A 222,984-nucleotide genomic window follows, 5' to 3' on the forward strand; every position below is an offset into this window, starting at 1 on the left:
GGCGTCGCAACTTTTACCATTGTGTCCAGTATTTTTGGACAAGCCATCTGGCAACCCTACCCACCAATGCTAAAAATGTAAAATCTCCATTCTAAGTCTAGCTAGGAGGGCTCGCTCTCCCCCCGCCGCGGCGCCCGGCACCCCGGCTCCGCTCACTCTCCCCCGCCCGGAAGTGGAACCCTGGCTCCGCTCGCTCTCCGCCCGCCCGGCACCCCCGGTTCGCGTCACAACCGCTCGCAGCCTCGCAGTGCAGAACTTCCGGTGCCTGCTGCTGCTAGTGAGCGCGTGGGAGGGCTGGGAGCGACAGTCTGCATAGGTTAGAAGTATATACCAGTGACTTTCTTTATTGTGATATTTCTTCAGATAAAAAAGGTGGTAAAGGTTGAGTTTTTTCACAGTACTGCAGTTATAGCAAAGTGATGTTTCTCTTGTGAGGTATTGTAAAAGTTATATAAAAGATTATTTTATGAATAACACTGTAACAGTAAGATGTCAGAATAAATTGTAAACTAGATATTCAGGGGATATTAACTATTCGTTAACAAATCATTAATTTACATTGTTATCCATGTGAGTGATTGTGTAGGCAGGGCCCCGTGCACTGCTTTGCCCGGGGGCCCCTAATGTTGTTAAGATGGCCCTGCAAGCACCTGTCTATGTGACTGGCAACTAGCAACTTTATACTAGGAGCCTGTACAAGGATTTCACCCCTTAACTCCCTATGGGAGCCAGGAACCCACTAAAATAACTTAGCATACCCCCCAAGGATGCTACATACATAACAGGGTAACATATGTCAGATCCAATGTACCTCTGCAGTCCGGAAAAACAGCAGTCTTTTGGGCTGCACGCTGCCCTCCTTTTAAATTTTACTAGCCAGCTGGGCTCATTAATCCTCCTGCTTCCTTCAGGCAGGAATTAACGCCTTGCTGGCCGACACCAAAAAGTCCTAGATGTTGGCTTGCCCCTGTTACAGTCCCATTATGGTCAAGATGGTGGTATTTACCAGAATGCTTAAGGGAATTCATTTCTCTGTACAATTCCCCAATCCTGCTGCTTTGTCCTTAACAACAGCAAAATCCCATGTTTGTTGCCACAAAAGTGTTGGTTATTGTGGGGAGAGTGTGCTCGGTCAAAAAGTAGGCAGTGGTAACACAACACTTTATTCTGCTGCAGCAACATGCAGAACACCAACTTGATACAAACTGCAACCCCTGGGTAAGCAATAAGCACACTCTCTCCCCCTGACTGTGCCTTACCTTGAACCCAAATATTAACATGTACCTGGCACCTGAGAGATAGAGGGAGTGATGCCAAAACAACACAACTCACTGACTTGCCTGACAAACACAAACCCTCTAGAGAAATTGAGAGAAGTGTTCTCAAAGTCAAGTGAAAAGTCATAGATAATGTGCGAGTGAGCAAGATACCTCAGTAATGAGGGTGGTTTAATTCAATTTAAAGCATACATCACCTAAATAAATTCTGCTCTAACTATAAATAAAAGCTTGCCGACCAGAGACTTCTGCTGATGTCACCAGGATTGGAGGTTTAGTGAAGGAGCTCTGGGGACTATCATGTATAACTAATATAACTCAGGCAGTATAACCCCGCCCACTACCCCTAAAAGAAGACACTCTGTCGGCAGGATTACCCAGGGATGTCGGTCTGATATAAAAAACCATCTGCGAAGGAGGTGTCGCGGTTCTTTGGCGAGAGCCAACCGGATCCGGCTTCAGACAATGGCGGCCCTCCAAGACACACTATGCCACGTGTCTTCCCCGATTGGGACCTAGAGGGAGAAACAGGCCAAGAAGTCACAAGAGATTATCTCAAAGGACTTTTCAAGAACATGCAGAGTTGGTTTCAAACGGATCTTAAAAACGCGGTCAAAGACTTTAAAATGGAGATTGCTGCCCTGAATACAAGGACAGCTGAGCTGGAAAGTAAAATGGAGGAAACCATCCAGCTACAGACAAAAGCTGACGACGAACTGTTGAGATTATTAGAGGAGATCATATTGCTAAAGGAGAACCAGGAAGATCAAGAGAATAGAGAGAGGAGACAGTATCTCCGGATTCGGAACATTCCGGAATCCATCAAAGCGAATGATTTCCATGATCAAATGTTATGTAGTTTTTTTCTCAACAGTAGAACTAAACATTTGGGCACACTGTCCCTATAAGGCAACACAAAATATAGCAGCAAAATAACATCTATTCCACATTGGGAGAACTTACAATCCAAGCCCTATCTATCAGGCTGGCTGGCTATCTCCAGTTCCCAACCTTTTAACATAAATTACAACAGTCAGGAAAAAATATTAAAGTCTTACTGTCCTTTAGAAAGAGGTTTGGTTATCCATCTGCATAGCAGCTTGTCTAGGATACTGTAGCTCTGTAGTATGAGACAGCCACTTGCTTACAAGCAATGGCTTCCTTATATCTCATCATGCTGGTTGTCAGGTGTGTCTGCTTCCTTCCTGATTGCCCAGCTATTCTTACCAGGTTAACCTTTTGAGCGCTGGATGAAGGACTCGGATATATGTTTCCCAGGCATAACTATCAGTACCTGACTTCACCCTGTCACACTGAGTATCATTCTTTTTATTGCTGGACTTTCATATTGTACTAGAGGCTTATGTCTATGCGTTTGAATAAATATATGGTCTGATGACCGCAGTTCAATGCTAAATCCTCTATAAGTACACTCAAAGGACTATTATTGTCAAGGGTTGCAAAAGGGTTTTTCCTATTGTATACCACATTGCATCATAGAAAGGATTCTGGATTCTATTCATAAAAGTGGTTTCTTTCTTTATAGTGAATCCCATATTTTTTCGAGCCCCAGTTCTCCCTATCCTAGGGAACCCTATTGCTCACGACAAATGTATAAGGCCCTTACTGCAAGTAGAGAAGAACTGAAACAGGCCCAGATTGAGGATGCCGAGAGGGCTCTAAAATGGACCAAGCAGGTCTATTATGATAAAAGCAACAAAGCGGACAAAATATTAGCAAGCAAGCTTAGAGGGATAAAGGCGAAAACACAAATTACGACGATCAAACTCAAAAATGGAAACACAACGCACAATGAACAAAAAATTGCGGAAGAATTTATGAACTCCTATAGAAAATTATATAATTTAGATTCGGAAGGAAATTGGTCACGTAAATCAAACTCAAATCTAATTTCTAGTTATCTTAAAACATGTAACCTACCTAAATTAAAGAGAGAAGAAATTGATAGTCTTAACAGCAAAAATACACAAATTGAGTTGAGTAACGCAATTAGAGCTTTAAAACCAGACAAATCACCTGGCCCCGGTGGCTTGTCAAACCTATATTACATCAAATGCTTTGAGAAAAGGCAAAAAAAAAAACATATTTTGAAATAAGAGAAAATATAAGTCTATTTTAACATACTTGACACATATTACCTCTATAGCTTATTGAACCAATGACAAGAACAGGTCTCATGTTTTATTGTAACCAAATGAATTGTACAAGATTGCATGTCTTCTCCATTGTCCCGTGTTGTGACTATGTTTCTGCTATGCAAACAATGATAATAACAATAGTACATGGCATACAGTACTTATTTGTAAAGCTCATGCAAGATTGGGAAAGTGGAATGTTTTCTCTGTTTCTCCACTAGAGAATGCACTTCACCAGAATAAAGCACATACTAGGAAAAGTTCTATAGCATTATACTAATACAGTGTCTATATGGAGGAACTCCGGGGTGATACAGAAATCTTTTTATTTACTAATTGATATTTAGTTCAAAGTTCTAGTAGATGTATTGTTTTGGAGAAAAGAAGATTTGATTAAGGATGTAATACGTTCACTAGACCATTAGATGGTACGAAAGTAATTGACCTCATTTGAATCATCCCCTCCCTGAACTGCTTTATTTTCTAAATCTGGTATGCTCAAGAAATGTATGTTGGGGTTTAGTGTGATGTTATCTTAAATTGTTTGCCAGTTGTCCGTTTGTAATTCAATTAGGCAGGTATATTGGGGGAGTCCTGTGATTGTTTAGGAGTATATGATTGTCACTCGTATGGGGGAAGCACAGGAAGGGGCAAGCACATTTAAAGTGGGCACATTTGAAAGGGCACATTTATAAGGGAGGATACGAGTTGTACATGAGTTTAGTAGAAGATTGGAAGAGGGTTGATCTGTGTATTCCTGATTCAACAATTTGCTATCAACTATGCAACTATACTGGCAGTCTTGCAACCTTGCATTTCAACACTTTCAATTCTACTAAAGTACAGTACATAACATTGTCTTTTTTTAAAATTTGCTTTTCTGATAATAAACCTGCTACTTACCTTTATTCTCTTCTTTACTGCGGCCTTGTGCGAATGTTACTCTCTCTTTTCACTACAAACTTCTCCCTCCTGGCCCACATCAAATGTAATCATACAGCCTAGACCAGGGGTGCACAAACTTTGTTTGCTGCCCTCCCCCCCCCCCCGTATCTGCTCTCCTCCTTGGTGCACCCCCGCTCCTTACCTCGCGCGATGTCAAATGATGCCGCGGGGTCGTGTCGTAAGGAATCAGGGAACACAGCCCCTGCAAAGTGTTCCCTCCTTACCTCCTGCTGCACAGCATTCCGCTGCAAGCGGTCAGAGAGCGCGTCCCTCACGGTGCGCTTCCTACTTGCCTCCTGCTGTACAGTCTCCAGCGCACCTTACCTAGCGCGCGTGCCCATGGAGGGCTTTCAAGGTTCCCACGGAGCTTGGCTCCGCCCCTCCGTTTGCGACGCACGGCCGCCCCACATGGCGCTCCCCAGCTGCGCGGCAACACTAATATCTTCCTCACCTGTCTCCTGCTTCTCAAAGCCTATCCCTACCTCCGCAGAGGCTGCTCTTTCGCTCCACCCCCTTCTCTCATTGGACTCCTGTTACTATATATGCTCAGCTCTGTCACTTCCTCTTTGGCTGAGCATAGTTATTGGTAGCCTTGTATTCCCACGTCTTTGTCTCTGGCTTCGTACGACCACTCTCCTGCCTCCAGTCCTGACCTAGCCTAAGTACTCCAACGATCCGATACTCTCCTATCCTGAGCCTGGCTACGTACCCCGACGATCCGCTACTCTCCAATCCTGAACTTGGGTATGCACCCCGAAGATCCGCAACTCTCCTCTCCTGATTTGGCAAGTACACTCACTACTCTTACATCTCCAATCCTGACCTGGCTTGTATGACCAATCTACATCCTAGGTGCGCCCGCGTGGCTACGGGTTGGCGTTAAACAATCCCTACCTCAGCACCGCGGTCGCGATTCGTTTGTGGTGAGCTACGCGTTACACTTACATGATGTTTTGGAATAGTGGCTATGTAGCACTTCGACCCTTAAATTCTTCACTATCTTCCAGATGATTGTTGGCCTATGTTGTAAAACCTGCCTGAGATCTTGATCGTCTAGGACCGAGGTGGGCCACCCTGTCGCCAATCGCCACAAAAGGTGAATTCGTCATGAAAGTGTGGCGAATGAGTTTGCCAGGTCCCACAGTAAAATAAACATTTTCCTGATGGCGTGTGCTGGTTTCCACTTTCTGAATGAGTCATTGACGCAACACAGCCATCCAATACTCCCCTCTGCCTTCAGTTGGAGTCTAGACCCGTCCTTGAACTGTTATTTTTTTATAGGAGCTAAAATTTGTAGTGACGCAAGTAAACGAAAAGCATGGTGTGGCGATTTTCACTTCTCATTCGCCACACCTGTGGCTACCTTGAAAAATAGGTTGCTGACCTCTTGTGTAGGAGGATGTGCCAGTGTTTTTTTTTATGTCACTCCATTGATGATTGTAATCGGATGCTTTTCTTCCATGTGATCACTTTTTTTAATCTTTCAGAAGATCTTCCCTTGGGGTGAGCAAAGCTTTACTGTATGCTTTTTTTTTTTTAATGTTTGAATTTTGCCCCCTTCCCAGGAATCTCTTTCTCATCTCAGCTGCTTGTACAGTACTTTGAAGTCATTCAAAAGATGGGAAGGGATCAATCTGGGTAAAGACACATGGCTAGTCAGATTGGATATTGAGTCTTTATATACCAACATAGACCATACTGTAGACATCCAGGCTATTAAACATTTTTTAGTGAACAGGAAGCTTAGATCATGGACAGCATAACAAATTCACCTGTTCTCTTCTACAATGTGTTGTGACTCACAACTATTTTTTTTAACGCATGCAACACAATTGTACAAACAGCTTTAGTGAGTCTTTGTATTGAATATAGAAAACTTGCTTTTTGTAAAAAGAGAAAAAAAGGAAAAGTACACTAGAACAAAGTCTCTATGTGCAGGTGTGACTAGGAAACGCCATTACACTTCCAAGATAACAGACAATAAAGGAAAAAAGTCCACAGCACTGGTATCCCAATTGAAAATTAAAGACTTACATTTATTCCATAATGTGTTCAGCAAGAATGGCAACAGAAAAAATAAGCAACGTTTCAAGTCACAATGACCCTTTCTCTAGCTTCATTGAAGCTTGAGAAGCAGTGGGCTCCTACAAATGTCGTTCATGTAGGGCATGCACATACATGCTCCCCAGCAACAGTTTAAAAAAATGGGACAATTCACAGTCCCACAACATGAAACACTTTATTAATTGCAAGACATGCGGGGTCATATATTTGGCAACATGTAGGTGTGGCTTAAAATATGTGGGCAAAACAAAAATACACATGAGACGCCAGGTGTTAGAGCACATAGGATCAATACAGAAGATAGACACACAAATTTCACAACATATACGCGAACAACATGGCGGTAACGCTGAATGTCTCAGTTTCCAGGGCATAAACAATGTTGCACCTAGTGTGAGAAAAGGTGACTGGGATAAAGTCCTTCTAAAAAGAGAAGCCAGGTGAATATACAGTACAATCACCATAACCTAACTCCCAATGGCCTAAACGAAGGTTTTGTGTATACTTCATTTATTGAATAGTGTACCTCGTTTCTGCCATCATCTGACATACATCTTGAGTATCACGATGTAAAATCAAAATAAATAAAACACCGTTAAATTAAAATTAACTATACTTCACTTCTTGAAGGAAAGTTTCATGACTCATACCCTGATGGTACATTTTCTCTGTTAACCCCTTGGTTCATTTGAGTATACCCCACAACAGTTCTATCTATAAGTATAGACTCTGAGACTATATATACATATAGTTAAATACAGTAGTAGCAAGAGTGTAATGTAATGCTTAGTGGGATATATATATATATATATATAGTGCAGAATAAATGAGTTCTTCAGTATTAGGTGATACCTTTTTTATTGGACTAACAATTCATGTCATAGGACAAGCGATAACTCTCAAAAGCTTGTCCTATGACATAAATTGTTAGTCCAATAAAAAAGGTATCACCTAATACGGAAGAACTCATTTATTCTGCACTATCGCAACTGGACTAACATGGCTATTTTCTGCTATATTTTCTTCTCTACATTATCCATTGCGGCAAGTGTGGAGCCGCAGACCTAATTGGCTGCATTCAAGCAAGAATAGATTGTAAGGTATAACACCTCCTGTTTGACTGATTGGCAAGGGGTAGTTAATATTTTTACTACTACAACCCCACTAAGTGTTTGGAATTTGCGCTGATTGTATTCTGTTTTCTATATATATATATATATATATATATATATATATATATATATATATATATATATATATATATCTCAACTGTAAATATTACTGTATATTCATTTGCATGTCTTAGACAGGTCTGCAACCCTGTCTTTCCCCATAATGGGGAAAGACAGGGTTGCAGACCTGTCTAAGACATGCAAATGAATATACAGTAATATTTACTGTTGCTATATGCTTTACTGTAGAGGGTTTTTGTCACTTTTTTTACCCACCATAACCTTAATAATTGTGATATATATATTATATATATATTATATATATTGCCCAGCACACAGCATTTCCACTGCAGCAAGGGATTCTGGGAAATGACATGCAAATGAGCACACAGTGCCACCTTTTGTCTCAAGCTCGTATTACACAAGCAAATCCTCAAGCCAATGCATACTGTTTTAAACACAGTTTTTAGACAGAAGTGTCAAAAGGTTACTGAAAGCAAGTGATGAAAGAGTGTGTATGTGTATCAGTGTGAATAAAAATGAATGGAGAGCCCACAGTATATACAGTGCTTTACAAAAGGTGTGTGTGGCGTGGGAGTGGATATAAATGGTGTGGGTGGGTGTGGAAATGTGAGAGTTAGTGGCACAACTAAAAGTGTGTGTGGATACTATGTGGTCCCTATTGGTGTATAGGGATGGAAAAACAAGGAGTATAAGTATGTGTGAGAGACAGCTGTGTGTGCATACATATTGCACAGTATGTACAGACATGGCCTATAGCGCTCATGGGAAGAGAGTTATATAGTGATACCATCATTGTCCCAGTATAGGCTGCAGTGTTGCAACTAGTGTGCTTTACAGCCTAAAGGGATTAATCTCCCCTAGAGAAGCTAGTGTCAGCTGCATCTAATCAGGTTGGACTCCTGACAGGCGTTTTAAAAGTTAGGAAGTGGCCTGCGCACTGAGACTGCTTTTCCCTAGAGAAGGGAGAGAGAGGTCTCTCCAGCTAGGAAGAGGCTGGCACAATCCCCTAGGCTCACTGGACGGTGGTCGTGGAGCCTGCTGGGACTGCCTGGGTTGTTATCTCAGAAGGAAGGAAAGACGTGAGACTGCGCTGAAGCAGGGATGTCCTGTCCAGGATATTGGAACTACAGAGGGATTCTCTGAATTCTCACAGTGTCCAGATGGAATTACCTGCAGCCCCAACAGAAACAGATAAGAGATAAACATTATACTGCTGTACTTAGAGACTGTGTATATCGCTTATATATACAATAGTAAATGTTTTGGGGTGGTAACCAGCTTTGCTGGCCACCCATTTAGAAAGGGCTAGAGCTGTTTTTTAGTCAGTGTCCTATAAAGGACTACTAGACACTGCCACTAGGCCGTATGACGATGAGGATGATGATGATGAGGATGATGGGGCCCTGCGAAAAGGACAGTCTCCCTTTTCAGCAGAAGTTGCAGAAAAATGATACCCCGTGTGGCCAGGAAGGTGTGGGACAGAAAAGACCAGAGATGAGCTACAGCCCAAAGCACCTGGCACAATCGTCACGGGAATCCCGACTATCCTTGGGATGATAGAGGTATGAAGAGCACTCAATGCCAGGTAGAATATCCAATAACACCAAAACCACAATCCAAGGAGAATAATGTAATTCAAGATTAATAAAACTATTGGTAATATAACCAGCAATTAAATACCCTTCCTACCTGTGTCCCGTTCGCGCCCAAAAAATAAGCGCAATGACGTCATGACGCCCACGCGTGCGCAATAGGTGCAAGCGCGAGCAGCCAGGACGCCAAACGCAACCAATGGGCGGAAGTGGAAGCAAGAAGGGAAATGAATCTGCTCTTTTGATATTCACAGCAGCCCTCTGGGCTGATAGCGTGGTCATACTAGGACCCAGGGAGAGCCAATAGCAGGCTACCCCTAAGTCCAGACACGCATTGTATCCTGTATTTATAGCTACTATACGGTACTGGTAACCATTGGGGAACAATCCCCTAGTGGGATGTGTATGTCAATATTGGGGCAGTGTTTGGACACAGTAGCCTTCTGTGCCAGCAACGTGGCCATACTAGGACCTAGGGTGAGCCGATAGCAGGCTACCCCTAAGTCCAGCCACGCTAACATTCTGATTACTATTTACTGAGCTGTATACTATTGGGACCACCACCCATAGTGGAGTGTACATGTTACTATCGTGGCAAAGCACCACTTAGCTGGATATATATATATATATATATATATATATATATATATATATATATATATATATATATATATATATATATATATATATATATACACACACACACTGGTAACATGTTCACAATGGGACATAGAGCAAGCTGAGACTAAGCTTGCTCCGAGTCCAGACACGGAATATATTCAGTACATACATCTTATATCTTGGTATACATATCCACGTCTTCAGGCAGCAATGGAATTACCCGTTCCTACTATGTGGAGCTTGATTCTAGTCCACAGTACAACAGTACAACAGTACAACAGTACAACAGCTCAGGGAGACACCTCAGAGCCTGTCGCGCAGAGTGCAATTAGCGTCATGAGTCTAGCAACATGACCAGTATTAGACCTGGAGTCAGCCGCTGTTAGACTCTCCCAGAATCTAGATACGCAAATTTCTACTGACCTCACTTATGGACATACTGCACTCATAGCGGCACTCGACTGCTGAGTCTGAATTGGGTTCAGTTTCCACCCTCTTTTCCCCTTCCTCTGTTGTAGGTTACACTATTACACTCATTACCTACGCTGGGGACAGCACACACATGTTATGGCATCTTAGTATTTGCACGATTGCTGTTGTGTGTGTGGTTCATTTACTCATGCTTACAATATTGTCTGATAGTTTCCCTTTCTTTCAATTCGCTTAGCTTTAATATAGCATTTATTAGGTTTATGATTTTAACACAATTCATTTTAGCTTTGAATACTTATTCCCCAATAAAGATTTATGTTTTAATGTTATAATCATATCATTTGCTCTCATATACATTTAATTTGAGGTCCTTTAGCCCCCATGTATATTATATGTTCTCCACTCTAGCCTCGAGTGCTCTCACTACATAGGGGATTCTTTCTCTCTGTGTGTTCTCTTCAATTTTTGCCCCTGATCGTAGCACCGTGTTCATAGCTGTAGCGAGGGTTCTTCCCTGTCCTTCCTTTCCCCCCCTCCTGCTCCCCCCCTTTCCTAGCTTCTTCCCGAGTATTTACATTTTGTGTAGTGCACAAGGTTTTTCTGTCACCATGAGTGTCACACATTCCCAGTTAGCTCAAATTCCTGCACCCATCACATCGTGAATATATATTTATGCCAAAATGAGTGCTACTGAGCATGGCAAATGTATACAACAAAAGACAGGGGTGCCCAATACTACATCAAATTGACAAAACAGCTAACTGGGAATGTGTGTGTGCGTTAATCAATTTCTGACTGGTAACAGTTAAATGGAGGTAGGTGACACCTCCCCCCAGAGCTCACCCCTCCCCACCTTTTTAACTGGGAGTGTAAGGATCCGTGCTGCGGGTATCCCCGCTCGCTTCTCCTCCTTACCTTTTCTCCCTGCTGCTCGGGCTCCCCGGCGGCGTGCCTCAGTCCTCGCGGTCTCTCCCACGGCTGCTCCCGCACTTCCGGGGTGCGCGCGGACCCAGGCTTCTATTTACCGGCGCTGTGTGCCTGACCCCGCCTCCTTAGGTGTAGCGCGCGCATCACACTCTTCCCTGCCCCTGCTCCACCAGGACACGGCTTACGGACCCCTACTACGCTGCTCTCTCCACTCCACGACCCAGGCTTACGGACACTCTACCACGCTGCCCTCTCTACACCTAGACCATTGGCTTACGGGCTTTACCATTCAACACCGGAGTTGGCAAGTACTGAACTTTGTCTATTTTTGTTATCAGGACCAGCTACGCTACTACCACACTCCGGCCGTGCCCCTGTTTGCTGTTAGGTGTGTGGTATTACTCCTTTCCACCTCAGTCCCGGGGTCTCGTCTGGCTTGTCGGCAGGCCGAGCGTTACATTATGCAGAGCCCATCAGACCCAGACCCCCCTGAGGTGGAAGATACCCTAACTACCATCTCCAAACACTTTACCTTCTTGGACAACCAGGTCACCGCTCTTAATCAACAGATGGCTACCTTATCCGTTCAGATTCCCAAGGTTAATGTCTCCAGTTCCGTTATCTCTCCCACTGTTTCCTGTGAAGGAACAGGGTCTTCGGGGTTGCGTATCCCTATGCCCAGTAAATACGCGGGAGACCCGCTTGCATGGCGTGGGTTTCTAAACCAGTGCGAGATCCAATTCGAACTGTCACCTTCTCGCTTCCCCACGGATCGTACCAAGGTAGCTTATGTTTATTCCCTTCTCACCGGGGACGCCCTGGCCTGGGCTTCACCAATCTGGGAGCTAAAACCTGAACTCACTTATAGCTACCCTAACTTTAAGAGGGAATTTCGTTTAGACTTTGATACCCCTGGACATGGTGATATGGCTGCTTCCTCCTTGTTCCACATTTCGCAGGGTCGGAGATCGGTGGCACATTACGCTCTGGCGTTCCGGACTATCGCGGCTGAGACTGGAACGATGGGGCACTTTCCGCGGCTTTCTGGTAGGGACTTTCGGAATCCTTAAAGGACGAGCTGGCGGCTCGTGAAAGGTCATCCTCATTGGATGCCTTAATCGCTTTGTGCATCAGGGTGGATCAACGACTTCTGGAGAGGCGGGCTGAACATCAACGTCCTCGTACTTCTGTTTCTATGACTTCTACTTCCAGGTCTCCTGCTCTTGTTCTACCAGCATTGGATGCCCCGGGACCCATGCAACAGGGCAGTCTTCAACTTTCTTCTATGGAGCAACTACGTCGGAGGACCGAGGGGCTGTGCTTCTATTGTGGATCTCCTGGGCACATCCTGCCACGTTGTCCCTTGAGGCCGGGAAAACGCCAACACCCAGTGAGGTATGAGGGGATCTCACTGGGTACCATCTCTTCTTTCCCCTCTCCCGCACAGGGTCTTCCCAAGTGCATCTTACTGCCTGTCCTCCTTAAGTATGCCAGCGTTCAAATCCCCGCTCTGGCCTTCCTCGATTCTGGATCCGGAGGGAATTTCATGAATCATGCTTTTGCTACCCAGTACAACATTCCTCTCCGGGAGAAGGCCTTTCCGGTCGGGTTGGAGGCTATCGATGGTCGACCCCTGCAGCCAGCTTTTATTTCCTTGGAGACACTTCCCATTGAACTTTCTATGAATGATGGACATTTGGAACTAATTTCTTTTGATGTCATCCATTCCCTTTTGGTCCAAATCATCCTGGGCTTACCATGGCTACAACTTCACAATTCCATCATCGATTGGACTGCCGAGTTCCCCTTTCAATTGAGATCGCCCCATGTGGAACTGCCTCCTTCGTCCGCTGCGGTATTGGCCGTCTTGGAAACCGTTCCCCCGCAAGACACCACCCTACCGGATGTCTATTCGGAGTTCCTGGATGTCTTCAGTAAGACCAAATCCGAGGAGCTTCCCCCTCATCGCCCTTTCAACTGCCCGATTGACTTAATTCCGGGTGTTCTTTTTCCCAAAGCCAGGTCGTATCCATTGTCCTTGCCTGAGACGGATGCCATGTCCGAGTATATCACAGAAAATCTTCAAAATGGCTTTATCCAGAAATCCACTTCCCCCGCCGGAGCAGGATTCTTTTTTGTAAAAAAAAAAAAAGATGGGACACTTCGCCCGTGCATTGATTTCCGTCAAGAATCGCTACCCTTTGCCTCTTATCCCGGAGCTCTTCGACAGGTTGCAAGGCGTGACGATTTTCCCTAAACTTGATCTACGGGGGACATATAACCTGATTTGCATCCGCAGAGGCGACGAGTGGAAAACCGCGTTCAACACGTGCAGCGGTCACTATGAGTACCTGGTGATGCCATTTGGGTTGTGCAATGCCCCTGCAGTCTTCCAAAGACTTTATGAATGAGGTTTTTCGTGATCTATTAAATTCTTTTGTGATTATCTACTTGGATGATATCCTCATCTTTTCCAAAACCTTCGAGGAACACATTCACCTTACCAAAAAAGGGGCCGATCTCTCCTCTGGGCCATTGGAGGCCAGCCGTGCCTTTTGAGTCTCTTAAAAGAGCCTATGTCTCTGCCCCCATTCTGCAACATCCCGTCCCCAACCTCCCCTTTACCTTGGAAGTTGACGCCTCCAACGTGGGAGCCGCTGTAGTCCTCTCTCAAAGGATCACCCCCAAAGATAAACTACACCCCTGTGGCTTTTTTTCTAAAAAAAAAATTTCTGCAGAAAGAAATTATGTCGTGGGGAATAGGGAGTTGTTAGCCATCAAGATGGCATTACAAGAATGGAGACATCTTCTGGAAGGAACCAAGGAACCCATTCTGATCCTGACGGACCACAAAAATCTTTCTTACATTGAAGGTGCTCGTCGTCTTGGGCCCCGTCAAGCTCGTTGGGCGTTGTTCTTTTCAAGGTTTAACTTCATCATCTCTTATATTCCTGGGACAAAGAATATCAAAGCGGATGCATTGTCCTGTCAGTTTATCACTGAGGAGAAGCCTCAGGAAGTCCTGGAGAGTATTTTGTCCCCCCAATTGTTTATCTCTGCCGCCTCCTTTGACATTCTGGATAAGATCCTGGAATCTCAAACACAGGTCCCCGAAGGGCTAGAAGTCCCCGATGGTCGTCTTTACGCAGCCCCACGTTTTAATCTCAAAATTCTTGAATGGGGTCACTCCTCCAGATCTGCCGGCCATCCCGGGTTTAAGAAGACTACTGATCTGATTCGGCGAACTTTCTGGTGGCCCAAGATGATAAAGGACATTAGAGCTTTCACCTCCTCTTGCCCAGTCTGCGCACAAAATAAATCGGTCCGTCAAAAGCCTTCTGGTCGTCTACAACCCTTCCCGGTCCCGGACCGCCCTTGGAGTCACATTGCCATGGACTTCATTGTGGATCTTCCCCCTACTAATGGTATGACTACTATTCTAGTAATTGTCAACAGATTCTCCAAGCAAGCTCATTTTGTTCCCCTCAAGGGTTATTCTGGAAGCCAGAGGGTCACGTGTAGGATGACTTAGCTCAGATAGTGTCAACTCGGCCCTCTTTTCCAAGCACGACAAGGTCTGTTTCTTTTCTTACTTTATTTTGGAGAAAGCAGGGAAAAACAGTCTCTTGTGTAGAGGTGTAGGTCTAAATATCTCTGTGTGTGCTTAGTAGTAAAGGGAGGTGAAAAGATAATCTTGCAGCACCATTACAGGGGTTTCAGCAAGGTACTCACTCGTCCAGTGGTGTGGTGGAAAGGAAATGGCAATTATGCTGGGTAGTAAGATAGTCTGGGGACAGACCATCTGTGGGCAGAGCAGAGGGGGAGAAAGCAGACTAGCCCATTTGATAGAAAGGCTGGGGCTGCTATGGCAACTCACAGGAGTGTCTGGGGGAGCTACAACATGTAGCAATAATGTTGCATCTCTAATACAGCAAGCTGCTGGGAGAGGGGAAATGGCACTGTATTTATCACAAAAGCACTGTGTTTGTGTGCAGAACAAAGAAAGGGGGGGGGGTGAAACAGAAGTGCAGACAGGGGTATTCCTGTTCCATGACAACGGTCTACCCAATTCTAGTACTTTGGCTGATATTTTTCTAAAATACATTTTTCGTATTCATGGCGTTACGTGGTCCATTGTCTCGGATCGTGGTACTCAATTTGTTTCAAAGTTCTGGCTTGCATTTCCCCAGAGGTTGGGCATTACCCTTCTTTTTTCCTCAGGCTATCACCCCCTAAACGAATGGGCAGACTGAACGCATGAACCAGTCCCTTGAACAGTATTTGCGTTGTTTTTCTTACGATTCTCAAGATAATTGGGGAGAGTTACTTCCTTGGGCAGAATTTGCGATTAACTCTCTCAAGAATGAGTCCACTCAAGAATCTCCGTTTTTTGTAAACTATGGATTTCATCCCACTTGCCTTCCCATGCATTCTTCCAGGTCCGGAGTTCCTGCAGCAGATGATAGGGTATCCACCTTACAGGGGTCATGGAGGAGGATTCAAACAGCTTTACAGGAGTCCGTGCTAAGACAGAAGAGGAGGGCCATAAGTTCGTACCTGGAGAGAAGGTCTGGCTTTCTTCTAAAAATATCAAACTGAGGGCTCCAACCCCTAAACTACCGCCTCGCTCTATGAAAATTTCACCCGTCTTTCATGTTTCACTCTTGAAACCGTTCATCCAAGGCACATGATTTGCTCATTCTTCACTTCGGCCTCCTCCCCCCATTGTACCAGGACAACAGGAGTTTGAAATCCAGTCCATCATTGACTCTCGCATCTCCAGGGGCAAACTCAAATTTTTGGTCCACTGGAAGGGATACGGACCTCAGGATCGTTCTTGGGTCTCGCATGCGGATCTGCATGCCCCGTCTCTACTCAAATGATTCCACCAAAGATTTCCCCTCAGACCTTCGATGGTTCGTCCGGAGTCCGACCCTCGAGGGGGGGGGGGGTACCCCCGCTTCCAGTGCCTCCTTACCTTTTCTCCCTGCTGCTTGGGCTCCCCGGCGGCGTGCCTCAGTCCTCGCGGTCTCTCCCACGGCTGCTCCCGCACTTCCGGGCCATGCGCGTCACCCTTACGGGCGCGTGGACCCAGGCTTCCATTTACCGGCGCCCATGCGCCTTACCCCACCTCTTCAGGTGCAGCGCGCGCATCACACTCTTCCCTGCCCCTGCACCCCCAGGTCCGTCCCCCAGGCCCTTCTCTCCTATCAGGATCTCCCCCGGTCCGCTCCTCCGCTCCTCCCCTTCCTCTGATAGGTCCCAGTCCACTATTTAGTCTCCCCTCACCATTACCTTCTTGCTCTGCATAGCTTCTGTACCTTGGTGCTGTCTGCTTGTGCCTGGCTAGCTTGTCTTTCAGTTCCGTTTCTGTCCCTGGATATTCTGCTGACCTCTCTGGAATTTGACCCTTGGCTTTGGACTTCGACCACGCTGCTCTCTGGTACCCCTTGGACTTGGCTTTGGACTCTCTACCTTGCTGACCTCTATATCCTTTGGACACGGCTTACGGACCCCTACTACGCTGCTCTCTCCACTCCACGACCCAGGCTTACAGACACTCTACCACGCTGCCCTCTCTACACCTAGACCATTGGCTTACGAGCTTTACCATTCAACACCGGAGTTGGCAAATACTGAACTTTGTCTATTTTTGTTATCAGGAGCAGCTACGCTACTACCACACTCCGGCCGTGCCCTCGTTTGCTGTTAGGTGTGTAGTATTACTCCTTTCCACCTCAGTCCCGGGGTCTCGTCTGGCTTGTGGGCAGGCCGAGCATTACAGGGAGGTTCTGGCATCTTGCTTAATGGACAAGACTCATTGCAGATGCTTCCCCTCATACAGAGGTAAAAGGAAGGGTTCACACAGTTTTAGTGTTAGGACCTGCATTATTGGTTACACCTTGACGTTTTGGTATGCAGGCTTACGACGCTTTGGCCAAAGGGTTTAACTAAATAACCAAGTAATTACTATTATTATTGAAGTATTTAAACTTTATACTTATTACCATATATGTTTTGTCAATTTGATGTAGCATTGGGCACCCCTGTCTTCTGTGTATAGGTAGCAATAAAGCATTGAATAGCAGAGAAAAAAAAGGGGAGGAGAGTGTGAGTGAGTGTGTGTATTTGTAAAAATTGGCTTTATTCATTCAACTAAACAGGAAAGTGTATGTGGCATTACTTGATCACAGGTGAGGCTCTGCGTAATGAGGCAGTGGGTGCAAGTAGCAAAGCTACTCAAGTAATTATTGGATGTATTGGCTTTGAGCCTTTATTTAGATTAAGCTTTTGGGTATTGCGTGTATAGAAAAACTCAGTAACTTTATACACTGCAGTTTGTTTGTTTGTTAAATGGGAGAGGATACATGTATTCAATCTAACTAGCATCATAACAATAAGCCTCATGTAACCTTGGTTTGCTGAATCTCTGGTTTAAGCTGGGATAAACTTACAATTTCTCATAGTTCTGGATCATATTTATAAAAATATCCATATCATTGTGGGTTTTTTTTATGTAGAACATTTTGCCAGCCTATTGTTATTTTTTTCCTGGAAGTGAAAATATTTATGGGTGGAGTAACTTGGCACTTGTTCTTACAGATAAACATCAATAGCATCAATATACACCAGATTGCAATTATCATATTATATATAATTGCATATATAATCGCATCAATATACACCAGATTGCAATTATCATATTATATATAATTGCATATATAATTACATCAATATACACCAGATTGCTATCAATTCTTTTATGACAAATATTGTATATTATATAACATACTCACACACACATATATAAAAACGAAACGCGTAGAGTGTGAGTCTTGCCTGACACTCTCAGCAGCAGCAAGACGCGTTATTCAGCCACAAGTCGGCAACCGGATGTGACGTCAAACCCGGACGTGGCGTATCGGGACCCAGGAAGACGCCGGTGCAGCTGGATATGATCGGGAGCAGGCAAGGAGCGGCAGAGAGGACATGCCTGGAAAGACACAGGGGAGCCCAGGAGACTGGTTGAGACCGCTGGGGATCGAGCACCAGTACAGACGGCACACAAGGGGGCGGTGGCGCTGAGACTATCATGACGCTGAGCTTTCTGTACACTGATTGTGTCATATGCTTTTAAATTTTGCACACATTGTAAGTGCATTTCTTACATTTTTTTATACATACAGTGAATATTTTATATGTGAGCTGCACAATGGTCCCTGTTCTTTTTTTTTTTTTCTTTTTTTCTGAGGTACTAACTTTGTGATATTACAGAAAGATAGCCACGTTTGTGATATGCACTAATTTACCAACTACTATTGTAAGTGTGCAGAACATAAGAGCCAAGATTTACATCAAGTCACTGAATTGAAAACACCTGCACTTAGTTGTGTTTTTCGTTTTTTATGCATTTGTTCCTATGCTCCCCCTACAACTTGTACCCAAATTTCTACTCATACTATTACGCTCCTTAGCAGGTGATATTGAACCTAACCCAGGTCCTCCCATTTCAGCTCTGTCCCATACCCCTGAGAATTCCACCTTTAAGTTCCAAAAAGGGCTATCGGTCGCCCATATAAATATCTGGAGCCTGCTGCCCAAACTGGACGAACTAAGGGCATGGTGCCTTATGCATATACCCAAAGCCATCGTTCTTACAGAAACATGGCTAACCCCTAAAACCCCCAATGCAAATATTGCCATTCAGGGATACTCCATTTCTAGGAGAGATAGGTCAAAGAGAGGAGGAGGGGTGTTATTTTATATTGCAAACACCTTACAATTTACACTGTTAAATTGCCCCCCCCAAGCCCACCGTCTTTTGAAATTCTAGTTGGCAAAATCTGCCTCCCCTTTTCAAAGCCCATCTTGCTTGCTGGCATCTACCGCCCCCCTAAAGCCCCTCTACAATCCCTGACTGATATCACCCAGTTTATTGGCTCCATTTCCTCTCTGAATGAGAAGAGTGAGCTGCTAGTTCTTGGGGATTTTAACTTCAATTGGCTTGACCCTAAAAACCACAAAATCCAGACACAAATCAAATCGCTTAACCTATCGCAACTAATTTCCCAACCCACATGGACAAACCTGAAATCGCACAACCATTCCTTGCTAGACTGGTTACTCTCCTCAAACCCCAGCAGAATCCAATCCTCTGGCATCCTTCTTGATATTTTCAGTGACCATGCAATAGTGTACTGTGTAAGGAAACCGCCCCAATCAAGCCCTAAAGTTCTCTCACTAGAACATTTAGAAACTTTAACCCACAACAGTTTCTGGATGACCTTACCAACTGCCCATGGCACAGAATCAATTTAATTCCCGACCCTGATTCTATGCTCGACTATTTCCAATCCGAGTTGTTAAAACTCTGCGATACCCATGCTCCACTACGCAAAATAAGGGTATGGAGGGCCCACCTTCCATGGGTTACAACTGACCTTATAGCACTCTACCAGTTCAGGTATACCTTGTGGAAAAGCTACAAAGTAATTGAAACTACCAAGGATCTCAATCACTACAGATGCCTGCGGAACATGTGCACAAGGCAAACAAGGCATGCAAAAGCACAATATTACTCTGACAACCTCCACCAGAATACATCAAACCCAGCTAACTTCTGGAAGGTTATCAACAATATATTCCAGCCTTCTAACCATCAACAACCAAGTAATATCACTAAGGGGGATATTACTCTGAGAAACCCCACTGACATTGCAAATGCATTCAATGATTACTTTGCGGGGTGTGCCACTAACTTATTAGCGAAACGCAGCCCAAACCACAAACCTGAATCTCATCCTAGGAGTACCCACATAGCCCCACCCCCTCCCAACACTGCCCACAATGTTCAATTTGGCCCAGTATCCGAAGAGGAGATTACACAAGCACTCCTTAAATTAAAACTAAGCAGCCAATGTGGACCTGACTTACTACAATCTAGGTTCCTACGACTTGGTGCCCCAGCCATTGCCAAACCAATTGCTTCCATAGTCAGCTCTATCCTGTCTGCAGGCCATATCCCTAGACCTGGAAAACTGCCAGAGTTGTCCCAATCTTCAAAAGTGGGGACAAAAACACTGTCTCAAACTACAGGCCAATCTCACTTCTCCCAATTCTATCCAAAGTCACGGAAAAATGTGTCCACTCCCAATTAAGCAATTACTATACCAAGACAAATTTCCCTAGCCAATTCCAATCTGGCTTTCGCCCCAAACACTCCACCGTAACTACCCTGCTAAAAGTTTGCAATGAAATCCAGTGTGGAATGGAACGGGGACAACTCACTGCTGCAGTATTCCTAGATTTTACAAAGGCTTTTGATACTGTTGATCATGCTATCCTGCTTAACAAACTCCAGAGCTGTGGAATAGGGAAGCATGCTTTAAACTGGTTTCAGTCCTACCTATCAGGTAGATCCCAACATGTGTCCATCTCAGGCTCTAATTCTAACTCCCTTGATATCACCTGTGGTGTCCCGCAAGGCACTGTTCTGGGGCCCCTACTCTTCTCAGTGTTCATCAATGATCTTCCCATAGCTTGTCAGGAAGCCTCAATACACATGTATGCAGATGACACAATCCTATATGCACACAGCCATAGCCTCTCTGACCTTCAACACATACTTCAGTCTGACTTTTTCAGACTCGAAAACTGGATTTCCCAAAACAAACTGTTTTTGAACACTGACAAGACTGTAACAATGCTATTTGGGACCAAGACTACATTTTTAAAGCTTCCAGCGACTGAGCTCCAGATTAGAACCAACGCTAACACCACCCTAACCCCTGTCACTAGTTTTAAATACCTGGGCATATGGTTTGACTCCCACTTAACATTCGGGATGCACATTGATACCCTGACAACCAAGACCTATGCCAAACTAGGGGTACTTTACAGGAACAAATCCTCCCTAAGTCTCCGGTCAGAAAGCGTATCGCACAGCAGATGCTAATGCCAATTATTGACTATGGTGACATAGTATATGGCTCAGCACCTCAAACCCACCTTAGCAAACTTGACACCCTCTACAATTCAATTTGTCGTTTTGTTCTCCAATGCAACTATAACACACATCACTGCGAAATGCTCCAAGAACTAGATTAGTCATCACTCGAGTCTAGGCGCAAAGTTCACCTTTCCTGTCTTGCCTTCAAATTCTTTATGGGCAAGCTACCCAGCTACCTGAACAAGCTCCTCACCCCTACCACATGCAGCACCTATCATCTGAGATCAGACTCCAAAAGACTGTTCATGGTCCAAAGGCTCAACAAAGTATCCGGCCGCTCCTCCTTCTCTTACCGTGCACCCCAAAACTGGAACAACCTACCAGAGACTCTCACATCCACCACCAGTTTAAGTTCTTTCAAATCTAAGGCTGTCACACATTTTTATCTGGTCTGTAACTGTTTCATACGCCTATAATATATATTATCTTTAACTGTGCATGCAATGTCTTGTATATAAAGTATACCCTGTTCATTTATGTAACAGTACTTGTAACCATGTATTATTTGTCTTAACTCTGTGCCCAGGACATACTTGAAAACGAGAGGTAACTCTCAATGTATTACTTCCTGGTAAAATATTTTATAAATAAATAAAATAAGTATAGCAGAAAAACATTCTGTGAACCATTCTTCTGTGAACCATTGAGTTCACCTTGGCCATATCTCAGGACCTTATCTGAATGGGCACTGTCCCTCACTAGAACATAACAAGCAGGGACTGGTCCTTCCTATATACTCAGGAACATACTTTTTAACTATCTAGCTAGGTATCCCCTGGGCTACTAATCCTCTGCCTAACTAGTCCTTCTACCAGCACAAGCAGTGTTAGGGTTAAATCTGCCCATACTTGCTGCATTAAACAACTCCCTTGAGTGACGGGGGGGGGGGGGCTAAGGCCTGGGTACTGCCCTATCAGGGGCTCAGACCTAGGACCCTCCCCTGGATACTAAAAGGGATGCAGCCTATATTCTAGTGTGCTTGGTGCAGAGTTGGAACTGTGGAGCCAGGGCTCTGGTTCACCTTCCTTCCCCTCCCTCAGGGGAGTGAGATCAGCTACCCCATACTCCATCAGGGGCTATGGGAGTCAGGGATAGACCTCTGGGGCCTCAAGCCCTGGGGTTTGAGTCTAGGGACAAAGAGAGCAGCAAGCTGCAAGGTGATCTTCTGCTGGGTTATGTAGGGTCCAGTGGAAGTGAGTCTCTCTTGCTGAGAGAGTATGCTGTGATGTGTTGCTGTATACTACTGTGAAGAAATAAACACCAAGTTGCTGTGTTAACTCCTGTCTGAGGCTGCAATTTCTTCAGGGAGGGAGTGAATGTTTTTCACAGGGGACTGCACCTATTCCTATAGGCCCTGTGGGAATGGAGGCTCTGTACCAGTAAGAAAGAACCACCCAGCGCTGAAAGCCTGTCCTGTCTATCCCCAAACAACACCGGCAGATGCTCAGGGCCTTCCTGTGAGCCATACTGGTAGCACCATCACCAGGTAATCACAGTGATTCTCCCTTAGGGTGGGGGTACATCGGTTACAACTTTATACACTGAGGCTCCTCCCCTCTCGCCCCTTCAGGAACCTCATCTCTAGAACCTTGTCCTTCCTATATACGGTACATCTCCTGTCTCATACCTGTCTCCAGGCAACACTGGGCGGGGCTTAGTAGCGTCTGATTCACCCCAACCCCATGTAATAGGAAAAGGCATTACTCTATGTGGGTCTGCACCAGTAACCTCTTAAGGCCACGGTAATCCCATATGGCGGTTACAATGTTAAAGTGGATAAGAAGCAAAAAGTAACACACAATGCGTGCTGATTTGTACGTTATTTTTTTTCGGAATCCGTGGCTGAAGTGCAAGCACTGTATACTGTAGAAGTATGGGGTAGAAGGGAAGGAAGGAGCACTCCTGCTAAAAAAAACTGTATGCTGCCATGGATGCTAGCAGGACCTGGAACGTTTCCGGGTTATATACTAAAGGAGGAACAAATGCAGCACTCTCACAGTCTTCATGAATAGAAACATTTAATCAAATTTCTGCGTATGGGGTAAAGCAGGTTTAAGGGTCTTGCCTGAGACATGTAAATGTGTTCATAAGTGTTCTTTATGACTGCTGAATGATAAAATTGCCCGCCACACCAAGGTAACCTCAGATTAGGCAAGTTGTAACTTGTACCTTAATTTTTTTTCCATGCCCTCTCAGCTGGATTACTCATGCTTCTCTGTTTAGTTTTCATGAAGCAAGACTCTCTGACTAGTTAGGTTCTAGTGCATTTGGATGTGCTTTGATCTTGTGCTACCCGACAATGAATTACAGCTGTGCCCCGTTTCTATCTCCTGCTGGAGAGATCTCCTGGGCGTAGATGTAGCTCTAAAAAAAAAGATCATGCCCACTGTGGAGATTTAATTCGTTCTGCTCCAGCAATTAACCCCCGGTGGTTAAGATCCTAAATGTGGATAAAGTAATGTGTGTTCACACTTTCTCTGGGTGATATAGAATATCATGATATAGGTGAACTTTCATATCCTAGGTATTCTCCTAGTTTAGGGTGACGCTATTTTTAGCATCACTCATTTGACTCCACTATTTTGGTATCTGGCACGGTCCTATGTTATATATTAGTTTTGATCTTTTTGTGCACTACCTTATTTTAATTAAACATCATTATTAAAGAATATTTTTAAATTCATCACATTACATATTATAGGTTATTGAGTGCTAACTAGCTGAGTTCTTTCTCTTTGGCGTTTATGATTAGTACAATTCTCAGCACAGCACAGCACCATTATCTTCATATCTATTACCCATATGGCATTCAGCTGAGCAGAGGTTTCCATCTCTCCCTCCCCCCCATCTCCACCAGGTATATCAAGAATATCTGCATTAATATTATTCCTCTGTGTCTGTAGCAGGGCCAGATACTACTGTGTCATTCTGCATCCATCATACCATTTAGCACCATAGGGGAGCTGGGTCAGTGACCAACCTAAACTTTACCCATCCCAAATACTAGCAAAATGTCTCAATTGCCCACTTAATGGACAGACACTCCTTTTCTATGGTGGCATACCTGGTTTCTCTGGGGAAAAGCTTTCTGCTTATAAACAGGGGTAGGATGCTTTTATCCATAAAAATCCTGTGGTAGTATTGCTTCCAGGCCCACCTCAGTGGCATCTGTATAGAAGATAAAGTGCACAACCTAGTTGGCAACAATAATGACCAACAAGACCTAGAAATGATTTCACTTGTGTTTTTGCTTTGGTGATCACACTGTTACGAAAAGTATCTACCTCGGTAGCTGACGAGTGAACTTGACCATTTCCTAGCACATAACCCCAGTACTTTGTTTCAGTTTTTTATTGGCTGTAAGACCAGCCTACCTTCAAGAGTTCAGTACAGCTTTGAAACTCCTTAGATGACATCTCCAAATCTGAGCATGAATGACATTGTCACCCAATAGGCAGCAGTAAAGTTTTGATGAGGCCTCAAAACCTTGTTCAATGACCTCTGGAATTAGGTTGGAGCACAGTGAAGGCTAAAAGGCGTAGTTTTGAATTTGTGTAGATGGAAAGGGGCACTGTGGCAGGACGGCCTGTAGCCGAGGTCAGGGAACAGTCCACACGTATAGTTTCAGGATAATGAAAATGTTCAGTGGCTTTATTTCTCCACAGCATAACATAACATGTGGGTACACTGTCCCTTTAAACAAAAACAAATCCTGCTCCACATTGGGAGAACTGACTAACACTCCAGGCCTATCTAGCAGGCTGGCTGGCTAAACCATTACCAAACCGTAAGTGTATATTAAGCAGTCAGGAAAAACAAATGAACAATTCTTACTTTGGTTGAAGTAGTTAGTTTGGTGATTCCGTCTGGCTAGCAGCTCACATAGCAGCGTGCTCTGGTCTAAGGCAGCCAGCTACTGCCAGTAACAAGATTATTTTCTACCTTGCTGGTTATCAGGTGTCAGCTTGATTACCTAGCTTCCTCCTGAGTTAACCTTCTGAGTGCTGGATGAAGCACTCAGACATATATTTCCCAGGCATAACTGATAGGGGTTGACTTCACCCTGTCACAGGCACCAAAGGCAGTTTGGGCTGTTTGGGCTTCCAGAGGGTTTTGCCAGTGCCCTTTTATCAAGTCCATGATTAATATAACCCGAACAGAACCTAATTGGTCTTGAAGTTCATCAATCCTGGGCATAGGGCACTCATAACATTTCGACAATGCATTATTTTTTCTAAAATCTATGCAGAAGCCGTCGAAACTATGAGGCTTGGGTACCAAAACTGTCTGCTTCTTCAGTTACCCACAATCAAAGCATTTCCTCTGTTTCCTGATAGATGGAACCACTTTTCCTTTCTGGACATTGATAAGGTCTGTATTGTATTTTCACTTCGGGATCTGTACTAATGGGGTATTTGATTAGGTCTGTTTTACCTCGAAGCTCAAAAAACACGTAATTAAAGTTAAGGATGACTTGTAATAACTTACTGTAGTTCCCTGTTCACTAGTCTATTTATTTCCCCATGTAAATTGTATTAAATTTGGCTTTGGTGCTAGATGTAAGTTTGCAGCTCTCTGGGAAATAAATAGACTTTTTGGAGTCTTCCATGGTTTTTACTATTGAACGTGGTATATTTGTTTACCACTAGAGATGGGTGAATTTGAATCCACAGCGGATCGGCCGGTTCCTTTTGGTCTGCGGATTTCAGCAGATCAATCTCAAAAAGGGCGATTCACGTTTTGCAGATTGTTTTTTTTATGATTAATAATACACGCCGCAGATACCATAAATTTGGTGAGGTACTAAATCTGCATGATGAAGGAGAGGGAGGAGTCAGAAATGTCACCTTGGCTCTTAGCTTAGAGTCTTGGGAGGAAAGTGGGGTCTTTTATTGCAAATGAGAAATCAGGTACAGATGTGTTAGAATTAGAGAAAATAAGTTGTGTTTTTAAAAGGTTAACTTTGAGATCGTGATGGCAAATCCATGGGTAGATAGCAGAAAGACAGTTAGTGACATGAGTCTGGAGAAAAGGAGAGATGTTAGGAGAGGAGAGATAGATTTGGGTATCATTAACATAGAGGTCGTAATGTGTTAAATCTCTCTTTTACATCATCTTTTTCATAATTACGCCAGCATAACATACCTCAGAAATTCTGGTTCATCACATAAAAAGAAAACGTTTATTTTGAAGATAATTACTTACATAAAAATAGTACAAAATAGCAGTTGACGTTCCAAAATAATGATGGATTCTTAAAAATGGTTGCACAGCTTTCTTTCCGTTTCTGAGTGGATCTTAATGTCATTATAAAACTTCTGTTTCCTCCATCTTGGTTGTAACTCGACTCTTTCTCTCTTCATGGTGAAATCCTACAGTATGTCCTCACATCATGGTGGTATCAAGATTTGCTGCTCCTTCCTCCCGCCTCTCAGCCTACAGTGCTGCATATGTATCCAGATAATATTCCTTTAATCGGCTCTCTTAATATATATTTCTATTGCAAATAAGGTCTTGCAGCTTCAAACTGATATAATCTCATAAGAAACAGCACACGTATTCTATACATAGGATACCAAATACAGTATGGACTGGAAGATTCTCAGAGTTTTTGCCATAGTCTGTACTCTCAGCTAAAGTCACAGTTGTCAATAATCACTCAGTGTAAAACCTAAACACGGTTTCTGCCTATTCTGATCTTTTTGGACAGCCGCACCGTCAATATGAGTCTCCAATATAATGTAACATTTTAACATACAATCAGATTTTTTTTATATATGTAATGGATTTTCTGGCCTTGCCTGACCCACCCAATCTCACATTGGCCCCTGTGGTCTAACCAGTCCCCATTACATGGTCGTGTCTGGTGGTGCACCTGTTGGCAAAAGAACTCCTGAGTCTCCCGCATGATGGTGTATGGGGATTGTCAACCCAGACAGGCAGCTGAGGTAGTGTGCATGAGTCCTACCTACATACAGTGCAGCGCCTCCACCTCATTAGGATCTCTGCGTCCGCAAGGAGATGGTTCTGATGAGGAACTCCTTCTTGGTGGTGCCTTCCGCTGGAGACTAACTTCACACTCACACAGTGGGGTTGTCTTTGAACAGGGCATCTTTATTGCTTGGTGGTATGGGCAAGCTGCCCCTCACAGCTAGCAGCTCAGCCGCTCATCTCTCTGCTGCACTCCATCTGGAAGGTTCCTCCTTCTCCTAATGGAGTTGCTTTCCACCTCTCCCCTCAGGGAGATTCACCAGCTTGTCTCTCCTGAGCTGCCCAGACTCATAGCTATTGCATCAGCCTCTGCAACACTGTTGCAGACCTCCACATGACTCTCCTGAATAGTCAAAACACCAACTGACAGAACTGCTAACTTTAGGCAGTGCTGTGTCTTATATCACCTCCAGGAAAACAGACACCCTCTGTGTCACTAACCGTGGACACACAGCATGTTATCACTTCCTTTGGGACATATGACACCTCACCAGGGTTTGAGGGCAAACCTCCATGATTGTTACTTGCAACCCTGCATACTTACCAGGATTACTGCCAGCATGAAAGAGATATGTACACCAATTTTACACATGGCTACATTCTCCCCCTGGTGGAACCCAACGACCCGGCTGGGATCTAAATTTGCGGAACCTTCCTTCAGGTAGTACTGCAAAACACAACAATACATTATTACAGTACATATCTTCATCATAACATAATAACAGCTACATCCTAACTTAGATGTGTAACAACCAGGATTACTCCCTGCTGGAGTATCCATTACTGGTACTACCATACCCTCTTAAGGTGGCCTGCGCACAGCATGGTCCACTGGGTTTAGAGCAGCAATGCTATAACACTCTGGGTGACATACTGGACACCCACACTCAGCCCATAACTCTGGCCTGGATGCTAGTGGACTCAGAGGATCATGCCCATACACTTCCTTAAGGCATCTCCTGGAGATGTAAGCTATCCTTTCTGCTGTCTCAGTATACCAATTTTCCCCCGCTTGCCGGCGCGAAAGGAGGTCACGTGAGCGGTTCACCCAATGAGGGCGAACCAGCTCCGTGACGTCACTGGCCCGCCTCCGGCCAGTGACGCACCCGCCCCCAGCCCGCCCCCTGACGGCCCGCTGACGGCGTGTGCAGTAAGCAACCGCAAGGCCAGGGAAAGCACCCGCTTTCCCTGAGCCTCAGCGCGCCTCAGCGAGCAAGCAGGGAGCATGGACTCAGCCTTAGGCAGGTCTGCAACCCTGCCTTTCACCATTATCACCCAGCACACAGCACTTCCACTGCAGCAAGGGATTCTGAGGAATGACATGCAAATGAGCACACAGTGCCACTTTTTGCTTCAAAAACCATTTTTAACATGGTTCCCTGTGTGCTCATTTGCATGTCATTCCCCAGAATCCCTTGCTGCAGTGGAAGTGCTGTGTGCTGGGTGATAATGGTGAAAGGCGGGGTTGCAGACCTGCCTAAGACATGCAGATGAGCATACAGTTGTGTGTATATATATATATATATATATATATATAATCAAAAAATAAATAGATGATACCGTTCTGTGGCTAACGAAATGCTTTTATTTGTGCGAGCTTTCGAGATACACTGATCTCTTCTTCCGGCGGTGTTACAATGAATCACGGTACTGATACCTCTGATTATTGAAGCTCGGCTAACACGGTACTGATACCTCTACATATATATATATATATATATATATATATATATATATATATATATATATATACACAGACAATTATACTGTATACTTATGACATTCTGCCTTTGATAACAGATTCATTTATTACTTACAATATAATTATTGTTAAATTGTATTTCTTACATAATGGAAACTGACTGACCACATACATTTTCCAAAGGAAGAGGTGTAATTGAAAGCAGCCGTTCAAGCAATATCAAGCAAAAAAGTGTGTTTTTATTTTAATAAATCAGTTCAGTATTATGAGAAAATACTTGTAGAATTTAAAAATTGAAAAAATGAATGTTTTAAAGACATTTTTAATGTTTCTACTGTAGGAAGCATTTCCAAAGTGACAGCCCCTTCCCCTTCTGATAGGCTCTGGCTCTTGAGCCTCTCCCTCTCTCTAGCAGTGAACCAATTGTATCTAGTAACTGGCCAGCCACATAATATTCTAAGAACTACATTGCCCAAAATTAAGTAGCCCCGAGCAAGCGATCGATTAAAGGAGAACAGATCGATCTGCAGCTTAGCTAATCACTTGTCAGTGTGTAGATAGTATTCACGCACATATTGAATAGGGAAAAAAATGTTTTTGAAAAACGGCAGCTTGAATTGCAGCTTGTAGATGGGAAAAGGTCCTAGAATAAAACTCAGGCCATACCATCAGAGTGAGCTTAGGAAGGGGGTCTGCCAGCAAAAATAACACTGAGGGAGCGGTCAGAAAGGTAAGAGGCAGACTGCAGTTTATCACGGGGGGCGTTAGAGCAGAGAAAGTCCAGCATGCATTTATAAGCAATTCATCAAGAAGTTTGGATGCAAAAGGTATGTAGCCATGTATAAAAATGGTGTACAGTTCTCTCTCATGCTGGCGGTAAGACCTGGTAAGTATGCAGGATTGCCAGCATCAATCATAGAGGTTTGCCCTCACACCCTGTGAGGTGTCATATGTACACAAGGGGAGTGGTAACATGCTCTGTATCCACTATTAGTGACATCAGAGGTGTGGCTGTTTTCTGAGTCTATATAAGACACAGCACTGTCTAAAGTAAGAGTTGTTGAATCCAGGAGTTCAAGTTCAAAAGCTGGTTAATCAGTGGTTCTACAGAATGCAAGGTTAAAGGAGTGTTAAAGGAGCAGTTAAGCTGTCAGATTCACTGATAGCATACCCTACACTGTGTTCAGGGATCTGACACAGGGGGTGATCTCCCTTAAAGGGAGAGGTGATCCCTCTCTTATGAGGCAGAGGGAACTTCTGAGAGGGAGGCAGCAAATGGAGATGAGCGGCTAGGACGACCGCTGTGAGGGGCAGTCTGCGTGATGATGTCAATAAAGATGCCCAGTTTCACCAAACCCTTGCTGTGTATGTGTGGAGTCATTACACAGAAGGAGGCACCACAGAGGAGGTCCTTGTCAGATACATCCCCCTGCGGCCGCAGAGATCCTGATGAGGTGGAGGCGCTGCATCAGATGTGAGTAGGACTCAAACCACACTACCTCAGATGCCTGTCATGCTGATATCCCCATACCAACCCAGCGGGAGACTCAGGAGTCCTGTAAGCCAGCAGGTGCACCACACGCTATATATACATGTAATGGGGCTAGTAGACCACAGGGGCCAATGTGAGATTGGGTGGGCTAGGAAAGACCGTTACAGGTAAAAGGAAGATAGGACGGTACATAGAAGGGTAGTCAGAATCGAGAGGTTTCTTCAGAATGGGTGGGACAGAAGTATGCTTAATGGCAATGAGCCTGTGCTAATAGAGAGTTTAAAGAAACGAGTTAGTGTGAGAATATTTACGGTAGAGAGTGAGCAGAGAATATTTTCTTGCATATTGATGCTTCACCCACCAGCGAGCTTGCCGGGAGAATACCTGTAGAGTTTGTTCCATGGTGACCTGTTCCACAATGTCATGCTTGGTATTTTCACCTGGTCTCAGCTAGATATGGGCAAATTATTTGCCAACATTCAAATTCACTGCAACATGATGTTTATTCACAAGTGTGCATATTCGGGATTAATAATAATTAAAAAAAAACTTGATTCGCCTAACAAAAACAACATTTAAAAAATGTATGCAATTTCGCCTGTGGCCACTATTTGCACAGACCCTGAAATATGGATTTTGTAGGAGAGAGAAACAGAGAGACAGAGTCATTTGCATATCCTATCAGCATATGTCCCAGGTATCTTCGGTGTCCCCAGTGTCTTTATGTGTTACCTCAAGGTGTGTTTGAGGGGTTATATACAGTATAGCACTTGGGACTCTAGTGAAATAGGACTAGGTCACATTTCTTCGCTGAACATCTTGACCAGGACCATTGGCAGCAGGTCTCTGTTGTCAAACCCAGGCGATTGAGTATGATAACATTTTGTAGTCAAGTGCCTCACCCTCATTGCACAATACACAGCTTGGCCTTCAACAATCAGTAACAGAACCAGGATGGCCCTATTTTCACAAGCTATTTCTGCTGCTTCTCATTATAGAAAAGCCTATAGGTCATCTGCTGAGGGCATCTTTACCAGCAAATTAGCAAGAGTTTTAGTCTCCTGTGGAATGATCTGGGCAATGGTCCTCAGCAGATATTGCTGAAATCGTTGCGGCTATTGTAACTGCTGTAGGTGCTGGTGCAGCAACTCTGCTTGTTGTTGCTGATGTTGAAACTCATGTTGTTGCTATTACAAGAATATCTATCTGCTGTTCTTGATACTGTTGCTGCTGGTGTTGTTGCAGGGCTACTAGCTACTTTAGGATGGACCAGATTGCCTATCGTCCTTCAGAATGCACCTCTCTATCCCACTTTAAACACCAAGAGATAATCAAAGACTGGACACCAGGATTGAATCCAATCAAAAGAGCTTTACTGCAGCATAACAGGAAAAACAAAAAGGACATATATTATAGAGATATCATTATTATTAAGTTGTTTCTGGCCACCTAAGATAATTTATCCGGGTGTTAGCATCATAGTCTTTTACTGCTAGTCACAGGACTCGGAGTGGTGTTATAGTACCCAAGTCCATAGGATGTGAGCATGATAGCATACAAACAGCATGTGCAACACAACATGTGCAGCCACATGCTTCTCCTGGAGTCTGCTTAAATTCTCTCTGTGTGATTGTGCCACGATCAGGATTATAGGAATATAGGGTTAGCAGCTTAGTTAGTTCACTTGATTAATTAAGTGTAGTGGCTTGTGGGTAAATATAGATGATTGACACAACTTTAATTTTTTTCCCCGCCTAATCCTAATGAATTGCAACTTCTCCACACAGCCTCCTGTAATGCATATATACTGTAAGAGGCTTATGGAACACACTGATGAAAAATGGAACACAGAGGATAAAGGACTATTACAACTCCTCCGCTAGTTTTGGCGTTCAACCGAATCTAAAAGCCAAAGGACGCCAAAACTTGAGGTGGAGTATTGGTCTATCCCTCCCCTTTCACTAACCAATGACTGTGATAGAGGGTGCATCGCCAGTGACATCACTGAGGCATCTGCACGGAACGAGTACTGTCCGGTCAACGTGGAGAGAGAGAGACGGACAAGGCAAACCTGTGGGCACCACACTTCCCCCACAAAGTGTGAAAGCTGTTTTCATTCCGACACATTGTGCGTTCAATACCACTCGTTCCATACCAAATACCCATTTGTTTTATTTTTAAATTGTGTTACGATATGGGCATTTTTTTCACTTTCTTTTATATTTCTATATTTATGATGTATACAGCAAGAATTTACCCAAAAGGCACAGCATATAAAGAAAGTGCTTTCCCTGTCATGATGAAGATCCTAAGTATTAGCCTACAACAGATACCGGTAATACAAATTTAACTTTTTATTTAATTTTTTTTTTTTTAACCAAAGGGGAAATGCAATGTGGATATGGTACGGTATGATTATGATATTGTATTATTGTTGTTTTGCTGTTATGTCTGCTACTTGTGTATGAAGGCCATATGCCTTTTTTTCATTGCTGCACCCATTCATTTAGGTCTATTTATCACAGTAAAAAAGTGGGACAATTCTGAGACAAAAATATACATCAAAAGAAACAAATCCAATTGTTTTCTGTAGTATTTTCTTTATGATTAATTTAATATCGTTTCCTACCCCAGAATTGAACAACCTTTGCCTTAAAGCACAGACCGCATTACCTTTATTTATAATATATACTTGTTCTACTAATAAACTGTGTAGTAACTGTGCATGTTCATAACCTCTTACTTGCTGATTATTTATTGAGGAACTGAAATACCAGGTATAAAAGACAGATGTTACTTTTATGTGATCAGTAACTGCATCGGTTAATTATTACAGGGCCGGCCCTGCCTTTTGGCGGTGCTCTAGGTGGCACGCCGACAACGGAGCCTTCCTCCTGCAGTGTCATGACATCACAGCATAACGATGGCATGTTGCCGTGACAATGCAACGCTGTAGAAGGAAGGCCGCTCCGCATAAGCGAAATGCGGAAGCTGTTTCCAAGCCAAAGCGAAAGCCAAAGGAGAATAAAGAAAACGTTCCGAGGATTCCAAAGGCAAAGAACCCTGGTCCTTATTATGTGAAGAAGAAAAGGGCCAAAATCAACTTCACAAAACCTGTTTGGACTGGCTCCATACATGTAAGTGCCCCCGATGCTCATCCGGAAACCCCCAGCTCACCTGCTCCAGCACCCATCAATGCCGATGCTCGTCCGGAAACCCCCAGCTTACATGCTCCAGCACCCATCAACACCGATGCTCATCCGGAAATGCCCAGTACAGTATTCATTATCCATTAACTATAGTGTAACAATCAGTTACATGGACAATTGGTGTACATTTTGCCAATTGACATATATAGCAGATGAAGCATTTGGTATAAATTATATATTATATCTTGAGGACTGTTAAGTAAATACCGAGAATAAAATATAGAAAGAGTGGAGTAAAAGGAAGGAATATATTGTGGTGAGTTAGACCAGTAGCAGCAGTTATTAGAGTCGGAGGCACCTGTGCTGATAACACAGCTAGCAAAAAAAAGAGCCCTGTGTTACAGTTTGTGGGGAGTGAGGACCCGTGGGAGACACTTTCAGTTAATTGGTAAGTATTCTATCTCTGATCCGCGGACCTCAGATGCAGACTCTTTACACTTTCCTCCTTAGGCTATGGCCCCAGTGTTAGCTGCTGCGAGAGCTACGTCGTGAACAATATATGCCCCCCTATGGGTCCAGGCCCAGTAGCTGCCTGAATGTGCATGGAGATTGCGATGCGCGACAATATTTTTCTCTTTTCTAGTTGCGATGGAGTGTGCTGGCCATGTTATGAACCAGCCTTGTGACATCATGCCCCCCCCCCCAATCAGGATCTCCTGCAGCTCAACCACAGACCGCATATCGTGGCTTTAACACGTGCACGCGCCACCAGGCGTGCATACAGCAGCTGACTCTGGGCCCAAGCTACACTGTTACCGCTACCTCACGGCTGCTCATGACGTGGGACATCACACACCACTTAGCGACCCAACGTACGTGTTGCTGATGCACTCCGCTTCTTCAGGGATTTAAACTAATCCAATTAAAGCTGCAGTTCAGTCAATATCTTGCATGTGTTTTTTTTTAATAAATCAGTTCTATAGTAAGAAAAAATACTTTTAGCATTTTCTGTTTTTAAAAAAACAACGTTGAAAGACCAATTTTCTTGTATTCTATTTTAACAGCCATTTGCTAAGGCACTGCCCCTTCATGTCCTGTCACAAGCCTTGGCACACCCCTTTGTCAGCCCTGCCCTCCCTCTAGCACATGTCAGTGCAGAAGTGCTCATGAATATTCATGAGCTTCCACTGACTGACAGAAGCAAATAAAAACATATGCCAGCTCTAATTATGTCACCAAATTTCGCCTATCAATACATGGAGAACGAATTGACTGGCAGCTATACAGTTCTTTAGGTAATTAGAGATTGCACACATGAAACTATTGAAGTAAAATAATTAATAAAAAAAAAAAAGACAACTGCAGCTTTAAATATTAATTTCAATATATATTCATACTCACATTTGGAGTTCACTAAATAGAGGATCATCTCTTTCTGTGTGGTCGCCCCAGTTTATTCTTTTGTTGTAACCTATTTGTTACGTCTAGTCCAGGGGTGCGTAAAGTGGAGGGCGCAAGATAATTTTTTGGGGGGGGCGCGGACTTCACCTACCTTTCCTTGGCGTCATGGTGTCATATGACCATGTGACCCCGCACGTCATTTGACGCTGGATATTGGGTAAGGGGGAGGCGTGAGCATAGGGGCTGGCAGGCAGGGGCGGCACAGCACAGAAAGTTTGCGTGCCCCTGGTCTAATCAATTGGTTAAGTATTTTACGGCTATTCGTTCAATTAGGTCCAATGTGGGGCTGCACCTTTGAACATAAAGAAAGGTCACATTTACAATATGTTTGTTTACTTTGTATATAACAAACTACGGTTGGCCCCCATTCAATAAAAAAAAAAAAAATCTCTAATGTGGGAGAAAAGTTTTCTCCAGCAAAGGGAACTGGCTTCACAGAGCTTGTGTTTGCACAAATACTGTATACTGAATAGCAGGTTCACTGTAAACTCCCAATACACAGAAATGTATAAACGGAACAGGGCTGAAAATTAGCAGCTTTCATCTTTTTGGTGGGATCCTAACAAATGTGGCAAATGGGCAACATTAAACAAGGTTAGTTTTTGTGAACCACACAATGACGAGGTTTGTTTGTCAGGAGTTTTCTGTGCTATATGTTTTACATTCTGAAAATATTTGTCAGATACATTTGGTGCAGAAATTCCCATTTATATTTATTCCCGACAAAAGTGAGATCGATGTCTTATGACAAGATTGCACTGCATTAATTATTGTAAATGTAAGCAATATCGTTCTCAGTAGCATAATTTTTTGGCTTATCTCTTTGGGCTGTCGCTTTGACTAGACCCTTCGTCTTCTTACCAACCAAAGCACTTGATCAGTCATGAAATACACAGCAACTACTTTGCAGCCCAACACACACTTAGGCACTGGTGTGCCGATATTGTTCTTTAATATCTTAACATGTCAACTTTAACAACTGCTTTGAATAAGACAGGGAACCACAACTAAATAATTTTCAGCTAGGTGTTTAGGCAAAAATTAGCACCTTGACATTTTTTTGGTCAAAGTTCTAGTAGCTGCATTGGACCTGGAGTAGTGTGCAGAGTTTTTAGAAAACAAGAACTCCTACTACTGTATGTGAAATTGTGTACAGAGCACTGTATGAATATGAGAAACATATGAATAAATAGATGTCGTTTGTGACAGGTTGCAGGCCCATTGAACACCGTTTGGCATTTAAATTTTTTTTTTTTTTTAAACAGATATCCCGGATTCCTGAATTGAAAGGCCTTAGGGCTAAATGGAGTTACTCTATTCATCTCAAGAACAGGACAGGGTCCTGTGTTAGGACAGGGGACAAATGAAGCAGATACAGTACTTCTGCAATAATTACATAAAAATTGTCACAATTAAAAAAAAAATATATATAGATAATTCATATCACAAAACATTTTAGTTCAATTACATTTGAAGTGTCACTTTTTCTTAATTTTTAGAAGGCCGATATAAACAAGGTGGCAAAGATTCTTGGATCACTTTACAAAACTTTTATATTGAAAAAAAAAAATGAATCAGTGGTGCCCCACCCCAAGCACATACAATTACACATGAATCGCTCAGGCTTACAAATATTCAGCTTTAAAGTTGCCGTCTTGAAGAAAATGTTGCTAAATGTGTCTAGTAATAATCAGGAAGCAAGCCGGTTAAAAACAGTCATTAATTTTAACTCTTAGAAAGGAACAACCCCAACTGGGGAGAAAACAAACCAAAAAAAAAAACAGTACAGTAATTGGCTTCTTTTATAAAAAAGAAGAAAACATCAACAAAACAAAAATCACCCTTTAAGTAGGATACTTCAAAGGTTGTGATACTTTTTAATAGACCAACATAAATTAATAAATTAAATAATTATTTCATGTAATAATTAAAAATCACACAGTCATCATGTACATAAGCTTTCAAGTCTGCAGATGTCGCTTCATCAGGTGGGACCGCTAGACTGGAGTCTGAAAGACCAGAGAGCCCACCTTATCCAGAGCTTCTTGACGAGTCTCTTTGAAGTAGTGTCCAGCAGTGTCACAAAATGGACAAGGCTTAGCCGATATTCGGTTTCCGCTAATTTTTTCAGAAAAAAAACAGAACTAAAAAAAAAACGGAGCGAAAGAGTAAATAAGCCAGACACTTTCTTGTATAGCATGGTGAAGAGGGGGGGAAGCATGCAGTGGGAATGGCCCCTTTAAGGGCCTCTTTGCAGTGCTAAGCAACACGTTGATGCAGCATGTGGCAGAAAATGTATGTTTTACCCAATTTGGCAGCTCAGAGAATACAGCACTCCTAATAGGCACTGATCTTTGAGAGAAAAAATCCCTACAATTAGGGGGTGGGGAGGGGGAGCATCCATACTTCCGAATGGGAACAAGAAAACAGCAGCATTAATTCACCAGTACCGTGTCTGTGGCACCAAAGGTTAGCTACATATGTAAGGATTACTTTTGCTATTACAGCAGGGCTCTTCTACTAGTTCTCCAAATGTGTCAAATCAGAAAACATTTCAGTAAAAGGTCCCCAACCGTATTGCAATGTAATTTTAGATGCATTTAAAGACATAAAAAATATATTTCAACATACAGCAAATGACCATCACTGATGAGCACATCCACATGTCTCAGACAGGTCTGCAACCCTGCCTTTCCCTGTCATTTCTTGGTGCTTTTACTGCAGCCAAGGATTCTGGGAAATGACATGCAAATTATCACAGTGTCACCTTTTGTTTCAAATCCCTTTGAACAGAAACCCCTATCCGCATTTATAACATGATTGTATGGGTTTACATTAGCTAAACTTATAAGCGAGTTTGAAAAACTGTATTAGTATGAAATTAGCAAGAGCACAATCCAAGAGCCACATCCAGGCCACATTTGGCCCACATGCCACCAGCTGAATATCCCTGTATTACAGGTTTGATTTGCATTGGAAGCCAATACCAGTTACAAGCAGTTGTGTAAACATCAATACATATAGTATAGAAAGAGGAATTGAAACTGCTGAATTATGTAGGAAGCTCTTACTGTTACACGATTGGGAAAGAGTAGACATCACTGATGTACAGTATTAACCTACTCCAGAGGGAAGGCCCCCGGGCTCTGTATTAATGACATTATTTCCAATAGTGCAGTTATAGGATTCTAACTCTTCTTGATCTGCACCAAGGCTTCTTCAAGAGCAAAATCCATTTCTCTATTGCAAATATTTGGTATCAGCCTACAGCCAAAAACGAGTAACCCAGACTTTATTTGGTTAGGGTGTACTGTATATGGGTTGAAAGCATGTTCTGGAAGAATCTGCAACACTGTATAATGATAACAAAAGGTGCTTCCTTGATGAAGCGGATCAATAAGAGTATTCAAACTTGTACAGAGTAGCTAACATTTCTTTTCATGACGGAATGCTAATGGATGACGAAACTGCTACAGTATTTTACATGTGTTTTGATACAAACAGTTTAAGTATGCTTTCCTTAAATTCAAACACTGTAAAGCCTTCTCATATCAAGTCTTACAATATTTTTTTTAAATAATGTGTTTTTTTTTAATGCATCCACAGATTACACAATTATTTAGCAAAATTAAACATTCAACTGTGATACTTCCTGAAATCCCCAACGCAAAACACATACCAAAGTCTGATGTCCTACAGTAGCTATTTTAAAGCGCTATACATGTACACCTTGTTTTAGCCATATCTCAATATTCATTTTTAAATAACGAATGTAAAACCTGAATTAAGCTGTATTACCGTCACTTAAGAGTAGGGGTGCGCATACTGGGGGGCGTGGTGGTTTGAGAGGCTCCACGCTCTTCCCCAAGGCATTTAAATTAAATGCCGGGAAATCGTGTAAGGCCTCTGCAACTTCCCGTACCTTCCCGTACCTTCCCGCAACGCAGCGTCATATGACACAGCAGGGTCATGTGACGGCACGTTGCCATTGCAATGAGACGTCACGTGGCGCTAAAGACAAGGTAAGGAGGGGTGGTGCGAGCAGGGGAAGAGAGCAGGCAGGGGGAAAGTTTACACACCCCTGACAGAGCAACTATGCATATAAATATATAATATACTGATCACAGTTTGCAAACTTTGCATGAAATTATTTAGGGTCTGCTCAGAGAGTAAAATCTTTCAAAACAAAAAGGAAAAGAAAGCTGCCTTTTATTTATTTACATCAAGATCATTTAAATGTGAAAGGTATCAGAATACACATCTTACATACATAGAAAAAATAAAGTGTGCTATGTTTCATATGAAGCTGCAGTAAGTGACCTTTCGAAATGCCATAAATAATTTCCCTCCAGACACAGAATCTGTGTAAGATGAATCCTTTCTGTACATTTCCTTGGAAATCTCTGTTCAAAGGTGGATTTTCCTTTGATTAACTATTTTTTAACATGTAACGTTCAGGAACTTATCTGGACATAATAACTGCAAAGTAATACACCTCTCCAATGAGGGTCAGTAAATGGAAAAAGATGAGAAAGAATCTATCTGGTTCAAGTTTTATTATTATCTATAAAGCATTTCATTATCAGCAAATAAAATAACCCATTTTCTGAGTTGTCCTTTAATCCTTCATAGCTCCCAGTTTGTTCGGTTTTCCCTCAAAAAACACCACCAAGGCATGGTGCTTAAATGTTGTCATCATCTAGCATTTTGTTCACACCTTCACAGAGTCTATGCAGATGGTGTTTGTAAAGTCCAAATGGGTTATACAGAGCAGCCAAAAACTCACAATTTGAAAAGTGGTCAAACACGTTATCAACACGTCCATGAGATTTGGCTGTGAGATGACGCTGGATGACCTCATGAAGCAGCTCGCGGCACTCGTTCAACAATCTGGAGAGCACATTCCGGTCGAAGGTATACTCCACCTGATGAAAGCTGACGACAGTCATGGCCAGCTGATGTACCTTTCGCTTGAATTTTTCCATCATTGCAATCTCATCTTGGTTAAACTGGTTGTTTCTGTAGAGAACCGCCAGCTTTATGACTATTTTGATGAGGTTCTTGATTACTTTCTCCGAATCCTTCTTGCTCTGCGTGTATTCCTTAGTTACTTGATAGAGCTCATCTAACACTTCACCACTTGTGTCATCAATCAAGGAGGTGGCGATATATTTAGAAGAAGCCATTTTGCCAAGAATCTTCTTTTGGGCCTGTACGGCCAGGTTTTTGGAGTTGAAGACATCTGTCGCCACTGAAAGAAAACAAAAATACAGCTAATAAATACAGAGTATAGAAAGAAAAGTAGGATTCAGATTTCTTTTTAATGGGTTCTTAGGTCTTAGAACATAGACAAGCTCAAAATGGTACATATGTGGCTGCAACTAGGGGTAATGATGCCAAGAGAAAAAAAAAAGGAGTAACAAAAGCCAGAGTCACTCCTAAGAGGGAGAGTAGGCCGAGGTAAATAGTCCCCGATTACATGCACTCGCTAGTCTATTTGTGTAACTGCTGCTGTGGGCCAAGGAGATGTTGATTAGCTGTAAAAGGATCTTGTCAAGTGACAATGGGTAAATAGTAGTCCCAAACTGATGATGAATAAACTGCCAGTGAGGTTATATATGGGCTAAAACGACTTTAATAGGGTTGTATGGACGAATATAGATCAAATAAAAAGGGACACAACATATAGAGATCTTAGTGCCCGTCAGGTCGGGCTGTACAGGTGTGAGTGCTATGTATGTAATTGTGCTAATGTCTCTATGCCAGAAGCTACAGGAGAGTCTGGCAGATTTCATGCACGTTAGCAAGGTACTAATAAGCTAGCGCCTTTGTGACGTGCAGCAATTGAATGAGGCTCTCACTGTATACACCTTCATTTATGTTTAAAATGTCAGTAGGAACACCACAATGTAGAAATACACCATCAGAACGGTAGCAGGATAGGCAGCAGTACAAGAAAACGAGTCGAGATCAGTCCGAAGACCGATGGCGAGTACCACTGCCTGCCAATGCCTCAGTAGCTGCTAGTAATACAGAAAGCAGAATCGCTAATGAGTAGCAGGTAGGGCAAGACTGCTCTAGAGCAGTGGTGAGAACGATTAGTATTTCATGTTCCGATTTCACCTGCCACTTTAAATGCAACTACGAGTGGCTATTGCAATGGGTCATTCAGTTTACTTGCTGCCAATTGGCTGACGGGTGCCTGTAGGTGCCGAGAGCTATCCTTTTTCTTAAGGATTAAGGCTACGCTTACAGTGCCGGTGCCGGCGATGTCAGGCTATGGTTGCTGGAAAAATCAAATTAAGATGACTTCCAGCGATCGCGACCAAGCCGTTGCTCTGTCACATTGCGCTTACTAGAAGCTCACGCGGCGGCATTGCATTTGTTTTGACGCGACGCCGCGTCGCTGTCGCCAGCACTATAAGCGCAGCCTTACAACGATCAGACAGGAGGGAAAGTGAGGTATACCCTAATATTACCATACTATTTGCTGCAGCACTGAGATCGTAAGCACCGAAAGAGGGGTCTCACAACCGTAGCTGCACTCGGTGCGAGATATCCCAGCAATTGGCCGTGTTTGTTTGTGTCCCTGTTAGGACCGGTGCAATCTGAACATTAAATACCAATCAGTCTCACCAAATATGGCTACTACCGCTTTTGAGATATATAGATATACAGTGTTCGACAATTATATACATTTACTCGCCCGGGGCGGGTGGATTTAACCCCCGGGCGAGTAAATATTGGCCCAAGCAGCACACATGTGTTTTTCAAATATCCCGCGCTCGCGCTGCTTCTTTTCCCGCGCTCGCGCTGCTGCTTTTCCCGCGCTCGCGCTGCTGCTTTTCCCGCGCTCGCGCTGGAGAAAAAAAAAAAAAAAGCCGGAGGCGGGTTCATGTTGTTGGGGGAGATTACCCCGCCTCCGGGTCTCTGAGCAGTGGCCTCCCTCCTCAGCGCTTCCACTCCTCCCCCTTCCGGCAGCCAGCCCTTCCACGCCTATCTGCCTCAGGCCCCTGCAGGGCCATCTGTCGCCCCCCCCTCCCTCCCATCGGGCCATCCCCCCCCCCCCTCCCACCCATCGGGCCATCCTCCCCTCCCCCTCCCACCCATCGGGCCATCCTCCCCCCCTCCCATCGGGCCATCCGTCCCCCCCTCCCATCGGGCCATCCGCCCCCCCCCATCCCATCGGGCCATCCGCCCCCCCTCCCATCGGGCCATCTGCCCCCCCCTCCCATCGGGCCATCCGCACCCCCCTCCCATCAGGCCATCCGCCCCCCCTCCCATCGGGCCATCCGCCCCCCCCCTCCCATCGGGCCATCCGCACCCCACTCAGCCTCCCCTCGTATCGGGCCATTCGCCCCCCCCCCTTTCATCGGGCAATCCATCAGCCCTGCTCTTCTCCTGCTCTGATGGCCAGCTCAGATGTTAGCAGGGGAAATCCCCTAACCGGAGCTACTCCCTGCTCTAAACAGGGGAAATCCCCTAACCGGAGCTACTCCCTGCTCTAAGCAGGGGAAATCCCTCACCCGGTGCTGCCCCCGCTGCCATGTGCGACCCCTCCTGCCGTGTGGGGGGCCCACTGCCGTGCAGGTGAGTGTTTGTGTGTGTAAGTGTGTGTGAGTGACAGACTGTGTGTGTGTGTGTGTGTGTGTTTGTCTGTCTGAGTGAGAGTGAGTGTCTGTGTGTCTGTGAGTGTGTCACCCTCTCTCTCTCTCTCCCTGTGTCACCCTCTCCCTGTGTCACACTCCCTCTCCCTGTGTCACCCTCTCCCTGTGTCACCCTCTCCCTCTCCTTGTGTCACCCTCTCCCTGTGTCACCCTCTCCCTGTGTCACCCTCTCCCTGTGTCACCCTCTCCCTGTGTCACCCTCCCTCTCCCTGTGTCACCCACCCTCCCCCTGTGTCACCCACCCTCTCCCTGTGTCACCCTCCCTCTCCCTGTGTCACCCTCCCTCTCCCTGTGTCACCCTCCCTCTCCCTGTGTCACCCTCCCTCTCCCTGTGTCACCCTCCCTCTCCCTGTGTCACTCACCCTCTCCCTGTGTCACCCTCTCCCTGTGTCACCCTCTCCCTGTGTCACCCTCTCCCTGTGTCACCCTCTCCCTGTGTCACCCTCCCTCTCCCTGTGTCACCCTCCCTGTGTCACCCTCCCTCTCCCTGTGTCACCCTCTCCCTGTGTCACCCTCTCCCTCTCCTTGTGTCACCCTCTCCCTCTCCTTGTGTCACCCTCTCCCTCTCCGTGTCACCCTCTCCGTGTCACCCTCTCCCTGTGTCACCCTCTCCCTGTGTTACCCTCTCCCTGTGTCACCCTGTCCCTGTCACCCTCCCTCTCTGTGTCACCCTCTCCCTGTGTGACCCACCCTCTCCGTCTCCCTGTGTCGCCCTCTCCCTCTCTCTGTCACCCTCTCCCTCTCTCTGTCACCCTCTCCCTCTCTCTGTCTCCCTCTCCCTCTCTCTGTCTCCCTCTCCCTCTCTCTGTCTCTCTCCCTCTCTCTGTCTCTCTCCCTCTCTCTGTCTCCCTCTCCCTCGCTCTGTCTCCCTCTCCCTCTCTGTCTCCCTCTCCCTCTCTCTGTCTCCCTCTCTCTCCTCTGTCTCCCTCTCCCTGTCTCCCTCTCTGTCGCACTCTCTTCTTCGCTCTCTCTGTCGCACTCTCTCTTTGTCTCTCATTCTCTCAGTGTGTGTCTCTCATTCTCTCTTTCTCTCTCTTTCTCTGTGTGTCTCTCTTTCTCTGTGTGTGTGGGTGTGCCGCTCTGTGTGTGTGTGTGTGTCTGTCTGTCTGTCTCTCTCTGTGAAGCGCTGACGTCCAGACACTGGTTAAGGACTTCAGGAAACTAGTCATTCACATCTGGCTTTTATTTCTAGATCCGACATACAGTACACACACACACGTCTAATTGTAGTATAATGTAATACAATAAATACATTTATGTCAAAAATGAATGTTGTTCTGACTAGGAATTTATTAAATGTATTTTATTTATATATTTTATTTTAAAGCGGGGTTGGGGGCGGGACTAGGGGCGGAGTTGGGGGCGGGACTAGGGGTGGAGTTGGGGGTGGGACTAGGTGGCGAGTAGATTTTTTGGTTGGGCGAGTAGATTTTTGGGTGATTTGTCGAACACTGTAGATATAGATATATATATATAGATATATCTATATATACATTTATATATATATTAACAACTTTACAAACTATGAAGTTGGATTTAAAATAAATTAATAACATCTAACTTAACATAGGCAGCCGCACACCGCTTCTATAGAGAGGATATCGAAATTTGGTTACAATTGAGAAGTTTGAAACTGCAGATCAACATTTTTTGTGCATCAGAGAACATAGATACACATTAGCTGAACAACTATTCTGTAAAAAAAAAAAAAAGAACAAATGTGTGCTTAACAAGTTATTTGCATAAAATGATTTACCTAAATTTAGCTACATTTACCCAATTTGTTGATCTCTACGGTTTATGTGAAGATGCAACTACACTATAAAGATGCACTTAGCCATGTACATGTAGTCCTCGTTATCTGATGTTTCACTGTACAATGGATGGCATATCCAACGTTTAGAAAGCCTCCCTAAGGGCCGTTTTTCTACACCGGAATGCGTTATCCAACGCTCGCCGCCACTGATTAACATTGGACTCACTTTACAACGGTTTCACTATCCAACGCTACTTCCAGAACGGATTCTGTTGAATAACCGAGGACCGCCTGTACAACCAAATTAAACTACAGTAGACTTCGAAAGATACCTTTTTAAAAAGTATTATTTAAATTACTTTTAAAACCACGAAACACATTACCACCATCATTGGTTCAGTTTGGTCCTATGTGAAACTTCACCTTCAGTCATTTCATAATGACAGCTCGAACAACTGATCCTGTGCTACACCTTGACAGTGTAATCATCAATCTCCACTTTTCAAAGAAATGCACGATTGATGTAGCTCTGAATGGGTTTGGAGATCAAAGTTATGAAGTGGAGTGAAGTTGGCAGCATGTTTTAGTATAGCAATACATCATGGAAGGCACAATACAAATCACTTATCAGGTAACCCGTTAAGAGATCAAACGTGAATGGATGGAAAGGATTTGGCAGAAATCATACATTAGTCTGGTCCAAGTTGAACTTTATACCTACACATTCCAATAACATCACAATACTGTACAGATGCCATTTTCTCCCTATCGTGCCAAAGAGAAAAAGGTCATATAGGTAACACCCAGATGAGGGTTGCTCTTGAAATTCTCACTGTCATAGTTAGACATCCCACCCACAAAGTTAACAATTCAAGAAAAAATATATCAAATAGCAATGATGCAAATTGCTTTTACACAAATCTACCAAACGGCACTTTTGCAGTTTCACTTCTTTGCATGGACGAATTACAGGAAATTGCATTCCTGACTAAGCTTTTTACCAGCCGCAGTGCACTGATCCTGTCAGCTGACAAGAAGAATGAGGAAAGAAACATTTCTTGACAAACTGTAGTGAGAATGAGAAACTGGTACAATGCAGGTCCAAATTTCCACTTGACCATTTTTCCACAGTAGATCTGGCACGGTATATTCATACCAGTAGGTCACCAGTTCAGCAGCAGGTCTGACATACTGTACAGTACAGTGCCCAGAGTGTGTAGATTGTGAAGCTGCAGGCCACAGCAGAAACTACCTTCATATTCCCCCTTTTTCACGCTGCTGATCACATACTTTACTGGTGAAATAATCCACTAGTTCTATTTTTGTTTCTGTTTAGAAACACTGGTGTAAAAGACGTTTCGAATAGGCGCGTATTGTGATATTTTTTGTAAATTAAATCTACTTTTAAATGCACACCTAATTGCTGCAAGTTTGCAAAGGCTAGCCAAGGACTTGCTTTTTCATGTATAAGGCTTTAAAAACTATCATAAAATGCATTCTGATTTTTAATTTTTTTTTAGCTTTCTGCATTAAATTACTGCGGTCATCAACATAGCTCACAAAAATGGACAGCAATTGAATGCATTATCCACATCTTCAATACATAATCCAAATGCTATTACAGCCATAAAACAGAGAGGGGAAAACCACATCACACAACAGAAAGGCACGGTCTGGATCACACATCCAGGATTCGGCTTCAAATCATACAGTATAAAAACTAACCAATAAACAACACAACCCCTTTCATCCATTTGCTTTAGAGACTTGCAAAACTTACAAGATTGTATGTTATTTTAAACAATGCTTGAAATAGTTTTGGCTGTAAACATAAGGCACTTTAAGGTAAAGAGAAATACAATAATTTCACAAAACTAGATTGTCACGGGAGACCAGGATTATCACACCAGGGATCGATTCGCCAGACACGACAAGAGAGTTATTAAAATGAATTTATTGGAAAAAAGGTATCTACAACGGTCAGTACCTAAAACTTACACCTGGGGTAACTGGGAACCACCCTATAGACCGAGGTGCGGGGACCCCCGTGAGGAAGTTTTCCCCATTCTGCTCCCATGCAGTGTGTAGCAAGCACTGCTTCAAAAACCCCAACAGACTGACACTCCGGTGCTTAGGACTCTCAGACCTGTTACTGGCTCTGTCCGGAACCACCTGGAACCAACTCTGACTGGAATTCCCCTTATAACTCTTAACTGGAATAGAACCAACAGGGCCTCCCTCCTCACCTTTATACCTCATGCCACAACATGGAAACATTAATGGAGGGATAAGGACAGGTGCCTTCAATATGACCCAGGCCCTGATTGGTGGGTTTATAACAGGCAACATTAAAAAAAAAAGAAACATGAAAACAGTAACATGGAAATGTCACATGAAACTTGCAACGTTTCTCTTGAACACAGAGTTAACCCCTGGTCCCTGAAACACTGGAACCAGGCTGCATAATACATAGATATACAGTAGGGCCCCACTCATAAGGCGGGTTCCGTTCCATGGCGCCACCGCAAAGCACTGAAAAGCGGAACCGGCGATTTTCGTCGTGTCCTATCCTTCTGCGCATGCGCAGACTTGCAGTCCCCCGTTCTGCGCATGCGCAAACTCGGTTGCTCCCCCTTCTGCGCAGAATGATGTGCATACATGGCGGCTCCCTTCTCTGTGTCGCCATATCGCTGAGAAGCGGGGCTCTACTGTATATATAATATAAGACAAATTTTTTAATGACAGGTAGGGGTAATGGCGGGCTTGACCTTTATTAAAAGCAGTCACATCTACCCCTACCATCACATAGATAACATAAGGGTATACAGTTAAAACAAACAAAATAACGTGTGTAGCTCGTTTCAATGGCCCAGTTATGGAATAGTTGAGGTTGAAAAAAAGACATACAGTATGTCCATCAGTTAGTTGTTCAAGTATCACAAAGATTTATCTAACCTCTTGATTTGTCAAGTTTCCAATGGAATAAAATGTATTTATATACAATTTGAACACACAATTTAATGGCGATTGAAATATAATTCCAGAAATGTTGGGTAAGATGGAGAGGAGTAATATGGCACTGACAATATCCTAAAAATAAAGCTGCCTACACAATCTACAGTAAGTCAGTGGAGACCAAACTTTTGCTTCTGCGTCCCCCTGTCTTGTCTGCACCGGTGCTAAACGCCCCCCCCCCCCCCCCCAGAGCTGTGTCAAATGTCGTTGCGGCATCATTTAACGTGTGTGACGTCACATGACCCTGCAGCGTCATTTGACGCCAACGTTGCCATGGCGACGCGTGACACAGTCTGAATCACGGTAAGTTGAGAGTTGCTGAGGTCTCACGCATTCCCCCGGCATTTAATTCAAATGCCTTGGAGAAGAGCGTGGGGCCTCGGCAACCGCTGTGCCCCCCCCCCCAGAAAAATCTCCCGCCCACCAGTTTGTGCACCCCTGATCTAAGTGACACTGATGCTCTATCAGAAATCTGGGGAAAAGCTAGAGTAACAATGCTCATAAAAGACTGTTTCGGTCAATAAAATATATTTTCCTCGAAACGCAGTTAAAGATTAGTCACAGAGTAATAAAACTGCTCTTGTGATGGTTTACTGAACAGATCAATTATAAAGCATCAGTCTTAATAAACCAAACAAACGAGTTCATAGTCTTGTCTGAAAACAGATCCTCAAATTCTACAGAATAAGTATTAAAAAAGATTAATGGGTCTAAGTCAATGGTGAGGCACAGTGTCTGGTTCTGTTGAAATGAGGCCTTCAACTTGCACAAGCCCTGCAACCCTATTCATACGTGAGACCCATGTAAGATAAGGGGCTTATAAAATGAAACCAAAGCACTAACAGCATGTTGGCTCTAGCAGAAACATACAAATAGAATATGCACAATGAATCCGATATTTCATTGCAATCTTCTGCTGCATGCAGTATAATCATAAAAAATACTCTTTTTGCAGGGACACCTAAAAATGGTCATAGTAATTCATATCTAATTAAGCAAAGGAAACGATTACATTGTTGCATTTGCTTAATTGAACTACTAAAAGTTAAAGTGTATATAAATTGTATGGCCAATTTCCCTTTTAGATTGTAAACTCTACAGGGCAATAATGCATGCACAATTCTATACACAGTACAGTGCTGGGTACACAGTCAGCCCTATACAAAAGGAAACATTTATGTTATTACTCTACAATATGTGGGACAATACCTTTAAAGAGCTCTTGACAAAACTACAGAAGCAGAGTGTGCAACGAGAATCCATAACAATATATAGATCTAGATTTATGCCTTGGAGAAGGTTTTTGGAATACTCCGCACAAATGTAATGTGCACACTTACGTCACAATTATAATAAAGGATAAAACTCTCACTGTTTTAAGATACAAAACACTAGTTGGGCTATGTTTACAGAACTGTGATGGCAGTTAGTATGAAAGGTAATCTTTCTGACCGTGTGTCTTCTTATAACAAGCAGTGTGTGTTTTTGGTGGCAATTATATAAATTAACTTCCAATTATCAGCAATAACCTCTGACATGCTCAGCTTTCTTTACAGGGCATACCATATCACATCCCAAATGATTTCCAGCCTAGAAAAAAACGTTCATGGTCGCGATAATAAATGAAAAGTGCACAGCCAGGAATAGTCATTCCAGGGATTTCTGTGTTCATCCGTGCTAAAGGTGTTAAAAAAAAAAAAAACTACAATATTTCCTTACAATAATAAATGCTCCAACACACTAAAATGTATAGGCTATATATCTTTTACAAAGCGATAAATATAATTAAATGCAATAAAAAAACATTTTTTTAAGTGTTCTTTTGGGTCATAGACAGGTAATCTTTTCCATATGTCCAAAAAATGCATCACTGACAATATGATTAAAAGATATCCCCGCCATTGAATGCAAGACTGTGTGAGATAGTTAAGAATTCGGTTACACTAGCAAGCAACTCATTTGCAGCCATTTGTTATCTGCAGCTGTTACCAGGCTGTTTCAATCTTCCATGTGTCAAAATCCGGATCACATACACACGTCTGCTATAAGTCCCATGATTGCCATTGAAATTGGAAACAAAGGCGTGCTTCTTACACACATTTCATACCTCGAAACAAGTACATGCATGTTAAGCCTCACTTCTGTATACGGAATCTGGAATCTAGAAGTCATTGTTTGAATGCCAGGGCTATTCTAGTCAACTGCAAAGTTAAAAACCAAGGATGCTATACAGCAAGTCCCCTTTGGCTTTTGTGCAAGTTTCATTCCATTATGCTTGGGATCTGGAGCTAGGAAGTAGTGAAACCTGTAATTCTGAAAGATGAAAGGCATCCAATAATCCATATTGAAAAAAAACTGCCCCTCAAGTACAACTCCATATTTGCATGTAAATAAACATGCTAAAAATACATCAAATAAGAAAGCATATCCTAAAGCTTTCATTTTTCTTTACGGAGACAGTTATTGTTCTTTTAATCAAGGACAATTTTATGTTGATTTGCAACGCAATTATAACCGATATCTATAAATTAAAATCCTCTACTATACTCTTTGCCAGCTACTTGCAAAGACCATGGTGAATCCCATCTTTTTTCACTGTGAATTATTTTTTTGTATTGAGTTTTCAGGAGGGAGGGGGCACAATAAGCAAAAAAGGGTTATGGGTTAAACGTAACATGGAGAAATAATTGGGATGCCACTTAGATAGTATACAGTAAGATACGGTTTGCCCAGTACAGGGATATTATGCAAATTGTTTAATGCGTAGAGGTCCTATCTGATCCTTTACTACACCAGGTTTTGGTCCATTGGTTTGATTTATATAGTACGGCTTTCTGCTGAACACATAACCATGTACTTCAATGAACCAATAAATAATCTTTTTGGGTATTGACCCCGGTTTATAGAGTTAGTAGATTTGTATTGTGAGTGAAGGAGGTTTCCGCTGAGAACCATAGACCTCTGGAATTTATTCATATTATCATTGCGGAATGCAGTCATCTTTTCAAATAGAATCTTTTTTTAACAAGAACAGAGCAGCAGTTACTGCTTAAAAATGTGCAATTATTAAAATGCTATTAGCACCTGCCTGACTGTAATAAAGAAAGGAGACGTGACAATTTGCTCATATACTGATATACAGCACATGCAGACGTTTTCCCCACTAGCAAGGATATGTTGTTGCAAAAAAGGATTACTGATGGAGACTTGCCCTTTGTGCTCCCTTTGTTCTCTTTAATAGTGCAGCGATAATGTGCCATAGGCAGTTTACTAGAAGCAGGTCTGTCACTAGCATGCTTGTGGAAAAAAAACAAAAAGAATCTTCCCTAAACACAACTGTCTACCATCTGCCTTAAACAGGCCACAACAGATTATAGCAAGACTTGTTGGATACCTTTGGTCATAGGACCAGTGCTTTCTAACACCATCAGCATGAGACAAGTGACCTTCATTCATCACTCAAAGCAGAACTGAGCTTCCTTGGTATTTATCAAAGGGATATATATCGGATTAGATTTCTGGAATGCAAAGCTTGATCCATGAGTACATATGGAGTGTCTGTTTCTCATGAGACTTACATTTATTTCTCTGTGCATGCTGCACCTTTGGGAGTCAACCTTTCTTTAACTCCAGATTGATAAAAAATAAAATATATTTAATTCGGAGCAGAGGATATATGGGGGTTGCCCAGACTGGACAAGTCAATATAGCGATTATTATATTGTATGTCGTATTTCATAACCCCTTCAGCTTACTTCGCCCCAAAGGCAGATGTCTGAAAGGGTTCCCAAGAGCTGCTCCTCTCTGCACAGAACCAGCGTGCCAAGGGTTAGCGATTGCTTACTGCTATGTGTTTCCCCAGCACATTAACTTTTAACCTCGTCCGTAACTATTACATAGCAATCATGTGTAGCCCCGGTCCCCTTGGGCTCCCAGAGACCCCCCTTCTTGCCTTAAGTGCGGTCGCGGGTACCGCTGGAGTCAGCGACGGACCCGCCGGGTGTCCGCAAAGATGGGGGCCAGAGCAGAGAGTGCTCCGATGCTCTGGAGGCTCTGCGGCGCATCCGGATAGCGGGGGCTGCCATTTTAAGTTGCGCATGCATGCGCAGAAGTCAGGCAGCCAAGTAAGGGCTTTGCGCATGAATGCCAGAGAGAGCGGCGGCCATTACAGGTTTACACAGGCGCAGATAGCGCACGCGGCCCTAATGTTAAAGAGGTCCTGAGAAGACTACAATTCCCAGCAGCCTCTGGGGGCTGCACTTTCACCCAGATCACATGCTGCATTCATGAATCAATAATCTTCTCAAGATCTACCCAGAGGACTATTTCCAGAAGTCCACATCAGCACGGCTCCCCTTCGAAGACAAGTGAATGTTCATTTGTGAAAAGGCGTTCAGAGCCTCAAAAGGAACCTCACAGAAGCCCCTGTCTTGGCTTGCGCCAATCCCGAGCATTCTACATGTGGATGCAAGCTTCAACGGGCTGGGAGCAGTGTTGCACCAAAAATATCCTACTGGTCTTTACCCCGTAGCTTATGTGAGCCGTAGCTTGACCCCCAGCAAGCAAAATTACACCGACCACAAGCTTGAATTCCTCACTCTCAAGTGGGCAATTGTTGACAACCTCCACGACTACTTGTATGGAGTTGCCTTCGAAGTACGCATGGACAACAACCCGTTGACGTACATCTTGACGTCCGCCAAACTGGATGCCACGGGCCACCAGTGACTGGCGGCCCTCTCGAACTATCAGTTCACCCTCACGTATATACCGGGGCCCTGTACATCGGAGCAGATGCTCTGTCCAGAAGACCGGGACAGAGTACAACACCAGACAACGGTATCTGGGAAGAAATCCCTGTACTAGGGATATGGGCCATGTGCTCGACTGCCGCCATAGTGGAGGACAAAGTGGGGTTCTCAGAGGTAATGGTTGCTGACTCACTGGGATGCCAATCCCAGGCCCTCCCTGCCATCTATTGCCACCCAGATGGCATGAATATCACCACAGACAAAATCATCGCCTAGAAAGAACTGGCACTGTACCAAATACGGGATCATGTGGCTGGAGCTATCTGCCAGGCCATTCAGCAAGACAAGCCCACATTGTTGAAACATGCTCCCACCGACATGGTCGCTGTAATAATGCGAGAATGGGACAAGTTTGAGATCGGAAAGGGTCTACTCTATCGGGTGGTTTCATAGAAGGCAGCAGGTTCTACCCAGGAACCTCCAGCATATGGTCCTACGATCACTACACGATGACCATGGGCATCTGGGAGTGGACAAGACCTTCGGCCTAATCCGAGACCAGTTCTTTTGGCCTAGAATGAGAGAGTCGGTACCGATGCTCACGGTGCATACAACGGAAGACCCTGCATACCGAGCAGCTCCAATGGCTCATCTGAAGAGCTCCCCTGGACTTCGTATGTATGGCTTTCCTATGTATTGAACCAGATTCAAGGGGCATCGGAAATGTACCAGTGATCACGGATCACTACCCTCGCTATGCCTAAGCTTTCTCCACCAAAGACCAGAAGGCCATCACGGTGGCTAAGATCTTATGGGAACGGTACTTTGTGCACTACAGGCTACCAAATCGTCTACACTCAGAACAAGGGCGAGACTTTGAAAGTAAGTTCATCCGGGAGTTGCTAATGCTATTAAATATCGACAAGTCCCGAACGACTCCTTACCATCCGGAGGGAGGATCAACTGGACTCTCCTCGATATGCTTGGCACTCTAAAGCGCTCTCAGAAGAATGAGTGGAGCAAACACGTGGAGTCATTAGTGCATGCCTATAATTGCACCCGACACAAATCTACAGGATTCACTCCCTACATCCTAATGTTCGGGCGAGAAGCCCGGCTGCCTGTGGATATACGTCTGAGGGTATCTACAGACGTGGTACCCAACAGTACGCACTTCAAATACGTACAACCGCTCCAAGAAAGCCTGCAATGAGCCTACCAACTAATGGAGAAAGCATCAGCTCATCTGAATGCCTGTAACAAATGGCACTATGACCACAAGGTCCACCATTGGGAAATTCATCTTGGGGGCGCCGTTCTCATCCACAATCTAGGGATCCCTGGTAAACACAAGCTGGCCGACCGCTGGCGCGACGGAGTATTTGAAGTGGAATTTCAGATGCTGGGCCTCCCTGTCTACCGCATACGTGATAGGGATGACAAGGTAACGGTCTGGCACCGCAACCACCTCCTGCCTATCCCGCAAGTGGGGGATAACGACCCCAAAATAGACACTGTACCATTGGCTGGTGAGCGAGAGGGATCTGAAGAAAACTCAGAATCCATGATGGAAACTAACAAGGATCCTATGGAAGGATTCTCTTCTAGAAATCAAGGGGCACCTTCCGAAGGAGTAATAGGTTCAGGCCACAGGCACCTGTATCAATGGCTCCAATGAGCCCTCCTCTGGACCCCAGGAGTCCAAGTTTTATACCAGCCAGAGACATTTCAGAGACTGTTGTACCTTCTATGAGAGCCCGAGCCTCAAACTTATGACTACTACTCCCCAGAGGGAGTTGCTGAAGAGCTTCGCAGAAGCCAATGAGTAAGGCACCCTCCCAGTGGGGTAGCCTTTGATTCGTTATGGGCACCCCACTACGAATCTCAGCAGTGGTCTCGGAGCAAAATACGGTCTGTGATTGTTATGTTCACTGAATTATATAATCTGGTTTAAATTTATTTGCCATGTTAAGTTGTACGTGTACCACTGCATTTTTATTATATAACTTATGTTTATAGTTATGTTGTTCCCAAGCGGGGACGTTGGTTCTTTCACCAGGGGGAGAATGTGGCCTGGTTCCCCCTGGGTCTTCCTTGGCTCCCTGTACCTTAGATGTGGATTCTGGGGCAAGGGCCAGTGGCGTGCGGGGGAGGATGTAGGAGCGCTGCGGGAGTTGGAGGGGCCACCGGGTCGCCAGAGGTCCGCAGTGGTTCCCTTCGCAGGGCTTCGCCATCTTAATCAGCCGAGCTTGCGCAGTGGAAACTCACGCATGCCCAGAGTGCCCCGGTAGTGGCGGCCATTTCAGGAGTAGGGGTGCATACGCAATGCAAGCGCAATAGCAGCGGCCATTACTGCTTAGCTCCACAGGGGGACTACATGCCCCAGAAGCCACTGGGGCTGCAGATCACATGTTGGCCAACAGCCAATAGGGCTGCCAGAATCCCCTGCAGCAGAAGAGATGCATTTGGCGCGCTCTGCACACCACATCAGTCGGAAGGGTATTGGTGACAGAGAAGGTAGGCCCTGAGACCCAAACAGATTGTGGCTGCTTCAGGGACAGGCCCCTTTAGATAGGGACACTGCCCCAATTAGAGCCTATAGTGTCAGGGACTCTCTTCACGGTGGGACTCTCCAACCGGAGTCCACCCGACAGAGGCGGATGCCATAGTTGACGGAGTGGGACCACACGGGACCTTTCATCAGCTGGTGGTACCGGGCGCCGGAGCACCCGGCCAGTAAAGCGCACCACAAGCAGTCATCCTAGACACATTGGAATTGGAGAGGGGGATAATTATTTTTTTTTTTTTTAAGTGCCATGTGGACCGCTTCTTTAACTAGACCTCCAGTTCTACCTTATTATTGATATGTAAACCACTGCTACACTGCCTCACAATATTTTTTTCTTTTTGCCAAACAAAAGTATCTGTTAAATTAGTTCGATTTGAAAGTTACAAGTTTCAGTTTCTTTTTTTTTTAAGTCAATTCTTCCAGCTCCTACATTTAACATCCAGAGATCTCTGAAATGTGCTGGTCTGCATTGCAGTTCAGGCTCTTTGACCCAGAGTTACAGAAATAGCAAACACATAGTTCTAAAGGTGTAGTTGAGATATTTTATGTATATTCACACTTAAGTGTTGCAGTTGATGTGTCGGCTAGTGACTGTTCTCATAATTTACCATGTTGGAAAAATATTTTGATAATGTTCAAATGTATGTGTTCATCATACCTATTTAAAGGAAGAATCTGTCATGGTAAACTTTCTAAAAATACTAGAGGATACTACACATAAGCCATACATTTATGATGGAATGACATTTTATGGTCATGTCCAAGAATGGGTGCAGTGTGTGTGTATGTATATTTAAAAATATGTACAGTATATTCATTTAAAAAAATCTGAAACATGACACGAAACAAGAAATGAAATATGGGTCAAGATAGGGTGCATACTATCCAAAAAGTAAAAAAAAAAAAGCAAAACAGGACAGGTACTGAGATTTATTAGTGCAATGTTTCGGTTACTACTGGACCTTGAGAAAGCTTCCAGCAGGGATCGAAACATTGAGCTAATAAATCTCACTATTTTTTAACATAGGAGTGCCTGTCCTGTTTTGATATACAGTTGTGTGAAAAAGACAGTACACCCTCTTTGAATTCTATGGTTTTACATATCAGGACATAATAACAATATTCGGTTCCTTAGCAGGTCTTAAAATTAGGTAAATACAACCTCAGATGAACAACAACACATGACATATAACACTGTGTCATGATTTATTTAACAAAAAAAATGGAGAAGCCATGTCTGAAAAACTAAGTACACCCTTACTGCTTCCATAGGAATTAAGATGCTAAGTAGCAGACAGGTGCTGCTAATCAAATACCCTTGATTAATTGATCAACAGCAAGTGTGACCACCTCTATAAAAGCCAAAGTTTTAGTAGTTTGCTGGTCTGGAGCATTCAGGAATGTGTTAACATAATGCCAAGGAGGAAAGACATCAGCAATGATCTTAGAGAAGCAATTGTTTCTGCCCATCAATCTGGGAAGGGTTATAAGGCCATTTCCAAACAATTTAAAGTCCATCATTCTACAGTGAGAAAGATTATTCAAAAGTGGAAAACATTCAAGACAGTTGCCAATCTTCCCCGGAGTGGACGTCCCAGCAAATTCACCCCAAGGTCAGACCGTGCAATGCTCAGAGAAATTGAAAAAAAAAACCCAAGAGTTACATCTCAGACTCTACAGGCCTCAGTTAGCATGTTAAATGTTAACGTTCATGACAGTATAATTAGAAAAAGACTGAACAAGTATGGTTTGTTTGGAAGGGTTGCCAGGAGAAAGCCTCTTCTCTCTAAAAAGAAAATGGCAGCACAGCTTAGGTTTGCAAAGTTGCATCTGAACAAACCACAAGACTTCTGGAACAATGTCCTTTGGACAGGCAAGACCAAAGTGGAGATGTTTGGCCATAATGCACAGCACCATGTTTGGCGAAAACCAAACACAACATAGCAGCACAAACACCTCATACAAACTTTCAAGCACGGTGGTGGAGGGGTGATGATTCTGGCTTGTTTTGCAGCAACAGGACCTGAGAACCTTGGAGTCATTGAGTCGACCATGAACTCCTCTGTCTACCAAAGTATTCTAGAGTCAAATGTGAGGCCATCTGCCCAACAGCTAAAGCTTGACCAAAATTGGGTCATTCAACAGGACAATGATCCCAAGCACACCAGCAATTCTACAACAGAATGGCTGAAAAAGAAAAGAATCAAGGTGTTGCAATGGCCCAGTCAAAGTCCAGACCTCAACCCGATTGAAATGCTGTGGCAGGACCTTAAGAGTGCTGTGATTAAACAAGTGCCCACAAACCACAATGAACTGAAGCAACGTTGTAAAGAAGAGTGGGACAAAATTCCTCAACAACGATGTGAGAGACTGATAAAGTCATACAGAAAACGATTACTTCAAGTTATTGCTGCTAAAGGTGGTTCTACTAGCTATTGAATCATAAGGTGTACTTCGTTTTTCACACATGGCTTCTCCATTTTGGCTTTATTTTTGTTTAATAAATCATAACAGTGTAATATGTCATGTGTTGTTGTTCATCTGAGGTTGTATTTACCTAATTTTTAGACCTGCTAAGGAACAGATGATTGTTATTATGTCCTGATATGTAAAACCATACAATTCAAAGTGGGTGTACTTTCTTTTTCACACCACCGTATATGCCTACCCAGCCAAGAAATATTTCAAGGCAAGTGTAAACCAACCGCACACTGATGATACCCATCAAGGTTGAAACATGTCTGTGAGTGGTTTGTACTTGCTTTGCTAGTCCCATGCTGTGCTTAAAAGCTGTGTGAATGGCGATGCATCATCTTAAATGGGCTCCATGTGAATGGATATTCCAGGCAAAAGGTGACACATTGTGTGCTCATTTGCGTGTCATTTCCCAGAATCCCTTGCTGCAGTGGGAGCACTGTATGCTTGGTGATAATGGTTGAAACGCAGGGTTGCAGACCTGTCTAAGACATGTGAATGTGCTCACAAGTGATATTCTTTATTGGCTATATATATATTTTGTTTTGTTTTAATATATACAGCCTTTGATTACCTTTATAGAAAACGAATTACCACAAACAGGAAAGTGTTGCTAAGATGTTTCACTGCTGGGGACATGCGCTAAAACCAGCTATAGAAATCAAAAGATTCTCAGTATATTAAAACTCATTACAAATGGCATTAAGAGTGGAATTTTAAAACAGAAAATGTAGAAAGCATGATCTAATACTACAGAGCTGATTTTTTTTATAAACACAAGTACTGATATTGTATGGATTGCTCCTTTAATAGGAAGCTTGCAGCAGCTTTTATTCAGATCAAGAGAGACACTGATAGGGATGCCAACAGAATTCAGATTTTCCAAACAAGTTGATGCAGTCAGATTATTTCTCCATTCCCTGGCTCATTAGTTGTGAAGCTACTTTAAATGATGTGGTTATTTAGAATAGCTAAGCGATACGTGGCACAGTTTCAATTCCTCCTAAATCCAGTCACTCAAATACAACCATCACATTCACAATGTGTCACTTCCTTTTGCCAATATGCCATCTGCCCAAACATATATACGGTATGTAGCACTCCTCATTAATAAAAAAAACATGAAACCTCTTACTTCCACGTGTCAGCATTTTCACAAGCGATAACAACATTTTTGCGGCATTACAGATCGTTAGTTTATCAAGGCACAGGAATACCCCAAGAATAACACAATGGGGTCACTCTTAGTTCTCAGTAGAAGGTGAAAAAAAGAATCCGGTGCTAGAACAGGTAGAGAGATGAAAATACATATAAAGAAAGTTGTAGCACTCAAGAAGAAAGCAAACGGTTATTAACCAAAAATTAACCTTTCAATCAACCCTTCGTCTGGTACAAGAAAGCATTAGAATACTATTACCAAATACAGATCCAATTACATGTTGGGTAGGTATTAATTTGGGGCAGAAAAACAAATGAATAAAGTTTTGATGCAGAATACAAAAGCTATGTACCATAGGCAAGATTGATACTATGAAACTAGGAATGTTCCACTTTCAGCCCTCACAATTTAATTCAACTTCGATACCGCTGATGATTTCAAAGAAAATTAGTGGGGATGACAAATTGGAGAGAGGGCTAGGAAAAAAACATAGGAAGAGAGGGGACAAGGATTATGGAAGCAAGATTTACTTTATATTGCCGTTTACGTGCCATTTCACTACTTAGGCTGAGTCCATAGAGACTGCAGCCGTGCGGAGGCGCACGGAGGCTGAGGGAAAGCGGGTGCTTTCCCTGGCCTTAGTGTGCGTGCCATCCGGGGCGTGTCTGGGGGCGGGCCAGTGATGTCATGGAGCTGGTTCGCCCTCATTGGGCGAACCGCTCATGTGACCGGCCCTCCGCTCCCCTCAGCGCCAAAACTTAAATTGAGCTGTCGCCTCCGCACACCTGCGGAAGCGCCTCCTAAAGCCGCCCTCATTTAGTGTGCCGGGGTAAGTCCGCTGCCTCAGTGGCTAAGCGCTGACCATGCCCGCGGCCTTAGAAGTGTGACAGCCTGACTTTAAACTTCTATTGTGTAATCACAAAGCAACTTGTTACATTTATTTTGACAATAACAGAAAATAAAAATCACTTTTTTTCATTGGAATAGAGACATTTGCAGATGGTGTCTTTATCTGTCGCTGTATGGTAAGAAAACAATGCACAAAGCATGTGATGCTAAAAGTAGATCTTCTAAAAGAAATTAGCATAAGGACTCCACAACATGAGTCTACAGGACCTGAATTTCTAGTTTTATATTACTCTTTTGTCAAAGTGACATAGAATTCCCAGAGACTTGCCCCAATGGAGAAGGGTAATGAAATGCACAAGACCGGACATACCGGTTTTAGATATCTAATGGCAATCTGAAATTTCTGTAACCTCTTAACTACAGTACATTTCACCTACTGTATATAATAAAGAGCAGTGCTGCTCAGCACATACAGGCCCCTATTCAATATTCACTCTTCTCCAGCACTCTGAACACAACCTCACCGCATATTGAGTCCTAGCTGCTGAAAAACTGAAACCATGATTGTATCCCAATATATACCAAAAGGCCCAACTCTGTGAATTAGACTGGCAAATCCAATACGTGCTGCTTGCATTAGGTGCTAGTTTGGATTGAAACTAAAATGCTGCAGTCAGTGCCATCATTTAAAGCAAAATTCAATGGCAGCCGTGATTGAGAATCCGCCTAATTATTATTTCTAAGCCTTTGTATCTCATCACAAAATGTATATTGGCAAAAATGAAAAAATAAAAGTTTGTGCTCACTTGTATATATTTAAACCGTGGTAAACTACTAAGTACTGTATTCTGAAGTACAAAAAAAACATATGGGCTTGATAATGGTGCCAACACTTTGGATTAGGTTTAAACTCTAAGCTACTGTAGGTGACCTGTAACTGGCAGGTTTTGGAGGTTACTACTACTGTAGGACTTCTAGAAGTTGGAGACTGCATGAAAAACTCAGCTGAGAGCAGGCTGGACACTAAGGCCTCGTCGCCATTGATTGTGACCGCGTGCGCCATGCCGTGCGCGACGCGAACAAGAGACGGCCCTCTATGGGGCTGGCCACAGTCCGTTCATGCTCAAAGCGTGATGGCACGACCACACTTTCAAAAGACAAGAAATGTGTCATTTGGCGCGGCGGCCGAGTGATGGCCACGTCACGACGGCAGTTTAGCCAATGAGGGCAAACCAGCCGCATGACGTAATGGCCGCGCCCCCACCACTCCCCCCCCGTCGCGAGCAATCTGAAGTCCACTGATCGCTGCAAAAACGGGTGCACGCGCCGCCAGTGGTTCCAAGGCGTGCGCGTACTGACTGGGGCTGTAGCCTTAGGGTGGTCTTGTAGCACCAGCATATTGGCATATAGTTAATGGAGTTTTCCGTCATTTTGTAAATACAATGAATGTTTGATTTCAATTTAATATTGTTGTCGGAGTCTCAGGTAAAATAGGAATCAATTTTTGCAAGGTCACATGTACACATAGGATTTTAATTAGGTGTTATTTCCCCCCTTCAGAGCCAGTGTTACTAGGAAACGTCTCAAAGCCTACTTATATCAGTTTCTAGAACAAAAAAATACTGCATATTTAAAACAAAAATCACTAAAAACTTGTGTAACAAGTTTGCCAGTTTTTTATTGACCAGGACATCAATAAAAGTAAACAATGACCGTGTTTCCAAATACTGCAACATAACTGGATTGCCAAAGTAAAGACATTAAACGAGCGACAACAAACTCGTAAAACACCAGTTCCAAAAATGCCATGAGCAATCAACAGGTACCTATTGGCCTGTTGCCGGCATTAGGTGTGTTGGGTGTGCTGTGCACTAGGGATGGTGAGCACCTGACACTTTAGGTATCAGATGCTTCCGGTGTACGATGCAAGGAGTGTTCAGGCGATGGCATGTGGGCAGCATTACTGTAATGCTGGGTTGGAATGTGAGTGTTGCCATAGGAATGTGCTCTGTCAAAACATTCACAACGGGAAAGTCTTCCAGTGCTATTCAGACCTGTGCCTAATACTCTACCAATTATTTCATTTGCAAGCAACTCCACCATTGATACAGACAGAGAGCCAGTGTGTCCTTGGACAAACTGTGCACGTGTCCTCTTAATGATCCAATCATTTTGTCATGCTTTTTAATTTCAAGTCGTAACCCAAATAATCCGTTATGGCAACGACTAAAATGAACTACTTCAGTTTAGGTGAAAGTTGCAGGTAACGGGATAACATCACTTATCAATTAGAATACATTACTTAATAGCACTACGGCAAGACAATATTCTAGAAACACAGGGGAAACTGTTATTAGCCATTTTATGCAAAATCAACCATATTTTTTTGTTTGAAGGGGTGTTATTAAAAAAATTACATTTTCTATTTACTTTAACTTTAGCGTCACAAATGTATTTTGTATACAAAAAATAAAAAGTTACTCGGCAGAACACACAGAAATAACAGAAATGACAGAAATTCTGGTAAATAACTGTGCTTTCGGCGGTTTAGAGCTCCCAGCTATCCACACGTACCACATTACAAGAAGTAAAGGAAACCTTTTTACTCTGGCAGAGCACAAACAGTCCTCTACCCTCCTTGTGGGGGTATTCTTGTGAATATGAAGTAGAAACATTAAGGGGAGAAAAGGGAAGTCACACAAGCTGCAGCAACAGCCAGTCCCAAAATAGTGATTTTCATTTCTTCACTTCCTCTTTCACAAGAAGCAATCTAAATGTTGGAGCGTATTCTTTATGGCTGCATAACACTTAATCCTCTGTGTGCATCAACGTTTCAAATATGCAGCATTTCATTTTCTAACATGTGGCATGCTAGCCTGACTTAAATTACCACAACACATGGAAATAGTGTGCGTCAATACTCGAGTTGTTACACTTTCAGGAAATAGAAAGAACTGTCTATAGATGAATCTGCCAGTTTCTTATTTTTTTTTTTTTCTTCCTTAAACATAAATGGCTTCACAGTAAAAGAGGAGCACAATCTGACTTCATTTTCTATCTTGAGCTCCAAAAGAAAAGCCACAGAATGCCTCTAATCTGAAGACAGTTAAAACAAATGTAAGTGAAAGTCTTAAAAAAAAAAAAAACCAGAAGCAAAAAACAAAACAAAAAACATACCGTCTTTTGATTCATCTGCTTCTGAGCTCATGGTGTCAGTGTAGCTCACTGGAGACTAGCTTACAGCTGACGTGCACTCTGAGAAGCAACAGCAAGTTAACTTCTCTACCAAAGGGGGAAAAAAGTCAGGATGAGAAAGGGGGAAAGTTCTGAGAGTTTAGCCAATCAGGCCACAGCATTGTGGAATGAAGCCCATCCCCTTTTGAGCCACTGTCTGGAAGGAAACAGCACCTTCACAGACGAGCATTTATTCAGCAGTGCTGCAGTACAATGCACACATTCGGTTTTCCTAGGATTTCCAGATTTTTTGTTGCTGTTGAAGGGTGGAGTTGTGCTTGTTGTGGCATGACTGAATTACAGGAAGGAGTCCCAGTGAGCAACGCTGCATGTCCGACATTTCTTTAAAGTGATTGTTATAGCTCTAGTCGGTGCCCCTGGGCTAACAACTCCAGCTGCCAGCACTCATCTTAGTACAGTATTGCTAAATTATAGGAACCACGAGAGTCGGAGGTGTGTCAAAAGAATCAGGGTTGGGTCTAGGAAAACTGGACATGAAGCAGCAAATGCTAAAAGTTACAAATATTGTTGTGATACAATACATCTCTAAATGTATGCGCTGTAGCACACGTAGAGCTGGTTGTTATCAACTTTGAACAGTATACCTGAATATAAAGATAATCTCTGCACCAATATTCCTATCATGTGATAGGGTTAGGTGTCCAGTATTGAACCGGACTATCCTGTATTTGTACACACTGTCCAGTAAAAAAAATTAGAGGAAATACTTGACATGTATGTATCTGGTATTACCTCCCTGGAAATAGTGACCTGGCCAGCTTGGGGGCCGCAGGATATCTGCAAATAATAATTTAAATGCAAAAAATAAAAAAAAATTTTAATTTACGAGTATGTTTAGCTCATGGTATCAATCATACACCAAAACTACTCAAGATTGCATCCTTCTGAAGTGATACAATTTCAGGGCATAGCTTTATCTCTCTTACCATATCTGGTGAAAATAAGTTATAGGACTGAATATCATAACTTTACAGGGATATTCTACTGTATTTAGACAATTCTGCTTTCACTGACCCATGTAAGTAGGTAAGTTCTTGCAGGTCAGTATATATGGTAGTGTTTTTCTACCAGGGTTCCTAGGAACTCTTGGGTTCCCTGGGCATCCCTAAAGGGTTCTCTGCAATTTTCAGGTAATTTGAAAACTGGTGGAATGCTGTATACACAAGGTCATTGGTAACACTGGAAGAAGGTTGCAGCTTCTCATATGTTACCTTATTACAGCGACACACTGTGTATCAATTTGCAGCACCTCTGAACAGTAGAGCTAACCAGCTCTGGAAATTATACTTCATTCACTGATGGAGGAAGGATACTTTATTACTTCAACACAATTTCCAGTTATATAAGGCACTCTGTCTACATTTACCAGTTAATATCATAGGACACACACACACAGGGAAAAAACTATAATAAAGCGCAACAAATATTGTGATATACTCATGCTGCAGCCTAAACACCAGCGGTTTTCCCCAAAACCGCAAATGAAAAAAACCTAAAACAAAACAGTGTTCATGGCGCAAAGTGATAAAACAGTTAATAAATGCAAATAAACCCAGTGTTAGTTAGCACTGAAAAACACATAATACTGTAACTCCAAGTAGAAGATTCTCCAGGTCAGCAGACTCTTTGTAGACCCTCATATGAAGAAACACAAATGCAAGGATATAGTGCATTAACATTTACTTTAAGATGACAAACAACACAGAGGGGATGGTAACACACTCACACTCTCCCTGCTGGTAAGTAAACAAGAAGTGACTTCGGGCGCACTTCAACCCTTCTCCTTAGATAGCAGCACCCGATGCGACTGCTCCACTTCTCGGTCAGGAACAGACCGCGATTGCCTCTGCCAGCGTCTCTCACCCGCAGTGGGGGCACGCCACCGCGTCACGGCCGTCTCAGCAGTCTCCTTCCGAATCATGGCTTCTCAGTAGATTGGGTACAGTGGCCTCAAAGTATCAAAAAAGGCCCAACATGTTTCGTCCCCGCAGGGGTTATATACGTAGCTTTCGCTGACATTCTATCTGTACCCATTACACGATCACCTAGTTATATTTTCAGCATTTAGGGATCTATTCTCTCATTAATTGAGAGTCCTGTCACAACTTTATTGTTTGAATTTTCACATTAATTACACTGTATATAAGAGCACCAGTTTTTCTTGGCCATATGGTTAGTCAGCCTATTTGTTTTACTGGAACAGAGTGGAGACATTCCCATTATGTGTGGAGCTACGTGCTCTCAAGAGTTTGTATTTGAGTATTTAGGCAGGGACAGCATACGTAATGAGCCCGCCTCCCTACATTAGTGCTAGTTGAGCTATAGTTTTAATCCTTCTCTTATTTTGTTTTTGAGTGTAATAAAATTATTTTTCAAATCAGTGGAGGTGGTTACACCACCTCTTACCAGTATGTGTAATCTACACCTATGAGGTGGAGTGCATGGCACAACAGGGATCTTCTCTTTTGTTTCCAATTTGACAATTGTACCAAATACAGAAGAAGAATTTACAATGCATCGGATCTCAGCTATGCTATTAGGGTTGGAGTGCCTCAGAATTTCACATAGGATTCCTTAACCGAAAAAAGGTTGGAAACCACTGATGGTTTTGAAGATTAAATATCTGAGACCAAATGATTAACATAAGGCTATTTTTGGTTAGAAAATAAGTCCAAGAATTTGTGGAAAAATGTGGGGCACTGCATGCAAAAACTTGGGCTAAGCACAATACTAATCAATTAAGTCTAACCCACGCCGACTGTTCTCTGTCTTTGATACTCTACTCAAACCACCCTCAGCTGCCTCTCCTTCCTCCATCTCCGCTCAGGACTTTTCTGACTATTTTAAGGAAAAGGTGGAATCCATACGTCAGAACATCCCCTCTGTTTCTTCTTCCTAACTCTTCTCCTTCCTTCCTTGACTCTTTTTCCACTGTCTCAGAGGAGGATGTGTCGCTGTTGATCGCCACTTCTCCCTCTACCACTTGCCCTCTTGACCCCATTCCCTCCCATCTCCTAAAACCTCTTGCTCCTACTATAATCCCTACGCTCACACACATTTTTAACTCCTCCCTCTGCTCTGGAACCTTTCCATCCTCCTTCAAACATGCAACAGTCATACCATTACTCAAAAACACCAAGCTTGACCCTAGCTGTCTTTCTAACTATCGACCTGTCTCCCTCCTGCCTTTTGCCTCTAAACTCCTTGAACGTCTTGTATTCTCTCGCTTGCTCCATTTTCTCAACACTTATTCTCTCCTAGACCCTCTACAATCTGGCTTCCGCACTGCTCACTCCACAGAAACAGCCCTCACTAAAATAACTGACGACCTCCATGCTGCCAAAGACAGAGGTCATTACACTCTGCTCATATTACTCGACCTCTCTGCAGCATTTGACACCGTGGACCACCCTCTTCTCCTTCACATTCTCCATACTCTTGGTATTCGGAACAAAGCTCTATCCTGGATCTCCTCTTACCTCTCCCATCGTACTTTCAGTGTCTCTTCTGCTAACACCTCCTCCTCCTCTATTGATCTCTCTGTGGGGGTACCCCAGGGCTCTGTCCTGGGACCTCTTCTCTTTTCTCTGTACACTCTCTCTCTAGGTGACCTAATAACATCTTTTGGGTTTAAATATCACCTCTATGCTGACGACACACAAATATACTTTTCAACACCTGACCTTACACCTGCTATACAGACCAAAGTTTCTGAATGTCTCTCTGCTATATCATCCTGGATGGCCCTCCGTCGCCTTAAATTCAACATGGCTAAAACAGAGCTCCTCATACTTCCTCCCAAACCTGGCCCTACTACCTCCTTCCACATTACTGTTGGAACTACGATCATCCACCCAGTAGCCCAAGCACGCTGCCTAGGGGTCACACTCGACTCCTCTCTCACATTCGCCCCTCACATTCAAAACATTTCTAAAACTTGTCGCTTTTTCCTCCGCAATATAACAAAGATACGCCCTTTCCTCTGTTGCTCGACTGCTAAAACTCTGACTCAGGCCCTCATTCTCTCCCGTCTTGATTACTGTAACCTCCTGCTGTCCGGCCTTCCTGCCTCTCACCTGTCTCCCCTACAATCTATCCTAAATGCTGCTGCCAGAATCACTCTACTCTTTCCTAGATCTGTCTCAGCATCTCCCCTCCTGAAATCCCTCTCCTGGCTTCCAATCAAATCCCGCATCTCACACTCCATTCTTCTCCTCACTTTTAAAGCTTTACACACTTCTGCCCCTCTATACATCTCAGCCCTAATTTCTCGTTATGCATCATCCCGACTCTTGCGTTCTGCTCAAGGATGTCTTCTTTCTACCCCCTTTTTATCTAAAGCCCTCTCCCGCCTTAAACCTTTTTCACTGACTGCCCCACACCTCTGGAATACCCTTCCCTTCAGTACCCGACTAGCACCCTCTCTATCCACCTTTAAGACCCACCTTAAGACCCACTTGCTTAAAGAAGCATACGAATAGCACTGTGAACATTCTGAACACATGATACATAAAGCTTGGCCCCCTGCAGACGCACTTACCAGAACTCCCTCCTACTGTCTCTGTACGTTCTCCCTACCTACCAATTAGATTGTAAGCTCCTCGGGGCAGGGACTCCTCTTCCTTAATGTTATGTTTGTCTAAAGCACTTATTCCCATGATCTGTTATTTATATTATCTGTTATTTATTCAATTACCACATGTATTACTACTGTGAAGAGCTATGTACATTAATGGCGCTATATAAATAAAGACATACAATACAATACAATAAAAAACGGCTTTTTTGGATGGCGACAGCATGGCTGATGGCAGGTGAGTCACTGACGCATTTTGTGCTCACGGCTTTTTGACAAAGCGCTGAGAGCGCTAAACGCATCAGAGTGATTTACCTGCCATCATCCATGCTGTCACCATCCAAATAAAGCCGTTTTTAATTGATTAGCATTGTGCTTAGCCCCAGTTTTTGCATGTTGTACTCAACTTTTTTCACCATTTCTTGGATTCATTTTCTAACCACTGCAAGTTGGAAGCATGCACCAGAAGATGGATTTCACCCAATTGTGAGTACTATCCCCGTTACCAATAGATATTTGAGGTGAAGATCTTTGTATGCATATGTATATTGTGCTCTAGGGTTGGTATGCCAATATTATAGGAGGAGAACAAGCCATAGATGCCCTCACACACAGAGATTGGCTCTATTACCCTCCTTGGTTGGGCTTCATATATACTCCCACTATTGAGCCTATATATATTATAACTTTAATTTCAATACTCACACGTGTATGATTTCTCTGTCTTCAAGCAACTGTACATAATCAGCTTTATATATATGTGCTGTTCTGTCTACAACTCTGAGCACCGATACCTGAAATTTGGTTCTACTTTGCGTCATAAGGCTAGTCTTGGTTCAGCAGTTCCCCACTTTTTATCCTCTTGTAGTTTGCATACCCGAGAACCACACTGATAGTTATTAAAGAGAAGATAAAAAAAAAAAACAGAAGAAAAAAAAAATGAACAGAGGCTGTTCCAGGTAACTTGAACCTGTTTAGTTACCATAGTAACTAAAAGCAATGAGAACTCACCAGTGGTTCCAGAACCTCCTGTCAACAGATTTTATGGAGAACCAATAGACTTGCTCAAATGGTGAATGCACATAATGTGTATGTAACCCTCCGTGCCCGGCTCTTAAGGGGATTACATCAATTGACTATGTACATGGCATTTCTCAGTCTCTCAAACATCATCAGGGTACTAGATCCACACAACCAGGAAAAAAGCTGGAGGTTGTGTTTCTTTGTCTTTTTTCAATTTTATGTAGTTTAATAAACGTTTTTATCCATTGATATCTGGTGAGCTGAGGGTGCTTTTTTTGGACGCTGCAGTCTCATGCCAATCCATATCTTCTTTTGTACTAGATCCACACAGACTGGGCGTAGTTATGCTGATCGAATAATGAATGGTGTCAGGAACTTTTATCATACAAACAGAAGCTTTCTTAATAGCCGTGGACAATGCTTTTCACATCAAGACATTCGTTACTGTATACACTAACTGGTGAACAACCATGTTTGTATGCTTTAATTCTTCCCTAGGTAATGCTTGTGCTCGTTTCTGTTACCATCATCTTAAAGTGGTCATCTTCTGCGTAATGTCCGTATCTCTTTATATCAATTGGGCCCCATCTTAGTATCATACAGGGCCGCAGACAGATTTCCCGGGGTCCAGTACTAGAGATACATCCGGCCCCCTAACTTCCCTCCCCGTGTCAGCGATAATGCGAGACCTCCCCCATTTCACACCTCACGAGCCCCCTCATTTCCCCCCTCTTCCCATGTCTTTCTCACCCCTCCATCCCACTCCCTCTTCCTCACCCCTTCCCGCCTCGGATGCATTTATCTCTCCTGCGTCTCACTCTTACTCCCTCTTTTCCTCACCCCCCTCCCTCTCCTCTCACTCACCACCACGTTCCATCAATTACCCCACACATACTCAACCCCCCAAATTCCATATTAAAAAGACCCCCACTCCCCCAATACATATTATTCCCTCACCTGCTCTCTCTGTAAGTTCCCCATCAAACCTCTTAGATTGTAAGCTCTTCGGGGCAGGGATTTCCTTTCCTATTGTCTGATTTTGCTGCACTTATTGTATTATTATAATTCCCTGTACTGTATTCTTTGTGAAGCGACGAGTAGACTTTTGGCGCTATATAAATAAAGACATACAATACAATATTAAAAAGACCCCCCTAATACATATAAAAAGACCCCCACTCCCCCATTCCATATTAAAGACCCCTACCCGCAATAAATAGAAAAAGATCCCCCCCTCCCCTCTCCAAAACATATAAAAATACCTTCATCCCCCAATACATATAAAAAAAGTAGACATACCTTGGGGATGATCAGGCCGGGGTTGGTGGCTGTGGGGGTCCAGCAGCCAGCGCTGCAAGTTGGGGCCGACCTCTGGTCAGGCCAGGCCTGGCTGCTGGGCCCCAGCTCTCCATCAGCTGCAGGCCTCCACACACTGCGTTCCACGCCGAGCTTCCAAAGTCAGTGAGCACCGGAAGCTGAGGTCCAGCTTACTTCCTCCGCACTGACTTCAGAAAGGCCTGTCGCGTGCCGCTAGAGGTTGGAAGTTCAGCGTGGGACACAGAGTGATGAAGATGCTTACAGGCAGCTGATGGAGAGCCGGGGCACGACTGCGACCGACAGCCGGGCCAGAGGTGAGGGCCAATTTACAGCGCCGGCCCCTCTGCAGTCACCGTGCCCAGGACTCTTGTTCCTTCTGTCTCTCCCTGCCAGCGGCCCTGGTATCATGAACTGTGGGATCACTATCCCGGTGAAAGGTACTTCATGCCTATCAAGCACTGTTTCGGAAACAACAGTGGGCCAATCAGCAGGGCTGCTCTGATTAGGTCCTAGGTCTACTACTTGGATAACCCCTATAGAACAAAGACATTCTCTGTACGAACCTGTAAGCTTCTTAACTTTCATGGCTATGGACACTAAATGGATAGGGCACTTTCCCTAACTACAAAACAACAACAAACAGGGACAGGACATTACCACTATATATTAACTGTACATGGCAACTTATTTACCAACTGTGCGGCTCCTTCATTTGTCACTCCCAGGAAGCAAAGTTCTAGAACCTTCAGTCTCACAATATACACCTTGATTACATCACTGGTAACCATATGTACCATGGGGGTGGCTTCCTTCCTGCTAAGGCACTATACAATGTGATGGGAGAGGGATGTTACTCTGCATGAGTTCACACAGTTAACCCCTTAACTGACATAGTAGTCCCTAGGGTGGTGATGGGGTCTACATATATAGAATGTTGGTGGTTGCCTCAAAAAACCTGGTATGGCCAGGGCCTTCCTGAAGTTTGGGAACATATACTCATATTGGAAAGCTCAACCAATTCATCACATTACAAATTTGTACTAAAGAGCAATATCATACCCACAGGTGGAAAGACACAGACCCTGAATGTAGGGTCAATAAAAATGTTTATTTTTTTCTTTTTAAAGCCATCTGTGTTTGGAGAAAATGTATCATCCTCAATTTCATAGTCCCTGTAACAGCACCAGGGGAACAGTTGGGAGGACATTTGGCATTATCATGATCAGTCGTTGATTGAGCCACTGATTAAGCCAAGCTGGGATATCCTTAATATTGTGGAGAACTGGAGAGTATCCAAAAGGTACCTCTTGTTAGTGTGCCCACTTAAATTGGTGTATAGTGGGGAACAGTTGAACAGAAAATCTATTCAGAGTAATAATGATAATTAAAACAACAATTATTCAGTTATACAGATAAAATAATTGGTACATAAAAATCATGAAAATCGAAGGAACTGGGTGGCAATGTGGTATATACAGTACTGGGAGGGAACTGCTATTACATGAAGCTGTTATAGTGATTAACCTTGTGGCAATAGTGTATTTGATATGCCTTAAATACAGATCCCAGGATAGTGCTTGTGATAATGCTTCAGGAAAAACTGGATTTATATCAAAGAACTTGTTTGCTAGTTCACAGTTATTCTGAAGAGATGAGGTATATTGATATTTGTAGAGTAGTCCTGTAAAAACAAGCTACTGTGTCTTACAGATGATGTGGTACAGTATGCTTCGGGTCATGAGCCGTTCCAAGCCTTCTTCATACTATTTTCTTCCTATCATTCTTGTACAGGTTGATCTTAGTTTCATCTGAAATGCTGTTCCAGAACTGGGCTGGCTTTTTTAGATATTGTTTGGCAAAGTCTAATCTGGCCTTTCTATTCTTGAGGCTTATGAATGGTTTGCACCTTGTGGTGAACCCTCTGTATTTGCTCTCGTGAAGTCTTCTCTTTATGGTAGACTTGGATAATGATATGCCTAGCCCTGGAGAGTGTTCTTCACTTGGCTGGATGTTGTGAAGGGGTTTGTCTTTACCAAGGAAAGGATCCTACGATCATCCACCACTGTTGTCTTCCGTGGACGTCCAGGCCTTTTTGTGTTGCAGAGCTCACCAGTGCGTTCTTTTTTTCTCAGAATGTACCAAACTGTTGATTTGGCCACTCCTAATGTTCCTGCTATCTCTCTGATGGATTTTCTTTTTTTTTTTGCAGCCTAAGGATGCCCTGTTTCACTTGCATTGAGAGATCCTTTGACCGCATGTTGTGGGTTCACAGCAACAGCTTCCAAATGCGAATGCCACACCTGGAATCAACTCCAGACCTTTTACCTGCTTAATTGATGATGAAATAACGAAGGAATAGCCCACACCTGTCCATGAAACAGCTTTTGAGTCAATTGTCCAATTACTTTTGGTCCCTTGAAAAAGAGGGGGCTACATATTAAAGAGATGTAATTCCTAAACCCTTCCTCCAATTTGGATGTGAATACCCTCAAATTAAAGCGGATTTGACTGCACTTTAATCCCATATTCATTATTTAACTGTAACTTGAATTTATTTTGGTACACAGACGAAATAACAAAACTTGTATCAGTGTCCAATTATTTCTGGACGTGTGTGTGTGTGTGTGTGTGTGTGTGTGTGTATATATATATATATATAAAAATAAATAAATAATCAGGAAGTCACCATGTTGCCATTTTGGTGATGTCAGTTATCGCGCAGGAAGTTCAGAGACATACATTATGTCACAGAGGGTTCAATTCAGAGAGTACAAATTTGAAGGTACGAATGTCATATTCTCTAGCCTGCTGTTCCCATGCTTGGCCACCGGGACTGCTGCCACTCTCAATGTCTGGTTCTTGCCTGCTGTACCTATACTTGCCCACCGGGAGTGCTGCTGCTAAACTAAGGAACATTCCAGACTCTGATACCTGACACCTCTGCACCTGTGCTCCACTTCCCAGCCTGCCTATATAAACCTCCCTTTCCTGTTCCTCTTTGCCTGTTTATACTGGTTCCTTAGCTTCTGCAAGGTTCCTGTGTTTACTGCTGTGCTAGCTATTGCTATCATCCTGTTCCAGTTTCCTTGTTGATGACCTCTGCTTGTTTCCTGACTTCGCTACCTGCCGCCTGCCTCGGACCCCTGCTTGTTTCCTGACTTTGCTCCCTGCTGTTCCTGCCACTGGGATCCACTTCAGCCCAAGTCCAATCCTTGACAGAATAAACAGGCCCTACCATGGATTCCGCCGGAACAGACCTGGCCCAGGCTCGGACACTGCAGGACTTACAACGTATCATGGTTGGTTTCCAAGAACAACAAGGACACCTTATCAAACGTCTTGGTCACGTGGAAGAACAGGATACCCTCCGGAAAGAACGGGATGCCCGCCAGGTAGAACGTGATGCCCGCTGGGAAGAATGTGTCGTCCGCGCGGAAGGATGTGCCCTCCGCTCAGAGGAACGAGCTGCCGCCGCAGAAGCTGAAAACCGTGAACTACGTGCAGCTTTAATCACCGCATCTGTTCAAAAGACTCTGACTGTGCAAAACGCGCCCCGTGTAACCCTTCCAGAAAAATTTGGAGGAAAAAGACAATCTTTTCGGGATTTCCTTAATTAATGCAGACATGTGTTCAAGCTTCAGCCTACCATCTATAATACCAACGAAGCCCAGGTTGGACTGATCATAACCCTGCTCAAGGATGAGGCCCTTGCTTGGGTCTCCCCTATGTTAGAACAGGATAGCCCACTACTAAGGGACATGGAGGAGTTCATCGATGCCATGAGTCTTATTTTTGATGACCCAAATCGTAGTGCAACCGCTGAGGCAACTCTGAACAATCTTCGTCAAGGAAGACACTCGGCAGCTGAGTACACCGCTGAATTTCGCAGATGGGTTAACGATACTGAGTGGAATGAGGCGCGCAGAAATATCATTTTCGGCAGGGTCTCTCGGAGCAAGTTAAAGACGAACTAGCCCGGGTGGAGACCCCAGAGAGGTTTCAGGACTTTGTCCGTTTATGCATCCAAATTGATCGCAGGCTTACGGAAAGACGATTGGAGAGACAGGGGTTCATGCCAAGCAACCCCGGGTTTAGAGATGTCAGTACCCCAAGATGTTCCAGGGAGACTGAGGAGGAGCCGATGGAAGTAAATACACTGCGGGGACCCATCTCAACCGGGGAAAGGAATAGACGCCGAACAGAAGATCTCTGTTTATATTGCGGAAACGATGGGCACTATCTCGCTGATTACCCAAACAAGTCCAGGCGGTCTTCTTTCCTCTATGGATAGAACCTCACTGTTGAGACACTCTAAGAAGAGGAGATCACTTAATGACAGTCCCTCACTCATTACCCCTTATAGTAGACAAGCACAGTGTATTAGGTCTATATTCAACAAAACACTGGAGTATTTTATCACTAGACCCCATCTTAAAACCATATGTCTCCTCAGACCCTAATATAATTTTTAAGAGAGCTAAAACTATAGCGAATACACTTTTGCCAAGTCTCTTTAGACTTAAGACAGAAAAGGGGTCATCATTACCAAAGGGATCGTTTAAATGCAATCATTGCAAAGTATGTGATAAAATGAATTTTACACAAACATTCACCTCTACAGTTACAAGGGAGACCGACAAAGTGATGTCATTTATCAATTGTAACTCAACATTCATAATCTATCTCCTAACTTGTGGCTGTGGGCAACAATATGTCGGCAGAACCACAAGATGTTTGAAAATTAGAATCATGGAACATGTACATTTAATTGCTAAGAGAGATCAGAATCATCCAGTCCCGAAGCATTTCACCTTCTGTCCTAGGGGTAATATTGATCTTTTTAAATCTCAGGGCATTGAACATATCCCACCTCTACCGAGAGGAGGGGATAGAACTAAGGCGTTAGATAAACGTGAGGCCTTTTGGATCTTTACCCTTAGGACTAGGACACCATTGGGGATGAATGTTGAGTTGGACCTGGAATCCTTCCTTTAGATCTACCCTAGGGCTTTCCTTAGATTATCTCTCTTAAAACATTACTCTAAATATTCATTTTTGTAGTATATTTTATGTACCTAAAAACTAGTGACATATACAAGATCTGATCTCCTTTGAATGACAATGTGCTAAGTTCCTCCATGGTAGACTGATTTATAATCATGTGGGTGTGTGGCCACTCCGAGTCTAGAGTGGTTCACATTCACATTATTAATGTTATAGTTATGATCTCTAACCCCTTTTCTCCTGTTCATAGTGCAGATTAGATCTCCTCTGATTAATAATGTTTCTTGATCTCTCGTGATGGATTGATTTGTATTGATTATGCTGATGTGTGACCACTCCGAGTCTAGAGTGGTTCACATCATTAATATTGCTGTTATCCCTTATCCTTCTCTCTTGTTTACATTGTTCTTCCCTGCCCTATGTTTGGAGTAGATGACACCTCCTCTATTCTCTTCTTTACATATGATGTTTGGGATGTTGAGCTATCACAGGGTGGGGATTTGTTACATGATCCTTTGTAGAGATTAGTTATATGTGTTCTCATAATGATGAACACTAATACAGAGGACTGATGTAATATAATCCATAATGTTATTTATAACCTGTCTATTTATTACTCTTGTGATCTTACTATAGTACAACATTCCTATAAGAGATATTTTCCAATGTTTATTAGTCAATGTCTATATCTCATTTTACGGTCTGTTTCACATGCACTAGTGTATATGACTCATCATATTTAAATTTAAAACTTGAAATTAAATACTGTTATCAAGTAACTTATTTTTTATTTTTGTTATTCCTTAACAATTTATAAGTATGGATTTTGTACACGATTGCATGACAACCAATACATTCAAGGTTTAACAATCTTCTGGTGATACCTTAGTTATATATTCAGTCATTATTATATCTATCTGACTTTATTATTATTAAACACTCAGTGGCTGGGGTATAATACAGAAGATTTGCATATTGCTTTATTGTTATTGTTGTTTTTAAATTTACTTAGTTTGTTTTTGTTTGTTATATTTTTATTAATAAAGTTTGTTTTGTTGTATAGTTATGCCGGCTGATCCGCTGCTCCAATGAGAGTTCACGTCGCAGGCGTGCGGCCCAGAACATGGTCACACGCTTCTGACGTCCCTTCCGGCGGCATAGTGGGCGGTCAGTTGTGCCCTTCGATCCGCTGCTCCAATGAGGGGCGTGCGTTGCATGAGCGTGGCCTGACATGCGGTCACGCGCCTCTGACGTTGCTCCTGGTGAAACGGTGGGTAGGCGGTCACACTGCCTGTTTCGCTGATCATATGAGGGCGCGCGTCGCACGCGCGTGGCCCGGAACATGGTCGCGCACCTTTGGCGTCACTCCTGGCGGCGCAATGGACAGTCAGGTATGTGTATAAAATAAGTTCAGTTTGACCTTACACCTTGATAAAGTGCCTCGGCATGAAACGCGTAGGTGCGTTTGTCTAGTCCATCCGTTTTTGAGCCTGCAATAAAACTGATCTGACTACTTGGAGTTTGCTTGGGGAATTTTTTAATTTTCTCAAGATTGGAGGTCCTCTTGCTGTGCTCCGTCACAAACTACATTCCTATTCTGGGTAATGAGACTGGCAAATGAGCATACTGTACATAGTGCATCACTTTTTGCTGTGACATGTAAATGTGCTCATAAAGATTCTTTATAATTACTGCACTCTGTAAGGCGGATTGTATATTACGTTTACTTATAACTTTGTATACTTTATACATTTAATACACCGTTGTTTCCTTACATAAAAACATTAAGAGTAAAGTTTCTATTAATTGAGATGTAGACAGCCTTTAAATACTCAACTAAAAGGCATCTTCTCTGCTTGTGATATTACAGTGCAGGCCCATACTGTAGGTCCCTTACATCGTACTGCATCCATGAGGTAAGATGCTCAGCCAGGCTGTCCTCATGTGAACTCCAAACTGAGATTGCAATCAAGACAGGGAATCATCATGTCTATATAGTTAATCAATGTACGGCACAGAGTTCCATTAGAAAAAATGTATAAAAACGTATTTCCTCTTTTTTATTAAGTGAACCAATATCATGTACACAACAACCGTGACTTTTTTAATTAGCATTCCCACAAAAATTATTTTTATAGCGTACCTAGACAGCGGGGATATTTGGAGTTTATGTGCATGTTATGCCAGAAAACTGTCCAAAATATGGCCATCGAGTCATGAATAGAAAGTTACATATCTCCCAATGACGTTGCAACTTTCTATTGGCCACCAGAGCGAGCCTGACCCCTCAGCCATTTTGTGTCTACAAGACAAGTATTCTTGTCCACTGGACAAAAATGCTCATCACTCGGGAACTGGGTGGAGGGAGCAGAGGTTAGGGGATCATGGATCAGCTACAGGAAAAATCCAGGTTCATGTTCGTAGAAAAAAATAGCAAGCAACACTCACGCGAGACCAGGCATTTACACCTTTATATCGGGATCATATTACTGAGCCAAACCAAATGATAAAACAAATTGTCATTTATTCCATTGAAACAGATGTACACACAGTGGATTACAAAATACAAGAGAAAGGCACACTTTCTGGGGAAAAAAATAGAATTTCCTAGCTTCTACAGTCCATTAAACAAAGTCTGAAGTTGACCGGGACTTAGCCCGAAAGGTCCTGGAACTCAAATAGTCATGAAGTTCCTGACGCCACCGCTGTATCTGCTCCGGAGACACCGAAATTCCTTGTCCAGGAGATGGCACCAAACGTCCTGGTACTCTTTTCTTCTCAGAACTTGGCCCCGAAAAGTGGGACGTAGAGAATTTCTTGCCTTGAAATTTTTGAAGCCGGCTCGCGTCTATTTCTCAGAGAGCATCTTTTGGTGATTTCAAATTTGCCACTGCTGTCTTGGCGCTCAAACCTTAGAGAATCTCAACACTGAATTGGCTGCAGGGTTTCTTATAGTATTTTGGAGTTCATTCACAAAATACTACAGCCAATCCCAGCTTGAGAACTTTACAACCAGCCAATCTGGTGCCTGCCAGTCTTCTGAAGCTGGGCAAGCGGATCTTGTGAATGAATCAAGGGCATGCGCGAGTTTGTGACCGTAGCCACTTGTCATGCAGAAGCCACCCGCTGGCATAGGTGCCTCCAGGTCTGGGAAGGCGAATACTAGACGAAACGGCTTGTATTGATTCCAGGACGTGGGTACTTCACCTTGCCATCCTGCCCAAATGTTCTTCACACCCCCGGCAGCGTATGTGGCCTTCAAGTCCGAACCACGAGTAGACAAAGTGTAGCACCGCAGTTTGGTAGCCATCTGGCTCACTCAGAATACAGCGTTGAAAGTCCCAGCTTATTTTACAGTGCACACGCATAATCCATTTTAAACATGCCCGTTTAATAAAATATACTTTTACACTTTTATTCTAAGTCTTTTGGCTATGAGGAGTAGAATGGGACTCTATACTTTTATTCTCACTAGCCATATCCCTCACACACTGCAAACCTGACTTAGACTTCATAGCCTCCTGGGCTATTACACATTTATGAAACACAAAATATGTTCCACCATATTTCTTCTAAGTCCCAAAGTAGAATGAAAAAACGCTTAGGTTCATTCTCAGAGCTGTATCTCCTTCTTTTAGTGAAAATAGGATTTAGGTTTCATAAAAACTCTTGCAACCTCATATATGGTTGGAGTAACCCCCAGAACCTCTATACCTGTTCGGGGGTACCTGAGCATATACTGGGGGACCCTCACTAACTTAGGGACCACTGACTGTATCCGGGATACACATATCCCTATGCCCCCCTTTACCTTTCTGGTCTGTGCTGAAGCAGGGAAACCAGGCGGTGAGTCATGTAACTGTTTTCACAGGAGGATTTTGACCAGGGTGATGTGTCTATGTCCCCGGGAATCTGACCTGATTCCCAGATACATTTTATTTTAGGTGGCCATCAACTCTGGACCCCGGCTACGTAGAAACAATCTGACAACACTTTTACCACAAACCCCCCCTTAAAACTCATAACCTCTCAATCTCCACTGGTTAGCACTCCTGGAAAGGTAAAACACACATACATTCTTTACTGTCATATAATCATATGCAATTCATGTAGGACAGTCAGGTTCAAGATCTGCCACTCTAAAATCCTAAATATGGATCAGAGGTAACCAGCCGGGCATAATACCTTTATTGATGGCCTGGTTACCCCCTCACCGTCACAAACACACACTGCTGCTTTAAGGCATAATAGTCTAAGAAGTTAGCCAAAATAGTGGGTACTGGACTCACCATAATTGACAAAGCAATAATAAGACAGCACTGCATCATAAGCAAGTGATGTTGTCAACCCCGAAAAACGTACATCAAATCAAGGAGCAAAAACATTTGTGAATAAATAGCTACTTGCATTACTTTCGTATGAAGCCATAATTCACTTTCTATGATCATCATTTTTAGATCAATGTGACCACATTCAATAGAAACACTACAGCTATATGGGGCGGTCTATTCTGAATACAAAACCATTGTAAGGAACGGGAGATTTTATGATCCAAGCTCCACCTAAGAGCTATGTGAAGTGATTCCCAACAATAGAACGTTACAATAAAATAAAACAATCCTATTTCTGTTTTTTTATTGCTCCATTTTGTATTTTTGATCATCATTTGTGTAAGAACAACCAAAATATAGTAAAAACCATTCATTTCAAAATGACATTGAATTTTTATTAAAAAAGCAGTCCTTAAGCACATCAATAAATATCATAATATATACAGTATATAGTATGCTGGGCTATTGCTTAAGGTTACTGCAAAATAAAGGAAAAGTTTAAAGTCACAGTTGATCAGAACTACATTGTAAAAAGTACTTTTGCGCACGGTGTCCCCATACCTGTTAGACCCACAGCTGGTAATGGGTCATTAGGGGTTCCCCCACATTTCCTGCTTTACGACATGCTAATTAGCTGTTATAAACCCTTTTCTCAAGTTTCTCAAAGTAATTGTGCTGAACGTGACAATGTTTTATTGAAAAGAACACAACTTGTTTTATCAATATCGCGGGTCTCTTCCAATAAAATGTCAAAGGCTGTGTCCATAGAGGGGGGAGCCGTGCTCCTCTGCGCTGACGCTGAGGCTCGTCTGCGCAATCAGGAGCAATTGCATGAACTAGCAGAGCCAGCGTGCGCGATCGGGAGGCGGGGGGAGGTGGCGCACTGACGTCACTGGGCCAATAGCCCGCGAAGCGTCAACGTCAAGGCGCCGTGATGTTGACTCTGCTTCGCTCTGATTGGAAGTTTTCAGCCAGATCGAGCTCAGAAACAGGTTCTGCTGGCGGCTAAAATTCCCTGCGCCTCAGCACGCCTGCGGACGCTCGCGGGAGCCCCCTCTCAAGACATCCTCATTGGGGATGACGGGGCTCATCGCCGAGCGTCCGCACGGCTCAGAGCCGACTGTCCTTCTACAGACGCAGCCTTAGTCAGCAGTTGATTCTCCTCCATACAAAAAGAAATCATAAGACATACTAACAATCTTTATTCATCTTTCTGACAGGTATTTACATACAGTCTCTCTGCATGTGGTCTAATGCAATATGTGGGATTCTGCCATTCGTTTTAGTGCCTGGTGCTATGTGAATATATATTTTTAAATATGAACACTGCATGTATTCAGTATGCGTTTCTCATCCCTCTCCTCAGCACACCACAGCCGTGGCAAGTTTTGGAAACAAATACTTGTGTGTTTGCTAATAAAAAAAAAACCTGATCTGGCAGGGATTCCCCAGAAGGGAGGGTAACAAGTGAAAACACATTACTGTGTAAGAACTTTCCATGGACTGTATATTGGACTAGATTTAGGAGTCATGCATTTATTTGTGAGGCTAGTTAATAATTATAAACCATACAATGAATGTACTTGTGGCACATGCAGGCAGGCTGCGCAGGCGGGGCGTGCAGACACCCGGCGAGTGCTGGGTTGCTAGGGAAGCTGCGGGCAGCAGTGTGAGGGGTGACCGGGTCGCCGGGGCTCTGGAGTGGTGCGATCGGAGGGCTCCGCCATCTTGGACGTTTTTGCGCGAGAACCGGTGCATGCGTAGGGGAGCATAGTTGCGGCGCCCATTAGGTACAGGCTCTGCAGAGGTACTACAAGTACAGAGGTACTACAAGCCTCTAGGGCTGCTCCTCAGGTGAGCGGAGACAGCCAATAGGGCTGCAGCTATCTCGGGAGGCAGTGATTGAGGCATTTGGCGCGCTGGGGACCACGCCAGTCGGAGAAGGGACGCAGAGGGGTAAGGTAGTGTCGGGGTAAAGGTGGCATCCCAGACTAGGCCAGATACCCCCCTTAGGCCCCGACTCACAGTAGGTTGTGGCTGCTACAGGGAAAGCCCATAGCTAGGGTCATTTCCCCAGTAGCTGCTTACAGTCAGGGTATAGCACCGGTGAGACGCCACGCGGTGATTGCGGCCTGTGGTCTGGGACCAGACCACCGTCGCAGTAATAGACTTTCAAAGATGAGACCCTCCAACGACAGTTCACCCCACGTAGAGGCGGATGCCTTCGCGGACGACGACGACGTTGGATCAGACGGATCCCTGTATGTTATTCAGCAGTACCCGGGTGATGGAGCCCCGAGCAAGTACCTCAACAAGTGAACCAACAGTTCACAGGATAGCGCTATTCCACACACTTTTGGGTGGGCCCTGACACTGGGAAAGGACATCAGGGATATTGGTGCCAAGCACCCTATGTACATTGAGGACACTCATCTGGTGTATTGGGATTGTGTGTGTGGGTTATATACTGTGGGGTACAGGATGATTATCCTGCGTTCAGTAAAACCAATTATTATATACCCTGTGTGTGATTATTATTGGTATTGTTCCTGTGCCCACCACGCTGAGATCCCTCGCAGGTTGAGGTGCTGCACCGAGGCTAACGAGATATCACCCCAGGCTCCCAGTGGCGGTGGCTCGGGCCTTCTGGTAGCCACTGGTAGTTCCTTCAGTGACGGGGGAAAGGGGGCTACATACTCTATAACAAACATGCATGTACTTTTATACTGAATTGTCAATTATTTGATTGGTAACGTGAATGCAACTATTTTGGACTATTAATCATTTGCATTATACATTTATATTTTTGCTATAGGCATAGTCACAAAAGTACTGTAAATAGTTTCTGTGTTTTACATTTCAAGAGCTTGAGAAAAAGGCTGATCAGTTTCCAGTTTACAAAATATAATTACTTTTCGGTTTGGAAAATGTTAAATTCTTTATAGTCATCCTGTCTGCTCTAGACCGGTTCATCAGTCTCTATTTTCAGTGGAAAACACGCAGAATTACAGAATACACATGTACTGTACGCTGCGTTATATGGGAAGAATGGATTATAAATCAGTAGTTAAGAGGTCCATGTTGTCTATTGATGAAGAAATATCAACAAGGCAAATATGACATTTGAAGGCCTGTTCAGATCTGTGATGCAATATGTTTTTATCCTGTATCTCTGAAGCGATCTAGCTACAGAGCTCTTCAGATGTCGATATTTACTAAAATGATAGTAGAAAATGGTATGAAAGTATCTCAACACGGGTACTGTATGCATCTAAATAACACTTCTTCCTGTCAGTTTTTCCACTTGCGTGGGTGTTGGGAGCAGGGAATATGTATACATTCTCCAGCAGGTAGGAATGGTTTCAAACTGCACCTGCACAATTCCATCCATGTATATTTTTGCTTATGGCAACCGAATGAAGAACATTTACTTTTTGTTCCAAGTATTTTCATTAAATAACTCATCTTATATATTAGAAAGTTGCAGTTAAATATTAAATGTATTGTACAGGATTTATAAAAGTACAATGTTTATATTTTCAGTTCCATTTGTTGTGGTAAGATCACCCCGTGCATATCATAACAGCAAAGTCATATATTTTTTTTTACTGGGGTCCAAAGTGATGAAAAATGATAAAACATTGAATTAAACACACATTCAAACTACACTAAAACCTAACATTTCAGCATTTGAATCCTTTCGGATTAATTACTTCTATTTTGCTGCATAAAAGCCTGTACATCTTTAACACTCTCTAATATTTTGTTTAAATTGGGGTTTTAGTTACATATTTGGCTGAGGTACGATAAGCTTTCCCACCAAACCAGGGTAACCCCCAATGCCTGTATATACACAATTTTATCGCAAAATAGTTTACATCAAATTTGACCCCCAACCCCTTCCAAAAGCATTTGCTTTCTATGCATTCCAGTCCATATTTAGCAAGTAGTAATATACTAATGAATGTATTTAAGCCTCAGAATCCTGCAGACAAAATAACCTCACTTCCTCTACTCATTTACTTCTTTAAAAAAAGTCCAATTCCATGTAGCCGGTCAAACCATTGTAAATTATTCTAGTCTTCTAATTGGCTTTCGGAACCAAATCTAACTATTCTAAAGGCAACAATTTGCCTCCCTTTGTTTGGAAATTATATTAGAAATGTATTTATTTGAGCCCTTTTAATGGGGGGTGGGGGGGGGGGGCAATCAAGTGTTGTCTTCACACGTTGCCCTCCCCGGCCTTATCAGAGTGCCCATAAAGATATGGGTAGGGAGACAGTCACTCTTGTTGAGCACACAGTGTAAACCCTTATTGAACACAGTGGCATATTAAACAAAAATACACACAAGTATATAAAGAGAAAATCAAACCCCTCCCAATTCTCAGGTCACCATGTTTACAAACTAACTTGAAAATATTATCTGAATACTCAGAGGTCAGATTTTAGTAAAAGGCATTTGCCACCTATGTTTCACCCCTTCCACATCACTGTAATTAGTAGCCTTTGATCCTAGGAGGGATTGCCCCTCTAACTACCTTTCGTGGCTTCCCATCAAATTGTATGCCACTTACAAAATTCTCCTCCTCACCTCCAAGGCATTACACGTTCCTCCCCCTCCCTATTTCTTAGCTTTGATTTCTCGTTATACCTGTGCTCTGCTCATGGTCTCCTCTTCAACTCTTTGGATTCTACCGCTTTCTCACATCTAAAATCTTTCACTCACTGCCCCCTACCTGTGGAACTTCCTAATTATCAATATACACCAAGCACTTTCTGTCTTCACTTGATCAAATTCAAAAACACATTTTCTGATTGTAACTACAAGGGAGCTACGGGGTGGGGGGGGGGAGAAGAGAGGTACGGGGTAGGGGGGGAGAAGAGAGGTACAGGGTGGGGGGGCTGAAGAGGGGTGGGGTGAGAAGATAGGTACGGGGTTGGGTGAGAAGATAAGTACGGGGTGGAGGGAGAAGATAGGTACAGGGTGGGGGGGAGAAGATAGGTACGGGGTGGGGGGAGAATATAGGTACGGGGTGGGGGGAGAAGATAGGTACGGTGTGGAGGGAGAAGATAGGTACGGGGTGGGGGGAGAAGATAGGTACGGTGTGGGGGGAGAAGATAGGTACGGTGTGGGGGGAGAAGATAGGTACGGGGTGGGGGGAGAAGATAGGTACGGGGTGGGGGGAGAAGATAGGTACGGGGTGGGGGAAGAAGATAGGTACGGGGTGGGGGGAGAAGATAGGTACGGGGTGGGGGGAGAAGATAGGTACGGGGTGGGGGGAGAAGATAGGTACGGGGTGGGGGGTAAGAGGTACGGGGTGGGGTAGGTACGGGGTGGAGGGGGGGAAGAGGTACGGGGTGGGGTAGGTACGGGGTGGGGGGGGGGGGGAAGAGGTATGGGGTGGGGGGAAGAGGTACGGGGTGGGGGGGAAGAGGTACGGGGTGGGGGGAAGAGGTACGGGGTGGGGGGAAGAGGTACGGGGTGGGGGGGAAGAGGTACGGGGTGGGGGGGAAGAGGTACGGGGTGGGGGGGAAGAGGTACGGGTGGGGGGGGGGGGGTAGAGGTACGGGTGGGGGGGGGTAGAGGTACGGGTGGGGGGGGGTAGAGGTACGGGGTCGGGGGGGAAGAGGTACGGGGTGGGGGGGGAAGAGGTACGGGGTGGGGGGGGGGAGAGGTACGGGGTGGGGGGGGGGGAAGAGGTACGGGGTGGGGGGGGGGGAAGAGGTACGGGGTGGGGGGGGGGGAAGAGGTACGGGGTGGGGGGGGGAAGAGGTACGGGGTGGAGGGGGGAGGTACGGGGTGGAGGGGGGAGGTACGGGGTGGAGGGGGGAGGTACAGGGTGGTGGGGGGGAAGAGGTACGGAGTGGGGTGGGGAAGAGGTACGGGTTGGGGAAGAGGTACAGGGTAGGGGGGAAGAGATACGGGTGGGGGGGAAGAGGTACAGGGTGGGGGGGCGGAAGAAGTATGGGGTGGGGGGGCGGAAGAGGTACGGGGGGGGGGAAGAGGTACGGGGTGGGGGGGGAAGAGGTACGGGGTGGGGGGGGAAGAGGTACGGGGTGGGGGGGAGAGATATGGGGGAGAGAGATATGGGGGAGAGAGAGATATGGGGGAGAGAGAGATATGGGGGAGAGAGAGATATGGGGGAGAGAGAGATATGGGGGAGAGAGAGATATGGGGGAGAGATATGGGGGAGAGAGAGATATGGGGGAGAGAGAGATATGGGGGAGAGAGAGATATGGGGGAGAGAGAGATGTGGGGGAGAGAGAGATGTGGGGGAGAGAGAGATGTGGGGGAGAGAGAGATGTGGGGGAGAGAGAGATGTGGGGGAGAGAGAGATGTGGGGGAGAGAGAGATGTGGGGGAGAGAGAGATGTGGGGGAGAGAGAGATGTGGGGGGAGAGAGAGATGTGGGGGGAGAGAGAGATATGGGGGGAGAGAGAGATATGGGGGGAGAGAGAGATATGGGGGGGAGAGAGATATGGGGGGGAGAGAGATATGGGGGGGAGAGAGATATGGGGGGGAGAGAGATATGGGGGGGGAGAGAGATATGGGGGGAGAGAGATATGGGGGGAGAGAGACATGGGGGGAGAGAGACATGGGGGGGAGAGAGACATGGGGGGGAGGGAGACATGGGGGGAGAGAGACATGGGTGGAGAGAGACATGGGTGGAGAGAGACATGGGGGGGAGAGAGATATGGGGGGAGAGAGATATGGGGGGAGAGAGATATGGGAGATATGGGGGAGAGAGATATTGGGGAGAGAGATATGGGGGAGAGAGATATGGGGGGGGGAGAGATATGGGGGGGATGAGATATGGGGGGGAGAGAGACATGGGAGGGGGGAGAGAGATGTGGGAAGGAGAGAGAGATATGGGGGGGGAGAGAGATAAGTGTGGGGAGAAATATGCATACATAAATGTGTTACGTTTTAAAACCATTTCATCATGTAACTTTTGTGTAAGAAAACGTAAGGCACTTTTTGAATTGACATTCTAGATTTTTTTGTGGTGCCTAGAAGTTAAATCATGGAAAGAATTATGGAAGTTGTACATCCCTGTAAGTAAAAAGTGAACTCAACTTTTGTTCTAAATCAAAAAGAAAAGGTATTTTTTCATAAACCCCCCCCCCCCAACAGTGAATGGGTACTTATCGAATACAGGATCACTTTCACTACACAAACGGTTGTTAAAGCTGCAGTTCAGGCTCCCGTTTTTTATTTATTTTTTTAGTTTTATCTGGGCAATCTCTACTTACCTAAAAAACTGCATAGCTGCCGGTTAATGCGTTCTCCGTCTATTGATCGGCAAAGTTTGACGACATCTTTAAATATGGGGAATGTAAATCGTTGCTATAGGAACAAGCATGCTTGTTAAAATAGAATACAAGAAAATTGGTCTTTCAAAGTTGTTTTTTTTAAAATCAGAAAATGCTAAAAGTATTTTTTCTTACTACAGAACAGATTTATTAAAAAAAACACACATGCAGGATATTGCCTGAACTGCAGCTTAAAAAGAGAAAAAGGAAAAAAACATTTAGGTAAATTAATGTAGTAAGGCTAAGAACACACAAGACATAGTGGCATTATAAATAGTTTCAAAATTAAATAATTGACATTTTTTATTTCCCCTTCAAATCTATGTATCAAAGTAATTGAATAATTTGACCAACAGATGCACCCTGTGTGTGCTGTAGGAGTTAGCGGAGTTAATACAAATTTCATGTATGGTGTATATTTAATGGGGAAAAAAAATCATAACATACTGTACTGTAGGAAAAAGGGGATGAGGGTTTGTAATCTAAGCATTGTCCAATGCAAATCAGAAAATACACATCAAGTATCCAGACGACAACAATAAAGCAAGTAGTGGTAGAAACACTTCCGAAGTAATTGCTGGACTTCAAATTGAAGCATTTCAATGAAAAATGATGATCCATATAGTTCTCTCATGACTAAGCATTCCCAGTGCAATTTTCCTTGCATTGTTATCATCACTGTGTGACATTATTGTGCCTAAGGAGTTCTATTCTGCCGATATCACACCATATAAAGCTGCCACCCATTGCAAGCCAGTCCAACACTAAATCAAACTAAATGCTTACTCACTTGATTTCATCTTTGCATTCAGTTGCGTCACTGTCCAAATTATAGAAGTATTCAGAGTAAAAATGCTTGTTAGAAAATATCTACAAGTGCTCCGTATGATTACGTTTTTTTTTTTTTAAGCACTCAGATTTCTCAGCTCGTTCTCTGAATCATCCAGTTGGTCTTAACACCCAAGTAACAATACTTACTCACACTAGAAAGCGATCCAACATACACCTCCCACGGCAAACACTGATTGTTGTTTAATAAACAAAAGAAAGAATCAAGCAGCCAGACTTGTTATTCCTGGGCGTTTTATTTCATAACCCAGTGAATGAAATCTCCACACACGTATCACCTATATCCATATATTATACATACATCCATATTTTAGAGGCACACACAATGGGAGCAATTCACAAAGCAGTGATAAAATCATTGCTGTTGCGTCCGATTCAGATTTTTGAAATCGTGCTTTAAGAAATTAAGCCAAACGCGGGATTCACAAATAAGTGAAGGGCATTTTTTTTTAAAGTCCGATCTCAAAACTGCACTTTTGGACCCCTGGCTGTTCCTCCTGAACAGGCCGGTAGAGGGGCTTTCCAGAACACAAAATACATTAGTAGCGCATTTCGCAACAGCGACGAGGTGCGAGATCGCAGCCTTGTGGAGGCAGTCTGAAATCCCTACGATTACCACAATTAGAAACAGAATTTGGTTTGTATGCCAGATGGAAAAATTAACACGTTTGGTTAACGATACTGGAGCTAAATTTCTAAAAGTCTGGATCATGTGGTTCGCACAAACAGACATCCCAGGAGTGAATGATGCTACGATATTGCTATGATAATTTTAGAAACGCGTTCTCCGCTGACCCAAAAGTGTAAAGAAAGCAAGAGGTACTTAAGTCCTAGGGAGAAGAAAAATAAAGAGGTTAAACAACAGAGGATCAAGCCACGCGGGGGGGGGGGGGGGGGGGCCCAGCCAGAACCCCAGAAATTAGCAATTCAACATTTTTGGAACGAGAAGTGGATCAAGAGGAGGACAGACGGACGCTTAAAAAATGGCGGTCGAGACTAGCAGCTGTAACTCGGCAAGCAGGGGGTCCCTGAGCCAGAAATTAAAGCGGTTCAGCTCAGGGACTCCCTGCTCCCCATCACTATTAAAAAATGACATTAAAGCAGCTTCATTACCTTAGCAGCTATCCACTAAGGCAATTAAGGGGGGTAAGGCACAATAGCAGCTTTATTGGGGGCAATTGCCTAGAGGGAAGAGGACTTGAGAAGGTCCAATACTCAGCCTCTCCAATGTGTGACCTGTCTTCCTCAAGTGGGGAGAGGCACTGCTAAATTTGGGCGATACCTGCCCTTAAGTACAGCCAGGAGGAGGGCACCACGTCTGTCTCATGATCGGTCATACCCAGGCCTGATGTCACCGCCTCCCGCTGTCACTCAAGTGCAGCACCAAGGATCCCATATCAACTACTGGCAACCTGATTGTATCAGGGTTTGCTGACAGGAGGGAAGCAAACTAGTAGCCACAGATGGCATGACTACATTGGTATTTGATTAATTGATTGCTGGTAATTTTGTTGTGTTTACTTATTTATTGTTGTTATTTGGTGATTGTTTTGATTGCATTGTATATTGTTGGTGGTTGTTTATTTTGTAGGTGGACCATTGACTGCAATAATGTTAAATCATGTCCATATTATATGGGCATGATGTACCCATTGTGCCAATAAATTGTTTTATTGGCATAAGTAATGTGTTGATTTTTCTATGTAATGTGGTTTCTTTTGGGTCTGGTTTTTTTTCCTTTACCATGTATTGCTATAGTGGTAAATCATGCTCATATTATAAAACTGCCAGAGTTGTCCCAATCTTCAAAATTGGGGACAAAAACACTGTCTCGAACTACAGGCCAATTTCTCTCCTCCCAATTCTATCCAAAGTCACAGAAAAATGTGTCCACTCCCAATTAAACGATTACTATACCAAGACAAATTTCCCTAGCCAATTCCTATCTGGCTTTCGCCCCAAACACTCCACCGTAACTACCCAGCTAAAAGTTTGCAATGAAATCCAGTGTGGAATGGAACTAGGACAACTCACTGATGCAATATTCCTAGATTTTGCAAAGGCTTTTGATACTGTTGATCATGTTATCTTGCTTAACAAACTCCAGTGCTCTGGAATAGGGAAGCATGCTTTAAACTGGTTTCAGTCCTACCTATCAGGTAGATCTCAACATGTGTCCATCTCAGGCTCTAACTCCAACCCGTTGGATATCACCTGTGGTGTCCCGCAAGGCTATGTTCTGGGCCCCTACTCTTCTCAGTGTTCATCAATGATCTTCCCACTGCTTGTCAGGAAGCTTCAATACACATGTATGCAGATGACACAATCCTATATGCACACAGCCCTAGCCTCTCTGACCTTGAACACATACTTCAATCTGACTTTTTGAGACTTGAAAATTGGATTTCCCAAAACAAACTGTTTTTAAACACTGACAAGACTGTAACAATGGTATATGGGATCAAGGCTAACTTTTTAAAGCTTCCAATGACTGCGCTCCAGATCAGAACCAAAGATAACACCACCCTAACTCCTGTTACTAGTTCTAAATACTTTGGCATATGGTTGACCCCCATTTAACATTAGAGATGTACATTGATACCCTGACATCCAAAACCTATGCCAAACTAGGTGTACTTTACAGGAACAAATTCTCCCTAAGTCTGCTGGTCAGAAAGCGTATCGCACAGCAGATGCTAATGACAATTATCGGCTATGGGGACATAGTATACGGCTCGGCACCCCAAACCCACCTTGGCAAATTTGATACCCTCTACAATTCGACATGCCGTTTTGTTCTCCAATGCAACTACAACACACATCACTGGGAAATGCTCAAAGAACTAGATTGGTAATCATTGGAGTCTAGGCACAAAGTTCATCTTTCCTGTCTTGCTTTCAAATACTTTCTGGGCAAGCTACCCATCTATCTGAACAAGCTCCTCACCTCTAACACATGCAGCACTAATGTGAGATCTGACTCCAAAGACTGTTCATGGTCAACAAAGGTTCAACAAAGTATCCGGCTGCTCCTCCTGTTACTGTGCCCCCCAAAACTGGAACAATCTACTGGAGACTCTCACAGCCACCACCAGTCTAAAAGCTGTCTCACATTTTAATCTGGTCTGTAACGGTTACATACGCCTATAATATATATATATAATATCTACTGTAACTGTGCATGTAATGTCTTGTATATAATGTATACCCTGTTCACTTATCTAACTGTGTTTGTAACCATGTATTATTTGTCATCTAAACTCTATGCCCAGGACATACTTGAAAACGAGAGGTAACTCTCAATGTATTACTTCCTGGTAAAACATGTTATAAATAAATACATATTATATGAGCATGATGTACCCACTGTACCAATGAATGGGTGGAGGTAGTTGCCTGGGGAGGGTGGTTAGGCCTTCTGGGTGGGTAGTGTGGGGGGGGGGGGTTAACCCCTTAATTACTATAGCGGTTATTAGCCACTAAGGTGATTAAGGGGTTAGGGGACATTAGATTGTATTTTTTATTGTACTGTATTGTTTGTGGCAACGGAGGACATGGACGGCGATGGTGATGAGGACGGCCTTCATCGTGGCAGCCTGGCAGGGGTGAGTGCAAGTTTTATTTACATTATTTCTGCTGGTTGTTTTAATTTAAATGGGCAAATGCACCATTATCCAGGGGGCTGTATTTATTTCAAACTATTGGACGTTGTGCTTTTTTTGGCACAAGATTGGTACCGCAGGCCAGCGGGGACCCCCGAACGGACACCCGCAGGGACCACCCGAGGGCCCCCAGACACCCACGGGAACCACCCATATGCCCCCAGACACCTACGTGGACCAACCAAGGGCACCCGGACACCGGCAGGGACCACCCGAGGACCCCCAGACACCCGTGGGAGCCACCCGCCGGCCTCTTCTATTAATGCTGTGCAAAAAAACAAAACAATGCTTTTATTCATGGTTCAGTCTCTTTTGCGCCAGAATTTAGCTGGTGAAAATAAATGTTGAGCTTTTACAGTACGATTCACTTATCACTGCTTTGTAAATTGCGTTGACTGGCAAAAGACGGCGGGGTTGCCTTTTTTTGCCCGATCGTACGACTTTTTTTTTTATCACCGACTGTGTTTTGGTTAAAACATGCCTTTTAAGCATGATACTGCAGTGTTATCACTACTTTGTGAATCGCGCTGCACGCAATATTGCACCAGAAAGGCATTTATCTCACTTGAAAACACTTGTCACTGCTTTGTGCACAGCTCCAATGTGTGAAATCAGAACCAGACATTCCAAAACCCTTAAGATTTTTCTAACTAAAATGCAATAAAATTATTTTAAAGATTCAGTTACAGGCATACCCCGGTTTAAGGACACTCACTTTAAGTACACTCACGAGTAAGGACATATCACCCATTAGGCAAACGGCAGCTCATGCATGCGCCTCTCAGCACGTCCTGAACAGCAATACCAGCTCCCTACCAGCTCCCTAGCCATGTGTAAAAATGGTGTACATCTCTTTCTCTTGCTGGCAGTAAGCCTGGTAAGTATGCAGGGTTGCCAGCAACAATCATGGAGGTTTGCCCTCACACCCTGGTGAGGTGTCATATGTAACAAAGGAAGTGACAACATGCTTTGTGTCCACTGTTAGTGACAAAGAGGTGGGTCTGCTTCTAGAGTCTATATAAGACACAGCACTGCCTAAAGTTAGGAGTTCTAGAGGGGTTATGTTCCAGTTCTGAAGTAGTCTACCAGAGTGTCTGCAGCAGTTCAAGGCTGTCAGAGTCAAGTGCAAGCTAACTACACACTGGACTGTGACCAGGGACCTGGCACAGATGGTGATCTCCCTTAGGGGAGAGGTGGACCAACTTTATTAAGAGAGGAGGAACCTTCTGAAGGGGGGTACCTCAACAAGATGAGCGGCTAAGCACGACCGCTATGAGGGGCAGTCTGCCTATGAAGATGTCTTTAAAGATGCCCTGGTTCAAAAGATCCCTTCTGTGTGAGAGTGAAGTTATTCTACAGAAGGAGGCACCAAGAAGGAGTTCCCCATCAGATACTTCCCCTGCAGCCGCAGAGATCCTGATGGGGTGGAGGCGCTGTAACCAAATGTGAGTAAGACTCCAAGCACACTACCTCAGACGCCTGTCATGGTGATATTCCCCATACCAACCAAGTGGGAGACTCAGGAGTCCTGTTGTCAGCAGGTGCACCACACATTGCACAGACATGTAATGGGGCCAGTAGACCACAGGGGCCAATGTGAGATTGGGTGGGGGCCCGTAAAACCGTTACACACACACACACACACACACACACACACACACACACATATATATATATATATATTGGAGAAACAAGAGAAAAAGCGCCTGATCCATGTGTAAAATCTGGTAACAAAATTTTAATAAAAAAATCACAAGACAAATGCACACTCACAATTTGTCAATGCAAATTAAGCATTGTATGGGTAAACCCATGCGCCAACAAGTAGCTGCTCGCCGAATGTTTACTTCAGTACATCAGACCTCACTGCTACCGGTGCATCACAGTATATATATATATATGTATAGTTACCAGAGTAGACAGAACTGGTCCGGTGGTCCGGTGACAGAGAGACAGCACACAGTGGTGTCTGTGGGAGGGTTTACTTGCTATGCATCTTAACCCTGGCTGTGCTCAAAGCTGTGACCATGCAGCAAGCTTAAGCCTATAGGGAACCATGTTAAAAATGGTTTTGAAGCAAAAGGTGGCACTGTGTGCTCATTTGCATGTCATTTCCCAGAATCCCTTGCTGCAGTGGAAGTGCTGTGTGCTGGGTGATAATGGTGAAAGGCGGGGTTGCAGACCTGTCTAAGACATGCAAATGAGCATACAGTAATATTTCCATTTGCTATATGCTTTGCTGTGGAGGTTGTCACTTTTTTACCCACCATAACTTAACTAAGTACACACACACACACAAATAGTTATGGTGGGTGAAAAAGCAACAAAAAACCTCCACCGCTAGCATAAAGCCAATTAAGAATATCACTTGTGAGCACATTCACATGTCTTAGACAGGTCTGCAACCCTGCCTTTCAGCCATTATCACCCCTTTTGAGGGAGCGGGGGGGGGGGGGAGGGGGTGGAATCTATGTGAGGAGCAGGGGGGGGGGGGGCTCTCTGTGCTGCCCAATCCCTGCCTGTCCTGCCCGTCTTGTTTCTAATCTACACAGTATGTGACAATTAATCTGTACTGTGGGTTATAAAAACTGCAACTCCCATAATTCCCTTAGGCTGCATTTATAGTATTGGCTACAGCGACTGAGACATTGCGTAGCGCCGAAGTAATACATGTTTCCGTCGCGGGTGCCCATAGTGGGCACAACCGCGTCGGCACGCTGTCGCTGGTTGTCAAAATAATTTTTACTTCTTCAGCGATCGCCGAGTGATGTCAGCGGCATGTGAGCGGTTCAGCCAATGAGGGTGGACCGCTCACGGCCACACCTCCGCCAAGCCCCCTGTTTGCCCTCTCTTATATATTGCACTTTAAGCAGGAATCGCTATTACAACGGCGACGGCTGACGTCACACGGTCACCGTCGCCCTAACTATAAACGCAGCCTTAGCCTGCGCTTATAATGCCGGCGACGGCAACGCAATGTCGCGTCAAAACAAATGCATTGCCGCCATCGCGTGCGCTTACAGTAAGCGCGACGGCTTGGTCGCGATCGCTGGAAGTCATCTCGATTTGATTTTTACATCAACTGTAGCCTGACGTCGCCGGCACTAAGCGTAGCCTTAGTTGCACATGCGCAGTAGCACACAGAGCTGTTACCCGGATGTAGACTGTGTCTCCACTTCCTGGAAATCACTCCGATTGCTGCAGAGGGAGAAGGGAGAGCACAGCGCCTATACTGCGGCTAAAATGCACTCTCCCCAGACGAGGGCATTTGTCGAGCCCTGGTTATCATATCCCCACTTAGATTTGTTTACATAAGTATAGCATAGCCTCCCGGCCGCTACTTCTTTTTCCTGGGCCCTTCCAGTGTCAGTCCTGTTAGGAGCAGGCAGTGGAGTGGTTAATTCCTTCTTTAGGCTCCGTGTGTGTATTGCAGACTTTGAAACATTTCAGGTATTCAAGGACAGGCCTAGCAACCACCAGAGAGTGTCAGCCTGAGAGATGGATACCGATTGGAGATCGCTACATTTGGATGAACCAATCAGTATTCAAACTGTTCTGACATAGGGCAGGGTTTCAACCCCCAATCTCAGGTTATAAATTCTGACACTCTCCTAAATTCTAGAGTTAAGAAGAGTTCAGTTGTTCCTGGTTGAACTTTCTCCTCCACTTGTGGAGCGAGGAGCCTCTTCCTCCATCCCACCAGGGGATTGGAGGAAAGTGTAACAGGCCTGAAAGGGGCCAAATGCCTGAGTCAGGGCTCTGACCAGCATGGGGGACAAGAGAGAAAAGGGATACCTCTGTGCTTGCTGTATTATTACCATCTGCCTGCAATAAAGCCAGTTGTATCAGAAACAGTGTGATTACTGTCTGCTGCTGTGAAGGAAGACAAGGTGTCAGTATGGAACATCCCCTGCCCCTGCAGAGAATCTGTGCTGACTGGAGGCGCTGCACCAATGAAGAATAAAGGTAACCTGCACCACTGTTCTTGCTCTCCCCACACCACTGCGGAGCAGTCAGCCCCCCTGTTTACCCCAGGTACACAGCACCATACCTTGATAGAAGTAGCTAGAAGAATCAGACCCCCCCCCCCCCAATTGCACTTAGGGTGGGGGTAAAAGGGCTACATAAGAAAAGAGGCATCTAATTTTGCTGACCTTTCCTCCCAACTCAGATTTTCCCATCCCCTTTATTAATTTGGTGACTCTTCCCTGTACTTTTTCTAGTTCCATAATGTATTTTTTATGGAGTAATGCCCAAAACTGTACTCCATATTCAAAGGAGAGGTCTTACTAATGATTTATAACAGTGATTCCCAACTCTAGTCCTAAAGGAACCCCAACAGGTCAGGTTTAAAGGATATCCCTGCTTCAGCATAGGTGGCTCAAACAAAATGACTGAGCCACCTGTGCTGAAACAGGGATGTCCTTCAAACCTAACCTGTTGGGGATACTCGAGGACTGAAGTTGGGAATCTCTGATTTATACAGTGGCAAAATTATGCTTTCTTCCCTTCCATAACCTGTTTTTTTGTAAGATAAGATCTTATTTCCCTTGGCAGCTATTGCTGGACATTGAGCACTATTACTAAGCCTGCATCTACAAACACTTGTTACACCCCTTCCCTACTGCTGAGTTAAACTGCAGGCGCTATGTACTATGGTGCTACCCGATGGGCTTACAGGGAGGGGGCCTAAGCCTCTGCTCCTGGGGAGAATAGGTACAGCGCCTCCACCCGTGAGGATCCCAGCGTTGGCGTGATAGTTCCTCACAAGAACCGGTATACCTATACTGTATACCTCACAATGAATCACACTCACAACGGGGTATAATATATGCTTTACTGGGTCCACCAGAAATGCCCAACCGATAACAATATACAACACAGCGAAATACAATAACAATTGTTCCCCCACAACACTTGGGGTGCCCTTGGCACCAAGAACCCGTGTCCATAGAACCTCCCTTGTCCCAAATGTATATGTGAGGGCAGCGCTATCCTCCCCCTTGTATCGTTGGTGCACTTGGAACCTTCCTGGTACAGGCCTGTAACCAGGGGATGCGCGGGCTCTTCAACCCTAATCCCCTCACGTTCAGGCTGCACACGCGGTGCTGTCTCCAGTCGGAGTAACCCACGGCTCAGCCTGGTGTCCTGCTCCGCTGGGTAATCCCTATACGGGGAGCGATCCCTCACACACTCAGCTACCATGAGGGGGCTACCAGGGGCCTAGGGGGGTAAAGTCTGGCCTTGTCCAAGAAGCCGACTGCTCCCTGGACACCAACTCCTACTTCCACATCTCCCTCAGCACTGCCTCGCTGGCTCCAGTCTCGCGGAGGATATTCCTGGTCCACAGGCCCTCCCCTTCCGGCGGTGCCAACCACAAAATGACCACCACCACGCTACACACAGCCCATACATAAAACAAGCGGCGCCGACCGCAAGATTGCCGCCGCAACTTTCCCTGATCCTTCTGACCACGGAACCGGCTCCCTATGGAGGTAAGGGGAGTGCCCTGCTACACACTCATAAATACTTCACCATCAAGGATGGGACAGATTTTGTCCCATTTAATTTGTTAGTAGCCGGTTTATTCTTGCTTTCCAAATGCATAACCTCATATTTGCCTGTATTAAACCTAATTTGCCATTTACCTGCCCAAGTTTCCTATAGAGAGACATTACATCCTGCTCCGATTTTACCACAGTACCTTACAAAATTTAGATGGAGACTTCTCTCTGTGCCAACGTCAAGTTCATTAATAAAGTTAAAAAGCAGCAGCCCAAGTACCGAATCTTGAAAAAGTTCCATTTATGTAGGGTGACCATTTGTCCCGGTTTTGCCGGGACAGTTCTGTTTTTTTGTGCCCTGTCCCGGTTGCTGGTCCGTCCTGGAAATGTACCGGTTTTTGGCCCTGGTCCCGGTATGCGGCGAGGCGGCGGCGGTGAGGAGATGCGGGAGCAGGTAAGTTTTTTGTCTATGTAGAATGAATACTGAGCCTGTAGAATGAATAAATGGATGCAGGGGGGCGGGGCTTAGAATGCCGGCCGGGCTGCAGGTCAGAGGGTGCTGGGGCGGGGCTTCCGCTTCCTTCTGCAGAGCACACGGTGAGTGGTGTGTCTCTCTTCCCGCTCCTGGCTCCTCTGTCGGCTGCGCGGTGTTCCCCCTCCCCCCCCAGGTGATAGGAGGAGGTAGGTGGGTGGGTGTGTATCAGTGTGGGTGGGTGTGTATCAGTGTGGGTGGGTGTGTATCAGTGTGGGTGTGTATCAGTGTGGGTGGGTGTGTATCAGGGGGTGGGGGTGTATCAGGGGGGGGTGTATCAGGGGGTGGGGGTGTGTGTATCAGTGTGTGGGTGTGTATCAGTGTGGGGGTGTGTATCAGTGGGTGGGTGTGGGTGTGCGTATCGGTGTGGGTGTATCAGTGGGTGTATCAGTGGGTGTGGGGGTGGGTGGATTGGTCGGTTATCGGTGGATGGGTGGTTATCGGTTTATCGGTGGATGGGTATCGGTGGGTGGGTATCAGAGTTATCAGTGGGTGGGTGGGTTTCGGTGGGTGGGTATCAGTTGGGGTGGGGGTGTGTATATCAGTGTGGGTGGGTGTGTATCAGTGGGTGTGTGGGTGTGTATCAGTGGGTGTGTATCAGTGGGTGTGTGGGTGTATCAGTGGGTGTGTGGGTGTATGTATCAGTGGGTGTGTGTGTGTGTGCGGGTGTGTATCAGTGGGTGTGGGTGTGTATCTGTGGGTGTGTGTGTGTCAGTGGGTGTGTGTGTGTGTGTGTGTGTGTATCAGTGGGTGTGTGGGTGTGTATCAGTGGGTGTGTGGGTGTGTGTATCAGTGGGTGTGTGGGTGTGTGTATCAGTGGGTGTGTGGGTGTGTGTATCAGTGGTTGTTGAATCCAGCAGCCCCATAATACCACTTGCGTATACCTTCCAGAAAACGGCCTGATGCTGCAACCGGTGCTCTTGCCGCCATGTTGCACGGGCCTCTGCACTACGGGTGTGTGTATCAGTGGGTGTGTGGGTGTATCAGTGGGTGTGTGGGTGTATCAGTGGGTGTGTGGGTGTATCAGTGGGTGGGTGTGTGTGCGGGTGTGTATCAGTGGGTGTGGGGGTGGGGGTGGGTGTGTCAGTGGGTGTGGGTGTATCAGTGTGTGTGTGTGTATGTCAGTGGGTGGGTGTGTGTATCAGTGGGTGGGTGTGTGTATCAGTGGGTGGGTGTGTATGTGTGTGTCACCCTCTCTCTCACCCAGTCTCACTCACTCACCCAGTCTCACTCACTCACCCCGTCTCACTCACTCACCCCGTCTCACTCACTCACCCCGTCTCACTCACTCACCCCGTCTCACTCACTCACCCCGTCTCACTTACTCACCCCGTCTCACTCACCCCGTCTCACTCACTCACCCTCACTCACTCACCCTTTCTCACTCACTCACCCTCACTCACTCACCCTCACTCACCCACCCTCACTCACCCACCCTCATCCTGTCTCACTCATTCACCCTCTCACCTTGTCTCACTCACTCACCCTCTCACCTTGTCTCACTCACTCACCCTCTCACCTTGTCTCACTCACTCACCCTCTCACCTTGTCTCACTCACTCACCCTGTCTCCCTGTCTCACTCACCCTGTCTCACTCACTCACCCTGTCTCACTCACTCACCCTGTCTCACTCACTCACCCTGTCTCACTCACCCTGTCTCACCCTGTCTCACTCACTCTCTGTCTCACCCTGTCTCACTCACTCTCTGTCTCACTCTTTGTCACTCTGTCTCATCTTAACTGCCCTATACATACACTGAAATAACCAATACTGCTTTCTTCCAGATCTGACTCAAGTTTCACATGTGAGACCTCGGAAGACAGGTAGGGAACACCTCCCCTCCTGTATAGTACCTTGAGGTACTGCGGATCAGGTAAGATCCCAGGTGGGATTGCTGCTTTAGAAATTGTGAAGAGGGGGCATCCTGACACTGGTTAAGGTGTATAATTCACATCTGGCTTTTTTTCCCCGATTAGTGTGGTACACACAAACACACGAAACAAGGACTAATTGTAGTAAAGTATAAGTGTAATACAATAAATAAACTGTTATGTAAAAAACTAATCCTGTTATTAGTTCTTACTAGATATGTATTCAATTTATTTTTTAATTGGTGGGGCTAGGTAGCGAGTAGATTTTTTGGTTGGGCAAGTAGATTTTTTTGTTTTGGTGGGGGGGGGGGGGGGGGAAGGGTTGAGCATAATTTCTGTTGGCGGCCCTGCGGGGGGAGAAGGTAGAGAAGAGTATGGGAAGAGGTAGAATGAATAATACAGCATCAATGGTGACACTATTAGATAAATATCATTATAATATTCATTTTTAGTAATACCATATGTTGTATTAATTTAAAAAAATTGTGTCCCGGGTTTTCATTTTCAAAATCTGGTCACCCTACATTTATGACAACTCTGTTGTATATCCTTCAACCCGTTTTGTGCAAATATTTTTACCAAGAGCAAATTTCCTTTATTTTGTACACTAACCTTTTGTGGCACAGTAACAAAAGCCTTTGCAAAATCTAAATCTACCCAGCTTTAATTCCTACTGCTGTCCTCAAAGAAACTAATAAGGTTAGTTTGGCACGACCTATCCTACATAAAGCCATGCCAACTATTACTAATAATTTTGTTATACATTAGGTATTCCTGAATACTATCCTGTACTAAACCTTCAAGTATTTTTTCAGGTCTGTGAGCTAGCTCCATTTTTTAATATAGGCACCACATCTGTTTTGTGCCAATTTTAATGGTACTGAGCCTGTGGAAACGGTCCTTGAAAATTAAATAATGGTTTGGCCGTTACTGAACTTTGCTCCTTAAGAAGTTGTTGATGAGACCAATTATAAAGTTTTTTGGGAGGTGCAACACCTGAACCAAAAAAAGGTTGTACCATTATAATTGTTGTAAAAGGGGAATTTTGAAACCTCTATTTCTTTTCGATTAATACGTCATGTGGAGTTTTAGTTATGCTTTGAATTGTTTGCATATTTGCTATAGATTGGTAAAAAAAAAAAAAAACGAAACAAAATAGAGGAGTTGTGCCAAACCAGAACCAAACCTAACTTTTTTATAAACAAAAACACACACCCACAGCCAAAACATGAATAATGTCTAGAACCAAAACGACAAGTGAATGTGCCCGCCCAGTATGAGATCATGGGTGGGCAACAAGCAGGGGCTACACCTGCTGGCCGCCCCAGCAGGCTTCTCCACCCAGGGCAGAGGGAGATGTTGCTGCTATGGATCATGTTTTCTCTCTGCCCCCCCAGATGCCTAATGAGAATGCGGTGATAAATACTTCCCTGCAGTATTCACCAGTATGCCGACATTCTCTAGCTAACTAGAGATGGGCATATGTGGTCCTTGAAGTATATTAATGTTGTCTACCACTGTATATTACATGCATTAAGATATGGTTTTAACCACTATTCTTATAGCAATATGATCAGGTATGTTCACTGCAAGGATTCTCCAAAATACCCTTGGGGGGACACTAGTATAAACCTCTAGGTCTGTATCATTCTAAAGTCCACCCAAAAGGATTGAGAATTATTACTGACCAAGTACTGTACAATGAGATACATTTTTGTTGTCCCTTGCAGACCCGCAGACCCGAGAATAAAAATCGATAGTTGTATTGAAATATACACACAACACATGTTGCAACATACAGTATGACTACATTATAGGCTGTCCTGTTATACAGGGTGGTCCAAGATGAGAAGCCCCGTTCGTTACTGTTGAGATGAGGTACGGCTAGCATTCAGTTGCCATCCAGTAAAGTTTAGTGTTTCATTATGCAGCAAGCAACTGACCAACAAATATTTGTCATGGTTTCAAAAAATGTCTTCATGTTATTAGGGGCCTGTAACAGGGGATTTATCCCTGTTCAAAAACGTGCCTCTAATCCACGTGCCTCTAATCCAGCAGTGTGGAGGTTAGCTGCTGGTAGACAATTAACCAACACCACCTGGCTGATTACAGGTGTCAGAAAAAGCCTGCCTCTGAGACAGGAAGGGAGACTCTTCCTGAGCTCACACGTGAGCTGAACCAGGAAACAGACAGAGCAGAGGTTCCTGAGTCTCACAGGTGAGACTGACCGAGGGAACACAGAGATTTCTGGAGCTTGCAAGATACAACCCAGCTGACAATTAATACTTCTAAACCTGGATCCTGACATTACCTTAGTGCACAAGGGTGCGGGCACCAGGAGAACAGAGAAGCCTTCCCCTACAGCTACAAGAGACAGATAAGACTTTTCTTATAAGACTGTTATCTATATCTATATTTATATGTCTCTATGTTTTGGGCTGGTGAATCGCTGGGCTAACCACGCAGTTAAAGAGGGCTGGACTGCAAGTGTAAATATACTCCAAAGTGGAGCAGATTTAGTTTGGCTCACTATTTTTCATATGTTTGCTGTGTTTAAAGCGACAGGCACAATAAAGCCTTATTTTAATTTCACCTTAAAACAGTCTCCATTGCATACCTCTGCACATGTCCTCTTAGGGCCCATATCAAAATTGATTTGAAGCAAATGGTGACACAGTGGGCTCATCTGCAAGTCATTATATTGAATGAATGTTTGGAAAAAATCAAATTAAAAACTATTGTTAAAGTTAAAATGTTTTCTTTTCCTTGCTGCAGTGGAAGCACTGTATTCTATGAGATAATGGTGAAAAGCAGGGTTGCAGGCCTGTCTAAGACATGTGACTGTGCTCACAAGTAATATTTTCATTTGCTGTATGCTATGCGGTGGAGGGTTTGTCACTTTTTCACCCACCAGAACTTATTTAAGGTGTGGTTACATTTTATTTAAAATTATACCAGGTCTATGAATGGGGCCTCTATGTTGGGCCACCCTGTATATTTCCATATGGGTTATGGTTTCTCTTTTGATCTTAACTGTATTCTGTGGAGTGTTCTCCTCCAGAGGATTCCCCTAGAACCTATCACATCAACACTAATTCTTATTCTGTCATAATTTACCTAATGTACGTAATAAACACACAATCCAAGTAGCAGGGTTTTCCGTGTTCCTGTGCAGAACAGGTCCACTCAGGCCATTCTCCCTCCACTGCAGAGGTAAATGGGAATTTTCACAGGTAGTGTTAGGACCTGCATATACTGGTTATGCCGTGACGTGGCTGCAGGCTTATAACGCTTTGGACAAAGGGTTTAACTAAATGACCCTTATTCATCAGAATACAAACATTGAAGTATTTAACTATGTATTTTGGCACATTGGATGTAGCATTGGGTATTTTTGTCTTTTGTTATATACCTAATGTATGTAGAAATATCTATGTTTTGCACAATGTTAATTAATTTGGTAGCCGCTGGGTAGCCATTTCTATATAGTACCATATCCTTCCTAGCAAAGTAGAACAGGAAAATAATACAATTAACAGTCGTTTCTTACATAGTGCTGACAATGTACACCGCCATACATAATGTAGACTTCTGCTGGCACAAGCTTTTCTTGGCCCATTGAGTTTACAAACTAATTCTGGTGCTTGAAGCACAGAAAGATAAAGTGGCTTGCACAAGGTCAGAAGGAGAACTGGGGTTGGAACGGGATTCGCCCGCTTCAAAGGCATCGACATTAACAATGAGCTACCACTACAGCGGTTTGTAATCAGTTTGTACGCAGCACTCTGAAACTGAACTAAAACCCAGATTACTGTACTTGCACTGCATGGAAACAGCTTGCAGCATAAAATCACTGGCACTAGACAGCATCAAATTCAACAAATAGGTGGGAAATGTCTCCTTTAATTAGAAGTTGAGAGAGGAAAAATGATATATATACTCAATAAATGGAAGTTTCCACAGCAATAACCTCTACACTGGAGATTTCTTTTTTTTTATCTAACAGAAGGCATTGGAAAAGTGCAGGACTGAACAAAGTCACAATTTTACAATAAATAAACTATCATGACAGCCCTGTTTGAAGAATATATTTAGATCAAATAAAGATAGCTCATTGTTTGTATCCTAAACATTAAGCAGCTCTGTTTAGCAGTCAACATTAAAGAAACAAAAAGGTCATAAAAGTAACGTGTTTGTCACGTACTGTAGTAGTACCGCTCCTCCCGTCACACACGCTTTAAAGCTTTAATATAAATTATTGTAAGATCAAACTCACAAGGGGTTCGTTATTATATTATTTTTAAAAAAAAGATACTGTCTGAACACAACACATACAGTATTACTGTTAAAGATTTATATAAATTCTAACATACATTTAGTGCTGTCCTGTGGCCCCTTAAAACGTCAGCCCGGGGCCCATTAAACCATTATAGAAACTGATGTGGAGGCTGAGGTCCCAGTGCATGCGCGCCCGGCAGAGGGGCGGCGTGTGCACAACGCTGCACCCGCACCCGCAATCCTGGGAGAGGTTGTGATGGGAAGGGGGCGTGGCAGGGGGGTTGCGGGGGCGTGGCCATGACCTCACGCAGCTGGTTTCGCCCTCATTGGCTGAACCTCCGGCGGGGGTGTGGCCACGGCTCCGTCGCAAGTTCCACACACAATTTTTTTTGTATGTGTAATCTTGCAGTACAGCGCGGCTGCTGAATGTGTGCAGACGCATGTACTCTGCCCTGAGTGACTGGGGGGCCAGTGCTTGTGCGCACAGCGAACGCAGTCACTGGGACCGCAGCCTTACTGTTCCATCTGTACTGTTCCAGCTCAGGTTACTATACCCTTCTTGCCTAGACATCCATTTCTACATTCAAGTAGAACGTTTTAGCAAGCTAGTGAAGGTTACACACTACCGGCACTTTATGGAACCAATATGTACCCCAAGAATAGGCATGTCTCTAAATCCTTAACTGTTTAGCAAGCTTAATTGACCTTAAAAAAAAAACAACCTCACACTGATGATACCCAACAAGGTTGAAACATACCTGTGAGTGGTTTGACTTGCTTTGCTAGTTCCATACTGTGCTTAAAAGCTGTGTGAACGGCGGTGCATTTGCTTAAATGGGCTCCATGTGTATGGATATTCTAGGCAAAAGGTGACACGTGTGCTCATTTGCATGTCATTTCCCAGGATCCCTTGCTGCAGTGGAAGCACTGTATGCTAGGTCAGGAGAGCGCAAACTTTTTGTGCTGCGCCCCCCTGTCTCTCTGCCCCCGGCTATCGCGCCCCTCTGCCTACCTTTATCCGCGTCAGATGACGCTGCGTGGGCGTGTGACGTCAGGTCACTTGGTGCTGCGGCGTCTATTGACGCCGCGTTGCCATGGCGACGCAACACAGACTGCTGAATCCCGGTAAGTAAACAGTTGCAGGGGCCTCACGCGATCCCCCGGCATTTAATTTAAATACCTGGGGGAAGAGCGCGGGGCCTCTGCAACTGCCCGCGCCCTCCCAGCACAATCTCCCGCCCCCCCTGGGGGTCGCGCCCCCCACTTTGCGCACCGCTGTGCTAGGTGATAATGGTGAAATGCAGGGTTCCAGACCTGTCTAAGACACGTGAATGTGTTCACAAGTGATATTCTTTATTGGCTACATGCCAACGGTGGAGGTTTTTTTGTTGCCTTTTCACCCTCCATAACACATATATACATATATACATACATACATACATACATACATACATACATACATACATACATACATACATACATACATATATCCTAAAATGAGGATCCAATTGAGAATATGTACCAGGATCTCAACAGGGACAGTAACAGGTTTAGCATGTTTAAAGACTCTTCTGACTATGATTGCACGCAAAAAATATATAGTTGACGTATAGTAGATTTTCAATGAAAATATTTCACATGAATTACATTTTCTGGATGGTTTCCAAATACAACATTTCTACGGTTACAAGTAAGACAATTCATATTGTTATATAAATTCACTATATTTAGACAGCCAAAGTAACTGGCGGCTAAGAAAACAACTGCTGCAAAGAAAAATTGATCAAAGAAGGGCCAATATTACAGCAATATCCACATTAATAAATGACATGATGGTAGTGATCGGATAGAAGCAGGCAAAGGAATGAGTCTCCAACTCTCCGTTGAAACTCCACTTCAATGCATCGTTCTGGTTAGAATCTTAGAAATATACACAACAGCCTGGGGGAAATTCAGGATTGTTGAATATGGGAGTCAGTAGTGTTGGACTGGCTGTCAGACCATATTTATCTTTATTTCTAGACCACATTCGCCATGTACATTTCATTGCTCCCAGTTTTAATGTTTCCGAGAAGGTCTCTCTTCCCCTCTTGGTCCACATGGCGGCCGGGAGAGAGAGAGGTCTCGTGTAGGTAGACTCTATTCCCACCCAGCAACTTGTATTTGGATCGTTATTCCACATTATTGCTTGTTTGAGTTGGGACGCCGAATAGTATTTAATGATATCCGGGACTGCCAAGCCTCCGCTATCTTTTGGAGCTAGCAAAATAGATCTAGCTACCCTGGGTCTTTTGTTTTGCCAGATGAATTGGAAAATTCTGTTTTGCATATTTTTAAGCTCTGATATTGGGATATTTATTGGGAGAGTCTGGAAGTAATACAGGAGCCTTGGTAGGATATTCATTTTGACCGTGGCTATTCTGCCTAGCCAAGATATCTGATATTCATTCCAGCTCTGGAGGTCCTTTTTTAACCTCTCAAACAGAGACTCAATAAATTCAAGACGTTAAAGCTGATGGTAGCTGACGACTTTGTAGACAATGGTAAAATCTTACCTCTCCCAGAGCTGGAGAAAAAACACCAAATAGTTAAAGTACCAGTGTTTGGTTTCCTCCAAATCAAACACTACCTGCAATCAGTCTCCAAAGATTCGACATTCCAACCAAATTTTGAAAGACTGTGTAGGAAAGGATACTACTGTAAAGGGCTGATCTCGGAGATATATCTGGGCCTGGCACGATCGGGGGGTTGTTCCCAACATAGCTATATGATCAAATGGGCAGAAGATTTGAATACAGAGATCGATAGAGAAGACTGGGAGGATATCTGGGAAGCAGCTTCAAAAACATCAATCTGCACCACTATTAAGGAGAATATTTATAAATTTTTATTTCATTGGTACCTAACCCCGAGCAGGCTGAGCCAGATTTTCCCCGGGTCCCCGGATTTGTGCTGGAGGGGATGCGGGCAAAAAAGAGATATGGCTCATATTTGGTGGAATTGTCCAAAAATTCAGGTATTCTGGGTCATGATTCAAATATTGATCCGAGAGTACCTGGGGGTGGAGGTGGAGGTGGAACCGCTGACCATGGTGCTGGCCAAACCAATCGAAGATCTGGAATCGGCGGAAAGTAAAATGACAATTCACGTGTTTACGGCAGCCCGCTGCACTATTGCGGCGGCCTGGAAAAAGGTGAACGCGCCCTCTAGACAGACGGTGCTACGGAGGCTAAGGGAAATAAAAATGATGGAGCTCCTTTCAGCGCAATTGAGCCAAAAACTTGACAAATTTCACAAAATCTGGGAAATTTGGCCGGGTAATTAGGAACACATAGATATAAATACAGAGAGACTAGATAAATGGGCTTCTCCCCCCCCCCCCCCCTCCCACCCCTTTCTTTCTCTTCTTTTCTCTGCTCTTCTCTATTCTTTGCTAAATTCTACGAGAGTAACGCAAGGAGGCGGCTGCTTCCCTAGCACAGCCTGAGATGTGGAGACAGATCATATTAACACAAAGACTATGTTAAAGCGAATATTTTATTTAAGCACTGATAACGATCTGTAGAGGTTTTTTTTTGTTTTAAGCACAACTGGTAATGCTTGAACAATATGTGTACCAATGTTGAATATTTGTTGTGTCTCTCCAAAACAATAAAAAAAATTGAAACAAAAAAAACTGCAGAGTGATACCGACACCCCCTACAGAGGTAAGTATGGGGGGAAGCAGGGAGTCCCAGGAGCTGAAATCAACGTAATTCAGCCCCAGAGACCCCCTGCTTCAATCCTACGAATAAAAAAGACAATAAAAATCATGTCACTGGGACTGCTGCTGTAAAGGCAGCCTAGACCCCAATTCATTTAAACTTTAACCCATTTATTGCCAGAGAGCATTGCTTTGCTGGTCCCGCTCACCGCAAAATGGTTAATCTGAATGTTTCCATGTCGGGTAATAACGTTGTGAGTTTAATATATCAAGATCACAATAATAATCCAGCTAAATGATCCCAAGTAAGGGAGCCCGTGGCTCCATGTTCGGTGTCTCTCTGCTGTCTAGTGCTCACCTCCTGTGATGTCACTTATGACTCTGCCTGTGACAGAGACCATTTGGGACCATCAGGACTGGGTTTTTTCAAAGTCATTTGCATTGAGACAGTGTTTCTGTAGCAGTGAAGTATCACTGCTGCTGGATCATTTAGTTACATTGTATCTATGGTGAGTTTGGTGAAATTACTCTGATATCTATTAATACTGTACCTGGAACTTTCTGTAGCATAAATGTATTAAAAAATGGCAGCAGCACGGAGGGAAAAAAAAAAAAATATATACACAACAATTATAATAATTATCATGACTCATTAGTATCTGCCCCGACATGAATTTGTTGGGACATGTGGGACACATGGAGTACACTAGGAAGCAGTAATGCTGGTGAAACTTCGCTGATGCTTCTAGGGCTGCTGATAAGGTCAAGGCCTCTTTGACCCATTCTTTTCTAAACCAGTGTACTCCATAAAGTGTAAATCATTGCTCTTATATAGCACCAACATCTATTCTATATCGCCATCTCTAAAAGGAAACAAAAATATGATTACCTAAAAACACCCCATGCAAAATTATATGTTACCACAGGGGTGCGCAAAGTGGGGGGCGCAAGATTTGTATGGGGTGCGCGTCATCTGACACTGCGGGTCACGTGATGTTATGTGACCCCCGCACGTCATTTGATACCGGATTTTAGGAAAGGGGGAGGGGCGTGGGCACAGGGGCTTGCAGGCATGGGGGGGGGGGTGCTACGCAGAAAGATTGCGCTCCCTTGTGTTACCAAGAGCATCTGCTTGGTGTTAAAGAACTCTTAAAAATGTGCTACCATATTTTTGTTCCTGTTAAAATAAACGGTCAGTGTTTATTGATAAGACGAGAGAATAGCAAATGTAGTGAATGAAAATAACGAAATCCAGTTCAATAAATGAAAAGGCCAAACAGTCTCACTAAAATACATATACAAATGTATCATCTTTGAAAACTTCATCTAACTGACTTCCTTAAACCAAAGTAATCATTCTAAGAATGAAACATTTGGCTATTTTCGTTTCTTTGGCAATTAAGGAGAACACAAGTAGCAGACATTACCGCTCGAGTCAACGCTACTGCAACGTATCACGTCAAAGCTCCTGTAATATTTAACACTAAAATATCATAAAGATAGACAAACAAGACAAGCGCAAATCTCATGAGAATCAATTTTAGTACAAAATATATGTATATTAAAAAAATGCACATTATAAGAAATGCCAATGCAACAGTAAATATGCAGGTAAGAAACCATCAGTGAAATAAGGTTACCAGACTCTCACAGGCAAAATAATATTAATAAGAGACCCATAGATGGGACCCCCAAGGTGGCGGTGGGCAGAGAGGTAGGTGTCCAGATTCAAATAGGCGTCCGCACCAGTAGGGAAAGCACCTGGTCCTGGTCCCAACAAATGAAATCAATGTTGATAGCTCTATAAAATTTGCACTCACGTGTACAACGAGATAGTAAGGCGTTGTGGTTATTAGAAGTTACCAACTTTTGTTTCCAGATAGGTACTCCAGATCCATAGAAAAGGGAGGGAAATCCATATACAAAAACGGAAAAAGCAAAATAGTATAATACTGCTTTTAATATTAAAAACACAAAGTATTCCACTTACATAAGTGCCTTTGTGGTGAGCATTCAGACCACCCTGGGTCATATGGACAGACCGTTATCTACACAGCAACAGCATCCTCTGGATGTCATCAACAAAGTGCCACTCTGTAGTCAATGATTCACCCAACGCGCGTTTCCACTTAAAAGTCTTCCTCAGGGGCTAATCTACTATCACGTTGTACACGTGAGTGCAAATTTTATAGAGCTATCAACATTGATTTCATTTGTTGGGGTTGACAATATTGCACTATTTGGTGTCTCTACTTCTTTTCCATGTCCTGATGTGATTTGCGCACCTGTTTCTTCTTCAATTGCTGGTTGGATTTGGTCTGAATCCTGTGTCGGGAGCTGCATTCTCTAAGGACAGTATACTATTTAATGTTATTGGTTTTAAGTGGTGTTATTTGCGCTTGACTTTTTCTTCACTTCTTGCATTAGCAAGCATGCATTTAAGTTTTTTTTCAGTCTGTACTATTATCTTATCTGCTCCTTCCTTTCTGCGCCCACTTGGTTTAGTCTTTAGAAGTTTTCTAGTATTATCTGTATTTACTATGGGTGTCTCACTGCTTGTCAAACTCGCACTTGCCCCCATTCTACTTCCATACCACGTCACCTCCTTGCAGAATTTAGAAGTTGGACAGTTTCCGGCATTTGCAAAACAAAAAGATTTTTCTGAGCAAATAAAGAGCAATACTGTAGACAAGCTCAGTATGAAAAATAGCACTCAATCTAACCCAACGCATTTCGATGCAGGTGCAACTTCATCAGGGAACCTTATATCACTGGTGGTTTTATACCTGCGTATTTACTATTGCATTGGCAATTGTTATATACATATATTTTTACTAAAATCGATTCTCATGCGATTTTTGCGCTTGTCTATCTTTCTGTTTTGAGCCATCTATTTTGACTAGCTACAACTCATTTGTCTTGGGATTTCCCTATTAACTCATCCAACATATTTGGTCCATTGCTCGCATCTTCAGGCTTTTCTCCCTCCCTATTACAACACTAGTTGTTTTTAATGTATATTTCACAGGTAGTATAGAGCGCACTATTCATTTCACTAAAACATCATGGCTCCATTGAAGAAGAAAAGAAGTAATGCGTGCATTCTGTTTAACGCAGAAGTTATTTTCAGCATTAACCAGGGTAATGACACTTGCTACAGCTGTAGTTTTCTTTTAATTAGGACCTGTGAATTGAGTAGTGATCATCATAACAAGAATTTACTTAACCTCTACCCCACCCTGTCCCTGGTAGATGTAGATGAGTGTCTTTTTGCCTGTGCAAACGCTTTCAGCAAAAGGGAGTCACTAAAGAAAATCATATCTCTCAGTTTCCCAGATATACAAACCAACTTTTTTTTTAATTATGTAACCTTCTTTTAAGTGTAGGCAGTTGACACACATACACTGCCCCTTGGCTGCAATAGGAAAATACAATTCCCAAGCTTGCTATGGTGCAGCAGGGAGCCACTTCAATTACAGGAGGATGTGAATTGTGATGGACCGGGCCTCAGCCAATGAGATTGAACTCTGGAGGGGCAGGACTAAGAAAGGAGCTTTCTAGCAGTCCCTGGCAGGACACGCAGGGGCAGAGCTGCAAGGGGACAGCTGCTACATCAGATCTGCACGAGCCTGAAGGACTTTAGGATTGATCGCGTGTGACCCGGGGCCAGTATGTGTCTCGCTAAAGAGAGCGTGCATTGAGTGCAGGGAGGCCCAGTAGATCGGAGTGAAAGTAGCACTGAGGTGCGATCACCGTCGGAGGGAACCCTCAACGGGTTCAGCAAAAAGTGGTACCTAAACATTTTGCTACGCATAGGCCTGCTACTCTCACTTGCATCAACTAGCTCCAATGGTGTGACGGCATCGCCACACGGACCTTGATAGCCAGGATTGGGTGGCCCTGCTTCAGACACGGAAATACGCCTGTGCAACATTTATGGGGAATGTTATGTTGATGTGTTGATGAAGAATGATTTGAAGGTGTAGCCACTGCGGGGACCAAAGTGAACCAACGGCAGCGGCAAATGTATGGTGGACAATTATAGCAGGAAATAATAAATAATAAACAATTATGCTGCCGTCATTGTCCAAATATAGAAACAGAGAACAGTCATAATTAGATTCAAATTCCACAGGCCCTAAACAAGAGAGAAATGTTTCATTTTTACGCAGAAAGCAACGAAAGTAAAAGATTTTTACTTGAAACTTTTCGCTGCCCTATTGACTTTTTTTGGAACATCCCTGGCCTGGGCACAGAAAAGGCCCTAATGATGAATCAGTTACATCATCACTAAAAGCTTTTTTTTTTTTTTTCCCTCTCTCTACATTGTTTTAGCCATTGAATCCTTTGTATATCAGTATTGCTTGACCTGAAGAAGAGAGGAGAACTCTCGAAAGTTTGTCCTATGACATAAATTGTTAGTCCAATAAAAAACGTATCACCTAATACTGAAGAACTCTGCACTATCGCAACTGGACTAACACGGTTATTTTCTGCTTTATTCATGATGGAAGATAACCCATATAGCCGTATGAAAAAGACACTGACCAAACTGATTACAAAGGAATCACAACTAAACAGCGACATCTACTTCCTATCAGAATGCAAGAGAAGGAACTGGATACCAAATGGGCTGAAGATCAAAAACCCACTTGCAACAACACACAATTCCCATTTCGCTGAAGAACAATGCAAACGCCTCAGTGAGAAACTGAGAAACAAACGGATCCATCAACTATATGGAAAAAAACAGGAATTAGAACGGCAAAAATGCACAATACTCCAAACCCTGCAATGGCAAAGCAGTGCAAATACCAACAAACTGGAAAAAGATATGCAAACTCTGCACAAGAGACTGCAGAGGAACTTAATCAAGAAGAAACAGAAGAAACTACAACTCCTCTCTCATTATGACTGCAGACCATGGACACGACATAAGGGATTTCAAACCAACAAAAAGCAGGACAACTACTTAGAACTAGAAACCAGAAAGGATTTTTCAAGACAGATACACAACCTCAACCCAGAAGAGCACACAGCCTGCCATGGAGTTATAAACCTGTCTGATTATAAACTCTCAAAACCTGAGACCTCAGTTCTCTCCAAAGGACTAACATTCTGTCCCACCACCAAACTGGATCAAATCCAATTATTCTCAGACCTAGAAAAATTCTTCAGGAGATTACGACTGAAAGAATACTTCCACAAAAAAGAGAGCACCCCCATAATGACAGAGAACAACAAGAAGAAGAACACGTACTTCACACCACCAACAGGACGCAACATCATACTTGACAGCTACATACAGAGCTTAAGATCACAAGTTTCCTTACTAGCATCAACACAGCAGAAAAAAACTATGTACAACCTATCCCCCATGGAGAGATCTGCTATCAAGGAACTGCGAAACAACCACAACATCACCATCAAACCAACAGATAAAGGAGGCGCAGTGGTGCTTATGAACACAAATAAATACATAGAAGAAGGCAATAGACAACTCACAGACAACACCTACTACAAGTAACTCGCGCATGATACAACCCAGGAATATACAAAGCAACTCATGAATCTCATTCAAACATTCCCTAACCACCTGCAACCACAATTGAAGCAACTAATACCTGACAACCCAGGAGTTGGAATCTTCTACATGCTGCCCAAAATCCACAAAAACAGGAAACCCCGGCAGACCTATTATAACAGGTATGGATACACTCACGGAACAAATATCAGGCTTAGTGGAGAATATCCTCAAACCTTTAGTCAGAAGCACCAACAGCTTCATACAAGATACCACAAATGTACTCAATAATCTTAACAACATCAACCAACTACCATCCAACACACTGCTAGTTACCATGGATGTAGAATCCCTTTACAGCAACATCCCCCACAAGGATGGTATTGAGGCATGCCTGCATTTCCTTACAACATCTCCCCTGGATCAGAAATACAGCGCTGATGTAATTACCAAACTGATAGAATACATCCTCACACACAACTACTTCAGCTTCAACAAGGAAATGTACCTACAACTAATGGGGACTGCAATGGGTACCAAGATGGCACCGCAATATGCCAATCTTTTCATGGCAAATCTTGAACAAAGATTCCTAACTACATGCCTCCACAAACCCTACAAATACTACAGATACATTGATGACCTGTTTATAATATGAGTTGATCCACAGGTGGGGGGGAAGGGAGCGGTATTCTCAGGAACACACCAAGAAATAAAAAATATAAACACAGTGATAGTGCAATATGTTAAGACAAGCGGAGAATGGGTGAATCTTGGCTCTAATGCAATTCCTACTTACAGCATGTAAGATATAAACAGGCAGGGGTCTGACTCTGTCAGGATGACGTCGGTGTGGGGTATACACAGAGAGGGGAACTTGATAGTAGTTAACTTCATGCGGGATAATCTCAAGGTATAACAGCTCAGGTTCACGTAGGATAATATGAAAGAAAGACGGACTATAGTATAGACCATAAAGTACAGATTTTTATCTCATCACGCAAGGTGCACAAACGTACTTACAATAAGTACTTGAAAGGTATTCCCGTAGCAGTTTCGTGAGACAGTAGAGGGCTTTTTGGCGATGGTGTGCTGGCTGGATAGCTTCCCTTCGCTTCCACCTCCCCGTCGCGGTATGGCGTCTGACGTCACTTCCGGCGGCACGGGGGATGACAACCGGTGGGGAGCGGGGGAGATGAATCTCAGCCGATCGCTGGTATAGGCAGCAGACACCTCACACGTCTTCACTTGCAGCAGGGCTATGGTGGACTAAAGGCTTGGCTCAACGCGTTTCGCTGTTCTCTAACAGCTTCCTCAGGAGGAGATGGTGTCCATTGAGAATTGTGGCTGTTATATACCCAAGTTAATTGGTATTTGATTGGAGGACAGGGTGTGTATACTAATTGATCACAAAGTTAACTTTGTGATCAATTAGTATACACACCCTGTCCTCCAATCAAATACCAATTAACTTGGGTATATAACAGCCACAATTCTCAATGGACACCATCTGCTCCTGAGGAAGCTGTTAGAGAACAGCGAAACGCGTTGAGCCAAGCCTTTAGTCCACCATAGCCCTGCTGCAAGTGAAGACGTGTGAGGTGTCTGCTGCCTATACCAGCGATCGGCTGAGATTCATCTCCCCCGCTCCCCACCGGTTGTCATCCCCCGTGCCGCCGGAAGTGACGTCAGACGCCATACCGCGACGGGGAGGTGGAAGCGAAGGGAAGCTATCCAGCCAGCACACCATCGCCAAAAAGCCCTCTACTGTCTCACGAAACTGCTACGGGAATACCTTTCAAGTACTTATTGTAAGTACGTTTGTGCACCTTGCGTGATGAGATAAAAATCTGTACTTTATGGTCTATACTATAGTCCGTCTTTCTTTCATATTATCCTACGTGAACCTGAGCTGCTTTACCTTGAGATTATCCCGCATGAAGTTAACTACTATCAAGTTCCCCTCTCTGTGTATACCCCACACCGATGTCATCCTGACAGAGTCAGACCCCTGCCTGTTTATATCTTACATGCTGTAAGTAGGAATTGCATTAGAGCCAAGATTCACCCATTCTCCGCTTGTCTTAACATATTGCACTATCACTGTGTTTATATTTTTTATTTCTTGGTGTGTTCCTGAGAATACCGCTCCCTTCCCCCCCCCTGTGGATCAACTCATGTAAGGAATCTGTACATATTCCTTGGAAGGTGGAGAAGCGTGTTCTTCTGGGATACACATCCCTCTTAAGTATTGCATTTGTTTATTGCACTTAATTATATTAAGGTGTTTATTAGCGCCGGTACAAGTCATTTGGTTGCACTGTTTATAATATGGACAGAGGGTGAAGAAAACCTAAAACAATTCCACGAGTCCCTGAACTCATTCCATCCATCAATTTGAACTCAAAATGGATTATTCGGCAAACCTAATAAACTTTCTAGATACTACAGTAACACTAAAAGATGGCAAACAACACACATCTGTATACAAGAAACCAACTGACAGATGCAGTTACCTCCACAACTCCAGCTTCCATCCCACTCATACAAAACAAGGTATCATACACAGCCAGGCTATAAGATACCACTGCATATACTCTGACACTGATGACAGAAACAGGCATCTCACAACCCTGACCGAATCGTTCAGACAGAAGTGATACAAACCAAAGACCATTGCCAAAACTATTACATCTGCACTAAAAGCCCCATGAGAACACCTGCTACAATACAGACAGAAAGAACCTACCACACACATGCCACTAGTAACCACATACAACCCTACCCTAGAGGGTATACGAAAAATAATCAAAGATCTGCAACCCATGCTGACAGAGGATGCGACATTAAAAGAAATCTTTCCCAAACCTCCCATTCTTGCATTCCGGCAACCACCAAACCTCAAACAGAAATTAGTCAGCAGAAAACTTCACAACGATTTTGAAGACATGGATAATGGCACAAAACTGTGCAGCAACAAACGCTGCAAACATATTTGCCAAGATCCCACAGCCAGTCACAACCATAGAACATTCAATGTTAAAGGATCATACAGCTGCACATCCAGGAATATAGTGTATATGATTCAGTGCAACAAATGTGACCAAGGTTGCTACATTGGGGAAACCAGCCAAAAACTACAAGGAAGAATGAATATGCACAGACATTCCATACTCCATCACGAAGAAGGAAGATACTGCTCACCTGTGGGACATCACTTCTCACAACCAGATCATTCCATAAATGATTTAAAAATCAAAATCCTCAATGGAATGTTTAAAAGCACCCAAGAACGGAAAACATTTTAACTCAGAATGATAAGACTCTGACACCAAAACCAAAGGACTTAATGTGGACATGGGTTTTCTCACACCCCATCAAAATTGTTTGTAATTATCCTGCTTGCCTCAATTCTTATCCACACGTTCTCTCCCCCCCCCAGCATCCCTTCCCCTCCCCACCTTTCTTTGACACTCTCCCCTGGCTTCAAACACTTTTAACACCCTACCTTATCTACAGTAAATATCTGTTGTTTTTTTCCCCCCTCTCTTTACACTGTTTTAGCCATTGAATCCTTTGTATATCAGCAGTGTTCGACAAACCTATACATTTGCTCGCCCCGGGTGAGTGGATTTAACCCTCGGGCGAGTAAATATTGGCCCAAGCAGCACACGTTTGGTACTAGGTGGCGAGTAGATTTTTTTGTGACGCGAGTAGATTTTTTGGTGATTTGTCAACCACTGTATCAGTATTGCTTGACCTCTAGAAGGGAGGATAACTCTCGAAAGCTTGTCCTATGACATAAATTGTTAGTCCAATAAAAAAAGGTATCACCTCATACTGAAGAACTCATTTATTCTGCAATATATATATATACTGCTGCGGCACAGTTTATTCGAGCATTTGCCCGTTCTGTGCCGCAGCAGTAGCCTGGCGCGCGCCCGAGAGTGACGGGCGCGCGCCGAAGCAGCGGAAGAGCGCCCTCCGATCGGGGCGCTCTCCCTACCGCTGCTGGGTCCGCCGGGTCCCCCGGAACCCCCTGCCGCTGTCCCGCGATCGCGGGACACCAGGGCTCCCTCGGGGAGCCCCTGGACGCGCGTGCAGGGGGCGCACGCTCCCGAAGACGCGTGACCGCGCGTCTATGACGCGCGGCACGCCGAGGGGCGGCCACTAGCAAGCCGGGAAATCTCCCGGCTTGCGGATCTGGCCGCAGTGTAATAAACTGTGTCGCCAGTGTATATATATATATATATATATATATATATATATATATATATATATATATATATATATATATATATATATATATATACATACAGGCATACCCCGGTTTAAGGACACTCACTTTAAGTACACTCGCGAGTAAGTACATATCGCTCAACAGGAAAACGGCAGCTCACGCATGCGCCTGTCAGCACGTCCTGAACAGCAATACCGGCTCCCTACCTGTTCTGAAGCTGTGCACAAGCGGGGAGACTATAGAGCCTGTTACAAATGTGTTATTTACATCAGTTATGCACATATATGACGATTGCAGTACAGTACATGCATCGATAAGTGGAAAAAAGGTAGTGCTTCACTTTAAGTACATTTTCACTTTACATACATGCGCCGGTCCCATTGCGTACGTTAATGCGGGGTATGCCTGTATATATATATATAAGCACATTCACATGTTTTAGGCAAGTCTGCAACCCTGCCTTTCACCATTATCCCCAGCATACAGTGCTTCCACTGCAGCAAGGGGTTCTGGGAAATGACATGCAAATGAGCACACATGTCACCTTTTGTCTGAAAAACCATTGTTACATGGAGCCCATATAAGCTATTGCTTGCTGTTAACACAGCTTTAAAGCACAGCATAGGAATCATATGCAAAGCCAGAGAAACCATTCGCAGACATGTTTCAACCTTAATGGGTATCATCAGTGTGAAGTTGGTTGTACTGCTGGCTTTGCAAAGTTTGCATTCCTTAACCAACATGTTTCTTTCTGCACTGCTAGACCTATTTGGAGAAAGACTCTGCTTGCCCTGCACTTACAGATTTAGTGTGCGCCATTACTCCGTTATTTGCAACATGCGGCATAGCTCAAGGTTGCTACTCTTGGCTCTATTTATTTGAATGGAGCCGCAAGAAACAGGATGGTTAAAACTTGCGCAGGCGGTAATGTGATATTGTGCGATAACGGGAGTAAAAAATGCCTGCTACTGTACATCTGTATATCTGAAGCAGTGTCATAATCAAAGTACTGTTTCTTTTCTTACCATAATGCTCTTGACCGGTTTACAACCTCAGTGCTTTGATGATGTACTTCTCGAATAAAAAGTGGGTAGTAAATGTTAAGCACAGTTTAATAAATGCTGAATGTATTTCATGGGAACATTTAGCTAAAAGGTGATAAAATTAAAATTGTTCCATCGCTGCCCTTTGGATTTAAAGCAGCATTAACCTAGAAGAGTTATAAACCCGGATCTGCTTCAGAAACGTTAATGTTTATATGTAAATGTCAGCGTGTTTGGCAAAAAGCAGACTCCAAGCAGGACATGATTAAATAACTGCATAGAACTTTACTTCTTTTAATATGTGAATATTGGAGATTATCCAGCAGACCAAAAAAGTAATGTTACAAAAACAGCCACATTATTTATTTATATTTCTTACATACTGTACTGCTTTGTTGTGGTGGATAAACTGCTTGCATTTTTAAGTTGACACCAAGAAAAGGTTACAGGAGGACACAATGAAACATATATCTATTTTCCTACAATGCTTTCTTACCATGCTATTAAAGAAGCAGTGCCTCGTACTTGGGTTTTCATTTATTTTTTATTTTTAACAACCCTTTTTATATTTACAGGGTCGGAGCCAGGGGATCCCCTTAGCCAAATGCCACTTTTTTTTAGCTCTGGGGTTAAAGCTCTTTAGGAGAAACAAAATGACTGTCAAATCTCATTCCTCCGCAATATTACAAAGATAATTGTTGCTCGACTGCTAAAACTCTGACTCAGGCCCTCATTCTCTCCCGTTTCGATTACTGCAACCTCCTGCTGTCCGGCATTCCTGCCTCTCACCTGTCCCCTACAATCTATCCTAAACGCTGCTGCCAGAATCACTCTACTCTTTCCGAAATATGTCTCAGTGTCTCCCCTGCTGTAATCACTGTCCTGGCTTCCGATCAAATCCCGTATCACACACTCCGTTCTCCTCCTCACTTTTAAAGCTTTACTCTTCTGCCCCATCATACATCTCAGCCCCAATTTCTCACTATGCACCATCCCGACTCTTGCGTTCAGCTCAAGGATGTCTTCGCTCTACCCCCTTTGTATCTAAAGCCCTCTCCCGCCTTAAACCTTTTCTCACTGACTGCCCCGCACCTCTGGAATGCCCTTCCCCTCAATACCCGACTAGCACCCTCTCTATCCACCTTTAAGACCCACCTCAAGACACGCTTGCTTAAAGAAGCATATGAGTAGCGCCGTAGATATTACTAGACACATGATACATAAAGCTTGACCCCTGCAGAAGCACTTACCAAAATGCCCTCCTACTGTTTCTGTCCGTTCCTCCTACATACCAATTAGATTATAAGCTCTTCGGGGCAGGGACTCATCTTCCTAAATGTTAAGTTTATATCTGAAGCACTAATTCCCATGACCCGTTATCTGTATTTGTTATTTATATGATTGTCACGTGTATTACTATTGTGAAGCTCGATGTACATTAATGGCGCTATATAAATAAAGACATACATACATACAATAGGAAGCTGCAACATCGGTTGAGGCTGCCTATTGGATGGCCATTTAAATCCCCTTTAAAATCAGGAAAGACTCCAGCCTACTCCATCAGATGATTCACACGATAGGTCATGGGAGGCCGTGTTCTCTGCTGCTCGTGTGGGTTCAGCACCATAGAGAACAGGACTGCATGAATCACACCAGTGGAAACAGGACAATAGTCCAGAGGAGACGAATGAAGAGGTACAACCACAGGGATACAGATTAGGGAAATAAATATTGGCATTTATTTAGCCTGTAGTTTCAGAACAATATAGCTTCATGTCAGCATACCACACAAATAAAACAGGCCTATCCCCCTGTACGGGCTAACTCACATTCCCAGTTCCTATTTGAAGGGCTGGGACGGTAGGCCTCTTACCAGCCTCTGACCCAAAGTCCAAAGAGGTACCTGTAAGCAAGGTAAGCAGTGCTAGGGATAGCCCCTGTAGTTTATGCAAGACGCTTTTCTACCTACCTGATGAGCCAGGTGGAGACTGGCTAATTGTCTGTAGCTGCAATTAACCAGCTCCCTTCTGAACTCAGGCAAATACAGACTCAATGTGAAGCCCTTTAAGACAAGAGTTAAGGTCCTTCCACAAGATACAATAGAGATACAATAAAAGGTTCAGTGTCTGGGCAGCCAGGAAAGTTGTGTCCAACAGGGACTGGTCAAGTCAGCACCCCAGTAGTGTCTTCAAAACCTCATATTCCACATGCATACAAACTGTTGTACTAGATACTAATTAATTAATAAATGTTGTCACTGTGTCAGTGTGCATGTCTATACATGCCCTCAATTCCCAGCCTACATAGGGTAATAGAGTCTGTTTGGGGCTGTCAGAACAATCACCTTAGGAGTCCATTGCATCAGTGTGTAGTACCACAACAGTCATATGTATAAATATGTGTGCGATAACATAGCACATGAACTCCATAGGGCTATAAAAGAGTTATAGTAGTAATGTCTCCATGGTCACAATATTCATCCTGCGTCGGGGAATAAACGCAAACAAAAGGCATATAGTTCAAATGATGATTGTAATCCAAGTGGAATGTGGCCACCATGGCACACCTGGTGGTGGGTGTGTAATTGTGACAGACAGTTCTGATCCCAGTATTAGGACACTATGGTTATTAGTGCACTTTGAGTCATATACAAGGTTTACCATATAAATCGTTCACTAAGAGTGTGAAAGAAGGGAGTTTATCTAGGATTAAGGAAACACGGGAGCACTAGGCTTGTGTTCGATCCCCTAGGATAAACTATATTTAGTTCAAAAATCCAAACGCTCTCACATTTCTCAGAGTATCTGATACGATTAGAGTATCTGATCCATATTTCCACCACATACAGAAACTTGATCAAAGAGCATACATATCATGGACGGTTGTTGGTGTTCGCATGTAAGGCAGTGTTTAGTAACCAACTGGTTGATTTGTCTTGCCTGTCCACAAAGCCATTCTGATATTCGACCTATGGATTACCATTCACTCTTGGAATTGTCTCCAGGTTTTACCTATATAGTATAATCCACAAGGGCAGACAAAGTAGATCACGAACATACATGCGCATGTAAGCAGTTGGCGAATGACGTATTGTTTACCTATAAGCAGGTGTTTAAAATATGTGCCAGATATCATGCTGCTGCATGTGACACAGCCCAGGCATCTAACACAGCCCGGTCGATCTGTCCATGTCTGTGGGGTATCATACTTATGTAGCCATGCTGTAAAATGGTCTGCAGTTGTCTCTCCTGCTGGCAGTAAACCTGGTAAGTTACAGGGATGCCAGCAGTAATCATGGAGGTTTGCCCTCACACCCTGGTGAGGTGCCCTATGTATGAATTTCCTCTATTGTGGCTTTTCTAGTACATTCTGCACATAACCTCTCCGAATAAAACAAAAGGCAACTTATGCATTCAGCCAGCGCAAGACAGATGCTTGGTCTTAGTCTTATTCATTTAAATTGGCATTTTGTTTCCCCCTCCCCACCCCCTTTGTTTGATACTTGAGATAGCCATTGGATGAGGTCACAACATTGTTGTATTTACTTTCACCTGCCGTTATTTAGTGTCCTGAGAGTACATATAGAACATTTTATAATGTACTTTTGGGGTCCACAAACTGGGGGCGTGAATTTTTGGGGGGCGGAGGGGGGGGGTGGCTGCGCTCTTTCCCACAACATTTAAATAAAATGCAAAGATTACCATTTGTATAAATTTAGCACCCTCAGCATGTCGATTCAGATAGGGGAATAATGCCAGTACTTATGGCGCTTCTGCCAATGCAAGGAAACATAGGGCTAGGAGGACTTCAGGCCTCAATCTTGGGTCTGGAACATAAAATAAGAAATGGAGGATGGCAGATAAGAGAACAAACTCTCCACATCACTGAGTGGGTTATGAAACAACCGGCCAATCTTAGAATCTGAGAAGACAAACTTGGAACAACTAAGAAGGGGGCAATACTAGATCTAGTAATAATGAAGAACAATTCAATGAGTGAGAACTTTTGGGAAACCGTGATCATAACATGGTTTCATTCAATAGAATTTAATCAAAAACAGAATTAAATATTATGTACAGTACATCCTTGTTGTTTTACCAACATAGAGTAAGCCACATGGAGATCAGAGAAAGTACACTACATCTGTGGATCTACAGGTAATCCTGCGTTTAATCTTAATGCTCTCACCAGTACAAGGATCTGATATTTGGCCAACACCAGACAGAAGTGCAAAGGTGGTTTGATAAAATGATACAGAAAGCACCTGGCCCCTGGTAGCATACACCCTATAAAGTTCTTAAGGAGCACAGCTCCGTCACAGCCAGACCATTATATGTAATATTAGGACTTCTATTCTACAGCTACTGGACTTGAAGATTTCTTTTTTTACGTGATATTATCAGCAGATATCTTTAACAAAAAGGTATTACAGGGAAATAATGTTTTTTTTTTAAACATAGGAAGGGTGTTGGCTAAGTGAGAAATTTCATTGTCATTATTGTAGTCAGGAAGGATTTATTTTTCCTTTTGTGAGACAAAGTTGGCAAATGCTTCATTGGGATATTTGTTTGCCTTCCTCTGGATCAATGAAACTATACAATATAGAAGTAGTATCTCACTTGATTAAAGTTTAACCACCAATGAACTCTATAGGACATGTCCTTCTGCAACCAATATTGCCCATACGGTAAATTGTCAAATCGCTTTTTTTTCCTTTTTGTTGTGGTGTCTAAACTAATTGTACTTAACCAGAGATAAAAGGGAACAATAATTACTTAATGAATTGATAAAATTACAATTACAGCGAACCCAAAGAAAACAGAAGCGTATTCATTTTTTTATTTATTTTTTAACATAGGAGTAAGTGAAAATTAAACTTATACTCATAAGATTTTTGCTCCCCCATCACCCCCCACCCCCATGTAGGATTGCACCTTTAATGTTACTATGTATTCCCTGTGATATGCAAAGAGAATGGGGTAATTATTCCCCCCCCACTGCACAATGTAAACAATGACAAAGACTTGAATCTTTTCAGCAGAAATCTTCTGCTCCATAAATTCTTCGTAAGAAGGAAACAACGACAATATATAAACATACAATATATAAAAACAGACCTGAGGCCAATTTTGACACTAATGATTTCATGTGTTTACAAGACCTACTCAATGAAAATGAATGAATACAGGGCGAGGTTCCTTTCTCTGATCTTAAATCAAGATCCACCTTCACACCACCAATCAAAACCTGTGCCAATGTGGAGGTTTCCACAAAAACCAATGATATTATAAAACTGCCTCAAGCAATGAGAGATAACATTAGTCACGGTGAACATACTGTCCTAAAAGAACTGACCAAAGCAAATACAGTTGTAATTGAAGCTTCAGATAAAGGCGCAACATAGTTGTTGCCAGGTGCCCCTTGGTCTCCGTTTATTCCCCCCCGTTACCTTCGCTGCGGCTGAGGAGGTGCGTGGGTGCACCCGGGGGCTCTGGTCAGCTGGAGGGGCGACCGGGTCGCCACGGCCCCTAAGCGGGACACCGGAAAGGGCTCGCCATTTTATAATTAGCCGTGCATGTGAAAGCACTCGCGCATGTGCAGTGGGCTCATAAGTTGCGGCGGCCATGTTGGTACACCCCGCGCATGCGCATTAAGGCAGTAGTTGCGGCGGCCATTACAATAAGCTCCGCAGGGGAATTACAAGTCCCAGCAGCACCAGGGGTTGAAGCATCACATGTTGCCAGGCAGCCAATAGGGCTAGGAGAATCTCGGTAGTAGGAGATTGAAACTTTTGCCGCGCCTGGAACCACGTCAGTCGGAGAAGGGATGCAGAGGGGCAAGGTAGTGTCTGTGTGCAGGTGGCATCCCAGACTAGTCCAGATACACACCCCCCACCCCCCTTAGGCCCCAGATAAGCCCCGACTCACAGTAGGTTGTGGCTACTACAAGGAAAGTCTATAGCTAGGGATATCTCCCCACTCTTACCTTGGTGCACTCCTGTGTTCTCTCTTTTTCTTGATTGCTGGCTCTGCCGACGGAGTTCTCCGCCGGGATCCATCTTTGAGGTGGGGGAAGACACCTCGAACACTAGGAGCTGCAAGAGGACAGAGAGGAATTAATTTTCCACATTCTTAGGAAGAAAGAGCGTGGACTGAACATTCTCAGACTGACATCTCCCCACTAGCTGCTTCTTGTCAGGGTATAGCACATGTGAGAGGCCACGCGGTGATTGCAGCCTGTGGTCTGGGACCAGACCACCGCAGTAATAGACTTTCAAAGATGAGACCCTCCAACGGGAGTTCACCCCACATAGAGGCTGATGCCTTCATGGACGACAACGACGTTAGATCAGACGGATCCCTGTTTGTTATCCACTTGTACCCGGGTGCAGGAGCCCCAGCTAGGTACCCCAACAGTTCACGTGATAGCGCTATTCCATACACTTTGGGTGGGCCCTGACATTGAGAAAGGACATCAGGGATATTGGTGCCATGCACCCTATGTACATTAAGGACACTCCTCTGGTGTATTGGGATTGTGTGTGTGGGCTATATACTGTGGGTATAGGTTGCTTATCCTGAGTTCAGTAAAACCAGTTATATACCCTGTATGTGGTTATTATTGGTATTGTTCCTGTGAGGGGCGTATCCCACCACGTTGGGATCCCTCGCAGGTGGAGGCGCTGCACCGAGGCGAACGAGATATCACCCCAGGCTCCCAGTGGCGGAGGCTCAGGCCTTCTGGTAGCCAAACAGGCAATAGCAGTGCTGGTAGTGTCTTCTGTGATGGGGAAAGGGGGTTACATTTGGAGGCACTGCTGAGATTGCAGACCTGGGGTGCCAAATATAAATTTAAGACAATCTCATCCAGAAGGGAACATGTCCCTGCCGTCACGCCACAGGGGGAAGTCCACTCATATACCTCAAATGCAGCGCACGAACAGAGACCCTTGGTGTCCTCCCCGGTGACCCCAACTGTCTCTCCACCAGCGAGCCCTAGCCAAAGACAAGCTGACAGTCAAAGGCCTGAACCAAGTCACCACAGTATCAGCAGTACAGATGGGGCCCAGTTACTCGTACGTGTCCTGCAGCAACTGACAGAAAAGATGGGTCAGCTGGCCCAGGTGCAACCTTGCCGCAAGTTGAAGGCTTTCTCTGGGCTACGGCCCACCCCACAGGGGGAAGAGGCCTTTGAAGAGTGGCACGACCATGCGGTACAAGTACTGCCCAAGTGGACGTGCACAGATGTGGTTAATAAGCAAAGAATCGTGGAATGTATACGGCCGCTGGCCGCCAACCATTTATGACTGTACCATGAGTGCCATGAAGAAACTGAGGCTAAAGACCTGCAACAGGCCCTAACCAAGGCCAATGGCCAGAAGGACAACCCAATTGCGTTGTTGGCCCAATTCCATGCTCTCAAACAAAAGGAGGGGGAAGACCTATCAGACTTCCCACGATGGCTGCAGATGATGCTGTGGACCCTGACAAACAAAAAGGACATTCGCTAACACCCCCCCTCTTGGCCAGGATTTGCTGCACGATCGCTACCACGAATCCTCCCAACTTTGAGGTCCTATGTACCAAATCCAGGACCAAGAGGCCATCTTGCAGTTCTAGGCACCTGTGAGGATTCAGGGGTCGCGGCGCCCGCGGCCCGCTCCTCCTCATCTTCTTTACCTCCCGCTGCTGAGCACCGTGCCCCTCGCTGGCACCACTTACCTCCTGCTGCTCTGGGGGTTCCCCGCCGTCCCCGGCAGTCTCTCGCTCCTGCTAGCTCTTCCCTCTCCCATGCGGCTGCCATGTGTCCCGGCCGCGCGCATGAACAGCGCGCGCCGGGTGAAGATAATTTATTCACTGCTCTAGCAGTGAAACCACGCCCGCAGCAGACGAACAGGACCCCCTGCCAAAATAAGAGTTCTCACCTGCCTGCCAATCAAGTGGACCTATCCAAGATAGCTCCACGCATTCCTACAGGCCTGCCTCCACTTCCGATTGGTCAGCCGCACTTTATATTGCCTGTCCTCCCATTCACTCATTGCTCGACATAGTTTCCACTAGGATTACTACTCTGGCATTCTCTCTTCTTTCTCTCAGGTTACGACTTGGCTTGGCGGACGTCTATCTCTGGCTCTCAACCCCTGCTTGGACAACGACCTTCCGGAATTCTCCAATCCCTGACCATGGCTAAAACGGCAACGATGATGGCACTTCTTTACCGATACCGGCAAGTATTGCTAGCTAACATCACCTGGCCTGGCAACGCCTAAAACACCACACTCCGGACACGCTCCTTTTGCTGTGGGTGCGTGCCCATATACGTTCCTCACCTCAGTAGAAGGGACAGGTCTGGCCTGCGGTCAGCACCGGCATAACAACACCTAAAGCATCCCAGAAATCCTCCAAAGGGAAGAGCATTGCGACTCCAGGAAAGCAGGCTAAGGCCAAGGAGAAGTCTGAGGATTCTACTCCCCAGAAGCAGTACTGACAGACCTTCTCACCATCTAGGAGATTAGCTCCCCCATCCGGGGCCGGAGAAGACTGCACTGACCGCTGCTACCACAGTGGTAAAGGCGGACACTTCTCCAAGAAATGTCGGAAGCCCAAGACCTACTACCCTAGGGTCATGACCCGCGCAGTGCCACCAACTAACACTCAACCCCTCCTGCCATTGGAAAGCAACCCAGTGTCTAGCACCGATGAAGCAGCCCAACTGGAAGCTCCCAGTCGAGTGGGACCAGCAGCCATAATCAGAATCCTAGTGGAAGGTATTTACTCCTCAGCTTTGCTGGATACCGGGTCACAAGTGACTATCATATACCGACCCTTCTTTGACCAAAATCTTAAGCACCGGCCCATGCAGTCAGCAGAGAAGATGAAGCTGAAGGGTCTCAGCAATGACGACTAACCCATCGATGGCGTGGTGAAAGTACGGCTGGATATACCGCAGTTGAACACTGGCTAGTGTCACACCATGGATGTGGAGGCTCTAATATATCCCAAGGCCCGAGAACATCCCAGCTCCCCAATTATCTTGGGGACCAACACCGATGTGGTGTGGGCAGTGATCCAAGCTTATCTAAAGGTGGCCAGCAAACTGCCGATCCACCTGGTACTGAAGCAAGAGTACTGCAGAAGCTCGGCCCAGGAGGGGTATGGTAATCTATTTAATCACACAACGGGGTTGACCGAGATTCCACCAGGGGGAGTAATGTACATGGACGCAGTGTGCTGCTATCCGGGTCGTGATGAGGCGTGACCATTACTTCTCTCTAGAGAGTATGCCCGATCAAGGTGTTCATCCAGAACATCTCCCCATACACCATGCCCTTCAATCAAGATCAAAGACTGGGTTGGATAAACCCAGTTACTCCCGTCGAGACAGTGGCTCAAGCACCGCCGGCGTGCAAGATAAGCCAGCCAAACTGCCGTTTGACTTTGGGGAATAGACACTGTCCGCCGAAAGGAAGGAAAGGCTAAGTGGCAAGCTGGGAGAACACCGGGAAGTGTTCTCCACCAGCGAGATGGATGTGGGCTGCAGCCGGAGCATCCAGCACACGATCCACCTGAATGATACCACGCCTTTCCGGGAGCACTCTCCATGCATCGCTCAAAGCGATGTGGAAGATGTGAGTGACATCATGAAAGAAATGGAGACGACAGGCATCATGACCGAATCCCGTAGCCCCTACGCTCATAGTGGTGCGCAAAAAGAATGTGTCCGCCTGTGTGTAGACAACCGGACCCTGAACAATCGTACCATCCCCGACCAATACTCCCTGCCAAGTATAGAAGAACCCCTCAATGCGTTGTCAGAAAGCCAAAATGGTTCAGCGTGCTGGACCTGCGGTCTGGGTACAACCAGGTACCTATGAGCTCCGAAGATCAGGAGAAGGCGGCGTTTGTCTGTCCCCTCGGCTTTTATCAGTTCACCCGAATGCCACAAGGCATTTGCAGTGCCCCAGCACCCTTCCAGCAGTTGATGGAAAAGACCATCGGAGACATGAATCCCCGGGAGTGTTTAGTCTAACTGGACGATATTATCATGTTCGGGAATACTCTAGAAGAGCACGAGGAATGACTGTTGAAGGTATTAGACAGACTGGGTAAAGAAGGCCTGAAGTTGTCCGCTCAGAACCCCTTGGAGATATGTGGACGTCCGTCTGAGAGAAAACGTTCGTGAACCTTAAGAAAAGCCTCACCGAAACACCCGTTTTGGCTTATGCCGATCCCGAGCTGTATTACATGTGTAGAAATCCTCCCCCAGGAGGTATAGACGCAGCACAGCCGTGATGAAGAGATGCAAAAAGCCTGATGTAGTGACTATAAAATCTTTATTGGAACAGTGTGCAAACGGATCATCTGACGCGTTTCAGCCCTTTGTCAAAGAGTGATCCGTTTGCACGAAAAACACTCTATTATAGTGTGTGTAAGCAGCAGCACCTGCATCTGTAGCCCAAAATAAATGAGCAACAGGTGCATACCACCACACACCCACAACATGAAGGTGAAGTTAAAAAACAGTTAAAATGATGACCAAATGACTACTATCAAAAGTATAAGTGTGTCTTATGGAATTAATCAAATTGCGCAGACATATATTATACAATTGAAAAAAGAGAAAACAATACTATATTGGCCACCAAAATAAAAACAAAACAAATGAAATGATATGCACACAAATGCCCAATTGAAACAACAAATCTATAATATTAAAATATACCCATATATATGTAGCCCCCTGTAAACAGCACAGGCTATACCTATCTCCCTTCTACTGTGGTAAGTCCTGTTAAGATCAGGCACCAGTAATCATCATGGGTTTTCCCCCTTCATAGCCCTGCCCTGAGTGGTAGATGCAGGCCTGGACTCTGCTGCAGGCGTGAGCAAGAGGGGAGGTTCTGCTGACATTACGAGAGGTGGGGCTAGCTCTATATTTAGCAGCCAACTCCTGTGAGTAAAGTTAGTTCTGCCGAGAGTCTGCAGTGCAGTCGTTATGCCGAGAGTCTGCAGTTCAGTCAGTATGCCGAGAGTCTGCAGTGCAGTTAGTATGCCGTGAGTCGAAGAGTCCTGCGGATCGGTCCGAGGAGTTGGAGGAGACCGCGGTCTCCCCTGCGCAGAGTGCAGGAGCAGAGAGAGGAGTGGAGAGATTCAGCTTCCTTTAGTAGAGCTGATAGAGTTATAGACCTGGTGGACCAATGCCCTCACCCCACTGCCTGGGGTGATGGGGAGAATCCAAGCCCCACCGCGAGGATAACCTCGGGGGTGGGTCACAGGGTATTGAACCCCTAGCCCAGACCATCCTGTCGGAGGAGAGACTTGGAGGGAAGGAGAGGAGGAATTATCTGTGTGGGAGGAGAGCGGAGTAATAAGTACAGCTTGGCTGTTGTTGTTGCGGCTACTGGACGCCACTACCGTTGGGATTTGCTGATCTGCCAATAAAAGAGACTATCCTTTGTTACCAAAGACTGTGTGTGAATTGGAAGCTATTACCCTTGGACCCAAGGGGTTCTTCTATACAGGTCCTGTCCCATATTCCTGGGAGTATAGAAGATGGAGGCGCTGCACCACTAAGAGAAGATGGAGGCTACCACCCCAGAAGCTCGGTCCCGGCTCCCCAATAACATTGCGGAAGCTCAGGCCCTCCTGTTCCTCACAGGTATGCACCACACCGCATGTAATCTGCCCTCATGCACCCTAGACACCACCGTAGAGTCTGGGGGAAGGGGGGAAGCAGGGTTACATATATATATATAGGACGAAGCATCAAAAGAGATAGTAGAATATGTCAGTAAACCTGATATGAAAGTGTTTAACACAGGTGACATGTTGTACCTTGAAACAAATAATGAATATATCTTGAACATGGAAGGAAATTAAACCCAAGGAAATGTAACATGAAACAACTTTGAATAACAACATAATAAATGCTGGATCTGCCTCACGTCAGTCACCTACGTGGGTCATATAGTATCCGCCAACGGAGTGGCTACTGACCCTGCCAAGGTCGAAACCGTGGTGAACTGCCCCAACCAGACAACATGATGGGGCTACGATATTTCCTGAGATTCTGAGATACTACCGCCGCTTCGTGGAAGGCTACTCCAGCAAAGCCAAGGTCCTCAACAACCTCCTGAGAATCTACCCAGAGGAACCTCGGCAGAAGGCCACATCATCCGCTCAGAACCCCTCGGAGATATGTGGACGTCCGTCTGCGAGAAAGCATTCGTGAACCTTAAGAAAAGCCTCACTGAAACACCCGTTTTGGCTTATGCCGATCCCGAGCTGTATTACATGTGGATGCAAGCTTCAAATGGCTGGGAGCAATATTGCACCAGAAGCATCCTGCTGGCCTTCGCCCAGTGCCCTACGTGAGCCAAAGTCTAACACCAAGTGAGCAGAACTATCCAGTTCATAAACTTGAGTTCCTCGCCCTCAAGTGGGCAGTAGTGGAGGAATTCCACGATTATCTGTATGGCGTATCTTTCGAAGTACAAATGAACAACAACCCTTTGATATATGCTTACGTCTGACAAATTGGATACCACCAGTCAAAGATGGTGTCACGCTTGTGCGAGCCCACAGACAAGACCTGACCCCAGCACTGAAGTGGGAAGGACAATGCCACACACCCACAGTAGCGAAGGCGGGCCCAGTAGGTGGTTTGTAGCGTTGCTGGGTCTGGGTATGAAGAAAAAGGGTTAATCCAATACTCGCCAGGTTCCAAGGGTAGGAGAAGTACACATAGTCGTTATCCGTAAGCCAGGGGTAAAGAGCTAGAGAGAACCAAATGCAAAGCCAGGTCGGTACATGAGAGGTTAATCCATAAGCCAAGGGTCACGAGCCAGAGAGAATCCATATCCAAATCCAAAGCCAGGTTGGTACACGAGAGGTAACTGTAGAAAACAAAGCAAGACAGGGCTGGACAAGCCAGGCACACACAAGGCTACACAAAGTCTATGTTCAGCAAGGTATGCCAGGAAGAGGCAGTCTTATATAGGAGACAGGAACCAGTAGGGGAGGGAGCGGAGGCAGGACCTCCCGCAGATGCCAGGATAGGCTGCAGGAGACAAGGCTCATAGCAAAGCTTGACACGTAGCTGGGGCTCGTTGCACGCCGTCATGCGCGTGCACCGCGCACAGCGGAGGTGCGGCGCGTCCCGAGGAGGCGGAGCTATGCTCAGTGACCGTGCATAGAAAGAGCAGGTGCGCGCACACTCTGTAACAGGAACGGTGATGCGCACATCAGCGGGGGTGAATCTTCGGCAGCTGCCGCTGCAGTACTATAGGTAGGCGAGGAGGGAACGCGCCGCAAGGGACGCACTCCCCGATTCCTCACAGTACCCACCCCTTCAGGTGAGAACTCCAGGCGAGCCAAAACAGGATTACTCAGGGATCTGGGTGACATGGAATTGTTCCTGAACCCTCTGGGCATAGTGGAAGGTCTGCGGCAAGGGCATTTGTCAGCGAGTGCTTTCTTCAAAAGAAAAAGCAGTGGCACAGCAATCAATAGAAGGTCAGCACCCCTAGGTAGGTGAGGTTAAGAGAACATCAAGTCCAAAGTCTGGGCATCCTCAGAGGTCACAGTGGACACCGAACAGCATCTGGAGAGAAGCACACCAGTGCCCACGATGGGAGCACAAGAAGCGGGGACGGGCACCACAGGCAAGGCAAGAACGTCCAAAAGGAGCACTACAGTCTTAGAAGAAAGCACCAAAAAGTCCGGAGAGGGCACATCAGGTACTACAGAGGGAGCAATGGGTAGCGAAGTTGACTTGGGAGTGGAAGTCCAAGACTCTATGGCTTCTGGAGATATTGCAGAAGAATCCGTGCAGAATAAATCTGTTTTGTACACAGGGTTTTGAATCAGTACAGACATTTGGTACTGCTGAAAGTTCCATGAGAGACAGTCCAGAGTTCATAGCAGCAGTCATGCAGTCTGTACTGGGTATTTGCAAAACAGCAAGGGCAAGACTAGGTACGCTTAATCCGGAATGGGTATTGGTGAAAGGTCTGCTTGTCACAGAAGTGAGTGTCTGAGAATCCACATTAGGTATAGCAGATACTATAGAAAACTTTGTGGCAGGAGCGTTAGAAAAAGTCAAAGGGACCTCAGACATTGCAGGTGAGTCGGGGAAACTTGATTTTAAAACAGGATTCTTATCATTATCAATAGCACTATCACACACTACAGGAGAGTCAGAGATAAGTGTTTCACACATAGCAGGGAACTCTGAGACAGAGAAATATGACTTATCAATTGGATCCTTAGATGCAGCAACAGGAAACTCAGACCTTGCAAAGGAACCAGAGACAGATAAACTTATCTCTGAAGTGGTTGGTTGGGAATCAGCAAAAGAGGAACCAATTACAGTGGGAGTTACAGCAGGAGTATTAGTGACAGGCAAGTCACTTACTACATGAGAGTCAGAGGGAGGAAAACATGCTTTTACATCAGGAGCTTTGGAACTTACACTAATTAACTCAGGAACTGCTGGAAACTGCTGGGATGCAGTAACAGGGGACTGAAAACTTGCAAAGGAATCAGAGACAGAAAGGCAGATCTCTGAAGTAGTTGATTGAGAAACAGGAAAAGGAGAACCAATTACAGCAGGTGTCTCTAAGAAAAAAGGCTTGGACTCAAAGGGAGAAATCTCAAATGTCTGAGGGGCAGCAGTGATTACACTTGGTACTGTAAAGGGTTTAGAGACAAGTGCACTGGTCTCTGAAATGGGTGTATGAGAGTTTCTGCTAGGTACTGCAACAGGATTACAAAACTTTGACAAGGCTAACCTGAACTCTGAAACTGGATTTTTAGGTGCAGTGGCAGAAAACACAGACATTTCAGAGAGGGTACTGGCATACCCCGCTTTAAGGACACTCACTTTAAGTACACTCGCGAGTAAGTACATTTTGCTCAATATGCAAACAGCTGCTGACGCATGCGCCTGTCAGCACGTCCTGAACAGCAATACCAGCTTCCTATCTGTACGAAGCTGTGCACAAGCGGGAAGACTATAGAGCCTGTTACACATGCCTTATTTACATCAGTTATGCACGTATATGACAATTGCAGTACAGTACATGCATCAAAAGTGGGAAAAAGGTAGTGCTTCACTTTAAGTACATTTTCATTTTACATACATGCTCCGGTCCCATTGCATACGTTAATGCGGGGTATGCCTGTACTCTTTAAAACAGGGGTTTTAACATTTGTGATTGGCATATCACATGCTACTGGGGAGTCAGAGAAAGGGAAGGCTGCTATGACATCAGGGTTTTTAACAGTGGTACAGGTTAACACAGGGAGTGCTGGAGAATCGTTAGATGCAATAACAGGATGCGCACATCAGCGGGGGGTGAATCTTCGGCAGCTGCCACTGCAGTACTATAGATAGGCGAGGAGGGAACACGCCGCAAGGGACGCACTCCCCGATTCCTCACAGATGGCTGGCTCCTCTCCAATTATCAGTTCCCCTTGAAATATAAGCCGAGGCCTCTAAACATCGGAACCGATGCTCTCTCCAGGAGACCTGGACTGTGTACAACCCAAGACGACGATCTGTGGGAGGACATTTCTGGCCCTGGGATGCGGGCAATGTGCTACACTGCGGCCATAGTGGAGGACAAGATTGCATTCTCTAAGCTGAGAGTAGCAGATTCCCTGGGATGCCAGACCATGGCAATCCCTGCTGCTTACGGACATCCAGAAGGCATGTCTGTTACCCCAGAGTATATTATCACCTGGAAAGAACTGGTGATATACCAGATGAGGGATCCGGTGGCTAAGGCTATACACCAGGTCCTCCAACGAACCAACCCCTCCTTGATGAAGTGGGCCCCTATCAAGACCGTACCAGTCCTTATGAGAGAATGGGATAAGATCCACATGGATCGTGGTCTCTGCTACAGGATTGTGCCATACAATAACTACCCTGACAGAAAATAACTGGTAATGCCCTGATGCCTGGAGGGACAGGTCCTACAATCTTTGCATGATGAGCACAGGCATCTGGGCATAGACAAGAACTTTGGCCTAGTGAGAGATTGGTTCTTCTGACCTGAAATGCAGGAGTCAGTAGAGCGGCCCACCCCAATGGGCCACAATGCAGCCCCAATGGGCCACCTAAAAAGCTCCAGGCCCCTAGATCTAGTGTGTATGGACTTCTTGTGCATCGAACCTGATTCAAGAGGCAACGGGAACATGCTGGTGGTGACCAAAGACCAAAAAGCGACCACGGTGGCTAAAGTGCTGTGGGAGAAATACTTTGCCCACTACAGCCTCCATAATCAGATGCTCTCTGACCAGGGCAGAGACTTCGAGAGCGAGCTTATCAAGGAGCTGCTTAAGCTACTCAATATCCAGAAATCTAGGACCACTCTGTATCATTCAGAGGGGAGCCTCTGCTGGAGAGGTTCAACTGAACGTTGCTCAACATGCTAGGCACCCTAAAGGACTCACAAAAGACCGAATGAAGTTAGCACGTTGAAGCGCTGGTGCATGCATATAATTGAACTGACATGAATCTACAGGGACTCTCTGTACTTTATAATGTTCAGGCGGGAGGCATGACTGCCTGTGGACATTCGCCTCCGGGAATCTACCGATGGGGTACCCAATACTGCACATTTCAAATACGTTCAGCGACTTCAAGCAAGCCTGCAATGTGTGTATCAATTGGCGGAAAAGGCCTTGGCACATCTAAATACCGGCAACAAGAGAAGCTATGACCATAAGGTCATTATCGGGAACTAAGGCCCAGAGATGCTGTTCTCCTTCGTAACCTAGGGATTCCTGGCAAACACGAGTCGAGTCCCAGATGCCAGGCCTCCTGGTCTACCGCATAAGACGTGGATGGGCGGGTAAAGGTCTGGCACAGAAATAATTTGTTGCCCATTCCACAAATAGGAGACATTGACCCCGAATCAAAGACAATAGTAAGGGCCAGGAAGTCAGAGGGGTCTGAAGAGCAATCGGATCCACTACAGTAGCTGAATCAAATCAGGATTCTATGGAAGGAACCTCCGCTGGTTCAAATGGAGACTGGTGGGCACCTCCCGAAGGAGCACCGGGTAATGGGCCCGCATCTCATGCACCCACGCCAGTGACTTCAACAACCCATCCTCTGGATCCCGGAAGACCAAGTTTTGTGCCCAGTAGAGACTTTACAAAGACTGAGTAGCCTTAGAGCTGGACTATGATAGACTTTCCCAAGTGGGAACCACTGAAGAGTCTCGCGGAAGTCAGAGAGAAAGATGCCGCCCTACAAGAGTGGCATATGATCAGCTAGGGGCACCCCATTACGAGTCTCAGCAGCTATCTCGGAGCAGGCTGATGTCTGTAATAGCCATGCTCACAGACTTCTGCAATATTGTTTAAAGTACTGCATTCGATAAGTTATATACAGCTCAACCCGTTATAGCGCAATCCACTACAACACGGATCCACTTATAACCCGGTGTAAACGTGGCTTATTTTTTTGGCAAACTTCCAGGATTTGCTGAGAGGAATGGCCGGCTACACAAACACACACACACACACACACCTAAGTCTCAGATGGAGGAGAGAGCTGCAGATGCCGGGTAAGTCCTCGCGTGGCAGCCATTTCGCTAATAAAAAAATAAAAACTTGGAGATGTTTTTCAAATCAGACCTCGTTATAAGTGGATCTGCGTTGTAGCGGATCACGTTATAACAGGGTTGAACTGTAGTAAATAAAATAACGTATTATTTCTAATTCGCACAATGTGTGAACATGAACTAGTGTTTGCAACTTTGCGTTTTCCAACTCGTACTGAAGCATCCCTACTAGAAAAATGTCCCTAGCCTGGATTTAAGAAAAGAGAAATCATATGTTCAACTAAAGCCAACTTTCACGAACGCTGGGCAAATGACATCAACGTCCTATCATCAATGCTGGACTACCCAATAGGCAGACAAAGCACGTGTTTAAGGCACCAGCAAAGTAGGGGCGCCACAAAAAAAGAGATTTTTTTTTTTTTAAAAGAAATTGACATTTGATATTTAAAAAAAAAGTATTGAAGTAGTCACCATGGGAAAAAATCTAAACTTTGTTGGTTTTTCTAACACTCCACTCTATACTCATTCCCCATTTTTCTGTTCTCTTTTATAACTTATCCCCACCTATACCAGGGGGTGTACTACTAACGAAGATCGAAACTTGAGCATTTTTTAATCGAATATTAAGTGCGTATTAAGTGTACTTGTTGATTTGTAGGTCACAATAGTTGCAACATCTGCCGTTTCTAATATTCTAATTGTCACGTTAGATGTCAGGACAGACGCCATTTTATACATTAGTCCTCTGTGGCTCGTTGCTGCATCCCTACTACGCAGCCAATGCATGGCTTTGTGTAACCCCCACATTTCATCTTCATCTCATTTTGGTATGGCTTTATGCGATGCGAGCCATGAAAAGGTTAGAATCCCTATACTAAGAATTTATGGTTCAGTATTGTTTTTATTTAAAATTACATATACATATGGGGCACTGTAATATTTTCAGTGCCAAGTAGTTAAGTGCTAATCTTGCCTGGGTCTGTATGATCATACAGTACCTTGTAAATTCAAGAGGTAGCACTATTACTGGTGCTTGTCATTGTATTGTATGTCTTTATTTATATAGCACCAAAAGTGTACTCAGCGCTTCACAAAGAATACAGTACAGGGAATTATAATAATACAATAAGTGCAGCAACAATCAGACGATGGGAAAGGAAATCCCTGCCCTGAAGATCTTACAATCTAAGAGATTTGAGGGGAAACTTACAGAGACAGCAGGTGAGAGAATAAGTGCTGTAGATGGGTGTGCTTGGCCACAATGGGTGGTATAAGTGACTGTGGGACAATAGCCATGAGTGCAGGCTATTGGAATGCTTGATTTGTGGGGCAAGTTTTAAGGTTAGTCAGTGTTAAATGAAAAGGTTAACACCATTTACAGGGGGAAGAGATGGCAGGGAGCCGTGGGTGAGATCAGGTGTGTATGTCTGGCTTGTCATGATGTATAACTTACATAAGCGCTTGCTGTACTTTACTGGATTAAGATAATTATTGTACATTTTGAGATTCGCGTGAAAGGTCTTCAGGTCAAATACAGCTCTATAAGCTTCATAAAAGGCAAAACGGCCACCAATAATAATACAAAAGCTCTCTTTAGCCTTGTAAAGTAAAAATATTTGCCTTTCCCGTATTTCCTACAATGACCTCAAGATGGAGCTCTAAATTGATTTGCCAAGAAGCAAGCAAATTCATTACGGAGAACCACAAACAAGAATAATCACTTATGGGCACATTTGCATGTCTCAGACATGTCTGCAACTCTGTCTTTCCCCATTATCACTTACTAAACAATGTTTCCGTTGCAGCAAGAGACTTTTCTTTTTTTTACCTACCATAACTTTTTAAATGTCTGGTTACTGGGTACATAAATTAGAACCCAGTTGTACAGAGCAGGGTACAGAAGGGAAAATTAATGTATAGTACTTTTTTTTTTTTTTAAACATGCCTGCAGATCTTGTGAAACTAATATTTAACAAGCTTGCATCAAGTTTTACTTGGTTACTTTACAGATTCATCTTGGTTTGATCTTGGACTGAAGTATATTCAAGAGCTACACTTAATTGCTGGAAATGTACTAGGGTTAGTAAATATTATTTAATTTACTACTCCGTGAAGGTTTATTGCAGGTTAAAATGAAAACTCTTTACAGATGACTTGAATGCTTTTCTACAACTAATCTTATACAGAGACAAAAGGTGTGGTAAACTGAAAAGATCACATACCTAGGCGCTGTATAGGTCGTGATCACCACTATAAACACACCAACTACTGTAAAAGGGTATGTCCCATGGTACCTTTCTTTCCCCATGTTATCCCTATTATGCAAGTCCTGTTAGCTGCAGGCAGTAACAGGTCAAATCTATGGGCTCTTGACCCCTCCTTATGCCCCTCTATTAAGTGATGAAAGTAAGGTGGTGACACATGTCCTGTGTAAGCCTATCAGGGATAGGTACAGTTCAGTAGCCCGTCCCTTCTTCAGTCTTCCAAGTGGGTGTAGCAAAAGTTATTCAGTCTGCTTCCTGCTCCGTGAAGAGAGGAAGAAAGAGCTGCGAGTCTCTCCCATGGCAGGGATGAGCGTGCTCACCTTGCTCACCTCAGTCTCTGGACTGAGGGAACATCAGGCTCAGCCACCAAGGCCTGTAAGACCAGAGCCTGCACCATCTAGAAGTATGGGATTTCCAAGACTCTGCACCACTGTAGGGAGAACTGCAGTGTACAGCAATAAAGATTCCTGACTACAATTTGGAAGGAATCCCCCCTAATGCAAAAGCGTAGGGCACAAGGTCTGCACCATGATTGGCTACAACACAGACCCAGTGTCACCACCTCTCCTGCCACTCAGGGAGGCTGTGTGAGAGGGGTAAACCCCACAGGAAAGCCTGTCATTGTTTGTAGCTACTAGGATTTACGTGACTGGAGGGCAGAAAGTTAGTCTGGACCAGCCAAGGCTATATTTATATTAAAATTAGCCTGTCAAAACCTGATTTCTACTTTATCAATGGTAGTTATTAAAACGTCAACTGTGTGTCATGCACTAAAGCAGGCATGTCAAACATGCGGCCCGCGGGCCGCATGTGGCCCGGGACGGATATATTTGCGGCCCGCGGCCTGCTCACAACCGGCGCGGCGGCCGTGTGTGTCTGCGAGCGCGTGGGCGGCGGTGAAAAGTTTTGGCTGCGGGCGGAAGTGAAATCTGGCCTGCAGTGGCTGGAGGCGTTCGGTGGCCGAGCGCAGTCAATCTGCACTCGTGCCGTGTGTGGGGGGGGGGGGTTCCTGGGGAGGGGGGAGGTTCCTGGGGAAGGTGGGCAGGGCCTGGGTGCTTAGGGGAGGGTGGGCAGGGCCTGGGTGCCCGTGGTATGGTGGGCTGAGGTGGGCAGGGCCTGGAGGAGGGTGGGCAGGGTCAAGGAGAGCAGAGGAGCACATGGTCACCTCCCAATAACGGAGCAGTAGATTGGATGTCTCCCGCAGGGGGGAGGTGAAGCTGCAACAGGACCGCAGGGGATTGAACGATGTCGGGGGGGGGGGGGGCTGGGGAGAGTGAAGTGATGTCAGTGTCGTGACATTCACTGCCACGCGGAGGACAGGAGAAGAGCAAGGTGTCAGAGCTGCTGCACGTTAAATCCCCCTCCTAGGAGCAGAGACTGCAGAGCAGATCTAATTATAACTGTAAGTAGCAACATATTGTCTGTCATATTGTCTGTCACCCCCTGTCAACCCCTGCCTGCCTCTGTCACCCCTGTCACCCCTGCCTCTGTCACCCCCGTCACCCCCTGCCTCTGTCACCCCGTCACCCCCTGCCCCTTTCACCCCCTGCCACCCCCTGTCCATATCACCCCCTGTCACCCCCCTGCCCCGTCACCCCCCTGCCCCTGTCATCCCCTGCCTCTGTCACCCCCTGTCAACCCCTGCCCCTGTCACCCCCTGCCCCTGTCACGCCCTGCCTCTGTCAACCCCTGCCCCTGTCAACCCCTGCCCCTGTCAACCCCTGCCCCTGTCAACCCCTGCCCCTGTCAACCCCTGTCACCCCCTGCCCCTGTCAACCCCTGTCACCCCCTGCCCCGGTCAACACCTATCACCCCCTGCCCCTGTTAACCCCTGCCCCTGTCACCCCCTGCCCCTGTGTGTGGGGGGGGAGAAAGAGTGTGTGTGTGTATCAGTGGCTGTGTGTGTATGGCTGTGCAGGCCAGCAGTGACTGTGTGTGTGTCTGTGCGTGGTCAGTGTCTTTGTTGGTCTGTCTGTGTGTATCTGTAGGTCAGTGGCTGTGTGCGTCTGTGCAGGTCAGAGAGAGAATGGGGGGGGAGAGAATGGAGGGGGGGGGAGAGAATGGAGGGGGGGAGATGGAGATGGGTGGGGAGAGAGAAGAGGGGATTGCGAGAATGGGGGTGGGGAGGGAAGGGAGAGAAAATGGGGGGAGAAAATGGGGGGGAAGTAGAGAGAGAATGAGGGACAAGGCCGCCAACAGGGGGTCTGCCTTGGTTGACGTCCCGGGCCCGGTGAGTCAGTCAACCACCCTCTCTCCCTGTCTCTCTCGCTCTCCCTGTCTCTCTCTGTCTCTCTCACTCTCTCTGTCTGTCTGTCACCCCCCTCTCTCTCTCTCTGTCTGTCACCCCCTCTCTCTGTCTGTCTGTCACCCCCTCTCTGTCTGTCTGTCACCCCCTCTCTGTCTGCCTGTCACCCTCTCTCTCTCTCTCTGTCTGTCTGTCACTCTCTCTCTCTCTGTCTGTCTGTCACCCTCTCTCTCTCTCTGTCTGTCACCCTCTCTCTCTCTCTCTGTCTGTCTGTGTCTGTCTGTCTGTCACCCTCTCTCTCTCTGTGTGTCTGTCTGTCTCTCTCTCTCTCTCTCTCTGTGTGTCTCTCTCTCTCTCTCTGTGTGTCTCTCTCTCTCTCTCTCTCTGTGTGTGTCTCTCTCTCTCTCTCTCTCTCTCTCTCTCACCCACTCTCTTCGTTTTTATCTTAACTGCCCTATACCTACACCGAAATAACCTATTCTGCTTTCTTCCAGATCTGACTCTCAAGTTTCACACGGGGGACATTAGAAGACAGGTAAGGAACACCTCCTCTCCAGTATACTACCCTGAGAGACTGCGGATCAGGTAAGATCCCAGGTGGGATTGCTGCTTTGGAAATTGTTAAGAGGGGGCATCCTGACACTGGTTAATGCGTTCAGAATCATTCACATCTGGCTTTTTTTTTTTTGAGGTCATCCGACACACAGACACAGACACACACTGTACTTTTCGAAATAAACGTACATTCTATGAAAATGTAAGTTTTTTGCGGCCCACCTAGACTTAAACCTTGTTTATTTGGCCCTTGTTAGCATTTGAGTTTGACATGCTTGCACTAAAGTGTACCAAAATGAAATGTGTGTATTGCAGGTGCCTCACTCAAAGACACCACTGTATGGCCTTGTTAATACCAATTATAAAAATAGGAAATTGGCATTCAGTTAAGAGCTACAAAGTCTACTAATGAAAATGACAGATTACCATGACTGGAGCTAGGAAGCATCTGGAAGTACTTTACGGCCTTCATGAAAGGCCCCAATGCATAAGACTTTGCAAAGCCATTCCCACCATCACGTGGCCCTTCCAATGAACATAACTTCATTCTTTGCATAATTTAATCATCAGAGACTGCAGTTCTTGGTCAAGAGGAACGTTAGGAATGATACCGAGTACCGTGTTATTGGCTTTTAAAAAGGATAAAACACATGCTTTTGACTGAAGACATCTTCAGTTATTATCAAACAACTTCTAAAACTGAATCATTAAAAAAAATATTTTTTTCATTACGAATGAGGCTGCTAGTGACTTCAGCCAAAAAGCAAAATATTGCCTACACTAAAGACAAACTTTAATATATTTCAGACACTATATATATATATAAACATCACATAAACACACCCTCTCTTCCCCCCCCCCCCCCACCACACCCCATGTGCAAGATGCTTGAAATTTGTGATACAGCTTGCACTTTGCACTTGACCCTTGTGGCTTCTACTTTCTAAAGGGGGCTATCCACATGCCGACATTCTAGAAGATAGTAAAAAATAAAGAGAAGCATGCCAGGTAAGTAGCAAATGTTATTGCAGAGAGAAAAAGCACACGGGCGGATCCGCTGGGCAGTAGGGACCCCCTATGGTAGGGCTACGGCTGTCGGGGGCGGTGGAGGAACCGCTCCGGATGCTCCGTGGCGCACCCGGCATCTTGCAGGTTGCGCATTAGCAGTGGAGCAGGTGCGCATGTGCAGTGGCCAAAATGGTGCGGCACAGGGACTACAAGTCCCAGTAGTCTGCCATGTGCCATGGTCTGCCATGTGGGGCGAAACAGCCAATAGGGTTGTGGTATACTGCTGCAGGAGTTAGATACAATTGGCGCGCTTCAGAGGGACCATGCCAGTCAGAGACCAGGAAGCAACCAGAGGGGTAGTGTCCAGGGAACAGTGTTTCCCTGGACTAGGTCTAGATTTGCCCCTTAGGCCCCGAGTCGCTACCAGCTTGTGATACTGTAGGGAAGGCCCCCAGATAGGGATGCTCACCTTAGCCCTGATAGTGATAGGCACAGCAGCAGTGAGAAGCATTGCGCGGTTACTTGCAGCCTGTCGTCTGGGACCAGACCACCAGCTATCAAGAGACTTTATGGTGAGACCCTCCTGCGGGAGTTCACCCCACACAGAGGCGGACGCCTTCGCTGATGGACTGAACCAACATATGTCGGTGGATCAGATGGATCCTTTGTGTTGTTCAGCGGTACCTGGGTACAGGAGTGCCCAGGGAGGTATCTACAAGTGCACAAACAGCCACACACACACGCAGTGGGCAGCGCTACTCCACACACCCCTCACCTCTCTGGGAGATCTTGCTAAAGCTACAGGTGTCATGGTGCTAAATACCTGTGAGGTTCCAGGAGATGCTGAGAGTCCGCATTGCTAAAGGGAAACAGGACAGGCTTTTGGTGATCCTTCAGATTCTTCTCATGGTGTCAGCGCCTCCAGTCATAGCAGGCTCCAGGGTTACTGGAGAGAGTCCCCACCATGACAGTCTTCTCTCATACCTCTACCCAATAGACAATATTGAAGCAGCCACTGCAGTTGTTATTACAGCGTATGCATAGGGTTTTATGGATAGGTCCCAAGCCTCTGATGGTACCTGGCTTCTCTCAATTGAGGCCTTGCAGTCAATTAGATCTTTTCACCTCAACCCCCTACTAGGCTCAGAGCATGTCTCACTCCCAGCCGGGAAGAACTAGAACTGCATGTCTCTACCCCAGGAGGGGGAGAGCTCAACTGACTATAATTTAGAACAGCGGTGCGCAAACTGGGGGTCACGCAAGATTATCCAGGGGGGGCACGGGCGGTTGCAGAGGCCCCGCGCTTTTCCCCCAGGCATTTAAATGAATGCCGGGGGATCGCGTGAGGCCTCTGCAACTTCCCTTACCTTCTCTTCAGAGACGCGTCACCATGGCAACACGGCGTCAAATGATGCCACTGGGTCATGTGAAGTCATGTTGGCAATGTGACACCGTGGCGTCATTTGACACAGAGCTGAAAAGAAGATAAGAGCGGGGGTGGCGAGCAAGGAGAGAAGCAGGAGGGGGGGGGGAGCGAGTAGAAAAGATTGCGCACCGCTGATTTAGAACGCTTTCTCCCTAAGGCACAGAGGGGGAGGGCACAAGGTCTGCACCATGATTGGCTACACACAGACCCAGTTTCACCTCCAGCCCTGTCACTCAGAGGGGCATGAGGGGGGGTGGCGGGGGTAAAACCCAGAGGATAGCCTTACACTGCATGTAGCTACTAAGACTTTCGTGAAGAAGGCAGAAAATATAGCCTGGACCAGCCATGGCTACACAGCTTTAAAGGTTAGTGTCTGGCACCGCCTTAGTTCTGGATGATGTCAGAAGGCCACCTGATATGGGGTGACCTTATTGTAATATTAAACCCAGCCTTTAAATTTGTCCAGCAACAGGGGGTTGTATATTATGTTCAACACTTTTATCTTTGGATTCCCTGGAGATAACTGACGAGGGGGGTTCTCAGACTCCTCTAGCCTGTAACGAGGACATCTTTATTGTTTTTAGTATAGGGCAAGTATCCCAGGATTAGGGGCTCCCTAGGGATAGTGCTTGGAAAAACCTACATTACAGTAGAGTAGTTCCCAGCTGCAGGGCTAAGAAGAGACATGGGTGGGGCTTCTGGTAATTCCTGGATGCTAGGATCTAGGTCTGTACCAGGCAGGGCAAGAGGTTCTACAGAAGAGATGAGCCACTGCAAATCTCATAGTGTGAGGAACTAAACATACCAGTCTCAAGATACTAAAAACCTGTTGTGTTGTTGCTACAAGCGGATGTTGATTTAACAGTTAAAATTTCCCGGCACCCTTTTCTTTTACTATACTTTTTGCCAAGAGCCAGCACGGATCCACCAGCATCCCTGAAAAGAACACAGTAACTGCACAGCACCCATACACCTTTAAGCATAACTCCTGCTTAAAGAGACATTATTACAACTTCGGACTGTTCACATAAGTCATATTTCTACATGTACACCTTGTACTTCATGTGGCAGGGGGGGGGGGATAGAGGTGTTACATGTATGTTTACATTACACCATGAAATAAGTATGCAATGTCTAGTGCTGCAGAGCTAGACATAACCGCAAAGTCAATCTATGTTCTATTCTTCACTCAAAAGTCTACATGCTGTAGGTAAATATCTCATCTCAATTATTCTCCAACACTGATAAAGTATCAGCACTTCAATAATAAAACAAATATTTACAGTATATAGAAAAAAATAATTAAAAGAAGCGCCTATTATTTAAGGGGGAGTCCCGCTCAAACAGTTCAAACATGAGAAAACCAAGCATTGCAAAACAGAATTAGCAACTTATTTGTATTTATTTATATATTTCGTCCTGGAACCCATTACAGAAATGTAAATTAAAGCCATGGCATCCATTTAAAGAAATGAAAGCCATCTTGGACCAACCTCAAAAAGAAGCAGACGCCTACGTAACGGGACATAAATAAAAATGTTTTGTAAATGTAAGTATGTATGTCTTTGTTTATATAGCGCCATTAGTGTACATAGCGCTTCACAGTAGTAATACATGTGACAATCATATAAATAACAGATGATGGAAATAAGTGCTTCAGACATAAAAGTAACATTTTGGAAGAGGAGTCCCCGCACCGAGGAGCTTACAATCTAGTTGGTAGGTAGGAAGACCGTACAGAGACAGTAGAAGGGCGTTCTGGTAGGAAAAAGCAAACCTACATAAAAACGATCACCGTTATTTGAATACCATATGGAATTAGTCATCAAAAATAGCTAGTCCGGTATCCTGAATGATTAAATACATTTTAGTGCAAATGTACAGGTGCAGCCACGAGTATTCTAACACTTGCCTTGGAAAATCTGGGGCAATCTCCCAGTAACGCTGCATCATTTCTGCAGATAGGCTAATGGCCCATCGGATTAACACAGCGGGGGTCCCTGGCAGTCCCATTCAAACTGACTAGGGATCCCTGCTGTGTTAATCCGATGGGCCATTAGTCTTTCTGCAGAATGTCAAAGAAATGTTGCAGCATTACTGGGAGATTGCCCCAGATTTTTCAAAGCAGTGTTTGGATACTCGTAGCTGCATCTGTATTTGCCTGTCACTGAAATGGATGAAAATAGGCTGTCTGTTCGCAAACATTTAACAGATCACTATATCTTTCCATCACAGAAAATGACGTCTAGAATAAAAAAGGAAAACATGTAAATAACTTGACTGGTAAAAGCATTCCCAAAAGGAAAAGGTGTATTGCAGGATGTCCATGCTGCCGCTCTTATATATTAATACATGTGTAACGGGTTTATCCCCCCCCCCCCAATCTCACATTGGCCCGGGTACTCTTGATAACCAACTCCCATTACGTGTGTGTGATGGTGCACCTGTAGGCAACAGAACTCCTGAGTCTCCCGCTTGATGGTAGTAAGGGATTATCAACAGTCAGGTGGCTGAGGTAGTGGGTGCGAGTTCAACTTACATCATGTGCAGCGCCTCCACCTCATCAGGATCTATGCTTCCGCAGGGAGATGGTCCTGGTGAGGAACTCCTTCTCGGTGGTGCCATCCACTTGCGAGTAATTTCACACTCACACAGTGGGGGTATCTTTAAACAGGGCATCTTTATTGTTGACGGTGATGTGGCAGACTGCCACATGCAGCTGCCGGCTCTAGCTGCACATCTCTCCGTGCTGTCCCTTCGCCAGGTACGCCCTCCTGAATTGAAGTGGGGTTCCCTCTTCTCCTAGGGAGACCCTCTCTGTGCCAGGTCCCTGGACACAGAGTGGCTTAGACAGGCTGATTGGTCAACCTGGACCGCTAGTTACTTCACTAGGGTCACAAAGTGTTCCCACAATCCCTTAGGCAGGCCATACAATTTCCTAACAGCTTTCCACAACTGCCAGAACACTGCTAGAACACTTGTAGAACACACAGCTTTCACACAATAACTAACTGTGTTGTGCCTTATATACTTCAGGAGGCAGGCGCATCCCTGATGTCACTATCCAGGGACTCAGAGCATACAGCCACTCCCCTCCATACATAGGGCACCTCACCATTGGATGAGGGAAAACCTCCATAACTACTGCTGGCATACCTGTTCTTACCAGGACTTACTGCCAACAGAGAGGAAAGCAATATACCATTATTATGCATGGCTATACATGCCTTTGCTGATTTCTTTTGGTCACGACAGGTCTTTGGTCCCTACAAAGAACAAACAGATCTGATAGAAGATCATGGGGTGGAAGGACTATGATAGTTCGTGGAAGCAGTAGTTTATTTAAAAAATAAAACCCTGTGTACTACAGATTACGTCAAGGTTATTGCAACAGCTTCCATCCCAGATTCTCCACAGGATTCATTGGAAGTGACAACACAGGATATCACAGAATATCGAGCATATCACGTGAGTGCGGGCAATAACTTTAGCTACATCTGGATGTCTCTTTTCATTAAGGTTATAAGTTTCAAAGACAACACTTCCATTTTCTTTATAAAAATTAAAAAAAAAAAAAAAAAAGTTATAGTCAAATGAATAGGTTTTTAGATTATGTAGCCTGCAATACATTTCCTTGAAATGTTGTAGATCCCTCTTGCAATTTAAATTTTAAATATTAATGTAATTTTTTCGCTTTCCATAAATTAATATTAAAACATCACACCCTTATTTAGACTGTAGCCTAGCCTCTGGCCGCTACTTCTCTGCCTGGACCTTTCCAGTGTAAGTCCTGTTAGGTGCAGGCAGTGGAGGGGTTAATTCCTTCAATAAGGCCTGTGTGTTTTTGCAGGCTTGGATATGTATCCAAGGGAGGGCCTTAGCAACAATCAGAAAGTGTCAGCCTGAGGGAAGGATACTGATTGGTTATCACACACTATAGATTAACCAATTAGTATTCAACCTGCTCTGTTATGGGGCAGGGTTACAGTCATCCACTTCAGGTTATAAATATTGGCACTTTCCTAAATTGGGGGAGGCTCTCATTCTCTCTCTCCTCCTTCTGTGGAGTGAGTAACAACATCAGCCCTCCACCTCATAAGGAGATGGAGGAGGGGTACACCACGCCTGATCGGGGCTTAAAGGCTGAATCAGGGCACTGTCATTCAGGAAGTTGTGAAAGAACTTTAAGAGCTCTGTAATGATCTGCATGCAATAAAACCCATGAAAAGACAAAGGAGTGTGCTTACTGTCTGCTGCTGTGAAAGGAGAGTTGTCAGTATGGGCCATCCCTTGCTCAACACGGAGGATCCATACTGTCTGCAGGCGCTGCACAGAGGAAGATCAAGGTAACCTGTACCCCTGTCCTGTTTCTCCCCACACCATCGCGGAGCACTCAACCCTCCTGTTGCCAACAGGTACACAGCACAACACCTGAAGTAGTAGCTAGAAGAGCATACCCACCCCAATCTCACTTAGAGGGGGGGACAAGGGCTACAAGACCATAAGACCTTTTAGTCTTATACATTACAGACACTAAATTGAATATCCAGACGTAGAGGTAAATGCTGTCAGATCTGCCCAAATTCCTGGGCGGCAGCTACCGGAAGTAACAACAACAGACTACACCAGTGTCACGGAAGCCGGTGAGATCGCCGCTTGCAGCGAGATCCAGATTTTAAATTGTTTTGTCTAAAGGAATGGCCTTCTTGTAAGTGCGCTTTCTATAGGATTGGATGATATTTTATATGAAAGGTTTTTTATGTTTTCATATTTGTGCTATGGTGTGTATCTTTTGTCTCTCCTGAGATCACCCACATCTGCCACGATACCACATCAACATTTCCCCTGATTGTGATTTGATCATTATTACACACTAGTATGCAAGTATAACCTTTGGAGTTTTCTTTGAGTCTCTACCCACAAGAGTTCCTGAAATATTACCCTATGGTTTTTTTTTCAATTGTGTTCTTTCATATGAATGATGTCCGCCGCACCCTCATTTCCCTGGAAAGACAGCTGGTTAATTGCAGCCAAAGTCAATTAACCAGTCTCCACCTTGCTAATCAAACAGGTTAAAAAGCCTCCTGCTGGAAACTGCGAGAGAGATTCTAGAGCAGCAGAGCAAACTGGGGGGCGCAAGACTTTTTTGGGGGGCGCAGGCCGCTCGGCTCACTTACCTGGCTTCTGTGGTCCACTCATCTCCATGACAACGCGGCATCAAATGACGGCGGGGGCCATGTGATGTCACGTGACCCCTGTTGCCATGGAGATGCAGCGTCAAATGATGCAATGGGTCGCGGGGGAGTAGGAGGGGGGGGGCACATCCCAGGAAGTTCTCCCACCCCTGCTCTAGAGCCCACAGAAGGACTGTGATCTGACATCAAGACACCAGGGACCAGGCAGAGGTGCAGAGGTGCACCAGGGTGCAGCGAACCCGGCAGAGGATGGCCCCTTATCCAGACACAGAGACCGAGATGAAGGGCCACCTGCTTTCAGGTAACATTTTTGGACTTTGGTGTCTAAGGCTGCATACACGCTGGAGCTGAGCGCGCTTGATGCGTTTACCTCTTTGAATCTTTATCTTCACGTCATGGCGCGCGCTCGTGCACGTACGCTCGTGGGCGCTAGGCGAGACAAACAAAAGTTTCAGGCGTGCTGAAGGGTCACCTCCTCAGCCAATCAGCGCCAGTCACTGCTCTTGGCCTCTCAAGCATGAGCGCAGTCAGTGGCAGCGTGGCCGCAGCCTTCGGTTAGTATGAGGCTTATCTTCCCAGCCCTGAAGATAGGGACTGGAGATGTGAATTAGCCCTTAAAAAGGGATAGGTTTTCTGTGTGTGTGTATATATACACATATATACAGTTAGGTCCGGAAATAATTGGACACTGACAAATTTCATAATTTTGGCTCTGTACGCCACCACAATGGATTTGAAATGAAATAACTGAGATGCAAAGGAAGTGCAGACTTTCAGCTTTAATTCAAGGGGTTGAACAAAAATATTGTATGAAACGTTTAGGAATTGCAACCATTTTCATACACAGTCCCCTTATTTCAGGGGCTCAAATGTAATTGGACAAATTAACACAATCATAAATAAAATGTTCATTTTTAATACTTTGTTGAGAATCCTTTGCAGGCAATGACTGCTTGAAGTCTGGAACGCATGGACATCACCAAATGCTGGGTTTCCTCCTTTGTGTTGCTTTCAGTATCTGGGCAGTCTTTTTTTTTTTTAACTTATATCTAATTGAACTTACATCTAAAATCAACAACTCCTTAATATGTCTGTCTCAGTTGAATAGGCAAACCCCTCTCTCAATTATTAGTCGTGAATGTGTTTTGAGGATTTAAGTAAGTATATCTTGGCTGTGTCACATACTGTATGAAGTGTCTGTGGAGTTAATATTGGAGGTGAAGAATACAAGAAGAATGCACTTCACCAACCCTGCAACTGTTAGAACTTGACTTTCTAAATGCTCTGACAATTTGTACACATCTAGACTTAGTTTCTAAGCTGATGCTTAATCTTCAGTGCTACACTATCCTGCCAGGCCCGATTTATACACCTGCTCTTTCAACTCCTATTCTTATCCTCCAATACCTGGGAACTCTCTCCTCCTACCTCTTTCTCTGCATTTCATTTTGCCTTCCTATTTGCAGTTTTCGCACCCCTTTGTAAACTTTTCTCTTCTCATCAACTCCCCCACTCCCCCCCGTCCACATGTCTTCATCACTTCTTCCCTCCCCCTATGCATGTGCTCATACACTGCACTACTCACACCTCTTTCTCAACGACTTCTACACCCCTAAATAAAAAGCAGCTCCACAAGTCCTCTATTCACCTTCTTTCGCTCTCTCTACTCCTACAAGCTGGGGATATCTCCTAATGTTGGACCCAGCCATATACACATCTGCTCTCACCCACGCCTCCTGCCACCTCTTTCCCTGCTAATTTTATTAACCCATCTAATTTAATACCGACCAACCTTAAAATTCACATCGCAAAACAAGCATCCAAATAGCCTGGACTCATGCCTACTGTTCCACACTCAGTAACTCTTAACAACCATTGTGGCCAAGCACTGCCATCTACTGCACTTATTCCCTCACCTGCTGTCTCTGTAAGTCTCCAAAAATACCACTTAGATTGTAAGCTCTCCGGGGCAGGGATTTCCTTTCCTATTGTCAGACTTTGTTGTGTTTGTTGTATTATAATTCCCTGTACTGTCTTTGTGAAGTACCGAGAACACTTGGCACTATATAAAAAAAAAAAGCTATACATACATACATAAATTAGAGGAAGAATTGTTTAAAATGGCACCCAATCGGACATCACACAGTTGACCAACTGTAAAATCAAATGATTTCAAAACAAGGAGTAATTTAACATTTAAGGGGTCAGGAAACAGATCCATTAATATATCTCAGCAGCAGAATTCGAGCAAAGGAATTGGATCAGAGTTGCCATTTTAGATCTTGTCACAGTTTGTGGTGTCCGTTTATAAAATGGCACAAGCTCCTACCAGACTAAAGCCTTTGACACTGTGTTGGAGTTGCAGAATAGTCTGTCCCTGTTTTGGATATGCTATTGTTCTTGCATTACAGATCTCTCAGTAGTACATACAGTAGTTCTGTTGTTTTTTTTTTTAATACTTTTCACCCAAGGTCATTTAAGCTACATATATCATGTGTATTGAATAATTTTAAATTATTAACAATTACTGTTAAGCAAATTAAAACATACTCATTCTTAGTAGTATAAACTTAGTTGTAGTAATTTAAGATAGCACAATTTCAAGCTGAACAACATAGTGTGAATACAGGCAATAACTTTATAGCTAGCACCTAAATAGTTAACTCCAGGAATAGCAGAAATAATGTAAGAAAAATACCAGGTCAAAAAAACCTTGGTAATTCGGTAGAAGAAAGCTCATATGTTTTGAACGTGAAAAGGAGTTAGAGGGTTAAATTAGTTTGACAAGAAGTGTCTTTAGAATATTTGTGGGATAATAAATATTATGGTAGGATACAAAGAATCAGTTAAATCAGCCTTCAATAAGGGTGTTTGTCAGAACAGCAATTGATGGTATGAGTAGACATCTCACAAGGATGTCTGGAGATTAAACTATAGAGAGACATTGTTCCACCATGAATGTTTAAGAGAATAGCTAAAGACGAAAATATGTTTTCGTACTTTCTATTAATATTAATTGCTCTGGTTGATAGTGAGGAAGAGGCCACATGTAGCTACAAGGTAGATGTGAGAAGCTACTCTTCTCACATCTACCTTGGACTTACCAGCAGAAGCACGTCATCCCTACAAGGAGGTGTCCGTGAGTCTATTGCTCTTATTCTTTATTATTGCCCCCATTTAAATTGATTGTGGCGAGTTTTCTCATACACTTTCGGGTTTAAGGGATCTATGGCTTTATTTTGCTTCATGGACTAACTCACATTCATGCTATACACCTACCTGTGTTTTGGGACTGATTATTCAATCTACAGCTGGGTATTTGAGCATTCTGACAACTCTATCTGTTACACATGTAGCTACAGTTGTTACAAGAAGGTATACAATGTTATGTCTGTGTGTATTGAACTCAGAACTACAAAGAACTTGTACTGTTACCATCATGACTGAAGTTCCCTGCTAATCACTATAATATTGCCTGTAAAGATCTATATCAGGGTGCGCAAACTTCTTACCTTGCATGCCCCCCCCCCGCCGGCTCTCCCCCCCCTGCTCACGCCCCCCCCCCCATACCTGCTCTGAAGCGTCAAATGACACTGCGGGGTCGTCCTGGCACGTGACCCCGCATCGCCGAAGTCGACTGAATCCTGGTAAGGGAAGTTGCATAGGCCTTGCACAGTCCCCCTGCATTTAATTAAATGCCTTGGGGAAGAGAGCGGAGCCTCCGCAACCACCGCACCCCCTCCACCCCCCTCCCCCAAAAAGGAAAAAAAAAACTTGTGCCCCCCAGTTTGCGCACCCCTAATCTATATAATCTATGGAGGTAGAAATACCTATCTTCAGCAATCAAAATTGGACAATATTATAAAGTAATACATTTTATTTAAATAAAAATGCATAATGTTTTCATACTTCAGTGCACATGAATACACTATTTAAACTTTTTTTAAATTGGAACAGAAGTAATATTTGCTGCTTGGCTGTTACCGGTGTGGTAAAAACACAAATGCTTATGTAACAGGTATTCCCTCTAGTATGACCCACCCAATCTCATATTGGCCCCTGTGGTCTATCCAGCCCCCATTACATGGTCGTGTCTGGTGGTGCACCTGTCGGCAACAGGACTCCTGAGTCTCCCGCATGATGGTGTTCGGGGATTGTCAATCCAGACAGGCAGCTGAGGTAGTGTGTGCGAGTCCTACCTATATCACATGCAGCGCCTCCACCTCATCAGGATCTCTGCGTCCGCAGGGAGATGGGTCTAATGAGGAACTCCTTCTTGGTGGTGACTTCCACTGGTGAGTAACTTCACACTCGCACAGTGGGGTTGTCTTTGAACAGGGCATCTTTATTGATGATGGTATGGACAGACTGCCCCTTGCAACGGTTAGCTCAGCCGCACATCTTGAAAAGGTACGCCCTCCCAATGGAGTGGGATCCCCTCTCCCCGCAGGGAGATCACCCCTGTGCCAGGTCACTGGACACAGCGTGGCCTTGTCAGGCTACTTGATGTAGAAACGGGTCACTAGTTACTGCACTAGTGGGCCCTTCATTTCCCAAGTCTCAACACAGACTTATTCCTTCAACTCTCTCCACCGCTCTCCCCCAACACACTAACTTTTGGGCAGTGCTGTGCCTTATATACCTCAGGAAACAGGCACATCTCTGATGTCACTAACTGTGGACTGTGGGAGAGTATGTAGCCACTCCCATCCATACATAGGGCACCTCACCAGGGTGTGAGGGCAAACCTCCATGATTACTGCTGGCATCCCTGTAACTTACCATATTTTCCGGCGTATAAGACGACTGGGCGTATAAGACGACCCCCAACTTTTCCAGTTAAAATATAGAGTTTGGGATATACTCGCCGTATAAGACTACCCCTCTTCCAACGCACACCAAATAAAAATTAAAAAAACATCAGATTTGATTTCAATATGGTAATTTTAATTCAAATGCTTATGACATGCAGGTACTTAGCAGGAAAACTGTCACTTATAAACATAAGGCTGTTTGTCATCAAACATGTAAACATAAAACAGTGCAAGTGGATTAAACTTTTCCTAATTCACTCTAAAGCTGAAAGGAAGGATAAGACAATAAACCCATTGGAGCTGCCATGCTGTTTGTTTTCTAAGCTGTCAACCAAACTGGAACTGATGATGATAGGAGGAAGATAACAAACAATAGAGAGAGAGCAAGTGCCGGGCAAGTCCCTGGCGAGTTAGCAACGCCCATCATAACTGCAAGCTATGGTATTTTTACAGGTTTTGCTGGCGTGACAGTTTCCCTTTAAAAGCCTTCAAAATCCTCCTGTTCGTCATCTGATATCATAAGTACATCAATGACATCTTGTGATACATTTGTAAGGCAGTCATCGTATGGATCGAATTCCGTATCAGATGGTGTGGTCTCAGCTTCGGCTTCCTCTTCATCTTGCCACAAGTAGTCGTCCTCCATACCATCTAATGAATTTGATATGCCACACTTCTTGAAAGACTTGATTACTGTTTCTGCACCAATATCATTCCAGGCTTTTATGACAAACTTGCACAAAACATCCAACTGTGGAGCACGCATGTTTCCTCCTTTTGTGAATGACTTTTCGCCGCTAACCATCCATTCATTCCACTGTTCTCGAATGCGATCTTTAAATGGCTTGTTTAGGCACACATCCAGTGGCTGTACCAACGATGTCAATCCTGCAGGAATAACTGCCGCATCTGTGTTTAGTCTTGCAAGCCTATGCTTGGTGCTGGGAGTTAAATGAGCCCTGAACATATCCCACACCAGTAGACTACATTTTTGAATAAGTCCACCTGGTCGCCTGCTCCATACATTATCAAGCCATAGCTTTACCCCTTCTTCATCCATCCAGCCTTTTTCATTCACATGTACAAAACAACCAACAGGGAACTTGAGTTTCGGCATTGTTTTTCTTTTAAAAATAATCATTGGTCTCAGTTTGGCGCCATCAGCTGTGCATCCTAGTACCACTGTAAAACTGGACTTCTTATGTCCCGTTGTTTTAATTAAAATTGTTTTTACACCTTTTTGATGGACAGTTTTATTTCCAACCATATCAAAATTCATTGGAGTTTCATCCATATTTCCAATATTACTTAACGCATAGCCATGTTTAGTGCGCTGTTGTATTACGTATCGATGGAAACTATTTACTTTGCTATCAAGTTCTGCAGGTAATTTTTGGGCAATTTTCGTCTTTTGCCTCAGTACCATATTATGCCTTCCCATGAATCTAGTACACCAGGATACAGTGGCCTTAAATCTGTTGCTGTGATCTGGGTTAGATTTGGCCCACTGAAGTGCAAACAACTGAAGGCAGAGAAGGAGGTACGGTAATAGGATACAAGGGCGGGCCAGACGGGTGAAAGAGGCGTGTTTTTCTGGGCACAGTGCCGCTCTCTCTCTTTTTTCCATACCCGGGCGGTCCGGACGCCTGCAGCTTGCTCGGCCCTTCACTTACACCTTCCCGGTGAGGCGCCCCCTCACCTCGTCATCGGGACCGCGTTAAGTCACTTCTTTCCACGAATCCTGGTGAGTGGATTTTCTTCTACCGTACTTGTACAGCGCCGCCCTTGCTGCTTTCATACAGTCACCGCATACAGTGGGGATGCGGCCGCAGCCGTTTTTGAGCTCCCCCCACCATATGCGGCGACCGCAGATTCTCCAGTCCGGCTCGGAAGTTTCAGCACCCGCCCTATAAGACGAAACCCGGCGTATAAGACGACCCCTGACTTTTGAGAAGATTTTCCTGGGTTAAAAAGTCGTCTTATACGCCGGAAAATGCCAGGTTTACTGCCAGCAGGAGAGACAACTGCAGACCATTTTACAGCATGGCTACACTTAGAAAATGTTTACACATTAAAAAAACAAAGAGCGGATTTCTTCACTTAGGGAGCAGTAAATGCATGTGCAACAGCACTGTGTGCTGCAAAACGCTTCTGAGAGGGAGGAAGGAAGCGGTGGTTGAGGGAGGTCTTTAAATATGGAGCATCTGTCATCTCTGCATTAAAACACTAAACAAAAATAGTAATGAAGAACAGAGAGCAAGACGTAAATCTTTGGGGAAAAACGATAGTTTATAATATATAGATCGTAATGAAAAACAGGATACATGTGCAGATGCAATAATGGAATTCATTCCAAACCCTTATACCATGCGGTCTGTTATTTCTCTGTAAAACAAACTTACTTTAAATACATTTCATTCTGTTTAAAAACATGAAATCATACTTTGTTCTTGCGACGCTCTGACAGTGTAAAACTCAGGAATCAGGGTCCTCCCCCCATAATCACAAGCCCTTTATCCCCTGTACCCAATTTTCCAACCCTATCTGTCCATGAAATGTCTGAGAATTGACTGTACAGTATAACATTGTTCTTTTAATGTACCCATGTATTGTTATCATAACTCTGTGCCCAGGACATACTTGAAAACGAGCGGTAACTCTCAATGTATTACTTCCTGGTAAAACATTTTTATAACTAAATACATTTCACAGGTTTATGCTTCCCTGGAATTAGAAGTTGTTGGCCAATATATAGTGCCAATATCATTTCTGCAGAGCTCTGCCACTGGGAACTCACTATACATTCACTATACATTCTTTGTATTGTTTGAAACAATTAATACTCTGAGTGACTCTCACACGGGTTGTACAAGTACATAAAAACTATTAACTGCCTAATAAATTAATATTTTGTAGCTTTGTGTGCACAAAAGAAAAGTGTTTATCCTGGAAATGTCACAAACTGTGACCTATAAAAGGATACTTAGGGGTATAATAAACATTTTTTTAAGTAGCACATTCAGAATGTGTTGAAGTCACGTCTGTAGTACAGATCAAAAAGTTATAACCAACGCAACTAGCGGTCATAGTGTGATGTTACTGTATGTGGTACAGAGCAGCACTACATGTATATAGTCATTTACAAAACCAGAGTGCTGCTACTTTTATTTCACTACTAGCTGAGAGCCCCGGCGTTGCCCGGGATGTTTGTGGTGTGGGTGTGGCATTTGGGTGGGGAGTGGTCCACACGGCCCATGTGCGGTGGTAGTGCTGCTGTGGCTGTACTGATGGTGATTGTATCGGTGTGCTGATTTGGGAGGGTTTGGTGCTGATGTGGGGGTGCGGATGTGGGTGTGCCAATGGGGGAGGTGCAAAGGTGGCGATGTGTGGGTGCTGATGGTGTTGATGGGGGCTGGGAATGGCGGGGAGCCGAGAATGCCAGTGTGCTGGGGGGGGCATGGGATACCGGTGTGCTGATGTGGTGGTGCTGGGGATAGTGTGTGTGTGTGTATACATTGTATGTGTGTGTGTGTGTATGTGTACGTGTGTGTGTGTATACATGTGTGTGTATGTATACATTGTGTGTATGTATATATTGTGTGTATACAACATGTTTGTGTGTGTATACACATGTGTGTGTATACATGTGTGTGTATACACATGTGTGTGTATACACATGTGTGTGTACACACATGTGTGTGTACATGTGTGTGTGTATACATGTGTGTGTATACACGTGTGTGTATACACACGTGTGTGTGTGTATACACACGTGTGTGTGTGTATACATGTGTGTGTGTATACATGTGTGTGTGTATACATGTGTGTGTGTATACATGTGTGTGTGTGTATACATGTGTGTGTGTATATACATGTGTGTGTATACGTGTGTGAGTGTATGTCTCCATGTGTGTGTGTACGTGTACATGTGTGTGTGTACGTGTACATGTGTGTGTGTGTACGTATCTACGTGTACATGTGTGTGTGTGTACGTGTACGTGTGTGTATGTGTACGTGTACGTACGTGTGTGTACGTGTGTGTGTGTCTACGTGTGTGTCTACGTGTGTGTGTGTGTCTACGTGTGTGTGTGTGTGTCTATGTGTGTGTGTGTGTATACGTGTGTGTGTTTGTGTATACGTGTGTGTGTGTATACGTGTGTGTCTACGTGTGTGTATACGTGTGTGTGTGTGTGTCTACGTGTGTGTGTGTGTCTACGTGTGTGTGTGTGTCTACGTGTGTGTGTGTGTCTACGTGTGTGTGTGTGTCTACGTGTGTGTGTGTGTCTACGTGTGTGTGTGTGTGTCTACGTGTGTGTGTGTGTGTGTGTCTACGTGTGTGTGTGTGTGTGTCTACGTGTGTGTGTCCCTGTGTGTGTGTTTGTGTCCCTGTGTGTCCTTTGGCCCGTCACTCCGCCTCAGGCCAATGAGAGGTGTGCGGGGGCGGGCCAAGGGACCAATGAGGTGGGAAGGGGGGGGGGAGGAGGTGGGAAGGGGGGGGAGGAGGTGAGGAGGGGGAAGGGGGGGAGGTGGTGAGGAGGGGGGAAGGGGGGAGGGGAAGGGGGGGAGAGGGGGGAGAGGGGGGGAGGGGGGGAGAGGGGAGAGAGGGGGGGAGAGGGGGGGGATGCCGAGAATGCCAGTGTGCTGGGGGGGGCATGGGATACCGGTGTGCTGATGTGGTGGTGGGGGGAGGTGGTGGGAAGGGGGGGTGGGAAGGGGGGGAGGAGGGGGGAGGTGGTGGGGAGGAGGGGGGAAGGGGGGAGGAAGAGGGAAGGTGGTGGGAAGGGGGGGGAGGTGGTGGGAAGGGGGGGGGAAGGTGGTGGGAAGAGGGGGGGAGGTGGTGGGAAGGGGGGGGGAGGTGGTGGGAAGGGGGGGGGTGGTGGGAAGGGGGGGGAGGTGGTGGGAAGAGGGGGGAGGGGGGAGGTGGTGGCTAGGAGGGGGGAGGTGGTGGGGAGGAGGGGGGAAGTGGTGGGAAGGGGGGGGAGGTGGTGAGAAGGAGGTGGTGGGAAGGGGGGGGGAGGTGGTGGGAAGGGGGGGGAGGTGGTGGGAAGGGGGGGGAGGTGGTGCGAAGGGGGGGGGGTGGAGGGTTTGGTGAAGGGGGTGGGGGGTGGAGGGGAGGTGAAGGGGGAGGGTGGAGGGGGGGTGGAGGGGAGGTGAAGGGGGGTTGAAGGGGGGGGGTGGAGGGGAGGTGAAGGGGGGGGGTGAGGAGAGGTGAAGGGGGGGGTGAGGAGAGGTGAAGGGGGGGTGGAGGGGAGGTGAAGGGTGGTGAAGGGGAGGTGGAGGGGGGTGAAGGGGGGGTGGAGGGGAGGTGAAGGGGAGGTGAAGGGGGGGTGGAGGGAGGTGAGGGGTGGGTGAGGGGAGGTGAGGGGTGGGTGAAGGGAGGTGAAGGCCGCTCCCTCACCCGTCCGGCCGCTCACTCACCCGTCCGGCCGCTCCCTCAGCCGTCCGGCCGCTCCCTCAGCCGTCCGGCCGCTCCCTCAGCCGTCCGGCCGCTCCCTCAGCCGTCCGGCAGCTCCCTCAGCCGTCCGGCAGCTCCCTCAGCCGTCCGGCAGCTCCCTCAGCCGTCCGGCAGCTCCCATGTGGATCTGAGGCGGGAGGCAGCTTGTTGTGGCCGCTCCCCCGCTGTGTCCCGGGCGCTCGCTCCCCCGCTGACTGTAGCGGTGCCGGGGGGGGGGGAGGGGGTGGAGGGGAGGTGAAGGGGGGGTGAGGGGTGGGTGAGGGGAGGTGAGGGGTGGGTGAAGGGGGTGAGGGTTGGGTGAAGGGGGGTGAAGGCCGCTCACTCACCCGTCCGGAAGCTCCCACGTGGATCTGAGGCGGGAGGCAGCGTGTTGTGGCCGCTCCCCCGCTGTGTCCCGGGCACTCGTTCCCCCGCTGACTGTAGCGGCGCCGGGGGGGGGGGCTGAAAGCGCAGGAAACAGGGAGACACGGGGAGAGGAGGAGGTGCGCGTGGGTGTGGAGGCTGATGTTCGGGGAGGAAGAGGCGGAGGCTCCGGGACCGGCGGGTATGTGAGCCCCACCCCCCGGGTTATACATGCTGCTAATGTACACCCCCCCCCTACTCTGTGTGTGTGTGTGTGTGTGTGTGTGTCCCTGTGTGTGTGTCCCTGTGTGTGTGTGTGTGTTTGTGTCCCTGTGTGTCCTTTGGCCCGTCACTCCGCCTCAGGCCAATGAGAGGTGTGCGGGGGCGGGCCAAGGGACCAATGAGATTTCCCCTAGGGACACCGGACATCCAGGCAGGCAGGCATACAGTGCTTTCACTAATATAGTATAAGATTGACACACTTACAGTTCCACCTTTTTAAAGTGGAGGACTGGTTCCCAGCACTTTAACATAAATACAGTATGTTTCAAATCTTTCTAAAAGTATTTTGCCCCAATGTTTCAGAATAGACCCTCATCGCCCTCAACATAAACAGCTGATTTTTTGGGCTATGAAATCTACATTTAAAAAAGAAATAAAAACTTATTCCAGAATATGCAATGTATTGATACATTATGAAAAGAGGTGGTTAGCGCCTGACTGGAAATGGTGGAAAGAACAGGGCACTGCGGATTTCCAGTTATTATTGGATTACCTCACAGAGAATCCTGAACCAGGAGCACCGGTATTTGTATTTAATATATTTGCTTATTATAGGTGTGCAGCAGTTCCCTTATCTTGGTTAGCACCTGAGAACATGTCAATAGAAGATGTTGGCAAGAGCAGAATCACAAGAAACAATAGTATATATGCATTTCATTTTGTATACAATGAGGCATGGTATTGGAAATAACCTGCTTTAGCCACAAGGAGTAATGTATAAAGTTAACTTGGCAGCAAATTGACCTATAAAGAGCATTCGCTCTGCCAACACAACAAGCCTATTGCAAGTGATCACTGAAGTGAAGAAAGCTTGAGGATTAGGTGCTGTAGATATGTTTGTCCAGCCCCAGGAACAGTACGGGTGATGGTGTGTTGTGGTATTAGCACAGGATTAGCAGAAGCAGTCTCTAATCACAGGTTTATCTCCAATTGTCAAAAAGACTTGTTTCATTCTGTGCAAGGCTGAAAGTAGATCATCCGTTATTAACTGTAAATCTCTGGGGGCAGCCCATGGAAGTTGGCAACATGAAGCATTTGGTGAGGTTCAACACAAATGACGTACGTTATCTATCTTTGATTTGTGATGGTCAATGCACCAGCTATTTCCAGTAACATAAAGGTAGTATTCCCCTCTATTTACTGTAGCGCCCTCTTTGGGGACTACTATTGTAGTTAAGAGGTTAATGGCCTTAATGGGTTAACAGTGTGGGTTCATTCAGGGTACTCCCCTCCCAATCATCATGTGATGTAGGATGACTATGCAGAAGGGATTGCCACTCCCTTGTATATCTTGTGATGTCACTATAGGGAGCGTGTATGTATGATAGATAGATAGATAGATAGATAGATAGATAGATAGATAGATAGATAGATAGATAGGAGGGATATCTATCCTATGTTCTTCAGAGTTCTGACAGGGATCCTCACCGTGAGTCCTGTAAAATAAGTTTGTGTGTATTAAGAAGTGCCCGTCACGGTTTGTTGTTTTCAGTTAGGAACGTGACCAGAATGCAATAATAATGCAGTAATAGGGGTCCAAGATCATTCTCACTATTGAAAAGGAAGAAACATGCTCTTGATGAGCGTTCTTGGCATAGTAACTCTGGAGTATGTTTGGACAGGCCCAACTGGAAGGTTCCTAGTGCAATCCTGATCAAATATGTATGGAAGTAGTATGCAGTACATAGCTGGTTACTAAACCAGAAACCCAAAATCTTTTCCCAAGAGGCCCATTTGATATGGGGCATTACTGACTTTATGCAAGAGACTATCACTTATCCCTTACTATAGGTAACAAGTCTAAATACAGTATCTCCACAGTGTAGGAGTGAGAGCTACCAGGGGACGAAGTCTGCATTATTATTGTCTGACACAAGTTTTTGTTAAGTAACCCGTATGTCAATGTCTGTGAAGCATTATTGATGGATGTCCAATAAAGCACCTTTTTGTTTATAAAAGTTCCTGGCACCCATCCTTGTTATATGCAGCAAGAGAAAGAATAGTATGCTACTGACGTTTGCCAAGGTCAGCCGGGATGGAATCTGCAGCAGAGGGACAGCAAGACACAATCCAGGGGCACAGCTGGTACTCTGCAGCTCAATTTCTACAGTGCTTCCGGATACAAAGCAGGCAACAGCATGCAACTCCGTTTGGTCCGTGTCTTGGGAGAGGGGCTGGGCACACCATGTCACAATAACGTAGCTGCAGGAGCATGTCCAATGAAAAAACACCCTATGCATTTTGTCGCGCTGATAGTGACGTCCTCAGTGCCATACATTAAGGTTGTGCAACCTTAATGCATGGCCCTGAGGAAGTCGCTAACTGCAGAGTTTTTGCCCCTGGAGTGTGTCTGGCTCCAAACTGCAGATTCCATCTCGGCTGACCTTGGCTAAGGTCATTTGGACACAGGACTACATCCTTGCACTTTGAGACTCCGATAAAAGCTTGGCTTGCTGAAACCTACGTGTGATCAGGTTATTTCAAACTGTGCTTATTACTTCTATACTTGTTAGTATGTATTTTTACAGTTTTTCCAAATTATTAAATGTATTCAAATTTAATTAGGCTATGGGGCATGTGCTTCTAGAGATAGAGAGATATATATATATCTCTATCTCTCTATCTCTCTATCTCCATGTGGTCAAACTCCGGTTACTCCCCTCCCCACCCTGTGATGTATGATGTCAATCTAAGGCTGTGCTTATAGTGCCGGCGACAGAGACATCGCGTCAAAACAAATGCATTGCCGCCGTCGCGTGTGCTTATAATAAGTGCAACGCGACCGCTTGGTCGCGATTGCTGGAAGTTATCTCAATTTGATTTTTCCATCGACCGCAGCCTGACATCATCGGCACTATAAGTGTAACCTAAGGATTTATACAGTATATCCACCCCTTATGTTCTAGATGCAGGTTCTTTAGAGTTCTCACTGGGGTCATCACTGTGAATTCTGTACCTGGCTTTGTGTGTTTAGGAATATGCACCAAGATATGTCCTGTCATTGTTTAATGTTTTCCAGTTAGTAATATGCTCTTAGTATGGACATATTAAAAGGAACAGTAAACCTACTGTAAGTTTGTGGGAAAGAGATACAAGTTGTCCTGGTCCGATAGGGTGGCCCCAACCACAGCCTGACCACCACTGTCCTCATATCTCATAGGGTTGCTATATTGCAGCCTGCGCTCACATTGAACCTGCCTGTCCAGTAATGGAGTTATACACCACCCATGGGTAGGACTGGATACTACCAGAGGGTGCTGTCCAGAGAGTTATTGTTTACCATAAGTTTTTGTCAAGGTACACCCTATGTCTATACCTGTGAAGTGTTATAGACAGATGTCAAAGCACCTTTTTGTTTTATAAAAGTTCCTGGACCCCATCTTTTCTCCATGCCCAGCCTACACCCTGTAAAGGGCTGAGAGACTGAGCATTGCCATTGTGCATAACTAAATCTGATGACCTCCTTTAGAGCCGGTAAAGAGGGTTACATGAGAAAATGGAATCCGCCTTTATCATGTTTTATCATCACGGTTCCCCAGAAAATGCATGAGATTGTGGTTCTCTCCAGTCTAACAGCTGCAAGTTTTAATTTAATCTAGATTGTGCATTAAGGCAACCATATATATGTATTTATTTATTTATTTTTGTAACTGTTGATACATCTGCATTAGCCTATGCTTTATCATGCCACCTATTTACATGCACTTGCCCCGTACCATTACTTATGCATGACATGAACACTTTTCAAACATGGAAAATGTCAGTATCATAGCGTCTGCTGAGCTCAGTAGCAGTAGTGTCGAAAATACAGTAGTTAAATCCACTGGAGTCAGAATCGGAAGGCGCATTGTACCCAGTAGCGGATTTCCCATTAGGCCCAGACCTAGGGCGGCAAAATTTGGGGGCGCCAAAAAATGTCCTTTTGCCATGCTCTCTTGCCTATCGGACCTAATGGGAAGTAATTGTATCTGTTGCGGCCGGCTCTTTACCTGCGCCCACCTCCTCCTTCTGAACCTTCAAATGAGGTCATGACATCGCGTAACCATGATGCCATGCGACGTCACGTTGGGGATGTCCGCGGTGTCATTTGACGCTGTGGTTCTGAAGCAGGAAGGTTGTGGGTGATAAGGAGGAAGCCGCAACAGCTGAGCCTAGGGGCGGTGGATTTTGAAATCCGAAGCTATTTGTACCAGTTAAAGCTGCAGTTCAGTCTTTTTTTTTTTAAATTTATTTTTTTACTTCAATAGTTTCATGTGGGCAATCTCTAATTACCTAAAGAACTGCATAGCTGCCAGTCAATTCGTTCTCCGTCTATTGATCGGCAAAGTTTGGCGACATCTTTAAATATGGGGACTGTAAATCGTTGCTATAGGAACAAGCATGCTTGTTAAAATAGAATACAAGAAAATTGGTCTTTCAAAGTTGTTTTTTTAAAAACAGAAAATGCTAAAAGTATTTTTTCTCACTACAGAACTGATTTATTAAAAAAAACACACATGCAGGATATTGCCTGAACTGCAGCTTTAAATCAAACTTCTTAAACAAAAGTGCCAACTAGGAGGGGAGAAACACCAAGTATTTTAAACACACTGATGTCCTTTTCATTGATCACTAAAAGCGTACGGCATAAAGTCAGGCAAACAAGGACACAGGAAGGAAGTGTAATCACAAGGTACAGCTTTGCCCACAATGTGATACTGCTTACAGCTCCTGTGGTACCGGTGCCCATATAATGCACTTTAAAGCATTAAGCAATCCATAAAATGTGATTTACAATCCTTCGGGAGACCTTCGTTCTTGTTTTGGAGTAATGAAAATAGCTACAGCTTCTTTGTAATGGTTTTGAAAATTATTTCTAGTGTTATTTTTGCTACATTTTATCTCTGATGGGAAATCAGTCCAGACATTTTTTAATATTTGATTTTTATTTTTTTAATAACTTTTTTTTTTTTTAAATTGTTGATCATGATTTTCAACCATCTAAAGTTTGTTTTTAAGATGGTGGAAATCCAGAAAATATTAGTGTCATCCATCACTCATACCCTCTGAAACCCCTTGCTGAGAAAGCACAACTGTGGGATAGGCCAGGGGTACGCAATCTTTCCCTGCTGCGCCCCCCTGCCTGCTTCCCTCCCTGCTTGCGCCCCCCCCCCCCTCCCTTACCGGCTCTCCAGCATCAAATGTCGTCGCGGGGGTCACGTGACCCCGCAGCGTCATTTCACGCCGTGTTGTCATGGTGATGTGTCGTTGAAGACCAGGTAAGTGAAGTTGCAGGGGCCTCACGCGATCCCCCCGGCATTAATTTAAATGCCTTGGGGAAAGAGCTCGGGGCCCCTGCAACGGCCGCACCCCCCGCACAATCTTGTGCCCCCCAGTTTGCGCACCCCTGGGGGGCATTGCTGTAGAATAGATTTACCACCAAAAGGACAACTAACAGGCAGTACAGACCGGTGTTTCTGGCCCTATGATATCAAAGCAATTAGGATAAAGAACTCTTGAAGGTTGAGATAATGGAAACTCAGGTACCGAGGGTACATTTCTCATTTGACTTTACAACTACTTCTGTTCCAAATTCCAGCCAAAACAATAGTTAATAAATCCTTCACCTCGTGTGTTTGTTTTTTAACTCCATAAAAACAGACATTTATTCATCTGTAGTTCAGTATACCTCTGAAAGTTATGTGGTGTATTGAAAAAAAGTGTTCCTTTCTTTAAAAAAAAAAAAAAAAAAAAAGAAGAAGGATAGAGAGATCTTCAAAAAAAGGTTGGACATCTATTGTATCTGCAATCACAGTCTCCATGGGTAATGAATTCCACATTTTAACTGCCCTTACTGTAAAGAACCCTTTCCGTTGTTGCTGGTGAAATCTCCTTTCCTCCAACCTTAAGGGATGCCCCCGAGTCCTTAGTACTGCCCGTGGGATGAATAGTTCTTTTGAAAGCTCCTTGTACTGTCCCCGAATATATTTGTATATAGTTATCATATCCCCTCTTCTAAGAGGGCGCCTCTTTTCTAATGTAAATAAATCTAATTTAGCTAGCCTCTCCTCATAAGTTAGAATGTCCATCCCCTTTATTAATTTGGTGGCTCTTCTTTGCACTCTCTCTAGTTCCATAATGTCTTTTCTTAGGATTGGTGCCCAAAATTGTACTCCATATTCAAGGTGTGGTCTTACTAATGCTTAGTAAAGGGGCATAATTATGTTTACTTCCCTTCCATCCATTGCCCGTTTGATGCAAGATAAGATCTTGTTTGCCTTTGCAGCTACTGCATGACATTGGGCACTATTGCTAAGCCTGCTGTCTACAAGCACTCCTAAATCCTTCTCCATCAAGGAATCCCCCAATATATCTCCATTTAATTTGTAAGTCGCCAGTTTATTCTTGCATTCCAAATGCATAACCTTACATTTATCTGCATTAAACCTCATCTGCCATTTACCTGCCCACGTTTCCAGTCTCTCCAAGTCCTTCTGGAGAGAAATTACATCCTGCTCTGATTCTATTACCTTACACAATTTAGTATCATCAGCAAAGATGGAGACTTTGCTCTCGATGACAACCTCAAGGTCATTAATAAACAAGTTAAAAAGCAGGGGTCCCAGTACCGATCCCTGAGGTACTCCACTCACGACTTTAACCTATAAAAGTTCTGTAACCCCTCTTTACTTTAACTCAGACTATAGAACCTGTCACTGAGGTGGGGGCCTAAGTCCTGTAACTCGGGTTTAACTCATCTAGTGGGTGGCACACAGAGTGGGAAGCAGGAGAAATTGGACACAACAAAACTGTAAGGAACTATAACAAACTTTATATTACTTTAATTATCACTGTGAACAGGGATACATACACAGAGCTACCACATAACCACACAATATTTTTGCAATCCTACTAAAACAAAATCACTAACGCTGCACCTCTGTCTTTATATATTTTACAGTCACTGCATATTAGCTCATATACCCCGTTGATCAGACAGGGTATTTGTACAATAACCTTTCGTCTGAGCTCTGGATTCAAACAGATGCAGGCTGCTGCTTCTTACAGTTAATTTGGAAACATAACCCGTGTTCCAATGCAGGGGGGATCTCTTTCTTTCCTGGCTGTTAAATCCTGATATTTCTCCTCTTAACTGTTGCAGTGCTCCCTGAGGTGTCACTGTACTTTGTACTGGCCAGCAAAATCCACCAGTCTCCTCACTCCATGGATCGGTCAGGCCCTTGCAGAGTGTTCTGCAGCAGCCTCACCATATCAAAACAAACTGCCACACCAGCCCCCTCAGCAATCCCTTTCCAACTGTCACCAACTGTCATTCCACTGTCTAAAAACAGTCACATGGTCCAGTGGAATGCAATTCTTAAACTGGCCATATCCTGTGCAGACACAGGGGGTTACAGTTCCATTTACGACAACTCTGTTGTCTATCCTTCAACCAGTTTTCAAATCAGGTGCAAATATTTTTACAGAGTCCAATTTGCTTTATTTTGTACATTAACCTCATGTGGAACCGTATCAAAAGCCTTTGCAAATCTAAGTAGACCACATCAACTGCATTACCCTGGTCTAAATTACTACTTACCAACTCAAAGAAACTAATAAGGTTTGTTTGGCATGATCTATCCTTCATAATTCCATGCTGATTATTACTAATCATTTTATCATTGTGTAGTTAATTACCCTATACTAAACCATCAAGTAGCTTCCCCACTATTGAAATCAAGCTTACAGGTTTGAAATTCCCGGTTGTGATCTAGTTTCCTTTATAAATATAGGCCCCCATGTCTGCTTTACGACCAAATCTTGTGGTACTGAGCCTGTGGAAATGGAGTCCTTGAATATTAAATGTAATGGTTTGGCCATTACTGAATTTAGCTCCTTGAGAACACTTGGATGTATGCCATCGGGGCAAGGTGCCTTATTTACTTTAATTTTATCAAGCCAACTATGCGTATAGGTGTACTTTGTAGGAACAAATCATCTCTAAATCTGCTGGTCAGAAAGCGTATCGCACAGCAGATGCTAATGCCAAGTATTGACAATGGAGACATAGTATACGGCTCGGCACCCCAAACCCACCTTAACAAACTTGATACCCTCTGCAATTCAATATGCTGTTTTGTTCTCCAATGTAACTACAACACACATCACTGTGAAATGCTCAAAGAACTAGATTGGTAATCACGTGAGTCTAGGCACAAAGTTCACCTTTCCTGTCTTGCCTTCAAATACTTTCTGGGCAAGCTACCCATCTACCTGAACAAGCTCCTTACCCCTACCACATGCAGCACTTATCATCTGAGATCTGACTCCAAAAGACTGCTCATGGTCCCAAGGCTCAGCAAAGTATCCGGCCGCTCCTCCTTCTCTTACCGTGCACCCCAAAACTGGAACAATCAACCGGAGTCTCTCACAGCCACCACCAGTCTAAGTTCTTTCAAAACTAAAGCTGGCTCACATTTTTATCTGGTCTGTAACTGTTTCATACGCCTATAATATATGATCTCTAACGGTGCATGCAATGTCTTGTATATAACGTATACCCTGTTCACTTACTGTATGTAACTATGTATTTGTAACCATGTATTGTTTGTCATCATAACTATGCCCAGGACATACTTGAAAACGAGAGGTAACAATGTATTACTTCCTGGTAAAACATTTTATAAATAAATACATAAATATGCACTTATTCCTCATTTAACCAATTGTTAGTTAATATAGAGATTGTGGTTTCCTTCGGTGGCACTATAATTGCAATTGATTCTTCCCTGGTAAATACAGAGAATTTTTTTTTTCCCCACCCGGTGGAAGATTACCCTGTTACCAAGTGTATGGTGCATGCTACCTGTTGGCTCACAGAATGCCGAGTTGTCTGCTGATGTTTGTGGGGACTGCAGGACAGGCTTCTGTGGGTATATACCCGACATTCCTCCATGGCACACAGCGCCTCCATCTGCCATAAGCTCCAGATGTATGGAGGCGATGTCCTACGGTAGAAACAGTTACCACTCCCCCATATATTGCAAAAAAATGAGATACACCACTCACCTAGTAGTATCCTAATATAAGTAGAACATGAATGAAATGCAAGGTGCATAAGGATTAGTAACCAATTTACATAGAATTGATACCCTAATTGTTGCACTCAGTACATAAGTGATAGTTAGGACTGGAATAGCCCTTCAGATAATGTCTCATCGGCGGTCATAATAGATCAAACTGGACCAGCTATTTCAATAAAACAAAAAAATAACAAAACTTTAATACTTCCAAAATATTTTATATACACAATAGAAATGTATAAAATTCCTCTAAGTGTCGTGATGATATACAAAGTCACTCAGCTTTTGTATCCATAATCCCCAAAAAATAGTGACTATAATATGTAGCATTGTATGTGTATTTAAATAGATATTTAGAGTGCTGAATTAGATCGTAAGGAGACTCCAAATGAGATATATGGAAAAAATGTGTAGATAGTAGATGGTGTCCTGCTATACTGGTGTGCAATGTATATATCTAGTTTGATGTTATATACACTCCATAATGGGTCACACACCAGGCCGGAGGTATATTTAACTGGAACGGATTTATTCTTGTACACTCTCAGTAACATGGCAGTCCTCTGCCCAAAACAGTTTCTGTTCTGGTCTCCAAACTTAAGATGGTCCCTGCACCTTCACTACAGGTCAAGGGCCCCTGCAGCAGTCCCTGCTCTTCCCCAGCCACCTAGCAGGACCAGGGGAAAAGGTAATCACTCACTCTCCCCCTTAGGGCAGAGGACCAGGGCTTGCCAGTGCACAGCAGGCTGCGTGTTACCTTGTCTCTCTCAATGGTAGAGACACTACTGCATTTGGGGTTGCACCTCCCTTAAGTACAGTAGGGGGAATGAACTAGGTCTGAACCCAGGATTGGGCAGAACACAGGCCTAGTCGACCTCCTCCACTGTCACTCCAGGGACTGCCTGTGTGGTGAAAACCCATGATTGGTACTGGCACTGCCGGCTCTTACCAGGGCTTGCATGCCAGAATGGTAGCCAGAAACCAGCCATGGCTACATTATTGGAGGTACTTAAAAAAAAGCTTTTTAGAGTTGATCTTACTTTCTGTTGCAATCCTTTATTCATTTTGAATTTTTGCTAGTTTGATTGTCCTTTTGCAACTTTTCTTACATCCTTATGATTCAGATATGCTGCCTCCTTCCCTCCTGACTAAGAATCTAACCGCCTGCCTCTTCCTTTCCATTTCCTCCCCTACCTGTTTATTTAGCCATATTGGTTTAGACATGTTTCTTTTATATTTATTACCCAAGGGTAAGTGTGCTTTTCTAACAATGTTTTAAAGACTGCCCATTTATCCCACATTTTCCCTGCAAACTTATTCTTTGTAGCTTATTCCTCAGTTTATTCAAATCTGCCTTTTTTTCCCCCATTCAAAGTCTTTGTTGAACCCATATATGTTTTTTGATCATTTGTTTCAAACGAGACCATGTCATGATCACCATTTCCCAAACGTTAACGGACTGGAATGGGAACCATGGATCGAACACTAAAATAAACAGAAGAGAACCATTCGATTGATGCTGAGCTGGGGACGGAGAGGATGAGGGAATCCACCCTGCTCCCCTCGCCTGGTACTCCCCTCCCCCACCTTTCTCACCCATCCCTCGCACGGTTGCCTTTTCGTTTATTTTATTTTTTACCATTTTCATCCTATTTAATTAAATTTATTAAAACATCCTCTTGCAGGTATCTCGCATGGGCTGCATGAAGAGTTCTGTGCTTCTTTGCAGGCAGAGAAACTCTGACAACAGCTGAGCCGGCTCCCTTTAAAGTTTTCCTGCACCTCTGACATCATGTGTGCGCCACACATAAAATTAATGTGTGCGCATGCACAAATCCGTCCCTGCACGTATTGCTGATGCATAGAGGGGTAAGCAAGCATGGCGCGAGCGTAAAAATTCATAGCATCACAAGGTGAGCGGTGCCCGAACTGTTAGGTGGTCACTTTACCTCCTTCATTGTCATGTTCAGCATAGCTGCCGTCGGAACAACTTTGCAGCTTGGCTCACACTGGAGCCCCAACGGACAAACCCCAGGGGGTTGCGTGTCACAGAAACTTCAAGGGGAGAGAGCGAGGGGAGAAAGCGAGGCAAGACTCCCCTTGGCTGGACTGCAAACAGTCAGGTAAGGCCCAAACTATTAACAAAAAAACCAAACTACAGTACTAAACTCATAACCTCAGCTTGATGGGACACACAAAAAGACTAGGGTCTCCTACAGGTGTAAGTCTTTAAATGTATCCTAGCTGCAGTAGGTGGGACTTAACTCATTGGTGCCCACTGCCATCCACTGCCATGGAAATGCACAGGAAATCTTGTTATTTGCCATCTTAAAATCAGATATGCCCACTCCTCTCTTAAAATCAGTGTTTCCCCTCTCTCCTTATACAGATTATACAAACAAATACCTACATATTGCCCTCATATCTTGAAACTGGAAGTATTGTTACCCAACCACTCTCTTTTGCAGTGTAGTTGTAGATGCCCAAAGGAAACGTAAAAATCCAGTCTTTCCAGTTCAACTTAAAACAGGAGGAAGGTGTAAAATATGACACTTCACTAATGGGCCTGCATAAGTAAGCACATAGAGTATGCTGTTGAAATTGCTGTAAGAACCAAGCTGAATCTACTGTAAATAAACGGCTAGGAGTACACATTTTTCCCGCTGAGAGGTTCAGCACCACCACATTTATTAGACATTTAAAGTAAACCTTTCTTCCATGTTTAAATGATATATCGGCCTTTCCATGTATAGTCTAGTACTGAGTACAGCTGCTGCCTGTCTAGAACAGTGCAGCAATTCAGCATTAAACAAAATGCCATCATGTGAGACCACTCTATAAGCAAATCAATTGCCATGCTCAGCAGACTGCCTCATTTTAATAAATCTAGATTAAAGGGTTTACCGCAGGGAGCAGGTCCAGCGCCCCCATTCCAACCACTCATATAACGTCTATGCACCTAGTTTAATCCCCTTTGTTCTCTTGGCAATAACACACACTTCCCCTTATTGTAATTTTAATAAAAAGGACAGGAGTGTTTATGTATCTAAATTATGCAACAGGATATTACAGTTTTTTTTTTCTCCAGGCGAGCAAAAAAAAAAAAGAATTGCATTTGGCAGTGTGAATCATATTGGTACAGCACAATACTTGGGGGGGACAAACAGCATTTCAATGCATTCTGTGACCCGGTATCGGGAAGCAAGATCAAATGAAATACCCTGTCCCAGACCAAACAAAGTAGAAATAATAAGGAAGTATTATCCAGTACATACCTATACATCATGCAGCTACAATTTCTTAATAAACTACGCACATGAAAAAGGATCCATTTATCTCATGTAATAAGATTGTGTAATGTTTTATTACAATGCGATAATTATCAAAAAGGTCAATGTTGTGACCCAAAGAAGTTATCAGGTCAAACACTGTACAGGCATACCCCGGTTTAAGGACACTCACTTTAAGTACACTCGCGAGTAAGGACATATCGTCGATAGGCAAATGGCAGCTCACGCATGCGCCTGTCAGCACGTCCTGAACAGCAATACCAGCTTCCTCCTACCTGTACCGAAGCTGTGCACAAGCAGGGAGACTATAGAGCCTGTTACAAATGCGTTATTTACATCAGTTATGCACGTATATGACGATTGCAGTACAGTACATGCATCGATAAGTGGGGAAAAGGTAGTGCTTCACTTTAAGTACATTTTCGCTTTACATACATGCTCTGGACCCAATGCATACTTTAATGTGGGGGTATGCCTGTATTTTATTTCTGGTAGTTTTTCCATTTTATGCAATACCAGTGTTCTTGTACTTAATACGTTTTTTGCGCGGTATGTCTGTACATGTAATCACTGTGCAGTTGGTTTGGACGTCTACATAAACCTGTCCATGCGATTACGAAGTGACATCACACTGTTCCTAATTTCATAATGCAGAACCAGCAACCGAGCTCAAGAGGACTTGTTCAGAAATACCTTATTAACATACAAGCTGTATTTATATATACATTTCCCAGCTGTACAAGCTTGGAAATACTGGCTAATGAAGCTTTAGCAAGATTCCCTTTAAATAGAAAACCAAAAATGTCACTTTGCATGGATTTGTATGTCTACATTTTCCTTGTTCTAAAAGGCAAGATCATTAAATTCGCCTACACAAACTTATGTTTGAAAATGCAACTGCTAGCAGCTTCACAAATGCCACAGAACATTCAATAAATTTTACTCCTTTGTATTGCGACAGGCACTTTCATATGAAGCCAAGAGGTGTGGCACTCACCTACTCTCTAGCAGCATATTGCCTTTTACAAAGATGACACAGTAGAAAGTGTTTCTTCCACAGTCTGAAAGAGCCACAGATTGACCACCACTACAGGTATTTGTGAAGGGCTAGTCTGTTCTCACACCAAACCGTACAAAGAAAGCTGCAGCAAGTTAACCCAACATTACAGTATGTGCCAGCTTCAACATAGCTGAAATCACTGTAGAGTACAGTACTACACAATTAACTCGGCAGAAAAAGCACAAAGCTCAGTGTATGCTTCATGTAGAGGTCACAGGGTTGACGACTGAGTAATACTGCAGAGCAAGCCAAAGAAAAGTTCTGTTTTAACTGTTTGAAAGTGTGCGCCAGTCAATTGGACATTGTGCAATTTAGAAAGAAAATACCTATACTACTACAAGCAAAGCACAGACTTCTAAAAAACACTGCACAAGTCACGTGAGAAGTCCTCTATTGAACTAGTTACTCAACATTTCACTGGGTTAGGGAGATTGCTCTGCCTTTGAAGTCCTCTCAATAACTAAATACTACATTTAATAATTGTATAATTTGTAACAGCTGTGTATAAAATAGAAATTTTGGCTGTGGTAAAATAATATATATTATTAAAGAAATTAACTATTTGAATACACACAACAAATGATCTATATACACCACTGTAAAAATCAGGGCCGCAGACAGATTTCCTGAAGGTCCAGGAGTAGTTACGACCGGGCCCACCATATCGGCAGTCTTGAGACCCCCATTTCACAATTCGCGAGCCCCCTCTTCTACTTCCCCCCCCCCTCTTCCCATGTATTTCTCTGTCTAAGGCTGCGCGTATAGTGTCTGCAGCGGCGACGTCACCCGTCACCGCTAGCGAAAGTTGTATTTCGCTTTGCGGCGGCATCTCGGACGACCAGGCCATTGATTGGTTCAGGGGCTGTCACATGACGCGACAGCCCCTGAAAAATCAAATATTGCTAGCATAAAAAAATCGCGTGTCGCCATTGCGCTTACTATAAGCACACGCGGAGGCGACAATGCATTTGTTTTCGGGCGCCGTTGCGTCACCAGCACTATAAGCGCGGCCTAACTCCCTCTCTTCCTCATTCACTCCCTCTCTCCCCCCCCACATCAATTATCCCACTCACTGAAACCCCCTTGCCCCTCCCGCACCACACACACACACACACAATCCCCCCCCCCAAAATACATACAACCCCCCACCCCCAATTCATAAAAAAAAAACTCCCAGCCAAATAATGCAGACTTGCCTACCTTGGGGATGGTCTCTAGCCTCTGCAGCCCTGCTCTTGGCCAACTTCTTTGCCCTGCTGCCGGTACTCTCGTTGCAGCTGGGCTTTGCTCTACCACAGCTGCGGGCCACCCTCACTGTTCACATGCCGAGCCTCTGATGTCAGCACGCACAGGGTCTCTCGCTCATGCCTGTGCACACCGGAAACTGGGCCCAGCTAGCTTCCAGTGCGCGCTAACGTCAGAGACCCGGCGCTCGCCAGAATCAGAAGCTCCGCGTGGGACAGTGTCAGTGAGAGAGGCCCACAGCTGGACGAGAGCAAGGTCCGGCGGCAACGAAAGGACCGGCCGCCGTGCAAAGACCTTGAACTCCCCTCTTGGCGGCCCTGGTCAAAATCTCTCTGTTGTACATTTTGTTGATTAAATGTTCAAAGGTGTAATGACTTCTTTACCCATTTTAATTTGTCAATATATTTATTAGTTTTTTGAGTTCTGTAAATTTAGTAGTGAAAGTCTAACTTTGCACAGATGAAAAAGCAACAACATACTAACCATTTGTCAGAGAGAGCTTGTTAGTAACTCTTACCTTGCATTGGAAAACAAGGTGTACAGTATAACCTAGGAACACAAAAGGTTTACCCGAGATCAACTCAACAAGCCACATCGTGGAACGGTTGGTCATGGACCAGTTCTTGAGGAAACTTCCCTCTGCCCTACGCCGTTGGGTCAGTCAGAGTGACCCCCACAATGCAGACGAGCTGGTGGCCCTCGTATAAAAGGTACAAGGCAGCAGAAGAGCACCTGCAACCCACAGTCATGGAGCATCCCCACTACCCAAGGTTCCAGGACTCTTCCAGAGACGGTAAAAGGGTACCAGGGTTAAGGGGGGCTGAAGAGCGTTGACCGCCTTCACACAGCAACAGTGACTCGCATACTAAGGGCAACAGCCAACGTGGGGAGCCGAAAAAAGGCTCTAAGTGGGACACAGACTATGTACCTAAATGTGTAAATTGTTATGAGAGGGGCCACACCGCGAAAGTCTGCCCACTAAATACTGAACCAATGCAATGCAACAGCGTTGAACCTTATTCGTTGTGGTCTTAATGTATGGGCCCTAGCCCAGAGGACCCCTTGAATAACCATCTCTGGGCATTTGTAAAGGTAAATGGTAAGAGGGTTCGGGCACTACTTGACTCTGGGAGTATGGTTACACTAGTGTCTGAATAATTGTTGCCCATTGGGAAAAAACAGGTAAACAGTTCACAAAGAGTGGCAATTTGTTGTATACATGGGGATAATCATGAATATTCCACCGTTGATGTTCTTATTGAAACAGAGTTTGGTTCTTTAGATTTCAAAGTGGGTATAGTATCCAAATTGGCACATGATGTGTTAATAGGGACCGACTTTCCCCATTTTCTAAAAATGTGGTCCTCCTCTCAGAATAGTGCCCAGAGTTCAATAGCGGACCATAAAGATGTAATAGAAGAAACAAATCCTTTCCCTTTTTCAGAAATGGAGATTGACGAGGGCCCAAATAAAAAGGGGAAAGAGGAAGAGTGCTGTAAAATCCCCTTTCCCATGGCCACCTTGGTAGGGAATACCCCAACTCAAGAGGTTGAACAGGCGCTTACCACCCCAGAACAGGATAAGACCTTCGCTGACCTAGAGGTCAGTCCTGGGAGTTTTAAGAAGGCCCAGAGGGAAGACCCCACATTAGCGGAAGCAAGGGTGAATATACGGGACCAGAATAGTACTCCGGGCCAACCAGATAGGTCACTTGTCTACCCCTACTTCGAGGTAGAGAATGACCTAGTATATCGGGTTGATAAAAGGAAATCAGTTACAACTAAACAATTGTTGGTACCACGGACATTCCGTAATGTAGTATTACACCTCGCACATAGTCACCCATTGGGGGGACACCTAGGGGTGGAAAAGACAAAAGAAAAGGTTCTCCGAAGCTTCTATTGGTCTGGGGTTCTGGCCGAAATTACAAATTATTGCTCCTCATGCCCAGAATGTCAGATCACCGCCCCGTTCAAAGCGTATCGTAGCCCATTGGTACCCCTTCCCATAATAGATGTACCATTTGACCGGATTGCTGTGGATCTAGTAGGACCCCTAATAAAGTCTGCTAGGGGACATCAGCATATATTGGTAATATTAGATTATGCCACCCGATATCCGGAGGCAGTTCCCCTACGTAGCACCTCTGCTAAAAACATAGCAAAAGAGTTAATAGTTCTGTTTACCAGGGTCGGAATTCCTAAAGAGATCTTAACTGACCAGGGAACACCATTTATGTCCCAAGTAACAAAAGAGTTATGTAAACTCCTAAAAATCAAGCATCTCAGAACCTCAGTCTATCATCCACAAACAGATGGTTTAGTGGAACGGTTCAATAAAACCTTAAAGAGCATGTTACGCCGGGCGGTCGATAAGGATGGGAAAAACTGGGATTGTTTGTTACCATATCTGTTATTTGCCACTAGGGAGGTTCCCTAATCATCCACAGGCGTCTCCCCGTTTGAACGACACCCAAGGGGCTTACTGGATATAGCCAAAGAGACTTGGGAACACGAGTGTAATAGAGCATGTTGCCCAGATGCAGGACCGCATAGCTGCAGTCCTACCTATAGTGAGGGAACACATGGAAAAAGCTCAAGAGGCCCAGAGGAATACATATAAAAAGGGTGCTAGGGTCAGAATTTTTTTTCCAGGCGATAGGGTGCTAGTTCTGTTTCCCACCGTAGAGAGTAAATTCCTTGCTAAGTGGCATGGGCCATATGAGGTCTTGGAAAGAGTGGGAGAAGTAAATTACAAGGTGAGACAGCCAGGTAGGAGGAAACCTGAGCAAATTTACCATATAAACCTACTTAAGCCCTGGAAAGATAGAGAGGTCTTGTTAACCCTAGTACCCCCAGGTCCGTCAGAGAATCGAGAAACTGACCCAGAGGTTAGCATAGCTGAAACCCTGTCCGTTCATCAGAAACGAAAGGTCCAGAATTTACTGAGAAGAAACAAAGAAGTCTTCTCTACGCAGCCATGTAGAACTAGCGTAATTGAACATGACCTAGTCTCTGAACCGGGTGTCCGAGTTAACCTTAAACCGTACCGAATCCCAGAGGCCAAAAGAGAGGCTATAAGTTTAGAGGTTAAAATTAATGCTAAAACGAGGCGTAATTGAGGAATCCCAAAGTGGGTGGAACAGCCCTATAGTTTTAGTCCTAAAACCAAACGGTACAACAAGGTTTTGCAATGACTACCGTAAACTAAACGCTGTGTCAAAATTTGATACTTATCCTATGTCCAGGGTTGATGAACTGGTAGAGAGACTGGGCAAAGCCCGATATCTCATGACCCTAGACCTAACAAAAGGGTACTGGTAGGTTCCCCTCACAGAAAGGGCAAAAGAAAAAAGACAGCCTTCTCAACCCCAGACGGCCTCTTTCAGTATAGGGTGCTGCCTTTTGGCTTACATGGAGCCCCCGCCACATTCCAAAGAACGATGGATAAAATTTAAAAAAACCACATGCTCAGTATGCTGCCGCCTACCTGGATGATGTGGTAATCCATAGTGAAGATTGGCAATCCCACCTTCCAAAGGTCCAAGCTGTGCTTGATGCAGTTCGGTCTACTGGACTAACTGCTAACCCCGCTAAATGCACCATTGGTCTGGAGGAGGCCAAGCATCTGGGGTATTCTATTGGCAGAGGTTTACTCAAACCCCAAACACTCAAAGTAGAGGCGATACAAAATTGGCCAAGGCCAGTTACAAAAAAACAAGTAAGGACCTTTTTGGGATTAATTGGTTACTATAGAAGGTTTATTTCCAAATTTGCAAATAAGGCAACCCCACTAACCGACCTCACAAAAGCTAGAGGGCCGCTAATGGTAAAGTGATCCCCCGAAACCGAACTTGCCTTTAGAAGCCTGAAAGAAGCTCTCTGTGCCCAACAAGTGTTGGTCACACCTGACTTCTCTAAAGAGTTTTTAATCCAAACCGACGCATCTGAGGTAGGGCTGGGGGCTGTACTCTCCCAGGAGTCTCAAGGTGAGGAGCACCCCATCCTTTAAGTAGGAAACTAAATCCCCAGAAGAAAAATTACTCCATAGTTGGGCTGTAGAGACGCTCAAATACTATCTGTTGGGGAGAAAATTCCGGTTGGTCACAGATCATGCACCCCTCACCTGGATGTGTCAAAACAGAGAGAAGAATGCTAGAGTGACCAGGTGGTTCCTAAGCCTACAACCCTTTAAATTTTCTGTGGAACACAGGTCAGGGCACAAACATGGCAATGCTGACGGGTTGTCAAGGATGCACTCCCTAATATCCATGGTCGCTCATCCCTCGGGGTCTGAGCTGGGGGGGAGGATATGTGACAGAAACCAGGGTATGGTGATAAATTCCATATATAGGGCTCCCAGGATACTGAACAGTTTCTATCCTGTTTAGGCTGGAAAGTGCAGCCTCAGAATGCATGCACTCCATCCCACAGTTTGGCAAGTGCTGGAACTGGGGGGTGAGGGATCCAGACCAGAGTTTGTCTGCTGCCTGATTTCTGTCACCTGTCCTGCTGTTTGGAGATCAGGTATTTAAGGCTGATTTCCTGGTTCCTCTCCCCTCTCCCCAAGAGCCTGGAGGCAGGAAGGCTGCTGGAAGCAGAGAGGGGAAATGCCTCTCATCAAACAGGTTAAATCATTCTGTTCCTTTTTGTCTAAAACCTGCAAAGTTCCTTATTTTTGCTGTTGGAACTGGATAAGCCAGTCCAACCCTGAGTCAGGGAAAACCTTAGTTAAGTTAGTGCTCAGAAGAGCAGGGGTTTTGTTTGCTTGTGTTATTTTGAATTCTGTGGCAGTCTTAGTGCCTGGGACTAAATAAACCAGGCAGTAGCCTGTTTAAAGGAACAGCACGTTACGCCTCGTCATTTAACCTACCCTAAAAGACCGTGTTCTAACAGTCCCGGACAGACGGCGGAGCCCCGGAGTAAGCCGTTTGTCACAATATATGTGTGTGTGTGTGTGTGTGTGTGTGTGTGTGTGTGTGTGTGTGTGTGTGTGTGTATATACACACATATATATATATATGCATATATATACACACACATATATATATGCATATATATACACACACACACACACACACACACACACACACACAAATAAAATAAACGAGAGGTCCTTATTTCAATTCCCGTGCCCATACAGAGGGAGTATGAATTATAATTAATTTGTCAACATTTCTAAGAATGTATTCTTTTATTTACTGCAAAAATAAATACCGTAAATTGCGGCTTAGTCGGCCTCAAATTATTCTCCTAAACATTTGTCACATAAGTTGTAAAAAATTAAGGTAATAAAAGGGATTTCACATATAAAACATGTATATTATGTTTCGAATACACCGAATATCATGGATGTTCACAGGAATGTACGCAGGACAGTTTTAAACCTGTTGTAATATTCATTCAAATATAATCCAGTGGCAGATCACCTGTAGTTCGAACCATGTCATGTTCTGTGGTCAAAACGTGTGTTTTAAACACTGGACTATATCAAGATGATTATTTCAATACAGGCTATATAATAATGACAAATCTTAACATTTAGAACAGTATAAATCCAAAAGGTGAGTACAGTTAAGCGTTATTAAACCCTAGTGTTATTATCAGGCTGTATAATTATTAACTCTTCTTTATTATAAATGGTTCACATTGAACAAATAAAACGTCCATAAAAGAAAAGTAACAGCGTTAGCGCTTAATAGACTACGAAAGTGATGATGTCACACACCATGAGGAAGGGGATTACTTTCCAAACAACCTGGTGTCCGGTTATAATGTCGAAAAGGGTCATTTTATTTTCATATAAAATGCTGTTACCAACGTTTTTAAAAGGAGAGTGTATGTTACAAATCATTGAACTTTTAAGCGGTGAAAAAAGACGTGTTGGGATGGCTGCAAATCTGCAATGTGGCTGCAAATCGCCACACATGTGGTGTTTCAGCATTGCTTAATGCTAGAATGCCCAGTAACTAGAATCACATTGGATCATATCAACATCTCACTCAGGCATCACAAAAAATACTTGATTCACTGTATATCTTGGCTGAAAAGGATGTAGTGATTAGTTTTTTTCTGTTTATTTACAGAAGAAGATTGCCCCATGGCAGGAGGAGGAAAAAGAAAGCCCTCGGGAGCTGCGAAGAAGAAGTACCAAGCAAAACAGCACGGATCCTCCACAAAATATATTTTCTTTAATACAAATAAAGAGGGAAGCAGTTCACAGCACCCAGATTAAAGAATGTGACTTGGAGAGCAGGTTGCTCACATCAGCATGCAAGCCGTTTGGAACAACAAGATGAAGGAATATTACTTCGAGAGGAGGGCACCGCACATCCCCAAAGAAAGAGGTTTGGAAACTCAAGATAAAGGATACGTACTTCTGGGTGAAGGCAGCGCACAACAGACTGATATGGAATTGGAGACAATGGATTCACTTTCCGAGACAAATGCAGAAATCGAAGTAAATGAAGTAGAAGGAAGAAAGGACGAGGAGGCTACAAACAAGTTACACTATGGGGACCCTTCCCCGAGTATGGAAATAAAAGGAAATTCTCTGCTCAGCATTACAAGAGGAAACTCAAATGGGGAAGAAATTACTCAAAACTGGTAACAATATTCAGTGTTAAAAGGACTATGCGTTTTGCTTTTGTTGTTTAGAAATAAAGCAAATTGTGCATCACTTACTGAAAATGGTTCGAAGGACTGTAAAAACAGCTTCAATTTTCTCTATTCACATGAAAGTTGAACAGAACAATTTAAATGGTTTTAATAATTGGAAAAAACTTGAATTACAATTGAAAAAAAAAAAAGGAAAAACTAAAAATCGATGAAGAAAATGTACATGTGATCAAGGAAAAAAAAAAGAAGGAATATTGGCGGCAAGCAGAGCGTCCGACTACTTTAATGAGAGTTCTCGTGGGCAAAATGTGGCATTCCATGGCACAAATGAAAAATTATACACTTCAAGTAATGGAAACTTTTAAAAAAAATTGTTGGAGACCTAGTTTTGTTTGATCCAGTCATGAAGGAGCATTCTAAATAAAATAACTGATCATGAAACACAGATTACTTAAAATTTGAAAATCGGTTAATTCTGCATATTTTTTCCTAACAAATGCCATTAAAAAGAAAATTTGCGAAGCTGCCCATTCTGCTAAATTATTTTCAGTAATACTGGATTGTACTACAGATGTGAGTCATGTTGAAGAAATGACGATGATCATTCGTTTTGAGGACATGTAAAAGTCTGCAGATGAAGATAATGTTGAAGTACTCATAAAAAAAATTTTTAGGTTTCGTACCAGTGAAGGAGATGATTGGAGCATTTGACAAACTATTCTTCAAGAGCTTGAAGCAATGTCATTATCTATGGATAACTTAAGTGGCCAAGGCTATGATAATGGGAGTAATATGATAGACAAAGAATGGTGTGCAAAGGAGAATCATGGAAATCAATCCAAGGGCCTTTTTCGTTCCTTGCTGTGGGCATTCTCTGAATTTGGTTGTCAATGATGCTGCTAGATGCTGTTTGGAGGCAAGAAGTTTATTTGACCTGGTGCAACATCTGTATGTTTTTTTTCTCAGGCTCAATATGCCGTTGGGAGATTCTGACTCACCGTGTGAATTCGCTAACTGTGAAACCATTTAGTCAGACAAGATGGGAGAGTCGCATTGATGATTGTAGCTATGAATTTGTAAACATTGATGATGCTCTAATTGAAATTTCTGATGATACTACCTTTACTGGATCACCTGGCAACACGGCACGGTCAGATGCAGAAGTTCTTGCAAATGGCCTTTCCAAGTTCACATTTGTGACTTCACTCTTTTGTGGTATAATATCCTTTTCGATATTAACACCTACTAGTAAGCAGTGTCAGGAAGAAAAAAAAAACTTCAACATACATTCTGCTATTCAAAAACTGCAGCAAACTAAACATATTCTGAAGGAATTCAGTGATGTGATGAAGGGTTCAAAAAAACACTGATAGACAGTCTCTCCGCTCAGCAAGCTCGAGAGAATCCAACATAATTTGAACCAGAGCCAGGTCACATTCGGCAAAAGAAACAGCAGTTTTCGTATGAAGGACGAGACACACCCATTCATAACCCGAAACAAAAAGGTTCAAAGTAAATTTCTACGTCGCAGTCTGTGATACTGCTCTCGCTTGACAAAAGATTTCAGCAGATGCAGCAGCTAGTCAGTATTTGTCTTTCTATATGATATCCACAGCTTGCAAAAGTAAAGAGCAAAACACATAAAGAATTTTGTATGAACCTGGAATCGGCATCGTCTCATGAAAAGTCAAAAGACATTGATACTACAGATTTATGTCGTGAGCTTCAAGCTTTTTCAAGAACACACAAATTAGGATATTTCTGTTTGCATGTGTAGACTTATATTAACTGTGGAAGTATTAAATGTTATGTTTTAATCGCCCCGGTGTGCACCAACAGTGTGCTTCATGTTAGAAAAATAGCGGGTTCATACCAACTATATCTCGAATTTTGAAAATACATTTTTATTTTTTAAGCAGACTGAAATATCTATACAAATCTATTCTGAAAATGTTGTGGCTATTTTATCTGATCTCAGAAACACTGATTGGACAGACGGACAAACCGAATAATTATGCCTCTATTTAAATTAATACGGTTAAAAAAAAACATTAAAACGGAAAATAGAGGCAAAGTTTTTCCCAGTTTACCAAAAATCGCAGTCTAGATCTGCCCTTAGGGTTTGGGCGCTGGTTGCATGATTTGCCTAGGGCAGCCCCTGATTGCGCAGTAGGATTCCAGCTTCCATGCCGGCTTTTCTCAATCACGCTGGCAGCACAAACTTGAATAGCACCAGTCAGCAGTCACATTCAAATAGGAGGCATTAGTTGGTCAGTTCAAATTACTTCTATGTCAAAACACAAACATATAAATTGTGTTACTTTTACTGTTTACGCAACATATTACAATCAGAAACAACGGTCCACCTAATCGCGAGGAGAAGTCAGTAAAAAAAAAAACCTACAAAGCGTAAAATCTGTACTGATTTCGGCTTTGATCTGAACAGTTATGCTAAATGCAGACAGACTTTCCCATCATAAGCTAAATCCTAACTGCTGAAAGAGAATACAATACATGTGACTCCAGAGAGAAGCTTCTATACAGCAGGGAAAGTTCTCCAAAATATAAGTAGTATGTACAGGAGGGCCCCGGGTATACTGCGGGTTCCGTTCCAGGGGCCCGCCCTATAGTGAAAATCGCCGGAAAGCGGATCTGGCAATTTTCAGTTCTGCGTATACGCAAACCAGCATTTTCCGTCGTTCTGCGCATTGTCTGCACGCGCAAACTGAGGTCTGCGCATGTACGCCAGGCGCACCCGCCCGTTCTGCACATGCGCGACTTAGGATTCAACATGGCGGCCCCCTTCTCGGTGCCGCCGTATCGGCGGATCGCCGAAAAGCTGAGCACCAAGAAGCGGGGCCCTACTGTATGCATTCCCAAAGCTGCCCCGCCCCTCCCCCCCTCCCCAAACATTAGAACATCACAATTAAAACATGTAGCACTGGTATAATACATTTTATTATTTAGTCCAGAAGTGCGCAAACTGATAGGCTCAAGATTTTCTGGGGGGTGGAGGGGGGGCGACGAGGTGGTTAGGCCCCACGCTTCCCCGAAAGCATTTAAATGAAATGCCAGGGTACCGCACGAGGCCTCTGGAACTTCACTAACCTGTGTGTGCGGGCGACACGATGCCATGGCAACCCAGCGTCAAATAAAACCGCGGGGTCATGCTACGTGGCAGGAGCCGAGCCAGGGGGGCGCGAGTAGGGAGGGGGGCACAGGGGAATAGTTTGCACACCCCTGATTTAGTCCACTATCTGTCCCTGATGAAGGGACACATCAGACCAACATGTAGGCTTTTTCTTGAAATAAATATGTATATATTTTTTTGCATCTCTTTTTGGTGTGCCTGGCTACTAAAAAATAATAATAAATTATTTTGATCATCTTTTATCCTCCTGCTCGTTTAGCACTCTCATCTTACCCAGGGCAAACTGTTTCCATATCCTGAAAGTCATAACAGACTTTGCTTTATGTATTTTAAGGTCACCGCTGCCAGTCAAGTATAAACAGAAGTGCATATAGCTTCCTGTTACCATAATTCTACATCAAGAGGCGTGTGAGCACAGCCAATGATTACAGAAAATGTGCTTGCAGTCTCCAGCCACTGTGGGTTATATGTACCAAGTGGTGCTATGCTGTAATCAACCTTCTGAACCCAGAATACACGTGTAACACTGCAGACTAAATGCAGCCCCAAGACAGTGTTGTTATGCACCATCTAATACATGTAGCCCTTTTTGTGAATCCCTGCATTAAAGGAACTACTGGTGTTGTGTATACCTGTGGCTTCAGGAGCTCTGAGCCTCCGCTGTTGGGGAGCCTGGGGTCATACCCTTATTTATCATGGTGCAGCGCCTCCACTTACCCAGGATCCCCATATTAGAGGATCTACCCTGAGCAAGAAACATAACAATGGTATTGTGCAACAGGCAACCTTTTACTATTGAGATTAAATAACGGAATCTTGCAGAGTATACATAACATGTGTAAGACCCTTATACTCTACAAAACACAACGTAACACACTGTGGCTCGGCCACACCTTGCTAGGGATAATGTTCTGTACACAGGTGGCTCTGCCACTCTCCCAAGGAGTATGTCCTGTAACTAGTATCTGTATAGAATAGTATGATGGCACACTGGTGCCCCCAATTAGTTAGTGGGAGGCGGGATCAGCGCCTGGTGACCGGTGTAGGTGCACTTGTTGACTAACGATACCTTCCGGTCACTACGGTGACCACACCACTTCACAAAGGGGTCCCTAGTGTTGCTCCAGCCTTGCGCCGACACTCCGTTATGCTGTGCGGTCTGTTCTCCAGACCAAGATGGCGTCCGCAACTCCGCAGCTGAACCCGCACTAAAGGGGTAGGTCCCTAACTACTACGGCCGTCCCTACAAAAGCGGCACCCTACGATGACAGGGGTAATGCTCCTCGGGGCTGGGGAATGTCTCTCACCTAAGCGGAAGGGTCACTGACCCTCCGCTCACGCACACGAGGTTCCGCCACCTTCCTCCTTCACCTCTCACTCGTGTCTCCCACCGCCCACACGCATCCTGTCTCTCCATCCAGAGTCTCGCACCCTATTGGTCCTCAGCCTCAGCTGACTCTCCCACAGTTCAGAGTTCAGAGTGCAATCCCCCAAGTCCCTCCAGATTGGTTGCCTTTCGCGCGCTTCCCTCGCGCATGCGCAGCCTGACTAATCACACAGTGACCTTACTGGCAAAAGAACAGTATGGCGCTTCCTTTATTAGTGACAGCGCGGAACCCTCATATATATGTATACACATCCTTACATACAGTAAACCCTTTTTGTACTGTACCTAGCCACAATACACATTTTTTTTTCAAACACCCAATCATGCATTACATTTTGACTTCTGAGTTTTCATAAGCTCTGTACACTACAATTTCAATGAGGAACTCTCATATTGTTCCAAGAAAGATTCCACAACTCATAACAACATGTATAATTGACAGATAATACATTTCCGTGACTTACAATCCATAAAAACACAAGTTGGTTATTCCATCAACAAAATGTGTGTAAGAAGAAATGAAGGGTACTAAGAGTTCTCTAGCATAGAATATAAGCAGTGGCAGTTACCTTTTTGCCGCCTGTATTGCCTCCCCCAAACATTGCAGCTCTAGATTATAGCCTTATCAGTCTTATGGGAAATATTCCCCCGAATATAAGCGATAATGGTGAGAGCTGGTATTTTCTCTTGTTCATTGTAGGTGCAGACTCAAGTTTATGGCATAAAAAGTTATATTAAAAAAAATGAACTTAGACCAGCACTCAAACCAGATACACACATCTAGAAAGGGGGAGTGCAAGTGCTATTTTTGGTATTTTATCGAAATTTGTTTTGCAACTGTTAAAGCAGTGAAAGCTAAGTGAAAAAACATACAGCTTGTCCTGTATGTGGCCAGGTCTCCCCACCGGGCATCACCTTGGACCCCCCCCCCCAGGCTTCAGCTTACCTCCTCTGCAGCGGGGGCATGCGGGTGCCTCCGGAGTTGGCGGAGGACCCGCCGGGCAGGCTGTGGAGAGGGTGGTTAGGCGTGCGGCTGCTGGGGAGGTGAGCACATCACCGGAGGTTCTCGGTAAAGGGCGCCGCCATCTTGCGTGCAGTTGCACATGCGCTGGACAAGCAGCAGTGCGGCGGCCATTACAAGGGATCGCGCATGCAGGTCCCTGGTAGCAGCGCCCAATAGGAGGTCAGATCCGCAGGGGACTTCAGCCCCCAGAATGCCCATGGTGGTATACCACATATTGCGCAACAGCCAATAGGGCTGAAGCTTCCCCTGCAGAGGGATATTGATACTTTTCGTGCGCTGCAGTGACACCAGTCGGAACTGGGATATCAGAAGGGTAGGGTGTGCAGGGTGTCAGTGGCCCCTGCACTAGGCCACAGACCCCCTTAGGCTCCAGCTAGGCCCTGAATCACCTCAGCTTGTGGTTGTTGCAGGGACAAGCTCAGTAGTTAGGGACACTGCCCCTGTAGTACCAGTGTGAGGGACACCGCTGCATCCTAGCCCCCGGTGGTCTGGAACCAGGCTATCAACTACCTATGAGAAACCATCTTCATGGTGGGACACTCCAACCGGATACCACCCCACGTAGAGGTGGAGGCTTTGCTGCCATCGTCGCTGGGTCAGCGGATCCTTTTCTTCTATCTTACGGCCATACCCGGGTGTAGGAGCACCTGGGCAGGTACTACGTGTACCAACTCTAACACCATCAGTCCTTGTGGGCAGCGCTGTCACACACATTTGGGTGGGCTAATTCCTGTGGACAACGGGGAGGTTAGGTGCCCAGGAGCACCTCAATATTGTGGGGACATATCCATCAGGTGTGGACATTGGTTGGAGGACACTGTGGGGTTACGGCCCTGCGAGGCCTAGTTGGTGGGGACGTGGTAGTATTGTTCATTATATACACTGGCGACACACTTTATTCGAGCTTGGCTAGTCCCACGAATTCGGGTATACCCGGGTGTATTGAGGTTTGTGACTGTTTTCTGCCCGAGTGCATTGAGTTATTTTCCAAGCAGGGATTGAAGCATTTTATTCCCGCTGGCTGCAATACTGCACAGTATATATATATATACTGCATTACAATTCATGAATTTATGCCATCTGGTAGACACGCGAAGCATTGCAGCCTATTAAATCCTAATCATTATCATTTAACAGATCAGCCACCCATCAGCCAGGCATGAACCCAGGCTGGGAAGGCAAATGCAACGGGGCTTGTCAGAGGTGAGGAGTGGCGCATTCCAGGTATCTGCCAGGTACATACTGGGTATTTGCTCGAATAAAGTGTGTCGGTGCAGTATGCTCACAGTAAACTGTTATTCTTATCAGTGTGTGTTACTGTATTGGGTCCTGTCACGGGGTTATCCCACATAGTAGGATCCCGTGCAGGTGGAGGCGCTGTCACCAAACGCATCAGACAAACCCCAAGCTCCCAGCAGCGGAGGCTCGGGCCTCCTGTGAGCCACAGGTAACACAGCACATACACGGTAGCCGCCATATCTCCCAGGGGGTGGGGGAAAGTGCTACATGTATAATGATTTAGGAGTATGTATGCTTTTCCACTTGAGCTCTGTCAAAGAAAGACTAAATTAGTTCAAATCCCCACAACTAATATGAAGGATTTATTGTGTGGCGCCCAGAACCATGGCCAACATTAACAAACTGTAATCCGCCACGACACAGGATTCTCTGGGTTGAGAATATAAGTAGAAACAGCATCTGTAGTGGTGTCTCTCAATGATTGTTATTTGATCTCCACAAAAGTAGATGCTGCTATAGACTGTTGAGAGTTCACAAACATGCAATAACTAAAGTTATTTCCTCATTACTAAAACTTCCTAACCAAATATTGCAGAAGTTACACCCAAAGTCGTTCTACATTACCAGCACAATATACACACACAAAAACACAGCTCATTAGAATATCAGGGGTTATGAGTTCATGGCATCGTGCGGAATAACTTTTTTTTTTTAATTGAGACGTCTAAGGGAAATAAAGTAAAAATATATCTAGCACTGTAGATCAGTAAATAGAGTGCAATGTGCTTGGGTCCATTTTAAAGTTAGAGCCATTATAGAGACATTTACTTACTTGAAATAATCCAGCATACAGTAGGTTAAATAGGCACAGTGAAGTTAAGGTTATGTGCCCCCTACATCTGGCACCCATCCAAGGAGGTGAGGTGGGGGAAAGGGAAAGGTCTCAGAACAAGGCTTTTTCAGTCTGCAAGTGACTTGTGTAACCATAAAAAAAAAAGTCAGAAGTAGTTTCTCCAGACAGACTGATTGATACACTGTAAATTGAAACCTGAGTCACAATCTTACACTTAGTTTCATTAATGACATTTCTACTTTATTTCAAATCAGCAGAAGAGAAATACAACCAGACATTCTGTTTTCTATAAAACTTGAGTAAATTGCACACATACATCCCACCCCCAGTTAGTACAGCAAGTCAACCATATGCGATATTCATTTAACACTCACTACAGGGTAAAATGCCACGTCTGGGTTTTGACTTTTTTTTCCCCTGAATAATTTTTAGTTGTTTCTTGCAGTTGAGAGAAATCAAATAAATCCTAAAAGGGAAAAAAAAATGTGTGCAGCCAGCGTAACATCACATCCAATTATACTTCTATAAAAATGAGGGGGAAGAAACACCTAATTACCTGCCATTTGATACATAGTTGTGAAATCTATTAGTAGCTAGCGGCATTTGTAATTTAACAGGGGACACAGCAGTGACCCACTAACCAACAAAACAGCAATCACAAGAACAGGTTGTGCACTGCACTGCATAGCTGCTCTTTTTGGATGCCCTCCTATTACTTACTTGACATTGCCCTGCATGCTTTACAAGGGACCAATAACTATACAAGGGACCAATAACCATTATATCATGTATTAGTAATAAATAAAATGTTGTTGAAGGAGAGACCAATTTGTGCATGCAGAAACAATTGTACTGTAGTTAGCATACCATTACGGACAGCAACATTCCTTTGCCTGTCACAAACATCGCTCAAAGCAACAAGCAATTGAACTGGGACACCACTATATAATATTACACCTGATGGAGCTCCAATGTGTCTATAAACTTGCCATATGTTGTCAGATGCAGCCACAAGTGCATTTCTTAACACGGATACCACTGTGGAGTCAACCGCTAACTTCACTTTCCTTCCATAAGTCTCCACAAATGTAATTAGCATGATTACAGTGAAGGACTTTTATCAGTAGCGTGCTTATGGGAGGCTGCCCAGCCTGGCAAAAAAAAAGAGAAAACTAGACCTGCTGTAGATTTAAAAAAAAAAAAATAACAATACCGACCCAACCTCTTACTCAAGGGCCTGCAAAGACCAAGGCAGAAGGGTTTTTTTTTATGTACCATTTGTGTCTCTTCTGAATCTGTGAGCAGACTACTGTATGATGCCAAATGCATGTCATTCTGGGCTATGGACAGTGGTAAATAAAGCCAGATGTGTAGAGGGGCTGCTCATGTACTTGCAATGGCAAACAGATTTCGGCGATGTAATCATTTTCATTTGGTTTCTGTTCATAAAATGGTATCACCTGACAGATCTCTCCAATTAAAAGTCTTGTAGCAAGGAATAGTTTGCCACCTTTATTCTATTGGGAGTTAACTTTTTTCCTAGGCATGCAAAACAAATGTATTGGTATAACCGAAATAAAAGCCATGAGTTACTAGAGCATATTCGTGGGGATTTAGTATAAATCCTCATGCTTTACACATACACCCTGGTTCAATTTAAAGTGAAGTCCTAACACCTGGGATGCAATGGTGCATCACATAATATGGTCAGCAATCAATTTATAAACAGACATATTGTGACTATAAGAAGAGGCGGAGACACTGCTTTTTTACAATATCTGAACATAAAAAAAAAAGTGTTTGTACTACTTCGCTTCCACCAGAAATCAACTGCACTAGGATGGTAAATACAAAGCTATGTGTCACTAAGAAAGTGTCCTGTGATCCTTTTGGGGACCTTACATACTATGATGGGGTTTATTGAATCTATCAAAGGGATTAACCAATTAGGTTAAACTCATGCCAGGTGCTGAAGGACAGCAGTCAATTCAGTTAACCCTTGCCTCCCAAGAAAAGTTGTGCAACTCAGTTACTTCGCATCCGGACAGGGGCCATAAGTAGAAAAGGAAAGACAGAGCGCAGCATGCAAGGATTTCCAGCAACACGTAAACTGGAAGGAAAGGGGGGAAAGGGCCATTCTCCCAGGGCCATGAGGTACTTACTTGGTCAGTCCCGCCTGGGGGTGGCAGGAATGGGCAGCAGGCAGAGGTGAGCTGGTGCAGGGCAAGTCCGAAGAAAGCTGACTTTTAAAATAAAAGCAAACCAGGCGCCCGATGTGCAGATAGAAGATAATAAGCGCCCCGATAAGGAGAGGGGCGGAGAGCTGTGCGGGAGTCAGACACTGTGTGTGTGACCTTACTGCTCCGGGGGAGGAGGAGGAGGAGGAGCTGAGAGAGGGCAGGGCGGGACCGAGGAGAGAACCTCTGCACATCTGCAGGAGGGACCATCATACCTGAGCCTGCAGCAGCATGTCCCTGCACCAGTTACACAGACCTATGCACACACAGCAGCTGTGTAACACAGACCTATGCACACACACAGCAACTGTGTAACACAGACCAATGCACACACATAGCAACTGTGTAACACAGACCAATGTGCACACACAGCAGCTGTGTAACACAGACCAATGTACACACAGCAGCTGTGTAACACAGACCAATGCACACACACAGCAGCTGTGTAACACATACCAATGCACACACACAGCAGCTGTGTAACACAGACCTATGCACACACAGCAGCTGTGTAACACAGACCAATGCACACACACAGCAGCTGTGTAACACAGACCAATGCACACACACAGCAGCTGTGTAACACAGACCTATGCACACACTGCAGCTGTGTAACACAGACCAATGCACACACACAGCAGCTGTGTAACACATACCAATGCACACACATAGCAACTGTGTAACACAGACCAATGTGCACACACACAGCAACTGTGTAACACAGACCAATGTGCACACACAGCAGCTGTGTAACACAGACCAATGTGCACACACAGCAGCTGTGTAACACAGACCAATGTGCACACAGCAGCTGTGTAACACAGACCTATGCACACACACTGCAGCTGTGTAACACAGACCAATGCACACACACAGCAGCTGTGTAACACAGACCAATGTACACACAGCAGCTGTGTAACACAGACCAATGCACACACACAGCAGCTGTGTAACACATACCAATGCACACACACAGCAGCTGTGTAACACAGACCTATGCACACACAGCAGCTGTGTAACACAGACCAATGCACACACACAGCAGCTGTGTAACACAGACCAATGCACACACACAGCAGCTGTGTAACACAGACCTATGCACACACAGCAGCTGTGTAACACAGACCAATGCACACACACAGCAGCTGTGTAACACATACCAATGCACACACATAGCAACTGTGTAACACAGACCAATGTGCACACACACAGCAACTGTGTAACACAGACCAATGTGCACACACAGCAGCTGTGTAACACAGACCAATGTGCACACACAGCAGCTGTGTAACACAGACCAATGTGCACACAGCAGCTGTGTAACACAGACCTATGCACACACACTGCAGCTGTGTAACACAGACCAATGCACACACACAGCAGCTGTGTAACACAGACCAATGTACACACAGCAGCTGTGTAACACAGACCAATGCACACACACAGCAGCTGTGTAACACATACCAATGCACACACACAGCAGCTGTGTAACACAGACCTATGCACACACAGCAGCTGTGTAACACAGACCAATGCACACACACAGCAGCTGTGTAACACAGACCAATGCACACACACAGCAGCTGTGTAACACAGACCTATGCACACACAGCAGCTGTGTAACACAGACCAATGCACACACACAGCAGCTGTGTAACACATACCAATGCACACACACAGCAGCTGTGTAACACAGACCAATGCACACACACTGCAGCTGTGTAACACAGACCAATGTGCACACACAGCAGCTGTGTAACACAGACCAATGCACACACACAGGAGCTGTGTAACACAGACCTATGCACACACACAGCAGCTGTGTAACACAGACCAATGCACACACACAGCAGCTGTGTAACACAGACCAATGCACACACACTGCAGCTGTGTAACACAGACCAATGCGCACACACAGCAGCTGTGTAACACAGACCAATGCACACACACAGGAGCTGTGTAACACAGACCTATGCACACACACAGCAGCTGTGTAACACAGACCTATGCACACACAGCAGCTGTGTAACACAGACCAATGCACACACAGCAGCTGTGTAACACAGACCTATGCACACACACAGCAGCTGTGTAACACAGACCGATGCACACACAGCAGCTGTGTAACACAGACCAATGCACACACACACAGCAGCTGTGTAACACATACCAATGCACACACACAGCAGCTGTGTAACACAGACCAATGCACACACACTGCAGCTGTGTAACACAGACCAATGCACACACACAGCAGCTGTGTAACACAGACCTATGCACACACACAGCAGCTGTGTAACACAGACCAATGCACACACACAGCAGCTGTGTAACACAGACCAATGCACACACACAGCAGCTGTGTAACACAGACCTATGCACACACAGCAGCTGTGTAACACAGACCAATGCACACACACAGCAGCTGTGTAACACATACCAATGCACACACACAGCAGCTGTGTAACACAGACCAATGCACACACACAGCAGCTGTGTAACACAGACCAATGTGCACACACAGCAGCTGTGTAACACAGACCAATGCACACACACAGGAGCTGTGTAACACAGACCTATGCACACACACAGCAGCTGTGTAACACAGACCAATGCACACACACAGCAGCTGTGTAACACAGACCAATGAACACACACTGCAGCTGTGTAACACAAACCAATGTGCACACACAGCAGCTGTGTAACACAGACCAATGCACACACACAGGAGCTGTGTAACACAGACATATGCACACACACAGCAGCTGTGTAACACAGACCAATGCACACACAGCAGCTGTGTAACACAGACCAATGCACACACAGCAGCTGTGTAACACAGACCTATGCACACACACAGCAGCTGTGTAACACAGAACAATGTACACACACAGCAGCCGTGTAACACAGACCAATGCACACACACAGCAGCTGTGTAACACAGACATATGCACACACAGCAGCTGTGTAACACAGACCAATGTACACACACAGCAGCCGTGTAACACAGACCAATGTGCACACACAGCAGCTGTGTAACACAGACCTATGCACACACACAGCAGCTGTGTAACACAGACCAATGCACACACACTGCAGCTGTGTAACACAGACCAATGCACACACACAGCAGCTGTGTAACACAGACCAATGTACACACACAGCAGCTGTGTAACACAGACCAATGCACACACACAGCAGCTGTGTAACACATACCAATGCACACACACAGCAGCTGTGTAACACAGACCTATGTACACACAGCAGCTGTGTAACACAGACCAATGCACACACACACAGCAGCTGTGTAACACAGACCAATGCACACACACAGCAGCTGTGTAACACAGACCTATGCACACACAGCAGCTGTGTAACACAGACCAATGCACACACACAGCAGCCGTGTAACACATACCAATGCACACACACAGCAGCTGTGTAACACAGACCAATGCACACACACAGCAGCTGTGTAACACAGACCTATGCACACACAGCAGCTGTGTAACACAGACCAATGCACACACACAGCAGCTGTGTAACACATACCAATGCACACACACAGCAGCTGTGTAACACAGACCAATGCACACACACAGCAGCTGTGTAACACAGACCAATATGCACACACAGCAGCTGTGTAACACAAACCAATGCACACACACAGGAGCTGTGTAACACAGACCTATGCACACACACAGCAGCTGTGTAACACAGACCAATGCACACACACAGCAGCTGTGTAACACAGACCAATGAACACACACTGCAGCTGTGTAACACAAACCAATGTGCACACACAGCAGCTGTGTAACACAGACCAATGCACACACACAGGAGCTGTGTAACACAGACATATGCACACACACAGCAGCTGTGTAACACAGACCAATGCACACACAGCAGCTGTGTAACACAGACCAATGCACACACAGCAGCTGTGTAACACAGACCTATGCACACACACAGCAGCTGTGTAACACAGACCTATGCACACACACAGCAGCTGTGTAACACAGACCAATGTACACACACAGCAGCCGTGTAACACAGACCAATGCACACACACAGCAGCTGTGTAACACAGACATATGCACACACAGCAGCTGTGTAACACAGACCAATGCACACACACAGCAGCTGTGTAACACAGACCTATGCACACTCAGCAGCTGTGTAACACAGACCTATGCACACACACAGCAGCCGTGTAACACAGACCAATGTACACACACAGCAGCCGTGTAACACAGACCAATGCACACACACAGCAGCCGTGTAACACAGACCTATGCACACACTGTGTAACACAGACCAATGCACACACAGCAGCTGTGTAACACAGACCTATGCACACACAGCAGCAGTGTAACACAGACCAATGCACACACAGCAGCATGTCCCTGCACCAGTTACACAGACCTATGCACACACAGCAGCTGTGTAACACAGACCAATGCACACACAGCAGCCGTGTAACACAGACCAATGCACACACACAGCAGCTGTGTAACACAGACCTATGCACACACAGCAGCTGTGTAACACATACCAATGCACACACACAGCAGCTGTGTAACACAGACCAATGTGCACACACAGCAGCTGTGTAACACAGACCAATGCGCACACACAGGAGCTGTGTAACACAGACCTATGCACACACACAGCAGCTGTGTAACACAGACCAATGCACACACACAGCAGCTGTGTAACACAGAACAATGCACACACACTGCAGCTGTGTAACATAGACCAATGTGCATACACAGCAGCTGTGTAACACAGACCAATGCACACACACAGGAGCTGTGTAACACAGACCTATGCACACACACAGCAGCTGTGTAACACAGACCAATGCACATACACAGCAGCTGTGTAACACAGACCAATGCACATACAGCAGCTGTGTAACACAGACAAATGCACACACACAGCAGCTGTGTAACACAGACCAATGTGCACACTGCAGCTGTGTAACACAGACCAATGCGCACACAGCAGCTGTGTAACACAGACCTATGCACACACAGCAGCCGTGTAACACAGACCTATGCACACACAGCAGACGTGTAACACAGACCTATGCACACACAGCAGCCGTGTAACACAGACCTATGCACACACAGCAGCCGTGTAACACAGACCTATGCACACACAGCAGCTGTGTAACACAGACCAATGCACACACAGCAGCTGTGTAACACAGACCTATGCACACACAGCAGCTGTGTAACACAGACCAATGTGCACACACAGCAGCTGTGTAACACAGACCAATGCACACACACAGCAGCTGTGTAACACAGACCAATGTGCACACTGCAGCTGTGTAACACAGACCAATGCGCATACTGCAGCTGTGTAACACAGACCAATGCACACACAGCAGCTGTGTAACACAGACAAATGCACACACACATCAGCTGTGTAACACAGACCAATGCGCACACTGCAGCTGTGTAACACAGACCAATGCACACACACAGCAGCTGTGTAACACAGACCAATGCACACACACAGCAGCTGTGTAACACATACCAATGTGCACACAGCAGCTGTGTAACACAGACCAATGCGCACACTGCAGCTGTGTAACACAGACCAATGCGCACACTGCAGCTGTGTAACACAGACCAATGCACACACACAGCAGCTGTGTAACACAGACCAATGCACATACAGCAGCTGTGTAACACAGACAAATGCACACACAGCAGCTGTGTAACACAGACCAATGTGCACACTGCAGCTGTGTAACACAGACCTATGCGCACACAGCAGCTGTGTAACACAGACCTATGCACACACAGCAGCCGTGTAACACAGACCTATGCACACACAGCAGCCGTGTAACACAGACCTATGCACACACAGCAGCCGTGTAACACAGACCACTGCACACACAGCAGCTGTGTAACACAGACCAATGCACACACAGCAGCTGTGTAACACAGACCTATGCACACACAGCAGCTGTGTAACACAGACCTATGCACACACAGCAGCAGTGTAACACAGACCAATGCACACACAGCAGCATGTCCCTGCACCAGTTACACAGACCTATGCACACACAGCAGCTGTGTAACACAGACCAATGCACACACAGCAGCTGTGTAACACAGACCAATGCACACACACAGCAGCTGTGTAACACATACCAATGCACACACACAGCAGCTGTGTAACACAGACCAATGCACACACACTGCAGCTGTGTAACACAGACCAATGTGCACACACAGCAGCTGTGTAACACAGACCTATGCACACACACAGGAGCTGTGTAACACAGACCTATGCACACACACAGCAGCTGTGTAACACAGACCAATGCACATACACAGCAGCTGTGTAACACAGACCAATGCACATACAGCAGCTGTGTAACACAGACAAATGCACACACACAGCAGCTGTGTAACACAGACCAATGTGCACACTGCAGCTGTGTAACACAGACCAATGCGCACACAGCAGCTGTGTAACACAGACCTATGCACACACAGCAGCCGTGTAACACAGACCTATGCACACACAGCAGCTGTGTAACACAGACCTATGCACACACAGCAGCCGTGTAACACAGACCTATGCACACACAGCAGCCGTGTAACACAGACCTATGCACACACAGCAGCTGTGTAACACAGACCAATGCACACACAGCAGCTGTGTAACACAGACCTATGCACACACAGCAGCTGTGTAACACAGACCAATGTGCACACACAGCAGCTGTGTAACACAGACCAATGCACACACACAGCAGCTGTGTAACACAGACCAATGTGCACACTGCAGCTGTGTAACACAGACCAATGCGCATACTGCAGCTGTGTAACACAGACCAATGCACACACAGCAGCTGTGTAACACAGACAAATGCACACACACATCAGCTGTGTAACACAGACCAATGCGCACACTGCAGCTGTGTAACACAGACCAATGCACACACACAGCAGCTGTGTAACACAGACCAATGCACACACACAGCAGCTGTGTAACACATACCAATGTGCACACAGCAGCTGTGTAACACAGACCAATGCGCACACTGCAGCTGTGTAACACAGACCAATACGCACACTGCAGCTGTGTAACACAGACCAATGCACACACACAGCAGCTGTGTAACACAGACCAATGCACATACAGCAGCTGTGTAACACAGACAAATGCACACACAGCAGCTGTGTAACACAGACCAATGTGCACACTGCAGCTGTGTAACACAGACCTATGCGCACACAGCAGCTGTGTAACACAGACCTATGCACACAGAGCAGCCGTGTAACACAGACCTATGCACACACAGCAGCCGTGTAACACAGACCTATGCACACACAGCAGCCGTGTAACACAGACCACTGCACACACAGCAGCTGTGTAACACAGACCAATGCACACACAGCAGCTGTGTAACACAGACCTATGCACACACAGCAGCTGTGTAACACAGACCTATGCACACACAGCAGCAGTGTAACACAGACCAATGCACACACAGCAGCATGTCCCTGCACCAGTTACACAGACCTATGCACACACAGCAGCTGTGTAACACAGACCAATGCACACACAGCAGCTGTGTAACACAGACCAATGCACACACACAGCAGCTGTGTAACACATACCAATGCACACACACAGCAGCTGTGTAACACAGACCAATGCACACACACTGCAGCTGTGTAACACAGACCAATGTGCACACACAGCAGCTGTGTAACACAGACCTATGCACACACACAGGAGCTGTGTAACACAGACCTATGCACACACACAGCAGCTGTGTAACACAGACCAATGCACACACACAGCAGCTGTGTTACACAGAACAATGCACACACACTGCAGCTGTGTAACACAGACCAATGCACACACACAGGAGCTGTGTAACACAGACCAATGCACACACAGCAGCTGTGTAACACAGACCAATGCACACACAGCAGCTGTGTAACACAGACCTATGCACACACACAGCAGCTGTGTAACACAGACCAATGCACACACACTGCAGCTGTGTAACACAGACCAATGTGCACACACAGCAGCTGTGTAACACAGACCTATGCGCACACACAGGAGCTGTGTAACACAGACCTATGCACACACACAGCAGCTGTGTAACACAGACCAATGCACACACACAGCAGCTGTGTAACACAGAACAATGCACACACACTGCAGCTGTGTAACACAGATCAATGCACACACACAGGAGCTGTGTAACACAGACCAATGCACACACAGCAGCTGTGTAACACAGACCAATGCACACACAGCAGCTGTGTAACACAGACCTATGCACACACACAGCAGCTGTGTAACACAGACCAATGCACACACAGACGCTGTGTAACACAGACCACTGCACACACAGCAGCTGTGTAACACAGACCAATGCACACACAGCAGCTGTGTAACACAGACCTATGCACACACAGCAGCTGTGTAACACAGACCTATGCACACACAGCAGCAGTGTAACACAGACCAATGCACACACAGCAGCATGTCCCTGCACCAGTTACACAGACCTATGCACACACAGCAGCGGTGTAACACAGACCAATGCACACACAGCAGCCGTGTAACACAGACCAATGCACACACACAGCAGCTGTGTAACACAGACCAATGCACACACACACTGCAGCTGTGTAACACAGACCAATGTGCACACACAGCAGCTGTGTAACACAGACCAATGCACACACACAGCAGCTGTGTAACACAGACCTATGCACACACACAGCAGCTGTGTAACACAGACCAATGCACACACAGCAGCTGTGTAACACAGACCAATGCACACACAGCAGCTGTGTAACACAGACCTATGCACACACACAGCAGCTGTGTAACACAGGCCTATGCACACACACAGCAGCCGTGTAACACAGACCAATGTACACACACAGCAGCTGTGTAACACAGACCAATGCACACACACAGGAGCTGTGTAACACAGACCTATGCACACACACAGCAGCTGTGTAACACAGACCAATGCACACACACAGCAGCTGTGTAACACAGACCAATGCACACACACTGCAGCTGTGTAACACAGACCAATGTGCACACACAGCAGCTGTGTAACACAGACCAATGCACACACACAGGAGCTGTGTAACACAGACCTATGCACACACACAGCAGCTGTGTAACACAGACCAATGCACACACAGCAGCTGTGTAACACAGACCAATGCACACACAGCAGCTGTGTAACACAGACCTATGCACACACACAGCAGCTGTGTAACACAGACCTATGCACACACACAGCAGCTGTGTAACACAGACCAATGTACACACACAGCAGCCGTGTAACACAGACCAATGCACACACACAGCAGCTGTGTAACACAGACATATGCACACACAGCAGCTGTGTAACACAGACCAATGTACACACACAGCAGCTGTGTAACACAGACCAATGCACACACACAGCAGCTGTGTAACACAGACCTATGCACACACAGCAGCTGTGTAACACAGACCTATGCACACACACAGCAGCCGTGTAACACAGACCAATGTACACACACAGCAGCCGTGTAACACAGACCAATGCACACACACAGCAGCCGTGTAACACAGACCTATGCACACACAGCAGCCATGTAACACAGACCAATGTACACACACAGCAGCCGTGTAACACAGACCAATGCACACACACAGCAGCCGTGTAACACAGACCTATGCGCACACAGCAGCTGTGTAACACAGACTTATGCACACACACAGCAGCTGTGTAACACATACCAATGCACACACAGCAGCTGTGTAACACAGACCAATGCACACACAGCAGCTGTGTAACACAGACCAATGCACACACAGCAGCTGTGTAACACAGACCAATGCACACACAGCAGCTGTGTGACACAGACCAATGCACACACAGCAGCTGTGTGACACAGACCAATGCACACACAGCAGCTGTGTAACACAGACCAATGCACACACACAGCAGCTGTGTAACACAGACCAATGCACACACAGCAGCTGTGTAACACAGACCAATGCACACACAGCAGCTGTGTAACACAGACCAATGCACACACAGCAGCTGTGTAACATAGACCAATGTGCACACACAGCAGCTGTGTAACACAGACCAATGCACACACACAGCAGCTGTGTAACACAGACCAATGTGCACACTGCAGCTGTGTAACACAGACCAATGCGCATACTGCAGCTGTGTAACACAGACCAATGCACACACACTGCAGCTGTGTAACACAGACCAATGCACACACAGCAGCTGTGTAACACAGACAAATGCACACACACATCAGCTGTGTAACACAGACCAATGCGCACACTGCAGCTGTGTAACACAGACCAATGCACACACACAGCAGCTGTGTAACACAGACCAATGCACACACAGCAGCTGTGTAACACAGACCAATGCACACACAGCAGCTGTGTAACACAGACAAATGCACACACACATCAGCTGTGTAACACATACCAATGTGCACACAGCAGCTGTGTAACACAGACCAATGCGCACACTGCAGCTGTGTAACACAGACCAATGCGCACACTGCAGCTGTGTAACACAGACCAATGCACACACACAGCAGCTGTGTAACACAGACCAATGCACACACACAGCAGCTGTGTAACACAGACCAATGCACATACAGCAGCTGTGTAACACAGACAAATGCACACACACAGCAGCTGTGTAACACAGACCAATGTGCACACTGCAGCTGTGTAACACAGACCAATGTGCACACAGCAGCCGTGTAACACAGACCTATTCACACACAGCAGCCGTGTAACACAGACCTATGCACACACAGCAGCCGTGTAACACAGACCTATGCATACACAGCAGCCGTGTAACACAGACCACTGCACACACAGCAGCCGTGTAACACAGACCAATGCACACACAGCAGCCGTGTAACACAGACCTATGCATACACAGCAGCCGTGTAACACAGACCACTGCACACACAGCAGCCGTGTAACACAGACCACTGCACACACAGCAGCTGTGTAACACAGACCACTGCACACACAGCAGCTGTGTAACACAGACCAATGCACACACAGCAGCTGTGTAACACAGACCAATGCACACACACAGCAGCTGTGTAACACAGACCTATGCACACACACAGCAGCTGTGTAACACAGACCAATGCACACACAGCAGCTGTGTAACACAGACCAATGCACACACAGCAGCTGTGTAACACAGACCTATGCACACACACAGCAGCTGTGTAACACAGACCTATGCACACACAGCAGCTGTGTAACACAGACCAATGTGCACACACGGCAGCTGTGTAACACAGACCTATGCACACACAGCAGCTGTGTAACACAGACCAATGCACACACACTGCAGCTGTGTAACACAAACCAATGCGCACACACAGCAGCTGTGTAACACATACCAATGCACACACACAGCAGCTGTGTAACACAGACCAATGCACACACACTGCAGCTGTGTAACACAGACCAATGTGCACACACAGCAGCTGTGTAACACAGACCAATGTGTACACACAGCAGCTGTGTAACACAGAACAATGCACACACACTGCAGCTGTGTAACACAGACCAATGCGCACACACAGCAGCTGTGTAACACAGACCAATGCACACACACAGCAGCTGTGTAACACAGACCAATGCACACACAGCAGCTGTGTAACACAGACCTATGCACACACAGCAGCTGTGTAACACAGACCAATGCACACACAGCAGCCGTGTAACACAGACCACTGCACACACAGCAGCTGTGTAACACAGACCAATGCACACACAGCAGCTGTGTAACACAGACCTATGCACACACAGCAGCTGTGTAACACAGACCAATGCACACAAAGCAGCTGTGTAACACAGACCACTGCACACACAGCAGCTGTGTAACACAGACCAATGCACACACAGCAGCTGTGTAACACAGACCTATGCACACACAGCAGCAGTGTAACACAGACCAATGCACACACAGCAGCTGTGTAACACAGACCTATGCACACACACAGCAGCCGTGTAACACAGACCTATGCACACACACAGCAGCCGTGTAACACAGACCAATGTACACACACAGCAGCCGTGTAACACAGACCAATGCACACACACAGCAGCTGTGTAACACAGACATATGCACACACAGCAGCTGTGTAACACAGACCAATGTACACACACAGCAGCTGTGTAACACAGACCAATGCACACACACAGCAGCTGTGTAACACAGACCTATGCACACACAGCAGCTGTGTAACACAGACCTATGCACACACACAGCAGCCGTGTAACACAGACCAATGTACACACACAGCAGCCGTGTAACACAGACCAATGCACACACACAGCAGCCGTGTAACACAGACCTATGCACACACAGCAGCCATGTAACACAGACCAATGTACACACACAGCAGCCGTGTAACACAGACCAATGCACACACACAGCAGCTGTGTAACACAGACCTATGCACACACACAGCAGCTGTGTAACACAGACCAATGCACACACAGCAGCTGTGTAACACAGACCAATGCAAACACAGCAGCTGTGTAACACAGACCAATGCACACACAGCAGCTGTGTAACACAGACCAATGCACACACAGCAGCTGTGTAACACAGACCAATGCACACACAGCAGCTGTGTGACACAGACCAATGCACACACAGCAGCTGTGTAACACAGACCAATGTACACACACAGCAGCTGTGTAACACAGACCAATGCACACACAGCAGCTGTGTAACACAGACCAATGCGCACACACAGCAACTGTGTAACACAGACCAATGCACACACAGCAGCTGTGTAACATAGACCAATGTGCACACACAGCAGCTGTGTAACACAGACCAATGCGCATACTACAGCTGTGTAACACAGACCAATGCACACACAGCAGCTGTGTAACACAGACCAATGCACACACAGCAGCTGTGTAACACAGACAAATGCACACACACATCAGCTGTGTAACACAGACCAATGCGCACACTGCAGCTGTGTAACACAGACCAATGCACACACACAGCAGCTGTGTAACACAGACCAATGCACACACACAGCAGCTGTGTAACACATACCAATGTGCACACAGCAGCTGTGTAACACAGACCAATGCGCACACTGCAGCTGTGTAACACAGACCAATGCGCACACAGCAGCTGTGTAACACAGACCAATGCACACACACTGCAGCTGTGTAACACAGGCCAATGCACATACAGCAGCTGTGTAACACAGACAAATGCACACACACAGCAGCTGTGTAACACAGACCAATGTGCACACTGCAGCTGTGTAACACAGACCAATGCGCACACAGCAGCTGTGTAACACAGACCTATGCACACACAGCAGCCGTGTAACACAGACCTATGCACACACAGCAGCCGTGTAACACAGACCTATGCACACACAGCAGCCGTGTAACACAGACCACTGCACACACAGCAGCTGTGTAACACATACCAATGCACACACAGCAGCTGTGTAACACAGACCTATGCACACACAGCAGCTGTGTAACACAGACCTATGCACACACAGCAGCAGTGTAACACAGACCAATGCACACACAGCAGCATGTCCCTGCACCAGTTACAAAGACCTATGCACACACAGCAGCTGTGTAACACAGACCAATGCACACACAGCAGCTGTGTAACACAGACCTATGCACACACAGCAGCTGTGTAACACATACCAATGCACACACACAGCAGCTGTGTAACACAGACAAATGCACACACACTGCAGCTGTGTAACACAGACCAATGTGCACACACAGCAGCTGTGTAACACAGACCTATGCGCACACACAGGAGCTGTGTAACACAGACCTATGCACACACACAGCAGCTGTGTAACACAGACCAATGCACACACACAGCAGCTGTGTAACACAGAACAATGCACACACACTGCAGCTGTGTAACACAGACCAATGCGCACACACAGGAGCTGTGTAACACAGACCTATGCACACACACAGCAGCTGTGTAACACAGACCAATGCACACACAGCAGCTGTGTAACACAGACCAATGCACACACAGCAGCTGTGTAACACAGACCTATGCACACACACAGCAGCTTTGTAACACAGACCAATGCACACACAGCAGCTGTGTAACACAGACCAATGCACACACACAGCAGCGGTGTAACACATACCAATGCACACACACAGCAGCTGTGTAACACAGACCAATCCACACACACTGCAGCTGTGTAACACAGACCAATGTGCACACACAGCAGCTGTGTAACACAGACCTATGCACACACAGCAGCTGTGTAACACAGACCAATGCACACACACAGCAGCTGTGTAACACAGACAAATGCACACACACAGCAGCTGTGTAACACAGACCTATGCACACACAGCAGCTGTGTAACACAGACCAATGCACACACACAGCAGCTGTGTAACACATACTAATGCACACACACAGCAGCTGTGTAACACAGACCAATGCACACACACAGCAGCTGTGTAACACAGACCAATGCGCACACACAGCAGCTGTGTAACACAGACCAATGCACACACACAGGAGCTGTGTAACACAGACCTATGCACACACACAGCAGCTGTGTAACACAGACCAATGCACACACACAGCAGCTGTGTAACACAGACCAATGCACACACACTGCAGCTGTGTAACACAGACCAATGTGCACACACAGCAGCTGTGTAACACAGACCAATGCGCACACACAGGAGCTGTGTAACACAGACCTATGCACACACACAGCAGCTGTGTAACACAGACCAATGCACACACACAGCATCTGTGTAACACAGACCAATGCACACACAGCAGCTGTGTAACACAGACCAATGCACACACAGCAGCTGTGTAACACAGACCTATGCACACACACAGCAGCTGTGTAACACAGACCTATGCACACACACAGCAGCTGTGTAACACAGACCAATGTACACACACAGCAGCCGTGTAACACAGACATATGCACACACAGCAGCTGTGTAACACAGACCAATGTACACACACAGCAGCTGTGTAACACAGACCAATGCACACACACAGCAGCTGTGTAACTCAGACCTATGCACACACAGCAGCTGTGTAACACAGACCTATGCACACACACAGCAGCCGTGTAACACAGACCAATGTACACACACAGCAGCCGTGTAACACAGACCAATGCAAACACACAGCAGCCGTGTAACACAGACCTATGCACACACAGCAGCTGTGTAACACAGACCAATGTACACACACAGCAGCCGTGTAACACAGACCAATGCACACACACAGCAGCCGTGTAACACAGACCTATGCGCACACAGCAGCTGTGTAACACAGACCTATGCACACACACAGCAGCTGTGTAACACAGACCAATGCACACACAGCAGCTGTGTAACACAGACCAATGCACACACAGCAGCTGTGTAACACAGACCAATGCACACACAGCAGCTGTGTGACACAGACCAATGCACACACAGCAGCTGTGTGACACAGACCAATGCACACACAGCAGCTGTGTAACACAGACCAATGCACACACACAGCAGCTGTGTAACACAGACCAATGCACACACAGCAGCTGTGTAACACAGACCAATGCACACACAGCAGCTGTGTAACACAGACCAATGCACACAAAGCAGCTGTGTAACATAGACCAATGCGCACACACAACAGCTGTGTAACACAGACCAATGCACACACACAGCAGCTGTGTAACACAGACCAATGTGCACACTGCAGCTGTGTAACACAGACCAATGCGCATACTGCAGCTGTGTAACACAGACCAATGCACACACAGCAGCTGTGTAACACAGACCAATGCACACACTGCAGCTGTGTAACACAGACCAATGCACACATACAGCAGCTGTGTAACACAGACCAATGCACACACACAGCAGCTGTGTAACACATACCAATGTGCACACAGCAGCTGTGTAACACAGACCAATGCGCACACTGCAGCTGTGTAACACAGACCAATGCGCACACTGCAGCTGTGTAACACAGACCAATGCACACACACAGCAGCTGTGTAACACAGACCAATGCACACACAGCAGCTGTGTAACACAGACAAATGCACACACACAGTAGCTGTGTAACACAGACCAATGTGCACACTGCAGCTGTGTAACACAGACCAATGCGCACACAGCAGCTGTGTAACACATACCTATGCACACACAGCAGCCGTGTAACACTGACCTATGCACACACAGCAGCCGTGTAACACAGACCTATGCACACACAGCAGCCGTGTAACACAGACCACTGCACACACAGCAGCTGTGTAACACAGACCAATGCACACACAGCAGCTGTGTAACACAGACCAATGCACACACAGCAGCCGTGTAACACAGACCAATGCACACACACAGCAGCTGTGTAACACAGACCTATGCACACACACAGCAGCTGTGTAACAAAGACCTATGCACACAGAGCAGCTGTGTAACACAGACCAATGCACACACAGCAGCTGTGTATCACAGACCTATGCACACACACAGCAGCTGTGTAACACAGGCCTATGCACACACACAGCAGCCGTGTAACACAGACCAATGTACACACACAGCAGCCGTGTAACACAGACCAATGCACACACACAGCAGCTGTGTAACACAGACCTATGCACACACAGCAGCTGTGTAACACAGACCAATGCACACACACAGCAGCTGTGTAACACAGACCTATGCACACACAGCAGCTGTGTAACACAGACCTATGCACACACACAGCAGCTGTGTAACACAGACCAATGTACACACACAGCAGCCGTGTAACACAGACCAATGCACACACACAGCAGCCGTGTAACACAGACCTATGCACACACAGCAGCTGTGTAACACAGACCTATGCACACACACAGCAGCTGTGTAACACAGACCAATGCACACACAGCAGCTGTGTAACACAGACCAATGCACACACAGCAGCCGTGTAACACAAACCAATGCACACACACAGCAGCTGTGTAACACAGACCTATGCACACACAGCAGCAGTGTAACACAGACCAATGTACACACACACCAGCTGTGTAACACAGACCAATGCACACACACTGCAGCTGTGTAACACAGACCTATGCACACACAGCAGCTCTGTAACACAGCCCTATGCACACACACAGCAGCTGTGTAACACAGACCAATGTACACACACAGCAGCCGTGTAACACAGACCAATGCACACACACAGCAGCCGTGTAACACAGACCTATGCACACACAGCAGCTGTGTAACACAGACCTATGCACACACACAGCAGCTGTGTAACACAGACCAATGCACACACAGCAGCTGTGTAACACAGACCAATGCACACACAGCAGCTGTGTTACACAGACCAATGCACACACAGCAGCTGTGTAACACAGACCAATGCACACACAGCAGCTGTGTAACACAGACCAATGCACACACAGCAGCTGTGTGACACAGACCAATGTGCACACTGCAGCTGTGTGACACAGACCAATGCGCATAATGCAGCTGTGTAACACAGACCAATGTACACACAGCAGCTGTGTAACACAGACCAATGCACACACAGCAGCTGTGTAACACAGACCAATGCACACACAGCAGCTGTGTAACACCGACAAATGCACACACACATCAGCTGTGTAACACCGACCAATGCGCACACTGCAGCTGTGTAACACAGACCAATGCGCATACTGCAGCTGTGTAACACAGACCAATGCACACACAGCAGCTGTGTAACACAGACCAATGCACACACAGCAGCTGTGTAACACAGACAAATGCACACACACATCAGCTGTGTAACACAGACCAATGCGCACACTGCAGCTGTGTAACACAGACCAATGCACACACACAGCAGCTGTGTAACACAGACCAATGCACACACACAGCAGCTGTGTAACACATACCAATGTGCACACAGCAGCTGTGTAACACAGACCAATGTGCACACTGCAGCTGTGTAACACAGACCAATGCGCACACTGCAGCTGTGTAACACAGACCAATGCACACACACAGCAGCTGTGTAACACAGACAAATGCACACACACAGCAGCTGTGTAACACAGACCAATGTGCACACTGCAGCTGTGTAACACAGACCAATGCGCACACAGCAGCTGTGTAACACAGACCTATGCACACACAGCAGCCGTGTAACACAGACCTATGCACACACAGCAGCCGTGTAACACAGACCTATGCACACACAGCAGCCGTGTAACACAGACCACTGCACACACAGCAGCTGTGTAACACAGACAAATGCACACACAGCAGCTGTGTAACACAGACCTATGCACACACAGCAGCTGTGTAACACAGACCTATGCACACACAGCAGCAGTGTAACACAGACCAATGCACACACAGCAGCATGTCCCTGCACCAGTTACACAGACCTATGCACACACAGCAGCTGTGTAACACAGACCAATGCACACACAGCAGCCGTGTAACACAGACCAATGCACACACACAGCAGCTGTGTAACACAGACCAATGCACACACACACACTGCAGCTGTGTAACACAGACCAATGTGCACACACAGCAGCTGTGTAACACAGACCAATGCTCACACACAGCAGCTGTGTAACACAGACCTATGCACACACACAGCAGCTGTGTAACACAGACCAATGCACACACAGCAGCTGTGTAACACAGACTAATGCACATACAGCAGCTGTGTAACACAGACTTATGCACACACACAGCAGCTGTGTAACACAGACCTATGCACACACACAGCAGCCGTGTAACAAAGACCAATGTACACACACAGCAGCCGTGTAACACAGACCAATGCACACACACAGCAGCTGTGTAACACAGACCTATGCACACACAGCAGCTGTGTAACACAGACCTATGCACACACACAGCAGCTGTGTAACACAGACCAATGCACACACACAGCAGCCGTGTAACACAGACCAATGCACACACACAGCAGCTGTGTAACACAGACCTATGCACACACAGCAGCTGTGTAACACAGACCAATGCACACACACACAGCAGCTGTGTAACACAGACCAATGCACACACACAGCAGCTGTGTAACACAGACCTATGCACACACAGCAGCTGTGTAACACAGACCTATGCACACACACAGCAGCTGTGTAACACAGACCAATGTACACACACAGCAGCCGTGTAACACAGACCAATGCACACACACAGCAGCCGTGTAACACAGACCTATGCACACACAGCAGCTGTGTAACACAGACCTATGCACACACACAGCAGCTGTGTATCACAGACCAATGCACACACAGCAGCTGTGTAACACAGACCAATGCACACACAGCAGCCGTGTAACACAGACCAACACACACACACAGCAGCTGTGTAACACAGACCTATGCACACACAGCAGCTGTGTAACACAGACCAATGTACACACACAGCAGCTGTGTAACACAGACCAATGCACACACACAGCAGCTGTGTAACACAGACCTATGCACACACAGCAGCTGTGTAACACAGACCTATGCACACACACAGCAGCCGTGTAACACAGACCAATGTACACACACAGCAGCCGTGTAACACAGACCAATGCACACACACAGCAGCCGTGTAACACAGACCTATGCACACACCGCAGCTGTATAACACAGACCTATGCACACACACAGCAGCTGTGTAACACAGACCTATGCACACACACAGCAGCTGTGTAACACAGACCAATGCACACACAGCAGCCGTGTAACACAGACCAATGCACACACTGCAGCCGTGTAACACAGACCAATACACACACACAGCAGCTGTGTAACACAGACCTATGCACACACAGCAGCTGTGTAACACAGACCAATGTACACACACAGCAGCTGTGTATCACAGACCAATGCACACACACAGCAGCTGTGTAACACAGACCTATGCACACACAGCAGCTGTGTAACACAGACCTATGCACACACACAGCAGCCGTGTAACACAGACCAATGCACACACACAGCAGCCGTGTAACACAGACCTATGCACACACAGCAGCCGTGTAACACAGACCTATGCACACACACAGCAGCTGTGTAACACAGACCAATGCACACACAGCAGCAGTGTAACACAGACCAATGCACACACAGCAGCTGTGTAACACAGACCAATGCACACACAGCAGCTGTGTAACACAGACCAATGCACACACAGCAGCTGTGTGACACAGACCAATGCACACACAGCAGCTGTGTGACACAGACCAATGCACACACAGCAGCTGTGTGACACAGACCAATGCACACACACAGCAGCTGTGTAACACAGACCAATGCACACACACAGCAGCTGTGTAACACAGACCTATGCACACACAGCAGCTGTGTAACACAGACCTATGCACACACACAGCAGCCGTGTAACACAGACCAATGCACACACACAGCAGCCGTGTAACACAGACCTATGCACACACAGCAGCCGTGTAACACAGACCTATGCACACACACAGCAGCTGTGTAACACAGACCAATGCACACACAGCAGCAGTGTAACACAGACCAATGCACACACAGCAGCTGTGTAACACAGACCAATGCACACACAGCAGCTGTGTAACACAGACCAATGCACACACAGCAGCTGTGTGACACAGACCAATGCACACACAGCAGCTGTGTGACACAGACCAATGCACACACAGCAGCTGTGTAACACAGACCAATGCACACACACAGCAGCTGTGTAACACAGACCAATGCACACACAGCAGCTGTGTAACACAGACCAATGCACACACAGCAGCTGTGTAACATAGACCAATGCACGCACACAGCAGCTGTGTAACACAGACCAATGTGCACACTGCAGCTGTGTAACACAGACAATGCGCACACTGCAGCTGTGTAACACAGACCAATGCACACACACAGCAGCTGTGTAACACAGACCTATGCACACACAGCAGCTGTGTAACACAGACCTATGCACACACACAGCAGCCGTGTAACACAGACCAATGCACACACACAGCAGCCGTGTAACACAGACCTATGCACACACAGCAGCCGTGTAACACAGACCTATGCACACACACAGCAGCTGTGTAACACAGACCAATGCACACACAGCAGCAGTGTAACACAGACCAATGCACACACAGCAGCTGTGTAACACAGACCAATGCACACACAGCAGCAGTGTAACACAGACCAATGCACACACAGCAGCTGTGTAACACAGACCAATGCACACACAGCAGCTGTGTAACACAGACCAATGCACACACAGCAGCTGTGTGACACAGACCAATGCACACACAGCAGCTGTGTGACACAGACCAATGCACACACAGCAGCTGTGTAACACAGACCAATGCACACACACAGCAGCTGTGTAACACAGACCAATGCACACACAGCAGCTGTGTAACACAGACCAATGCACACACAGCAGCTGTGTAACATAGACCAATGCACGCACACAGCAGCTGTGTAACACAGACCAATGTGCACACTGCAGCTGTGTAACACAGACAATGCGCACACTGCAGCTGTGTAACACAGACCAATGCACACACACAGCAGCTGTGTAACACAGACCTATGCACACACAGCAGCTGTGTAACACAGACATATGCACACACACAGCAGCCGTGTAACACAGACCAATGCACACACACAGCAGCCGTGTAACACAGACCTATGCACACACAGCAGCCGTGTAACACAGACCTATGCACACACACAGCAGCTGTGTAACACAGACCAATGCACACACAGCAGCAGTGTAACACAGACCAATGCACACACAGCAGCTGTGTAACACAGACCAATGCACACACAGCAGCTGTGTAACACAGACCAATGCACACACAGCAGCTGTGTGACACAGACCAATGCACACACAGCAGCTGTGTGACACAGACCAATGCACACACAGCAGCTGTGTAACACAGACCAATGCACACACACAGCAGCTGTGTAACACAGACCAATGCACACACAGCAGCTGTGTAACACAGACCAATGCACACACAGCAGCTGTGTAACATAGACCAATGCACGCACACAGCAGCTGTGTAACACAGACCAATGTGCACACTGCAGCTGTGTAACACAGACAATGCGCACACTGCAGCTGTGTAACACAGACCAATGCACACACACAGCAGCTGTGTAACACAGGCCTATGCACACACACAGCAGCTGTGTAACACAGACCAATGCGCACACTGCAGCTGTGTAACACAGACCAATGCACACACACAGCAGCTGTGTAACACAGACCACTGCACACACACAGCAGCTGTGTAACACATACCAATGTGCACACAGCAGCTGTGTAACACAGACCAATGTGCACACTGCAGCTGTGTAACACAGACCAATGCGCACACTGCAGCTGTGTAACACAGACCAATGCACACACACAGCAGCTGTGTAACACAGACAAATGCACACACACAGCAGCTGTGTAACACAGACCAATGTGCACACTGCAGCTGTGTAACACAGACCAATGCGCACACAGCAGCTGTGTAACACAGACCTATGCACACACAGCAGCCGTGTAACACAGACCTATGCACACACAGCAGCCGTGTAACACAGACCTATGCACACACAGCAGCCGTGTAACACAGACCACTGCACACACAGCAGCTGTGTAACACAGACCAATGCACACACAGCAGCTGTGTAACACAGACCTATGCACACACAGCAGCTGTGTAACACAGACCTATGCACACACAGCAGCAGTGTAACACAGACCAATGCACACACAGCAGCATGTCCCTGCACCAGTTACACAGACCTATGCACACACAGCAGCCGTGTAACACAGACCAATGCACACACAGCAGCCGTGTAACACAGACCAATGCACACACACAGCAGCTGTGTAACACAGACCAATGCACACACACACTGCAGCTGTGTAACACAGACCAATGTGCACACACAGCAGCTGTGTAACACAGACCAATGCTCACACACAGCAGCTGTGTAACACAGACCAATGCACACACAGCAGCCGTGTAACACAGACCAATGCGCACACACAGCAGCTGTGTAACACAGACCAATGCACACACACACTGCAGCTGTGTAACACAGACCAATGTGCACACACAGCAGCTGTGTAACACAGACCAATGCTCACACACAGCAGCTGTGTAACACAGACCTATGCACACACACAGCAGCTGTGTAACACAGACCAATGCACACACAGCAGCTGTGTAACACAGACTAATGCACATACAGCAGCTGTGTAATACAGACCTATGCACACACACAGCAGCTGTGTAACACAGACCTATGCACACACACAGCAGCCGTGTAACAAAGACCAATGTACACACACAGCAGCCGTGTAACACAGACCAATGCACACACACAGCAGCTGTGTAACACAGACCTATGCACACACAGCAGCTGTGTAACACAGACCTATGCACACACACAGCAGCTGTGTAACACAGACCAATGCACACACACAGCAGCCGTGTAACACAGACCAATGCACACACACAGCAGCTGTGTAACACAGACCTATGCACACACAGCAGCTGTGTAACACAGACCTATGCACACACACAGCAGCTGTGTAACACAGACCAATGCACACACACAGCAGCTGTGTAACACAGACCTATGCACACACAGCAGCTGTGTAACACAGACCTATGCACACACACAGCAGCTGTGTAACACAGACCAATGTACACACACAGCAGCCGTGTAACACAGACCAATGCACACACACAGCAGCCGTGTAACACAGACCTATGCACACACAGCAGCTGTGTAACACAGACCTATGCACACACACAGCAGCTGTGTATCACAGACCAATGCACACACAGCAGCTGTGTAACACAGACCAATGCACACACAGCAGCCGTGTAACACAGACCAACACACACACACAGCAGCTGTGTAACACAGACCTATGCACACACAGCAGCTGTGTAACACAGACCAATGTACACACACAGCAGCTGTGTAACACAGACCAATGCACACACACAGCAGCTGTGTAACACAGACCTATGCACACACAGCAGCTGTGTAACACAGACCTATGCACACACACAGCAGCCGTGTAACACAGACCAATGTACACACACAGCAGCCGTGTAACACAGACCAATGCACACACACAGCAGCCGTGTAACACAGACCTATGCACACACCGCAGCTGTGTAACACAGACCTATGCACACACACAGCAGCTGTGTAACACAGACCTATGCACATACACAGCAGCTGTGTAACACAGACCAATGCACACACAGCAGCCGTGTAACACAGACCAATGCACACACTGCAGCCGTGTAACACAGACCAATGCACACACACAGCAGCTGTGTAACACAGACCTATGCACACACAGCAGCTGTGTAACACAGACCAATGTACACACACAGCAGCTGTGTAACACAGACCAATGCACACACACAGCAGCTGTGTAACACAGACCTATGCACACACAGCAGCTGTGTAACACAGACCTATGCACACACACAGCAGCCGTGTAACACAGACCAATGCACACACACAGCAGCCGTGTAACACAGACCTATGCACACACAGCAGCCGTGTAACACAGACCTATGCACACACACAGCAGCTGTGTAACACAGACCAATGCACACACAGCAGCAGTGTAACACAGACCAATGCACACACAGCAGCTGTGTAACACAGACCAATGCACACACAGCAGCTGTGTAACACAGACCAATGCACACACAGCAGCTGTGTGACACAGACCAATGCACACACAGCAGCTGTGTGACACAGACCAATGCACACACAGCAGCTGTGTAACACAGACCAATGCACACACACAGCAGCTGTGTAACACAGACCAATGCACACACAGCAGCTGTGTAACACAGACCAATGCACACACAGCAGCTGTGTAACACAGACCAATGCACACACAGCAGCTGTGTAACATAGACCAATGCACGCACACAGCAGCTGTGTAACACAGACCAATGTGCACACTGCAGCTGTGTAACACAGACCAATGCGCACACTGCAGCTGTGTAGCACAGACCAATGCACACACAGCAGCTGTGTAACACAGACCAATGCACACACAGCAGCTGTGTAACACAGACAAATGCACACACACAGCAGCTGTGTAACACAGACCAATGCGCACACTGCAGCTGTGTAACACAGACCAATGCACACACACAGCAGCTGTGTAACACAGACCAATGCACACACACAGCAGCTGTGTAACACATACCAATGTGCACACAGCAGCTGTGTAACACAGACCAATGCACACACACAGCAGCTGTGTAACACAGACCAATGCGCAGACTGCAGCTGTGTAACACAGACCAATGCACACACACAGCAGCTGTGTAACACAGACCAATGCACACACACAGCAGCTGTGTAACACATACCAATGTGCACACAGCAGCTGTGTAACACAGACCAATGCACACACAGCAGCTGTGTAACACATACCAATGTGCACACAGCAGCTGTGTAACACAGACCAATTTGCACACTGCAGCTGTGTAACACAGACCAATGCACACACACAGCAGCTGTGTAACACAGACCAATGCACATACAGCATCTGTGTAACACAGACAAATGCACACACACAGCAGCTGTGTAACACAAACCAATGTGCACACAGCAGCTGTGTAACACAGACCAATGCGCACACTGCAGCTGTGTAACACAGACCAATGCACACACAGCAACTGTGTAACACAGACCAATGTGCACACACAGAGCAACCGTGTAACACAGACCAATGTGCACACAAAGCAGCCGTGTAACACAGACCAATGTACACACACAGCAGCCGTGTAACACTGACCAATGTACACACACAGCAGTCGTGTAACACAGACCAATATGCACACACAGCAGCCGTGTAACACTGACCAATGTGCACACACAGCAGCCGTGTAACACTGACCAATGTGCACACACAGCAGACGTGTAACACTGACCAATGTGCAGCAGCATCATGTCCACACACCAGCTGAATAACACTCACATGTCTAAGCGGAATAGGACAATTCACTGCGGCTGTTTTGCCGCCACCTGCATTTTCTGAGTGTCCCGGATTCCCCTGTATTACCTCCCTGATCCCCAGGAATTTTACCTTTATAATAACGTTAGGGGTTAGGGTTCCCCTGCATTACCTTAATATTAGAGGTTAGGATTCCCTGCATTACCTTAATATTAGAGGTTAGGATCCCCCATGCATTACCTTAATATTAGAGGTTAGGATTCCCCTGCATTACCTTAATATTAGAGGTTAGGATTCCCCTGCATTACCTTAATATTAGAGGTTAGGATCCCCTGCATTACCTTAATATTAGAGGTTAGGATGTCCCATGCATTACCTTAATATTAGAGGTTAGGATTCCCTGCATTACCTTAATATTAGAGGTTAGGATCCCCTGCATTACCTTAATATTAGAGGTTAGGATGTCCCATGCATTACCTTAATATTAGAGGTTAGGATCCCCTGCATTACCTTAATATTAGAGGTTAGGATGTCCCATGCATTACCTTAATATTAGAGGTTAGGATCCCCTGCATTACCTTAATATTAGAGGTTAGGATGTCCCATGCATTACCTTAATATTAGAGGTTAGGATCCCCTGCATTACCTTAATATTAGAGGTTAGGATTCCCCTGCATTCTCCCAGGTCCATCTGCATTACTTTAATAAACATAAACATGTCCGTATATGAAGTGGTTCAAACATGATGGTAACAAGGGGGACAGAGCAGCACTATTTGTTCTTACAAACCCAATGTACCACTACTTCATCAATACTAGACAATAAAGACAAAAAACAACAGCGCAAAACCGCAATGGTGAAGTATATCAAAATAAGTTTAATGCATAAAAGGTGAGTATTCTGCGTACATTTGATAAATAGGTCATAGGCATATAGTGTATAATTACACAGCAGGTTACCACAAGACCGAACTGCGGCAGATGGAATAGGCCCTCTGGTGATTGGAATCGTGACGTCAGCTCCGCGACCCATGCAGGGCGCGCTGTGAACTCCGTCTTCCTCTTGGGCCAGATCACCTCAACGGAAACTCCCTCTCAGGGACGGAAGTATCACGGTTCCAGGGTTCAACGTAGCGTCGCCGCTCGATGATGGTCACGTGATGGAAAATCCTTTGCGCATGCGTGAAGCGCAATATTAGTCCCAATAACACAGGGCTCAAATGAAGCCTTTCAATGGCACTTAAGCTAACGGCAATGTCCCGGTGTGGGTAAGCAAAGTGCAAACCAATGAATCAATATGCAGAAAAGGAGCACAATTAGCATAATAGGCTGGATAGGCAATAATACACTTAAAATAATCCTACGCGTTTTGTAGCTGTAAACGCTACTTCATCAGGGAATAAATCAGCACCAGTGGTTAGAGACACTAAATACACCCTCAGCCTCTCGTATTGGCTAGCCAATAAAGTGTGGACAGCCAATCAAGTCAGCAGCGGCGGCAGCGGCAATCGTGTCAGCTGAATACTAATGCTGATAATTCCACATTTAAACATCAATTAACAATTTTTTATTAAAATACATATAGACATATAAATTTGTTAAAATAGATTGAACCTAAAATAAAAGAGAAAATAATTAATTACTAATAAAAGTGTACAATAAGCTAGTAAGTAGAGAGAACTGGTAAGAACAATATAAATTCTCATTTCAATACAGAGCCCAGACATCTATGTCCTCATTTAACCCTTTAGGGGACATAGGGCTCTATGCAGTAAGCTCCGAAAAAGTGATCTCGGCAAGTGTTCACTATCGGCATGATGTTGCCGATTTTCCCTCACCGTATGCAATAAGTGCCGAATCCCTTCCGAATCAAGCCAAAAACATTTGTTCCCACTCTGGCAATGATTTTCCGATCACACACAGGTGTATTGGCGTGCATGGCGAGGTGGTGTTAGGTTCGCCAATGAAACTTCTTGCTGAATCTGCTGAAGCAAGCATGTTTTTGATTGAGCGGCCCATTTAAAGGCAGCGTGTATTTTTATTCATTCTCTGTGTTGTTGGGAGAGAGAGAGAGACACACAGAGCTGGGCAATTTGCATATTTCAGATTGACAGAGAGAGTTGCTGTGTATTGTGATCGGTTTGTCCTGTGTTGTTTTGTTAACATCTTTGTGTTGTGTTCAGTTTGTAAGTGTTCAGTGCGATTGTGTTTACATTTCTTTTCTGTTCTTTGTGAGTGCTATAGGTATGGCCGAAAGGCGTGGGAAAAATGATGCTGGTGTGAGTGGTACTGGTAGTCATGTGAGTACGCGTCTGAGTGAACATAGGATTCAGGGGAGTGCTGTTGCTGCGAGTGCGACTGGTGTTGCTGGGAGTGCGAGTGGTGTTGCTGTGAGTGCGAGTGCTGCTGGTGGCTCTGTTGCTGGTGCTGGTGGGGTGTCTGTTGCTGGTGCTGGTGGGGTGTCTGTTGCTGGTGCTGCTGGGGTGTCTGTTGCTGGTGCTGCTGGGGTGTCTGTAGCTGGTGCTGCTGGGGTGTCTGTTGCTGGTGCTGCTGGGGTGTCTGTTGCTGGTGCTGCTGGGGTGTCTGGTGGTGGGGTGGTTGGTGGTGGGCTGCTTTTGGAGTCTCTTCCATTGGAAGAAGGAGAGTCCAGTCAGCAGCAGCAAAGCTCTGTGGCTGCACGTGGTCGGAAGAAACGTGTGGAGCGGCCATGTAATCCTCGTTTCAATAATGATTAAAACAGAGTTCTTGTCACAGGGATTTTGGAGCACTATGACTGGGCATTTATTAGGTAAGTCAATCTTTGCATTGATTGTTCAAAGACATTTTATCCTATCTCATGTGACATGTGTTAATATCAAACTATTAATCTCTAATATCTATCAATTAAAGTTAATTATTACACACATAATCCTTCATGCTTTATAACGACCATAACAATCAGTCCAAAAAGTTTGCCAAAGTTCATACAATATTCATGCAAGCTTCCTTAGATTTGTATGTTTCCACGTAAATGCTCATGTGCTACACATATTCAACCTAAACCAGCATGTTTGGTATCTCTTGGAACAGGTATCATTTTTGTAAAATGTTCGTCTTTCTATTAATTAGTAAGGTCATATATTTTTTATGTATTTCAAGGGCGGACAAGTTCAGCCTCAAAAAAATTAATGTGAGACCAAATAACAATGTCTGCGTGTGGGAATCATGTCAGGGACCGCACGAATTGTCGGAAGAGATTTGATGATATCAAGGCGAATTTAAAGAAAAAAATCAAGCACAACGGATGCATGCTTCTGCCACTGGAGGTGGGCCGCCAGCACAAGCTCTAATCTTAACTCCATTGGAGGCAGAGTGCGTTGAAAAATTTCATTCTGTCGTCGTGGAGGGTTTGCCAGGGGACAGAGATTATCGGAATTTATTCAGCTCATTTCCACCAGGTGACAAATGTTACTGTACTACGCGTGTCCTATGTTACAGTTCTTATCTATATTTCCGGTGCAACTTATAGTTTCTTCAAATATAAGCATACCTACATATATCTGATATATGTCTCTCTCTCCCTCTCCCTCTCTCTCTCTCTCTCTTCTCTTTCTCTCTTTCTCTCTCTCTCTCTCCTCTCATCTCTCTCTCTCTCTCTTCTCTCTCTCTCCTCTCTCTCTCTCTCTCTCTCTTTCTCTCTCTCTCTCTCTCTTCTCTCTCTCTCTCTCTCTCTCTCTCTCTCTCTCTCTCTCTCTTCTCTCTCTCTCTCTCTCTCTCTCTATATATATATATATTATATATATATATATATATATATATATATATATATATATATATATATATATATACAGAGGCGACACGTTTTATTTGAACTCGGCTAGTTCCGCAAGCCGGGAGATGTCCCGGCTTGCTAGCCGAATCCCCTCGGCGTGCCGCGCGGTCACCGATGCGCGGGTCACGCTTCATCGGGTGCCTGCGCCCCCTGCGCGCGTGCCCAGGGCTCTCCGAGGGAGCCCTGGTGTCCGCGATGTGGGGGACGGCGGTGGGGGGATCCGGGGGACCCGGCGGACCCGGAGAGGGGAGGGGGAAGCCCCGATCGGAGGGCCGCTCCTCCGAGGCTTCGGCGCGCGCCCGGTTACTGTCGTGGCCGAGACCAGGTAAATGCTCAAATAAACTTGGCCGCGACAGTATATATATATATATAGTATATATATATATATACAGTGGTTGACAAATCACCAAAAAATCTACTCGCCACACAAAAAAATCTACTCGCCACCTAGTACCAAACATGTGCTGCTTGAGCCAATATTTACTCGCCCGGGGGTTAAATCCACTCGCCCGGGGGCGAGCAAATGTATAGGTTTGTCGAACACTGTAATATATATATATATATATATATATGTGTGTATATATTTATATATAGTTGTCCAAAAAAGAGAAAAAAAACAATTATTTATATATATAGATATATAATATATATATACTATATATATTAGAGAAAAAGAGAAAAGAAGCGCCCGATCCTTGTGTAAAATCAGATGAACAAAGTTTTAATATCTCATGGACAAGACAAATGCACACTTACAATTTGTCTGATAAAATAAAGCATGTTATGGGACCTGCCCATGCACCAACTGAGGACTCCTCGGTCTCTTCTCATCTATCAGGGCTGCAGCAATTTAGGTATAGTGTGTGAAGGGCGCTGTCTATATTTTCTGTCACATATATATATATATATATATATATATATATATTTTTTTTTAATATCTATGTGTGTTTGGAAATATGTATTGGCTCAGCTATCGTGACTTACATCATTATGAGTCAACATACACCACTTGACCTGCATGAAGGGATTCTGTGTAATGATCTTCCAAATAACACACACTGCAACCTTCTAGTTTACAAAGCATTCAACATCTTTCCCTATAGTTGAAAGCTGAATGCATGTTCGAATCTTTTTACAAACAATGGGTTAACATGCATAACCACAAAGCACACCCGCAGTCATTCTCTCACAGTAATGTTTAACATCACTGTGTTGTTCGTTATACTGTGTCTGTGCACACAAATGCATAATTCACTTTTTCATGTATGTGTCGATCCATATATATATATATTTGTGATAATCTATGTTACACCTATAAACAGGCCGTTACTGCGTAATAAAGTCTTGCATGGAATATTGTCAATTGAAAGGCGAACATGAATAATTTTCACTAACAAATTCCATTATGTATTATGAAAGCTCTTTTTTCTCTTCATGTAGTATAATGTGAGCATAAATAGGAACATGTACCATATGGTATTTAATTGTGTTCATATGTAGCTCACTTCTTATTTGTATTTCGCTCATGTACCGGTGTGTGAAACCAGCTGCAATTAATATGTAATCACAGCATAGAAGTGAACAGAGGGGTGGTGTCGGGCAGAGAGCCAGATCACAGGGTCATGGTAGGGTCAAGTCTTGTGGGAGGGCTTACAGGTGGGAGAAGCAGCTAAGAGGTCATGGTGGTGTCAAGTGCTGGGGGAGGGACTACAGTTGTTAGAAGCTGACAAGGTGAACACAAGTTCATCACATTCATTAGAAATGGTAATTATCTTACTACTTTCAAGCACCAGTCCACGATATTTTACAACGTACGTTAGTCATTCGTTCAGTTATATATTATTGTAACGTTATAGATACGCCACCTTCTCACACCAGTACCATCTGTGAGCGACACACTGCATGTGTTGCTGAGTGTCAGCCACATTGAGCGCTACACCTGCTTCTCTTAAATGTTCAGACAGATCACTAAAAACATTCATACACATTTCCACAATTAGGTACTGAATTATAAGCAGAGTCAACTTTGCTTTCATGGTAGTGATGTTCATTTGCCATGCAAAATAAATGCCTTTCACATGTAATGAACTTCTCATCAGTTATTGACACCTTCTGTACCGGTATCATCCTGAAGTGGGGAATGAAGAAGTGATGACTCTGGAGAAAAAGTAGCAGCATGTAAAGATCCATCCTCTGATGGGGTAAAGTGGAATTGTTGTTCTCTTGCTGTACTCCGAAACTGATTTGCTTGGCTTACATTCAAAACTAGTGCTTGTAATGTCCTGTTTACATTTTGGATTTCTTTAGGAACTTGGATGATGACATTTTTAATTTGTGACATTTCTGATATTGACCTTTCATGCATCCTTTCATGCAGTGACATCATCCTTTCAAGCATTGACATCATTTCTGAATGGCGACGATTTTCTTCACCCAAGATTCGTTCTTCAGAAGCTGCAATAGCTGAGTAGGTGTCACGAGCAGGAGGACTTGAATGCTGGGTTAATCCAGGAGTGTCAACATCTTCATGGTCACTTGAAAGAATTTGTCCTTGAGCGGCAACATCTGGTTCTACAAATAAATAAAGACATTATGAACTGACATGGAACTGTCATTTTTTTAGACTATAATGATAGTTCTCATAGTGGAACACATAACATGTTTCCTTAATTAATTATTTGTGTCCAATTAAAAGATGATGCTTGAAGCAACAATGAAGTTTCGACTCAGTGTGAAAGAAGAATGAATTAAAGTTTGTTGTAACATCACAACTACTAGCTGATACTTGAAAACAGACACAATACATGTTGTGTCATGAAACACTACATCTTATGCTTTCAACTTAGACTGTACACTTGAAGAGAGAAGAAATGGCAGGACTTTCCACATTGCACAGCCATCCACGTAAATCATACAAATGTTTAATTTATGAAGCAATCGAGTCAACGCCACAGAAAAAGGCTACTGTGGGGGAACTCTATGACTTGATCCAAAACAAATATCCATACTACCAAGAAACAGCCAATCAAAGAAATTTAAAACTTCTGTACGTTTCACTTTATCCACAAATGAATGTTTTGAGCGTGTCCCTCATCGTCAAGCTCAACGATACGGCTGCTGGCAGGTTGCTGCATCATTTAAACTTACCATGGAACATGGAACATATCTGCTGTTAAATAGCATATTTTTGCCTAATGCCAGTTACATAGAAGCCTCACAGACTGTTGCGTTTGCTGATATACCTGCACCGTCCATTCCTCTCGACGAGATGCAAGATGGACATAACTACTATGATATGTCTCCAAACTTATATGGCCTATAAGAATGTGGAGGTGAAAACAACCAACAACTGTACGTACCTCCGGATGTCTTGTTTCAAGAAGCCACTGCAGATCCATATGACGGCCTCACGGAGATGTGTCTGAATCAGGATTCAACGGTTGGCTCAACCATGGATGATACTGTTGTGCCTTC

At 45.1% G+C, this 222,984-nt stretch overlaps 1 protein-coding gene and 1 long non-coding RNA gene across 6 annotated transcripts; one reads left to right on the top strand and one right to left on the bottom strand.

Annotated features, from left to right (window-relative positions):
• Positions 1–39,206: 39,206 nt before the first annotated feature.
• On the bottom strand, positions 39,207–189,792 carry TNFAIP8 (TNF alpha induced protein 8). Of its 5 annotated transcripts, none has more exons than XM_075601090.1 (3): positions 189,541–189,792; positions 123,272–123,380; positions 39,207–40,265 (listed from the first exon to the last, which is right to left on the bottom strand). In XM_075601090.1, exons 2-3 carry the CDS (start codon positions 123,342–123,344, stop codon positions 39,697–39,699), a joined length of 642 nt encoding a protein of 213 aa, XP_075457205.1. In that variant the 5' UTR covers positions 123,345–123,380; positions 189,541–189,792; the 3' UTR covers positions 39,207–39,696. The 5 variants fall into 5 exon arrangements, with proteins under 5 accessions (XP_075457205.1, XP_075457240.1, XP_075457233.1 ...); XM_075601125.1 differs by lacking the exons at positions 123,272–123,380; positions 189,541–189,792 and adding exons at positions 86,017–86,110; positions 86,867–86,999; XM_075601118.1 differs by lacking the exon at positions 123,272–123,380 and having other exon boundaries at positions 189,541–189,781.
• On the top strand, positions 177,546–181,644 carry LOC142495507 (uncharacterized). The gene is made up of 2 exons (XR_012801752.1): positions 177,546–177,734; positions 179,193–181,644. It is a non-coding gene; the product is annotated as an uncharacterized LOC142495507 (long non-coding RNA).
• Positions 189,793–222,984: the final 33,192 nt, after the last annotated feature.

Source organism: Ascaphus truei, chromosome 1 (genome assembly GCF_040206685.1).
Source record: "Ascaphus truei isolate aAscTru1 chromosome 1, aAscTru1.hap1, whole genome shotgun sequence".
NCBI lineage: Eukaryota > Metazoa > Chordata > Amphibia > Anura > Ascaphidae > Ascaphus > Ascaphus truei.

Excerpts from the sequence above, each read along its gene's own strand:
- TNFAIP8 (XM_075601090.1), bottom strand. The coding sequence starts at position 123,344 with ATGGATCCCGGCGGAGAACTCCGTCGGCAGAGCCAGCAATCAAGAAAA. Across the intron at positions 40,266-123,271 it reads GAACACAGGAGTGCACCAAG|TGGCGACAGATGTCTTCAAC; the intron begins GTAAGAGTGGGG and ends GTTTTCTTTCAG.